At 41.6% G+C, this 288,358-nt stretch overlaps 1 protein-coding gene across 2 annotated transcripts; it reads right to left on the bottom strand.

Annotated features, from left to right (window-relative positions):
- Positions 1-127,804: 127,804 nt before the first annotated feature.
- Positions 127,805-274,585, bottom strand: ARPP21 (cAMP regulated phosphoprotein 21). 2 transcript variants are annotated; one of them, XM_037070763.1, is made up of 21 exons: positions 273,788-274,585; positions 232,469-232,643; positions 230,544-230,710; positions 229,476-229,517; positions 228,629-228,718; positions 224,575-224,719; positions 223,065-223,143; positions 222,353-222,412; positions 221,497-221,637; positions 209,643-209,751; positions 207,678-207,779; positions 202,059-202,096; positions 200,037-200,096; positions 195,654-195,883; positions 190,095-190,328; positions 184,562-184,743; positions 183,490-183,594; positions 182,262-182,522; positions 179,994-180,120; positions 129,902-130,050; positions 127,805-128,621 (listed from the first exon to the last, which is right to left on the bottom strand). In XM_037070763.1, the coding sequence occupies exons 3-21, from the start codon at positions 230,670-230,672 to the stop codon at positions 128,364-128,366; spliced, it is 2,541 nt and encodes an 846-aa protein (XP_036926658.1). In that variant the 5' UTR covers positions 230,673-230,710; positions 232,469-232,643; positions 273,788-274,585; the 3' UTR covers positions 127,805-128,363. The 2 variants fall into 2 exon arrangements, with proteins under 2 accessions (XP_036926658.1, XP_036926657.1); XM_037070762.1 differs by lacking the exon at positions 207,678-207,779.
- Between the last annotated feature and the right edge of the window lie 13,773 nt (positions 274,586-288,358).

Below are 288,358 nucleotides of genomic sequence, written 5' to 3'. Positions count from 1 at the left end.
TCCGCTGAGCACCCGCTGTCTTCTTTGGGTCAGTACATTTTTTATCATTTTTAGAAGAACATTAATCATGTGCGCCAAATTGCCATCTCGTTTGATATATTGCTTTATTAAACATACTTCTTACTTGGAACCAACTTCAGACTTACAGAAAAGTTGCACGTATAGCAGTCCCTTCATATCCCTGACCTGGCTTCCCCTAAGGTTAACATCTTGCATCACCAGAGTACAATGATGAAAACTAGGAAATTAACTGTTGTATAATACTATTAACTAAATCAATGGAGTTTATTCAAATAAAAAACTTCTAGACAAAAAATTTAATATCCCAAGTTTTTTTTAAGATTTTATTTATTTATCTTTAGAGGGGAAGGGAAGGAGAGAAGGAGTGAAATATCAATGTATGGTTGCCTCTTGTGAGTACCCTGCTGGGAACTGGCCTGCAACCCAGGCATGTGCCCTGACTGGGAATCGAACCGCGATCCTCTGGTTCGCATGCCCGTGCTCAATCCGCTGAGCTACACCAGCCAGGGCTCCAAGTTTTTAAATTGATGTAAATTGCAGCAGATTGGGCACAGCTGGTGAGACATTGTAAACCAGAAGGGCGTTCAGGAGAGTGAGAAAGGTGGAGGAGTCCTATGGTTGGGGCACGGGAGGGACGCCATCACCCCACTTGGCGGGAAACGCCAGAACTTGGTGCGTGATGTGGGAAGTGGCAATGAATGTACATGGTCGAAAAAATTTCCCGTGTGATTGAGGTTCTTTTCTATAAGGGGCAGGGTGGTCCGTTTTCCACCTTGGAATTGCTGCCATAGCGCCTGCTGCCCTACCATTGCCTTTATTAAATTAAATTCTGACTATACGTAACTTCTAGGTGCATCGCTTCTGTTTTCTGGTTTTTGAAATATTCACAGACCTTCACAAGGTATATCGTGTTTTAAGTCCTTAATATAGTCCTGCTACTTTTTCATTTCCTGCAACATACAGTGTTTCTAAGGCTTTAATTTCAACTTGTTTCAAAATCGACATGGATTTTCTCTTTGCTACCTAACTTCAGAGTGAGAATAAATTCTTTACAGCTTTCTCATTACTTGAAGTTTGACTGCTTCTATGCAGATGTTTTTTTAAGCATCCATATAAAGAAGTACATTGCAAATGATACCAGCAATGGGAAGATATCATTTGTGAAAAAAGAAAAGTGGGTCTGCCCACTTTCATAAGTATATATTATTTATCTACATATCCATTTTCATTTCATACATATGGAGTTGTAGCATAGTTACCCAGAGTCTGTGCTAACATATAAATGGAGGTTACTTTCATCTTGTTACTGTCATCTACCTTTCTTTTTCCTCCGCTAACCTATATTTTGTAAATGGAGAAATGTAATAAAATTGTGTTTTTAACTGGTGTCTGGCTTATAATGTTTGCTATAGTATTTCTGAAATTCTGATGGCAGAGAACTGATAAAAACAAATGTGGTAAAAATGAAGACTGATTGTCAACCTGTTTAGACTGTTGAGGGAAAATACCATTTGATGTTAAATTGTCTTTGCATAAAAATATAGGGAAGATACTTCCAGACTTGCCTTTGTTTATAATTTAGGGTTGGCACGGACCAGGAAACAGAGAGAACAACATCGTTCCAGCTCCCCATCCTTGCCCCTGTGTGCCTTTCTCATTGTTGTGAGATGGCCCATGTCAAGAAACCAGGTACCAAGTAGCATGCATGGGAGATTATACTGATTCATGTTTTCTCTTTTTGCATCAGAGTGTCAGAAAAACAAAAGAGAGGGTAGGAGAAGGCCTCTCAGCATCGCACAGCCAAACAATTGCATGTTATGTGTTGTGTGAATTGCTGTTTACTTTAGTTCTGGTACACTCTGAACCAGCTGACAGGGAACTGAGCCAGTGGTGGAGAATGTCTTCTCTGTGTGGCAAATATTAAGCCTGAAAAAGTCCTCAATGAAGTATTAATGAAGTATTGAATCACTCCACATGTACCTAAAAAATACAACAAAACAATGGACATGACTCATGATTCTAAAGACACTGGCATCTCAGCTAAAATGATATGCTCTAAGGGCTAGGATAGAATTTTAGAGGCTCTGAAAATTCAGTGTTATTATACTGAGATGTCTCTGACATTGGACTGGCTCAGTGTGTCCCTCAAATTCATGCTCCCAAGCTGGGTTACTCTGAGCAAGTTACCTATCCACTGCACCCCAGATTCCTAGTGTGCAAATGGGGACAATTGAAGCATCTTCGTTTTGCACTTACAGCGACAACCCTGTAAGTTAGTAGATATTAAGCCAGTGTGCAATCAGCATGCAGTAGACAAAGTTTTACAAGGATGGATTAGTGCGTAATGCAAATGGAGCTAAATAATATAAAGGAAACTAATTAAAATGGAAAATGCAAGAGCTTTCTTCTGAACTTGACTTTAACTTAATAGAGAATTAAATGAACATCAGTTTAAAGTGAATGAATGGCATGCAAGTCAAAATTGGGGGATTTTTACAGAACACAGAAAAAAGAGGACAAAGAGACTTAATGATGGAAATTGGCAGCTGTGATAGAGAACAGCAATCCAATTTGTAGGAAAATAGTTAATGAAAAAGAGGCTCTCACACAAAGATTGCAACATTATTCACAAATAGAATTGAAAAAATTCTCAATTAAATAAAAATGTGTGAGTATGAAAGGGTTCATCAAGCCCTAAAAAAAAAAAATAGTGAAAAGATTCATGTCTAGAATTAGGCAGGTAAAATGCTTGGCTGATAAAACTTAGAAAGAGTCACTCTACCTTTATCCAGAATATTGAAAATGATTAAAAATGACTTATACTTTTGTTCTGCAACACTATCACATAGAAACTTTCCTTAATATTCACACTGGTTAGAATGGATATCATCAAGAAGACAAAAGACTGCTGAGGATGTGGCGAAAAGAAAATCCTTATACATTGTTATTGGGAATAGAGATTGGTCCAAATAGTAAGGAAAATGATATGGAGGGTCCTCAAAAAATTAAAAATAGATATATATGATCCAGCAGTTCCGCTCTGGGTACATGTCCAAAGGAAAGGAAGACAGGATTTTGGTTACCAGGTACAGGCACTCCCGTGTCTATCGCAGCTTTATTCACAGTAGGGAAGATGTGGAAGCGATCCAAATGCCCAGCAGCGGGTAAAGGGTAAACACAGATGCGGTGCTCGGACGCAGTGGGATCTCATTCAGTGTGAGAAAGAAGGATGTCCCCCGACTTGCCACAACGTGGCTGGGCCTTGAGCACGTTTAGGCTGAGAGATGAGTCAGTCAGAGGAAGACAAGTGCCGTTTGACCTCACTTATATGTGGAATCTAAGAAAGTTTAATCTGTAAAAAAGAGAGTAAAATAGATATCAGAAAATGAGGGGTGGGTAANACACAGATGCGGTGCTCGGACGCAGTGGGATCTCATTCAGCGTGAGAAAGGAGGATGTCCCCCGACTTGCCACAACGTGGCTGGGCCTTGAGCACGTTTAGGCTGAGAGATGAGTCAGTCAGAGGAAGACAAGTGCCGTTTGACCTCACTTATATGTGGAATCTAAGAAAGTTTAATCTGTAAAAAAGAGAGTAAAATAGATATCAGAAAATGAGGGGTGGGTAAGAGTGATGGTGTTTAAGGGTACAAACTTGTAATGAGTAGTAAATAAGCCAGAGAGAGCCAATGCACACTGTAATGAACATAGAAAATAATATTGCACCATAATTCTGTGACGTGATAAATATTGCCACATCCGCTCTCACATTAATACATGTATCATAAAAAGTGCTATACATCTTAAGCTTCCATAATGCTATATGCTAAATTTATTTAACAAAAATGTAAAGGGCATAAGAAAACAATAGACATTTCCTATTGAAGTAGAAAAAACAATACATTGAAGGATACTAAAAGGGAAATAACTAAACATCTAGATAAGATCGTGGAAATGATATTAGTGGAAAGCTGGTGAAAATCGCATAAGGTTTGATGTCTAGCTAACAGAACTAACTGTTCCAATGATATCTTTTCTGATTTTAATAACTGTACTATGGCTATGTATAGTAATAATATTTGAGAAACTGGGTGAAGTGTATATGGGAACTCTGCACTATTTTTGCAACCTTTCTGTATGTCTAAACTTCTTTAAAAATGAAAAATTTTAAAGTGATTTAAAACCCGAGGGAGTATATGTTACTTGTAAAAAGTAGGCAAATCTACAATGTTACAAAAAGGAGACTTTGGATTTAAGGATGGTTGCTGGGGCGTGGCCTTCAGTGAATCGTGTTTAAGGTTTTTTTTAAACAGGAAAAAAGTGAAAATTCATAAGGAAGCTAAAAACTATTTCAGTGACTAATTTATATGTTGTTTTCCACAAATATAAATTGCAAGGGCAAAATTTAGGAAAAGTGGACAATTTATATTTAGAAATATAAAAGAGCAACAAATTGCAATATCCCAATCTTACTTGGATCCTGATTTTCCAAATAGCTAAAAAGTAACGGCACTTATGACACAATTGTAACTGCATAAGCACTGGACATTTGGTGATATTAAGGAATTACTATTGATAAGACAGAAAACTGTACTTGGACAAGAATTAAATAATAAATAATAAAAAAGGAATTACTGTTGAGTCTAGGTGTGATCATAGAATTGAGGTTATAATAACAACAGCAGGAGGCCTTACTTTTTAGAGATCTGTACTGAGATATTTATGGATAAAATGGAAAAAATCATTAAGATTGGGATTCTGGCTAGCTGGAAAATGGAACTTATCTAGAATTTTCCATTTCTCTCCTCTTATTACAGAGGCTGGGCAACATCCCATGGCACTCCCTACAGGAACTGCTGTAAGATGTTCATCTTCTTTCGTTCTTCTGAAGATGTCCTTCGGAAGGAAGGAGCAAGATCGAAGAACACAGGACAAATGAGTCCGTCACCACGTTGGTACATATGAAGAATGTTGGACTGTTGCCACTGCTGCCAGTGACGATGGTGGCCAGGATGACTCAGTTGGGGTCCTTTACGAAAAAAATGAGACTAAAAGATGAAAACATCGTAAAAGAGAAGCGGTCACAGTCAAAGTACATCAAGTTCCTATGTTGCTTGGAAGAATAATAAACGTTAATGAATCTGGAATTTTAGATTTGAACTTAAAAATCATAAATGAAGCTTAAAAGTGTAAATGTAACAAATAACACAAATATAATTTGCAGCTTCAAAACCACTAGAGGAAAATGAGAGAAGTAGAACATAATAAAGCAATCAAATAGGAGAAAAAGAAGTAAAAAACAAAAATGAAGATAAAAGAATGCCAAATAGAAAACCTTAAATATCATTGTATAAATCATTACAAATATGTTAGTGTGTTAAGTAGATATTGTTGTGTAACATTTCCTCAGAATAGTGGCTTAAAAATAGCACCAAGTATTCGTGCTTGAACCAAAGAGTCCAAGAACCGTAGTCCAAGAACCAAAGAGTTGCCAGTTCGATTCCCAGTTGGGGCACGTGCCAGAATTACAGGCCAGATCCCCAGTTGGGGTGGTTTCTCTCCCTCTCTTTCTCCATCCCTTCCCCTCTCTTTAAAAATACATAAAATCTTTAAAAAAGTACACCAATTGTTGGGCTCCCGACTCTGCAGGGGGGCGGTGGAGGCTGGGCTCAGCTGGCACCACTTCCTCCTTCTGGTTTCGGCGGCACCTTCCGGCGTCTGCAGGAAGCCGGGCCTGGCAGGTGACTTTTCTGGCCACACGGCAGAGTCAGATTTCCAGGAGACTGAGGGAAACTTGCTGGGCCTATTGAAGCCCACCTAGGCTCTGCTCTGGCCCACCAACCTGCTGCATTCTGTCGGTCACAGAAAGTCACAAAGCCAACCACCATGGAAGGGGTAGGGAAATAGACTCTCTCTCTCTCTTTACGGGAAAAGGGACGTGTTCACATTGCAAAGAGCTTGGACAAAGGGAGGGGAGCTTTTTGGAGGGATAACTACTTGCAGTAAATATAACTGGACGAAACCCTCCCATCACAGGTTAAAGATGTGTAGATTGCAAAATTTAAAACAGTCAACTTGTTAATACACATAAAATTAAAGAAAAGAGATTGAAAAGCAATTGAAAATGATGAGCAGTTAAAATTTTTTCATTAAAAGCTATAGAGACAAAAAGTCTTTAAGGTAGAAAGAATTTTTAAGCACAAGAGAGACATTTATTCAATAAAAGAAAAAATCACCACAAATACATTATACTTTTGAAACCATATGTACCTAACATTATAAAATCAAAATATGCAATGCAAAACTTAATAGAGTTCATTAACTGACAATTGGAAAAAATGGGAAAAATGATAGAAACTGATTGAAAAATTTGATGGAAAAAGATGGACTCACATGAACAAGTATAAAGGACACATGGATAATAACTAAGGGTGGGGGGTGGAAATGGGAGGGAGGTGGGGAGCATGGGGCGGGGGACAGGCAGGGCTGGGAATATAAGACAGAAAGCTGTACTTGAACAAGAATTAAATAAAAAAATTATAAAATAAAAAAAGAAAAATTTGATGAAAAAATGATAGAAACTGATTGAAAAATTTGAATGGCTATTAGTAGAATTAAAAACAGCCACTATAACTTCTGAAACAGAGATAATAAGAGCAAAGTACATGAATTCCCCACTAAAACAGTGAGAATTCAGAAAGTCCTTGGAAGGAACAATAGGACAAGAGTAAAGCAAAATGTATCTATTCTAACACATGTAAATAAGTAAACCTTTTTTATTAAATGGCAGACTCCTGGTGGGTCAAAAAATTGAATTATATCTTGAGCATTACAAATAGACCTAAAACAGAGTGTAATAGTAAGGTAAAAATTGAAGGTATAAAGAGAGGTGTGCTAACAAAATGTAAAAATACCATTATATCATAATACTATTTTCAGATTACCTGGGATCCAAGACAAAACATTGTAACTTTCTGGATTATTGATGTGTTGAACAACGTTGCATAAAATTATTTTTAGGAACATAATCAGAGGAAAATTTTGGAGCATTTTTGACAGATGACATAATAAAACTTAATATAAAGCTCAAGAATATAAATTACGCTATGCATACCTTCATCTATGTCACACAGTCACATACATGCACACACATGCACACCGTGTGCAGAAGCCCATATAATCTGTAGTCAGTGCCTTTCTGTCAAAGACTAAGTATTCTCACTGTGATAATTGAGCAGAAGAGGGTGTACTCGCCAATTTAGACTGGGAGTTTTCTGACAGGGCTTTGGTAATAACTTAAACACTTGTAAATGTCAACATTAGGCAGATTTCAGAGTTAATGGTACGTCATTCACTTCTTTTCAGCTTTCGAGAAAGGTTGTTTGTCTGTTGTGATAAGGATCAATCTAAGTAAGTCCTCCTTAGCTGAGTCAGGTTTGACCTCCACGGGATATTTGGCAACGTCTGGAAACATTTTTGGCTGTCACAGGGGGGTCACGGGGAGGATTGCTACTAGCATCTAGGATGGGGACCAGGGATGCTGTGAAACATCCTACCATGCATAGCACACCTCCCCACAGCAAAGAATTATCTGGCCCAGATGTCAATAGCGTCGTGGTCGAGAAACTCTGATCTAAACCAATGTACTTAAAAGCCAAGTGCAGACTGGAATCTAATAATAGAATCAAATAAAAAGGAATTTGTATAACGTCATGTTGCTGAGAGAACAGGGCTCACTCTGCATTTGCACTAACTTCAGGTACTTTTGAGAACTGATACCAAGCAACCTGTTCATAAAAAATAAATTTCCTCTTTGAACACTACTCAATATATCCTATTTGCCTATGCTATCCAAGTAGGAAAGAACTTAAGAGGTTTTGATCAAAGAGTATGAACCTTCAGAATTGAATTTCAGGCAGGTGGAGAGGCAAATCTTAATAACACCCACTAACAGTTTCCACTTACAAATACACTTTCAGAAAGCATTTGTTCATCCATCTGTTCAGTATTTATGTTTCTGATTCCTATCACATGTATGGCCACATCTTTTGATGGCAGAGATAATGAAGCTGAGCCCTTTCTCCCTCAGCTAAGTGAGAATTAGGAGAAAATAGGGCACGAGTGTTGGCTGGGCCACTAAGCTAATCTCGAGTTTTTTTAAACTCGAGATGAGCTTGCAGCACAAGGCTGAACTGAACACATCAGTAAGGACTTAACCTGATAGGCAAATAGGGAGAGCTCAAATATGGGGAAAGAAAATCATACATTAAATAAATCAAGTATTTTCTAAATATTGCTTATCACAAAAGGCCCCACTTTTGTCCTAACAGTGCTGCAGCGACGCAGCTGTTATTAATCCATTTACAAATGAGGAACTTGAGACTCAGTTTCCCAATCATTTGTCCTCATTCCCCAAATTTGGGACGTGGTGTTAGGATTCGACCCCAGGCGTTGGAGGGGGTTTGACTCCTAGGGCAAGTGATTCACCTACCCCAGGAAGGTCCTCTATGATCTGCTCAGGGAAGGCGCGCCTGTCTCCACTCTCCCACGCCGGCTCCGCCTGTACACAAGGACCCTGCAGAACCGGGGGCTGGGACCTGCAACACGGAAGCAGGAGGTCGGGAATCTCAGTTATCTGAGCTTGAGGAGAGCCTGTCTACTCTCTGCTGAAAGACTTTCTGGTTTTCTTCGCACCTTAGCATCTGTTCCTTCGTAATTTCTTCTTTGTCCCATGAGTCCTTTAGGAGCCTTTAAATTTTAAATGTTATTCTTAAATTTTGTCCTGTAGTTATTAACTACCAAATGAATTGTTTTGGCACCAGAGAGTGTGATCTGTGTAATATGTTCTTTAAAATGTACCATGGATTAACTTACAGACTAATATATGGCCAATTTTTGTAAATATTAGATGTGTGTTTGAGAAGACTCCATAGTCTAATGTTGGGTGTTACATGTCCATTACGTGCTGTGTGAGTGTGTTCGCCTCTCAGTGGGTAGAAGTATGGTGAAATCTGTATAATGCTGGTAGCTTTCTCTAGTTCAGTGATCTTTTCCCTTTACGTGTTGGGAGGAACTATCTTATCCAAATTTTTAGGATTGTTGTATGTTCTTAGTCAGTTTAACGCTTTAATTGTGACAGACTATGGCAGCCAAGAAAACAGGCCTCAAAGGTTTCTAGCTTCAGGGAACGTAACTGACCTGTCACTTCAGCTCCTTTGTCCGGGAATTTATCACCATGTCACATGGAAGCCACTCAGTTCATGGTCTGCTCTCAGCCAAAGACTGAGCATGACAGGGATACAAAGGCAACCTGTTCCTGGAAGACATGGGCCAAAGTGACAGATGACTTTGGCTCAAGGTCATCATCATATTTACCAAACTTTTCTGAGAACTGCACCATACTCTAAGACTTTTCTTTTTCTTGCCACTTTAATATAATATGTCTATAAGTAGAATTTTTGTGTGTGTATTCTCTGCTAGGTGTTTCTGAGCCTCCTGCATCTATATTTTCATGTCCATCATTCATTTTGGAATATGTTGGCTACTATGATTATTTCAAATATATCCTTTTTGTTTCTTTTTCTTCTTCTTCTGATATTCCACTTAGGCATATGTTACACCTTTTGATATTGCCCCGCAGTTTAAAATAATTTCTTTAATCCTCACTTGAGGATATGGTCACTGATCTTACAGTGAGAGAGAGAGAGAAGCATTGATGTGAGAGAGAAACATCAGTCTGTTTCCTCCCGACCAGGTATCAAACCTGCAACCTAAGTATGTGCCCTGACTGGGAATCAAATTTGCAGCCCTCTTGCTGTGTGGGGCAACTCTCCACATAACTGAGCTATGCAGCCAGGGCTGTCCTACATCTCCTGTACGTTCTGGTGCAGTGCTTGTTTTGGTTGCTGATTTAAATACTCATTTCTCTTTACATCTTAGTGGGAGAATTTTCTGTCAACATATCTTCAAGATTTTTGATTCCTGCTTTGATTCTGTCTAGTTTGTAGACAAACCCATCAAAGGCCTTCTTAATTTATTAGTGTTTTTGATTGCTAGCATTTCTTTGTTATTCTTTTATTGTGTTTTCATCTCTCTAGTACATACCCATCTATTCTTGAATATTGTATACTTTTTCCTTTAAAGTTCTTTTTTTAAAAGATTTTATTTATTTATCTTTAGAGAGGAAGGGAAGGAGAGAGGGAGAGAAACATCAATGTATGGTTGCCTTTGGTGTGTTCACTGCCGGGAACTGGCCTGCAACCTAGGCATGTGCCCTGACTGGGAATCGAACCACAATCATCTGGTTCACAGGCCCGCACCCAATCCACTGAGTTACGCCAGCCAGGGCTCCATTAAAGTTCGGAATATATTAATTATAGCGATTATATATCTGTATATGATAATTCTAAAATCTGTGTAATATCTACTTCTAAAGCTTGCTTTATTTCTTCACTGTTTTTTTTTTGCTTTTTAACATTTTTTGTCAAAAATTCAACTTGATTTTGATATTGTGACTTATAATAAACACATAATTGGTCCTCATCTTGGCTCCTGGCCAGAGGTCCTAAAACCTTCGTAACTTCCTAAGCAACAAAAGTACTGAGTATTGATTTCCCCCCTAATATTTGCCTTTGACTGCAGCTCCTGATTCAGAGCTCCTAAGTCCCTCGGGACTTCCTGAGTGATAGGAGCGTCTTTTGTTCTAATGAGGAAACCGTTTGGTGAGCTTTGGATGGTGTCAGGGTGGGGGCTAGGTTCCAGAGAGACTACGCTAGGGTCAGATGCTTTGAACTTTCAGTCTCAGTCTTCATCTTCAAGGGAGGGGAAGCGTGCAGAAGATCATGCCAAGATGATGAAGCCCCCAGAAAACTATGGGGTTTGAGTAGCTTCTGGGATGGTGACTCCAGGGGACTGGAAAGTGGCCTAACTAGACAGAGCATGGAAGCTCTTCGCCCCTCTCTCCATACCTCGGCCTATGAATCTCCTCCATCTGGGTGTTCCTGAGTTGTATTCTTATACAATAAATCAGTAAATGCATCACCCTGAGTTCTTTGAGCCATTCTAGAAGTTTTCAACCCCAAGGAAGGGATTGAGGGGACTCCGATTTATATCTGATTGGTCAGAAGTACAGGTGACAACCTCAACTTGTGATTGGCATCTGAAGTGGGGCTGGTCTTGTGAAACTGAGCCCTTAACCTGGGGAATCAGATGCAGACTCCAAGTGTACAGTGTCAGAAGTGAAACCTGGCTGGTATCAGAGAATTGGTTAGTGTGGGAAAACACTAACACATTTAGAGTTAGAAGCATTAATGTATTGGGTAATGGCAAATGAAGTCAATAAGTGTAATAGGCTACTTGTTGCTGGGTTTAATGTTTGCTGTGACTGTTGCCTCCAGAAGCTTCAGGTTCCTCTAGTGTCCTTATTTCTGTCCCCCCCTGTTGTTTTGGGTTCCCCTAATGGCTCCTTACATAAAAATCTGTGTTGCAGCTCTTTCAGCTGTGATCCACTTTTATCTATTCAATCCTGTTGATGTAACAAAAAACCGGTGGAATTTATTCTATAATCTCATGGTCTAATCTCAGTCTTTTAGTAGATCGGCTTCCCTGGACTGGAAGCTTCACAGATGGGTTTCAGGTTTCTTTAATAGCCTCAGTGAGATAGAAGGACAGGGCTATGGGAGCTGGATAATTGCTCCGCCCTCCTTCAGATAAGGATCTGGTGAAGGCTTTTTCTCTTGGAGAGTGGACCTTTGTCACAGAAAATGCTCTCTGCAAATTTCAAAGTGGAAATGAGGCAGGAAATAGTTCGGAGGGAGGAAACTCTGGAGACGCCCCAGGACTAAGACAAAGGACGTGGATACAGAACAGAACTTCAGTTCTGAGACCGGTTCCACAGGAATGAGAAAAACCCCAGAGTTGCCCCCTGGCTAAGACAAAGGACATCCATACAGGACAGAGACCCTGTTCGAAGACTGGTTGTCCCAGCTTTCTGGAAAAGCATTGAATCATGGTGACTCATTACTGCACCTGTGCCAAAGATGCTACGTGACCCCTGCTTCATGATAAGAGTGTTATAGTAAATTAGCATTATGGCACCCCCAGTGGCCAATCAAAGAAAGTCATGGGAGACTGCACATGCAGCAGCTTAAAAGTAATGCAACAACTTGTACATGCACAATAAAAGCCCAGCAAAACTAGCCAAGAAATATCCACCCTGTAAGAATGAATCCCTCCAGCCTCTGAGGGTCAATCTCTGCTCAGAGTTGGCCTGCTCCCATGTTCTGTGGAGTGTGCTATCACTTAAAAAATCTGCTCTCTCTCTTTCTGTTCTAAACTTTATGCCTTCAGTTCAATTCATTGTTCACAATCACTAAGAACCTGGCCACCTGCGCCCACCTGCAACAGTACTTTTGTTTTACTTTTGCCAGAAACACCAGGAGATTTTTCTCGACTCTGTAATGAAGACTGGGCAGTGCTCCTGGAAGCACGTGTGTGAAAGTGTGAGGTCTCTATGAAGACTAGGCTCCCTGGAGTTTTTGCTCTTAATCCCATCTGCATTCAACCTCCAGCAATGTGTGAAAATCAGATTTAAACTTTCCTAGCAGTTTATGGCTCAGGCTGTTTTGAGGCGCATACGCTGACACCTGGCCGGGATTTCTCTGTTTCAGCTGAGCTTCTCTGTTTTTGCCTTTCTAGATTTCAGGGTCATGCTTTGTCCTGTGACTTGACTTCTCTGATGGGTCTGAGGAAAGCCAAATATTTTCAGTTTGTTAGTTTTTTTTTCTTGTTTTAAGGATGAGAGTAATGATTTCCAAGCTCTTTATTTGTTGGAGCTGATACCTGAAGCTGTCTTTTACCTTTGAAGTATTTTTTTTTTTACTTGAGATGAACTAAAAGAATATATTTATTCTTGGCTTCCTCATTGAGTTCATTCAAGTCACACTGTTTTTGCCTAATCATTTCAATAAGTTGTACATTTTAAAAAATTGAACTTTTGTCTTTTTTCATCAATGCAATTTGATCTATTTTAAAACATGGTTGTATTATAATTTTATTTTAAAGAAAGAACATTAAAGGCATCAATTACTTNACTTGACTTCTCTGATGGGTCTGAGGAAAGCCAATTATTTTCAGTTTGTTAGTTTTTTTTCTTGTTTGAAGGATGAAAGTAATGATTTCCAAGCTCTTTACTTGTTGGAGCTGATACCTGAAGGTCTCTTTTACCTTTGAAGTATTTTTTTTTTACTTGAGATGAACTAAAAGAATATATTTATTCTTGGCTTCCTCATTGAGTTCATTCAAGTCACACTGTTTTTGCCTAATCATTTCAATAAGTTGTACATTTTAAAAAATTGAACTTTTGTCTTTTTTCATCAATGCAATTTGATCTATTTTAAAACATGGTTGTATTATAATTTTATTTTAAAGAAAGAACATTAAAGGCATCAATTACTTTGAAAGATAAAAAATAGCATCCAGCAGTGTTTTAATAACTAGAGAAGAGATATCATCATCTAGTGAATTAGTTATTTATATTATGTGTGACAGAGACAATTTTAGAGGCTTCATTTGCTCCCTCTTTGAGTACATAATGTATGATGGAACAGTCATTTTCCCTATGAAGGATTAGGAGCCCGAAATACATTGAGAAGTACATCCATCTCCATGTTCGGAATGTTCCCTGAACATAATTTATGAGCATGGAGAATGCTGGATAAGTCACTGTTTTTGCAGCATGTTTTTTTTTTCTTTCTATTTTAGTGAATTTCAGTCATATGTCATGGAATGTTAGACCTGGAAAGAATCCCATAGCTTAATTTGTCAAACCTCCTCATCTTGTAGAAGAGAAAACTGGAAGCAAGGTAAGCTACCTGATTTCCCTTCCCCTCAAACAGAGTACAGCTCGGAACCCAGGTTGCCCTCTCCCAGCGAGATAGTACTGTGACTCCATGCACAGCGCTCTGGGGGCTCTTGGGTGAAGAATCACTTCTTCCTACCACAATGCTGTACTCATTGAATTTGCCTGTGAAATGGACAAAATGAACCAGAAGTGGTGACATGTCTCTATGTTTTTGTAAATTTCATGAAAAAGGTTAATATTTTTTGTGTGTTTTTAATGATTGAAACAGCCAAGAACCCTCTCCAACTAGCAGAATAAAATCTCCTTGAACATAAATTTACAAAGTATATTTAAATATTCTATTCAGGATTTGTTCATTTTAATACCTTTAGAAGAAAGAATACTAATTACTGGGCCTAGTCTGACATATTCTTAGTTCAACCATGAGGGGAGAACGAAACAGATTAAGCAAAATCTGGCTTAAATAAGAGCACATGAATAGTTAAACGAACAGAGTAGTTGAACAAAGAAAGTTACTTCAGCCACGTTTTTGCTGCCTCATAATTGAGCTACTTAAAGGCTTGCTGGTTGTCTCAAATTTTATAAAGTTTAAGCCATAGAGGATTAATTCACAGCAGGCTAATCTTGTGCACCATTTAGATAAAACTAGATTTTCCTCCAAGCGTTTTCTCTTGGCAAGTAATTCAGGACGTTCTTTTAGAGTTCCTGGGTTTCTAGGTTATCTGAAGCCAGGACACAAGCCAGGGCCATGGCCGAAGCACCGTGATTAAAGACTGACTCGGTTTCAGAAACTGAGGGTAAAGAATGAGGAGCAAGGTAGGGGCGTTCAAATGCCCTTGCTTCAGGATCCCGGGAGAGTTGTATAACACTGTCAGCACAACCTGGTTCCATTAAAGAAGGGCCACCCATCATAAATCAGGGGAGAAAAGGAGAAAGTAGGATTGTCAACAGAGAAGGCGCCTGGGGCTTTGAATATATATGTCTCACATCATTTTACATCTGCCTTCACTTTCACCGGACTTAATAATTATTTTCTGGGTGTGGAGGTATTCTGCTACCTGCAAATGTTTTTGCATATTTTTCATCCACCTACAAGTTGACTTTATTGCTGATTTCTGAAATTCTCTCTTTAGAGATTCGCTTATTTGGATTTATGCAGATCCCATTATCCGTTATTCATACATTAACATGAATGATTTTAGCATCTTGATTAAGGCTGATTAAAGTTTTCTCTCATCAAAGAGAAATGCAAATCCTTTGTATACATTATTTTATTTCACTTTGCCTTCTAGACAATGACTGTGGAAGGCTGTTAGAGAGGCTGTTCCTTGGAGTCCAGTAGCTAGATTTCTGTGATTATGAAAGGAGAGAATAAACCTGGTAGAGGTGCCATTACCCAGCGAGATCTAGTAACCTGTCTGAAAGACAATTTAGGGAATTCTCAATATCTTAATTTTGTCTTTTTCTAAATATTTTTAAGCCTTACAGTCAATCACTCATAATAATATTCCATAAACCTGGTTTTAGGTAACTTTAAGTTCTCCAATATAAAGAGAACCTTAATGATTGAGCTGTGCTTACAAAGTATATGTAGGTGATCAATAGCTGTATTGCCTTACTATTTGTTATCTCTCACCTACTGTGTAGCTTTCTCATCAGATGTCTTTTAGGCTTTAAATTTATGAAGTCATAAAATTGACTGAGTGTCAGATTTGATAGAGTTTTGGTTTTGCCATGAGAGTAAGATGAAAATAAAGGGGATCAAGAAACTCGAGGGAGTATGTGTCAGTCAGTCAGGGTCAAGCCAAGAAGCAGAACTGGTATGATATGCATCATATATGTGTTTCATACGTATGAAAATCACATGCACTACATAATTAGATACAATATAATCATATAATACGTAGTATGCACTTATGTATTTAAGACAAGGAATTGGTTTATGTGATTGTGAGATCTGACCAAGCGAGTCCCCATGGCCCAAAGCAAAACTGTTGTTCCTAGACACAGTCGAGAAAATAGGATTTCAAATAGGGCAGAATTTCACAGTCCAAAGCTGTTGTCTGCAGGCAGAATTCCTTCTGTGCCGTGGAGAAGTACCAGTACTCATTTTAAGGCCTTCGAACTCATTCACTCAGGCCCCCCTTGTATTATCCAGGACAGTACAGATAGTCTTGGGCTTATAGTAGTTTGACTTACAAATTTTCAACTTTTGATGGTATGAGAGTGATATGCATTCAGTAGATCCTTTGAATGTTGATCTTTTCCTGGGCTAGTGATGATATTCTGTGTGATACTCTCTCGTGATGCTGGATCCTGGCAATCAGCCACAGCTCCCAGCCAGGTGCACACATACGAAGTAAAGAACTGATACTCTGCAGTGTGCTGGGTTGCCAGCGTTGTTTGGATATTGTGAACACATTCGTATTTTCAAGTTATGATGGCTTCCTCGGGACGTAAGTCCATGGTAAATCAAGGAGCATCTGTATACCTTACTTATTAGGTTAACTGATTAGGAACTTTATATATCTGCATGATCGTTCACAGCCACAGCTGGGTGAGGGTTTAATTGAACAGCCGGGCACTGTAGCCTAGCCAAGTTGGCACATCACAGAAATCATCACAGAATGTGAAATGGAGCCGCCATGGTCTCAGACCACAGGACTTCACATGAACACCCCTAAAGTTGTGACAGTTTCTTCCCAGCATCGGTGACTCTGCCTCTCTTGGACTTTCTGCTGTTGAAATTTCATTATTGTCAACTTTGTTAATTAAAAATAAACATTTTGGGTTTCAAATTACTCTTTTATTATCTTCTTCCCAAATTTCCCCTTCATTCTGTATGCAAAGCAAGGTCTTTATAACATAACCCACCTTGGAAACACTGGCACTTGTTATCACAGACTCACACATTCCTTAACAAGGCTGATCATCGGCTCTTGTCATCAGAGATCAAAGTTATTGGCCCTGGCTGGTGTGGCTCTGTGAATTGGGAGCCAACCTGCCAATCAAGGTATCACTGGTTCAATACCCAGTCAGGGCACATGCCTGGGTTGCAGGCCAGATCTCTAGTTGGGGGTGTATAAAAGGCAATCACACACTGATGTTTCTCTCCCTCTCTTTCTCTCTCCCCATCTCTCTAAAAATAAATAAGTAAAATCTTCAAAATATATTAAAGAAAAAAAGAAAACAAAGACATTGAATTATTGGGCCAATTAGGTAACCTGGGAAACAGCATCTTCTTTCATTCCAAAGCCTCTCTCCACATTCAAACATCAAATTCTCTTGAATTTACCCATGTCACTTGTTTTGTTTCTGTATTTTTGCCCATCAACAAATCATGCCGTGGGAAAACAAATTAAGAATTTCAGTCTTCATAATTATGCATTACATAAAGAACAAAAAAGACATGCATAACTGAGAAAGTATAATAATGGAATAGATTAGTTAGAACAAAGACATACTCTAAGTGCTAAAGTAGAATGGTTATATAAAAATCAAAGTGCACTAGATGGGCAGGCGTATAGAAACATATTCATACATTATCTTGTAAACTCCTCCATAAGGCATGCTTTCTGTTAGCATTATTTAGAATGATGAAATACGAGCACTTTTCAGTACATTGCATTCTTTATGTGAACGGTTTGAAAATATGCTTTATCACAACAAAAACTCATTACTGGTTATGGTAAAAATATCATAGGTAAACAAAGGCCAGATCTTGAGTTGGGCAGATAAAGCAAATTTATCTGCCCTGAGCACTTGCCATTGATGAGTTCTATGATGTTTCGCTGTTTATCTGTAGGTTTTTAAAGTTAGTGACATGCTGTTGATCATGTCAAAACCTTTGTAAATAGATAAACGAGAGGGAAGAGTCTTTAAGTCCCTGCCGATATTTTCATAGAACCTCTGTTCTCCAATATGTACTCTGTAAAATAGCTCTTCTTAATTTAGGAAAAGGTGCTAGGGTCTGGTAAATACTAATCAGAGGTAATAGAAAACGCAGAAGAGGAGAAGGTATCTAACATGGGAGAGGCACCTTTAGCCAGCTTGTCTCATACTCAGAGTGGGGCAAAAGTAGGTTTGCAGTCGTTCACATGTAAACTCACATGATAATTAATAAGTCATAATACAAGAATAAACTGTGTTTCATGTATTCACAACTGTAAACCTACGTTTGCCCACCCTGGGTATGGCATTTCAATTTTACGAAGTCTTATGAAATAGACGTTGCTAATATTCCCAATAGATAAGTGAGGGGATCTAGCAATGAGATTGAGTTGATTCTATGCTTTATTCCCCCGTTACTATTGCAGCCCATGAAACTACCCCAAACTTAGAAACTTAAAACAACAATAACCTTATACTATTGTCCACCAAAAGGACCAACAGGATCACATACCAGAGCAAGAATAAATTGGATAATAGGTCTCTTCCACCTGTAGAATTTATGTGGGAGTGGCAGAACTATGAAGGTGGAGAGACAGAGAAGACTGGAAAATTTATTGAGATTTCCTCAGGATTATAGGGAATTATGGGAAGTTATTTAGCATGGAGGTTATAAGACTACAGCTGTGTTTTAGAAAGATAACACTGGAGGCAATCCTGAGGGAAGCCTGGAGGAGAGAGACCAGCAGGAAGAAGACGGTTAGGGCTTTGCTGCCCAGACTGAAGGAAGAGTGAGGAATGGTCGATAAAAATACAACAGGGATTTTTGTGATAGTAGTTGTTTATAATCACATATAAGTACAAGTGGTAGAACAAGTCCGACCCGTCACTGTTTTAGCCTGACAAAGGAGCAGTGTCACACCACTAGGTCAGCAGTGTGGATTTCTAGGTCACAGAGAGCGGAAGGGACAACCGAGACAGTGGTGCGCGGATGGGTTCTCACGTGCATGTGGCTGCCTGGACGTGTTGCGTGAAAACACTGTGGCCTGATGAAGAACACCTCCTGAGAATCAAATTGATCTGATTTTAGAAATTTTCACCTGATTCCTTGGTGAGTTTTATAAGACTGTTGTTCATCCTGATCTATCTGCACATCATTCATCCGAAGGGTTTATACATAAACCCCATTTTGGGATACGGACTGATGAAACATGTTTCATTCCAGGGCCGAGATTTTCCAGCTTAAATAGTGTGGTGGGGATCTCTAATGTGCACGTGTGTCTGCTCTGTTGTGCTTTTGATGACATGGGAGGTAGGGCGTTTCTACCCTCTTTGCGTTTCTTGGGATCTTGTGAAAGTTCTGGCCAATGGGTTGCATTTGGACATGGAACAGTGCTACTTGTGGGCTGGATTATTTAAATGTCAGTGAAAGATGTCCCAGTGATCTTTTTCCTGCTGCCACAGTGACCTGCAACTTTCTTGATGGTGAAATCTCTTTTGGTTCCGGTACCTAACTAAGAATAGTCTGGAGGCACATAGGGAAGTCAACTAATCCATGTTTCTCTTTCACATCGATGCTTCTCTCTCTTTCCTATTCTCTTTTTCTCTGTCTCTTTCTTCCTTCCTTCTGATCTAAAATCAATAAAAACATATCCTCAGGCGAGGAGTAAAAAAATTAAAAGAACAGTCTGGAGTTAAACCTGTGACCAACCCATAGTGAAGTTCTAGAAGAAAGAAGAAATAAAACCTCGTTTTAGGAGGCTCCAAGATTTGGAGTTTTTGTTACCAGTGCATAATTGAGCCACTCCCGACTGACACGCCATTTCTTCTGACGTTAATGGAGTACGGCGTAATGGAACAGATTGGCGAGCCGCATCACAGTTCCTTGACTGGTGTAAATGTGGATTTCATGAGAATGGACACCATGGGTCATCCCAAGCACAGTCCACCTCTCCCACTGCCCAAAGAGCGCTGTTCTGAATGTGGGTTGTGTGTGTGGTGTGTCTACAGATGAAGCTGCTGTTTAATATCCATTGAACCGTAAGCCTTCTCCCATAAGGCTTCTCATTTCTCAAAGCAATAGTAATGTATATTTATTAATTTGACACAGTGGCAGTTAGGGTCCAGAGAAGGAGATGGATGTTAAGTTGTTTTAAAGAAAAGACAACCAATCTTATTGGTAGATAAGTGTAAGCTAGTAAGTTAGAGGTGATTAAGTTTAGTATTTATGAGACGTAAGTAACAGCATAGCCAAAGACATGGAACATGCCAGTAGATGAATATATGTTGAGAAGAACAACATGGTTTTGTTTTTATTTGTATATAATAATAATAATAATAGATAACACAAAGTGTGCCAGGCCCAGTTCTAAATGTTTTACATGTGCGAACTGATACAGTTCTTCCTACATGGTGTAGGTGTTTGCATGAGCCCCATTGTGCAGGTGAGAAAACTAAGGCACAGAGAGATAATGTGTCATAGTATGAATGTGGGTCTATACTTTAATGCTGAGCAGGAATAGAAAACATCAGCTCCTTGACTCTGGCATTTTTGCCATTTTCCTAGTGACTAGCCTTGCTCAAGCATTTGAAAGACCTGATAGCATCTGATTCAGAAACCTGAATTCCACACCGGAATTTCAGTTAATGCAACTGAGAAACAGGGTAAATTTCTTCTACTCCATACTTCCTGGGGCTATTGTGAAAATCCAGTATACTGGCCCCACTTGGAAAGTGAAAAATTAAGTGAAAAGAATGTAGAAGAATCAAGATGGTATCTACGCGCAGTGTAGTGACTCACAATTCCCAGGACAAGAGGGAGATCGGAGGGAGTGGGAGAGTGGTTAATCTGGGAGAGAAAAAGAAAGGATAAAGGTTCAAAGGTTAGAAAGGTAAATCATAGCTATTTATGCCCTGGTTGTGGCAAATAGGATACTATCAACCTTAGAGAGGGGTTGAAAAGTGATGAAGGAAAGGGAAGCAGTCACGCGTGAGGTTCAGAGAGGGACGGCATCCTTGCATCAGAGTTCTTATAGGAAAACAGCCTGAGTTGGGTGATCTATGTTTGCGAGATAGATTGAACAAAGGAAGGGGCAAGGAGAGATTTCGTCTTGTAATGTTGCTGGTCGTTGAGACAGGAAAAATGAGCTTTTCAAAAGGAAAACAGTAGAACTAAAACCTGCAGCTATTTCTTGGATGCTGAGCAGGTAGCTACCACTGTCACGTCCAATGCCGGGCAACTGTAGTTCACCGGGGAATTTGTGTGGCTTTTAAAAAATGCTAAGAGAGGGAAAAAAGCTTTTAGGAATTCTACTGTGGACTCAAGAAGCTGGATGAAACTCACACCTCTATTCCTTCCCTTGCAGAGTTAGGTTGTCAATATAAGAAAAGTTAACAACCTCAAGAAAATGGAGACATATGAACAATCCCAGTGAAAATGACTACCTGACTCAGAATGAGTGAATGCAAGCATGAAATGAAGTCTGGAATTCTGGCGGATAGAGGACAGGCTTAACCAAATTCTCTGTGCTTTTAATTTAGCAAATGAGAGGGGAATTTATTTCGCAGAGGGAAGAAACAGATACTGTGGAATTTTTACTGCTGGGGGAAGTAGGAACAGTCTCTGGAATATGGAAAATAGAGACGGTCACACATCATCTGTAAGAGTTGGATTGTAAGTTTTGGATATAGGGAGACATCTCTCTATTAAGTGAAAGAACAGAGAGGCAGCCATTCCTGGATCAGCTTGAAGAACTCAGAGCTGAGGAGGAGATTAAAATGGCTGGGCCGGTCGCAGTTATCCAAGAACTTCTGGGAAGGCACGCGGGAGTGTTTGATGATGTTGTCATTGGATATCTCAGAGAGACTGAGGAATGCAACAACGAGGAAAAGACATTCAGAACGTGATAGAGCAGGCAATGTGGGGAAACGTAAGTGAGCAGGGAACAAATAAGAAATGTGTCTAGAAACACCTGGGACGTGATGTTTGCTCCTCAGAAAAGCGAACCTGCCCCTGGGGTCCATTACTTAAAGGGGTCACATACTCTGCTCTGCATGGGACACCAAGATGACAAAGCATTCCCATGAAGTGCCTCATTGTTGAGGTGGGAACGTCGGATAGTTTGTTATGAAGTCACGGGGAATGCCATGTTAGAGAAGGAGTGGAAACAAAGTTCCCCGGGAGTGTAAACAGATTCTCTAGCACTTCAGTAGTGCCGAGAGAATTTTTGCTCACACTAGTGAAGGGAGGTTTGATGGTGAAGAGGCGATTTGAGCTCAGCTTTGACCAGAGATCTGCTGATGTCAGACTGAGGGAAGGCTTGTCCTGGTGGGGAGGGTGTAGGATGAGAAAAGCAGAGAAAGCAGAGAATGTTTGCAGTTCATTACCATCTTAATCACTTTTAGTCAGAACACACAGAGTTGTCTTATCTGAACAGAAAAAAAGGAGAGAAAAGACTAGAACTTCCAAAGGAATATGTGAGGGAGAATGAAAGAGTTCCGTAGAGGTATTATGCATAGAAGCTACATCCAAAAGAAAACAATAGATTCTGAACAATCTATTGACTGAGAGCATGGGGCTGTGTTTGAATCCTGGGTTCTTCAGTTTATTAGCTGTGGGATCTTAGAAAGTTATTTTATTTATGAGAGTTTCAGTTTTACATCCAATGAATTGGGATTAAAGTTATGTGTTGTCATAGTAATGTGGTACAGAATAATGAGCTAACACATACAAAGAGCTTACTGTAGTTTCTGGCAAATACAAAGTGCTCAATAATAGCAGCTACTAATTCTCAGAGAAACTGAATTGATCAACTGGAATAAGGAGATATTTCAGAATATATCTTTTTTTTTGCCCTAGCTCCAGAATTGGCCATTTCTCCAAGGAGCCCTGGTCCATTTAGTGCAAAATAATATTAAGAAACTAGGATCTGGTTGTCTGTGGTCACAGAGCTAGGAAATACTTATCTTTCTATTGTTACATCTATGTCTATAGATGAGCAGATCAAGAATATCTAATATAATTAACCACTGTGAACTGACTTGGTGAGGGAGGTCCTGCGCAGAAGTAAATAATAAACAGAATAAAGGGGAACTGTAAGTACACATGCATTGAAAGCTGATCGAGCTAGGAATATTCAACATAATTAACCCCTTCTAACTGACTGGTGCTAGAAGGACTGCACCAAAATAAACGATAAGTATAGTCAAAGAACTCCACAGAAGTAGGCACATGGACTATTTAATATGTAGCAAAGAAGTAAAGGAACAAAATACATGAGGATGGAAAGATAAAACCTACACTGTTATTTTCCCAGATGTCACAGTTTTCCACATCCAAAGACCCGTGAGCATACAGACAAGGAAATAGAATTCATTTAGAATGGAGCAAAATTTAACTTGATAAAATGTCAATGCCAATGGTAGGTCAGAGTCGCCCAAGGAACTGGACGGACACAGCGAGCTAAGGAGAACAGGGTTTATTATCGGGGAATAAGAGGGAAAGTGGGGCCAACCGTGGGAGGTTGAGACTCGCTTGGTTGTTCTTGGTCAGGGTTTTTAAACGCAAAAACCTGCGAAGAGTATCAGAGTTTGATTGGCTAGAGCTGGTTGCTGGGTGCAGGCTCAAGTTACAGCTGCACCCCATTATGCCGGATAGGCGACCCCAGACCCTAATCTTCATCTGTTTTTCCTGGGTAGGGTCTGCAGGCAGCTTCCCATGGTGCCGTTTTCTGGCCTGCTGATTTCTCGTTTCTCCTGGGCCTGCCTAGGTCTGTCAGCCAAAACTATACAACGAGGTTCCCATAATGGCCTCTTCCTTTAGTCAGGGCAGAAGTGAACCATATTGCTTTGCTACACGCTGTTGGCAGAAGTCAGTCACAGGGCCAGCCGACCTGGGTAAGTGCCCATTCTCTCCCTCGCTCATCTCCCGACACATGGGGTTGTGAAGAGTTGTGGCCGTTTTTGAATTTATCACACAGAGGATGGGTGTTTAGTGTAATCCGTCGGGGCAGCAAGTCAAAGGAAGGTCTGAGGAACCACAGACTGGGGACCAGGACAAGGTTTTTACACAGCAGGAGCCCTGAGCTTTGCCCACCACGTTGTTCCTGTGTGGTTGTTGTCAGGGGTGGGGAGAACACAGCTTGCTCGCCTGTTCTTGCCTCTGTCTGGGCTGTTTGCACTCTGCGAGCTAAGGGTGGTTTTCACACTTCTAAATGGTTCAAACAATATCAAAAGAATTCAATGAATTTCCAATTTCAGTGTTCACTAATAAAGTTTTATTAGAAAACAGCTAGGCCTGTACATTTTCATATCATCTATGATTGGCTTGGGCTGCGGTTAGCAGATATGAGCAATTACAAGGAATGTATATGACCCATAAAGCCTGAAATATTTACTCTGATTCTTGACCAAGAAAGTTTGCCAACCCTAATTTATAACAGTGCTGGGAGGTGGGGTGTGTCATTCATGCAAAGCAACAGGGAAAAAAGTCACCAAAAGCCATGAGAAATGAAACTTTATACACAAAGAAGCCAGTACTCATGACTTCCCCTCTGAAACATTAACAATCTAATACCATTAATTACCTAAACACAATCTTGGTAAAGGAAATTGGTTTCCTGGGGTTTCTCTTTTATGAGACGTAAATAAGAACTAACAGGTCTACCATGTCATTCGAAACAAATGGGAGGAAGGCTTTATTGCAATTTTATCATTTTGATCGGAATAAATGGCTTCCCAGAGCCGTATTTAATCTTTTCAAAATGGAATGTCCAAATGCCCTGAGTTTATAACCGACCTTCAGTTAGAATTTGTTTCCAAATCCTAGGAGAAGTATAGGAGGAGTAAAACGGGAAGATGATGGAAGGGGCGAAGTGGCAGAAAGAAAATGAGAAGTTGCCAGTGAGTAATAAAAATGCAATTTTCCCCATGAATTAAAAATGAGAGCAGAACCCACAAGTAGCAGTAATACTGAGAGCTTAAGCAGCTTAGAGCTAGGCCTTCCAGGTTTGTAAAATTAAAAGCACAGAGTTTTTACCACGGCACATGTTTTTTCCTTTTCACACCACTCTGCACTGTCCCCTTTAAAAGCCTCTATCATTTCCTTTCATCTACTTCTTCAGTAAGCAAATTCTTGATTATAAAATAAAGTTTTTTCTCTGTAGAAAAATTGGAACATACAAAAATAATTGGAAGCAAATTTAATTTTATAATCTCTGTTACTCAGGGAAGCAACATGTACTAATTTGTCTTATTTTGTTCTCTGCTTTTTAGCAAAGAACATTTCATTTTCCTGTGTTATATAATTTTTATATTATTTGCCTAATACTCTAATTACCATACCTTAGAAATACTTCACTTAGTTTGCTGAACTTAGTTTTCATTCTCGTTAATTTTCCAATATCATGACTAATAGCATGGAGAACTTTGACGAAAAGTTCTTCTGAAAATTTTAAATATATCTTAGAAAAGATGGGAGGTTATAATGTTGGCATATATGGATGTATCCAGGCTCTTGGTTTAAAAATTTTATTTTTATAAAATTTCTTTTTACTGAGGATTACAATGCCTAGCCTCTAAGGAACCAAATGCCGGCATAAGTCACTGACTCCTCTCCCTTCTATTTTAACTTTGGAGCACACAGTGGGATAGACTGGACTCAGGTCGGTAGGTGCTGCCTTTCTTAGCCAGGCCTGGTGAGATGAGGAGAGAGATAGGGCTGAATATTCTGCACTTACAGAACAGCATATTTTCAGGATTGAAGAAATGTACCTCCACTTTTATTATCATTCTGGTGCTGATTAGTCTCAATGTAAATAAATCAGGGTGTGATGTTGAGTAAAGCTACCCAACGCTGTATTAATCCTTAAATTTTTGTTATTTCGGAATTCCCAAATGCTTGGTCAGTAATTGGTGATATTTGAAAACAAAAACCAAAACAAGCAAAGAAACAAACTGAAACACCCGTGTCCTACTGCGGTCCAGTTCTGGCTCGGCTGTGGACTCTCTGAGTGACACCGGGAATGGCATCGAACCCCTTGGTACTTCAACTTTCTCATACATCAGATGAAATTCTTGGACTTGATACATTTCCGGGCTCCCCAGACTCCTTTCAAAGGGCTGTTATTCTCATTGCATATGTCATTGGTATTTTTCCTTTCAGAAAGTGCTTCAGATTAATCTACTTTCTTATTCCTGAACAGATCTTGGCTGGAAGGGCAGCCACGACAGAAACTCAAAAGGCTCCATGGCGCCCCCTGTCTTTTACAGACCAACTCCCAGCAACATGTGCCCAGTGGCCCTGCACGTGTAGGATGAAGGGAAACCACTGCGGTGCTTCCTCGTGTGAAAATGACTGTCGTTTTCCTAGTCACTTTCAGACCACACTGACACTAGAAGTGATCAAAAATATCACTGCCTTTAAGAAAAAGAGAACGTAGCAGATAGTATCTTAAACTCAGATTCAACAGAAATACTTTCACAGTCATATTGTTCACAGTCATATTGTTAAAATTTAAGTAGAATTACTAAGGGTATAATAATAGAACATAAGTATATGGAACACCGAGCTAATTTAGATGTGATTAATAATAAGTAGGTTGTTTTTTTTTGCAGCTGATGTAAAAAAGAAGTAACTATAGATTTCTTTATATAAAAAGGAACGCACATGTTTTCAGAAAAGATAATTCATTTTTTTCTTCTAAGTTCTAAATGAGTCACACAATGTAGGCATTGTTTTTGCCAGGATTGAACAGAAAATACCTCATATTACAATGGAATTCAAGAGTGTAATGTTAAAATTTACTCCGTTGAAGGTCTTTTGAAGCTTTTTTTTTAGTTTACAACTTATTGTTGTTTTCTTTTTTTTTTCCACAGAAATTAAATGAGCTGAAAACCAGATATAATCTTATCCTTGTTGTTGTTATCGCTGTTTTCTGACGGAACCAGTGAATGCCGTCAACCTGAACCGAACTGGCCAACCCCATCAGGGGCTTGCTTATCAACAGGCCTAATAGGGTATCACCTATGAACCATCACTGATGAATTCATTCATAGGCAGACACTATGTTATGCTCATCCCTAATGAGCATTCTGCATTATTAATTTCAAAAAACCCCATCATGCTGTTCAATGAAAGAAACTCTGATTTTTGGCTCATCACAAATCAAATCTGTCATATCAGTCACAGCATCTAATGAAGTAGAACTCTCCATAACAAATTCGACACAATTAGAAAACATGAGAGACACTTTTCTGAAAACATATGCTCCAACCGCTGTGCGCTCCCGCTTAAAACGGCAATTCAAATGTTATCCTCCTGACCTCTAGAATCTTGGGTGCTCCAGAAAGCACCAGGACACTACCATCTTTTGTCATGTCCGCATATTAGGAGGAATTAGGGGAGTAGGCCTCCCATTCACGAGGTCACTATCAGTTACAGGGTTGGGGTGAACACCAGGTAGCAGAAGCAGGCCCACTCAAAAACCCTCCTCCTCGATGTCCCCGCCCACAGAAGTATTTCACACCCCACCGCCAGCAAGCTGTCCTGCTCCTGGGCGCTCCTTTCAAAGCTCCGCGCTTCCTTTCTGCTGCCTCCTCGGTCTGCAACACGCCCTCTACTCTTGTCTGCTCACAGTTTCTCCTTTCTCTGTTGTCAGTCTGGGGGTCTCCTCTCCATCCTTCAAAAGTCAAGTTAAAGTCCCATCTTTGGACGTCCCCTCTGACCTCTGTGGACACGGACCATCGGCACTCCTTCCTTGCCATGCTGCCCTGTGTTCACACATGTGTCCTGTCCATACGTGTGTCATGCCCACGTATCGGTAGCCTCAGCTTTGCTGTAAGCCTTTAGTCTTATTTTGATTGTATAATCTGTCTCCCAAGTGCTTTCACGACAATATATGCCACACATTTGGTGCAGCGTGTTCCGTGGAATTCGCCTTGATTAGAAGTGATGGCTCCTCTGACCCCATTAATTTTGGTGATTCTAAATAGATAAACTATTGAGTCATTTCCCCCGGTTTCATTGTTTCAGCAGGATGCAGAGAAAACTCTCCTGTGGGAGCCCCTTTAACCCAGAAGAAAAGGAAACAGCCCGCTGCCCCCCAGAGGCTGCAAAAAGAGGGCGGCTTCATGGTCTCACAAACTTAGTGGTAGGTGGGTGCTGTTCCTTGAAGGTCGTAGGGCCAGGAACACGGTTGATTTCCCTACCTGGAGTTCACTCGCATTTGAGAAAACTGAGGCATGAAGCTGTGCACAGGGTTTGAGCTGCATCCCCTCCCCATTTATAACCTCATCACCAGTGTGCTGTGGCAGCTCCTTCATCAGGGCGTGAGCACACTAGCAGTAAAACGTTTTACTAATAAATGCCATTTCCAGGGCTCCCTGTAATCAGAGTGCTGTGTCCCATGGGGACCTCTCAGATATCCACCTTGAACCGTAAGGGCTTCCATTAAGATGATATGGAGGTGGTTCCTAAAGAGAATAATCCTCCAGCCTGTGGGTGGGTGGTTTTAGCAATTCCTGACGGGCCGAGGACAGGAACGAAAGTCCAGCGAGCTCACTTGTTCAGCAGTGGAAATGAAGTTTGTGTTTCTAGTATCTAGTCAGAGAGAGCAGTGTCTAAATTCTGCTCTTTGGCTTCCTTCCCGTGAATTAGGATGGGTTTTCATTTCCAAAAGTAACTGTTTCTTACAATTTGAACATAATCAAAAGGGGAAGGGGATGAACGAAGATCTACCTAGGACAAAGCAAGGAGACATAGGAATATCGGTGAGAAATGACCATATTTAGAAGAGGTACGTGCAGGGAAGAGAGCTTATGTGGTCGTCCCCAAGAGTCAGTAAATCAGGACAGAAGACTCTGGGGACAGTGTTGTTATTTCTACACAGAAGTGGTTTGGGTGGAGCAGTCTGACAGGGTAAAGGGTCTTAAGCTTCACCTGCTGGACCTTCCACGAAATTGTTAACTCATTGTGCACAGGAAAAGAGGGCCGGTACCTTCCTTTGCCAGGTGCACACGTGGGCGCGTGCTCGCACACACACAAGCTCCATAATCTCCAGGCAGACATTGCCTGCAGCCTGCCTTGTCGTTTGGGATTTGCTTCTTTTGGGGGGAATAGTCCCTGTCCTTCCTAGAATCTCACAGTCCCTGGGACTCAGCCTCTTCAGGTTCTCATCCTTTTCAGTAACAGATCCTGAGTCTGGAAGGACTTTGAGTCCCCAAACTGGATACTTCCCATCATAAATAGCTGATAACCCTGGGAAGTTGAGGCAGCCCTGAGCGCTGGGGATCTCTGAATTTTTGTAGGACCGAGACTGGAGAGTAACCTGAAAAACTGAGGCACCGGGCGTTCATGTTAGTGAAGAGCTCCATCTCCTGTTCTGTGTGGGTATTTCTCAAAACCACCTGGACTGGCAAGTGCACCCAGTAATTGGGGAAAGGAAAGCAGTCTATGACCCTTTGCAATGTGGAGTCTTTCGTCCACTTACTGCACCTGAAAATGAAGGCTGTTTGCTTTGTGGTGGGTCCTGAGACGAGAGGGCAGGAGACACTGAAGGGTGAAGAATGTTTCAGGCTTCACCTGCAGTAAAGCAAAACACGTTGCCAGAAATGTTAGAGGTTTTGTTGAAATATTTTTTTTTACCCTTTCACTTAGAGAATTCAATTTCAAACCTCAGGAAAAGCAACAAGAAAACCTTTTTTTCTCAGCTCTGTAACAGAAATGAGTTCGAATCGTCTCAGTACAGATCTGGTTCAAATTGGAAAAGAAATATATTTTCGGGCTCCATAAACTGAACCCGTTTGCCTGCAAAAATTCTTTCTATGTTGGTTTTAAATTTAGCCACTTTCAGTGCTCTGCCTTTTATTACCAGGAGTAACTTACAGGAGAGAAAGATGAAAGGGAATGTGTTTATTAGTATAAGATGAATGCTAAGATTTCAATAAATACAATATACAGGCTCAGAAGAGTAGATGCTGCTAGACAAAATCAAATTTTCCTTCTTTTTTCTTAGTAAGAAACTGTTTGGCAACAGTTCAGTAGCAGTTGAATTTGCTTGCTTTCCCCATTTTCTGGAAAGACAATGAATCGATGGAATTAAGTGAATTTTCTCTACAATTGCACGAGGAGGCTATGTAATTGGGAGTAAAATGCATTGGACTGCAAACAGAAGAGTTAAATTCTATTTCTGTGACATTGTGGCCCCAGGCTAGTAACACTGCCCTCCCCCCACCCCTGGCTGAGGTTTATTCCCTGTGGAAGGATGGGCTGCCCTAAACGAATCACTTTTCTCCAAACTAGAAATGTTAAGGTGACAGTGTCATCCCCCAGTGTGGCACATCTGAGAAACGCACTTCCACACTTTGCATGTTCGTACGTCAAATTAATACAGTTAAATCATGTACACGAAGGAGACTGTTTTCCAGTGGAAGTTTGTGGTCTTTTGTCATTTTCACTGGCCGCACTGGGGAAGAGAGGCCCCCGCCTAGCTCATGGCTTCCCCCCGTCAGATGGCAGAGAGCCACCCCAGCCAGGGACAGCACTGCCCATGTGACTTGGTCGTCGTAGTTCCTGGATGACTGGAGCAGCTCGAAACCTACCACGTGAGCGTCACCCCTCCATGACGTAACCACCTAAAACCGTACCTGGTAGTTGGCGTTATTTAGGAATTTCATAGAACTAATATAGTGCAGATATCGTACACTAAAAGGATTAGTATACATAAATGTGTACCAGCCAGAGGGCTACTGGTGTGAAGTACTAAATAGATAAAACTGTTCATTATACACTAACAAGAGTATCCTGAGTCAAATGACGTACTTTCGAAAATTATCATCACCCATCACAAAGAGGGGTTTGTATTCCTATGGAGAGCAAGGTGTTTAGCCATGTAATCGGTCAGAGTTCATTTTGGGGTTAGCATCCCCAAATCTCTCTACAAGACAGGGTGAGGAGTAACTAGCACTCTCTCTGCTATTTTTGATTCTCGCAGTGTGTTGTGAAGAAAACATTGTTAAATGTAAATATTCCAAATGTTTGACATAAAGTTAACGGAAGTTTTGCTACGTCCCAAAGAACTTACCCTCTCCTTTCTTGAGGCTATTTTTGTGTCTACAGCTGAGTCACCCACCAGTTTGAGCTGAGTGTGCCTAGACAGGTAACGTGCTCTCACCCTGCTGTTCTCAGCGTTGTGCAGGCTGCGTGTTGCACGTGAGCGTGTTAGTGTCTCGGTTACACTCTCTGCCTCTTACCTAACCGTTTACAGCCTTGTCCTGGCTGTGGATAGGATTTCTCACCTACCACCGGGCTTCTTTTATTCAATACTACATTTCCCATTCAAGAAAACAATTTCTTCTTCCTCAAGCTCATTTCAATTCCTCCACCTGCCTACTTATATTCTTTCTCCCCAGACTGGCTCCAGGCGTGCCCAGAGCAAACCCTGACTAGAAAACTTTGGAAAGTAATTTCCAACCTCCCATTTCGCTTTACTCCATGGCAAAAATTTCTCGATCATGACCTTCCCCCTTCCTTGGCTTTACTGAGATATGACTGACAAAGAAAAATTATATATATTGTGATATATATATATGTATATATATAATTATACATGTGAAGTTTTGATATACACTGTGAAATGATTATTAATCAAGCCAGTTAACATAATCATTACCTACTACAGCCACCATTTTTGTGAGCACATGTGTGTGCCCCATGGTGAGAGGTCTTTGAGGTCTACCTTCTCAGCAGGTGTGCAGTACACTATTAGTAACTGTCATCACTGTTCTGTACACTAGGTCACTAGGGCTTATTCATCATGTAACTGAAAGTTCGTGCCCTTTGACCAACATTTCCCCTCCCCCCACCCTTCAGCCCCTGCCACCGTTTTACTCTGTTGCTTTGAGTCCAGCCTCTTGTCTTTTTTTAAGATTCCACATATAAATGAGATTATGCTATATCTGCCTTTCTGTGTCTGGCTTATTTGTCTTAGCATAATGTGCTCCAGGATCATTCATGTTACAAAAATTTACAGGATTTCTTTCTTTCTGATGCTGAATAATTATGCACATATATACTATTTCCTTTATCTTTTCAGCTGTAAATGGACAGTTAGGTCATTTTCGTATCTTGCCTACTATGAATAATGCTGAAATGAAAGTGGGAATGCAAACTTCCCTCCAAGATCCCTCCAAGATCCTGATTTCATCTCCTTTGAACATCTCTATTTTTTTAAGCTTTTATTTATTTATTTATTTTAAAGATTTTATTTATTTATCTTTAGAGGGGAAGGGAAGGAGAGAGGGAGAGAAATATCAATGTATGGTTGCCTCTGGTATGTCCCCTGCTGGGAACTGGCCTGCAACCCAAGCACGTGCCCTGACTGGGAATCGAACCGGGATCGTGTGGTTCGCAGGCCCGTGCTCAATCCACTGAGCTACACCAGCCAGGGCATGAACATCTCTATTTTTGGATATGTGTATTCTTTGTTGCGTCACAAGGGAGTTCTATGTTTCTTGTTTCAGGAGCCTTCGTATTGTTTCCCATGAGGCCCATACCAATATGCATTCCTATAACAGTGAACAAAATTTCCATTTTCTCCACACACTGGCCAACGTTTGTATCTCTGGCTTTTATTATGATTTTTAAATAAAGGACATCCTAACAGGGTATGAAGCCATATCTCATTGAGGTTTTGATTTGCATTTCCTTAATGATCAGTGATATTGAGCTTTTCATTTACCATTGGCCATGTGTATAAATGTCTATTTAGTTCTTTTTAACATTTTAAAAAAGTTATTTGGTTTTTTTCCTTTGCTCTTGAGTTGTATGAGTTTGTCACATATTTTAGATATTAATTCCTTTAACCCTGAGTGGGGAATGTTCCTTTGGGAAGGGCTTCTTTGTCCACTGCTTTTTGTGGTCCCCAGTTCCACTCCAGTGTGCAGGGCTGGTCCTTTCCCTCTCCCCTCCTTGGCCATCTCTGGAGTGGGCATTTGGGAACACACCCCTGTTACAGGTTCCACAGTTTTCTTCCTCCAGCTTTCTCCGCTCACATTCTGCTTATTGTGGGTAGGTGCCCCAGATGGAGTCACAGGACCTTTATATACTGCCTCCTGACTTATTTGACAATACAATTCCCTCAAAACTACAATCAATTTCTTATCTATTTTATCCCAGCAAGCTTCTCACACCTGAGACCTTTTTGAGAACACAGTTTTCCTATAACTTGTGTCTCTTTGCTTTTTCTTAATCTTCATATCTGTCTAGATTTAAACTAGATTAGCTTGAGGCTGGTGGGCTATTCTGGAAAAGTTATATCCTTCTTCTTATTTTTTGTTTTGAGGCATCTTAATTTACTTAGATATTTTAATGTCAGAAATATAGGCCATACCCTTAATTTGATCTATTCCAACAGATTCGTTTTTTAAAGGGTCGGAGGACTTGCTCGAGTTTTTCTTTTCATTTCGAGTCTAAATGCAGTCAGCTGTTCTAACTCTACATTCTCCCAAATTTCTGAAATCAATTTATCTCCTGTCCACTGTCAAACTAGCCAATTATTTTAACTAGCTTATAGCTTTCTTTCCATTCCTTCCTTAAGTCACCCGACTGCTTTTGGTTCAATGCCCATATGGCCGACATACTGAGTTACTACAGGTTACTGTTTATGAAATGTTTTCCACTGTAACATGGGATTCCACTTTTCCCCGCCTCTTACATCAGTTTTCTTACCAGCCCGAGCCAGCTGCTGAGCAGGTGGTACATGTTTCACACGGTTATGATGGTATCGCACTTGTACTCCGTCAATCAGGCCGGGGTCGGCGAGGCTGGACCTGGGTTTGACTGCCAGAATGAGCTGAAGATTGCGTAGCTTTGAATTACATGTGTCGGCACCTTCATTTCACAGAATTGGGGGGGTGTGGTTCAGCACTTTGGGGGTAGGTTACAGCAGTTTTCTTATTTCTTTAAAATTTTGTTCAAGATTTGAACTTGTTAGTGGATTTGGGAGTTCACTTAAAAATAAAATAGAATAATAAAGCTATAAATAAAGTAAGCTATTTACTGACATAATATAACGCAAAACAGAATAAAATACATAAATAGTGAGCGCAGCGGTCACAACCAAGGCAGTAGGAGTACATTAGAGATTTCACAACCGCCTGGGAAGATGGAATATAGGCGGGAGAACGGAGACCCTCTACGTGAGAACACTAAGTAGAAAAGCCACGTGTCTGCAGAGAAAGATCTTCCTGGTGGGAATTTGACCCGAGAAGCCTTCTGCATTTTCAGAATTTAGAGGCAGCTGGTGCTATAGCAGTTGGAAGTGGTGCATGGAGCGAAAGAGGGAGACAGTGCTGAAGTTTCCACGTGGGGTTCTTATATCTCCAAGTGTCCTCTGCCGCTCGACAGGGCCAACTCACTGCTACCTTCTTACCTCCCACTCAAAGCAGGAAAATGAGATGGCAAATGAAGAGAATCTGCTGATTGAAGATCACTAGGGGCAGAGGAGAAGGTGGTGAGACACAGGCTGAAATGGCATTGAGTGAAAGCCTGATCTTCCCTTTTTTCTTCGTAGACTCTTATCAGCCAAGCGTGTACTTCAGGCAGTGCAGAATCTTCTGTACCAGAAGATTCTCTGGTAAAGGCGAGCAGCCCAGCACAAAAAGACCAACAGAAACGGATATTTTCTTTTAAAGCCCAACTGCTTTACAATGGATTGCATCAATAGATAAATTCATTCTAGGCATGCAGAGTTTTAAATTCACCTATTTAGTATCTCACTTTTAAAGTACAAGTGAACATCCAAGAGCAACTATAGTCACATGACATATAAGAGTGCTCTGACTTGATAAACAGAGGCTAAACAAATAAATGAAAATATCAAAAAAAAACCTCAGAAGAAACATAAACCGTGAAGAGAGCAGAAGACAGTAAAGATGATGATGATGACAAGAAAAACTGTCTCTAGTACACTCAAAGGAATAGCAGAGTATATTGCATCCATGAAACAAAAAAATATGATGTTTATAGGAGCATCAGAGAAAAAAATGAGCTATTGGTTTATTGAACTTTGAACTTTAAAAATAATAGAAATTGTCAAAATAAAACTGGGGCAATTCTAGAAGCATAAGCAAGGAGTCAAAAATAAAAGATAGAAACAAAACTGATAAAAACATTCCAGATGATGAAAAAATATATAGTACAATAGGGTAAAGATAGAGGAAAAATTAAAGAAATAACTACATATTTCATGATTGAAAAGACCCATGACCTGCCTACTACATTGAACAGAAAAGGAACCTTTGCCCCATGGCATGTTAATATGACATTCCAAAACAGAATGAGCTAAATCCAAACATGTAAAGCCTTCATCAATAAAACAAACAAACAAACAAAACAAAAGAAAAGGGACATTACAAAAGATCAGCAATAAAAAGTTTTCAGACTTCTTGGCAGTAGTATGAAAAACTAAAAGACAGCGCACCCAAAATTCTGAAGAAAAATAATTTCCATCCTAGGAATCTATACCCAGATAAACTATTCCAATTTCAGGCTAAAATAAATAGAAAGACAGAAAGAGTCACTTTACCTTCTGAGTACTTTTCTTCCTAGAAAACTGTTGGAGGAATATTTCGCTACTACGTAGAAATAAAACCGAGAATAAGACAGGAGGCAGGAATCGGGATTGACACTAGACGATGGAGCCCAGTTCTGGGACAAGATGTGCTTGGAAGCTTAAAAAACGACTGGTCTCAATTAGAGGAGGAACAGAGTGGACTTCGAAAGGAAATTATCTAGGAGAAATAAAATGCACTGATGTGTCGTCTGACATGTTTGATCACTAAGAAAATGGAAGCATTCTGGAAGAATTTGTAACAAATACACAGAAAAGAAAACAAAATTGCTCACGGTAACCGAAACATAAATGTATTTTACTAATTGGAGCTGACTGTTTGAGAATATATTCCAGTGAGGTCAGTCGTGGCCCTAAACACTGAGTACCGATTTAATCAGAGTGTATGAAAAAACTGTATTTGCCATAGAGCAGAGATGGTGGGGAGGGGAATGCTTTCAGGCTAAATTCTAACCCCCCATAGTAATAAGCCAATAAATAATATTTGAGTGGCTAATTCCACAAATAGCAATGAAAATAGAGTTTTACAAATATCAATATAAATAGAAAACAGCTAACAGAATTGAACATTTTTGCTTCTGGCCAGTGGGACTCAGGTATTAAAAAACGAGAGTAATTAGACAGGTATCTTTTTTACTTTCAGCCATTTAGAGCAATTTAATTTTTTAAGTCCATGATTTTCTAAAATAAAGTAGAAGGTAAGTAAAAAAAAAAAAACCAAATGGACAGGACAGAACACATGCTTCTGCTATTTTGGAGGTTCAGATTTCTTTCCCACCATAGTCACTTGGGAGACTGATTTCCCTCTTGCATGAGGATTTTGTCCGAAATCAGTGTCTGAAATATTTTAGCACTTGTACTAAAGTTGCCATTTATAATTTCAAGCACAAAGGCAATACTACTCACCACAGGAAGAAAGAATCTATTTTTGATGAGCTCAAGTTGCTAATTCATGCCAGTAGCAATGGTATGGGCGCTGACAGTACATAAATATTAATGTCCTGAGAGACCAGGCAGCAGCCTCAGAATGAAAATTACTGAGAGTAACAAGAATTACCACTGATAGGGTAACGTGGAGAAAATGAGGCAAAGGGTCTGACATGCCACACGGAGGAGTTGGCTTTCATCAACAACCAAACGACATCAGCTTCGAACGTTGCATGTCAATTTCCAACCCTCTCTGCCTCTTTTGCGTGTACTCCAGTCCTCTTAGAGAGCCATGCCGAATTTCAGAAGTATAATAAAATCAAAGTTGCATCTCTTTTGTTTTTGCGAAGCTCTCAACTCCAGGCCACCCTTTCTCAATTCCCCCATCCTGAAGATCTGTTGCTCTTACACACGACGTGCTCTTTAAATAGTCTCCCATTCAAGGGATAGTCCGCCAGGGGCCTGCTGTTAGACGGTGCTCTTGATTTGTGACTAACAGCAAACCGACTATTTTAGAAGGCAGTGATGCTCACTTGCATGTTAAACACTGGCATGCGAGCATATTATAGAATAATGGCAGGGGGCAGTGATGTGAAGCACAGAATATGTGAGGCCATCGTGTTTTTTTTTTGGATGCTTCTGTACACAGGGAACACCTAGGTCCTCATCTCTCCCTTAGTCTCCGCTTGCAAGGAGATGATAGAATGATTGGCAAAAAGAAATAGAATCTGTTCTGCAATAACAAAAAGGCTTTTAAAGCAATCATCAATTTCTTAGAATTTTTCACTTTAGTAACCCTGATGGTGGGAGGGGCTCTCAGGGAAGCTTTCGGCGCCTAGCCCAACACGAGCTTCTAAAACCCCAACGTGTCCTTGAGTTTGTTTTGTCTTTTAAAAGCGTGGACATCTAATTGCATTACATGCATCATTAATTTATCCAGTTTTATTTAACTTGAAAATAACTTGCATTATTCACCAGTAAAATTGCATACCCAGCTTTCTCTTAACATTTTCTGGAAATCTCGGCAGCTCACTAAGGGCATCCTGTTAATACTGTGACTGAGGTTGTCCCACCACTGATGGTACAGGTAGCCTCAAGGGAACAGGAGAAGCACAGGGAGCAGGTACGCCGGGGCTGGTCCCGGACAAAGTCTGAAATGCTTAAATGTGGGGCACTGCAAAAAAGCACAGATTTGTAAGTCAAAATATATGTTCTAACTCCACTACTCACTGGGGACACGACCTTGAAAAGGTCGCTCATGTCTCTCTGATCCTTGATTTTTTTCTCCGAGGTGGCAGTGCTACCTCACCTGTGGGACTAAGGGAGTTGTAAGTGACATACTTTATCTGAAAGCCCACCGTAAATAAGGCAGATGTTGGTACTGAGGGATGGCCCAGTTTCCCATCTCCTGATTTTCCTTTCTCCAGGTAGCTTCCATGGTCTCATGCAGTATTCAAGGTACATATTCACTTTCCGGAGGCTGAGCCTTACACTCATAAATTCTTACCTCATGCCTCTTCCCAATTTGCTATAATAAAGAAGTTTCTCAAGAGTCTGGAAATGATTAAAAAGCCCTTACATTTAAATGAAAGTGAATGACAATTGTCTTTCAACACAATAAATTACTGGCAGTGATAGTACAGGAAAAATAATGATAGTTATTTTCGTAGGTTTTTTCCCACAGCAGATCTATTGTTATCTCTATGGCTGTGTTGTCTGCTATTCATTCATATGCCACATATGTGTGAGGATACGTGTGAGGATAGAACAGAGATTCCTACCCAAAAGGAAAGGCAACTGGAAAGATTTCTGGAGGAGTGAGGTTGGACCATCAACCCTGGACTACGCAGAGAAACCAGAACATGAGTGATTTGCAATCAGGGGAAAAAAAATCTTTCTCAGGATAAAATAAAAACAATTACCCTTGCATGCACAATTTAAAATATTTATTAACATCTCACCCTAGCTGGTGTGATTCAGTGGATTGAGCACAGGCCTGTGAACTGAAAGATGGCGAGTTCAAATCCCAGTCAGGTCATGTGCCTGGGTTGCAGGCTGGGTTCCCAGTTGGGGGCGTGCAGGAGGCAACCAATTGATGTATTTCTCACACATTGATGTTTCTCTTCCTCTCTTTCTCCATTCCTCTCTCTCTGAAAATTAATAAATACAAGTATGTGAAGAAAAGAAAAAATGTTTAAAAAATCTCTATTTCTTTAAATAGTAATTAAAGGGCTACAAATTCATCTCGCTAATACATATATATATATATATATATATATATATATATATATATATATATTTGGAAAGTAGAATGAAGAGGCTTTGAAAGAAGCTGTGTTTTGAAGGATCCAAAGTGAGATTAAGGCAGGAGCTCCCTCCAGGTGCTATGGCCGAACACAGTGGCGGGGAAAATAGTGATGCTGTTTGAAATCTGTGGGATCTCAGTCCTGGAAAAATCAGACACTGGGCCACACCGGCAGTGAAATCTAACACCCGGATCTCAACAGGTAGACGCACTGAAGCTCTGACAAACTCTTTCAACTTTTGTGTGTGGCCCAGGAACTGGAGCAGACTGCCATTCAAACAAAACCAAGCAAAACACTGGCTGTATAGGGATGAGAGAAGAGGCAGCACAAATGAAGTTCAAAGGCAGGACGCCATCTCTAGACGACCTGAGTTCCAACTGGGAAAGCTGCAAATGCTTTGAAATCAAATGGCTCATTGGAGAAAAGTTAGCCAAACAGTCAGAGGCAAAAAAAAAATCTTGCTCGGTACTGTTCTTTATACTAAATGGAAGCCTTTCCTGTTGATTATGAATTCAATGGAGGAAAAGTGCCTTATGCTAAAATTTTGGACCAGAATATACATGGCTTAGCTTCCTGCGAAAAGCTCACAATGTGATAGTCTATTCATGGATAACATGCAATTTCACTGTCTTTTCCTCCATCTCAGCCCAAATTCTGCATCCTGTTTGGGACCTAGATCGGGTCTCTGTTTTGTAACTTTATGGATGTAATGGAGTTAAATTCTTCACTTGTTTTTGGTTTGTTTGTTGATGTTTTGGGGTGTCTATTTTCCCCTATAAATGTTATTTTAGTGCTCATATTTCTGTTCTTTGGCAAATGTGATAATAAATATATAAATGTATTAATGTATCAAATCATCATGTTGTACACCTTACACAATGTTATATGTCAATTATATCACAATAAAGCTGGGAATGTATATGTATATATACACATGTGTATATATATACACATATGTATACTACTATGTATATGTTTGTAGTTGTACAGTTGTATATAAATATGTATACTGGTGTTATCAATTACAACATAAGCATTTTTCCATGTTTATTTTTAACATTTATTTGTAAGTTGTACTATAAAAATAGCATTCTGGTCCCTGAAGTGTTTATACCAAAATTTACTTAAATGCTCCCAACTGTTGGGCGATCTCTAATTTAGCACTAATGTAAACAATACTATGATAAACAAAGTACAGATTTTCAGATTTTATATTATTTCTGGAAGTAGAATAGGATAAAAATCTAACTGGTTTTGTGACTCCTAGAGCTTATTGCCCGTGAGCTTCAAAAAAGACTGTATTACCTTAAACTGCATTTCGTGAACGGCCTCATTCTCTGCACCTTTTAGATCTTATTGTTCTTTTTCTTCTTAACTTACGAATGTTGAGGCATTTTTATTGCGAATCTGAGTAGGAAACAAATTAAGCAATTCTACACAATGGAATACTCTTTCTACTACAACTTAATGGAAGCTACCCCTTTCTTAAAAAGCCCAACTGGATTTCAACTATTCCATCGAGGTTCCAAGACCAGCCACTTCTGAGAGTCCTCGTCTGTCTCTGGAGTGCTGGGCCTGAGCCCTGCTTCTCTCTATTGTCAGCTTTGGGGTATTTTTTTTAAAGCAGATATGTCATGGCTCCAATAAGGCCTTGAGCTTTTTACGAACAAGCTCACAATCTTTCATTTCTCACAGCTCCTGATGCAGCACCTCAATGCACGGAGCAAGTGTGCAGTCGGCCTTGTTGGTGGTAAAGACCTTGACCTTATGCAAGGTAGCTACCCTCTGGAAAGCCTTTCTCCCCAGAATCTCAGATTGCAACACCCTGTCCCCGAATCTTTCTGGGTCCTGTGACGGGATGAACTGAGTTTCTCCCCTACCTGCATTAGAAAAGTGATTTAAGGATCAGAGGGCTTTTTAACGGATGCTGCCTTTTGTCAGGATAGTTTGTATCGAGCTCTTTTCAACCAGTATACAAGCCTTTAGTAATGAAGATGGACTCAGGACTCAGGGTTTGTGTGTTCAGTATTGTTGTAAAAGCAAAAATGAAAATTTTTATAATATACAAGCACACAAAGCATATACCTATTCTGACCCAAGGTATGTGGACCTAATTTTATTTGGAAGATCAATGTTTCCCATCGCTTGTCTAAGTTTTCTGAGTTAAAGTGCTTCTCTTCTGCAGGATATATCGTCGACACCCACCACCTGCTTGATGAAAGAGTGTCTTTGTTCAGAATCTCTTCCTCTTTGCAATTCTTTAAAACAAGGAGTCCTTACAGCAAAAATAGCTCATGCTCATGAATAATCTGGTTAATTAAAAAAATAAAATATTTCCCTTCCTCTCCTGCTCAGTGTAACCAGGACTTAATGACTGCTTCCGGAGACACCAGAGAGCAAGAAGACCCTCGGGAGCTGCAACGCGGAACCAGGCTCCTATCACTTTCAGAGGCCTGGGAACAGGAGGCCTGGCTTTCTGTGCACATTTTTTTTTGGCGGGGGGGGGTGGGGGGGGTGGGGGGCGGGGAACAGTGACCCTCCCATGGTGTGAGTGAGTCACCCTGTAGCCATGGTGAGCTGCACAATACCCTTCCAGCCAGGCAAAGTCTTCGGTCAAAACTCACCCCCGTTATTCACCACTGTGCTCTTGGAGCTAGTTACTAAGGTGCGATTTCCTAATCTAGTCTTTCCACACCTCGGGATTCTATGAGGACTAAGTAAGATAATGTGTGATAAATCCTTAGCAAAGTGTCTGGCACATAGCAAATGCTCTGTAAATATCAACTGTGGTTATTTTTAGACATTATACGTGCCCTCCTGACCTAGCCTGCCCCTCAGCCCTCACCTTGCTCTCATGTTGCTCTCACTGCCGGTCATATTACTCTTCTGGCAGTTTGTCCAATAAACATGAACCTTCTTTAATTTTTAAAACTTCATGTATGATTCTTGCCCTGAAATCCTTGAAAGAAGAAATCCACCTTCTTAACCCAACCCACATCTCCTCCAACGTGAGTTTCCATTTCTCTTTCTTTGCACAAAGCTTCCCTGAGTGGAAACCATCGCTCCCCCTTACCAGGCTGGAGCACCCAGTCAGCATCTGCTGTGAGTGACGCCTGCCCGATGCTCATCCCCCCACCCCCCAGAGACTTAAGGGAGACCAGTGGTTCTCAAACATTGCTGTGAGGCAGATCACCTGGAGGGTTGTCAACCCTCAGGTTGCTGGACCCGATTTTCCCAGTTTCTGACTCAGTAGGTCTGGGAAGATCGCTGGGTACGGGCAGTTCTAACACATTCCCAGGGCTCCTCTGAGGGAGCTGTTCCCTATATCCATCTGATCCATGGGTCACCCTGTGAGAACCGCACTCTGAGACCAAGCCAGCCTTCCTGGCTGAGGGTTACAGCAAGCCCTGACCACCCATCCTCCCCATGAAGGACCAGGACTGACCAATAGATGGGTAAAAGGTAAGACCACCTCTGTGGTTCAGCTGAGAGCCTCTGGGGGGTAAGGCTGAGACCAATGCCTTGCTCTGCTCCTTTCTTTGCCCCTGCTTCCCCACCCCACCTTTCCCGAGAGCCCTCCCACAATAAGCCATGTGTGCAGAATCCCCGTATCAGCCTCTGTTGCTGAAGACCCCAGCGAAAGATGCACATGTATGAATACAGCGTGGAACTACAGCAAGTACAAGGAGCAAAGTTATTGTCTTCACCTAGGTAGGAACAGAGATTTCCTCACAAGAGGACTTGCAGGAGCTTTCTGGGACAAAGAAAACATCTTTCTCCTTCGAAAAAGAAAAAGATTACAGCAAAGAAAAAGATTCATCCCGTGAAAAGCTTAAAAGTTTATCAACATCATCATTATCTGGGTTTAAGGAGCCTTGGAAGCCCAGTCGTATCCGAGGCTGTGAGTACTTGGAACTGCCCCGTTGCTGAGGTGCTAGGTTGTCATGTCACATAATGAGACAATCTGTACCTTCTAGGACCTCACACAGTGAAACTCTATAAATTCTGCATCAGGCAGAGTGCGGACGCATCTCCTAACAGCCCCGACAACTACCATTTTACTGTCTGGGATCTGCCAATAAGAGATAAGGTTGATAAACCGCACAGTTTTCTGCCAGCAATAAAACTAGAGAACGAACAGAGTTTAAAGGCTGCAACTAACTTTTTGTTATGAGCAAGGCCAAAGGACAGGGCACTGAATGAACGAGAAGGCCTTACTCGGCCTGTTTCTAGAAACGGTCTGTGGGGCGTCCCTCGTGGCCAGCGTCGTGAATGAGTGTGATCTTTGTAAATCAGAATTAATGGGCTCAGCCCTCTTCCTCGAGCAGGTGGCAGTGCCCTCTTTGCAGGCTGGCACGCCTGCGGTAGCGGCTGGAGCCATCTGGACTGCCGTCAGGAAGTCCCACTGATGCTGAGTTTGGACCACGGGGCAATTAGCGGGGCTCTCCGCAGCAGCTGGGTGGATGCCGGGCCCTCCTCGGCAGTCCGCTCCTCATGCCTGACAGGACAATATCCACTTGCTGCACTACACTGGAGGGACGTGATTAACCAGGGCCACCTGGTATGTTGCTAAAAATAACAACAGAAGATCTTATAAGCGACTGCCCCAGTCAGAAGCAAGAGGAGAAGTACCTGATGAGGTGTCTAGTTGAATATAGTCCCCGATTTATACGCTTTTAACAATAGGGGGCGTGAGATCTCTATGTTGTCTGTGGTTTTTATTTTGACTGCTAAATCCCGGATCCCTTTCCTGGTTTCATCTGGCAGGTCTATAAGCGAAATTTGCACGTGGGTGCCATTACCAGTACCTTTTACAGTCCTTGAGTAAGTTAAATAAAGGCAACTCTGGCTGAAAAAAATCAGAAGAGATTTCATGGATATTGCAGTTCCCTAGCACCAGGAGAGCACAAACACACAGCTTCCCAATTTATCTTCTAATAAAGATCCCGGAAGAAGCTATAATCAGGAGAGGAAATGCCTTTTCTTCCCTTTGAAGCATTTCACAGTTCCTTCCCGATTTCATTTCTTTCTGGAACTGAGACACTCTCTCCTATTCTGCATGAGAATGGGAGGAGGGAATTTCACCCGGAAATTGACCTAACCCAACTTTTCACTGTGGCCTTTTCTCTCCGAGGTGTTTGTCCAGAGGGATTTCCTGCCCTTTACCTTCCAGGCACAACGTGTATAGCATCATATACTTATAATACTCTCCCACCTATGCTGGGCAAGAGAAAAAGAAACACGTTCTCACTGGGTAAGAAAAGTAGACCAGAAGGAACATAGTTACACTGTTAAGTCCTGGAAACTGTTTTGATTGCTCCTCGAATACTGAATTCAGAAAAACCCTCAGGAAATATGCAAGGAGGCAGAGAGGTTGGTCTTGAAGAAAGTTCAAAGTGTGTTAGGCATCACTTATTTAACGTGGCAGCAGCTCAAGTGGAATGTGGCCGTGAGAAAAGGCACATCACAGGAAAACACATAGTTTCCCACCTCTTGTCTCAGTATTTTGTAAACAACTGATACGTTTTAAAGAATGAAAAATTTAACTCTGTGGGATCAAGCTCTGATGCCTTCCGAAGGGAGGAAACATTGCTTTACTGTGTTCCGTTTCTGAAAAATCCAACTGACATCTTGTCAAAGAGAATTTTGTCCCAATACCACTTAGTCACTCAGAAAAAGTAGAAGCTACTCTTCTTAAAATGTAGTTGTTTTTCCTTCCCCACTGCCATCTTTAAAATCAAACTCCAGTCTTTTTTCCCCTGGTGTTTAGCTGGAGGGAAAGAGAACCCAGAGAGGGCGTGACGAGTCTGGGCAGCTTTCTGGCACTCCCAGGTGGAGGGTGAGTGCAGACGGAACACTCACCTGCTGGACACCGCAGGGGAGCTGGTCCACGAAGCTCTTCTCTCTGGAGCTGCTGCCTCAGAGCCTGACCCATCCACGTGGAGCACTCAGGCCCACGGCCAATGCCAAAGCAGCGGCCAGCAGCAACTCTTGACTTGTCCCTCCCCACACGTTTTATTCTACTGTATGGATCCTTGTATTCAAGTGTTTTTACTTAATATTATATGTAATTTTCTCTCAGGGCACTCTTTCAGTGCCCTGGTTACAATTAAATGTTTATCTCAGTAATTTTTCTATCATCATTGGAAGGCAGTTTATAGTGGCTAATTTGTCTTTTATATGTGATTTAAATGTTGTATAAACCCTAGCCATTCCATTATAATTTAAATTTTTTACACACAGCAATCCAAAATAATAAACAGTATTTCTTGAGCCCTGAATAGGAAATGAAATAGATATAAAAAGTCTTGTCAAAGGAGAGGGAGAGACTGCTGGAATGTCAAAGACCTCCTCCAAGTTTTCTCTCCGAAACAAGTTACGGCGGCGCGTGCCGTGGACCAGAATGTGCAGTTTGCTTTTGGGAGTCCATTTTGGCTACTGTTCTCTAAATATTTTTTTCATGCTATTTTTATCCTAACGGAGAGCCTCTTCAGAAGTGGCTCTTTGTCAACCAGGGAGCACTTCCCTTCCCATCTCTGTTAATGGAAGATCTTGCCATCCGCTCGGACGCGAAGCAGGTGGTGATTTGTGCAGGGCAGGGTAAACGTTCTCCATCCACATCCCTTCCCCACCTCCAAGTGGGGCTGGTGAAAAGGACCTGCCATTGTTTTTTGTCATGTGCAAGGTTCTCTTTATTGGAAAGTAGAGAGCTGGTAAGATTTGTGTTGGGGCCGATTCTTCTTTCTTGAGAGGATGATAGCATGCCTAAAATTATGGCAGCATAAAAGCTGCAGGTTTTCTATAATGGGCACTGTTCAGTATTATTAATAACTGTGCACAAGGCACTTTTATGTTGGCAAGTGGCTTCAATCATTTTTATCACGCAATAGCTGCAGGGGTTCGGTGAGCTCCTCAATCTCTTCACAAGGTTGGGTCGTAGTAACATGTAGAGTTTAAAGGCTGGGAGAAAATTCCCAAGGCTCATTCAAGAAATATTATTGAATTATTAATTCGGGAAGTATTTTATTCATACAAACATACACACACACACACACAAACACACATGCATCAGTTTCTATTAATAGGATATTCCGGTGAGATAAAACACAGCTCCCACATTATCTCATTGAATCCTTATAAAAAACCTTATGAGAAAAATGCTATCATTTGGAGGGTTAGAATAGTTAAGGAATTTATCACCTAGATAGTAAGGGGCAGAGCCTGGGGTTAAATCTACGTGTCTGATTTCAAACCTCACAATAAAATGCTAGATGTGTGAGAAGAGACCACGTGTAATAGGCAAGAGGATGCCCTGTGCCCGCCCTCAGACCCCCTCCCCACTGTGATCCTTGACCCCGCGGCCCAGCGGCCCCACTGGGGATGGGAGCAGAGACTGGCTTGTGCAAACACCTGTGACAGATGAGGACCCGCGTTCCTCTCCAGCCTCCTCCCCAGGCACCACGCATCCTCAGCCAGCAGAGTGTGCCTTTCCTACAATAAAAATCGAAAGAAGAGAAAGAAAATGAATACAGAGTCAACAAATTAGGAAAGCAAAAAAAAGAAAAACTGGCTGCTTTAGTCAAGAGCTAGTTTTAGAAAACACTGATATGCAGACAAACCTCTGACCAGGTTGAAGGGAAGCGCACCAGAAGAATAAAATGAGGCATAGCCATGGACCAGAGGCGTTAAGTAACTAATTATATTTTAAAAGCTAGGTATCATTCATCAATATATTTTAAAAACCTCACTGAAGTAGTTGGTATTGGGCTGATAGAAATTAAATTTAAAAACAGACAGAAGAGGCCAAGAGCCTTAAAAGACAAACATACATGCAAGAAAGAAGGAAAAGATTTCAAAGAATTAAGCATTCAAGAGGATTAGGATGTTACTATTTTACTGGAAAACTACACTAAATCTTTAAACTGCAATAAATTCTTACTGTTTGTGGGAATTTTTTAGTGTTATATGTATATGTTTATACAGTATTGAGTACTTATTACTTGCTGCAAACTCTGGTATGTACTTTAGTATGAACTCTCATATTTAATATTCACAATTTTATGACACAGACACCATTGTTATCCCTTTTCTTACAAACAGGGAGCAATAGTAAGTAATGAAACTTGGTTTCTAACCTACCACCTTCAGACTTGAAAGCCTCAATTGTCTTATTAAGATATACTTGTATGATTTGATGTATGTATATATAGTGAACTTATTACAAAAATAAGTTAACATCCTTCACCATACGTAGTCACAATTTTTTTCTTGTGGTGAGAAGTTTAAGACGTCATCAATATTCAAATATGCAATTGAGTATTATTATTGACTGTGGACACTATGCTGAATGTAACATCCCAGGACTAGTTCATCATACAACTGGGAGTGTGTCTCTTTTGACTACACTGACCCGTTTCGTTGCCTGCAATTCCTGACTCTGGCAGTCACCAATTTCTTCTCTGTACCTGTGAATTCAGGCTTTGGGTTATTTTTTTCTTTGTTTGTTTTTTGATTTGCGTGTTTGTTGGTCTTTAAAAAATTCAACATGTAGTTGAGTTCATACCGTATTTGTCTGTCTCTGTCTGGCTTCTTTCACTTAGAGTAACAACCTCAAATTTCATTCCCATTGTTGCAGATGACAAGATGACCTTTTTTCTAGTTGAATAATATTCTATTTTGTGTGTGTGTTTCACATTTTCTTTATCCATTCATCTGCTCATGGACATCTAGGTTGCTTCCATGTCGTGGCCATTGTAAATAACGCTGCTGTCAATAACACAGGGGTAGTGACATTATTTCAAGACAGGGACTTCATTTCCTGCAGATAAATACTGACGTGGAATTGCTGGACTGTGTGATTGTTCTATTTCTAACTTTCTGAGCAACCTCCACACTGTTTTCCGTGGTGGCTGCACCCATATACATTCCCACCAAAAATGCGTGAGAATTCCCTTTCCTGCGCATTCTCACCAACACTTGTAATTTCTCCTCTCTTTGGTAACACCCATTCCAACAGCTGCAAAGTGCTAGCTCATCATGGTGGTTTGTTTCCACTTACATTTTTCTGATCTTGGCCATACTGAGCACCTTACCACATTCCTGTCGCTCATCTATGTGTCTCCTTTGGGGAAATGTCTATTCTCTTCCTCTTACCATTTTTTAATTGGATTCTTTGCTACTGAGGTATTTAGATTTTTAAAAAATATATTATGTATATTAATGTTTTGGACAGATATATGATTTGCATTTTTTTATTCACTAGGTTGCCTTTACATCTTGTTTATTTTTGCTTTTTTTGCCTTTACTTCTGTTGTCAAATCCAAAAAAATCATGGCCAAGACCATTATCAAAGAACTTACCCCTAGGTTTTCTTCCTGGAGTTCTATGGTTTTAGGTCTTGTGTTCATGTCTTTAATCCATTTTAGTTTATTTTATGTGCAGCTCAGTTGAAAACAATACAGGGTAGTGCAAAAAAGTAGGTTTACAGTTGTTCATATGGAAAATGATGCGATAATTAATAAATAATAATACAAGAATAAACTCACATACTCACAATTATAAACTACTTTGGCATCCCCCTGTATAATATTTTACAAACAATAACCAAAACTGTTTATAATAGCTTGTTAAAATATTATGTGAGAAAGGTATATAGAAAATTTTATATGCAGAATGGGTGTAAGTAAAACATGGTAATAAGAAGTTAAGTGGTAGAAAAAATGGAAAGTAACTCATTTCATGTTAACAATTTTTTTAGAGGAAGGCACATCTAACTGCAATTAATTGTTATCTTGTATTTTCAATTTTCCAAAACCAGTAATAACCATGGATTCCTTTATTATACCAAAACCATATATTATCTTATTTTAGAATTGAACATCATCAACAAACCCAACACAATTCTCAACTATAAATCACCACCAAGAAAGGGCATGGAATTGGGGTCCGTTCCACTCTTCCAATCTCTGTGGGATGTTCACATCAAAGTTGTAGGGTGTTGTGTGAGAGGCGCTGTCCTTGGTAGGCAGCCTTGGAAAGTGCTGGGCTAAATCAAGTCTGAGAGCATCCTGCAGCGCAGTCCTTTTCAGAGCACGGTAAATGCTCATCTGTGTTTTGCAAACCTCTTTGGCTGTAACCTCTCTCTGGAGAACATTTCCAAATCTTTCTCACTCTGGCCAGCCTTCTTGTAGGCCATAACTGTAATACAAACCAATTTTTGAGTCCTTATTATACTATATGTCAAGTATAATGATAAGAATATTTACATGCATCATCACATTTTTTAATGCTTGCAACAGCTATATTACAAGCACAATTATCATTCCCATTGTATAGGTGAGGAAACTGAGGTTATGAATTTCCCTAAATCCACATAGCAAGGAGCAGAGATAGATTCTGAGTCCCGATGCTCTGTTTTCGCACAGTACCAGATCCTGCTTCCCATATTACAGAACAATGATCCTGCTGCGTTCAAGACACTAATGCAAACATCCTAAAAAATTACGTGCCCAAGATGAGGATCCCAAAGCTGCTTCCCCCCTCTTCCTGTGAGCCCATGTTGCTACAGTCCTGAGAGAACAGAATTCACATGACTTTCACTAACGGTAGAGCCAGGTCATAGCTTTAATCTTCAAAACAAATGTGGAAGTCAAAGAGCATTTCCGACATTTTAATTTGTTATCTGCGACTGTGATGGAAAAGAGACTTGAGTACTGTTGGAGATAATTTGATCTGCGCTTTGGGTAGCAGATGCAGTATCAATCATTTAAACATTTTCTTGTAGTTCTTCTCCAGGTATTTGTATCCAGGATGGAATGAATAAACAAGAGTACAATTTGAATATAACAGCTCTGATACCATGGTGAAAGACATACGGTTTTATGTGGGAGAAAAAGACATTGTTTTAGCTTTTCAAAGCAGCTGAGAGAAAATTGCCAACTCTAAACATTTGCCATTTCTATGACATTTCACTTACGGGTGGGTATGTCCTTCATCATAACCTGTTGCAGTTTAGCATGGTATCATGGCAAATTTAAAAATATATCTTTCAATTAAATGAAGATTCATTTTAAGTCCCAGAAGCGGTTCATGTTCAGTATACAAAGTAGGGGGGAAGTAGGCTTACAGTTGTTCATCTGGAAAATAATACAATAGTTAACAAATAGTAACACAAGAATAAGCCATGTGTTCTGTGTACTCACGGCTGTAAACCTACTTTTGCCCACCCTGTATGCACGACGGTACTGAACACAGCTCAGCTGGAGCCTTCAGTCTCTTAGTGGAAGGCATTCATTCTGAAACCTCATCTTTCCAATTATGGGGAATATAAATATAAATTCAACAGATTAAAAATTATGTTAAAGCCCTGGCTGGTGTAGCTCAGTGGATTGAGCACAGGCCTGCGAACCAGACGATTGCGGTTCGATTCCCAGTCAGGCCACATGCTTGGGTTGCAGGCCAGTTTCTGGCAGGGGTCAGTTCCCTGCAGGGGATGCACCAGAAGCAACCAGACATTGATGTTTCCTTCCTCTCTCCTTCCCTTCCCCTCTAAAGATAAATAAATAAAATATTTAAAAAAATTATGTTAAATATTTGACAAATGAGAGCTTAGATATTTGTGTTTTTTTAAAGACTTTATTCATTTTTAGAGAGAGTGGAAGTGAGAGAGAAAGAGGGGGAGAGAAACATCAGTGTGTGGTTGCCTCTCACGTGCCCCCTACTGAGGACCTGGCCTGCAACCCGGGCATGTGCCCTGACTGGGAATTGAACTGGTGATCCTTTGGTTCAGAGGCCAGCACTCAATCCACTGAGCTACACCAGCCAGGGCTGGATATTTGTTTAAATAAATAGATGTGGATATCAAATTGCTTAGATTCTAGTAGATAAAGCATTTCATTAAAAATATCAGTACTTATGTAAATTAAAATTTTTATAACTATTTAAATTTATAATATAAATTTTTACATGTTAACTCTAAATATGTAACTATTTTTAAGGATAAGAAAGCAGAGATTTTGAAGCTCATGGATGCTAATTCCTCACCAACACAGTTGGAAAATGAAAGTAAGTTTTGGTGTATAGCCATCATTGTGATTGTGTGAAGTGTGTTAAGATATCATATTATCTTTATTAAGAGTATGAATTAGCATCTATAATTAAAATTTTTAAATTAAGAGCCAACACAATTTTTTTAGCCAGATAAATTAGTGGCTATTTTCAGCCATGGTACCTGTATGTTAAGGCAATATGAGAAGTGTAAAATTCAGAAGTATTTCAAAAATTTGGCAAAAAATGTGTACATTCAACAGATTCAAAATGATCATTTTTGGCTTTGTATTCTACTGAAAACAGCAGAACAATCAAATTATGCAGCATTTTCAAGCCACACATCAATTATTTAGCACTATTTTCTTGTCAGCTTGATTCTCAAACTTGTATTAATAACAGCCCCCAAAAGTTGATGAATCATAGATAATGGAATAATTCACTTTTCACTGAAGACAAAAAGCCTAATACTTCAAACAACAAGCTTAAGGTGGGGAGTGGGGGAGGGTGATGCGAATGACTCACTGTTTGGCATCATCCCCACCCAGAAGGAGATTTCATTTAAAAGAAGGACACATTTCAGGCAGGAGAAATGACGGACGTGGGTCACACAGAGGTGAAACCATGTAACAAGGGCGGTTTGAGTGCGCAGTTCAAGTGGAAGGAGGAAAAAATATTCCCAACTATTACCAGTGGTTACATGGAGGGGACAAATCCTGAACACATTTCTAAGAGAAAACGTTCTCCTTTTTCTCCATACACTCAGGGTCTTTTAGCATAAGTCACTCATGCATTCTGTGAAGAAAATACAACATGAAAACCTATCCTTCACTCGAAAGAGGAAGGGTGGGGCTTATTGTCCAAATTTCCTTTGCGATTTCACTTTCTTTCTTCATTTGATTCAGTGGCAGTCTTACTTACATTGCTGCTCTGATTTATGGTTTAGAAAGTTTTCCATTTATCTTTTCTCAGCTGATCTATACAACACTCTGATAGGCAGGTGTTAATATCCTTACTTTATGTGGTGAGACAAGAGAGGAGCAGAGAGAGACATTGATTTTCCCGAGGATGTATAGTTAGCAAGCTATAAACCTAGTCTATCACGGTCAGTTCAGGAGTTTCCTCCCTAACAGGACAGAGTAGCCACCTCAGAACGGAAAAAAAAGTGCTACACTCGTAAAAACAGAGAGTTGAGTGGTGGTTACTTGATACTAGAAGACAAGCAAGTTCTGGCGATCTAAAATACAGCACAGTGGTTATGGTCAACCGTGCTGTGTTATAACCTTCAACGTTGCAGGGAGACTAGATCTTAGTGGTTTTCACCACAAAAATGAAACAATAATGGGACGCGATAGAGGTGTTAGCTAGTGCTATGTGGCCATCATATTGCAATATGTAGATATCAAATCAATGCATTGTCTACCTTAAAATTACATAATATTATACGTCAATATCTCAGTCCAATTTTTAAAAAATTAAAAAAAAAATTAAAAGGCTGTTGCACAAGATCGCACTTTCTTCCCCCGGCATTCCAACCCATTTTTCAGCCTCTCTTACTCTGGTTCAATATTTGGGAGTGTCAGTCACGTCAAGGCATCAGGGTAACAGTGTGAAAGGGAAGCAGATCTCATCTGCAATCCAATTTTAGGAGCTGGAGCAATACTGTCAGAAAGACTTCAGCATTTGTTCAGGCTTTCAAAAGGCACTCGGAATTGTGCTGTGAAATCAGTAAGTTAGAATAAAACAAGCAAAGTCTTTAGGAAATTAGCTTGCCTGGTGTCATGTTTTAGAAATAACAGTATTCAGTGGTAGTATGGATTTTGCTTTAAGGTCGGGGCGTTCGGCTTTCCTGCTGTTTTTAGTGGCTTCACTACCTGAAATATTCAATGAATTATTCATAGCCATAAGAAAATGGTCGTGCCTTCTGGTTAGTGTTTTAAAACAATGACAGATTCGGGAATGTTCGCTACACCTGAGAGTGTTGACCTTGGCTGGAGAAACAGCTTTGCCACCAGTCCCCAGCCCTTCTCCCTGAAACTGGGAAGAAAGCCTGTCACTTTGTCAGGGAAAGGTTTCTAATGCCCGACATGAGTTTCCCCGATGAAACTGTGGGGCATGTGCTGTTTCAGAGGTCAGATAATAACCATAATTATTCAAATTTCTGTGCCCCCTCTTTCAGAAGTCACTCTTGGATATGGTCCTTTTAAGTCACTCGATGTTGCAGTGTTTAAACTTGAGAGATGGATGTACCTGTCGGAGAATGTTGCTCTGAGGAAGCGATCGGGACTGGGAGATGGTTCTGAAAATCGTATGGCACCTATCTTGTTAATTACCCTCCAGCAATCACCTGTAATTATCAGAGGGAGAGAAATGGAGCACCTTGACAATGTGGCTTATGTTGCATGTGGCAGACTTCTTCACTCTAAGAAGCTCCGTTATGAGATAAAAAGTCAGAGTAAATGAGGCAAAACTGGGAGAGGCCCTGGGTAGGGGCATAGGTGGGGATTTACTAGTGTGAAAACCAAACAGGTCTCATTAAGATTATATGCTATTTTCCTAATGAAAATTATGAAAGTTTTAAAACGACGATGATAAGTTAGCCAGGGATTTTCTAATGGTAGAGGGGAGGAGGAGAGGTAAGAATAAGAAAACACAAAAACAAGGGATCATTGTAAAGTTAATCTTCAAAGATCTAAAGGATCATTGAGTCAGACAAGCCAAAATCAACATTTGTACTTGACCTTGAGAAAGTGAATGCACCACTCATCTTTATAGTTTTCCTCACTTATAAAATGGGGACCCTTGGAAGAGTTGGTGTGCTGATTACATAAAGATATGTCTGCACAATGCCTGGCATACAAGAAGAAAGCAATAAATGTTTATCACATTTATTTTCTCTCTCCTCGCTAGGACCAGTTTCCATGGCCTCAAATTCCATATAATTAGCATTTATCCCTTTTTTCCGAAAGGAGTCACTGGAGCACATGAGCCTCTTGAGGAAGTTCCTGTCTCCATTCCTTCTTCCTTGGTTGTGCTGTATTCCCGTAGCTTCCAAGGCTTGGTCTTCATTCCTTTGTCTTTGCTCAGAAGCCTGGTCTAGGGGCTCTGGAAGGGAAGACCCAGCTGTCTTAGGGCTAAAATGAGCTAACAAACAAATGCTTGCCTTTGCAAGCCCCTAGGGCACCAGGTTGAGTGGGCCAGGTACCTAGTAAGACCTTCTCCCACCATTCAAGAGGACCAGCAACTGTTGTCAGTGTTTTTTCCACATGAAATTCTCCTTTGGTAAATTGCATCAGCAACATTTAAAGCGTTTTTTAAAATTTCCCCTTTTAGTTCTCAACTATTTTAAAATTAGATATGGTCCTGTAGATCCAGAACTAGGAAGTATTAGTCGGGGTGGGGGGATCCAGCCCTACTGTAAGAAAGAACCCTCTGGTAACCTCATTCTCCCTAATGTCAAAATCACAGTCACCGCTTTACTAATGAGAGACCTTAGTCTCTGGATCCAGGCAGAATCAGTTTCAAATTCGAACTGCGTGACTTGCCGGTTAAGGAATTAATAGCTAAGTCGCTAACTTTCTGAGTCTCGGTGGTCGCATTCCTGTGTTGGGGTTACATAATGATTGCCTTTCTGCATCGTTCCATGGGTTTCAAATCAAACTGTTTGCTGGTGGATGTTACAGAGACAAGAATGCGGTAATTCTTCAATGAATGTTAGTGCACTTACAATATTTGACTATATCCTGGTATTAAATCTGTTTCCACCAAAAAATATCTAAAAAGTAATAGGAATTACTGGGGCTAGAAGGATTTATACAGTAGCCCCAAAGGCTTTGAATATGAAGATAGAAATTAAATAGAATTTCAAATGCCTTTTGTATGTACACATTCCGCCCCCCCGCCCCCCGTGCCTTCAGTAATATCTACACTGTTTTCACCATCCTGTTTCAGTTTCACTCTCATAGCGCATTTGTCTGTGCCTCTGGGAGGCGGGGCCTCACTGGGTCTGTGAAACACTGACTGCATTTTTCTTGCGTGTTTATGTAGCAGGCCTGACAGTGGCATTTACTCCTGAGCACATGTGAAACAACATATACGTACACACATATATGTAAGCATATATAAAGTTTTTGATATGCTTATATATAGGAACAAAAGAGCTCAAAATGAGGCTTGGGGAAAGGTAGAAATGACATGTATTTGGCATTAAAGAATCTAAATCTGTTTAGAACGGAAAAGTATCTGGGTTTTCATCCTGTCCAGCCTCATTTCAGTTGAGGAAACTGAGGCTGGAGGAAGTACAGTGGCTTTCACTGGTTATAAAAGTTGTAAGCACAACTAGACCCAGGATTCTGAGACTTAGAGTCCTTTCAGTAGGAGGCATCAGAGGACAGAACGAAGGAGCCAGCATAGTGCTCATCCTGGGAGGTTTTAAGGACCATGAAGAGGGAGGCCTTGTGCCTGACTGCCTGTTTTGTATGTTGAGGCTGTCTGTCTTAGGTCAGTGCCAAGGGCTTCTGGGCGAACCCCCAGATCTGCAGGACAGGGAGCAGTGGAATGACTTCATGCATTGGAATTAGGAAGTGTGCTTGGGTGTGCTGTTTGCTTTTCATGTGATTTTAAAAAGTAGTCTCTGGTTGTCCCAGTTTTCTCGCCTAAAATGTGCGGAATAATAATAGTGTCGACATCAGGGAGTTAGTTTATGAAATCAGAAGAAAATGTCAGTCACAGAGCTTTATATAATGCTTACAGTGAGTATGTCTTCAGTCATCAGTCCTCTCCTACTGGATACATAACAGAGAAAGTGAGCCACGTTCAGGAGCTTGAGATTGGGTGATGATGTAAGCAATGGGCAATCCAGGCAGTTTCTGTGGGACCTTGGAAAGAGAACCCCACAATGAATTCATTCTACTGTCAGTGTTTGTTCCATCAACACCCACCCAACTTGGAGGTTGTAGGCTACGTTCCATCCTGGTAAGACCTGAACTGAAGACATGACCTAAGTTTTTGTTACCACAGAAGGTAGCAGTGGTCTTCAGATTTGGGGGCAGTTAAACCTCAGTATGCCAGAGGCCCCACCAGTATCTCTCTACTCGCTCAAGTACTAATATATACGGATTTCTTACACTGACCAATACTTCTCTAAGGGATGGAGTGGGATTGAGGATGAGAATGATGCAGTTCATAAACAATTGCTCATCTGAAAACCTATTGTTTACTGGGCCTACAGGTATTCATTTGGGATATATATTATTTTATTTAATATTCTCAACACTATTTAAGATAGGTGTTATTATCCCTATTACCACAAAAGGGTAATAAACTCCCCTGCTGTCACAACCGGAATTAGCCTGGAATTCAAACCCAAGACTGGGTCCAAATCAACATTATTTTAACTCTTCCCAGCACATACTTATACTAGCCAAGACATGGTCAATATTCAAAAACCCGAAAATCTTTGGATATTATTCTGTACCTGTCTGAGAGTTTATGCAAAATGTTTGTAGGGAGCATCTCTCGTTACTACCCAACTTAGAGAATAGAAAATAATCATTTGTATTATTACTTTAGGTGGCATTTATTTCTGCCCTATACTATTTAATAGTTGTCAGTGTCAAATATTAAGGCTAACTTCTAGGGCAGTTTATTAGTGTAAGGAACCGGGGGAGTATGTAAAAAGAATGAATAGGTATTTTCAGATCATTGTAATAGTTTTGTAATATTCAGAAATATTTTCAGAAGACCCACTAATTCTAAATACTTCACACTTCTTTTAGGGAACTGAGATTACATCTTGACTTCCTTACCCAGATGTTTGTAACAAAAGGATTGTTATGTTCTTTCCTTCTGCGTCACAATTTCCACATAATGGCTGTTTTGTTTTGAATGAATTGATAAGGTAGCTTTCAAAGAAAGATCACTACTCTACTTAAAAGCATTTCACAGCATCAGAACAATGCCTGCACTTCAGCTCATAATTGTCGCCCCCACCCCTCTGCACCCCACTGGCGTCAACCTCCATTGTTACGATTCCTCACGGCAGTTCTCCTGAGCACTGCCTGAGAACCTCAGTGCAGGCAGACGTCAGTCAGGGTGCTCCGCTGACACGCAGGCACAGAAGAAGTGCAGTCTGCAAGGTGGGAGAGACGCGCAGGAAGTTAAGCGAAGAGCAGGGCTGCTGACAATCTCAGAACTTCAGAAGCCAAGTCACAACTTCTTGAACTCATCTCACTCAGTTTACATGTCAATCTTCTTCCCCCTCCATGTCATACGAGCTCAGCACCAGCTCCTAACATGCATGCTCAAGGATGGTTCCTGTATATTCAAACCGACTCTGACAATCCACAGTCCAGGTTGTCATGTGTGTCTGTATGTGTGTGTGTGTGTGTGTGTGTGAGAGAGAGAGAGAATAAGATGTCAGAATTACAGAGGATGAAATGGTGATCTTAGAGTAATAGTAGGTTATTTGGAGAATCTTGAAAGTAGGGAGGCTTCATTGGTGAGGGAGCAGGTGGAAAGATTACCACTGCACACTAATTTAACGAGGTCAGAGTTACCTTTAATGTCTCCCGATCAAAACCATAGCCACACACGAACCTAGACATACACTTAAAGCCTCTGAGTAGAGGTTTAGATTTGAGATAAACTTTAAGCTGATTATCCATTGTAAAAATTTGGCTTAAACAAATAGCAATGTAGACAGGGAATATTGGAGAGATGTCAGTTCCTCCTGAGTAGATTTATAAATTTGATGAGATCACAGTCAAATACACACTTGCTTTTATTTCTAGACAATTTGAAGACAATGTTGTTCTTGAAGACAAGGATAAACAGAAGATCCTGAAAGAGAAGAGCAATTTGGGAAATAGCCCTACCAAATCATAATGCCTCTGTAATTAAATCAGTATAGTATTGACTCAGGGATGGACACACAGACTCACTGAACAAAAGGTGAAGCTCTGAATTATAGACAAGGGAGTGTGGAATCTTAGCGTGTGAGAAAGATGGCGTTTCAAATGAACAGGAAATGAACTGACTTTTTATAAACTGTATTTGAAAATTGGATAGCTTTTTATAAACAGCTAAAAGTTTTGTACAACACACTCTACACAAAACAAATTACAAACAGGTAAGACATCTAAATGTTTTTAAAAAGTCTATAAAGGTACTAGAAAAGAATGGATGGATTTTGTTATAAAATGAAGTGATGGTAAATTATCTATGATTCAGAATTCAAAAGCAATAAAAGAAAGTATTGGTGATTTTAATTATATTACAAAGAAATTACAAGTAAAAGCATTGATAAAACCCTCCAAAATTTTAATATTGAGAAAACCTAAAACAGAAAAAAAGGTTGAAATGTCTAATATATAAAGAGCTCCTAAAAATGAAGAAGAGAAAGACTAAAAGAAAAATGACAAAAGGCATGAGTAAGCAGTTCACAGAAAATGAATATGACTCTTTAGGAAATGACAATTACAGATGAGAAGTACAAATTTTAATGTTCTTCAGAAAACATGATTTTCAGTAAAAAAGAAAAATGCTAATGAATATAAAATCAAATAATTGTAGTTATTATTTGATTTTACAAGCAAACAAACAAACAAATAAACCAGGAGAGCCATTATAAAAAGTTCTAGCTCTTCAAGATTGACTATGATCCCTTGAACCAGAATGTCACTTCACACCCCCCAAAGAAGACATATTCTAAAACTGACTCTGGTTTTATTTGAATATGAAGCATTATTGCATCAGATCTCTCTGTATTTTTAATAGTTTTGGTTTTGTTGAACTCAGCTGGAGCTTTTTTTTTCTTTTAGGCTAATATAAGCATCTAATAAAAATTCAAATTTTGGAGAGAGTCTGCCATGAAAATTTAATGTTTCTTGTATGCTTGGCTGTTAAGCTCTTGGTCCAAATCCTAACCCTAACCCTAGAAGTAATCCTAGTCTTCTCCCGGTTTTCTTGTGCACTGTGTATCCTTTCACCGAATCCAAGCAGAATGATAGTAGCGCACACACACAGCATTTAATGTGATGTGCCGTTCTGATGATGTACCACAATGTCTCTAAGTAGCCCCCATTAGTGAGTATTTTTGTGGTTTACACTTGATGCTACAAAGGGTACTACAACTTAAATCACTGTATCTTTTCATATATGTATGGGTACCTATTTTTCTCAGCAAAACATATTCTGGAATCTAAGGAGAGTAAACAAATTAATAAATACAGTGAACGTACGTATCTCTATAAAAGTAACAATCCTGTCAATGTCTTCGAAGTTCCCTGGAAGGCAAGCAGGAGGCTATGTCAAGCTAAGTGCTGGTAATGTCCCAAAGGCGATCACTGCATGCAGTTGTGTAGAAAGAATGGCTAGAGAGATGCCCATTGTGGGCAGACAGCCTATCTGAGAAACGAGAGCCTCTTCACTCCTTGCATATGGAAAAGAGTACAATAACTGGTAAATAATAATACAAGAATAAACTCTATGTTTTGCATACTGTCCACTGTAAACCCACTTGTGCCTCCCCCTCTACATTTGGAGACAATCAGAGGATTAATGACTGTCGTTTAGAGATATGTGAGTAAACCGACAGACTGAAAACCCAGGAATGGAGAAAAGAGCGGTGGTAAGAGGAGAATCAAGAGGGTATAAAGTCAAAGAAAATAATGACTGTCCATGTGACCGGCCACAGGTTCTGCTCGGAACCAAGCTACCTGGGCCAGGTAGACAGTTCAGCAGCTACTCAAGCCTACTCCAGGTAGGCGCCATGATACTGTTGGTTAACTGTGCACTCTCTGCTTCTGGTACTTAGTCACACAGTGCCTGGCAACGTGGTAAGCACTGAATACACATGTGCTGTGTTTCCTCTCCCTTCCTCTCTTCTCTGCTTCTCCTACTTCCCCCCACTTCCCCCCGATGGATCTCAGGTATCAACCCCTCTTTGGCCCCTCCCTCCATTTTGTGAACTCATTTCATCTCAAAATTGCCCAATTTGACTTTTGCATTTGCATCTGCTCTGCCCATAGCCACAGTTTCAGTGCTCAACATTGGTTGACTTGAGGCATCCCCTCGCTTAAGACCTGCTGCTGGGGTGTTAGAAACCACAACTACCCTGCCCCTCCCCAGGCCAGGGAGTGAGGGGCAATAGCTCTTAGAGCAGTTGTGACCAGAGAAGAAAAATGAGAGAAAAAAAAGTTGGACGTGAGTAACTAGGGCAGGAAAATAACTTCATGTCATCTTCTCAGCCTGCCTTTGATATTTTAATACCTCCCCTTTTCTGAAGGCATTTGACTTTAATTCAATCACAGAACCATATTGAAGATCATTTATTATTTCTATGTAATATTTAGGCACACAATATTAATTTCATATTTTAAAGTCTGTGTTAAAGGACAACATTTAAAGAAAAAAACTTTACTCCAGAATGTCATTCATTCTTTTCCCATTCAGCTCTGAGCACGTGCGTCAGCCCATTCTGTGGAATTGCAAACCAATTGTGAGATGTCCGAAATGTTTGAAGTGGCTTACTGGAAAATGTCAAGTCGAGTTCCCAACCCGAAATCGCAGGTGCTCTCAAAGTCTCATGTAGGTGGCAATTGACTGTGCAGAGCATCAAAAACTGCTTAATAATAGCAACTCCCACAAAACCTCTCCATTTATATGGGTCTGTTAGCATTTTATTTTAAACACCGCTTTGACAGGTGTATTATGTAGTTATTACATTTTCCATGCATAGAACGTTCTTGACATTCACTTCACTTGCAGTTTCCTTTTAGAAGTTCAGAATAAGAAAATTGTCCTCTTGGCTGATTGAAAAACAAAATAAAAGTCCATTTTTGAGATGACTTTTTGTTTCATGGACCATAAGTTAAAACAAACCCAAAACGCATTCATACAACTTCCATTCATTGAGGCATTCACAAGCTCATTCATTTATTTGTGAGGATGATGGTGGTGATGAGGATGATGGTGATTAATGTTCATGTGGCCTTGAGCTAAGCATCAGGAGTCAAAAGACAAAGACCTCGTTTGTGACTGCATCTTCTGTGGGAGGCAGTAATGCAGGCAAACAGCGACCACCAGCAGCTATAATATATGCTAGGAATAGAAGTGACTGAAGGATGTGTGTGGTTTCCCCTGTGAGCCTGGAAAAGCCTTACATAACAGGTGGGTTTTTTTTTTCCCTCAGAAGGGTCATATTCACCAAGTCAATATGGAGAAATACATTGGAGCCTGAGGTATTGGTTATGCAAAGGCAGGAAAGCAAGAAAAAACCCGGGAAGCTGGGTGCTTGAGACAGCTCAGCACAACTGGAGGGAAGAAGGCATCTACCTACGACCCGGGGGTTGTTGGGGTGTGCAGATCACTGGGGAGGGGCGGGTGCCCTGTGATGAAATTCAGGCTTCGGCAGCAGAAGGAGGGGAAACCAGAGGTGACTGTAGCATAGCAATATCTTTCCATGGTATTTAAGGCTCTGTTCATTTGATCTCGACGGTCTTGCCTTTCACCTCCCCTTTCCCTCCCTCAGTGGAGCCACAAAGGCCTCTTTTGTGCTTGTTCTCAGAGGCCACACAAATTCACCCCCTTCCCAAGGCTCTTGCGCTTGCTCTTTCCTCTGTCGCAGTTGTTTTTCCCAGTCACCCGTAGCCTCGCTCCCTCATTCGAACCTCTGCTCGGTGGCATCTCCTTAGTGGGAGTTTTGCCTGACTATTCCATGTAAGCGATTCTCTGAATTGTATTAGATATCATTTACTTGTTTATTATCTGTATCCCTTCCTAAAATGCAAGCCCTATCAGGACAACGATTGTGTTTTCATGACCTTAGCAGCAATTGGTGAAGGAGCTCCTGGCCCCTCAGCAATGGTCCTCAAATACCTGCTGAGAGATGGACACATGGAAGAGACATGATCCCGTGTGCATATGTACACACACTTGGTTGTCATAACACCCTCCAGACATGCAGGCATTCTACACTACGGAGGACAAAAGTTGCTGAAAGTTGTCCCTGATCTCATCATTCTAGTTCCAGTTTTTGAGAGAGCTCAGAGAAGGGCTCTTCACTAACACCAAGTAATAACATCTTGCGAAAGAACCTTCTGTGCCTTAAAACCTTCTGTGATGGGAAGATAGGCAGCTTTTCACCTTTTCACACACTATCTTTGCTCAAAGGGTGACAGCCCCCAAATGGGAAAAGATTTGATAAGCAAGTGGTCCGCCAACTAATTTCCTTCCCTTAGGTACGTCGTTGAGTTTGGCATGAAACTAACAAAAAGCGCCACTATCCGAATATCTCGAGCTGGCTACCCTGGAACAGCGCGTGTTTCTGTATCACCCGCCAATCTTATCTTCAATGGCTACAGAAAAATCCTTTGTCCCACTAACACGTCAAGTTTGCTCAGACTGTAGACAGTCTTCCTTAATCAAACTGTCTATCACAGGGGAAGCAATGGCTGTGCAGAGCCTGGAGAGACCAGAAAAGAGGATTACCTTCCCCTACACTTCCAGTGCAAGCTGGACAGCCCTGCTGAATTGTAAATGGTCTCTTCAAGGACACCTCTGTCTTTTGTGGGTTGGGTCATCAGGGGTCTGCAGTTAGCAGTCGGTGGAAGGTATGACAGTATTGTGTCACTTAGCAATGACTGCCTCTGCAGGGTGGCAATATGGGTGGTTTGTACTTCTTTATACAATTATGTGAGTTTGCAAATTTCCAGGGTAAATTTGTGTATTTTCTACTCAGGAAGTAAAATAAATCCCACCTTTGCTTTTTCCTAATCAGGAATCTGAGAATCTAGCCCAGTGCCTCCAAGATCCATTGATTAAAGTGGTTCTTCATTTGGGCGTGATCTAAGTGGGTGTGACCTTGGTGAACCATGGGCCCTGACTACCTAGCTTTCTTTAGTAGTAGAATTCCAGAGTTTTGCCCGGCATGTGGCCACCTAGCTTAGATTTTTCTTCTGATGTCCCTATGAGGTCAGTGCTGAGGAGGGTCAGCTACCACACTGCATTGAAAAATAAATAAAATTCTAGCCATTCCCTTCTTCCCTGTTACCACCCTTACCATACGGAGGGAGGAGAAAGGGCTGGAACAAGGAGGTGCTGGGTTTCTTGCTCTGACTTAAGCTGCCTTTCCATTGCATTTTGTGCCCAAACCACAGGAAACGACATGAAACCCCTGGTCCTTAAGGATACCCTTTGCTAACTCTGACTGTGCCGTGATGGGTGTCCTGTCACCTCTCCAGTACCCAACCCTGTAACTTCAGCGACGAACTGCCATGCTTCTGCCATTCACGACCTGAGCCTTACTTTTCTGACCTGGGATATATTGGTCAAGATTGCACTTCTGACTTTGAACTCTTAGAGGACAGTTGTCAAGTGCAACTGCTTTCAAGTTAAGCAGCCTTGTTTTTCCTCTTGGCACAGCTACCTACTAGTCGTGTGACCCTTTGATTAGTCTTTTCTTTTTTTTATCATCTGGAAATGAGTGGGTTGAGTGAGAAGCGATAATGCCTAACATTTGGAATTATTTTGGAGATTTGATGACATAGCACAAGTCAAGTCTTGAGATTGTGCCAGACCCAGAGGAAGAGCTGAAAGAACAGTGGTAATTAGGCTATTGCTAGACATCTTCACCAGAGTCATTGCCAGGGGCATATTAGCTGTTGTAAAATAGAAAGATAACTACTTGGAGCTACCCACCTTGGAGCACCTGTCGCATTGCCGAGTGGGAAAGACCTCCACTGCAAACCAGCTGCTCTCGGGGATGATGGTCCAACCCTGTGAGGTGCTGCCCCTGCCCACAATGCAAGGTCCACCCAGGTGAATTCCATGTATGCTGCATGGTCTATATTTTAAGTAGATCCACTTCAAACATCCCCTTAAAGTAAGTCATAAATCCCTCCAGCCCTTTTCACGTGATGCTGTAACTGCAAGTTTCCCACTCATTTCTGTAGCTACAAATAATAATTTCTTGCAATTTGTGCTCATGTGTTAATAGAAGAGGCTTGCAGATTCTCTTACCTGACTCAGATTCTGAAAACCAGTTTCTACACATTTCCTGTTGTGAACAGAACCTGTGATAAAGTGTACCACAAGTTCTTTCTCTTATCTGGAGTAAAGGATGCTTCTAGCAGTTCCAGTGGAAGAATCCATGTTGAGCTTACTTTGCAGAGACAGGTTTATAATGGAAATAAACTACTGCACAAAAGAAATGGTAAAAGCTGCTTTATGCATCCCCTGAATTGGTTCCCATCAAATGCTGAGTATGAAACTCACACCTGATGCCCTGGCTGGTATAGCTCAGTGGATTGAACATGGGCTGCGAACCAAAGGGTCACTGGTTCAGTTCCCAGTCAGGGCACATGCCTGGGTTGCAGGCCATGTCCCCAGTGGGGGCCACTTGAGAGGCAACCACACATTGATGTTTCTCTCTCTGTCTTTCTCCCTCCCCTGCCCTCTCTCTAAAAATCAATAAACAAAATCTTAAAAAAAAACAAGACAAAAAATAAAACTCTCACCTGAGAGGAGCTCGTAAACTCAGATGCCTCTTCTCCTCTCCCCCTTCTCCCTTCAGAGAGGGAGGAAGAAAGAGAAAGCGAGAGAATGAATACACAACCTGGGCCTGTCAGCGACTAACACTCTCACCCACATTGTGTCTGCAAGGCTCACTGTCCTGCCTGGTCCCGTCCACTGTCTCCTGTGACACCCAGGGAGAAAAATGTGATGATTCAGGGGGGAGGGGTGCCTCTCATTCCGTCAGAGCAATCGGTGGAACGAGTGCGTAATGTGAGAGCACTGGTAGTGAGTGGCCTTGGTGCTTAATGGGCTCCGTCGTCTTTGCTGCACATGCTGAATTCCCACTGCTTGCTAAATAAAAGTTTATTTGCATTTTTTGGTATAAGGTAATTTCCACAGATGAGCTTTGTCAAAGTGAAAAGAGGTGCAGAAAGAGGCACTACCGGAAACTAATGAAGGCAAAAATGAAAGATGGAAAAAAATAATACATTTTTCCTAGGAATCCCTGCCAAGAAACTGCTGAGGGTGAGTACAAGTCATGCCCACTTCTGAGAAGTATTACTTAACAATGATGTGTTCTCTCTTGAGTGAGGGAGGTGGGTGCCCTACCTATAGGACACTGGAAAGCAAACTCCAATTCTAGCTGTTCGTCTTGGTCACTCCACCCTACACTTTGGCTACAAATTATGCTTTCAAGATCTCTCACACACACACACAGCCCTGGCTGGTGTAGCTCAGTGGATTGAGTGTGGGCCTGCGAACCACACGATCACGGTTCGATTCCCAGTCAGGGCACATGCTTGGGTTGCAGGCCAGTTCCCTGCAGGGGCCAGTTCCCTGCAGGGGCCAGTTCCCTGCAGGGGATGCACGAGAAGCAACCATACATTGATGTTTCTTTCCTCTCTCCTTCCCTTCCCCTCTAAAAAGATAAATAAAAAAAAATTTAAAGATCACACACACACACACATACACACACAGACTCCCAAAGTTGTTTAAGTACCTTGAGGAATTTCATTAATCTCCAGTCCTTCCATCACAAATGCTTTAGTGTTGTCTTGTGGGTTACCTTTCCACCCACCCAACCCAGGCTCTTACTGCTTCCAGGGGAAACTTTTCTTTGACGTGGCAGAAGGGCACTGTGCGTGTTCTGTGCCACGATCTGGATCCACATGGACACCGAGCATCTCTGATAGGACACAGCAAAGTCTTCGGATGAGAGTGGATTTGTTCCTGGTGGAAGGTACAAGAGAACTGAAGAAGGAACTGAGAAAGAGGCCACAAACTGGTTGTTGAAGGATGATACATGTCTGTGACTGGATTTAGCTTTGAAACTCTCTGGGGCAGTATATTGCAGAGACCAGGGGAAAGGGGCAGAAATAACAAAGTGGCCTAATATGATCAACTGGCAGAAAACCTGGGCTGGAGGCCAGGTTGTGAGTTTGTTCCTAGGAAGAGGGAGGGATCAACTGTGTAAACCATTGGTCTACTGAGATGGAGACTCAGATTTGAACACTGACTGGGCTTACTAACACAAGGGCTATTTGTAAAAATATTTCAGTGCAATAATGGGGAAATCTCGGATTTTTTTTATGTAAGACAAAACAGAAAGAGATGAAATGGAGACTGTGTCTAAAATCAATACTTCAAAGTACTTTGGATGAGATGGGAAGCAAATAAATAGGCTGTAGCTTAAGAGGAAAGTATGTTTATGATAGATTTTTAATGTAGAAGAAATGGCTGCATGTTCATATACCACTATGAATAATCCATTTGGTGGAGAAAGCTGGTAATAATTGAGAGAGGGAACTATTGCTGGAATGCCGTCCGTGTGTCAATCAGCCAGGGCGGGGGGAACACTTTTGGAAAGGAAGGCAGATAGGTAACCTGTTGTAACACGTGTGAAGGCAGAACGAGATACAGATGTTGTCAGATATATAGGTGAATTATGAGTCATAAGCAATGACCTTCTGATTGTTTACATTTCCGATTCCTTTAATTTTTCAGTGAATTGAGAATCAAGATCATCAAGTGAGAGTAATAAATGCTATGAACCTTAAGTTGCTGTGAAGAAATAAAATCAATTTTAAAACGTAAATACTTACCTTAAGCCGCCCATTATATAGAAAAATTCACTCAAAGTGGTTCTAAAAGACAATATGGGAGAAAGTCTTCAGCATCTAGAATTTGGACAAAATTGTTAGTCATGATGCTAAAAGCGTGATTCATTAAAGTAAAAACATACTATTAGTAAACTGGACTTTATTAGAAGTAAATACTTTGCTCAGTGAAAGACACTATTAGGAGGATGGGGAAAGCTATTTACAAACCACATATCCAGCAAAGTACTAGTATCTAGAGAATGAAGGGCTCTCACAACTCATCAGTTAGAAAAAAACAAACAATACAATGTGAAAATGGATAAAAGGAAGAGACATTCTCAGGAGAGAAAAAAAAACTGATGGAAAATAAGCACATGAAAAGATGATCATTATTATCAGGCAACTGCAAGTCTGTGGGGAAAGCGCTTCTGATTTTCCATCACCATTCAGGCTGTTGCAGCAGTCATCACTCAGACCGGTGGGGTAAGAAACATCACTACTTGTCTATTGATACAGTAGAGTGGGGTTGGGGATGCGTAGGTCAAAGAGAAAAGACCAAAGGAAAAAAAAATCAGAACTAATGAAATGGGATTGCTAGAACACGGAAACAGACTTAAACACAGTAAATAGGGGAGTCTGTGGGAATTCAAGTACAGCAGCAAAGAGCCTTTCTTGCACTGTGAAATATGGTATCACAAATTAAACACCTGGTAGATTGATTGGAGAACAGGCTGGTCACCACGGAGATCTCAATTAGTTGTCTGAGTGATTAAGTGCCAGAAACCTCTCAAAACACGGAGTAAGTTAAAAAGGAGCTGAAAATAACAAGGGGAGAGATAAGAGCCCCAGGGAACCTAGAGTTTCAATGTATTAATCTATGCGTTACGGAAGAAAGACAAAGAGAATAGAGGCAATGATTAAACAGACAAGAGAAGCAAGTTAACTCTGAAGTAGAAAGTTCTGAGTCTGCAGACTAAACATATTTAGTGTTCTAGACCAGATTAATCAGAAGAGGAACAGTCTCCTAGGTATACATGGTAAAGTCCATATTCTCTCAGGATAAACATGGTATATAAACTTCCAGGTCAAAAGAACAGGTGCCTAAAAATGAAACACCGAATCTGACGGCTGTCAGGTCCCTAAATTGCAAAATTAGCCTTTAGAAATCAGAGGAAACATACCTACATTTCATTTTTAAAAAATGATTGTAGCCAGGATGCACTAAATTCAGGAAAGATATTATTTGAAGACCATATCTCTACTTATGTTTCTCTATCTATTGAGAAATTTTGAGAATTCCTAGAATAATCCACATATTCCATTCCCTCCTAAGAAAAGTATTTGAAACATGTTTCTACCCAAGTGAACAGAGATGCAGAAAAGATGTATAGCTGTGGATATAGACTTGACTGATAGTTTGTTTGCACAAGTGCAGCTGTAATGGTTGTTAAAATATTGAAACCCTTCTGTATTTCTTGGCCCATAGCTACTGATTTGACCCTTGAGCCTTGCCCTACATCCTTGACCTTGCTGCCCGGGCTCTTCCCCACAGAGTCCCTGGGCTTGGGTCATCTCATAGTCCAGCAACCAAAGAGCGTTCATAGAACTGTGTACATCATATAAGTCTCCTACTCTTTCGTGCTGCTTTAAATATACATTTTTTTGTATTCTCTCTCTCTCTGTCTCTCCCTCCCTCCTGTTTTTCCTCCCCGCCCCTTTCTGCCTCCCCTCAGTTAGACTCAATGAGTTAATCTGTTTTTTTTCAGTCTCCTTAAATAAACAGTGTTTGCATAATATAACTGGAATTGGTTTGTGTGCTTGCCAACAGAGATTCCTAATTGCTATGCCCTTAATTTCATCAGCAAAAGATGAGCCCTGCTGCTCTACTGATTTATTTGCTTCCAGATATAGAGGCAGATAAACATAGGCATAGAGACATCAACAATAAAATCAGATTTTTCTAATGTGCAAGCTGCATTTTGCAGTTACTAACAAACAATAAACATATTTTAACTTCAATAAATATTAAAATATGCTATAATTCTACCAATACAATGATGTGATTTATTTTACATGTCTTCTATTTTTCAATATTTGACTTTCTACCAGTGTTTTGTTATTGTAAGCAGAGTAGTGAGCTTATTTAAACTCATTTTAAATTATTTTCTCAGTCTAGTTCCTACAAGTGGAATTTCTGAGTTAACTATCAGCATAATTTTACATTATTTGATATGCACAGCAATTTACCCCAATAAACCAGATTCCTTAATAATTCAATCAGGGATGTCTTGAAAATCAAATTCATGAGTTCCTTCATCTATTAGCAAATGATCTGTTTAATAATGAGTAATGCTTTCGCTTTTGCTTATTTTATTTTTTTCTCTTGCCTATTTTAGTGAGTAAAAATAGTATCACATTACCTTAATTTGCATTTCTTGAGTTGCAAGCCTTGAAAAGGTACTCTGTAGATAGAAATAATTATCTATTGTTTTCCCATGCTTTTGAAAAGACCATCTTCACTAAACTAAATTATGTACAAGGTGGGGGGCAAAAGTAGGTTTATGGTTATGAATACGTGAAATACAAAGTTTGTTATTATATTTTACTTATTAATTATTGTATTTTTTCCATATGAACAACTGTAAGCCTACCTTTGCCTTACCCTGTATATAAAAATTAAACATAAATAATGGGCTTTATTATTATTATTAAGTAAATAAATAAATAAATAAACATGCTCCTTTTCTAGACTCCTGCTTTCCCATAAGAAGCCACTAGTAAAAACAATGGCTATTTAAATTTAGGTTCATTATAATAAATGAGAATTAGAGACTTAGTTTCTCAGTCACATTAGCCACATTTCAAGTAGACAAAGGCAAACACATTGTGAACAAGAACCAACACATTGGACTGAACACCTATGTATTTCCATCATTGCAAAAAGTGACATCGGATAGAGCTATCCTTGAATTTCTATAATACAACAATATTTAGAATTAATGCATTTATTGTACTTTAAAATTAATGTATCTATTAGTTTAAATCTTTTAAATGGTGTCTATCTTGTTAATATCTTTTCTTCAGATTCATTTGATATTCAGATAACTAGACTGGGACTTTGCTTTTGAATTGCTACGTGTTTTTAAGCATCATGTAAATTCTTTGTGGCTCTATTTAGGTTGAATTGGACACCATAAAATTTACGCACTGCGAATATTCAATTCAATGACTTTCAGTAAGTTTATCAGGTTGTGTCGCTGTCTCATCAGCCAATCTTAGATGGCTATACCTTTGACCTCAGAAGACCCCCCGGAGCCTGCTGGCCATCGGCCCCCTCTGTCGCGCCGGCCCTGTCCTGCCTGTGCATGGGCTCTGCTTAACCTGCTAAGGAAACAGCCTTCGAATCTCTCCTGCCAGCTCACCTCCCAGAACGCTCCGTAACTGGCCAGTCCACGAACCATTTCCCAGTCCCAAACAGGACTGTACCTTAGGGGAGCCTCTGGTTTTGATTCCTTGCCCCTGAGGCCACTGTTTAACTTAAGGGAGCCCCTGTCAGCAGTGGAAGGAGAGCTCCTGGTGGTCGCCACCTGCCCCGCCCTGGTTGAAGGACCCCAGGAAGTGGGGAGTGGGGAGTGTGGGACAAGGATGCTCTGTTCTTACAGGGATTCAACTGTTTCATGAATGGATACATCTGTTTGCCTTGCTTCTTGGACCAGTTTCCTGAACACTGCCATGGTTGGTTTTGATCCCGTTGCCCAACTCCATTGTTGCTTTTGAGGGAGAAAATGTGTGGCCCTCCCCATTTCATTATGGTGGAGTTGTGTGACTTTTGTCACCCTGTTTACCTGTCCTGAGAGAAGGGTCTTGACCAGTCGGTAGCTGGTCTGTGTGGATCCCTCTGGATATTACGGATTCAGGTAAGTGGAGGAGGGAAAGGTTTCATTTACCAGAGTTTAATTTTGCAATTGCAGTTCGTTTTGGCACTTACTGGAGCAGCCAAGGGACAGCTCAGGCATGCACCTCGCTTAGTTTCTTTGAATAGTGTGTCTCCTCACAGTTTACTTTTCTCATCCTCAGTCGTCAGAGAAAAGCTGAGCCATGTGGACATTATCCCGGATAGAATTCGCAAAATGAAGGTTGTTTCTCTGCATGATCATGTTTGGAAATTTATATTGTAATGACCTATAATATATTCATGGACAACTGTGTGGCAAATTGGAAATTTGAGAAGGTTGCTGTCTTCCCACAAACTGAAAGGAATTTCTAATGAAGGACTTCATCCTTTATTTATGAAGAAAAAAGGAATAATGTCAGACTCACTCCATTAGAAAGTAAATAAAAAGAGTCCGAGAAGGATCACAACAGTGCCCCTGACTTGGATCAGCCATGGTGAGAGGTGAGAACAGACTGTGGCTTTGGGAAGAATGGGTGCTAAGATGAAATCCCCAAATTACCACAGGCTAAAGGCTGCAGATATTGGGAAGTTCTGTGATAATACTTATTCCTTGCTTACATTAGTGTGGATAGATTTCTTTACAGAAAGCAGAGGAATTCTCCCCAGATACTGCCACCTAATCCTGAACTCTCCTGTTGCTCACTCCAAAATTTTTATACCCAGCAATTCCTATTGTTCAAGTATAAATGCACATATGGGTTCACGACTATGATGTTCCATTTCTGTCTCATGAGTATTCCCTGTCTGCAACAAGAGAATTGCCAGATTAAATACAGGGATCCTGGCTGGATTTGAATCTTGGACATACTTCTACTGAAATATTATTTATTTTTTATCCGAGATTCTGATTTTACTGCAATTCTTATATTTTTATTTGTTAAATCTAGCAACCTTGCCTGTAGTGTGCTCACCCTTTCTTATGGCTTCTAGACTTTTCCTAACCTGGTCATATTCCTCACAGGGGTGTCCAACCTGTGGCCTGTAGGCCACATGCAGCCCAGGATGGCTATGAATGCGGCCCCACGCAAAATCATAAATTTATTTAAAGCATTATGAGATGTTTTTGTGATCATGTGTCACAATGTATTTATTTCATGTGTGGCCTTGGACAACTCTTCTTCTTCCAGTGTGGCCCAGAGAAGCCAGAAAGTTGGACACCCTGCTAGAAGTCCCCACATCTATCTATAAGCTTCTTAAAATATGGTTATAAGACAGGTGTCCTTGTATCCAGATGCCTTGACATCATGGTGGCATCCTCTGGGCATGGATCCCTTTATAAGAGGCGACTCCAGGAGAAGGACCGAGAGTTGAACCAACAAGTGTCCAGAAATGAGACTATATATATGCTTCCCTGGGCATTACAGGTTTTACTCACCCCCTTCTTTGACTACTACCCTAGAAGGAAATAGCTGTACATTTTCCTGAGAGAACGAAAGGGAACAATATATTTTTTCAGCTCTTGCTGTGTATGAGGCCCACAGTGTCTACAGCATCTCATTCAAGCATAACATCAACCCTTTAAGATGGGTCTTTGAAGAAGGTATTATTATTTCTCTTTTTATAGTCTCAGCATTATTAAGTAGCTGGTACAAGGTTATAGACTGTTATAGACTATGGATATATTCCCCCCCAAATTCTTATGTTAAGGCCCTAACCCTCCATTGTGAGGGAATTAGGATATGAGATCAGGAGGTTGGAGTCTCCCTGATGAGATTAGTGTTTGGTAAGAAGAGACAGGAGAAAAAAATGAAAACATTTAATTTTAAAAAGGGGTAGAGATATTCCATGTAGGGTTGCCTTTCTCGTGGTTTTTTTTTTTCCCAGAGTTCCCTTGTTCTGCTTAGCTTTCCCCTTGGAATCTACAACACAGACAGAGTGCCTGGATGCAGTTTCCTCTCTCTTGCATTGATGCTTCTGACATATCATCGAGAACTCTGGGTCTACGGCCATACCACTCTGAACGCACCCGATCTCGTCTCATCTCGGAAGCTAAGCAGGGTCGGGCCTGCTTCGTGCTTGGATGGGAGAACTCTGGGCACGTGCATGCCCACCCTGAACAGTTTGGAACCTCGGGGCATCCGTGGAGTTCCTGAGAGTGTACCCTGCTCTTGTTTGAAAGGGGAGAATTAGATGAGGGTTAAGAGAGAAGCCAAGGTTTAGAATCCAGGATAAAGTTCCAAAGAAGGAATTAAGAGTTGGTTTTTTGGCTATGAAAGAAGAAGCCAGATGATTCTTAAGAACAGAAGAGTCGATGCATTTGTGGTTTGTTTGGTCACTCTCGGTGTTGTTTGTAATGGGAAAGGGACTGGATGGGTGTAATGTCTGAAGGGCCCTTAGAGGGATGATGCTTGACCTCACAGTCTCTCAAAACACTGTCTGGTTAACCTGCCAAGTTGAAGGGGATGGGTATCTTTGCTGCATTTCATACAATAAGTCGGGACCAAGGCAACACTGGTGTCACAAAATTCTTGTTTCTTTTCCTCCCAATAATAAAGACAGTTGTGATGCTTATTCGATTTTCTTGGTTTTAGGGACAAATTCAGTGAGTAAAATCCATTGATACAGGATAATACTTGTAGGCTGGTCCTTGTTGTTCCAAAAAAATAAAAAAAACAAATAAACCCCCCAAAGGAGCTGTGTTTGCTACCTCAGATCAGCAAAATCACTATAAAAAGGTTAAATTTATTCAGCAATTTCATTTTCCGTTGTGATATCTGGCTTCTGCCAACTCCCTTACTTTCTTCCTCTTGCAGAGATCCTGTCTGGCCTCCTCTGTGCCCGTAGGGTCTCTGCCCCACCCCCACGGTGAGACTCACCCGCTCTTGTCCGCACCTCGTCACATCCACCGCTGGGGCTGACAGCAGCCAGCCAGTCGTTTGTTCTAAGTTCATTTGATGATAAATGCACTAGTAATGGGTCAGAAAGACAAATGGAGCCAGGCTGCAAATCCATCTGATTTCGGAGCAGTATGTTGTCAGGGTGAAGTTAGTTCAATTTCAACATGATATATAGAGAGCATAATTTTCATGACATCAACATTTGTACACCACACAATTGAGTTGCGGTAACAGGCATCCGGGGTAATGGGGTGAGCCTCCCATTCTGTGAGTTGAAAGTTTTGGAGCAAATGTTTTTCTTTTGCTGCTGCACAGCCCAGAGGATTGTGAGTTGCCATCACTTCTCCTAAACGGCATGGCCTTCTGTCTGAGACTGAGTTCCTGGGAAAACTACAGAATTCCCAGCTGGGCATGCTCATTTGTTTCCATAGGCAATTTCCTGGCTAAAGCAGTGGCTTTCAAATCCTGGGTTCTACAAAGCACCAGTATTCCACAACATGTTCAAGGGCATCTTGTGTATGCAGGAAGGATGGGAGGGCTGCAGATTTATTCTTTAGTTTAAAAATAGATTCCACTAATTAAAAACCTTTGAAACCCTCTGATTTGTGGTTGAGCTAGAATTTGAGCAGATAACGCACTGATGATGAGTGAATGATCAGTTGGGGGTAAGGAGGCATAAAGCAACCGACCCATTGTCTTGGGCCTGCAGGTAACTCTAAATAATTGACCCAAACACTTAGCATAGTTCTCATAAAAACAATTTTTTTTGCATAACTCTGAAGGGAACCACAGAAAAATCAGCCCAGCAAATAGAGCTTGGATTCAGACAGAACTGCCTTTTATCTGCAGTGAGGCCTTGGGTCACTTATTTAACCTGGTTCTCCTCTTCCTGTTTCTAAAAGGGGCCAATAGTACCCACCTCATAGGAGTGGTGTAAGAATTGGTGATATGACAGGTCTGAGCAGACAGTCACCCAAAAAGAGCAGTTTTTTAAAATTCCTGTTCTTATCTAACTATCACTCAAAGGGCAATTTCTGCTGGTTGGATAATAAGTCAGGTTGCTAGGCCACCATTCATTCAGTTCATTAAAAAAAGAAAAAGTATTTCGAGCCCCGGCTCACCATGGTCATCATGAAAAGACAAGGAAGGGTTTGTGGGCAGAGAAGATGTGCATGGTGATGGCAGGCAGAATTTCTGATGAGTTGCCTCAGGGCTCCCCGCTGCCCCATCGGCTGCTGACATTAAGTGGGCCGGGCTCCTTCTAGAAGAAAGGTCTGTGCCCAAGGCCAATTCCTGCAGACCCACAGCCCCCAAGTTGTCTATGTGCTATGCTGGGAGCCTGGCATGTCTTGGGACTGCCCTAAATCATTGGTGTCTTTTCTTAGTATCCCAGTTCAACTCCACTAGGAGTGCATGGCGCCCATGCAATATTGCTCGTACACTTGTTGCACGATAAAAGGAGTATAGAAGCCTTGACGAGAGCACAGTCCCACATGGCACCCAGCTACCACCCAGCCTGATGATGCCTCTCCACAAGATGCTGAGAGAGGGGGAACAATGATACTTGTTAGCCTTTTGCCCATAGTCCAGATAGGACTTCGTTACTTTCACCTCAATACGCCCTGAGCGATGTACTCAACAACTATAGCTGGGACAACAATATTTAACACCTCCCTCTCTTCAAAGAGCCTCCATTCTGAAATAGGAGATGAAGCAAATATTTTCTCAAAGGAATGTAGAGCACATGGAACTTGTTCAGACTATACTAACTGGCAATTGACTAAAATGTAGCTGGGAGTGTGTCAGAGGCTTGAATGTAATTAAATGCCGCAACTGATATCCTAGGGGTTGAAATGGTGAACTTTGAGTAAATATATTTGAATTTATACTTATTTTTTGGGTGTCATTTATAACTAGTTGATAAGTCAAGTGAAAACTCCAATCGTATATTAGCAAAACATGTTTAATCTTATTACATGGATAGCAATGTTGTAAATACTTTAGCAAAAATTTACACATGAATAAGAAAATTATTCTTATTATATCCATTAAGCAGCAGTCACAAAGGACAGTAGCATGTCAAATTCTATAAATTTAAAATAAATAGAACTCGTAAGAGTCTATAATTCAGAGATTTAAAAAATCAAAACATCCCCTTTCTCCCGTGATTTAAAATTTTTCCCAACTCGTGATTCTTCATGAAGATGTGTCCTTTCGAGTAAGGCATTTTGTACAGAAAATGATGTCAGCTTGGCAGTTTGTCATTATGTTATAATACAGTTTTATTACAAGAAATATTATCTCTATTGACTGTATTGATTTCAATGTTATAAATATTCATTTACATCATTATGGTTAGGCAGCTTGTTGCCTTCCAATAACTAGTGAATAGCTATTCACTAGTTAGCGCCACACAAGTCCAGACCATTTCCACACGAGGCGAAGACCGTTCACTGTCCTTGACCTGGCAGAGTTTTAAGCCTAGCAGGGCAGACGGAAACCATGCAACTGCTTCCTCACTCCGAGTGTGACGTGTGCGTGAGAGAAGAATTAACATGCGGCAAGACAGAGTGTCACAGGGAGTCTCCACTTGCCTGGGACTCACCTGCAATGATGGTTGGCAGGCTGAGGCCTAAGCGATGGGCGAAGACCTGCACTAGGAGTAAAGGAAGGGCCACTGTGTACAGAGCAGTGATCTTGTAAGAGGTGGAGAAGAGGCAGGAGTGAGGGAAGGAGTGGGCGGGGTCATGTCATAGGAACTTTAGGAAAGTAAATTAAAAGTAGGCAAAAACTTGTTGAAAGAGGGCAACTCTCGGAACCAATTTAAAACTGAGGATAATATAGGCTATAGATGTCTGGGAAAGAAAGTACAGGGGGTTCCTGGAAGGGAGACTGCTTGAGTAAAGTCAGAGGAGTAGGGGATCTCCAGAAGTTAGCCTAGGGGGACAGAGGAAAAAACACAGCAGGCTGAAGAAAGTTCAGAGCCAGAAGGAGGAACCATTGCTTGGAACCAGATGGGGGCCGGCTTGGTATCCACACGGAGGAATTTGAATGCTACCCCCAGGGCAATGGGGAGCCCTCTGGCGGTCAGATGTGTATTAGAGAGGCTGCTTTGTCTGTGTGGGCTGGAGGCGGGAAGAAGAGTTAGCAGTGGGAGCAGTCAGAAACCAGAGTGTAAATGAGGAGGGCCTGTACTGGATCCCTAGAGGTGGGGTGAGTGGGCAGAAAGAGAGTGGAGAGCAATTGTAATGTATCAGTTGCCAAAACTCTGACCCCACTTGTATTCAAAGGAAGGATGAAGTTGTTTTAGCTTTGTTTTGTTCTGTTCTGTTTCCTGGGAAATGCTGACTCTACAAAAATAAGGCTTTTTGAACAGTGAGCCTCTTTGCCCTCCTACAGGGCCAATTTGGAGAGTTAGAGCCAGTTGGTTCTCATTTGCTCTGACGCGTATCAGCATTCGGGTGTGCACATTTCCGGACCAGGGTGCCGGAGGAGCGTTCTGGAACTGGGGGAAGCCAGGATGCTCATGCTGTGGATAACTGACTTGGCCTGTGTTGCGCACACCTGAGCATGGAAGTTGCAACATAGATGGCGGTCAAGGAGAGCAGCGCTAGTCGTGGGCAGCTGCTGATATCATGCGCCCTTGGGATCGCAGGTAGGTAAAAGCTCCACGGCTTCCACCTTCCTCTCGTAACTTCCGATTCTAGTCTGTGCTCTCTCCTGCTAGTAGCTGATGAATTTTGCAACCCTAACTTAAAAGTATATCTACATGATCACGTATCTGTTCGCTGCCAGATATTGTCATTATTTTTGTCTAACGCAATGCCGTATCTATTTAGTTTTTATCTTCCGAGATGAAAACTGCCAAGTGTACATGTTCTCTGAAAAGCTGCCGCTACATGAATACCATGAGAACATACTGCGCTTGGCATTTTTCTTTAACTGAAATTAGGGAATTACCCCTCAGAATGTTCACGCAGACCGAAAGAGGTAATTCAGCTGGAAAAGTTGCTACTTAAAGCAGTGGAGAAAATGCCTTCTCATCAGCTCATGATATCGACTCTAATATTACCTTCACCATCGGTGGCAGTACTAGTGAGCAGAGAAACAATGAATGAAACGTAAGGAAAGATGTGAGAAAGGAACGTAAGAGGTATCCCATAGGAACACCAGGGAGAACACTCGGAAAGAAAGTGTGATGAGGGGAGACTTATTTTATTATCTTCTATGGTATGGTATTTGTCTGCTGGGATGTAACGTCCTGAAGAATAGACCTTTGCTGGGGAAGGACTAGGTCCATTCCATCTTTCAATCCCATTAGCACCATTTGCAATTCCATTGGGTCAGAATAAAGAATGAATGGGTGATTTAACAAGCAAACAAATGAAACAGACGCAGAAGACAAGTACTATAAAACATTAGACTTGAAATAAAAAACTGTGGAAGCTGGCTTCGCCCTGAGGCAAATTCAGAGAAAGGTGAATTGAACTCAGAAAAAGCTATCCTGAGCCAGACAGAGAGCAGCACTGAGCATCCCTAGGAATTTATTTTTAGGTTATTCCTATAGCCATAAAAAATGAATGACACATGGTTACATCAAGTTTCTATGTTATGTATCTATTACAAGTATGGTGTGGTGGTGACTTTTTCATTCTAGAAATTATTGTGACTTGGTTCTCCTTATCTGACCAGTTGCGATAGACACGAAAATCAATGCCCAATGACCAGACCTATTCCTTCTGCTTCCCGAAATCTGATCTAGGGACTCAGGAGCAGAGATACCCAAGCTACCCCATTAAATGTAAATCTTAGAGTCCTATGCCTACTACCGTGTTCTCACCAGCCACACACTCAGTCATCGGAAAACCCGTCTTCTCGTATTTGTCTCTGCTCACTCTTGTTTCCAATATGGTTTGGGGAAGCTTTTGCTCTGTCTCTGATTAATTTTATATGTCACTGGCAGTTTAATTTTCTCAAATCATCAGCCTAATTTGATGTGCCCCCACTCAGCATCTTGTGATTATTCCCCGCATTGTTCTCCACAATGGAACGGTCCCCTTGTACCTGTGGCCTGCTGAGTCTTGGCCACATTGAATCTGCCTCTTGGCCACATTGAATCTTCCTATCCATGCACATGCCGTATGCCTCCTTTTGTTGAATTCCTTTCTATTTTATTTATAATAGCTTTTTAATTTTCTTCAAGTAGATACTGGACAGTGCCTATTTTGTAAGATTTACATTTACATATTTAAATTGTTAGGGTGTTGATGTAAATGATACTGTGTTTTTACTTTCAAGGTTCACTTATTAATTGTTGGTATATAGAAAATCAGTTAACTTGTACATATTCACTTCGTATTTTGTAACCATACTATACTTGTTTATTGGTTCCCAGAGAGATTTGTTTTGTTTGTTTGTTTTTTGTCAACTCTTTGGACTTTCTATATAGATGTCATGTTTTGTGAGTTCTTTAGGACTTGCTATACAGCATGTCATCTGCAAACAAGGACAGTTTTATGTGTTACTTCCCAATCTGGACCTTGGGTTTCTTGGGCATTTGTGATTCCATGTAAAACTTAGGACCACTTTGTCCATTTTCACCAAAATACTGCCTGAGATTTTGACTCAGGCTGTAATTGAAAATATATATCAAATTCATAGCTCTCTAATATTGAGTTATATAAGTAATGAATGTGGTATGTTCCCCTAATTATTTTGGTTTTCTTCAATATCTCAGTAATATTTTATGCATTTCTTTTCTTGTTCTTTTTATTTTTTTAATATCTTTATTGTTTTATGCATTTTTGTATACTTTTCTTGAAAGTATTTTTGTCAGAGTTATTCCTAGGTATTTGATATATTTTTCTATTTTGAATAGCATTTTTAAATGTTACATTTTAAAATTCTTCTTTGAAGCTTTGTAGAAAAACTACTCTTTGTGTTTTAACTTAGGTTATTGTACAGTTCTAATCAATTAGTAGATTTTCTGGTACACAATCATAGTACATGTGAATACAGTTCATTTTATTTCTTTATTTCTGAGTCTTTGGCACTTTACTTCTTTATCTTGATTTTACCTTTACTAGCTTAAGGCCTCACAATGTGTAAAAACTGATCTCTTTGAAGTTCCGTGGAATCTAGAAGTGTTTTAAGATCTTCCACTCTGATTGTAGCTACGTCAGTTTCTCCCGTAAATTTTATCTGTTTTCTTCCCCTAACCTGAGACTTCACAAATTCAGACTTACTGCCTGTTGCCAGCGAATTGAAATTCTTTTTAATGAAATATGCTGTTTAATCTCTCTAATAAGGCCTTTTGCATTTAAGTTTGCTCCCGGCAGGAGGCCAAGCGCAGTGCCAAGTTAGGTTACCCAGTCCACTACCTTACATCTCCTTGGAGTTTCACCCGAAACACTCCTCAAACACACACTTTTCTATTTTGGATTCTTGGTTATTTTTATCATTTTATTTCATTTTGCTCTTTTCCCCTTTGTCTCTCTTCTCTTAAAATTTTGCCTCTTGTTCTCTTCACGTATTGTCTGTTCTCCTCATACATTAACACTTGAGGACCTGGGTGTTTCTGTGAGACACTGAGCCAGGCCTCCTGCGTGAGTGGCCTGACTGGGTGTCCTACGGAGCAGCAGCCGAGTGAGAGCGAGTGGGCATGGAGCTGGCTCTCATGGTGCGAATGCCCTAAATGTCAAAACGAGGAGTGTTTTGTTTTGTTCTGTTTTGGTTTGGTTTTTTTGAGGAATTAACATCCCTAGCTTTTTGCTGTCACTTAGCCCAGTTTTCCCGGGAAGACCTGTCTTTTGTCGGTTTGTTTTCGGCAAAATGCCAAGGAGCCCTCTCTCCTCCGGAGCTGCGGTAGGTGCGGTGGGGTTCCTGACCAGCGCCGGGCACTCCGCCAGAGGCCTGCGCACGGGGTCTTTGTGCAGCCCTGCTGTGCCCGCCATCGTGCGGTTCAGAGCGCCTCTAGAATTTCCCGCAGCAGATACATCCCTCCTGACACACTGCAGGCTGCGGTTACTCTGCCTGTTACGTGTGTCAACACTCCGACTGTTTTTAGGCTTTGAAACTTTTATTGTAATTGCTTACACATCGGTGGCCTCTCCAGCATCCTCCTCTTCCTGGGCTCATATTGTTGATTCTTTATTTTGCTTCTGTATTCCCCACCCCCACCCCTTGGGTAGTTAGGAAGAAAGGGGGATATGTGTAAGCTCTGGCTTTCTTCTTGAACCTGAAGTCTTTGTGACATTTTCTAACGCTGGAGTCGTAAACTTTATTCCTATTACTGTTGTGTAAAGTGGAAATCTTTCTACCCACACCCAGGCCTTATCTTAATGTTCCCACCTCCCTCACTCAGGGCCTCCATTATTAAAACACTTTAAATAATGTTTGTTTATTTTCTGGAAGGGAGAGTATCTGAAGGAACCGGATGAGAAAGTGGGATCGAACAGTTGGGGGAACAAGAGGTAGCCCTTTATGAACATTGTTGGGATCGGGTGCGATGGATCTTCGTGGCCACGGGTCAGGTACTTGCCCTCACCCTCCTGGTTCCAAACGTAACTATTTTTATGTACTACTTGAGAAACTTTGGCTGTTTGGCTTTGGCATTTTGGGTTCATTATTACAGATTTCTACTGGAATAATTAAAGGAAAAAACCCCATATTTTAGGATTTTCTCCTCTGCGTCAGCTCCTTTGAGATGCCTAACTACGGAGCAGGTCCAGTGGAGTATCTGCGTGTTGCTGAATTGCAAATAATTTCTCCGAAGACCAGCACATTTTCCACTTTGGCCTACCTGTGAAAGCTGCAACCCCTCCAAAAAAGAGAAATAAAAAAGCTCCTTAGAAAAAAAGAGCTAATCCCACAGTTGCTTTGAAAGGCAAGGGGAGTGAATGTTTAGGATTCAAACAATGCTACTCAGGGAGTTTGTGTTTCCTGCAGAGAACTGAGCCAGGAGGAGGTAGGCAGAAGGTCAGCCATCATATAACCATGGCTGTCAGCGGAGGTCACTGGATTCAGTTATCCATTCCCAAATCATGCTATTAGCATCTCTGTCCTCATATCGTGGTAATATTCAAAGCAAACTTATGTTGAGGGCTTGGTGCAGGCTGCATGCTCTGAGCTTGGCAGGCATACCGGAATTCTATGAAGAAAGTAATGTTATCCTCTCACTTTATACTGAAGGAAACTGAAGCCACAGATGTTGATAACCTAAAGGCATACAGTTGGTAAAGGTTGAACAAGCATTTTGTATGCTTTGGTCTGATTGTAGATCCTGTATAAACGAATGCCCTGCATGACTTCGCAAATACCAATAGTGAGTTTAGACTTCAGATGGCCTACGGGGAGTTTCTGATCATCTCAATAAACCAGTGCTTGTAATCATCTCGTAAACCAGTGCTTCCCAGACTTTACGGTGCCGACGAACCCTGTGGGGATCGTTAATTGCAGTTTCTGTTCAGTGGGCCTGGGGTGGGGCCTAGACATCTGCATCTTAACCTCCCTGGCGATGCTGACGTTGCTGATACAGACCCGAGTTTTGACAAAGAAGCCAGACTCTAAACAGCAATAAATTCTGTTAAATCAAGCTGCAGTCCAGCGGGCCGCGCCTGCGCCTGCTTGCTTTGATTGGCTGGACACTTCCAGATGCTGAGCATTACCCTTCAGGGGTCAGCTCAGTTAATGAGCTGCATAAGCTGTTTCATCAATTTGCCGGCAGTGGATGGAATTACAAGAAGGAATCTCTTTGTCTCTCCATGCTTTCTTTCATGCTCTGGAGCAGGCTGTGAAATAGGTAATTTAGGTCAGCAGTTACAGATTACACGTTTATTTAGCTAACTGCGTGCAATAATAAGAACTTGCAGGGGGCCAAACAGGTTACCAGGTCTGCAGGATGCTGAAAAATCTCTGCCCAAATGTAGCAATGGGTTTTAGCGGTCTCCTTATGCAACCCCAGGTAGAGAAGCAATTCATCCTTATGAGACTAAACGTGAATCTATTGGGGTCCTCTTCAAAGGCGTTCGCCTTCTTTTAGATGTTATTTCTGGGCACACAGGCGAAAGCTGAACTGTGTAATTAATTCAATAAGCTACACATGTCAGAGAGGCCATAACACGCCTGATTGCCTCCTTTACCCTGTGTGGGGCTGAGGAGGAAGACACTGTCTTCTCCTGGGCCGTCTTGGCTGCTGCCGCTCTGAATTCGTTCTCTGGTAAGCCCTACCAGCATTTATTTTGTACTGATAAGGAGGGGGAAAATGAAACTATGGGAGTGTTAGCTGATCCCTGGGCCACTGTATCTCTCCAGCAAAGGTCTGGGCATGACACCACTGGGCAGATAGCTCCTCCAATGACTTTACTCTCAACCGTAGCAGGAAAAAACAACAGCAAGGCTTATCTTTAGAGTGGAGGCCAGAAATGGGGCACTGTAGGCTTCTCCGTAGGCTTATAGAATTTGGGGAGGTTATCTTTATAAAGAAGAATGTAAGGTGAGGTGCATGGGCCCATGCAAAAGGGAACTCTGAGGCTTGAACACCATTAACTCTGCAGTCAGTGCGAGGTCTTATTTCCTCCTGTCAACTGAATAGACTTTCTTTGCTTGCCCTGTCCCTTCATGAGTCCTTGTCTGCCCTGGTGGCTTTTCAGGCCATCATTATTTGTGTCACCCAGAATGACTGTGTTGCGACCGTTCAAGGCTAGACAGGTTCACATGAGGTCGAGGCAGATGGGGGAAAGTTTGAAGAGCCGTGGGGATGTCTGACAGGCCTTTATTGTGGGGTGGGGTGATCCACGCCTACTGAAAGCTGGGTGTCGCATTGCGGGTGGGTTCATGGGGCGGTCCTGGCTCCTTTAGGCACTAAGTGCACACAAAGCCAGCATGGTGCCAAGACATTCTGTAACAAAGCATGATTCTGTGCACATAGGCAGGTTCTCAAGGTCATGGTTATCTTCTCAATACTGCTTGTCTTAGTTGCCTGGGCATCTGAGCAAGGGAGCCTGACTGAGTCCATTTTCCCTACAATGACTTTCTGAGGTTTCCTGTGGTTCCAGAGACATTTTAGAAACCAGGATCGCTCCAGGCTTCATTCGCTCTTCTCAGGCACTTATTCTTCTGTCAATAACTTATTTTTGTTTTCTTCCCCCTCCTCCCATTTTCCTTCACAAGCCTAGAACTCAAGGGAAAAATCTTTTATTTACACCTAAAAATGGATTTAGCGGAGCCATATGTACTTCAGTAGTCTGTTTCCAAATATTGTCTTGCATCCAACTAAGTGTGTCCCTTTGTCTTCTGCTCTTTCCCCAATTAGCTAACAGGCGCGTGGTTCGCAGTATGCGAAGAAAGGCTCTGTATCAAGCACTTGATGTGAAACATCTCATGTAATTGTCCTATCAGATTCAGATGCCTGTTATTCATGCTGACCACCTAATATGTTCCTTTGTGGACCTAAATGAGCGTTTCTTGGTACCTACACAGGAGTGGAATTGTGTCCTTGTGTTTGAGAATCCTCAGTTCCCTTAACCAGGGCCAGGGCTTCCCCCCCAGAACTGGGGTGCCAGTTCAGAGGCCCACCAGGCAGTGAGAGGTGTCACGTTCCCTCCCAGCCCGGAGGGCATTTGGTGTCGTTTCTGTCAGTCTGCAGGGGTATAAGTTGGTCTCTCGTTAAATAGTGTGCTACCACTTTTACTTTTTAATTCCTCTTGAGTTCTCATTGGAATACAAGAAACATACACAAAAATACATACATGTAAAGCCAAATTTTTAGAGACAAGACATGCCTGTGTCACCAACCCAGACCTCACTACTGTTTTAGTTTGCCTTGAGTCTCTGATGGTTGCTAGCGTTAACTTTGTACTCAGTAGCCATTTGGGGTCTCATTTCATATCTTTTTCCTACTGTTCTATTAAATTTCTCCCCACCCCCCGTCATTTTGCTGTGTAAGGGTTTCTTTTACTTTCCAGAAGTCAGTCACTTACTTGTCTTACGTGTTACAAATGTGTCCTGCTGGCCTGCCTTGGGTCTTGGAGGGTCTTTAATCTGTATCAGGGCTGCAATAGATGAAAAATGGGAGACATTTGTGTTTCCAAAACAGCGTGTACCTGTAAAAAGCGATGGCCTGGTTTTTAAAGAAACAATCTTTTCCACCCCATCATGATCAAGGTAGTGTGGACACTAGGTAGCAGATAGTGGTTATATAGGGCTTTATTTGGTCATAAAAGTGAAAAAGAGCAGCTCTGTAGATTTTCCCAGGTAAATCTGTGGAGGAGAAAACATATTCACACACAAATACAAACTTCAGCTGATGTAAGTTAACAACCCTTGGGGTTGCTCTTCCTTCTCACGAAATCAAGCCATCTCCTTGGCAAATATAATTGCTTTTCTTTGATCCTGTTGCTTCGTCCATCTCGTGACTCAGGGGTCTCTGATTGACAGCTTGATGGCTGCTAAATGGGTTTTGTTAGAATTAAATTCAAGTGAGTCCACTAAATTAATTGAAAGGGCTGTGTGCTTTAGACCATCTGTTCCTCAGCTGTCTTAGAGCTACAAGCACGTCAGAGAGTCTGCTGGGTTTAATTTACCTTGTTTCTTGAAACCAATCAATCAGATTTCTAGAATGTAAAAGGGAAATACATCATTTAATTGGAAACTGAGCCAAGACAAACCTCTTGGATTCCAATGTAACTTGCACTCTGATTCTTACACTAACGCTGCCATCCAATAAAAAGCAGTGTGTCTGAGGAACTGAACAGCTGAGAATCACCAGTGTGACCTCTCCCCAAGGAGAGAGGCCCACCTTCCCCAGGCCCTAACAAGCTGTGTGCACAGTGAGCGAACATCTCCCACTCCCACTTGGAAGGCCAACGGTGCGTAGGCGCAGGCTGCACCAGGGGCCAGCAGGTGCTGGGATTTCTAGGAAGTAAAACGTGTCTGTTACTATGGTCCGTGAGGTCCTTGGGCGAGGCTCCTGCTTCTTTAAGATGCACCCGTGCAGACAGGCACACCTGCCCTCAGAGGTGCTCCATGTGAGGTAAAGGGAATTGAGACAGTTCCATAACCTGCAAGATAAAGAACAGAATTTCAAGGGAGGCCGGTTGCCAGAGGTGATTGTTCTAACTTCGTGACGTTGCAGGAAAACAGTAATGTCCCAAGTGATTCTTTTCAAGAAAGTAAATGCATGGAGTTTCCCCTCCCTCAGGTGTCTTCATTCTGTAGAGGAAGAATTAGCCTCTCGTGGGAGATAGCAGATGGAATATTACTGGCAAAAGTGAGTGCTTATTACTAAATATAGGGACTATTTCTTTCAATAGAGCTTAGACACACAAGCACAGCAGCTCTTTGAACACCATCGTCTCATTCACCACCGTTTGTTAATAACATCGACAAGATTCTGTAGGAACTTAACTCTTGTTTATATCAATTAGCCTATGATAAAATTGATCTCATGATATGTTGTTTCACTGAAAGCCAGTGAGCCTATCCACAGCATTAGGGGAGGACGTAACTATAATAGATGCAGAAAATATGCTGTGTTAGTAGGCAGGTGGATCAGGCTGAAACCAAAAGGCTTCTTCTGCCTACGGTCTGCCCGTGTACACCACTTGTTATTTGCCATGACTTTCAACAAGCTCTAGTCCTAAAATTTGAACACAAAGTTTTGCATACGATGATAGTTCCTTGATAAGCTGAAGATGACCTTGCTTTCTGAATCTGGAATGTGGAGCCTGGCACGGTCAGTGGGCAGCTTTGTGTTGTGGTATCTCTTTGAATTCTTCCAATGGGAGATTGTTAAAATAACTGTAGAACCAACCAGTGGAGTATCCCTGGTACCCACGGACACCTACTCAATCCAGCCAGAGGACGCTGCCCTCACCTACTGAAAAGCTTCCACTCGCGACTCCAGGTGGAACTGCCTGGGAAGCGAGACCTGCTGGCTAAACGTGGTTAGAATAAGACACTGAGGAGGACTCTAATGATTTTTTAATTTTTTTTACTGGGCTAAAGTAAATATACGAGTTTGCCATTTTAACCATTTTGAAGTGTACAATTCAGTGATGTTAATTTCAGTCGCGATGTTGTGCAGCCACCACCACTATGTCCCAAATGGTCCTCTCGCCCCTGACAGCAACTCTGTGTCCCATGAAGCAGTAACTCCATTTGCCCTGCTTTCTGCCCCTGAAATTCTCTAATCTCTACTCTCGGTCTCTGTTACTGTTCTTATTCTTGATATTTTATACAGGGTCTGGCACAAATAATGCCCCTTCCTTATTATAAAATCTTTTATTGCAAAATCATAAGCATGCCATTCTGTAACATAACAATATCACGCTCAAGCACACCATGTGGCATTTTAGGTGAAATGTTCGAATTCAACCTATAAATTATTACACCCATTTTATTACCCTACCTACCACACTCGAGCAGGCCTTGCTTCTGCTGGGCCCTGTATAAGTTGGAGTCATACAATATCTGTCCTTTTGTGTCTGGCTTATCTCACTTAGCAAAAATTATGAGAATCCGGGAGTTTCTGTATCCCTGGAGCAAGACCATAAAGCTGGCCTGTCACTCCTGCTATTTTCTGTTTATCAGTAGAGAGAAGAAAGCTGTTTCCTGACCAGTAGTTACACACCAGGTACTGGGACCAGGGTGAATTGCCTAAGGAAAGCCATATTGCTGGAACAGCAGCAGTCATTGCGATCAACTCACAATTAACTTTCCACCTACTTTTACTCTCCGAGGCCCTATTGTTAACCAGTCCACAACACCAATGCCCCCAATAAGCACTTAAAGGATGGCATTCTTATCTGCACTGCTTCTGGTAGCAAACACTAGATTAGTGCGAGCTGAGTCTGTAGATACAAGTCACGCCTCTGATAGGCATGGAATGTAATTCTTGGAATTAAAGGCTTTCGAAATTGTTGGAAGCGCCAGGGGAGCAGCCTCCAGGCTGGGCCTGTGGGGACGCCCCTCAAAATGACACACACGTGAGCTCACACAGAACGCTGCTTCCTCCGCCTCAGCTGAGACCCACAAAGCAGCTGTGCCAATGGGTAGGGACAACTTTAGTTACAATCTGAGGTACAGAAAACTATTACCAGACCCGTTGCGTTTTGAAATACACACATGAATATATCACTGTATCCCTTTATCTTTGATCTGGGCTACCAGGAATTGCACCAGAATGTGTTATCTTCTGGGCCAGGATAATCCCATTATATCTGGTACCTACAACGTTTCTGAGTGTTTTCTTTTCCCCAAAGAATGGTGTTGCATATGTCGTGGTAGATTTTGTGTGTCAGCGAGAGGAGGTGAGTTTAGGAGCATCCTATGTCGTCATATTGAGCTGGAACCTCCAAATACAGGTACTTCGGTTTCTGTTTTACCTTTGGCTTCATAAAAATGGGTTTGTGGAGGAACTTAATATGTCTCTTTTTCAGGATCTTTACATACAACCCCATAAACCAAGGGGCAAAAGCACTAGAGATGGCCGAGTTTGATTATTTGGTTTCCCGAATGACAGTGGTAAATTCATACGAAGCCAGTGAAGGTTTTATCCACGTGAAGGTGATTTGCCCCTCAATAATCTTTGAAAATCATCAGATGTGCATTTGAAAGTTTACATATTTTATAGACACTGGAGCTGAAAGCAAAGCAAAGCAAACCAAACCCAGACATTTTTGGCAAATGACAACAAAACCAAGGAAAGAATATGTGTTACTTGGAAAGCAACAATTGTAATTTGATAATTTGATCATTTCTTACTTGAATATCCAGCTTAAAGCTATCTTTATAATACTGAAAAAGCATAGACTCAATTAAAGTTTTTAATAGTCATAAAAATTATCTGCCTTACTATTTACCAACATTTTCTTGCTTGTCTACTATCAAACTGAGTTATAAGTTTGGTATGAGTGACTTTAAAAGAAAAATAGGCTACATGCACATAAAATGTGTACATTTGAAATCTAGGTCAACAGCTAACATTTATTGAGTGCTGACTATAGGCCAGTTACTATAAAAAATACTATCCATGTTAGCCATTTAATTCTCACAATAGCAGTACAAGAAGGTGGGTAGCGGAGATACAGAAACTTCACACATGATGAAAATTACTCACCGAGACAGAAAACTGTACTTGAACAATAATTAAATTAAAAAAGAATATAATGCACTGAGTAATTGACACGGATAGGAAGTGTTCAGCAATATTTATTTGAACTTGAGAAATCTGGTTCCAGCGTCCTTGATTCTGAGCATCACACTCTTCCAAAGATACTGGATACTAAAGGAAGCTAAAGGGGAAAAAATGAAGGAAATACAAGTTGAGGAATGAAGAAAGCATCTTTATCCTTCCGCCTGTCCATCCTCATTCCTTTAGGTAGCCTTAGTCCTCTGTGCTGGCAGGGGAGAGGAAGTGGCTGTATTTGCCCCCAACCTAACACAGGTTCCTCTGAGGTTGCTTCTGGGCAGCACTGGCCCCATTACAACCCTAAACCAAAGAAGATTTTAAAAAGATTTTGGTTATTTACGTGTCTCGAACTTGAAGGCGTGACTCCAGTTTCGAGCTTGAAGTCTCAGTAACTTCCATTTCATTGCTAACCCACACCTGTGCCTGTGTATCACCCTTTATTAATAGAAATAGATTCTCTTCCCAGCTCTGCCCCAACATCTCAGTCACTGGATGTTTCCCTTTATTGCCTTGATTTTGTTCACAGGTGTTCTTATCGTTATGAAAACATTGACTTGAAGAGTGATCAGGAGAACCACCTGTGCAATTTCCTTTGATTGATAATTGTGTCCTACACTGTTTTTGCCAGAACTGTTTTTGCTTAATGTGTTCATACCACTGCTATGTTTTGCAAAAATGACAGCACTTTACAGGTTTTTCCTAGCCATCTTCTGCATTCAGCCAATATGTCTTTTATTATTTTATTATTTTTGTATCCTCACCAAGGACATTTTTTTCATTACTTTGAGAGAGAGAGAGAGCAACAAACGGAGAGAAGGAGAAGCATCAGTGTGAGAAAGAAACACCGATTGGTTATCTGTTGCATTCCATCAGTCTATTCCTTGACTTTTCCTTTGTTCCATTGGTCCTGTTATTTATAACTAAGTCAGAGTCACAATGTTTTAATCAATTGTCTTTAAAATGAGTCTTTCTATATTGTCAATAAATCTTTGACTTATTCCCCATTTTGTTATTGTCCTTCTGTACTTTGCTTATTTTTGTTTTGACTTTGGCTTTCATGTCAGTTTTAGCCTCAAATTGTTAAGTTCCGTTAGTCATCTACTGGCTTTTGTGTTGAAATTAGATCGAATCTTGGGGTGATGTTGGGAAAGCTGCTTGTATCTCTACTTGGACTCTTCACATTTATGAGCATAGCACGTTTCTCCTTTTACTTAAGTCTGCTTCATTGTTTTTCAAAAACATTATATAATTTTATCCCATAGAACACCATGTGTCTTTTGTTAGCTTTATCTGTAGATATGTTTATGGGGCGGGGCAGAAGAGGCTTACAGTGGTAAACAAACAAAACACAGAGCTTATTCTTTGATTACGTATTCATTGTAGTATTATTTTCCATACAAACAACTGTAAGCTTAATTTTGTTCCACCCTGCATGTTCAAAGATACTTCTTTGAAACATCATTTGTTCCTAATAATTAAAATATGACCACATTCCTTGGCCTCTCACTAGTCAAGTTGCTGGTAGGGCTGATTTCTTTGTATCTGGCTGAAGATCCATGTCCTTTAAAAATATTTTACTTATTTTTAGAGAGGGGAAGGGAAGGGGTAGACAGTGAGAGACATATTGATATGTGAGAGAAACATTGATTGGTTGCCTTTTGCACACCTCCATCTGGGGACCAAATTCACAACTCCGACATGTGCCATGACTGAAAATCGAACCGATAACCTTTCCATTCGCAGGATGACACCCACCCCACCAAACCACACCAGTCAGGGTGATCCGTGGCATTTTAATCTCTTATGACTTGATACATTTTCCCCGAAAGAGTCGGGCATTTTTCTACAAAATAGTTCAGCAATCAGGCAGAATAGAACAATAACTTAGAGAGATCACCAAGAAATAAAAAGGTAGTTGTTTGAACAGGAGGGCAGTAGGGTCCTATAGCACAACTGGCCTTAGAGTCACTCCTTCAATGATGTGTCAATGTCAGTCATTCTATTGCAGTCACTATGAAAAAATAGAGGAATACAAGTTTAAGAATTTTAACTGAAAAAATTTCCAACCCCAGAGAAAAGGCCAATAAATACTCAGAAGACTAACCATCACTCTGTCTTAGGCAGGTGATTCCACCGAGTCACCTTTAGGTTACCAATGCAGTAAAACGAAACGTAAGGTGAAGCCTGGTGACAGGTATCCATATTGTAGTGTTGCTTGCTTTCCTTTCAGGTGTGTGGTGGTGCTGCTTTTGGAAACCTGGACACTAAACCAGAATGACACAGTGCTGTTGCCTCTAGCAGCTTCCAAAGTTCTACATTTAAAAATTTAAAGGGGAAAATGAAAACCTCTCTGTGTTTTTGGCTCGTTTCTTTATTCTGATTTTAAAATACAAAGTAAAATTAAGTGCCATGCAAGCACTCCACGTTATTTTTCTCTGCTGTTTCATCATGTTTCCCTTTCTTGTCTTTAATCCTTGATCGTTTCATGGACCGAGGCACCCATGAGCACAGTTCTCCTGGCTCAGTTGTTCCTAGTACCTAGATGCTCTCAGCCAGTGAGTCTGTCTCCTCCCTCCTTCCTGCTGAAGCCACATCTGATCTGAAATTACTGAGCATTATGGCTGAAACTTCTAAATTCATTTGATACTGTAGATCCTTCTGAGCAAATGCTTTAATATAACTTTAAAGTTGGGATGGAAATACGATTATGAACGATTTGCTTAAATGAAAGGAAACCTCAGGATACTTAACTACTTCTTCAAGACTGAATCTTAACTCAAAAATAAACCTCAACTTAATATTTCCAGTCTGGTTTCCCTCATGCTAAGTTAAATATTAGGAGGCTTAATAGGAACAACAAGTCAAATACCTAAAACCAATCTAATGGTTTCTGCCGCAGGAACTTAAAGTGGGGAAAAAAGCAGTATTAAGATATTCAGCAAATATTCAGTCTTTTAGGGGATTAAAGGAAACTTTCCCAAGAAAGTTTAACTTTAGGTTGAAAATTTTAATCTAATTTCAGTAGCTTCAGTTCATCTTAGAACACTGTTTTTTCCCTCTTCTATTTGTAACATCAACATAGCACATTTTTTTTTTTTTTGCCAGAGGAAACTCTAAATCGGAAGTAATTCTATCTTTTCCTTTTTCTTTTTCACAAACATAGTATGAACTCAGCCCATCACTCTCAGAAGGCAAAGGTACTGACTCAATTTTATACTAATGGTCCCCATTTTAATGTCATTTTTCTGGTCATATTTTTAACCCGTATTTAATTAGTGCCTCATCTTCATCAAACCCTGCAGTAAGGACTAGAATTAGAGAGAAAATTCAAACCTAATTTTCTGCTCTTAAGAGAATGCCTTCGAATACATGAAGAAACATTCAACTTCTGGTTCTTAAATATTCAGAGTTGAGGCAAAATTGTCTCTTAGCATTAGAAAACAATGGCCAACTTATGAGATGCTAAACTCACATGCACCTAAAATGAGTTTACATATTCTTGAGTAAATAAATTCAGCTAGCAAAGACAAATGGAGATTTAGTCATGGTGCCAGAGTCTACTGGGACAGACAAATCTCTAAAGAGATTATTGTACATGATTAAGGGAAGCTCTTAACCGATTAGGATGAGCCAAGTAAGATTTCACAGAGGAGGAATAATTTGAACTGAGAGAATGAAAGCATGTAGTGAGTTCGGTAAAAGCATGATTTTCTGTGTGAATACTTCATGGGAGAAAAGGAGAGGGGGAGGGTAAGCTGTTAAGGCCAGATTCAAGTTGTTTTTTTTTTAAAAGATTTTATTTATTTATCTTTACAGGGGAAGGGAAGGAGAGAAGGAGAGAAATATCAATGTATGGTTGCCTCTCATGAGTCCCCTTCTGGGAATCAGCCTGCAACCCAGGCACGTGCCCTGACTGGGAATCGAACCGTGATCATGTGGTTCGCAGGCCCGCACTCAATCCACTGAGCTACACCAGCCAGGGGTCAGATTCAAGTTTTCTGAGGAAGTATACAAGATTCTACTGAATTATGAAGAGTGATTGTCCGGAATAAGCATTTTTATAAGAAATATATTTTTCTCTGCAGATAAACACTTCAAACAGCACTGGATTCACACAAATATACTGGAACATTCTGTCTTTCGTGGAGAGACTGACTTTTAAACTGCTTTTAGTGTCAAAGAACCCTTCGTAGCTGTCTGCAGGTGTGTGTGAACTGTCGGCTCTCATTCATGTTTCCTCATCCCTTGGGTCTCTCTGTTTCCGATTCTGTGACCCTAGAACCAGTAGGCTCCTGATGAGGAAAATGAAGATATGTGCCAACGGGAGAATATGAGCCTCTTTGCTGTCAGCTTCCTGTTGATTTTATTTAAATTAAAGCATCCTTGTCCAAGGAAGAAAGCTTTGATCACTTGAAGTCCCCATAGAGACTAAAAATGGCATGAAGTTGCTTTTGTGTGCAGATCACAGATATAATTGGCCTGGTCCTAAATTGTATGGCTCTGATATTAGACTGCTTACTGGGCTTGCCAAGCAGGGGTCCCACTGTCCATGACACCTCATTTTATGAATTAACTGGAAAATGAAACAACAAAGACAAGAAAGGCTAAGAAGTCAGAGGTAAGGAGCCAAAGCAAGGGTTTAGAAAATACTTCTCAAAATTACACCTGGGGGAAAAGTCACACTGATTTAGGATGCATGAGTTGACATGACTAAACAGAACCGATTTATAGCGCACTTTTCACACCCTAAGTTCACACTTTTTTTCCCCACTGAAATTGTTGGCATGGTCTTGCACAATTGTTAGGAATGGTAATTATCAATATATCAACCAAGCAAAAACAACTGAACATTTTGAAATGATGAACTCATTCAACACAGAGAATCTTCAACATGTCAGGCGGAGCCTCAAAGACCAGAGGGACAAAATCAAACACACCGATATATGTGTAATGGGAATCCCAGAAAGAGAAACCGGAAGAAGGGGAATGGAAAGAAATATATTTTTTAAAATAACTGAAAGCTCCCCAAATTTATGAAAAACATTAATCAATAGTACAAAGATGCTCAGTAAACCCAAAGAAACTTGAACTAAAAAATTTCTACAGCTAAGCAGATCATAGTCAAGCTTCTGAAAGGCAAAAATAAGATCATTTTGAAGGCAGCAAGAAAAAAAATGTCTCATGAGACAGAAAAACAGATGATTAATGGCTGGTTTGCCTTAGAAACAAGTTCAAAGACACTATTATAATAACATATTCAAAGTTCTGAAAGAAAGAAACACACTTCAATAGTGACAAAATAAAGACTCCCTGATAAACAAAGATGGAAATAATTGTTGCTGAAAGACTTGCTGTAAAAAAATAAAATAGTAGAAAAAGTTCTTTGGCTGAAAGAAAGTTACACCAGATGGTTATTTGTATTCATACGTAACAATGAAAAGATCCTGAAAACTAAACTGAATGTATATGAATGATTATAAAAGCCTATATAAAATATTTTTTATATTTTTTCAGAAGGAAGACATAGATGGTATGAAGCAATAATTATAACATTGTATTGGTGTATATAACATAGTTCTAACACATGAAAATGAAAGAACAAAGTGTAGGAAAGACAAGAAGAAACAAAATTTCCATGTTTACTCAGATTTAATATTCTGAAGTCAATCTTAATGAATTATAATGTATATTGTAGTTCCTAGAGCAGTCATTACGAAATGAGGTCCAAATAACACAGTGAAAATCAACAAAAATGTGTCACACTAAAATATTTAATAATAAAGGGACAGGAAGGAAGGACCAGAGGAACACCGAAGACCTGAGTCAAATAGGAGACCAATAGCAAAATGGAAAAATCCAACCATTTTGAACAATAAAAACATTAAATGTAAATGGCATAAACATCCTATTCAAAACGGATTGTTACATGGAATAAAAAAGCAAGTCCCAACTAGATGCTTTCTAAATCACATCTACCTTGTATTTAAAAACATAAGTAGGTTGGTGGAAAAGATATGTCGTGGAAAGTGTAATAGCTAGAGATTTGGAAAGGCTAGACAAACATTTCAAGATACATGTATCAGAAATGCATGCATATATTTCCGAGGATACAAGTATCAAGTATTTATAGCAGCTTCTTTGTGATTGAAAACCAAGTTAAAGAAACAAAAAAGAACAAAGAAGGGAAGGAAAAGAAGGAAGACAGGCTGATAGACATCTATTAACAAAAGAACGGGTAAGTGATTAAATGGTAAACCGGCCAATCAAATATTGTGTGAATGCACCACAACTTCTTGTCACAACAACAATGAATCCTAAGAACATAATATTGACAAAAATCCAAACTGGATACAAAATGTATACTTGATTCCATTTGTAAAAGTCCAAAAAGCACAAAACTAAGCTAGTGGTAAATTTGACAATGTTAATCTTTGGGGATGAGTGAAGGAGCACGATGAAGACAGGGAATACTGGAGGTCGTCTTCCTCTTGGTACTTAGTTCGTGTGTATGTGTCTTTTATGATTACCCATTAAACTACACAATATATATATGTTTACATTTTTGTGTATAAATATACTTTACTATATATTATTATATATGTGTTTATGTGTACCTCTGTCCTGAAAAAGCCCAGCCCTTGTTAATATAACAAGAACCGTTTGTGCCTTGTAGATGTAACCTGGCAGCCAGGGACAGTGGACTGGAATGCGCATGTGTGAACAATGATGGCTCCACTGTACTAGTCAGTGGGGGCAGTGGATGCCATTGAGTGAGCATGTGTACTGTGTGGCTGTTGCATTCAAAATGACTGAGTGAGTAGAGCAACAAATCTGCATCAAATTTTGCACTAAGCTTGAAAATTCCTCTGTGGAAAGTATTCGTATGATTTAGATGGCTGTAACTATGAGCAACTGGTGATTGGTGGCTTCGTCACAACAAACCACCTGCTCATGCATTGCATCTCATGCAGTTTTTTTGGTGAAACATCACATCCCCCACGTGACTCAGGCCCCTTACAACTCAGATTTGGTGCACTGCGACTTCTGGCTTTTCCCCAAACTAAAATCTCCTTTGAAAGGGAAGAGATTTCAGACTGTCCGCGAGATTCAGGAAAACATGACAGGGCAGTTGATAGGGGATTGGGAGAACTGTGTGAGGTCCCGAGGGGGACTATTCTGAAGGGGATTGAGGTGTCATTGTCCTGTATACAATGTTTCTTGTATCTTCTTCAATAAATTTTTCTTTTTCATATTACATGCTGGGTATCTCCTACACAGACCTCGTATATATTGGTGTGTGTGTGCATATGTATAAAAAAACCACCTCATTTCCTCATCCCTCTTTAATCTCTGGCAACCAATAATATGTTTTTCATCTCTATAATTTTGTCATTCCTAATATATGAATGAATTCATATAGTATATAACTGTACTAGTTTTTATTTTTAGAATGTGTGTGTGTGTGTGTCTAAAGAGAGAATGAAACAACATTTACAAACAACAATTTTTTAAAAACCTAGAAGATTTTGTGGTTTGCTTTTTGGGGTTCATTCATAAGCATTCTAAGTCCCCTTGTTCAAACACAAATATGGGTGTTTATAGCAGTTTAATTTGCTATAATAACCCCTCAAACTGTTAACAGCCAAGTGTCCTTCAACAGGCAAATGGTTAAGAAACTGTTATATCTCACACCATGGAATACTATTCAGCAAAAAAAGCAACAACATCTATTAATACATGCACAACTTGGATGGATCTCAGTGTTGTGCTAAGTGAAAAAAATCTCAAAATATTGCTGTTATGGGCTGAATTGTGTCCCCCTCAAATTCATGAGTTAAAGCCCCAAGTCCCAGTACTTCAGAATGTAACTGTATTTGGAAATTTTTATTTGTTTTTAAAAGTATTTTACTTATTTTTAGAGAGAGGGGAGGGAAGGAGGGAGAAAGAAAGAGAGAAACATTGATGTGAGAGAGAAGCATCGATGGGTCGCCTGTCTTGTACGCACCATCTGGGAAACGAACCCACAGCCCAGCAGGTGCCCTGACCAGAACTGAACCTGCAACACTGGTCAGGATTGGGAATAAGGTTTTCAAATAGAAGATTAAGTTAAGACGAGGCCATTAAGGGGACAGATCTCTAATCCCATGTGACCGATGTCCTTATAGGAATTGGTGGAGAGACCAGGGATGTGTGGAGAGACCAGGGAGCTGACCAGATGAAAACACAGGGAGAGGGACGCATCAGCAATCTCAGGAGAGAGGTTTCCAGGAGAACCCAACCTGCCACACGCGGGTTTCAGTCGTCCAGCTTCCAGAACCGTGAGCCAACATGTTTCTGTTGTTTCAGCCCCCCAGTCTGCTGTTTTGTTATGGGAGCCCCAGCAAAGCAATCAGGTACATGCCATATGGCTCCACTCATCCAGTGTTTTTGAAATGGCAAAATTATAGATACGGGGAAAATAGCAGAGGTTGCCAGTTGTGAAGGCAGGGTAAGGGAAGGGTATAGTTACCTTACAAAAGGGTGACCCGACAGGTCCCTGTGGAAAAATTCTTCTGTGCATTGGTGGGGGTGGGGGTGACATCATCTACGTAGGTAACAAAGTGGCAGTGAACTAACATGCACACACACACATGCACACCATGAGTGTACATAAAATTGACGAGCCCTGAATAAGGTGAGTGGATTCTATCGATGTCAGTTCCTGGGTGTAGTTTTGGACCATCGTCATGCAGATGTTAACCCTGGGCGGAACTGTGTGCAGGGCCTGCGTAGTCTCACTGTGGTATTCCTTACCACTGCATCTCAGTATACAATTTGCTCAAAATGTAAACATTAAAACAAGTATAGAAAGGTGCTAAAGACTTGCATCATGTCACCTTGCTCTAGAGGGGATTTGAATTTATTTCTGGCCGGATACCCAGGACCATTCAATTCATGATTGCCTTAGTTCAGTTTCAGGGATTGATAGAAGTTGAAGTGGCAACAGAGTCCATGTAAAATCTCTTTTTACTTCCCGCTCACCCTGCCTAGGTTATAGCCCCGTGTCGCTATAATCAAGTGGTTGCTAAAGAGCCCCACGACCTGGTTGGGTAATAAAGTTTTATTGGGACACAGGCACACCCATTTAAGAGTTGTGTACAGGTAGTTTCATGGAACAATGGCAGAGCTGAGCGTGGTCTGCAAAAGGCAAGACATATTTGCTTGCTGGCCCTTTACAGAGAAACCTTGCCTACTCTTATTCTAATCCAAAGTGCAGAGATTTAGGCAGGCTAGGAATCCAATTTTTTAAAAGATTTTTATTTATTTATCTTGAGAGGGGAAAGGAAGGAGAAAAGGAGAGAAATATCAATGTATGGTTGCCTCTGTGAGTCCCCTGCTGGGAACTGGCCTGCAACCCAGGCATGTGCCCTGACTGGGAATCAAACTGTGGTAGTTTGGTTTGCAGGCCTGCGCTCAATCCACTGAGCTATGCCAGCCAGGGCTTGGAATCCAATTTTTATCCCCCTCAACCCACGAGGCTGGCAGATGTACTTCTTAGCCTGTCAGTCTCTCTCTTTTCTTTCAATTCAGCAAAAGCACTTTGGTGGAAAGCAACCTCAAATGGCAGCCTTACCTGTCTGAATTTTCATTTTTGTCTAGCTCTTTTTTTTGGATAGTTCTTTATAGTTTTGTTATCAATCCCATGTCTTTTAGCAAGCTTTCTTTCTCGTGGGTCTGCCGACCCGAGCCAGAGAGTTGGCCCACTTCTCCTCATCTGCCATTACCAGAAGTGAGAGTCACGAGCACCCCCAGCAATGGTTTTTGGAGCACCTGACACAGTGGTACTCCTCCACTAACCACACACGTGTGACATGTCAGGATGAGAGTATTTGGGTCATAGCATTCGGAAACATCCAAGGTGTGAGTTTCACCGCCTCCTTGGGGTTTTAGTCATCTTCAGGATGAATCCCTCGGGAATTGATAAGCCCAATTGGGCCATGTGAATAATTAGAGCGTCACTAAGCTAGAAATAGTCTTTGGGATATTCATCGTCTCTGGGCATCACTTTAGAGTCACCAGGAAGAGCAGGGTCAGGGACCGTCAGCTTTGGAGGTTTAAGGGGAAAATTAAAAAGACGGAGAGAGAGGTGGCTTTGATGAGCTTCTGAGAGGCGCTGGAGAGAAGTGGGAAGCGTGCTGACTGGGTGGGTGAGTAGAGGCTTTATGGGCACAAAGAACAGCAGCGAGAAATTCAGGAATATGTCACTCCAGCAGAGAAACATGAGTAAAGGGAGCAAGGGAGCAAAAACATGCCATTGGATGCAAAGAATTTGTTTGATATATAGATACGTAAAAATTATATATATAATTTTCTTCTTCCATTGACTCGTAGTCAAACTCTGACCCCTTCAGAAGGGCATCTCCAGATATTCTGCACTAGGATGGTGCAGTCTTTTCATCTCAGAATGTGTTGCCATGAGAACATGAATTCAGACAGATTTTTTTTCTTTTTTACAATGAGATGAAAGCATTTTCCACTCAGGACATGAGATAAAGCCCTCAAAAATCCCCCCACTGTGAAGTTCCAACCCACGGTTCATTTATAGTTTAAAAAGACAGTATAGATAGATGGAGACCAGGCATAACATCACCATTATTGTTAATCAGAAACACGGTGGCACCCACAGTAACAGGCTCTTCTCTGCCTTGTTAATATTTGTTCAATCTGATCCTTTCAGTTGTACCTTGACACCCTTGTAAATGGCCAAAAGGCAAATTGTTTAGAAATAACTCATAATTCTAATCCTATCCTCAAATTCTCAGAATTTGAATGTGTATTTGTTTATCTACACTTAGAATGTTACCTTTGGAAAAAATGTCAGGTAAACTGTAGTACTGACTATACTTTATTCAGGTGCTGTAGTACTGACTATACTTGATTAAGGTGCTGTAGTACTGACTATACTTGAATCAGGGTTCCAGGGCATCCAGGCTGGGTGAGGTCACTACTGGCCCACAAGGCACCTTGAAGGGAACTTGAAATAATGTCCCCGTCCTCTGGGGATAACTGCTGTGTTGGTGTGTGACTTGGGTGAGTGGACAGTGGATTGGTGAATTAGAAAAAGGAACTATGACCTGATGCTTGATAAGGGGAGATTGGACTAGATTTCATCTGCTACTTAACTTCTTAGCCAGATGTCCCAGCGAAGTGAATGAAGTCTGTGATGCCCCTGAAAGCAACCGTGTATACATTTTAGGACTTGTAGATGTCATTTGCCTTTGCTGTTGTAAAGTCTTATGTTAAGGTGCAATTATGGGCTAGATTACACTTCAGAAAGTTCATGATTTTCACTTTCAACATAGAGTTTTAAACATGGGTTTTAACACACTAGTGTTTGGATGTCTATTAATACAACCGCTACTTTTATTGCTAGTAATAATGGGCAACATTTATTTATAAGAAGGCCTCAGGACAGAGGGGAAAGCTCAGAATGCGTAGGAGGTACTCCAGGCAAAGGACGGCAAGTTCACAGAAATCTATTTCCCCTGGATGAACGGTCTGAAGGAAAGACCTTGCCCATGTGTATCATATTTTGCCACGTGTAATGTGCACTTATTTGCCCACATTTTTGAGGGGAAATAAGGATGTGTATTATACATGGGTAGTACCCCAAATACCTTGTAACTGTTCTTGTGTTTTGTAATTATTTGTTACATAAAATTTCTTAAACCATAATATGTTCAAAAATAAATGCTGAAATTCCTTTATAATACAAAAACCAAGTATGTCAATATAAATAAATGAATAATTGAATTTAAAAATTACAATGAAAGATTTTTTTCCTGAAAGTTTGGGCCAAAAACACAGGTGTGTGTCATACACAGCAAAATACAGTTATATGTTTTCAGTAACTGTTGCTACGTCAGTGAATGGATGGATGGATGAATGAATGACAAAGTAGGCCAACTCCCTCTGCCACACAGCCAGCAAATAACTCGCTGTCTGTGGCAGAATCATAGAAATAAGATTTGCTCTTCAATCAAAAATCTGAATTTGAATTCTGCAACCACAGTTTCTGAACTAGATGGCTTCAGAGAAGCTGACTGGTCTTGCTAAGCTCTAGTTTCTTTGCCTGCAAAGTTGTTGTGTTGGAGTATCTGGCAATGTCTGCTTTGAGTCCTATACTACCATTGTGAGGAGTGACAAGTCTCTTTCACAAAGTTTGGAGTGATTTGGGATGGCTAATTCTTTCTTTTCTCATCCATAATTTTTTTGTACTTACTGGGACAGCATTGGTTCACAAAACCATGTGGGTTTCAAGTGTACAAGTCAACAGAACACCATCCACATCCTGCATCACACATCCACCCCCCCAGAAAAGTCTCTTTTTTGCCCACCTCCATCTACCCCTCATCCCCTTTTCCCTCTGGCTGTCAACACACCGCTGTCTGTCTATGTGTTTTACACACACACACACACACACACACACACACATATATATATATATATATATATTCACACACACACATATTTTTTTTGCTTAATCTCTTCACCTGCTTTCATCCCAAACCTCCACCCCTGGGACAACTGTCAGTCTGTTCCATGTGTCCAGGCATCTGTTTCTATTTTGTTTGTCCGTTCTTTCTGTTCATTGGATTCCACATATAAGTGAGATCATGTGGTACTTGCCTTTCTCTGACTGGCTTATTTCACTTAGCATAATAATCTCTAGTTCCATCCATGCTGTCACATAATATATGATTTCCCTTTTTTATGGCCAAATAGTATTACATTGCATAAATGTGCCTTCTTGCTATTATGCTCCACCTCTATAATAATACCTCAAGAAAACATAGCTCCATAGATTTTTCCTTCTGTATATAGAATATATGGCAAACTCTGGTCATGATCCATTAAGGGATATGTTGTCAAAATGAACAAAATATTTACTGATACTCTTCTCACGCTGCCCACAGACTCCTATTTTCTGTGATAAGACAAATATCTTGCAAGTGTCTGATCAAGTGCCCTAAGGCAACCTCTTTCACTCAGTGAGCAGTAAGGGGCAGCCAAGAACCTAATGTTTTTTTCTCCCACATCATAAAATCTTTTCAAATAGGTTTCTTTCACAGGCCTTGGATGAGGCAGCTGTTTCTACAAAAACATCTGGATTATCATGATGTGAAGTACTCTTTAATGTGATTAAGCTTAAATCTTACACGCCTAGTTTTCTAGGAGTCCCAAATCAATCCAAACTTTGTGAAAAAGACCTGTCAGTCCTCACAATGGTACTGAAGAACATGCCTGTCCCCCACCCTCTCTCTCTCTCTCTCACACACACACACACACACACACACACATGCACACACACACCACACTGCAGCTACCTGAGAAGAGCTGTATTCATTTACAAAGCTATACCCTCTGCCAGTGTTTTTTCCTCTTCATCAAATAGCTGAATGCAAAAGAAAAAAAAAAGACAGGAATTTGACAGCATCTAGAAAAGTACAAGTGACATTAATTCATGAAACACAGTTGTGCTGTGCAAAGATCAAACTGGCAATGTGCAGTTAATGTGTTCAGATTGGCCGAATTCTACCTGCCCTGCAGTGCGCGCGTTAGAACAAACAAAACGGCAATGCAATTGAATTCCATTTGCTGTGTTTGGCCCTGTGCCCCCGTGAAGACCAAGGAAAGTATTTCTTTTATGGATATTCTTTCCTGCATATTGATGTGATCACAGTTGTTTTTATTGCACAGTTGGATTATGTACATATGTGAGTGTGCATGTTTCTGCAATATATGTAAATATATATGCTCACACATAAATATTCATTCTAGTCCTCTCCTTTCTGTGTTACTCCTTTCCCTCTTCTGTCTCTGGATCTGTTCCTTTATCTCCTGCTCCCCCCCACCCCACACACACACACACGTGCACACAAATCTCTCTATCTGCCTATCTATGAGTGAATGACAAGCAAAATAATAACTAGAGTGAGGTGGACATAGAAGTCCCTGTCTTCCAAATCTTGCTAAACCAACACATGGCTAGAATATCATTACCCTGACTTACAGAAGAGAACAATGAGGTTCGAGAAGAGTTGTCCATAGTAACTGAAGAGGCACTGAGACTGTAGTAACCACAGTATTCCACTGTATGTGCTAGAGAGGAAATAGGAAACACCAAGAATTCTGTACTCTCAACGTGGAGGGTGAGGAATCAGACCATCAGACATCTCAGAGAGGCTAGGAGAAAATGAAAACCCCGCAGTTTCTCCGCATCAGGAGGATGGTGGATGTCAGCGTTTGTGGCCCCGTGAGAAGGAAGGAAAGCTGGGGCGCCATGCACTTGTTTTTTCATTTTTTGTCTTCCCTGTAATTCATTGTCTTTCTTTTGTTCACTCTCAGAAGCAATAACCACAATGGAAAAACTCTTTCCTCTTTGATCTGTCTTGACAAATCAATTTGGGATTTCTAAAACAGAGAAGAGGGTATGGGTGAGAGAAAAGTCAAGTCTTAAAGCTTTATTAGATTTTTATCACCAAGACTACAACCGTTAAAACTATCTTGCCTGTCTATCTTTCTCAAGCTCTTTGAAACAGACTTAAATGTCTTTTTTGCACACACTTATTTCAGATATAACCTCATACCTGTATAGGAGGAGGAGATGGGTGAGGAGGGAAGGAGAAGAAATGGGAGAAAAACTGGAGAAGGGGAGGAAAGGGGAGAAAAAATGAGGAGGAGAATATAAAAGAAGCCATTTGTACTTAAAGAACTTATTTTTAAAAGATGCCCAGGTTAATTTTTCTGCTATAATGTGCCATCTGGGAATTGTCATCCTTTTAAGCAAAAGGGACTTACGGATATGGTATACTATGAGAATGTGAACAGAACATAAATCTCATGCTTTTATCTGTGGAATTTAATGAGAAATGTGTGAGAAGTGGATGAAACGCCCAAACCTTTTTTAACTTAGGAAACTACTGCCATTTTTATTCTAAAAACATCCTTCTTCAAAATGGACAAATTTGCTATCGTTTAGGAGAAAGAAAATCCAAAGAGTAAAGATAAAGGGCTTGTTGATCTGAGTCTCAGTAGTTGAGATTGCCTAATTGGTCTATGTAGTCTTGTTCAGCATATAGAATGTTAGCTAACCTACCAAGAGAGAAAAACAAATCTGATGAAATTCAATGATCCATTCAAAAGAGAACAGTCCACACGTTTTAAAGAAAATATGTATGTTAAATATATTTGCACCATTTAGCAAGCATTTTCTAACTAAACTCTAATTGATTTTAAATCTCGAGTTCTACTGTTCTTTCATATCATCTCTGTGTCTAAACACTTGTCCTGGACCACAGAATAGGAAGAGAGGGTTTGAGGGCGAGTCCTAAAATGCCCCATTCTCAGTCTCCTGAGCCCCCAGGAAACTCAGCTGGGAAAAACATATTTCTTGACTGCTCCTCCAAATGAAAGTAGTTTCATGTTGAGACAAGGCCTACACTCCACCAGCAGAGCTGGGGACACGAGAGGAAATTCTGAAGTAGCCAGTTGCTAGACAAGACACACAGTTCCCGGCAGGTTAACATTTTAGAAATATAAAGCAGCCCCGAGGTGCCAGGAAGCACCAAGGTGGGAGGGACTGGGCTGCAGGGGCAGGGATGAGGCTCGGTGAAGAGAGACACAGGCTTCAGTGTGGTCCCTTGTCAGTTCTAGCAGAGGCCACAGGGATGGTTGCCAGAGGGGAGGTGGCGGGGGGTGGGGCAGGGGAAAAGGTGAAGGGGTGTATAGTCAGTAATATTGTGATAAGTTTGCCCGGTGACAGATGATTACTAGAATTAGTGGGGTGACCACATTGTAAGGTATATAAAATGTACACCTGAAACTAACATAACTGATATAACATTGTATACTAACTAAATCAAAAATGAAAATTAAAAATATGAAAGATCTACATGGTGATTACACTTGTACTTTGGCTTTTTCCTGAGTGAGTACATTGGCAAAACCGAAACAGGGGCCCCTGGCTCCAGACCCTTTTAAGGGATAATCACCTTTCCTCCAAATGAGCCGATGTTATGTGGCTCCTCTGACTCAGCTTGATTTTGGGGTGATATTTCATGAGGAGTAAGTTCCTGCCTGATTCCCCAGAAGGAGCCCCAGAATACCCTACCACACTGGCAAAGCCTCGCTAACCAGTGAGTGTGGAAGGTCCTCTCAAATAAGCCAGTCCCAGGGTGCAGAGGGGAGGGAACCCTGACCCCCAGAACCCAGCTTACCTTTGCTCCACTCTTAGCTACTGATTCTAAACCCAGAGAACATTTGCGAATACCAGACTAAAGATACAAAAAGATTTTCAGTTAAACATGTGAATGTAAAGAATTACATTCACCATGCTTTCTCTTAAACTCCACTAAAATGGAAGTAAAGTATATGACTGTCTAACCACTATGTGAAACCACTAACTGCTAACTGCAAAATAATACTGAATATAAACTGGAATCGAAAATAACATTTAAAAAAGAAAAAAACAGCTATATAAATATATGTATGCACTGACTCAACTGTACTTGATACAGAATTCTCTGTTTTCCAAGTTATACTGCCATTGGATTTAAATAGGCCTTGACCACCTGGCTGGTGTAGCTCAGTGGATTGAGCACGGGCCTGCGAACCAGAGGATCTCGGTTCGATTCCCAGTCAGGGCACATGCCTGGGTTGCAGGCCGGTTCCCTGCAGGCCAACTCCCAGCAGGGGATGCACGAAAGGCAACCATACATTGATGTTTCTCTCCCTTTCTCCTTCCCATCTAAAGATAAATAAATAAATAAAATCTTTTTAAAAAATTAAAAAAAAATAGGCCTTGACCATATGCATCCCTGACATGTGTCCCCACTATGTTGATTATTCTACATTGATATGAAAAATGTAGTTTTCTCCTAATTGCAAAAATCACAATTTATTTAGCACTTACTGTGTGCCATTTCCCGTACCACATCAAAGCTCAGTGTCTCGGGTGAACTTCAGAAGAACTGAGTCTCAGAAAGTGTGCACAACATACTTGAATTGGTATTGAGAAGAAATTTGGAAGCAGCTCACAGAATAAATAGCAAAACAAATGTAAAATAGCTATCTCTCAGTGAAGGAATTAGGAATAGGTAAGGGAGTGTATCAGTAATCATTTGCTGTATAACAATCCACCCTATAACTTAGAGACTTAAAAAAAAAACCCATAATTTTCTCTTGAATCTTCAGTTTGGGTAGGGCTTGATGGGAACAGCCCCCACCTCTTGCAGCATCAGCTGGGCTGGCTTAAATGGGGGTTGGCAGATCCACAGTTGTGGCAAATTTGGAAAAATAGGGGAAGTGGAAATACTGGAAAGTGTGGAAAATTTTGGAACGTTCATTTATGTGTGTGCTGTTTATTTATATGTGTGTTTATTTACATTTAAACAGTAATATTTGCTTTTCATCCACCATCTGATTATTCAAAGTGGGATCGTGTGACAAGAATTGACAATCACATTCCAGGGCTACTGTCAGCCTGTCCTAGACAATCCCAACCTTGAATTCATAACTATAAAAGGTTTGCATCTGTTATAGATAAATAAAGAACACATGTGACATTGAATATCAAAGCCAAGTGCAGCGATGCTGCATGTTCACCTTTCAGTGATACATCCAAACAGGTGCTAAGCAGAGCTGAGACTATGAACATCAATCAGCAGGACTCATAGCTGAGCCCCCAGGATCCCTGACACCAACATGACAGACAGACAAGCTTCCACAGCTGTCAGGAAATCTGGTGCTTGAAGCTGCCTTCCATGACTTTTCGCTGATCGACAGGTCTCTTCGAGATGCCCTGGGATTTTGTTACCACCTGGCATTGCCCCACATCCCTTACCTTCTGAGTGTTTTATGATGATTAACTGGTTAAACTGCAGTAGAGTGGCTTAGAGCAGGCAGGAGCAAGTAGCAATCCTTCCTTTTAGCTAGAGACAGAGAAGTCCTCAAGCATGGGAAGTTAAATGACTCATACAAGATGGTAATGTCACAGATTCTGATGCCAGATCATGTGTTCAATTATTAACATTATTGAACAGTTTGATGTGCTGGAAACATTGAGTTTGGAGGAATAAATAAGACAGAAGACTGCCCTGTGGAGCTCCCAGACTTAGATACACTCAAATGTTGAGGAAGCACAGATACACTCAAATGTTGAGAGTGTAGAGGAGAGAGGTATGTGAAAAGCCCAATGAAATACAGCAATCTCACTGTGCTGCTTTTTACATGCCCCTTTACATGAACACAGGAATCATGGAGGCAGAGTGTTCTGCCTTCAGTTTTCAAACTTCTTTGTGAATCTACCCAGTGGTAGCCATGCATGTTTGTACACGAGAGAAGAGGAGGGAGGCGGGCAGCTTCCAGCCTAGAATGCTTAGGAAGCATTGTATGAAGAAGCACAAGAATGTGACATAGTACTTTCTCATGTCTATATTTTTTGGACCAAAAAGTGAGCTGTGTAGCTGGGCAATATACTGCTTATAATTTGCATTTTCTGAACATTATGGGCTCGGCCACAGTCACCTTAAAGTATTTAGAGAATGGGAACACTAAATAAATATGTACAACAACTTATTCAAATAGTATGTCCCCTTTAAAAGGCATGATCAACTTTTTGTAGAAAGCTTATCCTGAGCAAAAAGAGAAAAATGAGGTCAGAAAACTCAATGCTGAGAGGCACAGCCCAGCGGGCCAGGTGAAAGACCATGTTAGGCTTCTGTTCTTCAGGCCACACTGTGTGGAAAGTCCTTGGAACAGCTAAATGTTAAAAATTGCACATGGCCAAGTGTTCCTCAATCATTCTCTCCTTTTCTTTCAGCACACCCAATTTGTCCTGGCCTTGAAACCATCAAACCTGCAAATTGAATCTATTCCTTGTTTTTAGCAAATGAACTTCTGTTCTTTTGCTGCTAAATCCCTAATCTTAGTAGTCTTTGCCTTCTTCCTCTACTCATTTTTGTCTTAATCCATTGTAACCTAGCCAGCTGCCCTCCTCTCTATTTCTTCCCTAATTCTCAACACTCACGTGCATTGTACCAGTTGTCCATTGTCATGTAATAAAGTCCTGACGTAGTAAAGTAAAACAGGTACAATGTATTTTTTATCACCATCTGTAGGTCAGGAATGGGGACAGGGCTCAGCGTGGTGGTTGTTCTGTTCTCTGTGGTGCTGACTGGGGTCAGCAGCTGTTCCATATCCCTTACCTTCTGAGTGTTTTATGTGGTAAACACCACTTGGGTGGCTACCATCAGCTAAGAGTGAGGTGGAACTAGAACATCCAAGAAGGACTCTCCTCACTTAGGGTCTGCCTTTGGGGCTTCTGTCATCACTCACTAGTTCATCCTTGACTCCTGAGAGCATGGAGGCTGGGATACAAAAGATAAAAAGCAGAAGCCGCACCTGTCCTCTTAAGGCCTGGGTTTGGAAGTCCCCAAGATGATACTTCCACTGCATTCTATTGATCAAAGTAAGACAAAACTGTAGTCTTTACCCCTTGGTACAAGGAGTGGCGTTTGCTCACAAGGATGGAAGGAACTGTTTGTTGGGAGCCGTTTGGAAACTGCTGAACACAAGGACTCTAACATATCCACACTCAGCGTCATGCATGGCATGCTTCCAAGCAAACGATAGATCTCTCTTCCCAGACTGTGTATCCAAGGTGATTTTTTCACATTGTATTAGTTTCCTAGGGATCCTATAAGCAAGCATTGCATGCTGGGTGCTGTAAACCTTGAATTTATTTTCTCACAGGTCTGGGAGCTAGAAGTCCAAAGCCAGGGTGCTGGTGGGATTGGTGCTCTGGAGGCTCTGCGGGCTCTGCGGGAGAACATACCCCACGACTCTCTCCTGGCTCCTGGTGGTTGCCAGCCAGCCTCAGCAGCGGCGTCTGGATGGTGGATGCGTCTCTGCAGCCTCTGCTTCTGTCTTCACAGTGCCTCTCCCTTGTGTCTCTGTGCCCTAGTTTTCTTCTCATACAAACACCAGCCACATTGGATTAGGTCTCACCCCAATGACCTCATCTTTACCTTGATTAGATTTGCAAAGACCCTGTTTCCAAATAAGGTCACATTCGGAGTTCCTAGGATTTAGGGCCTCAACATGTCTTCTGGGGGACATAAAGTGACCCATCCCGCGTGTCACCAAGAGAAGTGGCACCGGGCTGCTAACAGCAGCAGCAGCAAGTGAAACGGTACAACACAGCCAGCTGCTACAAGGTCTAAAATTCTGAAGCTTTTTTTTAACGTACTCCTGAGAATCGAGAATGTGGTGTCTCATCTTATGTTTCATAGCTCCTAGCTTGCGCTAGACAAATGACAGGCATCCATTGATTGTAGCTGGTTTTGATTAAGGGGCCTTCTGAGTTCATGAGTAATGAGGAGAATGGGGTCATTGCCACCACAGCTGCACAAATACCCACAGAAGAATCCTACACAGTTGAAATTGCCTGACAAGGAGCTGCCACGGAGCTCTCAGTTCAAAAGTGCTCTATGGGTTCTGAAACTGCAGTGATAGCCTCGATGTTCCACATTATCCGAATGCTATTAGTCACGTCAGTATTTCACAGCAACATTTTAATCTCAGGTTCAAGCTCCATGACTGTTCCGAGGGCTCAGATAATGCCCAAACATGTTCAAATGTTCTTTTTCTCCACTTTATGTCGGACATAGTGTGTACGCCTTTGAGAAATGTTGCAAACTACAAAAATGTCTACAAAATAAAACAATTACACATGCTTCAGCTACCTAAATGTCTCCTAATTTAACTTTTGGGACATTTCCCTCTAGATTGGAAACACGGTAGTTTTACTTCTTATTTAGCTAAAATAGACTGGGCCAGGGGCCAGCATACTACTGCCTGCAGGCCAAACCTGGCCCACCATCTACTTTCGTAAAGGCACTTGTACAAATTTAGGAAACTTGTTTAAGTGTGGATGAAAAGGGGATGAAAACCCGACAAGCCCAAGGGAGGCCACCATGGCAGGTCTTTCTCACTCAGAGACCTCAAGTAACCACACAGGAAGGTCTGCAGGGAAAACCTTCAAACTGAAAGCAAGCCGTGGCGGGTAGCGTGTCCTATGCCAGAATCTCCCTTAGGTGAGCCTGTCTATCATCTTTTTGCATCTTTGATAACATGCCTTTGGAAAGTGAGGGTAATTTCCTTTTCTAGACCCCTCACTACACCAGAGCAGAGGCCACAGAACCCGTTGTTATTGTTATCATGTTAATTATTAACCTCTAACTATCCTATACCCACCAGCATAGAAGAAGTATGCGTCCATTTGTTCATTGCTTTTTTTTTTAAATTTTTATTTATTTATCTTTAGAGGGGAAGGGAAGGAGAGAAGGATCAATGTATGGTTGCCTCTGGTGTGTCCCCTACCGGGAACTGGCCTGCAACCCAGGCATGTGCCCTGACTGGGAATCGAACCGCGATCATGTAGTTCGCAGGCCCGCGCTCAATCCACTGAGCTACACCAGCCAGGGCTGTTTCACTTCTTATCCAGTCCCAGAGATTTCCCCCCTTTGCTTTCTCCTGCTCCCCGAATCTGTCACCAGTAAGTGTTATCTAACCTCTTAAGCCTCCTCCTTTGATTGTAATGTATAAAATAAGGTGCAAAATTGCCATTCTTTGGAGCATTTTTTTCCATCCTTTGAGATTTTGCTTCCCGGTTTAGTATTCAGTTCAACTCAGACAAACTCATAAAAATTCTTACAAGTTCAGCCATTTCTTACATTAACATAAAGTCTTATTGTTAATGAACACAGCAGCATCCGTTTGCTTACGTATTGCCTGTATCTGTTTTCATGCCACAATGGCAGAGCTGAGTAGATGTGACAAAAACTGATACCTCACAAAGCTTAAAATAGTCACTATGTGGCCCTTTCAGGAGAAGTTTGCTAACCCCTGGACTGAAATGTTAGTTCGCATCAGAAAATAGTCCCCGTCTGTTTCATTAATCCCTGTTTCCTGAAGTCTTTACATAGTGTCTGACACGAAGTAGGTGATAATGTATTTGTCAACTGCTTAATACTGTACTTATAATGCTGACCCTGTTTGTTAATTAACGTTATGTTGCAAACGTCTCTGACTTCTGCTCCATCATCGATGCACACCATGTTACTGTTTTATGGTATCCTGGTAGGTGAGGGAAAGGGGAAACATAAATATTAACATTGAAAATGTACCAAGTAAGCACTTTGCTGACATTTCTATTATCTTAACAACGATATTAGGTAAAAATTATTATCTTATCACTACATTTGGGAAAACGGAGTTTAATGGTGGCTAAGTAATTTGCATACACTTACATTCTCCTATATTTAGACATTTTGTATAGTTCGGGTTACCACCATTTAAAGAAGATGGTGGGGAACACGACCACACCACACAGCAGGTGTCTGTCTATCGTAAACTCATCTCTGTAAGCTGAGTCCCAGGAGTTGTTACAATGTCAAATCCCTTAATTGAGACTGCCAAATTGTTTTTCAAAGGTACATATAAACTACATGATTAATGTTTTTTTGAGAATTGCCTTTGTGAATTTCACATACTTTGTTTGTATGATACACACACAGAAATGTCTGAATTATTTATCTGAATCTCTGGGGTGGAAGCTGAGAATCAGCAGTTTTACTCATTTTCCAGTTGATGGTGATGAACAAGGACCATCAGTGTTTGAAGAACCCTGTTTTTATCTGACATTTGAACAGCCTGGCATTTAGAAATTTAAACTATTAATCTGCCAGTAAGATAAACAAGAAGGAGTTTGCATTTAAGACTAAGTGCATCTTAAAATTATGTTGCTGTTTCCCAGTGGTTTCTACAAAACCATTTTCCTATGACACAACATATTGAAATAAGCTCATAGTCAGCCTCCTATCTTGAAGAAACAGCTGTATTCAGAGCAGACTTGAATCTCAAAGGGAATCAATAAAATAAACAATAATTAAAGACTATTCAATCCCAGTGACTTTAGCAAATAAATACTCCCTTTTACTTTTCATTCTGGAAAAAACCCACTATTATTGACTACCTTTTATCTTGATTTTCATGTGGAATTGGGTTTGTTTATTAAGAGTAGAGAGGGAGAAATCACAGGTTTCAAATTTCACATTTTTAGGTCCCGGCTCCAACGCAGTGTGATGGACAGACTGCATTGGGGAGTCCAGGGAAGACCATGGATGGTCCAGGGAAGCTGTAGGATTAGGATAATGTTTTCGGCTCACTGCTAGTGATGCTCTTGAAAGCTAACAGAGGTTATTCATTCCCCACCTCTCTCAATTCATAGCCTAGGCTGACCTCCGCCCGGTGCGGAAGTGAGCTGTGTGGGAAGAACATGGGCTGTGGTCTTCGGCTCCCTGCTAACGTGGTGCATTCATTACTCATCCTCTATGGGTTAAGGCTATTTTAATGTTTTACATGGAGGCTGTTGTAGGTGAGGTAACTTGCAATTCCTCAAACACAGCAAGGCATCAACCAATGTTAAATGATTCTTTCGAGCTGGAGTAACATAGATGTGGGGAATTCAGGACTGCTCGGCAAAGGTTCCACACACTCCTCGTTGTGGTAGGCAGGATGGTTTCGGGATCTCAAGCGTTTGCACACCCTCTACCTAGTTCACGGGCAGTTTTACTGCTGAACCAGAGTGAAACTTCTTCTCAGTCCCAATGTCACAGGCCAACCGAAAAAGGGCACTTTACCTGGAACACTTCCTCAGCCTGGAGTGCAGGAACCCACCTCTCAGCCCTTGTGTTTCTCATCCAGATGGCTTGCCCAGATCTTTCTGTGTTTCTCACTGCTGACCTAACTGTATTTCATTGTTAATCATCAGAACTAAAACCAACCCTTGGGATCCCAAGTCCTGAGTAAGACCAGGATTAGAACACCATTATTCGAGACAGTAAATGTCAGTATTGCCTTTACTTTGAATCTTTGTCAGATGTTCTCCCTGTCCCTCCTCACTCATCCACTCTCTTCGGGCCTCGCTTCTTTGTTCCTCAAAGGTTTCTTTTTGTTGACACCTGGGATTCTCCACCTGAGGGCTACTTTCTGGCTAGCAGAGCTCACTCATCTCTGGGGTTTTAATGCGGGCGACGGCAGCCCTCGGCCGACCATGGAGGAGGACTACGTGGGAGAACGTCCAGGTTCCCTGACTTCAGTGGGGTTGTGCCGAGGTGTGCTGGCACTGTCTCTGAGTCCCGCAGCAGGACCAAGATCTAGTTTCCCAGACCAGACCCCTGCTGAGTAAGGTGTCCACTGTGGGTTTCCTTCTCTTTCTTTCCTATGTGGGATCCCTGTGTTTCCTGGGATCGTGCACGACTCTAAACGTTTGCCCTTGAATCATTGTCTCAGGGTCAGGTCTAGGAGAGAACCCAAATCAAGAGAAGAGCTGCTGATAGAATTGGACCAGAGACTCGCACTCTCTTGGAAGGCCCGCTACCCTGTGTTCCAGTCAGTCTTGGTTCTGCTGTCTTTATTTTCTCTTCAGGCCATGGCTTCAAGGCACTGGACAGGCACCCAATTAATGTTTAATTAATACCCGAGGCATCGACCACAAGCATCATAATCGTAGATGTTATTTGTTGAGAAGTTTTCATGTACCAGATAATACCATATTTTTTCATATTAATTCACTAAGAACCCCATAAGCTTTGAATACAATTCTGTTATTATCCTCATTTTAGAGAATGGGAAAATGATGGTTTGATGGAGGTAAGTGATGGAATGAGATGCATCTGGCTTCAGCCACACTCTTCCCCGCTACACCCTGCTAGCATTTCAACCTGTGGAGCACGACTCGGTCATTGGTCATTGTTGACCGAGAGGAGGAGACAAGGCAGGAACAGAGGCTGCAACTGAACTTTCTTCTCCCATCAGCCAGGGGACTTTGGGACTCTTTATAGCCAAGAGAAAAGAGTATATTTTGGAAGCGCTTTTTTGGACATTGGCATCTGATTACCTTGTCCTCTGAGAGTTGCCCCAAGAGGCAGTGAAAAAAGCCAGTCTCTCAACCATGTCCCGCCCCCTTTGGAAAGCCACAAGACTGTGTGACAATCACTGTGTGGACAGAGACTCGAATAAGCACCTGGTCATCAAGAACTCAGGATACTTGGTCTAGTTCTGACATCACTACTAAGCGGCTCTTTGAGCTTGAGTAAATTACATGATCTTTGTTTTTTTTTAATCATTCTATATTGAGTAGATTGAAGGAATGAATCCAGCTTTTTTCCAATTACAGTTGACATGCAGTATAGTAGTTTCAGGTGTGCAACATAGTGTTCAGACACTGATAAAGTTTAGACACTATCAGAACTTATAAAGTGATCATTCTGATAAGTCTAGTACCCATCTGACACCATACGTAGTTATTGACTATATTCCCCAGGCTGTATTTTATATCCCCATGATTGTTTTAATAGCTGGAAATTTGTACTTACTAATTTATTCCCCTTTTTCACCACCCCTCCAGCCCCTCTCCCATCTGGCAACCATCAGTGTGTTCTCTGTATCAGTGAGTTTGTGTCTTCATTAATTTTTTTAGGTCCGCGTATATGTGAAATCCCGTGGTATTTGTCTCTTTCTACTGACTTAGTTTGCTTAGCATAATACCTTCTAGGTCCATCCGTGGCAAGGTTTCATTCTTTTTGTGGCTGAATATTGGCTGAGTAAAGAAAATTTCATTATGTATACGTACCACATCTTCTTCATCCATTTGTCTATTGTTGGCAACATAGGTTGTTTCCGTATCTTGGCCATTGTGAATAATGCTGCAAGAACATAGTAGTGTGGTTTTCTATGGCTTTCTGAGTCCACAACCATTCCTCACCAGGACTCATGTGGAGAATTATTTCTTCCATACTTATTTCTCCAGCCACTGGAGACACGTGTGATTTTTCTCCCCTCTAGACCTTGCTATAGCCTTTAATATGATTTCCTATAATTGTCAATCTACAACTTTATAGAATATTACCATTGAAAAATGCAGTGTGCCAACTATTGCAAACTGTGATTCCCTGATCATCCCACTCCATTTTATGCATCTCGGTAATAGCATTTTAAACCAATCTGATCTCAATTGTGATGTGTATGAGCCTCTTTTTCTACCTGTGCTCACTGTCGAAGACTGGGTAAAGTTCATTGCCCTTGGTTCGGTGTTTATCTATATCTGGGCAGTAAGTAGTAGAGACCACACTGGTTCCATGAATTTTGTTGAGCAACACCGACCTTTCCTCACCGTATTATGAGTCTTCAGGTTCCTCTACTCGGTGCAGACAATGGCGTTGCTGTGCTCAACTTCTAAAACAAGCCCCATTCTCACTATCCTGTCGCTCGAAAAAACAAACAAACAACTAATGAATCCTAGTCTTACCGGTAAGAGCTCCTCCTACAGGTTCTGAGTGGCCTATGGCAGGGAGATTAAGAAGACAAGTTCAAAAGACCTGGGATTGAATCCAGACTCTAACACCTGAGAGTTGTTTGCTCTATAAAATTTCTCTGAGCCTGAACCCCCTCGTTGCCAACATGAGAATCATAATGGCTATTGCCGAGGATTCCTAGAGGGATTAAATTAGATACTATATAGTGAGTGCTTATCACCGTGGTTGGTACATGATAATTGCCTGATAAATAATATATAGGATTATTGCTTTTGTTGCTAGTACCACTACTACTGCTGCTACTACTACAAAGTATTGAATATAATCCTAAAAAGCAAATCTCAGCCTGTAGTTGCTGCCTCAGTAACCGAAAGTGTGTTAGGGATGGTCTGACTCAGAAACGAAGGCTCTATGCCCAGAGAAGCAATAATGACAATGCCCATTTCAGATTAGCTCTGACTGATGGACAGGGGAAGAAGAAATCATATTTTCACAAACATAAAAACATGAAGTTAGTTAACTCATGTTCCAAAGAACCTTGGCCGTTATCTTGTTTGGTTCGGGAAATGCAATCAGCTGGCCAAGGCAGATTTCATTATGGTTGTTCATTTTGATGCAGATTGGGAAAGGGGGGGGAAAGGGGAAGGAGACAGGGAGGGAGGGCGGGAGCATAGCGGTCCTACGGCCTGTACCACGCAGGATGGGGATTTACAAATGCAGCAACAGCCACATGGCGAGGCCTCGTGCTGAGCAGCAAACGCAGCAGCTGGCACTGCAGGTGGAGGCTGAATGCGCAGGTGCGCACGTGGGCCCTACATCTTTTGTGACACAAGGAAAATAAAGAACTCCCCAGAGCTTCAGAGACACGGACAACGTCATCTAAGAACCCAAGGGTAACATGGAAATTTCAATTTTTCGTGCGTGACTTGTTTGTTCAGCCTCACCAAGTCCATTTTCCTCCGTGACTGATCCCATTTTCAGATAGAATCATCACACGTCCAAATGCAATTGCCTAAATTGAATACGGGTGACTCACAGCCGCATTTACATAGTATTTTTTTTCAACTGCAGAGACAAAGCCAGTGACTTTGTCATCTTCATAGGGACTCAGCCAGCCTCCATCAAACACCCAGGCTGCGTTTGTGCTCATGAAGAAACAAAGTCACTGCCCACCTGTGCCCCTGACACACGGGACTAGGGAAAGGGGCCAAAACTGCAGAGATTGGGGCAAGCGGCTCGCAGTCTGTTAAAACTATTGATTTCTGGGTATTAACCAGAACCATTTCCTTTTACTTCTTTACCTTGCAGTTATTTTGTACACTGATGTCAGAGTTATTTCCCCAAAGCCCAGTTCAGGTCTAGTGCTACTCAGGCCAAAAGTCATCTTGAGCATTTTGACTCTCACGAAGTGATTTCTAGAGAAGGTAGCATTTGGACTGGCTCCTGGAGGATTGGTGGGATTGCCGCAGGGCGGGGCCCTGGTGGAGGCAGTACAGGGTAAGGGGAACGATCTGAACACACAGGGCAGAGGGGTTGGGGGGAATAGCAAATCATTCTGTATTGTTGAAGCATGAAGTAGTTCTCTCTATTCAAGATAGTGCTGCGGTGCTAACAGACTCACCTTGTGAGGTCCTTGAATTAGATCAGGTTAGAGACAGATAATAGACAGATGATCGATCAATAGATGGACAAACTGAACTAGATTCAAAGGACGAGGGGGAAGTAGAGGGGCAGGAAGAGGGAGGGAGGGAGAGAGACACAGATAGTGATGGAAGGTGGCAGAGCGAGGTAATGAAAGAAGTAAGAAAATTAAATTTCTTTTAAATGTAAAGCCTATTTACACACAAGTCCAAGATGGTGAAGAACATCGCAGACAACTTGGAAACTCCGTGCTTTTCACTTTGTCTGCTACGAGTGAGACAGTTATTTGTGGTCACTGAAAACTGCTTCATATTGGAAAGAAGTTTCTGAATTATTTCCTTTCATATTTTCTAACCTACCTTTGTACCTAGAACAAAGGCACAAAGGAGTGGGACAATTTTTTAACACAATGCAAGCAATTGTCTGTTGGTGTGAATTTGAATCGAGCATTCAGGTGCCCGCCTAGACTCTGTCAAACAATTTTCCAGGGTCACTCTGTCCCCTGTTGCTCTCTAAAGCTCTGTGTGGCCGCCCATCAGCACCTACATGTTCTAGCCCCTGCGTGGTACTCCAGCTGCAATCAAATTCACTCTGACCGCTCTCCCCGGGGGCCTGCTTAGCTCAGCCGCTTGGCCTTCTTGGAGTTGCTAAGGGAAAGCAAAGGAGGCCTCCTTCACTCCTTTGTCTCTACCCTAGAGATCTATTGTCCTGAACTTGCAGGACTTGCTTTCTCTTCATTCAGTTATCTCAAATGGGATTCCCTAAGGAGGTCTTCTCTGATCACACTGGCAAAATTACCCCTTAGGCCTCTATCAATGGTGCTATCGACTACCTCTACTATTTTAAATTATATTGTTCTTTTGTCTACATGCATATTAGGTATTTTGTAGATCATGATAACAGATTTGTAACGTTTTGTGGAAAGGCAAAAGGCCTTGACTAAGCATCAAAACACTAAAGAAGATCGAGTATGGAAGTCTCACCACTGATACCGAGACTTGCTATATGACTCTAGTAATCAGAACTGCACTGTTGACAGAACGAACAGATTTGTAGATCAATGGAACGGAATGCTACGCCTGGAAATAAACTCACACAAATATAGCCAATTGTATGTACTCTGTCCTCATGTAGGTAGAGCCTCGCTCCTCATTCCTGAAGTGTGAGCTGAGCGTGTTATCTCCTCCAGGAAAAGTGGAAATGGGGGAAAAATAGAATGACTTCGCCGTGGGTAAACCTGACCAACACTATGGCAGCCAGGAGATCAAGGTCAACCCTGACAGTAAGTCATGTTGGTAGTGTGTAGATTTGATATGAACTGGTGACCATGGCACTCCTCCTTGTGGTCTCCTCCCCAAACCCTTAACTGCAGTCTAATTATGGGGAAAATATTAGATGAATATCATTTGAAGGACACGGCAAAATACCTGATCACCAACATTCAGAACAGGTGAGGTTGTCAAAAGCAAGGACAGTCTGAGAAACTGACCGTCAAAAGGAGCCTCCGGAGACGAGACTACTGACGTTTAATGTTCGATCCTTAATGGGATCCTGAAACAGAAGACGGACAGGGAATACCAAGGAAATCTGAATGAAGCATGGGCTTTAGTTAAGAATATACCTACACTACTTCATTCATTAATACAGATATTCCATATTAATGTAAGGTATTAATAATGGCAGAAACAAGAGCTCTATTTTTTGCAATAATTCTATAAAACTGTTCTAAAATACATTTTTACTTTTTTTTTTTAAAAGCAAACTCTGAGCTTGAATTTCTTGTCACCCAGGGGAGTGCAGGCTCTGAATTAAACAGAACTTGATTTAAATAAATAATGAGACATTTTTAAAACCTCGGGTGGTAGAACAAGGAACACAGCCTCTGCACACGTTCAGAAAAACAGATCAATCTGATTAAGAATTTTGCAGGCAGTCGAGAACAGTTAGAAGTACATGAATACCTAGCCAAAAAGGACATCATGTCGGTTACATTGATTGGCTGTTAAATGGAGGGTAGCCTGTGATTACATCTGTTCGACAGACTCTATTGTATCCACCGCATCAAAGCAGTGTTAGTGTGGGCCGGGAGCCAAGAAGGGGAAAGAGCAGCATTGCGGGGACCGCGTGCTCTGGTGGCGTTCATTAAAAGCAAAAGCTGTCAGGCATCTTGAGTGATGAACTGGAAGAGGAAGCAATTGACATTTGTTCACATCTTTCAGGGGAAGCTGGATGCGTGAACGAGAAGAGTTTGAAGAAAATCTTCGTTAGTGATGAATCAAAGCTTGCAGGAGAGGCTTTGATGCCCAGAGGCTCAAGAAAATACACGTGTCAAAATCAGGAGTGAAGCCCACGTCCCTTTTCTTTCTCTCCTTGTTGGACATCAATCATCTTGCTCATGTAAAAGGAATCTCACAGGGTCCATCTATCCTGTATGGTGAGAAATTAAGACGCAACTGAAGATGTCTGTATAATGTAATAGAATTGAACTGTGCCAGATCCCTTTAGAAATTGAGCAGGTGACAAGGCGAATACCTGCCCTGCGAGTGAGCCTTTGGCTTTGTGCAGGGGCTGTGAAAGAATGCAAAGGTGAGCCTGCCTTGGATCCTGCCGTCGAGATTATGCTTTTCAGAGACAGAAAAAAACATGGAGAAAACTGACATAGAACAGGCCAGGCCAGGGGAAGGATACTGTGAAAAATGCTTACATTTATTGTGAGTTCAGGAGCCTTATTCCTACTTTGGAATTGCAGGGGAGGATTAGAGGCAAGCTGGTGAAAGATGATGTAGCCTTCTTGTTGGATCTGAAGTTATTGGTAGGGTTTGACTTAATGGGGTAGGCCATTCCAGGTACCAGGAGCAAGCTGGAAGACAGCGTGGGGGCCGTGGAGAGTGGGAATACATGGAAATGTTCAGGGAAAACCAGCCACCTCGTGTCTGGGAATGGGAGGCCCTGAAACACGCAAGGAAGGAGAGAGTGCCGTCGTGAAAGTCCTGATCTCTTGAGTGGGACTAATGCTTTCAGTTGTCTGCCTGTGTTTGTTCGTTTACAAAACTCTTCGTATTCATCTTCCTATTGATTCCCTGCATACTCTTGTTTTCAGATGCAGTGTCCTTTGATCTTCTCATTCACAAAAACAAACCCAAACTGTGCTTGTGAATTAGAAGATATGGTATGTGTACACAAAGAGCTGTGGGTTTCTCAGATAAGCGTTAGTGTTACAAAATTGTCTGCAATTACTCCCCTCCCTGAGTCCACACTCTGTACAATGGGACTTTGCAGCACGTCATGCCCCCCAGAAGCAAAGACGATTTCCCCACCACCTGAGTAGGGCTGGCCCTGTAGTTTGCTTTGGCTAGTGGACTCTGGTGAAAGTGGCATGTGCCAGTTCCGGGGCTTACTGCCTTCTCTCTTGGAGCCCCTTGTTGCTGTGAGAATAAGCAGGATAGCCTGCCGAGGAATGAGAGACCACGAGGAGTGGGCACAGCCCACCTTCGCTGAGGCCATCCCGCGCCATCAGCCCTCAGTCAGCCCAGCAACTATCAAACAGAGCCATGAGCTCAGCCCAAATTGCCCAAAGAGAAGTGTAATTTTCTTTGTATTAATCTCCTCTGGATATCACCGAACTTCTTGAATTTACAGGCTGACAATTTTAAGCATGTTAGGAAACCTCTTGACCTTTTTGTCTGGGGCTACATTGCCGCACATGTTATTACATCTGTGTCCGGCACATTTCCTGTGCTGCTTTGCCTTCTCCATTAGTTTTGTGACTCTGTGCTTCAATTCTGATATGGTCTCCCATCTCTCTGTGGGTTCACTAATTCTGCCCTCTGCTAAATGTCTCTTTCCACTGAACTCAATAGCTGTGTTAGAGGTGTTATCTTTTTTCAATTCTGGAATATCCCTTTGACTCCTTTTTGTAGATTCCAGATTTCAATCAAAACTCTTCATGTTTCCAGTCATTGAAAATATTTGTTTCCTCTAAATTATTTATGACGGCCTTTTAGGACTTCTCTGGTTACTCCTGAACCTAAGTTACCATATTTTTTCAGACCATAAGATGTACCTAGTTTTTAGAGAAGGAAAATAGAAAACAATTTGAGCAAAAAATGTGGTTAAATATTTAATAACATAAATAACGTAACACTTCACCAATGCAAATGAAAACAGAACTCAACAGCAGCATTAACAACCATTATTCCTCCCAGATTTGGGGGTGGTGCATCTTATAGTCTGAAAACTATGGTATCTTTGGGTTTGCTTCCCTGATTTGATTTGTGTGTGTGTGTGTGTGTGTGTGTGTTCTTCTTGCATGTCTTATGCTTTTTTCCATGCCTTTCTATTGATACATGTAAAATGGGAAACGGGGAGAGGTTTAAGAGCCTTGCACAATTCCAGGTTGGGGTTTGCTGGGATACACACTTGGGACTTGGGGCCTCAGGCGAGGGATGCTTTTTCTATCCCACCCTCCGGGTTGTGCAGCGTGTTAGTGCATGCTGTGCACCCTCATACCCTGTAATACCAGCTGATTCTGGGGGCCAATTTGAACAAATCAGTTATTTGCTTAAAGATTTGAGTAAGATTTGATAGCTATATAAACAGACAATATGTAGATAGACAGATAGATAGATAGAAATAGATAATAGATGTGGATGTGTGTGTGTGTCTACAAATATTCTAGGGCACAGGGTAGGTTTTGAATAACTAGGGGCCCCTATGTTCCCTTTGTCTTTGCTACCCATAATCTATTTATAGCTCATATTTTCGCATGAAGAGAAATAGGATACAGACATCATAGTCCTCTGGTACTGTGCAGATCCCTCCCGGCTATAAAGGAAGCTGCTCCAGCCTGGTAACTCTCCAGTAAGGATGATGTACGGGCATAGCTCAGCAATAAATCATAAAACGATCTTCCAACAGATTCAACTGCGATTGTTTTTATCCGCTCTCTTTTAAACAACTCTTTTAATGGCATCTCACTGTTTCTCCCTTAGGAAATTATTTCATTGTATAATTGCCCTTGCTTTGAGTGAAATTTTCTTAATGTCCAATTTAAATTGCTGCTTTTTTCAGTCTCAGGCCATTGCTCTCTATTACACTGCTATTAAGCACCTTAAGTAACTCCTCTGTCTTTTGGAAAGGATGACATTGTGGCTTGTGCATTTCGTTTGAAAAGGTGGCCTCATTCGTGGAGAGTGAAAATTTCAAACACTTGAAAAACACTGGGGATAGTCTTAGTTCTTAAGACAAACTGGTGATTTTCCTGCATCTATGTTTTTCATCGGCTTAGAAACAACTTATGGGGCTGATCCTTATGTACTTGGTGTTTCTTCCAAGGCCCCTGTCATGGAAAGGGAAGCACACTCCTATTTCTTTAAGGAATCGTGACCCCCGTATCAGCTGAGCTCTTTTACACAAAAGGGGGGGACATATTTGTACAGACAGAGGTGCCTACTACTCACATGCTTAAGAACCCAGGAGAGCCCTGGCTGGTGTAGCTCAGGGCTACAATCCTGGCTGGATTGAGCCTGGGCCTGCAAACCAAAGGATCGCGGTTCAATTCCCAGTCAGGGCACATGCCTAGGTTGCAAGCCAGTTCCCAGCAAGGGACACATGAGAAGCAACCATACATTGATATTTCTCTCCCTCTCTCTTTCCCTTCCCTTCTAAAGATAAATAAAATCTAAAAAATAAATAAATAAAATTAATAAAAAAAAAAGAACCCAGAAGAGGCAGCTGCCAACTCCCTACAGAGAAATAAAGCTGCATGAAGCTGGGGAGCCTTATGCTAGCATTACAGCAAGGTGAACAGGGATGGTTTCAAATACATTAACACACTGAAATCTTAGGGGAAACAGAGGGAGCAATATGGCCCTACACTGCCCCCACCATTAGCCAGAGTGTTTTCTAGGGCCATTCATATGGAACCACTGAAACTTCTAGTTAGAAACATGATTGCAACTTTTACAATAATCCGCCCTGTTTTGAATTCCAGGATCCCTGTATCTATGCCTCACTGTCTCCCTCCCCACTCCTGTCCACTGTGCATACCAGACACAGAAAGTGTGGAGCCCTAAGCACTGAAAACTGGCTGTCCTCCAGCGGCATGGGTCCAGGCCTGGGCATCACCACGAATGCCTTGTTTCTTGACGGCCCGTCACACCCAGTTCTGGTGTTCACCCCTATGCAGACTTATGTCTTCTCCCGTTTGCTCAGTTTCTGTGCTCTTTCCTCCCCTATGCTAAAACTGAGAGTAAAATGGAATTTAAGAAAAGAAGCACTAAAACAAGACAAAGCAAATAACTAACACAAGCATCCAAGCACTCCCTGAGTTTCTGTGGTCAGGGAGTTGGTTAGTATGGTCTTAGAGAAAGCAGTCTGGTGCCCAGGAGAAGAATCAGATCTCTGTGAGGATATCAATAAGGAAATGATTTTCCTCTACAAGAGAAGATTATTGGATGTCTCTCACCCCTACTGTGTGCATAAAATGCTGAACCCAGCTCAGAAAGAAGCTCTTGAGCGGATCACACATAATAATGTCAAATCATTTGTAGAGAAAAGGGGAGGTCGCGATACTTCACAGAAAGCACGTGATGAAGACTCAAATTTGAAACTAAAACTGAGAGCTACAGGAAAATAACCTCAAAGCTCTAAAGGGAACAACTTTCCTAGTAAAGAGGGTTTGGGGCAAATTCACAGAAAAAAGCGTAGATTGCTGGTCTTCTGTAGAACAAGTAGCATCCATAGGGTACAGGAAGTGATTTTTTTCTGAGTCATAATAGAAAAGTGTTCTCACCATTTTTTAAAACAAGGGGCAGTAGGAACTTAATATCACATTTCACTGTGTATTGTGTATCGATACAGAATATGCCGTGACAGAGACTTGGCGGTCTTCCCATGGTGCCTCTAATTTCAGCTTTCTTCATTTGTTTTACCCTGACAGGTTATAGTAACTATGCCTTGTCATGCAGCTTGAGATGGGGCACTTAGATGCAGCAGTTTCTGTCTGAGAAGCAGAAACAAAAAACATGCTAAAGCTAAAGCTTTGCCAGGCACACAGTGCAATTGCTGGATGTTAATCGCTAGTGCTCACTCCGATTTACCCCACAACGCTGTAGGGGCAGCTCGGTGCCAGACCTGAACTCTCACTGTGTGCATCTCCAGTTTCTGAATGAAGAGCCTTTTCAAGTCCTGTCCATCCTACTTTTTGAGGCCCCCATGTCTTTGTAAACCATGGCCAAGACCATATTACCCTCCACTCGAAAGTCTTCAGAAGCTCCCATTTGCCTGTTAACTCTGGCTTTTCAAGGTCATGCCCACCAGGCCCACTGTGAATTTCCAAGTGCTCATCCGATATAGTCAGCTCCTACTCTGATCAGCCTGAATGATACTATTCAGGCTTCCCACATGTCTTTCCTTTTCCTTCAGGCATTTCCCTTGGCTGGCATTGTAACTCACCCGGCCTCATGTCTGCATGGCCCAAATGTCATCTGGGAGGGGCCAAAAGCCTCATAGAGCTACAACCAAAGCCAACTGCTCCTTCTCCAAAAACCTACCTTTACGTGCATTTTTCACATGAGGCCTGTGAGTAATTTCCTTTGCGTTTAGTGATTTATAGACGAACATAATTAATTCTGAAAACCCCTTCAACATTAAGAATTTTGAAAACAAACAGGTCCAGGAATATTGGCAGTATGGCATGGCCTTCCAGGCTCACACATTCTTGGAGGAAATCGTGCTGGCTTGGTCCGNTGGGAGGGGCCAAAAGCCTCATAGAGCTACAACCAAAGCCAACTGCTCCTTCTCCAAAAACCTACCTTTACGTGCAGTTTTCACATGAGGCCTGTGACTAATTTCCTTTGCATTTAGTGATTTATTAGACGAACATAATTAATTCTGAAAACCCCTTCAACATTAAGAATTTTGAAAACAAACAGGTCCAGGAATATTGGCAGTATGGCATGGCCTTCCAGGCTCACACATTCTTGGAGGAAATCGTGCTGGCTTGGTCCGTCGCTGAAAGTCGTCATAGCTGAAAGTAGGGGTGTGATGTTACATTTTGATACGTAACGTGGTTGATATAGAATTGAAGTAACCATATGTGTCCTCTTGTTTTAAGATGCTCTAATATAATCTCTTAGACAAATATGTTCTTCATCACCTTAGTCTTTTGATGTAGGCTGTGATAAATGGGTATCAGGTTCAATTAAGTTTGAGGAACTGTGTACCTAACGTCTCCCTCCTGGAAATTCATGATATAAAGTGATAGATTAATGGCTTGGAGAAATCAGAGAGCTTTTAAGAAGATTGCTTAACCTTCATTAATTGTGCCTCCCAATAATTATTGTCCGTGGTCTTTTTTTTTATATACGAACTATAAGTATCTCAAGAAAGGAGTCTTCCATAGAAATACTTGAGAAACCACTATTCTCAGATACTGCTTCGATGCAAAACCCAAACAATTTTTTTTAGTTCCTCCTTTAGGGTGAGGTGTTTATAATACTTTTGGTCTGTAAGGTGATGAAGTTGTCTGTGATGGCAAGTGCCAGGGCCAGGTGAGGGGTGCGCCGGGCCCTCTGCCACAGCAGGTGCCTGTGCACGGAACGCAGGTTCACGGGAGGATGGGAGGATGAGAGCATCCATCACCTCTAGCTGCTGGCACAGCAGGGGCAGAGCCTCAGGAGGCGTTTAGGAGATCTCAGAGCCATTTCTGCGGCAGTGTCCTCTTCCCCACCTGTGTTTGCTTCGTCCTTCTAATATCTCTCTTTTAAAAAATGTATTGATTGATTTTAGAGAGAAAGAGAGAGAGAGGGAGAGAAAGGGAGAGGGAGAGGGGGAGAGAGACATTGGATGGTTGTTCTACTTATTTGTGCATTTATAGTTGCTTTGTCTGTGCTCCGTGACTGGAGGTGGAACCTGCAACCTTGGTGTACTGGGACGATGCTCTAACCAACTGAGTACCTGACCAGGGCCCTTCAAATCTCTCTGGTAAACGCTGCTCTGGCTCGTATGTACCTCACTTATTTTGTTATGATGGTTTATAACTTTATTCTAAATCCTCCAGCCACACTTATAATTAATTACATAGTTCCATTTCCATAACATTTTGTAACACACTCTCCTACCCCCACCCCACATTCTGTGGAAGTATATGAAAACAATGAAATAATTCTGGCTGAAATGCACTGGTATCCTAGTTCTATCCTAGAACATTTGGTTCCAACTATCACAGAATAACCAAATGTATGATTAAATCTACAAGAATATATCTAAATGCTTCTAAAAACTATTTGTGTTTATTTTGAGTGGTGCCACATAATTCGGATGTAATCAAATATGCAAAAATACTGTCGAAAGCAAAAGGCACTCATTCTTTATACTCACACGGAGGTATAGAGCGTGATTAGGAACGACCATATCTGTGTGTGTGCAGATGTGTGTCCATGTATCTCTACCTAAGCGATAAATGGAAATAGAAAATGTGATTGCGAAGAGATTATTAACCAACGTGAAAAATTGGAGTGTTCTGAGAACAAATTAAATTCTCAAAATGCTTCCCTAATAAAACCACCTCTATTCTACCATCCTAAATATGCTAATGTAAAAGAGAGTAAACATAAGATTTGGAATGATGCCGAATATCAACATTTAGTGAAAGTAGAGGACAAGGCTCAGCCTGAAACAGTATCTGAAAAGACTTACATAATTGAAGCCAAATGCCTAATCTCTTCCAGTCTCCCCCACCCCTCTCCCCTCTGAAATCTGTCGGTTTGTTCTATGGATCCATGCCTCTGGTTTTATTTTGTCAGTGTATTTTGTTCTAATTAGCTTCTGCATATGAGTGAGCCAAAGAACATATATGTACGTATGAATGGCCCATGGGCACAGAAAATGATGTTGTGAAGCCAGGGCGAGGGGGGAGGCTGGGTGGAACGGGGCAAAGTAGGGAAAAATGAGGGACGTCTGTAATCATGTCAACGATTTGTTTAAATAGCCAGATATCTACATGTGAAAGTGTGTGACTCGTCTGGCCGACGAGAAAGGCGGCCCATCTTTACCACTGACGTGATGTATGTTTCAAATCGATGGGAAATGAGGCTCAGTAATTCTAGGGATCATTAAAGAAAAGATCAGAATTTCCCAGAACTCCAGGATAAGAAGATAAACATTCAGACTCATATTTGGATCCGCGAGTTTGGGACCCAAATCCTCTGTGGAGATCAGAGGGCTACACAGAGCATGTATTTAACAAGCGAATCTGTAGGGGTCAGCCCCCTCCCTGCATTAGGGGAAGATGTCAGTGGGGCAAGCACAATGCTGCTCCTCAGAGCAGCTGTGGGTTTCAGAGTTACTCAGTGCATCGGTTTAATGGCTCAGTAAAAAAAATGCAACGTCCCCCTTTTAGAACATTTTTCATAGTGAGGGCTTATTTACATGAAGAAACCAGTACACTGAGATTTGGGAAAAATGGGGCAGATGTCACAAGAAATGAAGCTCTTGACATGGGGTAAAGGAAAAATATAATGATAGGATGCAAGTAAGACATGGTGAACTGGTGGGCAGCATTCTTAGTTAGGTGCTTAACTCCATGTCCAGCTAACCAATATGAAAATAGAAAATCTAATATAAAGAATGAGATAATATGAAAAACAGTGGGAGCTAGTCATATATACTTTGCAAATCCCTCCTATTGATAATAATAGTTTTTAGGCAGAAAGTATAAAATAGGAAATTACTAGTCACTGTACCATGAATGGAAAGTGAAAACTTTGGGGTTTTATTGCCCCATTAAATACCTATCAGAGGGCCAGAGTCGACATTTGGAGTTCTGTTACTATCGGTCAAGGCAATTTTCATTGCAGAATGGACAGGAGACAAAACGTTGTGGGATTAGACAGCAACAAGCCTCTTTTAAGCGTTTTTGCCCATGTTCTGACTCTTTGTGACTAAATCATTGCTATATTTCACCTTGTTTTCAGTTACTAGAACAGACATTAGCACGTCTGAGTCAATACTAGTGGCACTCGACACCGTAGGACCTCAGATAATCAGTGAAATTAAACCACGCCTCTTCTAATTTCCCTTTGAACCAAGGAATCCTGTTTTCCAGGTAGACGGTGGAACACGAACAAGGGTGGAGCAGAGCTGGGGACAGGACTGCTGCCCACAAGGCACGCGGCTTGTCCTGACTGGGGAAGTGCAGGGACATGTATCCGATGGCCCTGAAATGAAAACCCAGGGGCACACTTCAAAAATGCGACGTCGGTGAGTGGATGAAACAGATGCCGTCCCCCTTGCAGGGCCCTCTGGCGTGAGGACAAGGAACTGCAGTTGGCCAAGAGTTTGCTGACTACGCCTCCTACGTGTGATTCCAGTTCACTCACAGACACCCGGAACATCCTCCTCCTGCCTTAGTCGTGAAATGGAGCTCGAAGAGGGAACCAGGGGACACATACTGGAAGAGAGACGGAGCCAAACTGGTGGTAAAAACATGACCTTCCTCCGTAAGGTCAAATAGTTTTATTTTGGTTCAACACTACAATACAGTAGATATCCATTAAAAAAAGAAAACTCTATAGTGTATATAAATTATTCCTTCCATTCATCAATTCTTTGCTTTTTCCATGACAGCTTTGGTACAATATGAGTTCAGTATATAATTTTTAAATAGTTTTAGCATCACAAACTCAACACAAAGTACAAAACTAATAATCCAAAGTAGGGGTAGTATCGTCTACACAGTGGTATTCAGTGGTAGGAGAAAATCTTACCTTGATGAATTCATGTCACTAGCTAAGCTATAAAGGCGTACCTAGCAGACATGACGGAAATATGCACCATTTACCAGCTAATGTGTGTATTAGTCTTTGTTTGTGTTGTTTTTTTGTGTGTTGTTTTTGTTTTTTACAGAATACCAGCAGCAATCATGTGAGTGTTGAGTGAATACTTAAGTCCTCGGCCAGTTTTCCCCACCTTGCTCCTCTTCCCTTAAAGGCCGTGGGCGATGGTGCGAAGAGACCCACCGCAGCCAGAGCGCTCAGAACTTGACCTGCCACCCGGCGTCGCCCACACTCGCACAGTTCGTCCTGCAGCTGGCCGACATCACGGGGACAGTGCTGGAGGGGCAGTGCGGGCCGATCAGCCTGAGGCTGTTCTGAGGGGTCGGCGGCGTGACGTTACAGTAAACAGGCATTCCAGTGGCTGGGAGTGACCCTTGACCTGTCTGGTTAGGTAGCATGATTGGTTGTTGGTACGACTGCTGGGGCAGTCCTTGAGAACCTTGGGTCATTGGCACCTGTAGGAAGACACAAGAGGGAACCCTTCATGAAGAGGTTCTTTTGGGGGCATCCAATGAGCTACTGTGATGGCGTGAAAGATATTCAAGATTTTGGGTTCACCAATCTCAGCTCTGCCTGTTATTAGCTGTTTCACACTGGGTAAGTCGCTTAACCTCTCTGATTCCCTGGGTTGCATGCGGCCCAGGATGGCTGGAAATGCAGCCCAACACAAAATCGTAAATTTACTTAAAACCTTATGAGATATTTTTGTGGTTATGTGTCGCAATGTATTTAATGTGTGGCCCAGAGACACCAGAAGGTTGGACACCCCTGCCTAGACCATTTGCATAATGTCACCTACTTCACAGTACCGCTGGGAAGACTGCAAGGGTGACGTGCAACCCTTGGCGCACGTCTGGCAGGCAGTAAATGCGCAGAGGTGTTGGTTCTGAGTTTCTCCTCTCTCCCGCTACCGCCAGCGGCAGCAAGCCCTCTGCATCTCCCACTCTGGATTGGAGAGCCAGGCTCCTGTTCTGGTTTTATGCCAACAAAGTGGCCTGTAGCCATGTGTCGCAAGAGCGGCTTTTGTCCCAGGCACCTGACTCAGTCTCAGTCTGCAGCTTTCAAGAACATCTAATATGGAGCTAGAGGAAGACACTGATACAAGGTGAGTAAGGTTTGTTAGGGTGGGAGAGCTGAGGGTAGATTCTCTAGGGCCAGAAGCACCTGGTTATCTGGAGCAGCTAAATGTAAAGATTAAAGCTCTTCACTAACCCTTCATTCTGCTTCCAGGGTACTTCAGGGTGCAAGTCACGAAAGGGTATAGAACACTTTTTAAATGCCCAATATGGATTTGGTCTGGGAAATGCAGTTGTTATGCCCCTTAAATGCCCTTTGAATGAATCTGAGACTCATTCTTAGATCTCTTATAACATAATGGTGGTAAAATGAATCTTATAACTGTGATAAAATGAAGTTTTTTCCAAGGGGGTGTACAAAAATGAGTGGGAATTTGTTATGAGGGCTTTCTCTCAATCAGCAAAATTTCCATAGAACTCCTGAAGGTCGTAATGAACGTAAGTTTAGACCAAAGAATTTTCTCGCAGTTTATATGGAACCACGCCCATAGTAATGATACTATAGTAATGATAGAGGCATGCATTTCCCATTTTCTAACTCTTCTGTTCTAATCTCGTCTCAAAGCCAACCACTGACAGTGTCTGTGCCCAAGGCTGCCCCCCACCCAGACATGGGGATGTACTTTATAACCCACAGTTTCCAAGTGGCCGACGTGCACCTGATATGAAGACATCGTTGGGTAGGAGACCATCACACTTTGCACCGGAGTTCCTGGCTGGTTGCTCATGACACCCTGACTCTGGGGCGGCTGCGGCACTCCCACGAGGCCTTGGAACCCCTGCTGACCAGACAAGACCGGCTGGTAACCTGCAAAGAAAAACCACCTTTTGAACAGGTAGCACCAGGAAAAACACAAGTGGTATTTGGTGGGGATGAGAGCATCTGTTTACAGGCCGACTCTCAGATCTCTCAATCTCCATGTTATCCAACTGCTTATTTTGTATGACTGCATTTTTTCTTTGCTTCTAAGAGGGGACAAGGGGTGGATCCAAAGGATTGACTGATACTTCCATTTTGGTGCAGATGGTCCAGTTGTGGCGACGGTGAATTTTTCACAACACAAACACAGGGGCCTCTGTTGACATCAGTTAACAGCTATAAATTATATCTTTCCAGTATGTCTTTTGCTTTGGTCTTGATCATACTTGGAGAACTCACAGATTAATTTTTTAAATTAAATTGACTCGGTCTCTTATTCTCTCACCTATCTGCACAACCTCATTTCACCCAAAAGCCACCAAACAGCCTATTAACTTCACATGCTTTCCATTTTCTGTGTCCTCATGAACCAAAGGATTCACTACCCTGACTGATTCAACATCCATTTCCTTAGACAAAAGACTTCAACTGCAAGGAAAGGATGGCATGCTTTTGTGCTATGAGAATAATTTTGCTAACATACTCCAGTAAGTGACCATGCACCTATCACAGATGGTACAGAGCGCAACCTTTAAAAATGTATCTGTTTGTGTCCTTCTGCGGGGGTCATTGGTTTGGTTCTTTTTCTTTCAATGGGCCAACTTTTATTTGTTCTAGTTATTTTTATCACAACCACAAGTACTTTAAAGTATCCTTTAAGTATGGCTGTGAACTATTATAAACGTCGGAAAGAAAGTGATGACTTGGGTGGAATATATGGTGGCAGAGAACCAAAACCAATTCACTTCTCGCTGTCTGAAGAATAAGGCCCTTCCGGAGCCCATGTTATGAGCCACACTGCACACCTGGGAATAATTGTAGCTCTTCTCTTAACTGAGAACAGATTCACTGTTCAATGAGGGGACTCTTTAAAGTCTTAGATTTTCTTAACACAAACACTAAGCTAAGTCTTACAACTAGGTTTACAAAACAGAAACAAAAGGTAAAAAAAATCTCAGATCAACATGCATTGTTAATATGTAACCTATACTCTGAGTGCATGTGTGAATTCAACCTTTATATTGAGGACGGTGAAGAAGGATACAGTTATGGTACAGTCTTTACAGAGGACAGTATTTTGCTATCCTTGGCCAGACAGAAAAGTATCTCCTCCCACCATAGACATATTGTGGAAACACGGCTCACGAATAGTCACTGAGTTAGGAGATGAGCTCAATTCATCGAAGGAGGTGAAACCATGGGTAGTCAGTGTGGGCACTGAGGGGGTGAGCTTGGGTGGGTGGAGCAGGTGTAGAATGCAGAAAGTTACCCTCGACTTTTCCTAATGTGTCCCATTGTGTTGTTACTGTTCATATCACTCACCTTCCTTCATTTCCATAGTGATAATGTACTGGGTTATTTTGAATTTTTATAGAGATACCACCTATGAAGGATTCAATGAAGAGTAATGACCATCTCCCTACAAGCTACATCGTGCCCACAGTACGTAGTTACAGCCTTCCTTTAACACGCTCTGCAGGTCTCTTTGAGACTAATAACCCCAGCTCGAGGACTGCATACCTGAAAATGTTCACAGTTTGTACAATAGGGAAAAACCATCGGACTTGGGAACAAGAAATGTGACCAAGGCCACGTCATGGTCCACACTACCTCCCAGAATGCCTCCTATGCAGAAGCACTTTGGAGAGATGTCTTTTAACATTAAGTGCCAAAACAAAACAAAACAAAACATGGTTTCTATTATTTCCTATTGCCTTGGTCTTCCACTCTAATTCACTTATCTGCTGGCCCTAAAAAAAAAAGTCTGTTGCTCTTTTATTATTTTATGTTTACATTCTTCCTGGCCACGTCAAATTCATTGTAACAAGAATTGTTAAGTGCCTAAGGAAATAACGTGGAGCAGTTGTAGAAAACTCGGGCCCCACAGTCTTCCTGACCATTGATTTCTATGGCAAAGGGCAGGCAGTGGGAACTTACTCTGAAGTCTGTTCTACCTGAACGTAGATGGTAACGGTAAATGTATTTAATGAAGCCTATTTCCAAATGAGGATTCAGAGCACAGGTGGAAAATGAGACAAGTGTCATTTAAACTTTTGACTTGCATTTGGTCACATGGTAAAAGCCCCGCTGCCCTCCGTGGGCCTTTGGCGGAATACATGCAGCTACCTTGTGGACGAAAAGAGGACAGCAGAGGCCAGAGGTCAGGAGGGACCTTGCTTTTAACTGTTATTTATGTATTTATGCTTATGAGTCCTTCCATCCTTTCCCAGAGTCCGCTCGAAAATAAACCGAGGAGGCTTACCAGAGATTGATGTACCGGCTCTAAACCCAAATTGCAGGGAAGAGAAAATAAGTCTTATGATAGTAGAGATGTTAAGGCATGTGACAAACAGGATGTCTTGGAAGGAGGAGGAGGCACGTATCCAATGATATTCAAGGACATAGAATGAATGAGGAGGGGGTGTGGGCTCCTCCCCATGAAGGGGCGGAGCCTGTGGGAGCACCACGGGGCCTTTGCCGAGAGCAGAGCTATGGAGGCCGCAGGTCTCCCTCCCCAGGCCTCCGCCGCCTGGTGATTTGTGACCTTTAATATTCAGTTATACATAGCGATGGGCCAGCAGTTCTGCCTGGAGCTTCCCACCAGTAAACACACTCAAGGCAAATAAAGATTTATGTGGGGAGCGAATGACATTCTACCATTTGGAAAGGAAAACTTAAGTATAAAGAGAGCCCGATTTATACTCATGAATCCCATTCATTACTCAATTCACTCTCCGGGCAAGTGATTTACACCTGGAATGGTTTAATTGGCAGTACCCATTTCTGTAAATTATGTTACAGAAGGCAGCTGGCAGAACGGTCCTTAAAAAAGAAAGGAGGCCCCTGCGTGGCTTGTGACTCTGAGCTCTGGTCCAGAAAAAGACCAATAGAGACGTGACAGCAGTGACCTCAGAATGAACTGACAGCGCCTGTCTGGGCCACCACACGCCCGAAGGCAGATGCGGTGGCGCTGGTGGTAACCGGCTTATCTCCTCTATTCCAATGAGAAATGTGTTCTGGCGTGTCGATTCTCAGCTGTGAAATGATCAGTTTTTCATATTTATTGAGGATTAGCAAGATACGCTACATCTCGGGAAACAGAAACAGCAACAGAACCTAGCCCGCAGGCGTGCTGTGGAGGTCATGAAGACTTTAGCTGTTTTTATTATTTCTTTTCCAGTCAAGACTAATTCAATTGTCAAGTCACGTGCATCATTTATTTTCTGGAATTAAGAAGGTTAGGAGTGGACAAATGCCTCCTAGCAAATAAAAAAATGCATTCTGCTAAGATGGAGGAGTTATGAGATTTAAAATGCCTGGATCTTATAAATCTGAAGATGTAATAGTGTTTCTACTAAAATACAATAGTTACTGAATATTATTTGTAGTTCTAGTTTAATTCATTAATATTCTGTCAAGGGATGTGAAATGACTGAGGATGATAAACTGGCGTGATTGCAACTGACGTTAAACATTCGTATTTGAATACTTGGTCATGGATCCAACATTTTGGGGATGAATGAGATGACAAAGCAGTAACCTGCCCTCTCATGGTTTCATCTCCCTGATTGCTGCAGGCACTTTTGGAGGCTGGAGACGGGGAAAGGTGTGATTCAGAGGCCAAGGATCTACAGAGAAAACGAACGGCGGAGCTAGACGGTTCTCACTGCCTCCCCTTCCCACCCGAGCAGCGTGGTTTCCATGTCGCGTTTGTTTGCTAAGTGAAGCATTCTTAACAGGGTAGAGTGTCCTTTCAAATGTTTAAAATGAATAAACTTCTTTAAAAAAATCGCTTGTGTCGGATGAGTCAAGATACAAATGTTTCTCCAAGTTCCTCAGGAGTCAGCGTGCTGTTTGATTACGAATCCAAACGCGACGGTCTGTGTGTGATTTTGTGGCGGAACGACACAGCAGCTCGGCTGTGGCGCAGCTGAGGAGCCATATGAAGAGGACCGACGCTTTGCCGGGACCGGCCTCTCCCTTTGCCCCCCTCCAGGGTTCATGCACCACTTTCCAGTATCCGCCGGGTTTGTTTCTCGGTTTCCCATCAATCCCACTACACATTCATCTTCTTTGAAGCCTTTCCATTAAAAACGAGTTAACTAGCTCTCTTTGTGGATCATTTGCTCTAATCCAAACAACGAATTAAAGGCCTTTTCCTTATAGCCACAGCAGTCCTGGGAGGCAGGGGTTGTTACTAAACTCCTGTCACCAAAGAGACAGTGGTGATGCAGGGTGTCCCACCTGTGGCCCAACACAAAACTGCAACTCTACTGAAAACGGGATGAGATGTTTTCGTGACTACATGTTGCAGTGTACTTCTTCCAGTGTGGTCCAGAGACAGCAAAAGGTTGGCCTCCCCTGAGAGGAGAGAGGCAGAAACTTGTTGAGGTCACACCACCAGGAGAAGGGAAAGCTAGAAATGAAGCTGTGGTTTTCTGACTTCAGCCCCCTTGCTTTTCCTTGTTAGATGGTGGTACTATTGCTTACACATTTTTCCAACTTTCATACCCTGACATGATCCCTTTAGTGTGGTAGATACTCAATGGCCATTTACTGCATTAATTGTTTTCTCAATAGTTAAAACAACGGAGCAAAGCAAACAAGAGTTATGATCCACACTTTGTTGAACGAGATCTTCCTGGTATCAAAGGAAGAAAATCCAAAAGCATAATTGCCCTGCCAAAATCAACTCATACCACTCAATAAGTGTTAAAGTCTGTTACTTGGGTAGTGGGGCACCAGAGAGGTGGGCTCGTGTGGGGTGGGGGTCTGTCAAATGAACACCAGTCCTCTTATATACTTCATTACTTTCTAATCGGCTGATTCTATGGTTTTCAATCAATAGGAGCTTTTCAAACAAGGCTCTCCTCACGACATTTGGATACTGTATATTTCCTCTGAATTGTGTTTAGCAAAATGATGTTAAAGGATAAAAATAGTTTATTTCCACATGAAATATAAGATCAATTTGGTCATTGGACTATTCTAGGCAACCGGTTGCCCCGAGGAAAATCACTTGGCTTTTGAAAACAAAAATAGTATTTATAGTTTTGAATGATAAAAAACAGGTAAGACCAAAAAAAGATATATTAGGGACTCTGCAGAGCAATCTGGGATGTCAGGTGAAGGCCTGGAGAAATCGAGATCCCTCAGGCCTGTACTTTCGGAGTTAATACACTGCTATCATTATGCTTCGTAATCCTATGAACACTGTGGCTTTGTTCCCCAGGTTTACTCTGTTACTAGGGCGCTGTCACTACCGCAGGGAGTCCTGTAGCACATGGGGGCTCACGGCGGCCTTGGGTGGGGAGAAGAGGCTTGATCATCACGGCATTTCTGTGGTCTCCTGAACCAGGGGTCCTTGGGCACTAAGGAAGGTGCCTGGTTTCGCCGGCCTTTACAGAGCTGTCCTGCTCAAGTACAAGTGCAAGGTGATAAATCCCAGCTGTGACAATACAGGCCAGGTGGGGCCAACTTTGAAAAGCAAGGTATGAATTTTTTGAAGCATTTTTCTCTGTGCCAACCTCCCAACGTGTGGGACCTCAAACTCTAAGGAGGACTTTGAAAAAGAGGAAGTGGCATAGATTAACTGGAAGCCTTTGTTAATCTTCAAACGTGCCAAAAAATCAAGAAACTGGATCAAAACACCTAGCCTGTAAATCATAATCAGATACTGTTCTGTTCTTAGGTGTGAAGTAAAATAGCGTGGAATCATCCTAAGACTTCAAAAAGGGGAGAACAAGAAATTGTAGAAATTGCCTTTTTTGTTGTTGTTGTTCTTAAGGCCCATGATGACTTCTCTCATCATTGTGTCAGTGTTGGCCTTTACTTTATCTATGGGCGCTGTCTGCAGCCAGCCTCTCTCGTTTGCTCACCATTTGTTATTCAGTGGTTTTAAGTCCTCAGGCACAGATGCAGAACGACCTGCCGGGAGCTGCGTGGGGAGAAAGGGAATGCAGTCCATGTCCCAGTGATGCCCTTGCATTCTAATGAACTTGAGGAGAGCTGCGACAGGCCCTAAGTGGAACCATGCTTCCTGAAGCAAGTAGTTTTTCTTGTATGTGCTCTTTTTCTCATTAGCTTTCATACCGCACAGAGTGTAATTCTTAAAAGGCTCTTTACTGTCCCCTGAGAACATCCACGCATGCATGGGTCATTTTCTAATGGCAATACGCATCAGATGAGCCATCCTATTACTGCAAGCTTGGGGGCCTCTTCACTGCAATTATACCATCCTGATCCATGTTATCGCAACTACAAAGCTGGTTTTCTTCTTCTTTTTAAAAAAAAAATCAGGGCAAACACGAGAGACACTGTTAAGTGACTAGAGGAATGGATCATGCACGGAATTTCAATGACTGCCTCTGAGGGAAGCCGGCATTGAATTCCATTTTAAATGGAAGAGGTTGTCATATTATTGAAGTAATTCTCTGAACTTCTGTGGCCCATAGGGCTGTGCTGACAGCCAGTGAGGTTCAACAACCCAGAGGGAGAGAAGCTGCTTGGAAGGCTCACACGTTTTACTCTCCTAATGAGGCTGCGTGGCTTAGAAGAAGATATGGCGTTCTCACATGGCATTCTTGCACCTTTACCGATGCCAATTACAGACAGACCTGCAACCAGGCTGGGGAGTGGCAAACCACTGCTGAGGCAACCCAAGGAGCTCTCTCCCCAGACGAGGCTTAGGGCAAAGTCAGGACAGAGATGGCTCTAGTAACTATCCCACAATAACATTCCCCCTGGTGGATATTTTCATTGATGGATTGCTTTTGATCAGCTGGAAAGAACCGGATAATCATGAGGTCAAAAGTCATGGGGTCAACACCATTGTGATCTAATTACTGTCACTGTCTCATATCTACAGGGCATAACCTAGCCCTGGCCAACTGTTTTTGGAAGTAAGTGCTATGGTCATGGACTCAGTCTGTAAAAATTTACCTGTCACTACAACAGGGAAAATGACTTCATAGGCAACTAGTAGTGAACCAAAAGTGTCAGCCCCCTCTTTATAGAAGAAATGATTGTACACTATTTTTCCCTATTAGTCAAATACATCTAATTTTCTTCAATTTCAGATTGATAGGGTTCTCACACACATGTTATCTAATGGTAGATTTAACAATAATGATGTCTCGTGGTACAGTCTCTGGAAAGCAATACAGCAGGACAGAGAAGAAGACCCGAACTAAGGCAGGAGTGGTAGGGATGGACAGAAGAGACAGAGAATGTGAACTGGACTTCCAGACCAATCTGAGGCATAGGGAGACACACTGTGCCTCCTCGAACAACCAAAAGGAGGACCACAACAAATTTAAAAACAAAAAACAACTTGAACTGACAAAATCAAACTGTATGGATGTCCGACAACCAAGGAGTTAAGGAAGAAACATTCATCCAGACTGGTAGAAGAGGCTGAGACTCGCCCTCTGCCTGTCAGGGTAGTTGGGGCAGAGAGGACTCATGACAAGGTGGCAGCTGGAGGAGTGGGTGGTCCCACATTCAAGTGCAGATAAACCAGGAGAAACAACTGGGGAGCAAGGCAGACCTTGCAACCCAGGGTTCCAGGGCCAGGAAATAAAGCCTCACACTTCTGATTGAAAACACCTGTAGGGGTTGTGGCGGCAGTGGGAGAAACTCCCAGCCTCATAGGAGAGTTTGTCAGAGGGACCCACAGGGTCCTAGAATGAACACAAGTCCACCCACCTGGAAATCAGCACCGGAATGGCCTAATTTGCTTGTGGGTAGCAGGGGAAGTGACTGAAGACTGTCAGAGAGCGAAGCAAGCACCATTGTTCCCTCTCAGACCCCTCCCCCACATACAACGTCACAACGCTGCTACGTGGTTGCCCCGCCCTGGTGAACACTTAAGGCGCCACCCCTTACTTTGTAACAGGCACACTGAGGGGGGAAAAAAAAGGCCCAAATGAAAGAACAGATCAAAGCTCCAGAAAATATACAGCTAAGCAACAAAGACATAGCCAACCTATCAGATGCACAGTTCAAAACACTGGTAATCAGGATGCTCATAGAACTGGTTGAGTATGGTTGCAGAAATAGAGGAACAAGTGAAGGCAATGAAAAGTGATATAAAGGAAAATCTACAGGGGATCAAGAGTGATGGGAAGGAAACCAGGACTCAAATCAATGGTTTGGAGCAGAAGGAAGAAACAGTCAACCAGAACAGAATGAAGAACAAGAATTTTAAAAAATGAGGAGAGGCTTAGGAACCTCCGGGACAACTTTAATGTTTCAACATCTGAATCATAAGGGTGCAAGAAGGAGGAGAGGGAGAAGAAGAAATTGAAAACTTATTTGAAAAAATAATAAAGAAGAACTTCTCCAATCTGGCAAAAGAAATAGACTTCCAGGAATCCCAGAAAGCTCAGAGAATCCCGAAGAAATTGGACCCAAAGAGTAACACACCAAGGCACATTATAATTACATTACCCAAGATTAAAATGAAGGAGAGAGTCTTAAAAGCAGCAAAAGAACAGGAGATAGTTACCTACAAAGTAGTTCCCATTTTTAGACTGTCAGCTGATTTCTCCAAAGAAACCTTGCAGGCAAGAAGGGGCTGGAAAGAAGTATTCAAAGTCATGAAAGGCAAGGACCTACACCCAAGATTCTTCTACCCACATCCAAGATTCCTCTACCCAGCAAAGCTATCATTTAGAATGGAAGGGCAAATAAAGTGCTTCCTGGATAAGATCAAGTTAAAGGAGTTCATCATCACCAAGCCCTTATTATACAAAATGTTAAAGGGACTTATCTAAGAAAAATGATAAAAAAATATGAACAGTAAAATTATAACATACCCACAACTATCAACAACTGAACTTAAAAAAAAAACCAAAAAACCCAAAACCAAAATCAGACTAAGCAAACAACTAGAACAGGAACAGAATCACAGAAATGGAGATCACATGGAGGGTTATCAGTGGGGAAAGGGAGGGGGGCAATGGTGTAAAAAGTACAGGAAATAAGAAACACAAATGGTAGGTAGAAAATAGACAGGGGGAGGTTAAGAATAGTATAGGAAATGTAGAAGCCAAAGAGCTTATATGTATGACCCATGGACATGAACTAAGGTGGGGGCAATGTGGGTGGTAGGGATGTGCAGGGCAGAGGGGAATAAAGCAGAGGGTGGGGGAATGGGACAACTGTAAATAGCATAATCAATAAAACATATTTAAGAAAAAGAAAAAAAGAATTTGAACTCTCAGCAACTGGCATCTAGGAGTTTTAATGATATCTCATTTTTGATGGACAGGAGCTCGGATGAATTCACTGTACCATCATCATGAGTATCAGCTGTCTGTTGGAAAATAATTCTCTAATAACTAAAAGCCCTGATTTGCAGTTCTTGGTGATTTCCTGCGTATAAATATTTCCACTATGGCCAATTTTGAGCTACATATGGGTTAACAATCCGCTGAAAAAATTCCTGATTTTTTTTTTAATACGGCTCTCATGAGCCTAAATGAGTGAGCTCTGGCACACTACTGACTAAATTCAATGTCAAACAATCAAAGCTTCAGTTCACTCAAATTCTGTTCTTCTAATCTTTTTTTTTTCCTTCAAGACCATTTACTAGTTGTGTTTTGACCTTTGGTGTCAGAGTGACTATAAGCACTGTCCACAGAGCTTATGCCGTTGGCGGCGATGGGCACAGAAATGTGTGGCGCACTGGAGGGCACTACACAGAAGCACATCTCAGACTCATGGGCCACTTCTGGGGTGAGTGGGGAATGCGAAGCAGGAAAGAGAGAAGGCTTCCAGGAGATCGTCTGGATGTGGCGTTGGAGGAGGAGTAGGTGTTTGCTAATGGGGTGGGGTGAAGTGGGAATAACGAAAATAAAGGAGGTATAGACCTGAGGACCAGCATGTGAGAAGCCAGAGATGCAAAAAAACATGTTCAAGAATTCTAAGTATTTATCGGTGGCAGCAGGTTAGAAAAGGGGAGAGGAGTTCAGGAAGAGAGAAGGGGAGCCGGGCTCAAGGGGAGCCGAGCTAGGGCCTTGAGAACTATGTATAAAATTAGAATCTGATGTTGAAAGAATTAGGGTGCCATGTAAGATTTATAAGCAGAGCAGGAAAATGAGGAACGGCCATCTCAGAACATTTCTTCAGGAGTCACTTGGGAGTTGCATACCTGCAGGTAGGGAATTGACCGAGGTGGGGGGCATGCCACTAATCTAGAAAAGAGACGATGAAGACAGGGACTAAGGCAGAATGGGAGGGAGAGAGAACGGACACATCAGAGAGGTACTTAGCTTGTCAATGGTCAGAAACTGTCACCTATGAGCTGCAGGAAAGGTATGAAAGAAAGGAAAAACCAAGGACGACTCCCAAGTTCTTTTTGGTAAGAGAGTTGACCATAGTGCCTTAGCCCTACACACAAGAGGGACGGTAAATGAAGACGGTGATGGGGCTCAGGCACTCGTCTTAGAGATTTGGATGTCATCAGCACATTGCTGCTCTTAGAGCCAACATATTCACGAATGGGTACAGATCGAGAAGATAATCAAGGTGGATCTCTAAAGCACAGCATTACCCAAATACGGGTCTGAAGAAAAAAATGAAACCTGAGTAGGAGAAATGAGGGGACCCAGGAAGGTGACACTGACTAGAGCTTCAGAACTGCTGAAAAGGAAGAGGAAGGAGACATGAGGTTCAAAAAGAGCAGAGCAGTGCTCTCGACAAAAGCAAAGACGGTAACAGGTGAAGCAGCCAGACAGAAAAGGAAGGAGAGGATTCCTTTGAGAAGAATGACAGTGAGACCTAATGCTGGGCAGAGAGTTAGAGGGGACCATGGGGTGGACAAGAATCTGGGGCAGCTGTTGTTACCATTTAATGTGGGATAAATGTAAAGGTTGCATATATTTTAGAAAAAAGTAAGGAGGAAAATATTAAAAATGTGGAAGAGGAGTAAGAAAGCTATGAATTGTCACGATGCATTAAATACATTAAATATCATACATTAAATAAAGTACATTAAATATCGAGCGAGCCATACAACCACAAAGGTGAGACCTGAGTGACCAGAGAGCCTGCTCGTTCTCCCTGGACCACCTGATTGTGTTCAAGGTCACCTCCTCACTCTTACATACCCCAGGTGATCCGGCAGAAAAGTGTCCTGGGTCTTTCCTCCCTGCCAACTTTCCTCCCGTCAACTTGGTTGACGACCCGGAACAGCTCAGGGAGTTTACGAGGAGACACCACAAAATAGTATAATTTGGGGGAGACGATAGAAACTACTCTACATAACTTTTGACAAGAATCTGAGGGGAAGAGGCTCTACTTATTTCACGAATATGATCAGCGTTCACGTGGAATCGCAATAGCTCAAGGAAGTCTTGATTAGAGATGAATGAGAAGCTCATGGTCCACAAACTCTCCACTCAAAGTTAATCAACAGGACATAATGAAGTGATGAAACGCTCCGCCCTATACACCTACGCGGACAATCAAATGACATTTCCTGAAGAAACTGAAGCGTCAGTAAGATGTAGTCTGTGTCACCTCAGATACACTTTCTTTGAGCACAGAGATGCAAAACGCCGACCACTAAAGTTTATAGGATTTAATTTCTTCTGATTTTTCCTTAAGGCCCAGGTGTGTATCACCAGTCCATTCTGAATTTCAGAATGCCAGTAGAGTCAATAAAAGGTTGGCCCGTTTCCATTTCATTATAACCCAAGAGTGATTGACTGGTGCTAGATTTTGTAATGTATAGTTAAAAAAAAAAAAACAACAACAACCCCAAAACCCACCTCCCAAAAAGCCCACACCTGAGCTTGGTGTATTCTACCTACAACCGATGTTTTCCAAGGAGAATTTGAGAATTAACATCTGTAAAGTTGTCATTATAAAGTTTGGGGAACTTGACTTCTGATTCCCTATTAGTCTGTCTCCTCATCAAAATTCCGACAGATGACCCCAAAGTAAAGCTGCTCACACCAGATGACATCACAACTCCAAACAGCAATAAAGAGGTGTTTTCTGCTGATCTACACAATCGACTCATGATTATTCTCTGTAACAGCAACAAGAAATACCTCTCATTTCCCCACGTGTGAAAGTGTTATTTAAAAGCACGGTTTTTATCTGGATCAAGATAACAATCAGCAGTCTTCTTGCTTGTCTACACAAATCCAGGAATGTGCTTCTCTTTTCAGCTGGCTGGAATTGGAGGCTATGGTCAACGCTTAAATCTGATTTCACAATAATTAAAGTGAAAATAAAATTGAAGGACAAATGGGCTGTCCTGAAGACTCTTTCAATCATCCTCCTAGGGCAGGCTGTCTCCATGGTGATGGAGCAGTTTTATTTTTTCTAATGGCCTGCTCCAGGGTACGAAGAGAAATGATCCAGATCATTCTCTTGTTAACTTTTCCCTTCGATGGATGGATGGCATTTAAGGGTAATGCTCACATTTCATCATGGTTAAAACACCCATGGCTTTAGAAACACCCAAATGGAGCACGAGAATTTTAAGATGGTCACAACCTCTGTGCCTGCAGTTCCCCTCCAGGCCTCAGGGGAGCTCCCTGCTGGGCACAGCCAGCCAGCCCTCTAACCCATTAGGCAGAGGGAGCCCTCGGCACCGGACGCACCCCTGAAGTCTTCAGTGTAAGGATGATGCAAACACACTAGGTCTAAGAATCTGCAGAGGCCCTGTCAGAACAACCAGCTACTCCCAGAAGTACCCTGGGGGGCGGGGAGGGGGAGTGCTATACCAGGCCCCTCCTCACCCCGCGAGGTTTGTGTGCTGCCTGCCATCAGAACTCTGGATTCTGCGTGCTGCTCAATCCAGCCTATCACCTTGCCCCCACCTCCAATTACCTGCTTCCTTCAAACTCCCCCCAGGTGGCGCTCTTTTCCCTGGATCAACGCTACTCAGCTTGGGCCCATTTTTTAGTAACTTGGAGGGCTAGTTAAAACACAAATTGCTGGGCTCCAAGCCCCGAAGGTTCTGATTCAGCAGGTTGGGGGGGAGGTTGGGGCCTGAGACTCTGCCTTGCTGGCAGGTTCCCAGGAGATGCTAATGCCACAGCTCCAGGGTACACACTTTGAGAATCATTGCTGGGCCCAGGCACTCAATCAATACTTCTGCCTTGAATTCTTCTTGTTGAATCCCCACCCCACTTCTCCCCTTCATGGAGTAAGTAGGTGATGAGATACAGTGGACACTCTGTGGGAGAGCAACTCCGCTCTCTGACTTCATTTTCACGTTCTGTAAAATGGGGACAATCCTTTCCTCAAGGGGCATTAGGGCGGACTAAGATCCCTTTTGTGAGACACACCCCAGTGATCATGGACCTGGCAATGGCCAGCACCGGCGACTGCCTCTCCTTGCTCTTTGCACTCTCCACCCTGCATGAACTTGAGTTCTATTTTATTACTTATTTAGGTCCTGCTCCCCCGGTCGATTACAATCTTCTGGAAAAGGAAGCATGTCTTATACATCTCTGCCTAGTTCTGTATTCTACGTTCAGTGCCTCAGGAACATTTATTGATGATGTTGATAAAGAAACTGCCCTTACTGCACTCATATAATAGAAAATATAATAGAAAATAAGCCAACAAACAGAAACCTGCAGGAAAGGAATGAAGAAGCAATGCACTGAGAACGGAGAGTCCACAGCCTTGCCCTGCATGAGGGGCAGTGGAAGCAAAGCAATTTATCACCATCACAGCAACATACAGAAAAAGCTGACCAGAGGTCAACTGCTTTCTCTTAGCCTCTTCACTTCTGGGGGAAAAGAAAAAGAGAGAAGTTCCTTCTAACAGCAAATCAAGAAGGCACCGGCATAGTTTTCTAATTCCACCTTTTGCCGTTGAAATGGGGGCAGGTGCAGGTCCCAAAATGGAGAGGAGCAAGAAATATGGGAAGGAGCTGAACGTGGAGTGGAGAGGCAAGAAAAAAATCTGGCACATTGTGTTAGTCTCAAATCTACATTAGCCCTTGGTGAGGCACCTGGGAAAATAAGCCAGCATTTGGCAGCCTCATGTTTCTTTAAGACGTTTCTGGGAGTTTGCTCACCGATACGTATGCTCTCTCGTGAGGGTGTCTCAGCCTTTGTTTGGCCTAAAAGAAAAGCAAGCACTGAGAGACCTGGACCTCACCTCCTTTCTGAGACAGCAGACACCTGCTGTTGGTTGCTTTTCCAAACCTCTTCGTGGTCCCCGCTAAGCTGCGGTCACTCAAGTGGCCTGTGCACCGTGGTTCTGAAGCTCTCCCGCTGCACCAGGCTCTGGTGATGGCACTGAGGTGGAGGGGGCTAAGAGGACACTTGCACAGAATCACACACACAACTCCTCACACATTGGGGTCCAGGCCCCAATTTCCTGTTGGTCACTTTGCCGGCATGCATGCTACAGTGCTTCTCCAAATACCGCAGACTGGAATATTTTTGTTTCCTAGCTCCAAATCTACCAGCTCGGCTGCCGTTATTGTCATTCATATGAGCTTGGAGGACTCATCTTGTGTGCCTGAACCAGAGCTCACCTAGCCTGTGTCCAGCAGCTATCCATGGGCTATTTAAAAATAACACACAGTCGGGCATCAGGGAGACAGAAAATAGGAGTATTAAAGGTTCATATAACTTATAATGCATTGCAAAAACAAACAAACAAACATGGCTTAAACCATCTCTTTGGAAACTGTCAGCTTAACTGTCTGCCAGTATTTGGATGTCGATGTTAGCGGTTATTTACCAGCTGGCTCCATTCTGAAGAGATCATGGAGTGAGTTCGTAGAGACCACATTTGCCCCGACTTAGTCCAGGAAAAGAAAGCATTCTCCATTCCTCATCCAAGCTGGTAGGAACAGCATTATGTGTGTCTTGCTGTACTCACTGAGCTAAGCCCTTTAGAAGTGGGCATAATCGTTGTTCTCATTTTACAGAGGACCGAAATGAAGCAGGGGGAATTGAGGAGATTGCTTAGGGCCATGCAGCCCAGAAGTGCCAGAACCAAGACACCAGTGTTCTGCTGATTTCTTTGCCGCCACGTGATCCTGGCAGGTGGCGGAATTCCACCCAAAGGATTCGCGTGAGGAGACACTAGTAAAGAAGCCATTGCCAAATGAGTAGGCCAGTTAAGGGACCAGCAGGAGACTGAGGCACGGGGAACCCAACAACAAACAGTGGGGAAGGGTTTTCTTCCAGCCGCAGGAAGGCCTGCGGGGAGGGGCCGGCGTTAGAGGGGGCCAGCTGGGCTGCCACCTGCACCCCAGGGCAGCGCAGGGCTGATGAGAGTCCGATCTCTCTCTCTCCCCTTCTGCCCTCTGATCTCTTGTCCTTGATACCTTTCATTAGTAAAACCCACCTGGAAGCCACAGGGCAAAGAGCCTGGGAGGGCAGTGTGTGGGTCAGAACAGAAAGAGAATGGCTGTGTGGTGGGAAGAGAGAGGCAGACAGACTAACCGGCACACCCCTTCCCTTCAAGATCACGGGGGTACATTCCTACGGGCTACTGAGCCAGTCTGCTCAGATGGAAATTTTAAAGAGAGTAGGGTAATCATTTTAGCAAAGGACTGTCATGTGATTTTACAGATCTTTCCCCCCTTCAGAAACGACCCTTTTTAACAGCCGATAATATGTCACACTGTGCGCTTAGCATAAGTACCACAGCAATTAAGTAAATGTTAACTCTCAAAATTTTATGTCAGTCGATATTAGGGCAGAAGATTTGACTCTTTGCCCTAACGCTTGCCTTTCCGGTTTGAGGAAATGGCAACGTTTGTAGGGAATTGATAATAACTTAGGAAGTACTATTACATAATGTTTAAATATCCTGTAGGGCAAGGAATAAAAAGTTAAATCATGATTCAACTCAAGCAGTACCACTCGTTTTGTTGAATTTGACATTTTCCTCTGCTGGCTGCATATCCAGGTAGCTGAGATGGGACGAATAACAATGGGAAAAGAGTGTTTCAGGGGAAAGGAAAACAAAAAAAGGGGGATCTAGTTTATTCCTACAACGATACTTGAATTCCCCAAGCATATTTGCTTTAGAAAGTACTCTGCCATAAATTTGTCTCATTTTGTACATTTAGCCACAATTTTTCAAATATTTAAAGCAGTGTTCATCAAGATGAAATAGTGTGAAGGAAAATTTAAAAGAGACTTGAGCTAAGTGTTCTGGTGTTAAATCTGTTTCTGCTTAATGGAAAAATCGCAGGGTCTGTAATTAGACAGACAAGGGGGCTGCCTGGTCCCGGCCCCTCAAACTGTTTCTGCACCTGGGGGAAGTTATCTGAAATCTCTGAGCATTGTTTTGCTTGTCTATTCACTGGGGTAATACTTCCCAATTGCCAGGGCTTTTGTGAAGGTCAAGTAGATATCGGGCAACGTGACTCACACATTGTTTGGCCTCTGGCGTTTCCTACATGGGGGTTGGCATTTGTTTCCACCCAATGGTGCTACATAAATGACAGTATTTTCACTCCTTGCAGAATTGTGCCCTTAATGAAAAACAACCCGGGTGTTGATAACAGCACCTGGATGGACTCCACCTGTCTCCTCCCCTGCTAAAAAATCCTGGAACTGCTCCTTGTTGCTGACCATATTCAGACATCTGTCGCCCCCCGCCCCCGCTCCCCACCCCCACATTCCTCTGAGCCAAGGCACAGTCTTTAAGTGAAACTCACACAGACGTTACAAAGGGTGATTCGATAATCGTGCTCTTCTGCCCTTGTGGAAAGTGTAATCTCTAGAAGCAAAAGAAGACGCAGCCCTGAACGGGAAGGTAGGCAAAGCACCAGTATAGCAGCGAGTGCAAGAGGCAAGCTGGTCGTGCCTCCTGCCTCCGGGTAGTGGTGTGGAACCAGGCAGGGATCGCAGGGGAAGGCACGTAGGCTCCGCCCCCGAGCAAGCCCGACATCTAGGCTGGAGCTTTAGGACAGCCAGGGTGCTGGATTCTTAAGTTGGAGACTCTACTCCACGTTTAGTTCTAAAGACTAAAAGAAACGTGACGCCGCCTTTTGTCTCCTAATCAAAGCTATGGCTGCACCCCCCACAGGCTACATTTCCACCCCCGACTCCAGTCAGAGCCCTTGGGAACATGAGAGCCCCGCTTCATCTCATCTTCTCAGAGCAAACTCAGGTGCTGAGTGCACCCTGGGTTCACGCAGGCGCCATTCAGTCTTTTCTTGGTAACTCACTGAACAATGGCCCCTGTCGTCCCATCAAATGTAAGACGGAAGGCAGGGTCCCTCCTCTGCTTCCCCTCTTTCTAGGGCCCGCTGGCTATCTTGTTCCATTATTACAGTGCTTCCCAGCACCCGGAACTCCTGAGATCCTTGCAGACAATCTTCCACCTCATGACTATTTCTAATCTATTCTGTACTATTTTTTGTGCTAGATGGTAAAACAAGTGGTTTCAAGAAAAAGTATAATGTTTTCAATGATCATATCATTGGTTACAGTATTCTTTCAAATGCAATATTTAATAATATTCATGGACCAATTTTACTTTTTCCTATGTAACAAATAACACCATGTTTCATTTGCTTTCTGTTAACTATGTTCAAAAAAATAATGATTTGTGAACTAATGCCTTTAAAACGTTGGATTTGGGACCAAATGAATAATAAATGCATATGTAAGTTAAAAACACATTAAAGTACCATAATAGATTTTTAAAATCTTTTAAGCTTGATGTTTGGAAATGTAACACTTTAAATAACTGGCTGGATTTGAGGATATGAGATAAACGAAAGAATTGGGGCTGCTCACCGCATGCATGCACTTATCCACAGAAAAACACATTGCAGATCAGAGACAGCCTGACTCCTCCTAAACAAAAGAGCCCAATTGGATGCAAATGTCACCCTTTTCTCTTTTTAACTCTGGAAGATACTTATTTACCTTTTACTACCACTTTTTGTTTTGCACACGTTTGCACACGTTGCCCAAAGTGGCACAAAGTGATGATTAGGCTCTACCTCCCTCAATTCTGACAGGTTTTCAAATAACAAAGCCCCATAGTGCAGTCATGTAGAGGGTGACAGTAGGTGTCTATCGGTGCCCATTTCTCTAGTGCAGGGCCGTCACGCTCATTTTCACCGGGGACTGCATCAGCCTGGCCGTTGCCTTCAAAGGGCCGAATGTAATTTTAGGACTGTATGGATGTAACTACTCCTTAACTAGGGCCAAGGAGCTTTATATTTGGCCCTTTGAAGGCAACCTCGAGACTGATGTGGCCTGCGGTGAAAATGAGTTTGACACCCCTGATCTAGATGTAATCATTAATATCCTTCTTCTTTACTCTCAAACGTGTATGAATTCAGATGATAATTGTACAATGACTACACATGTATGCACATGTGTTTGCAGGTGTGTGCACATGTACTATGTATATATGTATGTATGTATGTGTGTATATATGTATATATACACACACACACACATATATATACACACAAAGTCTGCCGGAAAAAAGCCCAGCCGTTGTTAATATACCAAGAACGGTTTGTGCCATATTGATGTAACCTGGCCGCCAAGGAGAGTGGACTGGAACGTGCACGTGTGAACACTGATGACTTCACTGTCCTGGTGGGGGCGGTGGACTCTGTTGAGTGAGCATGTGTGCTGTGTGGCCATCACCACATTCAAAATGACTAAGAGAGTAGAGCAACAAATCTGCATCAGATTTTGCACTAAGCTTGAACACTGCTCGGTGAAACTACTTGATGACTCAGAAGGCCACGGCTATGAGCAGCTGGTGACTGGCAGCTTCATCACGACAACCCACCCGCTCATGCATCACGTCTCATGCAGTTTATTTGTGAAACATCAAATCCCCCAGGTGACTCAGGCCCCCTACGACTCAGATTTGGCACCCTGCAACTTCTGGCTTTTCCCCAAACTAAAATCTCCTTTGAAAGGGAAGAGATTTCAGATAGTTAATGAGATTCAGGAAAATACAATGGGACAGATGATGGCGATTGGGAGAACCGTGTGAGGTCCCATGGTGCCTACTCTGAAGGGGACTGAGGTGTCATTGTCCTATGTGCAATGTTTCTTATATCTTGTATTTTCTTCAATAGATGTCTTTATTTTTCATATCACATGGCTGGATACCTTCTGCGCAGACCTCGTATATATACATAAATACATGTTTTTAGGAAACTAGCGAAGATTTTATTGAAATGAATTTAAAGGAGATTTACTCCTTCTGTGCTCCTCACAGAAAACCGCGTCGCTCTGTTCCTCGCTCCCTGTCTCCCTGTATTTAACCCATGGCCCATTATGCACACGAGTTAAAGGGCGTATGGCTTAGAGATGAGTCTTTAAATCAGTTTGTCTGACCATGGGGTTCCCTGCAGTGTGAAAAGAAACGAGTGACTGAGTCCGGGCATGCCCTCTCTTCCAACCTCTACTCTCTGCCTCTCAGCATCTTCAGAATTCTTTTCTCAACGTGGGGAGGAGGAGTGGAGTGGCCATAATGATTTGAAGTATTAATCTTCCTCAAATTGACATATCTGCTGTTTGTAACAGCAGGAACTTCCAGAAAACCTTAAATCCACTGTTCGGAAATTGCTGCTTCCTTCCCTCACTACCTTGGAGGGGGGAGGACAGGGCAGTGGAAGAACAGGCACCGATGGGGAGTCTGTGGATCCAGGCTCTGACCTCTAACAGGGGAGAAGAGGGCGGGTCGCACTGGAAACATGGTGGACGTCTCGGGCCCTTTTTCTACTCAATCTTACTGGGACAAAAAAAAAAAAAAAAGCATTTTGCATAAAAGTTTGCTAGATTTAGAAACTCCACAAAAGCAGTCACAGAATTCAGAATTTTTAAGTCACCATCTTGCAGGAAAGATGGGTAATTCTCATTTTTCTCATTCACACGTAAGGCAGTTCAAAGGGAGTCCACTTCTCAGTTTGCTCCTTCAGCAGGTGCTAGGTATCGAAAAGGGGTGGTGGGGGTGGAGGGGGTTGGGAAGTTCACAACGAACACATTTGCATTGATGAGGAGCAATTTAATGTCATTTGGACAAGTTTAGGCATCTCCAACAGATCCAAGAGAGACTACCAATAGGACTAAGATGTTCCTTTGATAAGTCTTCATGAATTAAATATTTAAGGGAAGCCTGATAGGGACCTCCCAAAATACAGGCTGGGGCAAAAGGACATTCACAGTTGTTTGTATGAAAAATAATACAGCAATTAATAAACAACAATATAAGGATAAACTCACATTCTCGCAACTGCAAAACTACTTTTTTGTCACCCTGTATAAAGGAAGTCATTGAAAATGTTTCTCATTTAGTATATTTTCTGCTGTGCCTTTTTAAATTGTTCGTCATGTAGGAAATCCTTTTTAACCTGTTATTAAATCGGTAAGCACATTTTGGGGGGACATGGTCTGTTTTACCCCAGCTGCAATCACAAGGAACACAGACCATGCTGTGAGGCTTCTGGCCCTGGCCATCAGCACAATTGTCTAACAGCCCAGGCAGGACACAGGCGCGGACTCACGAAACGGCCCCGTTAAAGTGGAGTCGGCGGAACCTCCCCCCGGACAACATCAGCTCCAGGGACATGGCGCCTCCGGAATGCGCAAAGTCACCGAAGCCCACACTGAAATGCATGTAGCCCAAGACACAGCAGCCCGGCACAATCATTAGCTTCATTATTAACTTACTAAAAACACATAGAGGTGCTCCTTTGGAGAATAAAATTTTAATTAAGGAAAGTCAGCATTTCAGCAGGTAAGGGCCCTTGGAACGCTTCTGTGATGAGATTTCATGACCAATAATTCCTAAGCGGCCCGGCATTATTAACGAGATCATGATGAAGGATGTAGCCGAGAGGTTTAGAAATAGATGGTGACAACCACGTGGCCCAGGTGTGGAGAAGCTGCTGTTTGATCTCCGACACCCGTGACTACACATCTAATGATGTCTTGGTGGATGCTAATATCTCATCCCAAGGCCGGGAAAAAAACATTTCTTTGGGAGGAAGTAAAGATGCTTACTGTTTGATTTTGTAGGCACGAATTGTCAAGTCGTGAGGGGAAGTGCATCATTGTCAAGACCCAGCCTCAAGAGACAGACTTGTCGTGGACTCTGGAGCAGTCACCTCCCCTGCCACACCTCTATTTCCACCACCTGTCGAATGGGGACGGTGACACAGCCGACCACATCTGTCTCCTGGGACCGAGGGAGGATTAAGTGGTATAAACCTGTAAGCACCTTGTCTGACAGCTGGAACAGTCAGTTGCTTCCATCTCTAACTTTAAAAAATGATCTGAAGTGAGAAATTCACTTGCTTGTAAAGGTACCTTATTCTCAAGGTTTTCCAAAAAGGCATCATGATCTGGTAATATTTTTTATCTTTGAGATGATATACTTTTTCCTTTTTCTTTGATCCTCACCTGAAGATATATTCATTGATTTTAGAGAGAGAAGTGCGAGAGAGAGAGAGAAACATTGACATGAGAGAGAAACATCTATCAGTTGCCTTCCGTATGCGCTCTGACCAGGGATCGAACCCACAACCTATGTCTGTGCCCTGACCAGGAACTGAACCCACAACCTTTTTGGTGTGTAGGATAATGCTCCAACCGACTGAGTCACTCAGCCAGGGCTTTTCACTTATTTTTAAAGACGGTTTTGAGTCCTATGAATAACAAGAAACTCAGTGCTTACTTATACTGAAGACACGGTTCAGAAAGCCATTTTATAAAATACAAAATCCTTTTTATCTCACGTCAGTAAAAAGTAAAGTATCCATGAGGAACAGCCCGCTGTAGGCAAACAATAATGGCAAGCTAATAATGCCAGGCTCCGTTACAGAAGCGCCGTTCTGGAAGAGCAGCTGACCTGGCTGCTCTCGCCCCCCGCCCTGGAAGGCTCACATCCACGCACCAGCCCCGGCAAAACCTGCTCAGCTGCTCTCAGGCATCCAAACCCTTTCATTTTCCTGCAAGGAAGACGACTGTAGTCACCACATAGATGATTGCCCCAAATAAAGCAGAATGAAAAAGGAGGAGGGTTGTTGTATCCCGTAGAGCTGAATTTAGTGGACTGGAAGAAAGGCAAATTGGAGATGTGAACAGAGACGCTGAGGCTGTAGGCCAACCCAGCGCCCCCCCGCCCCCCCCCAAAAAAAAACACCGCCTCACTCCTAATGCAGAAAACTCACCCAATCTCTGAGACAAGAACTGTTGTTCTGATCATGGACCAAAGCTTGGCCACCTGAAGGTGGCTCATGACTGTCACTCAGCTGAAGGACTGTCAGCAAGTGACTTGGCTACCCTGGGCCTTAGTTTCCTCACCATGGACGTGACTGTAAAGCTGGGGTCCTGAGCTGAACTGAATCTGTTCAACATATCCTCTGAGTCTGACACTCTCAAATTTAAACAGAATTGCTTTATTGAGGGCAATGAAGTAAATAACTACACTAACACAAACTTTATAAGCTCTGGAAGATGTTTTCCATTTGAATATCTTTCCTTTATATCTCCCTCCCAAGAATAGCTGATACTGATACCAGAATCCTTCAACAGATGCCCCCAAATGTTTCAAATAAATTTGTCAAATTTATCACAGGTTACATTTCTGACTGGGTGCATTAACCAGCTGCAACCAGAATTGGAACTGTAATGACTGCCGAGAGCAGCTACATTTGCTAGTAAAAAAGATAATATTGAACCTGAACCTAACCCAATATTAATTAAAACATAATAATCTTGCCTGATGTGAATTGGATTTTTCTGGAATCTGTAAGATCAGTCTATATCAATATCCTTTGGGAAAAATAAACGCACCAAAAAAATTCTCTCCATCTGATCAGAGCATAGCCCAAAAGGCCTTTAAAAATACTTTGTTAATGTATACACAATGATTTAAAAAGTTACTTTTCTTCTCCTTCTGGCCTGCAATCCCTTCAAGAGACTGCATCCAGGTTATTTATTTTTGTTTCATTGTTTCCACTTTGCTTCCCCCATACCCTTCATGCATTTACAATGTCTGCACAGAGCAGATGCTTAATATATGCATTGCTATCGTTGAACGCATGTTGATAGAAAAAGCAGCATTACCACCTGATGTTATGTAACATTTCCCCTAGATGTTTTGTTGCTAAAGAGTAGAACCCAGAGGCCAAGAATTAAAAAGATGTTGGACACCCAAGGGCATAGGGCCAGGGAGACTGGTCTCGGAACTGTGATCCTCAACCCTTCTCACTTCCTTGGGTGAGACCTGATGGAGCCTCAGGTCACACACAGATGACGCACAGGGAGCTCTGGGCACAGCTCGTAACTTACTATTCTTCAATTTCTTAGGTGGGAAAGGAAAGTACTGGATGCTTCTCCCAGCTGCAACAACTCATGACCTTGATGTTTGGCCAAGATGGCTAGGCATTTTCTGGCTCTCCTTTGAAAATCCTGGGTCTTTATTGATGATTAATTAATTCTATTTGCCACTCCAAACAGCCAGCCACTGACCAAAATTATACAGAACAGCACATTCTCCCCATTGTTATGTAAGTCACATAAATGACAAACTCCTCTTGGAAAGTCTTCTGAAAGTGTGGCAGTGACTGGGTGACCACCGATGGTCAGAGCTCTTTGTGGGAAAAAACCACACACTCTTGGAGTGCTCTGTCACTAAGCCATGCAGAGAAAAGGCTCCCGCGCCAAGCGCCACAGCAGCTTCCACTATAAAACCATCAAAGTTTGCCAGACTAAGAATGCTGAGCCATTTACTAACCTTATCATATGGACCCTTAAAGAGACCGCCCTTGGTAAAATCAAGCTACTCTTTCCTAGGCCAAAGCTGGTGAAAAGAAATGAGTAAAAGGAGAACTTCCAGACATCTACAAGACCAAAGATATTGCTTCTTTAAGAGAATTTAGAAGCCCAATAATGTCGCTTCTGCTAGGAAGAAGAGCGTCGTATAAAACAGGTTCGCTTTTAATCCCAGACATGACAAAAAGAAGTACACTTCAGCTAAGTATTTTGCAGTCAATAAAAGCTGTGAGTGAGAAGCCTTCCAGCTAGCTGCCTTCTGGGGCGCAATGGGTTCTGCTAACTGTGACAACATAGCAAATTTAAACAGTGAGCCTTGCAGATTGTGAAATCTCTTCTTAGTGGGCTACATACCCCCACACTCCCACACACATTTTATTTTTGTAGTTAGGGGCACACTCTTGTGAATTTTCATGCCAAACCACCATCCTGTCTTCTAAGCAAAGCCTCTGCTCCCACACTGTGTCCATATCAAAGGGCTTCTCTGTTTCCTGAGAGGTGGTTTGGCCCTGGCTCTAAGAATGGTACCTGTCTATCTATGCCAGTAGCAACAACAGTTTGTCCCAAATCATCACCCGTGTGGCCTAGACGGATGGGCGGACAGAGATCGTCCCAGCCCCATCATCCTGAAACTTACCAAGACCAGAACTGCAACCTGACAAATTGTTGCTCGTTGCTCTGAGGGAGGCCACAGGACAGAGGGAGTGTGGGGTGTCTCGGCCACAGGGACAGAAGGAACTGCCATGGGGAGATTAGATGGCGTCAAATGTGGCAGAGTTTTATCAGGTTCAAAGCAGAGCATGTCTGTGTCGAGGCGTCTGCCCCCTGTCAGGACTGCTCCATGGACCCCGGGACCCGTTTCTTTTGGAACCGAGAATTTAAGACACAGGTGGAGTTTTTTTTTTTGCCCGGAAACGCCTATCTGGAACTCTGCATGCAGGAGGTGAGTCCAGGCTGCCCCTTTATATTACAGTGACTGGGTCTTCTGGGCAGGACTGGGGAGTTTTATCCTTAACCGATCAGACAGGAAGGTGTGATAGCTTATCCTTTCAGAGGGAAAGATTTCTCGGAGAGGGAGGGGGGAGACTGAGACATTGTAGGGCCCCAACAGGATCTTAGGGGGCGTGTTTCCCGTTACTATTCCTCCTGCTGTTCTCTGCGTCTGTATTTCGGATCTGATGGAGGGCTGTGAAGAGAGCCGGAGCTAATTTCCACTTTCTTACAATATAGATACACAGTCAAATAGAAGTAGAGACCTAGACGGGCGAGAAAGAAAGTATGCAAGGCCTTCACGGATTATGGATCACCGTTTCCTTTTACCTTGCGTCTAAGCTTAACACAGGGCGACACTCCAAAGGAGACAGGCTGTAACTCCAGCCCTTTCTCATTTCCACAGCATCCCTAATTCTTCAGGAAACTATGCTTTTAACAAGAACCGGGATGTTGATGAACATCACCAACTATCACCAGTATTTAAAGAATAAAATTGTGAGCATTTAATGATAAAATAAATTACAGTTCTAATACTGCAATAATTTAGAAAAATGCAGGTGGCCTTTCAGTGAAAAGACAATTAAATGAGAGTGAGTCACGCTCAATTAAGCACTTAAAAAGGGGGGAAACTCAATGTGTAAAAGTGGGATATTCAATAAAAAGCAAATTTGTGAATGAGATTCTATATAGAAACATTATCAATTAAATTTCCAAACCATTATCCATGTAGGTGTGCTGTATTTTATTCTATAGTTCTTATCTTCAAAAATATACTGTTTTAAATTAATGATATTGCCACAAATCAAATATCTCTTATTTTTCTTTTTTTTTAAAGATTTTATTTATTTATCTTTAGAGGGAAAGGAGAGAAACATCAATGTATGGTTGCTTTCCGTGTGTCCCCTGCTGGGAGCTGGCCTGCAGGGAACCAGCCTGCAACCCAGGCATGTGCCCTGACTGGGAATCGAACCGCGATTCTCTGTTTCACAGGCCCGCGCTCAATCCACTGAGCTACACCAGCCAGGGTTATTTTTCTTTTTTTAATGAGTATTTATTAAATAGTTACAGTCCCATCAGTAATTATAATCAAATACTTCAGTGTTAGGCAATGTCCCATATTTTGGGAAAATGAGTAAATCTTCCAAAAAGTGATAGTTTGCCTTCCACTTAAACTGTTAGGAGGTGAATTTGCCCACTGATACATTCTGGGGAACAGGAGGAAGGTCCCTTCAATGGACTCAGAGAGACAATGGGCGGGGGTGGGAGCCTGGGATAAAGGTAGCAAGAAGGAGAGAGGCAAAGTTCTACCTGCTTAAAACAATCGAGATTCTGAGTTCCATCTCCATCGGCATCTCCTCCATCTTTTTTCCTCTCTCTCTCTCTTTCTCTCTCCTTCACACACACACACACACACGCACACGCACACACACACACACACACACGGAGGAACCCATGGGCCCTGAGCAGGGCGTGAGCCTGGAGCTGGGCTGGGGTTCCCTGGGGTTAGATATCAGAGAGGCAAGGAGATGGCTGGTGGAGCCAGAAACTGCATAAAAATGGGGGTAATGAGAAGATGAAAATCATGCAGTGCCTTCTGGTTAAACTGGAAATGATGGGAGAGTCGTGATGCGGACTTGAATGCTGACGGTTAAGGATTGTTTAAGTGGTAGGTGGGGCCACTACCTAGTGACTGGAAAACACTAGTTTTGAGGCACTGTAATCAGGCATAAAGAAGGATTTACGGAGTTCTTACTATCAGCTGGTGGGTAGTTTAATATGAAAATAAACAGCACTGCAAAATTCAAGAGATGGGTAGAAAATCAAAAATTCATATTGATAATAAAGACAGAAGCATTAAAGCTAATTCAAACATTGTAACTAACATGCATGGGGAAACACTTGGCCTTGAAACAAATAAATTAGTTTCTAATTATAAAACCTGGCTTCTTTATAGACCCTGTTTTCTCTGCTTGGAGTGAACTATTGAGGCAATTACAAAGAGAAGTATTTTCTTACCACGTAAGAAGTGACGGCAAATGAGTTTATAAATATTTAGCAGTTTTTCAGTCAAGCCAATAGAAAAGAACACAGTTTATTGTCCATCATGCTGAATAGAGTCCAGGAACAGTATGAAAATTAGATTGTTTTTCTCATTGGGAACTTCAGACATAACATTGTTATGTAATACATTTTCCCCGTCAGGAGTCCAAGGTTTGACTTTGGGTTTTGTTGCTGTGAAACAAAGAGGATATTGGAAGTCCGTCCCAGAGACCACCATGGGCACAAATTTGATTCTGAAGCCTGATTTATTGGAATGGCTGTCTAGGGAGGTGCCAAGAGAAATGAACATTTGTTAAACATCAGGCTTCTCTGTCTCAGGTATGGCGGCCCCAACGATGGGGCTTGTGCTCAGTCCCGTTTCTTTGCGAGCTGGTGTTACCTAAACACCGGAGCAACAAAGAGCTAAAGGAAGTTTAACCCCAACTGCAAGTATTTAACACCCACCTCATTAAGCGTCATAAATAAGTTGCTGCTACAAATAGGCAAGAGAAAAACTGCTGCATCTATTTGGTGCGCTTCTATGACTTCCTTGGAATGTTTTTCTTGCATCTTAAATATACGGATATATAATGAGTTTCCTAATTTCATTTTAGGAGATGCGTTATGATACATTACAGTTTACACAAATAAAAGTCTTGGAGAGCATTGCATCTATAAAGCATGAAGATAACTTATTGTTCTGGCAAATGATAAAACTGCTTACAGTGGCAGCTGTGATTTATGGAAGCAATTCAAATACACTTGGAAAGTGTATTAGTTTTGCCTCTGCCCACAAAGGGCGCATTTGAACAGGGTAGGACATGCCAGTGATAAATTACAGACCAGATCCAAGTGAAGGCAATTGGCACATCAAATGCCTAAAGGCTCCAAATTACAGCAAGACTGTGTTTTCCACGATAATCCCTCACTCACATGCAGTGGCATCTAGGGTAGGCAAAGAAACGAATTAGCCCCTGATTATTTCCTATTGAGATAATGCTTTTTTAAGAAAAGCATCTCTTGTTTTCATTAATTTCTATAGGATTTGGCAACCCTATAGGCACTCAGCATTACCTTACGGATGCGTGCCATTAAAACGACAACTGCTGGAAGCCCTGGCTGGGTAGCTCAGTTGGTTAGAGCATTGTCTGGATGTGCCAAGGTTGTGAGTTTGGGCCCCGGTCGGGGCACATACAAGAATCAACCAATGACTGCATAAACAGGCTAAACAACAAATCAATGTTTCTTTCTCTCTCTCCCCTCTTCCTCTCTGAAATCAATCAATACTTAAAAAAAAAAAACAAACTACAACTGCTAGAGAGTTACAATTGGCTGCAGAATGGATCTTGGCAGAACCATGTGCCTCTATGTTACCAAAGAATCCAAATGCCCAGTTATCTCTTTAAAGAATTAAAATATGACTCTACCTCTGTGACAAGCATTTGAAGCTCAGAAAGTTAAATGTCTAATGGAAGATCACTAAATGAGACATTTCTCTTCCTTGGCTGTTCGATGCTTCCCATGAGTAGAAAACAGGCACCTGAGAATAAAAAGTCTTCAGAATCACTGCCACGTCTCCTGCAGATTCCTTGAGGTGCCCAGAGCTACAACTACCCATCACTCACTGCTGTCTATGTACCAAGCCCTTACTGAGTGCCAACATTTAACTAAGTAATCTTCTTTCACTATTGCATTTAGTCACTGAGGACCTAGTCCTAGGATTCTCTTCATTTTGCAGGTGGGAACACTAAGGCAGAGCGGTTAACTTGCTCAAGGGCACACAGATTTGAAACCTGGGTAATCTAACTCCTTAGTTTTTGTCCTTAGTCATTGTACTGTATGAATTATTTACATGGAGTAATTATTGAGGCTGATCTAGTTTTAAAAAAATCCTAATTTTTATCTTTTCTAACTTATCTTTTCCCTCAGTGGGAGGAAACTACTTACATTCAATTAATTTAACAAGCACTGAAAGTATTTTTCTTGCATTTACATTTTCATGTGGCCTCTTTGTTCCTTAGAATGGCTGAGCTCTGTTCCTCGGCAAGAAAGCATGCAAAATTGTAACCCAGCTATGCCTGGCTGACAAGAGGAATTGCTGATTGATGTTCAGTACACTGACGCTTCTTTACTTATGTAATAAACTGAAGGACCCGGGGCAAGAGAGAGGACCCCGCTAACTGCATGTCACAGCATTTCTGTACCGAACCCCTTGCCTCCCCTTCTTAGCTAAGCTGCTTGGCTATCACTCAGAATCGATGTCAGACGTGTTTCTAACAAGCTGGGTTATCACTCTTTCAATGCAAATCAGTGTCGAAGAGGAAAAAATAGGGCCAAGGCAATCCTGCTTAGAATCTGACAGGTTGACAGATGTAAACCAAGAAAATGAACGGTAGTCTTGGGATATTTAGGGTAAGAACAGACAACGGTATGTCCAGTGTATATGCTCTGTTTGGTAAGGTGGGAAAGTGAAATCACTTCTGCAAAATTTCTACCCAGAATTTAAATTCAATGACTTAAAAGGGTAATTCTCTTTTTTAAAGATAAATTCACCTAAGCAATTTTTTAAAAAAATTTTCAGCTATAGTACATACCTGAGATGATAATGCATTTCTCATTATTTTAAATCTGATGTTGCAACTTGTATTTAATCAAGAGAGCAGAGAAAATTACTTCAGATCCTGAGAAGTCAAGAGGTTTCGGAAACACTTTGCCATAACTCAAGGATTTTAAATCTTTTGTAGACATCCGTATGTCTGTGCATCCATATAACTATATCTATTATCTACATCTGTATCTATACCTATCTATGGATTTCTATGTTTCCTATATAAACAATAGAGCTTTAATTCCAGTAAAAGTGGTAGCCTTGCATTTATCTCTCTCCAACCATATAGAAAACCAAATGCATATAAATGCAAATGAGAAACAAAAGTATTTACCCCAGAAAACATTATTGAGGGGCCCCTTTTTTGCTCAGCGATTCTGTGCTTTTACTGATTTCTTCTGACCAGAGAAAACTATGCTGGGGAGGGTAACCTGGAGTTGGGGATGGCAGTATGCCGCTAGCTGAGGTCAGTCCCTGACCTCACTGGCTGCGTCCTCAGGATGCATGGAGCAAAGCACATGAGGATCCAAATTTAACTTTGAGAGCCAAGGGTCTACATCAGCTTCAGAAAGACAGAAAAAAAAAGAATGCATAAAAAACTGTATTAAAATCTGTTGAACTGTCCTAACACCTCTTGCTACATCACTGTATGTCATTCACAACTAATATTTCTATTTATAATATAAGACATCAGCTTTTAAGATCAAAGCCATAGGAATGAAAGTAAAGATTTCTTTTTTAATTTTTATTTTTTTAAAATTCTTGTTCAAGTACAGTTTTCTGTTTTATATTCCCAGCCCTGCCCCGCCAGTGCTCCCCACCTCCCTAAAAGTAAAGATTTCTAAAACGCTATTATCATATAAAAGTGTATATATGATACAGCTACAATTTCTCTTGACAAATACATGTCTAAGAGATTTCACATGACCTAATGCTATTATTTTTCATCAAATTTATATTTCTTTAGCTTACAATAAAAGTTAAAACTTTCACCATGTTTTATGGGACAAGGGACAAGGATAGACAGTAACAAATATTTAAGTTCCTAATTATATTTTTAATGCACTTTTTTATTTCAGTCACCCTTAGAAATTCAATCCCCTTTGAAATCTTTGGACCACAAAATAAATATTAGCAAAAATGTACTGTTGGTGAACAATTTCTGCATGTTTCCACAAATATTAGAGAGTGATGAAAAATTGGGAAATGATTTCTAAGTTGGAACTGTGGGGTGCTCCCACCAAGCCTCCAAATTTTCAGCAATGTCAGCTGACTCTCAAAGTCAAGATTAAGAGTGTACTGCATTCACTTCTGCGACATTCATCCTATTTTACAGTGACCCCTAAAGAACTGTGATTGCCAAAAGTAGAGCCCCTGGGCCACCACTTTGGTGGCTGTCCAAGCTCCACACAGTCCCATGGGGTTAGGAGATGGTGCTTTTCCTTAACTGATGTAACTGCACAGAGAAAAGCACGGTGAGGAGGCAGCCGCTCCCTGACTTCTCCCCTTTCATCATTAATCTCAGACCTGTGTCCAGCAGTGTTCCTCTGTTACATTAAATTGTTTAATTCTCTATCTGTGTCCTCTACTGAGGCTTCTCGTTCAGCTCTCCAGTGGACAGTTTGAAAATCTAGTGTATCTGAGACTCTGAAAACCATGTTTATCTGAGCAATCGAATCGGTGCGTTTTGCAGAGACATTTTGGAAAGGACCCCTCCCGCCAGGCCTGAGTCATGTTGATGGGGCTTTATGGTTTGCTTGGCTCTGCAGGTCCAATCCGATTTTAAGTTTCTGGCCATCAGTGCAATGCTAAATTAAGACTTAACAAAGTCTCAACACAGAAAAGTCTTTAAATGAAGGTTGAGTTACACAGTAAGAAGGATCCTCTCCAACACTTAGTCTCACTACTTTATGGGATTGGGCCATCTGTTCCTCGAAGACATGTTGCCTGTGTCCCTGCTACGTGAGGTTTCTATTGACACTGGCCATATCAGCGATATACGTAGTAAGTCGTCAAGAGTATTTTCTTTCCCTAGCCCTTTTTTCCTTCATGGACCCCATATTTATTAGACATACGTAGACCTTGAGATAACAGAAGAATGTAGGAGGACCTGAAAGTTTCAGACTGAGGTCTGATGTATAATAACCTGAGCAGTGCCACACCCATGGACACATGCAGTTCCAGTTGCCAACGGTATTGATCTCATGCAGAAGAGCAATGAAGTCAAATCTGAGAGATAATACCAGCATTTCCGTAGCAACATCACAAATATCATCATTACAGAGTTCAACGTATAGTCTATCTTGTTTACCAACACAATAAAGAATATATCCCGCCCTGGCTGGTGTAGCTCAGTGGATTGAGCATGGGCCTGCGAACCACACGATCGCGGTTCGATTCCCAGTCAGGGCACATGCCTGGGTTGCAGGCCAGTTCCCAGCAGGGGACACACCAGAGGCAACCATACACTGATATTTCTCTCCTTCTCTCCTTCCCTTCCCCTCTAAAGAAAATAAATTAAATCTTAAAAAAATAAATAAATAAAAAAGGTTGGTTATGTTTTGTTTTAAAAAAAAGAATATTTCCCAATGACAGAATATCTCTGTAATTTTAGTTCATAAACATGTGATGAAATGACAACTGCCTTCTGGAAAAAATGTGAAGTTTAAGAATAATAATGTATATTCCATACACATGTGTGTGCACGTGTCAGTATGTACCTGTATGTATGTTATTGCCAAGTTCTCGATTTTGATGTCGAGTGTTAGGTGGTTCAAAAGAACTCTATTTAAATGTGTTCTAGGATCACAATAGATTTGAATGGACTCGTGGCGGGGTGGCCCGGGTGCCTTCAGTGAGGTGTGACACAAGGTCTGTGCCTGCACACAGTCACTGGATTTCTGCCTGGTCTTAGCAGGGGCTCCATAAACACTTTCTGAATTAATAAATGTCTGGCTGCAAAATCAGTGTTCTACTTCCTCTCGGGAACGAAGCCTGTACAAAAACGGAACTCGTGACACACCCTGAACACACCTTTTGGCTCTGAAGTCACCGGTGGCTACACTGCTCCGCTTTCCAGCCTCCCACTCTCCACATACAGCACGTCCCCAGCAGCACCGTCCCCAGCAGCACCGCCGGGAGAAGATGCTGCCGTGACGGAGCGCCAGGCTGTGCAATTCGGAAACAGATGTGTGGGCCCGACTGCCTGTCACCACGACTTCCAGTGCTGGAGTATGGAAGTTCGAAGGAAAGGAATTGTTTATTTAAAAATTATACCAATATAGAATAATGGCAAAAATCTGCCATTAAGTCCCACTCCCTTTAAAATACACCACACACACACACACACACACACACACACACACTTCTTCCTCCCTTTTGCCAAATCAGGACAGTTTTCAGAATATGCCAGTCAGAGGTACCGTCTCCAAGGGGGAAAAAAGAAACACAAAAAACAGAAGCCCGCAGCTCTGCATTTCCCTGTCTTGGTTCGGCATTCCCAGCTTCTCCCAGCAGTCTGCTTGGTGAGGCAGGTCCCACAGTCCCCAGCACCATCACCCATGCTGCTGCACGCACTTAGTTTAAACGTCCACCCAAACTCCCTAAGTGTCCTGGAGCCTCCAGCCTCTCGCGGGGCCTTCTGCCCCTTGCACGGGCTCAGTAAGTATTCCCATCCCCCAAGCATGTTAGTGGGGACTTCTCTGTTTTGGGGGACCTCTGGTTCAGCACCCCATTTCACATAAGACATCTCCATGATATGCTAGCTTCTTCTTTCCATCATTTTACACAGTGAAGATGGGGGTTGGTTCTTAATTCCACTCAGATTAATTTTCCCTCTGAGCCTATTAAAATAGGCTCTTTAGACACAGAGTAGAACACCAGCTTTGCCGACAGCCTCGGCGGGACAACCCCGTGGGCACAAAGAGGAGGAGGGGGGGTGCAGGAAGGCTGTTCTCCAAGAGGAAGTCCCCGCCTTCATGTGGGCGATATTCCCGTATAACGAGGAATGACCTGCAAAGGTACAGAGGTCCTATGAGCGGTTTGTAAGTGGCTTTGTCTTATAAGTAGTCAAAACCATGGGGCCAGATGTCACCTTTTCCAGGGGCCTTGCCTACATCTAACCACTCAGCTACCTTCCAGTCTTGATCACCTCTGAACACACCCCTAAACATAGAGAAAGCAAACACTGGCTGTATCAGATGGTATTCCTGAGAACGTGGACGCCTTTGAACATGTGAAAGGAAATTTGCACCCAGTGTGAACCTGCCCACCTGGATTCTTTAGAACATAGAAAAGAAAATAAAAATCAGAAGAATTCTCAAAGTATCGGATTAGCGTTAGGCCAGAGTTCTTAATTCTTATGGTATGTTAACTGCTTGAGAATGCATTCTGGAAAAGCTGATCTGAGTATTAGAATCAGTTACACTTAGTTGTTTTTTTAAAGGTCTCTAAAGAGATGGGAGAAATGCACCCCCCCCTACCAGGTACTGAGCGAATGGTTGGGGGCAGGTGGCACTGAGACCCTCAGCAGTTCAGGGAAACCTAGAGTTCTGCACTTTTTAATAAGCTCCTCTCCCCATGCTAATGTAGATGGACCATCTCTCAAGAAACAATAATTTAGGAAGCAGGAAAGTATATGGTTCCCATGGCTAATTTACACCCCATCACCACCTTTCTGGAGGAAGAGCCTTAGAGTCTGCAGTTCCGTGACAGGGGTCTTGCACTTGAAAATCTGTGGGTTTCAATTTGCCTTCACAACGCCCCCACACGGGTGCAAGCAAGCACTGGAGCATAGTTCCAATAAATTAAGGAGATTCACCTTGAGCCCCTGGGAGGCCAGGAGACAGCAAACTCCCACCTGAATTGTTTTTCTCCCCCCAGGCCTGTGAGTTCCCAAATGAAGCCATACACAGAGATTTCACAGAGATCCCCGCCTCCTGGAGACTTTCCCATCGTCCACAACCAGCAGAGGCCCTGCTTGCTACCAATGTAGCAGAAAGAGCCAGATGGCAGTTGTCACCGGGAAGTGCTGGCTGTGACCACAGGGCAAATGTAAGGAATTCAAGTAGCCACTAGTCTTCAGGACAATGCCCTGAGGGCCACCAATGTGAGCCGGGGCAGGCAGAGGACTTCCTGGCTGCTGAGAGCTGGCTTCACCAAGTCACATAATTTAGTCAGTGACTGTCACCTCAGACTAACAACAAGCACAATGACAAATGTGGGGAGGGAGAGAAAAAGAGAGCTTTTCGTTGCCTTTTTCCTCTGTTTTTCACAGACCCTTGAATAAACCTGCACATGTGATTTTCAGGTTTTTCAGCTCTGTGTATAAACACCCGCACCGAGACAAGGTGGTGTTTAACACAGGGGTGGCAAAAGGAGGTTTACAGTTGTTCACACGGAACATAACACAATAATTAATCAGTAATGATACAAGAATAAGCTCTGTGTTTCGCGTACTCACAACTGTGAGCCTTCTTTCGCCCAGCCCTAGACGGCTGCCTAGTTCCTGAGTGCATGACGGGACTCCCGTGATGCGGAGAAGCTCCAACGGGAAGAAACCAAGGCAGGGGGTGATGGGATTGCTGTTTCTATTCTGGTTGATTCTAGTTGGTGGCAAAACAATCTCAAACGCCAGGGCTGGTCAACACCATCATAAAAAACGCTTTGGTGAAGCACACCGGCTGTCTACAGTTACTATCTTTCTTCGTTTCTTCAGTTTTTAAAGAGAGTGGGCAGGCTCCTATTGACCAAGGAGAGTGGACTCGGAAGAAACCAAACTTGCCCACCACTGGACCTTGTACTTCTAGCCTCCAGAACTGCGAGGAAATAAATTTCAATTGTTTACACCACAATGCAAAGGGTAGACAGGGTAAGAGATTTACCATATTTTTAGGACTATAAGATATACGAGACAATAAGATGCACCTAGGTTTTAGAGGAGGAAAATAGGAGGAAAACTTTGAAGCAAAAAATGTGGTAAAATATTTAATAACCTGTGACCCCGCTCCACCACAGTGACCCCCACCCCAATGAGCCAGGTAAGCTACATTTAGACTACAAGAAGCACCCCCTTTTCCTTCCAAATTTAGGGGGGAAAGTGCATCTTACAGTCTGAAAAATACCGTAATTCTTTTACCTTGCCTACTGGTTAGGGAGACCTGTTCCTGAAGAAGAAATGAATCTGTTATGAAACTCTTAAATTTCTGATCCCAAGTAAGCCACTGTTGGTTCAACGACCAGGGAAAACAAAAGAAAGTCTCCAAACACCAAAAATCCTTCAGTAATGGACAAGCTCAGTGGCAGGATAATTTAGAAATCAACGGCGGTATACCCATATTCTCTATGATTGTTCTGACGGAGGAAAATTACAGATAAGAGAGATAAAATGGATTGCGATGTGGGTGAGCCTGGGATCCCCACCGGTAGGAGTTTATTCATTTCCTGGGGGCACAGTGAGAGCTTGGGGCTTGAAATCACATCAGTTGATCCTCACACTTGCTGAATGAAGTCCCTGAAGGTAGACTGCATAGATTCACCTATCTATAAATTCACACGTCTATTTTTAAGTTTTTGAGCTCACGGGGACTTATTTAGGAGCGTACTTAATAAGCGTCAGAAGTTCTGTCAAACGAGTGCATTAATTCTCTCAGCAGTCATCCAACATGACATAACGTCCTGCCAGAGTTTACAAAAATACCTTTTATGCAAATTTCAGAGACCAAAAATAACTGTCAACATCAGTGCTACAGTTATATAAATTCAGTTCACCTGGACAATCACATTCACACACACACACACACACACACGCGCACAGGAGTTCACGCGCAAACTTCTTAAAACTCAATTTCCCTTTTTATTTAAATGTCTAGAAAAGAGCAGCTCAAGGCAATAATGAGAAAGTGCCCATTTCATAGCTGAACTGTTTTCATTAGTGGGAAAACAGAGCGAGTGGCTGGTAGTGGGGTCTGGCCTTCAATGGCTAAACCGATCGAGAGCACAGACTTGTCTTGCAGATCCAGTGCCTGGCAATCAGCAGGGTGAGGGGCACCAGGGAAGGGAGTAGGGAGCAAATGCTTTCCTTGCTTTTTTTTTTTTTTAAACTGGGCCTGTTGCCAAGGAAACCACCTCCTTTGTGTGGCACATTCACAGAGGCACTGGAGGTGCACTCCAACTCAAAGAGTTGCAAGCTCCTTGAATTTTGTCAATTTTTAAGACGGGAAATTAAGCAGATTAAAGTGCTTGACAGACGGTGGAAAAATACTCTGACACTTCTGTGGAGTTGCCCCTGTTTGGGGAAAGAAGCAGCTAAGCCAATAAGGACAGTTTATTTTGAAATATTTGTTGAGTATGGAAGTTCGACATAAATGAGAGGTTGGAAAGCCTCAGTTCTCCCTCAATACGAGCGTGCTTTCTTCTCGGGGAGGAAACCAGAAGCGCAAGGGTTACACTGAGAAACGTTGCATGTAAGGCTCACCGAGGTACTGGAGGGGTCTGGGGCTCAGCTGGAGTGGCCCCCCAGGATGGAGGCGATGCCCTAGGCCTCCCTGGACCTACAAGGTTGACGGCAGGATGATTAATTATCGCCATTACAATTGTGTCGCATTCGATTACGAATTGGCACTTAAAATTCTCCATTTGTTTGCTGCCAGTATATAAAAATGCAGTTAATTCCTGTATATCAGACTCTGCAACACTGTTCACTTCACTTATTAGTTCTAGCAGTTTTGTAGACGATTTTGCAGCTTTTAGGTAAACATGTGTTATCTGCAAATACTAAAAAAATAGCGTCACACAAATGTTGGAAGGATCTGTTTCCATGCTAGTACAAAGTGAGGATTTTTGAATAAATAAAAATACTGCATTAATAAGACAGTGGCATGATCTATGATTTCAATACAGGTATGTGTCTGTGACATGCATACACATAAGCTTCAAGGCAGGAAAAAAAGAAGCAAAACTAAAATTCATTGTTGTGGTAATGGGGAGTTTTTGTGTCTTAAAAAAAACGACAGTAAGTACTACTGTGTCATTGTCACAATTCATAAAATGGTGCATACGCTAAATAAAACAACACACATTACCATTAGAACCATCTTCTCTCTCTCCTAATTAATGCCATGATGTTCAGCTGTGGCAGGAGCTTTTTTTCTCTCTGGTTTATTTTTTTGTCCTCAGATTGTTTGACTCACCTCCCTGGTTAAAGCTGAGCCTTTCCTGCCAGATAGCTCTAGTTGGTTTCGACTGGGGAAATCAAGGTCTCTATCAAGACTCACTTTCTGAAGAACGCCTCGAACCCTCTGACCTCTGTGATGTAACACTGTCCATACACAGAGAATGATTAGGGCAATATTTGTTTGTAGATTATTTTTCTTGAGAAAATAAATGCATGCAAACCCACTTGGAGCTCAGCTTGAAAGATTCTACTGTGTAGTCTTGCAGTACCTTGACATGTGTTTTCCATGACAGTATCCTGCATGTTTTGGCTCTATTCTGGCCCCTCTTTCTGCCATTTATTTTGTATTCTCAAAACAGTTATAGCCCACAACGCCTCATAAAAAGTGCAATGGTGCTGGACCTACTGCAAAAATAAAAACAGAAAACAACTGCGTAAGGACATCTGGGAGAACGTTAAAAATGCAATTTTAATGAGTCTCTAGGTGCCCCCTAGGAAATGGTGTGGGAATCAGGGAGAAGATGGCAGCAGGTAATTAGGGGCTGGTGGGAGGCCTCAGAATCTTCGCTGAAGCCCGGGAGGGTCTGCTGACAACTGTGAACAGCACCTGGATGAAGTCACAGAGGGGGGCCTGGCACTGCTTCCGGGCTTTGGACAGGAGCGTTAAGTGTGATGGCTTTAGCACGTTGCTATTACGCTCTTCCAATGAACAAGTGTGCAAAAGTGCCTCTGCCACGGGATCATGCCACAATAACTGGACAAATTAGTGACTTCACATGCAACTCCATCAGCTCTAAAGAGCGTCTGCAGGTCGTTGCATGTTAAAGGAATTCTGCGGAGTCTACCAGGCACACAAAATCCAACAGCCTTCTCGGGTTACAGTCCTGTCGCTTGGCTTCAGAACGGTACTGTTCATGGGCCCCTCATTTAGATGGAGGGCCTGCAGCATTTCAGAGCAGGAGAGGATGATGAGAGTTTTATTCTTATGCTGATGGCTTGGGGAAAGGGCATGCTGCCATGGAGGTTTGGCTGAATTTGCACTGTGTCCCTGAAGAGAGCAGCCACATCCGAATAGTGTGAAAAAGAAAGAATTTTAAAGAGCAGTCTTTTCCAGGGCCACTCACTTCAGAGGTAGTCATGTACATTTGCTGACTGGCAAATTGCTTTCTGAATGGAAACATTCCACGTTGGAACACTGATGTTTTTAAGTGAACCCCTTGGAAGTGACCAATGTAAAAAGCCTCCAAAAGACTAACCATTTTCCTGTGCACACCATTGTATCTTTGAACTTGGGAAGCAAGATAAAAGAAACATTAATCAAGATGCCCTTCACTTTTTATCATTACAGATCCCTAAGTGAAGTTACAAACCCGGAGGGCTAACTCTGTACCGGCTCTCAGAGTAGCAAGTTGAACAAGAGATAGCACAGCATTCTTCATGGTGCTCTGTCTAGACGGTGGGAAAAATCGAGCCCATTCTTGTAAGCATTTGAATGTTAGATTTTGAATGCCTCTGGAAGAATGAAGTGTTCTGTCTCATAATGTGGAGGAGTGTGCTGAACGGAAAGAAATGAGACTGATAAAATGAAGGGAAAATGCAGACAACTAAGACATGATGTGAAAAGTACTCCAAGTTAGAAGTGAGAAGGCTATTTAATATAAGAAGAAAGGAAAAGAAAACAAGAGAGTTTAGAGAACTTGTGTAGTCAATAATTAAAGGCAGGAGACTTCTGGCCAAGATGGAGGCATAGATGGATACACTGTGCCTCCCGCACAACCAAAAGAAGGACAACAACCAATAAAAAAAACACATAACTTGAACTGACAGAAAATCAAACTGTATGGAAGTCTGACCACCAAGGAGTTAAGGAAGAAACATTTATCCAGACTGGTAGGAAGGGCAGAGATGGGCAGCTAGGGCAGAGAGGACTCGCGGAAGGCAGCGACTGGAGAACTGGGACAGGCAAGGTGGTGGCGGATGGAGCAGGTGGTCCCACATCTGTGAGTGGATTTTCCAGAGAAAAGGGGGAGAAAGCACCACAAAACATTCTTAACTTTTAAAATTTAGCTCTCTTAAATCATCAGGTAAACCTGACAGCTAGGGTTTAGTTGTTTGAGTTCTTTAGATTTTTCTAAAGCATTCAAACTCCTTCTCAGTAAAAATGGAATGTTAGTTTTCAAAAAACAGAATTTTTATACCTATCTCGTCACTTCTCTTTCCTTATCATCTGTAATCCAACCCTTCCTTCCTTCCTTCCTTCCTTCCTTCCTTCCTTCCTTCCTCCCTCCCTCCCTCCCTCCCTCCCTCCCTCCCACCCTTCCTTCCTTCCTTCTCTGCTACTTTCCACTTTCTGTTGTATAATAATACAACAGATAATAATACAACAGATAATCTGTCTTACTTCCTATCTTTGCAGAAAAGCAGAAATCCTAACCATACCAGTAGCGGGTAACTACATAACAAGTGAAAATGTAAATATCTAAGGTCGCATCAAAGTGCTAAAGCAACTATTACAAATGCATTGGATAAATCCCTTTTATTACAACTTCCTACGGGGCAGAGGGAACCTTGTCGTTTATATTGGTTTGGGAACCTACGATATTCAGGCCTAAAGATGGCATGATTCTTATTATTGCTCCTGTAATGTTAACCTTTCCCATAATCTCAGCTTAATACTTTTCATTCCCACATCTGTAAGTGGAATAATTAGACCAATTAATGAAAGGAACACATGAACATTTCCATAGAAACCTTTTCTAGACTGATAGTTTCAGAACATCGTGTTCCATAAGGACTTATCCAAGTGACTTCCACTGATTTTAACAAAAATGAGACAATTAAATCCTCGTGTAACTCTTAGATAATTTTCTCTCTGGTTTTAGTAACATAATAATGCAGACAGAGCATAAATTGCTTCCTCAGAGCTGCCAAGAGGAATGATTTTTGCATTGCCTCCCTGAGAGATTATTGGTAATACTCGTAATATTTTTCTCAAACATATATATATATATATATTTGTATTTATAATGATATTTATATTGGCTTTAAATATTAAAACATAGGAAAATTATATGTAGAATAATTACACAAGTAAATCTTTATTAAAATCATCAATTTTTGGAATGGTGACTTAAGATAAAAGGAGAAAATCCCACTGTCTAAATTAATATACCAAATTAGCCATGCTGCGATTCCAAATTCTGTCAGTAGCTATGGTGTTCCTTCTCCCCATCTCCAGCCAACCCAATGGGGGAAAAGATTCCAGATGAGGGGGATCATAAGAACAAAGGGAGAGAAAAGGTTTCTTAAGATAAACCGCTCTCAATTACACTGACATTGACTGCTTAAGAAGTCAAGCTAAAAATGCAGAATTCACTGTCAACTTTACTCAACTGCTCTGGTTAAACAACTTTATATAGACTCCAGTAAGGTACATTCCGCCCCATCCCAGATGTGTTTCAGAACATTAAAGAGGCAATACTGTTCGTTCTTAGTAGGAGCTGCTAACACAAACACCGTGCTGTTACAACGCGAATATTATTCCTCAAAGGAAAAGAAAGACTGCACATGTTCTTATTTATTGAACTTGTCTGCGGACCTATTAGGAAAGGACTGTGGCTTTGTTCTATTTCAAATATACACGTGTCACAGCTAATTACACATTCCTGCCAGAGATGCCCCCAGGTCCCTTCAGCAGGAGAGACACGTGATGGAGGGAAGCCGTAAACAAAGGACGACAGAGGGGATTTCCAGAGCCATCCGGACACTTTCAAAACGAGTCACCTGAAATGAGTTTTGATGGAAGCAGTATTACTTTAAATTTACAGCGATTCCCAAATGGCAAAGCATATGAAAATCCAAACCTGCTGTACCCCAGAAAGGGGTACAAAGGTCCTGTGACATGTTTCTCGAGTATTAGAACTTTAAAAAATGTGCTTATTTGTTTGTTTTTAAAAGATATTATGTATTTATTTTTAGAGAGAGGGGACAGGGGAGGAAATGAGGGAGAGAGACAGACAAACATCGATGCACAAGAGAAACATCAATTGGTTGCCTCTCATGTAGCCCAAAATGGGGGCCTGGCCTGCAACCCAGGCATGTACCCTGACAGGGAATTGAACCGGCAACCTTTTGGTTCTTAGGCTGGCGCTCAACCTGCTGAGCCAAACTAGCCAGGGCTAATGTACTGATGTGTTTATTCATTTGCCGATGAGGTTTGTTAGGCCGCCTATGTACTTGAGTTCTCAGCATTTAACTACAGCTTTGCTCTAAATAATGTTTGAACTGAACGGCTGAGAGGTTTCCAATTAGCCCCTGAAATCCCCACTCATTCTCTCTCTCTCTCCCACACACATGCACACACTCCCTATACATGAAACGAAGCATACATACTATTCATTGTTTCAGCACTTGGGAGTACTTGCTCTGTAGTAGAACCATGCTGTATTTGTGTTCTACTCAAAATTTGGATTTGTAGACATTAACGCATTAATTCCAAATACTTATAGAGTTCATAAGATCATACATGATGAGCTGTGAAATATTAGATTTGTGCCTAAAATACAAATAATGTCAAAAAACAGACTAAATTTGGGTGGCCCTTTCTCTTCGCTATGGCTGAAATAATGTACTATCCATCCCCTTTTTCTCGAGGTGGTAGACCAGTCCATCAGCATCGCTTGTGGGCAGGCTAGAATCGCAGAATCTCAGGATTCACCCAAGAATTACTGCATCAAAATAGACATTTGAACAAGCTCCTCGCTAGTGTGCATACACATTAAAGTCTGAGGAGCACTGGCAACAGTCCCCGCTGTCCCGCCAAGACCACACCACGTGAGAGGGTGGGCATGGCATTTACAAGCTCTTGGTAGGACTCTTCGGAGGCCTGGGGTTGACTTGTGTGTGGAAAGGGCTAGGAGTTGAATTGCTCTGCCTAATGAGATTAAAGGATTTCTGCCCCAGAAAGGAACAGAAAAATCTAATGGCCTATTGTACAGCGTGTATTTCTAACAGACTGACACTCTCAAACTCTCTAATTCCTCCGTGAGGAACTCCCTACACAGAGCTGAGTTCTGCACGTGTAGAATGAAGGCTCGGATGGACGCAGTCCGCATCCTGAAGGTCGGAGTGTCGCAGGCCAATTCCAGGATGATGCCGCCATCCTGTCATCAGGCAGCGAACTACCACAAATGGCACCTACATTCCCTGGCCCAGTCTGCTCTTCCCTCACCACACAACGTTATGCCTTTTATTGACATATGTTTTAAACTAATCACAATCTTCACCTGCACCCATCATTCCCATCTCTGACTAACGGGATCACAGGAAGCCTGCTGTGTAAGGCTTATTTCCAAGTTCTCTGTTGGGGCAGAAGAAGGCGATGCTGTGAAGGTGGAGAGGCACCAACTTCCCTCTTATGAGGGGTGGGGGCACGGCGATACCACAGCTCCAAGTTTCTCTCCTGTTTCTGTGCTCTCCTTACAAGCCGCATGTGTTCTATGGTACCGAGTTGAGGAAATTAAGGGCCAGATCTCCCCAGCCAGACTTTGTCAGCCTGAGTACGCCCGCTGAGCTTCTGAAACCAGCATTTGTGCCTCCGTGTGTAAATCCAGAAATCTCAGAAGCCGTCCTCCTGGCTCTGAGGAGAGACTGCACATCAGGCAGGAGGTTGGCCTTCTTCAGGTTCCTCATTTCACAAACGCAGCGATGAAACTTATCCACTTCTATTTCTGTTATTTAGATCTCACGACAGCTGCTCAGCAGAACTTAAGAGAAAGTCCGAGCGAGGTTTCTATTGAATATAAGTGAAAAGAGGGAGAAAAGAGGCGCAAAAACTTCTAAAGACCTCCACCTTTGTCTCCTGCAAGAGATTCCAACTCTGCTATCTCGAGGCTGCTGGGAGCAGCATTACTCAACACAGAGACGGGAGAGGAACACGGCAGAAGTCAGTAGGCTTAAAGAGGCCTTACCAAACCTGCACGAGATTTTGCAGTACGATGTATTGTGTAGATTTCCTTTTCATGGTTTCCTTCTGAACACTAATTTGACAAGTAAAAAAAACATTTTTATGAAAAGTGTTCTATAAAACTGGTTTTACCCCCGATGCACCGTACAGCAGATGGTTGGGAGCACAGAGCAGATTTCAAAAAGCAGAGGTGAGAGATATCTCCACAGTTTTCAGAATCCACACCAAATGATTTACTGCAGTTACAGGTTCACGTAATGTCAGAGGCACTGAGGTTCTGTGTGTTTCCACCCTCTTGCCCTGCAGCCATCTTCTCTTCCTCTTCTTCTAGTCTCAGTACATTTAAGACTACGGGGTCTTCCGGTCTACTAGGAAAGCAGGGCTGTTGCATGGCCCATTCAAACAGTTATCTACCTTGTTATGCTACCTGAATTTGAAATAATCTTACTGCCACTAAGCAGCAGCACTGAACACCTGCCATTGAAGAGATATAGGCAGCAATTTATACGAACAGCTACGAATCAGCTACATATGGTCAGAGGACCTTTACTTTCTAGACTATTTTTATGGTATGTTTCTAACTTAGGGAACAACGCATTTATTATTTATCTGGGAAGTTAACCAGGTAACAACTTCAAAGTTTCCCCTCCATCCTGGGTCTTTGGGGATTTGGGGGACAACCTTCACCTTGAGATTCACTTTACAACTTTAGGGAGTGTTATAGCTGGAGTCGTGCATATGCACCTCCCGGCAACTGATAAAACCAGTAAGTGGAAAACTGGCAAAAGTACAGGAGTTCTGAACAACAAAATAAACTATCAGGATTTGATTACCATGTATATAATGTTCCACGCAGCAACAGCAGAGTGCCCAGCGTTTCAAATGCTCGTGAAACGATCACCAAGACAGACAATATCCTAGACCATAAAACCAGCCTCAACAATTTCACAAGAATTGAACCCATGGAGATTATGTGCTCTGATTCTAACGGAATCAGTCTAGAATCAATAATAGAAATATAACAGGAAAAGCTCTAAACAATTTGGCATTCAACAATGCATCTCCAAATAGTCTGCAGTTGAAAAGGAAACCTTTAAAAAATTAAAAATGCATACAGATGAGTGAAAATAAAAATGCACTGTGCCCTCGCTGGTTTGATTGCCAGTCAGGGCACATGTCTGGGTTGGGGGCCGGGTCCCCAGTTGGGGGCATGTGAGAAGCAACCAATCAATGTTTCTCTCTTTCTCTTTCCCCCTCCTTTATGCTCTCTCTGAAAATAAATAAATAAAATCTTTAAAGAAATTTAAAAAAAAGGAAATGTACTGTATGAAAATATGTGTGGCATAGCTAGAGCAGAGCTGAGAGACTCAGCACTAAATGTTTTACATTAGAAAAAAAGTTTTCGAGTAAATAACCGAACTCTCTTCCTTCAGAAACTACAAAAACGTGGAGCAAAATAAACCTAGAGTGAGCAGAAGGAAGGAAATAATAAATGTAAATGCAGCAATCAATGAAACTGTAAAAAATAAACTGAAACAATCAGTGAAAGAAACAGCTAGTTCTTTGAAAAGATCAATATGCTTGATAAATCTAGCAAGACTGAACAGAACAAAACAAGAGAATTTAAACATCATCAGCGTCAAGAGTGAAACAGGATATCACAACATATCCGTTAGCCATCAAAAGGATAATGAAGGAGTAACACTAACAATTTTATAGTCCTGAATTCAACAACTTAGATGAAATGGACAATTCTTCCATGACCACAAATCGCTAAAAGTCAGCAAAGATGGAATAGATGATCTTCGTTGTCCTACAACCATAATTAATGGAATCCATAATTAACCCCCTTTGGAAACTATCTTTAAATAAAAAGTAAATAATAATGCTTCCACTGTAAAAATCTCAAGATCCACATGGTTTCCTTGGAGTAGTCTATTAAACGTGAAAAAAAATTTATCACAAATTTTACAAAAATTTTTTTCAAAAAGAGCATGAAATGCTTCCCAATTCATGTTCTGAGGCCAGCATTATTCTGATACCAAACCAAGACTTAGCCATCTCCAAACGCCTATTGATAAATGCACACAGGACTTTATGAACTTGAATTGCACCTAGGATGTGTCCAAGATTTTAGAGAGCTGAGAACAAAGCTACATACACTTCCCTTTAAGTCAAACTGCAAAGGGAATTTGGAGCAGGAGACACCAAGAGAAAGCCTTCTCCCCGCCCCCCTTTTCTGAAGAATGATGCATGCCTGAATGTCTTAGTTGCCCTCTGCCATTTGCTATCATTCAGCTCTGGAAAGCACAGTGGAAGCCCATGGTGCACCAGGAAGCACCAGTCCAGGGTTCCTGATGTGTTCTGCTCTAAAAACCTACTTGTGCATTTGAATAAATAATTAAACGTTACCTGCTTCTGTAAGGTGGGCATGCTATTTAGTTCCGACATGCAGGTTTCTGTGTGGTCATCCGAGCCAGCTAGGAATGGCAACACTAGTAACTGCGCTTACGTTCTTACCCTGAAGTGGCCTACTCTCAGGCTTGAAACTGCTGTCCGTCGGTGTTCCTCCCACCTCCACCACCCTTGCGGTGCGGGGTAGCCTCCTTCGCCTCTCTGTGCCATAGCTTACCTGTCTGTCAAACAGGAGCGCTACAGCTGCTATTTCCCTCGTAAGTTTGTGGTGGGGATTAAATATTGCAATGTTGGTAAACACTTAGCACACCAACTAACCCACAGGAGATCCCGATCTCGTGGTGGGTATAATTATAATTAACATTTCTGTGGCCTTTGAGATGTTATTAATCAAGAGTAAAACCATAACAACATAGGTGTTTACTGAAATCAGTATGGTAATTGACTACTAAAATAAACCTAAACATTAAGGATCCAAAGGTTTGCTCCTCAGCACTTCATTTCACTATCTGACCACTGAGACGAATGTGTTATCAAGTAAGACATTCATGTTCAAGTTTTTCAAAGCCAGATATAATTTGGAAACCATAGATTTATTTTTTTAAGCTATAACCTGGTAACTGCCTCGTAATGGAGTCTCTGGTTATCAACAATCGCCACTCCCTCCACCATTGGGGGTACCTGATAATGCCAAACTGATGATAAATGGTTTTTCCATTAGAAAAATTTCTATGTTAAAGGCTTTTATTTTCCTCACATACGCTGCTACAAAATTCAAATGCCACTGGGCAAGTTTACCATTTAATTTCTCCAAAGTTTCGTAACATTAATGGCCTTTATTTATAATCACCGTCAGCATAAGCCCTGTCTGCCACATGCTTAGCACATGTATCACCCACTGGTAGGGTACAGAGTACAAAATCACTCAGAGGACAACCTTATGACCCCTCCCAGGGCCTCAGTGTAACTCAAATGCCCACCTACTTATCAATTATGAAACACCCAATTCACTTTCTAAAATTCCACCGTGTATCGTTCTAAGGCCTTGGAAAGATGTAGTAACTTACAGCAATTTCAATTCTCCCAAGAATGCAGGAGAAGAAATAAACACTTTTCAACTGTAATTAAATGAAGATTAAGAACAGTGCCAAGAAGCAAATTGAGATTAAAATCTCATTTGGCTACAGCCGACATGATCTTGTCCCATTCTCATGCTTATCACGTGATAGCTGAGTTTTCTAGGATACAGTCTGGTGTCAGTACCAGCAGAAGATGGGAGAGGGTCGGATTCAAGGCAGAAAACTGCAGGGAACAGGGGGGAGCATGAGGCAGGGTGGCACTGTGTGGTGTGCCATGCCAACACAGGTCCAAGGTCAGTTTAAAGAGAAAGGGCCTATCTTCAAGCTCCTCCAGGAAGCCTGACTTTTATAGTCACCCAAAGGGGTTCTTTCCTGTCTGGGACAGTTCTCTGGCAAAGAGTCGCTCCCCCAAATAACCCTGCCGTGTCCTTTTGGAAAGTCTCGGATCATGGCACCTGAGCTCAGCAAAAGGCCCGCCAACTACAGGACCAGGAGCCTCCGGGCACTGTCGGAAGACACTGCACGGGCTACCTGGGTTACCTGCGTTTTACCAGCAGAGGCCATTCTCAGGGAGGCCAGGGGAGATCACTCTGGCAATTCACAGACATTCAGTGAATTCAACGCCACGGTGCACGCTGCATTGGGTTTCAGGTCTGATATCCCCTGGGACGGCCACGGAAAGGAGGAGCTCAAATGTCTCAGTCCCCCTGTGTCTACAGATGTCCCGCTTCTGGAGAAGATACTGTTCACGTATCATTTCTCTTTTCTCCGCTCCCCAACTCCCCTTCCTTAACACCAGAGACACTTGCTTCTATTTCTAGCAGAATGCTGCTTTAGAATTGCATTCTTCGAATTGCAGTGTCATTATCGCACCTCAGGGGTGGCACCTCTGCAGTGAGGTGTGAGCACCGGGCCAGTCGATGCCACCAGGCTGCCACAAAACGCACTTGAGACCAGCTAGGTCTCTCTAGGATGGGGAGGGTGGTTTCCGCATCCCACCCTTCTTAAAAAAACTAAAAAGTATCACATGTATTTTCCCTTGTGTGGACACTCGTAAGTGAAGTTAGTGGGAACCCCGAGGCTTATTCCTCATCTAAGTCTGTTGTCCCGTTGACACACTCATCCAACTTTTTCAGGCCCACCCCTCACGTAGACCCAGAGTTTACAGGGCTAGTTGGTTCCAGGACATTCATAACCACGTTCCCATCTATGGACTCCACTCCAACGCAAGACTGAAATAGCTGTTTAGAAAACTGTCACACAACGGCACCCACTAAACTTAAAATATTTGCATAATTAGATACGCGCACCCTTCTTCTTCTAAAGGCACTGGGAACTAACAGGAAGACTTCGATATGGCCGTTGGACCAATGTCTACAAGGCTGTAAATTAATTCTTTGGTAAACATTAGCAAAAGAAAACAAGACCGTGCAGGATGCAAACAACACATTACTTTGTCTATATCTAAACTGATAGCACAGTTACCACCAAGCGATAGAGATAGTAACATTTTCCAACAATCAGAGAAAACATCACCAAGTGCTTTTTAAAATACTTAATAATTTAAAACCTTTTTGTGTTCTTATTACTGAAAAAGTGTGAAGTCAATTCAGAGGTCAAAACATAATCATTCCTCAACTAATACAGCGTCGAAACAATACAAATTCTGGTTGGGGGCTATGCATTCCTCTAACTCTTCTCCCACAGACTTGAAATGGCCACAAGATGAACTAAAGAACCTACAGGCATCCAAAATACAAAGGAATTGAATTACCTTTTCAATCTGAGAAAATGCTAGCAGTATTCTTAGAATGGCTATTGGTATTAATCCAGGGCAAGGACTGTGGTTTTTGCCATAGCGTACGAACATGGCACATCTCCCGTTTCTACTGCATGTATGTATCTGTAGATATCATATACACATATACACATATTCGGTGCAGGAACCAGATGACAGACGATGACGCAGGCAGTGACGAGCCGCCATGGGAAGCACGCGCTCTAACAGGACCTACTTACGGAAGGAAGGCAGGGTCCCCAGGCCGGCGGTCTTCAGCATGACAATTAGCAGTTTTCCCTGCAGTGTGGTCAGCAGGAAGGACAGAGACCTCTCCCTAGCACAAGTCACTCAGCCCCGCCAGGCTGCTGCTGCTGCTGCTCTCGGGGAAACGGCATCCCGTCAGGAGTGTGACACAGCAGGGAAAGAGACCGGTTCACTGTGAGACCTGCTACTCACTCTCGTACAGTGCATCGGCCCCCCTTCCCACTGCACAGTGGCTGCCGAGCTCCGGCTGCAGGCGGGCGGCCCTTGAGAAAGCGGGCCGGGGAGTCAGGGTTCCACCGGGACGCAGGCTGCGAGGTCAGTGGCCTTCTTTTAAGACAGGGCTTCTAAGGGTGGTACAGAGACAATCTAACGTGGTCCCCTAGCCTGAGGAACGGGGGGAGAATTCTCTTTAGGTTAGAAAGGAGGAAAAAAAAAGGAGAAGAAAGGTATGAACTAGGAAGACAGGGGTGTGGCTGGCTCTCTGCTTCAAAATACACTAAGAGGATCCAAAAATAATTCACGGAGACTGCATTTAGCATGCACGCCTGGGACGCTGTGGTGATAGGAGACTCGCCTTCTCGTACCTGTTCCTTTTCCGTACAGAGTTAATCAAATGCTCCATTATCTTCTCCGGGTAAGGGAAATGAGCTGATTTCAATGGCCACGCATGGATTCAGAGAGGACCACCGACAGATTTATATGCAAGAATAACTGGGTTAGAGGAGGAAATGGGAGACGGATTCCAAGTACCTGCTTGCTGTGCTGTCTGCGGCATCTGCTGACCCCTCTGGGCACTGTACTGAACAGAGGCCATGGGCCGGTACTGCTGCGTGGTTGAGGTAGGGTACTGGCCAGACGGGTAGTAATATATGGGCATCTGGGGAAGAAAGGCAAACACAGTAGGGAATGACAATGGTAGGTGAAGTAACATTTTTTAAATATAAAATATACTCTCATCGGGTGGCATAATATAATTGTAGTAGATCATAAATGTCGCTGCCAAAATCCTCCCCCAGACCTGCATGTGTGTGTGTACATGCAACTTCCCCCATGAAGAGGGGAAATCTGTTTCCCCAGCCCTGGAGTCTGAGCTGGCTCTGTGGCTGGCTTTGATAAATGGTGGTTTCGGAGACTTGCAAGTCTGACCCTTACGAAGATGTGTGTGGTGCAGCTTCCACTTTTGCGGGAGAAGGGCCCAGTCCCCAGGAGAAGTCCAGGCTATCCCGCTGGAGAAAAGGGCCGCGTGGCGCCCCGGCTGGGAGGCTGCACCGTCTTCTAGGCACACGTGTGAGGCCATCTTGGATGGTCCAGCCCCAGCCCACACCATGCGGGACAGAGAAGAGCCACCCTGGCCGAGCTACTCGTAACCCACACAGTGGTGGTTGTTTTAAAACACGACCTCTGTGTCATTTTTTAGTCAATGAAACAAGCATGCGTGACACGTCTCCACATTTCCACATCTGCCCGTGGACTGTACCTCGAGCATTCTTTTCATTGCTCCATCCTTAAGTAACCAAATTTTAAAAGGTCTCCTAAAATAATTTAAAATCACTATGGATTTATCCTGTACTTCAACCTTTGGTTCTTCTAAAAAAGAAATTCACGGACGTCCAAACCGATCATAAATGATGAACATCTGTTTTCTTTTCCCCCTTCTTCTTTCTATTTTTCCATCGGTTGAAGAGGGGAAGGAAGTCACTGTCAGGGCAGAAGCCACTTCTGTTGCGGACACACCATGGGCTCTGAGCTGACTTGGCTGTGGCCACCCACTAATACTGCAACTCTTTCAGCAAAGAAGAATTCCCACAAAAAAGTCTTCAATGAAATATTCTGCCATCTCCTTGATAGTAAAAATGTATGGGAACACTTGTATGCTATACAACCAAAAGAGCTAAATAATTTTCCCAACAGTAAAGTTTAAAGTATTTAATTTATTAGCAAAATAACTGACATGTTAATGAGGCCCTTTCTCCTATAACTTAAATTTCTTTTTCACAACTCCTTCCATTCTATCGGCAAAGAGACATCATGGAAAAGGCAACTGAAGATGAACTATTAATTAACCACTTAAATGAAAATGAACAGCTGAGTGAATATTGTTTCATGGTGGAGGGTTCTGCATGGCTTGAAAAGAAAATAATTTATTCAAGACGTTAATTCAGTGAAACAGATAATGAGAAGGTGACACTGTACTTTGAGCAGCTCATCCAATACAATATTTCATAATTAGGACGGAATTTGCTTGGGATACGTGTGCATTGAAAATGGACCAGAAGATGCCTCTCTGCATTTTGCATCTTGACAGTAATCGCTTGCAATATTCTGCCAGGAATACCCAGGAGAGCGCCAGAGATGTTTGGTGGGGAACACTAACACATAATCAGTCTTTGAGAAGACAGTAAAAATCAGTGATCTGCGGTGTCTTACATGCTCAAGTCAATTAAATATGATTAATGGCTACTTGTGAGTGCACCAGTGAGCTCCACTTCCCTCGAGGGAAGGGAGAGGGCAGTGGATGTCGCCTTAGCTTTCTCCTGTGGAGGAAAGAGGGGCTGCTACCTGGAGCACCAGGCTAGCTCCAGAAAATGCTGTGAATCGATAAGAAAGGAAAGAACAGATTTCCAGGGCAGCAACATGAGGGTGTTGCCCTCATGTTGTCCTAGGGGCAGGCATGCTTCCTCCCCACAGCTGTCCCTTCCCAGGCAATTCAGCGAGCAGGGCACCACAGGGAAGGAACTGCTTTCACGTGCCTTCTGTACCAGCGATCTGGAAACTGGGATGTTTCCCCATGGTACTCGTGGCATGGACAGTTGGGTCAGTTTTCTTAAACATACGTTCTGAGACCCAAGGCTTTCCACAACTGATGAACAGGACAGACCAGGTCCTGCAGGTGGGGAATGTAAGGCTGGACCGGAAGAGCAAGACGTGTTGAACTGGTGATAAACTACTTGGAACTGGAGAGGTCCAAGGGTACCACAAATCACCTGCAGTCACAGGTGGGAGAAAAAGCTTGCTTACCTGTGCAGGTGGAGGCTGTTGCACAAAGCCCTGTGGTGAGGGAGGAGCCTGGAGGACTTGTTGGGAGATGGAAGGTCCAGAGCCCGAGAACCCGCCGGTGGGGAGCTGCTGGCCCGTGGAGGCGATGACATAGCTGGGCTGCTGGCTTGGCTGGGGCATGAGGGATGGTGGGTAGACAGGGCCAGGTGGGGGCTCAGGAGTCTCTCCGGAGGATTGTCTGCTCAGGTTCATCTGGCCAAACTGTGTGGCCACGTCTTCTCTCTGAGAGACCCAGAAGGAAAGGAGCAGATCAGCGAGATCAGCTTAGTCATGGGCGAGGCACACAGAGGCAGACACCAGCCACATACCTGTCCTTGTGGGAGAGGCAGGGAGTACCCTTTGGAAAAATAAAAGAAAGGAATCCTCTCTCCAGAAGAAGAGGACGGAACCCAAGAACACCGATTTAGTCATCCCAAGGGACTAAGATGGTAACTAATTGGACCCTAACTCCCTCTTTCAATGGAAACAAATTATTTCTTTCATTAACAGTCGGGCTCCTCAGGATGGTGCTGTGACAAGGATGGTGCGGTGCTCTCTCCTGAAGGGTCAGCCGGTCTTCCCAGCAGTGACCACAGATCTGCCTCTGGGGAGAGGAGGAGGGACTCATGGCCACTGTCACTGTGGCTGCTGCAAAGATGGAGTCAGGACCGGCATCACCAACAGGCTGGGTGGGACCCCATTTGTTTATTACGGAGTCTTTGTTCACTGGCCTGGCCTGAGATTTAGGGGCCATGCTCTTGTTGTCCAGAAGGACCTAGTACATGGAGGGAAAGTGAAGGGGGAATAAGGGGACTGGGATGTGAGGGGCATAACTCTATCAGGAGCATAAGGGTGATGACGGTGACCATCTCAGCACTGACTTTAAGGTATTCCCCAAACCCTCACACCAAGTTCATGTGTCTCTATGTTTTCATCCTCTAATTCTGAAGGCATTCAATTCCTGATGAGCTGGTAAACTCTTAAAAAGGTATCAGATTGCAGAACCACTCTACATGGGCCAGATAACAGAAAAACCAACCAAGCATCATTGGGAAGATGGGTTGGAATGTTCTAGAAGGAGACATTCACACACACGCCGTCATGGTCAGCCCAGGGCAACCACCCAGCACTGGCCAGCCCTGCACAGGAATGTGGTAAAACCAGTGAGCGTGCCCTCCCAGGGGAAAAGCTGCACACACGTAATGCATACCATGGGGAACTGCTGCGTTGGGGACACAGGCAGGAGATGCTGGGGAGGAAAAGAGACTGCTGGATATTGCACTGACTGGGAGGAAGCCTGCAGCCCCTGGACAGACTGGAGGAAAGAAAATGTTGATCAGGTCACAGGGAAGCACGGGGCATGACGTCCCACAGGAAGGCTGTCGTATACGAAGGATCCCGCCCACCGCCCCTCACATGTCCTCCTGGTTCTGTGCATTCCGGAGGGGGGAACCAGCCTCCAGGGGAAGGCCAAGGCCATTGTCTGCTCAGAGCGAACTCTTCTTTGAGAAGGTGCTGCTGTATTTTCATGTTAGATCCTCTGGCTCTAAAAATATTGCTCCTGCATATGACCCAAAACCTTCTCCCATGTGAAGACTTGGCTATTTTTGACCTATCTGGTTTAGCTAGATAATAATGTAAGCCTGGAGTAATTTAAGAACCAACAAATACATCTACTACCTTCAGGGACTAAGAGAAGAGGGGAAAATATTTAAAACAAGGTTCCCTCCAGAAACCTACCTGGGACACTTCAGGTTTCCGTTGGCACTGCCACGTGTCACCCTAGACCGTGGGGGCAGCTCTACATCTCTCGATGGGATGTGTGAATGGTCAGGTCACCTTGGAATTAATGATTTCTATTGCCTTTGATTAAAAAAACTTGCTACTGACTCTTTGTAGACATGAACGTGGTCTGTGTTGGGAAGGGGTGGGCAAGATTCTACTGTACAAAGGTCTGGATGGAAATATAAGTTCAGTTCCCAGGAAAGGGAACACTTTTATGTATTTCTCTGATACATAAAAATAGCATCTAGACCTAAGAAAAAAACTTGTCATTCATTCTCCCTAGTACCATGCCCTCACCAGGTAAGTCACTGGATGGGATACTCATCTCTATCTAGACTTAGGAATCCAGATGGAGTCCTGTCCACCTGCAATCGTAGACTCTAGGCGGCCAGGTTTCACTGAGGACTAGACGGAGGTGGTACTGAGAGAGAATATACCCTCTTCCTGATGCAGTGCCACTCCAAAGCCTTCTCCCTGCCTTCCCACCAGCTGCTTACCTGAGTGACCAGTGTTGCTGCCATTTGCGGCTGTGGCTGAGGCACCTGCTGCTGTGGCTGAGGAGAGGGCTGCTGCCGCGGCTGCTGCTGGGACGGCCCCACCAGGGCACCCCGCAGGGGCTGCTGACTGCTGGGGGGGTTGTACACCGCAGGGCTGCCGTCAGGGTTCACAAAGGGCTGGCCTGCGATGGAATCAGAGCTTGGTCCCAGTGAGCCCCTCACCTCCCCTTTTCCAGAAAGAACCGCTCTGATTGATACTTAGAAAGCAACCTAGAGTAAAGGGGCAGGGCAGTGGGAGCCTAGCACACTTGAGCCTTTACCTTGTAGAGACTTGGATGTTTTTGACCCACCCAGTTAACCCAGGTAATAATGTAAGGTCCGAGCAGTTGAAGAAGCAGTGAATAAATCTCCCACCTTCAGGGAGATTTGCCAAAGCTCAGTGCACCTGTGTACAGTGGCACCCAGCAGAGAAGCAATCTTCACAGAGTCTTGTGTTTTGCTGTCCCCGTACCTCGCAGCCACCAGTGGGATAACGCACACCCTGAGGGGGCTGCTTTTCCTGTTATACAATTCCAGCAAAGTCTGGTCCACGTTATTTACCCATACATCTGTTTACCTTCCCCTAGTTTTGTCACCAATTCGGTATCATTGTCGTTTCCACATATGTATGTGTGTGTGTGTATCCAACAGAAAATACCACACCCACCCACTTGCTTCTCTAAACAGACACACACAGGAATATACGGGGGTTTAGACTGTAAAGGGCGTCCATAATAAATGGCTCATGGGATCATCTAGTAATAAGGCCAAGGGAAGTAGAGTGTGTTTTTTAGCTCTTGAAATAATGGCAGAGTTCACTTTTGTTACCATTATTTGGGGAGCATCTTCACAGAGAAGTATCGTTGGCGCCTCACTGTGGGTCTGTGATGAAGGAAGGTGTGGGCTCCCCATGTTTCAGGAGAGGAAAGGAGGGCCCACCAGGAAGGTTAGAGGAACAAGGAGCTGGAGGGGAGAGGGCTTGGGGCAGTAAATGAAAGAGAGGAAAGGGGGAGAAAAAGGGAGGTGATGAGGACAAACAGGTTTCCAATGTGGCAGGCACAGTGACAGGCAGCTGACATGCATGACCTTAGCTCTTCCAACGCCCCTCAGATACGCAATCTCACTCATCTTTGCAGATAAAAAAAATCTATTATATTTTATACAACTTTCAACTTGCCCCAGGTAAGTATGAAAAGCTCTCCATAATTAGGGTGAAAAACATAACTGCAAAATATTCAATGTTCTTTTGATAAATTGTAGATGCCCTATCTGAAATATTAGCAACACACTGTGGGCCAGAAGAAAGGAATGTTTCTAAATAATTGTATATGAGAAGTACTAAGGATTCACTTGGGTAGAGAGAGATGGCAGGTTCTTCTGAAAGGAGAAGAAAGTATAAAAGATTGAACTTACACTCACTATGGAGAGGTAACAGTAAGGGAGGGAAATGAAAGAAGTCAAGGTGGATACTAGGAAAGAGAACAATTTCCTAAGAGAGCAAGGATGGGTGACTATTGGTTTTCAAGTCAGGTTATGATGGCGTCTCTGTATTCTACCAAATACAAATAATTAGTGTGGCGGACAACTGCTGAAGTCTGAAGGGGACAAAACTAGCTGGCCCTTAGACTATCCAGCTGAGAAAAGGTTTTCAGGTCAGGAGCTTGACCAGCCTGCCCACAGGCCTGGGATGTGTGCGGGCGTGGGCACAGAGAGAGCAGTTCCAGGGGTAAGGTAGTGCTGTGCGCTGAGCCAGGGCAGAGAGAAGGACTCAATGCCCAGTGCCCATTCCTCTCCAATACATGACATTAGGTGAACAATTTCTCCCCTCTCCATAGCAACATGGGTAACACATATTAGACATTATTTTATTGATATATAATTATTGAGCACCTGCACAGAGATGAAGACTTGGTTATCCATTCTAGGATGCAAAACAAAAACAAAGCAATTTATGACCCCCCCCACCCCCAAAAGAGCTTACAAATGTGCTGGTAACAAGAAAATGAACCCATGGGCCATTGACACGAGATGCAGAGTAGTGATATGCTCTCGGTTCCCACCACCAAAGCGAGACTGCCACGGACTTGGCAGAAAGGTATTTATTTCAAAAGAAAGAATGTGGGTGAGAAAAAGATTTTCCTTTTCTAGGTTTTAGAACGTGATCAGTCAAATTACAAGGGAGCTGTTTATTGTGGATAAGAAAGGATCAATTCAGATCTTGCAAAGATATGTTTGTAGATACTATTCAAAAACTTCATAGTACGTTTAAGAAAAGGGCAGAAGGAGTTTGCATGAATAGATGCTAGAAGTCTTGTGAAACATAAACAACTAGAGGGTCATGGAAGCCCATCAGGACCCTTTCAAAGAGACCAGTCAAGCTGAAGTTCCTGAAGGCACACCCCTGACATCACACACTCACAAATGTTCACCAATGAAGGCAAAGCGAAAAGGAATAACAACATACACGGGGAATTAACGAGTACTCGAGGGGTGCCAAAGGCTACTGGCATCTCTGGATGTGGAAAGAAAATGGCCAAACAAAGATGAGCTTCTGCGAAAAATTTCCAAAAGGAGTTTGAGTCCAAGACAGCTAGGGAAAGATCAAAGTCAAGACTCAACCCAGGCTTGCCTCGCAAAGACAAAGACTTTACAGAGGGGTGACTTTGAAAAAGGCCTGCTGCAGCAATTCACTCCTCCAGATCCCTGAAAAGCAGAGGGAGAATGGGCCAGAGGTCCTGAGTGAGAAGGAGACCAGCTGAGTGCTCAGTGTAAGGCCAGGCAAAATGAAAAGTGGTGGCTGTATTCGGAAAGCCGCAAGAATATTTGTTCAATCTTCTGCACTTCGTAAGAGCCCAGTCAGTTGCGTTGACAAAGGAGGTTTCATTTAGTAGATGTGACTGGCAGGTACCCTGGTATTTTCAAATCATTGCTTGTCTTAATCCTGCTTGAGACAGATATTTCATCAGTCATAATTTTATCCATGAGCCACGTTCTCATATATGAGATACTAGATGAAAACCTGCTCACTATCCACCTCAATATCTCTAATGGGTAGTTGATAACATTTCAATAATATGCAATTATTGAGCACCTGTATCTAAGCATGGTGCCTAAGAATACTCCGTTATCCACTCTAGGGAAGTAAAAAAAAAAAAAAACAACAGCCCAGGATGGTCCCTTCCCACAGGGGCTTATAGATGTGCTGATAACAAGGAAATGGACCCAAGGACAATGGACACAAGAAACCAAGTAGTTCTATGCCCTTGGTTCCCAACACCAATCATTTCTACCATGTCTTTGGCAGAGGTTGAGAAGTATGCATTTCAGGAGTTCACAGCAATGACAGAGAAAGATGAGTTCCAGCCCAAAGCAGGCAGATTTCCTGTTTCAATAGTAGAGACTTATCAGAGATTAGATTTAATAGATAGTTAGATAGATATTCACATATACACACCACAAGCACACATCCACACATATACATACATGCATGTGCATGTTTTCCATTTACAAAAATAAACCGTTCTGTAAAAGAAAAAAATCTGAATTCATCTTACATCTCCTTCTGGTCTATAGATATTTTCTTTCTTTATTAATATATTCTCCTTCTGGTCTAGGGATATTATAATGTCCAGCATTTGTCAGATCAGAGGAGTGTGTACAGCAAAGCTGATGGACAGTGTTATCAGACCCCGCTTCTTCGTCAGGATCCTCTTTGAAAGGGAATGTTTTGATAATAGCTCTAAATGGCTCCATCCAATGAATAAGAATTGGGACTTGGCATCCGAAAGCACTGTCTTTCTCTTTCTGTAAACAAGATTACAGACGATAATATACACATGCACAGCCACACTATCGTTGCAAATAATATTCTTGTATTGTACCCTAAAATATGCTGTTGTGCTTTTTTTTGAAACACTCTGCAATTTTGCTGAAAACAAACCACTCAAAACTAATGCTTAGTTCTGAGCTCTTGTCTGCAAGCCTTCCATCTCAATTAAAAGTGAAAGAATTTAAGCCAACAAAGTCAGATCATACTTTGAACAGCGCCCAGAGTAATGAATATGATCCTAGTTTTCTTTTAATTTCTTTTATAGTGCTTTACAATGATCCAAATAAAATAAAAGCAATCTAATATTCTCCTTAGAAGTATCTAATCAGAAAGCTTTCAAATGGGTTTCAATAAAATGATTATGCCTTCTTTTCCCCGAAGCTGACGGCATTTTTAAAATGTCTCAATCAAACACCCTGCCTTGAGAATGTGCCATATGTTTTCATGAAAATGTGGCAATTATTCAAGTAACTATTTTACTATCATTCTCATGTTTCTCTGAATTTCCTAATTACTAGTGGTGCTATATATATGAGGAGATAGAGTCAGAACATTTTTTCAAGATTCACATCCGGTTTTGCATTTTCAAGGTTAGCCAGTCAAAGAAACACTCTGCAATAACCTAAATCCAACATCAGATGTATTTTTGAGACAATTCAACCACCAGAAAGGCTTCTAAAGACATGACGAGTCAAGGTCACACCTTCCAACCCAGGCTTTCTCGACCACTGCACTCCCGACATTTGGGGCTGCGTAATCCTCTGATGGAAGGAGCTGCCCTGTGCATCTCAGGATGTTTAGTAGAATCTCTGGCCTCTACCTTCTTAGATGCCAGTAGCAGCCTCCTCCCCCCTAGGTCATGATCATTACAATGTCTGCGGATATTGTCCAATGGCCTTGAGGCCTGGGCACCATCGCCCCGCTTGGTCTCCCCTAGAAGCAGATGTTCACCATACTATCAGCTCAATAGCCTGGATCCTATGGAACCAGTATGGAAGTTAACTGACCACGAGAGAAATTTAAAAATAACAACCAATAGTCATTCACTTTTGAAGAAACTATAACCATGAAGTTACCAATTCTGCAACCCCCACTAAAACCAGTCTAGGCCTAAAATCTCTAAAACACATAAGAATTTGCGTCTGTAGCTTCGTTACCACAGCTACCCCTTGTTCTCTGGTGGGAGTTGCAAGGTCAGAAAGCGTCTTCTATAGTTAAGGATTTACTGTGTGTCCCAATTAATATCTCCAGTTCCTTAAATATTTTGGGTGCAAAAACACTTTTAACATAATGGGCTGCTCATGAATTTATTTTGAGAATCAGAGCATTTTAATGAGTGTATCCCAATTTAACCCTCACTGATTTCTGATCTCAGTTCCTAGGAATACCTGAGAAACTCTGAGGTCAGCGAAGAGAGAACAGAGAGAAAAGTATAGATTTCTAGGAAGTATCTATATCTATATATCTTTATCAATATTTTTCCAATATGGAGCTATAGATTTTATCAGTAGATCTGCTCTTCCTAAATCAAGACCTTCCATAGCAGTTCACTCCACAAGCTCTCCTGCTCAAGAATAAAGAAACACACAACTCCCTATTAAAATCATGAGATTGACCACAAGAACAAACACTGAGTCCCTGCGCAAGCAGAGGTGATATACTAACCTGTGTGTGGATTAAGAAGGATGCTTCCCGGTGGGATGCCTGTTGCAGCTTCCAGTGGAAGGAGGATGTAGCTGGTGCTACTGGAACCGACCTGGCCCCCCATTCCACTGTCCGGATAGGGCACACAGCCAGGAGAACTGGCCGCCACCCCTGAGACCAGGGGCGCACTCTGGTGAGGGGGATGGGTGCGGGACAGCGATCCGGAGGAGCCTGTGCTGCTGGATGACTCAGAACCTACCATGGAGACACAGATCAGCACGTTGTTCAACACAGAAGGGGACAGAGACCACAGCTCTGGGTCTAAAGGCCACCTTAAATAATCTGTCATTAGAGAGTATGAGGTGAGTGTTGCGGGGTGAGAATAATTCATGCCCCTCCTATACTTTGGTCTTACATTTTATTGAAATATCTACTACATATTTTTCTGATGTGTCCATTTCCTAGAAAAGCAGAGATTATGAATGAATGCTCCCTTGTGGCCTTCTCACATGCCACATGGGTGATTAACTGGTAAATGGTACCCTAAAGCTCTTAACTCAGCACTTGGAAAGTGCTAGCACCCTGAGTAATTTATGCCATGGAAATGTCTTCCTGAGCTGGCAGGAGTCGGTGATGTGCTGATCATGAGATGATTTTAAAATAATGGTTCTCCAACAACCAAAAAACCCCTCAATTTTGAAGGCACAGAGCTGGAAATAATCTTCTCCCCCAGAGGTGAGTGGAAGAAGGGGATCACTCCAATTGGAAGTGCTTACCATCTGTACCCTGTTGCACATGTTTGCAGGAATCTTATATCAGTGGTATTTCTAATATAGCCAAGAGGTGGATCAAGGAGGACTTGGTCTTCATAACAGGGATGGAGCATTCTTCAGATGACACAAGAGTAAAGTCCCTGGTGATGTTTGTGGACTGTGGATTTCTCAAACACTCAGGTAACTGGCTCAGTATTCAGAAGCCCCCAAGGTGGGATCTAACCATAATTATCTCCTACTCCTTCCTCTAGGGACAAAGAAACACCTGCTACATTCCAGGCCCATTAGGCACTAGCTGCCCTTCACTGAAAGTAGACTCAAGCAGCTCCAGAGACCTTGACCATGGCTGTTCTGGGCATTAGATATTAACCAGAGCATTGGAGAAGAACATGCACCAACCAAAATTTCTGTATCTGTGAATTTAAACTAATAGATTATTTGGATGGTATCATAGATTGCCAGAATGCAGTAAATTGTTTACATTATTAGCCCACAACTATTGACTTATGTCATTAAAATTGTATTCTTCTGTGGCATTCAAGGTTAACATACATAATGAATAGTTAACATTGTTTTCAAGATTCTAAAACGTACCCTTACATTAAACTGGAAATATTTTCAAACAAGTGATAGGAATACATCATGCAGTTGCAGGGAAGAGGGACCAGTGGAGAGTGACAATTTTTGAGAAGGAGGACGGTGATATTTCTTGAGCATTTAGTATGTGTGAGCGGCTGGATAAACACTAATAAGAAGCCTTATCACTGTCTATATAGATAGGGGAGCTGAAGCATAGAGAGGTTGGGAAACTCAAGCTGACTCACACAGCCAGCTAATGACAGAGCTGGGATTCAATCTTGACTGACCAATCTGGATTTAACCATGACCCAACTGCCTCCTGAAAAGAAAGTGGGCATATACGAATATACCACGGACCGCTATAGTGATCTCAGCTGGGAATGTTCTCTTTAACCATGACTTGGCTATTAAGAAGGACACAGTTTCCAGTTAATGTAGGATGCTCCATTTCACCAGTTTAAAATGCTTATGAGGTTCTGAATGACACAGGGGGAGAAAAACAAAGGATCTAAAAGGAATTTTGAGAATGCTGGGAGTAATTTTGAGAGCACATCAATGATATTATGACCCTGAAGTCAGAGCCCCAGTGCAAGTTGCAGAGTTTGAGGATTTGCCCCATGTGACCTGGTGTCACAGTCCAACATTAACACTAATGCAGACTCAGCAATAACACCAACAGTAATAACGCAACAAAACTTCCTGTCCCCAGACCCGTAAGGTCCTACGAAAATTACTATGCCCATATCCGGGCTGAGGGGTTAGACAAGAGAAAGAGCCAGCACCAACGAGCCATTGCAGAACTCTGATCTGAAGTGTGATCCAGTGAGGACTTGGGAGCCATCCCTTTGAAACGTGACCGTGAAGAAAAATAGTGCTCTTGTCTGTCAGTGTCTATGGGAGGGTAAGTGCCTGACTTTGATAAACATCGATGAGCAGTCACAGAGGGCTTCATCAAATCGACCAATCACCTCTCTAAAGTCTAAGTCCTTTTCCACAAGCTCACTAAAAACTTCCCTGCCTTTTGTCTCAGCAGGGTTGAGTTTAATCATCCTCCCCTATTGTCATAGTCTCGACTCCTATTGCAATAGTTATGAATAAAGTATTCCTTGCCTGTTTAACTCATCTGATGCAATTTTTCAAGGATCCTGAACCATCATTATTTTTTTTTTCTGAAGTCAAGAAAATGTTTCTATCTGGATCCAGGGGTCAGAGCTCAGGAGAATAACCTAAAACTTCTGAAACTACAAGGTGGAAGAGAAGACCCAGGATGCATTGGGGTAGTGGTGAAGATAAATACACAGAAGAGGAAGGGGCAGCAAGATGTGGTGTCTTTCACTGGCTTCAGACACACTCTCGTGTGTAGACTAGGAAGGTGACAAGAAGAATAGCGTTGCATCCAAAAAATAAAATACCAGGCTGTGTAAACTTATTAGAACAAAACGGGAGACTCTCATTTCTCCGGATCAGTTGTTCTCCAAGCATGGTTTCTGAGCAAGCCATCTGTGCTTTAAGAAATCCTGATGCAGCTAAAGTTGAGAACCCCTGCTGTGGAGATCAACAGGGAGGGAGGATAGGAAAACAATGGAGTTTCGCCAGCGTGGAGAGAAACAGATGCCATCCCAGTGTTTTTCAGCCATGCTGCCACTGCCAAGGAACTGCTGAGGTTGCAGCCCAAGCCCCATTCCAGTCCTCCTCACAAGGAGGATGTCATGACATAATAATGTCATCTACCCCTGCCAGGTGTGTGCTGGACACCTGTTAGGTGACCATGTGCTCAATGCGGGGGATGCATTTGGGAAAAGACAGCCCAGGGAATGCGCCTATACGTTCAGACTTCATTAACACATTCCTTTCCAAAATGTAGGAACACTTTTCCCACTTGGAAAAAAGTCTCATTATTATCCGTAGAAAGCTCCAACCTCTGCAATTAAAGGAGGAGAAGAGTAACTTCAATGTCACAACTCTGGACTCGATTTCTGAAAGGTAAAAAGGAAGTTTGCAATCCCACTGTGTATGATGAGGTAAAAAATAGGAAACTTGTGCTGTTCTAAAGTCTCACAACAACAAGACTGACAGCTTGGCTTCATAAAAACCATCTTGGGAAGCTGTGAGTTTGTTTTGACATCCTAGCTTCATCTCCTTTAATTTTTATATATTTTTTCACTTTCCTATCCTGCACCTTGACAAGCTTTCAAATGGAGACACTTATATTTTTTTAAAAATGTCTGAGGCACTTAAAATTTCTAACCATTCTTCAAAGAACATGGCATTTTAGCATTCTTGAGGTGTTTTAAATGTTCCCAAAAAGCTTTGCTTTGGACATGTTTGGGGGTTGGTGCATAGAGATGACAATTAATTTAAAACTCCTAAGAGCTCTTTTGGTGTCCTGGAATTTTCAAGTGCGCCATTTAAGGTACTTGGTTTCTGCCTTTTAAGAAGATTTAAAACTACCGAACCTTTCTTAGTTTACAAGAGCTTAAGTGCACCACAGTGGATTTTCTTGACTTTCGTCGCTGCAATAGTGGAATATAAGAGCAATTAATTAGAGTTAGAAATCAAGAATTCTCCAATTGGCAAATAAAAATGACAGAAGGCAGTGTGAGCCCACCTGACTCTTGCCAGAAAGCAAGATATGTATATATAAGTAGTGACTATGACTAAATGCTATTAATTCCCTGCCTATGTAGGAAAACATGAGATAATTTCTCAGGAGGCATTTGTCAACAACATAATTATGTTAAACCATTAGCATAATCAGCCTCAATTTCATAGAATGCCCTTCAGTGTGAGTGATGCTTGGTTGGGAAGGCATTCACAGCCTAGGGTAGCCCATGTCTAACCTCTGTCTGGTGTTGTCCATTCACCTTTCCCCTCCTGGCCCTGGCCTCCCATTCACCTGCGGCCCCAGGCCATGAATGCACTACCAGTGTACCCTGATGCCCGAGGCTCGGCAGGGAATCACAACACGTGCTCCTACCCTAGTTGAGAGTCAGGGCCTCTGAACTTCCAAAGCAAAAACCAAAGCTAAACAAAAACAATGATAGCACATACTAAACTATAATGGTGATGGAAAGAGACTTGGCCTGGCTGGGGAACTCATGATGCCATACACAGATGACATATTACAGAAAACTATATAATTTTATGAACTAATGTCAACCCCAATAAATTCACTTAAAATAATACTACTAAATATATGAATAAAAATAAACACTTAAGTTCATGGAGTGCTCCTGAAGGGTCCCTTGTTACTTTCCTGGGATTGTATGAGATATTTTAATTGTAAACATTTCAAAGTAGTTTGTAAACAATGGGGGGGGGGGTTCTTGGGACACAGAAGAGCTAATATGGACCCTGTGGTGTAGATGTTTCCATCAGCATAAAGTTGTTTCAAGTTAATGGCTCCAGATCTGTCATCATCATGGGCTCCCAAAGACTGTCCGTGCAAACTTACACTACTAAACTCAAAAGATCAGTATTCACTAAGAAGAAAAAAAAAACAGGAATAAAAACCAGATGCATGAGCCTGGTAACTCGGAAACCCTAAACCTTTTGAGGGTCACCTTCCTTATGTGCAATGCAGGAATGGAAAACACTAAATGGCAATAATAAAAACAAACAAGAACTGCTGTTTACTGAGGGCTAATACCCTGCCAAATGTTGGTTGGATATATTAACTCTTGGTCTTAACAATTACTTCGCAATGTTGGTGCCATTATTATTCCCTTTTCTCAGATGAGGAAACTGAGGCACAAATAGGTTTACTAACTTGCCCAGGATCCTAACTGCGTGCCAAAGCAGGAATGGAAACTATTCATATCCTAATTACCTTACAATGTGGTTTTAAGAAATAACTCACAGTATTAACTTTTTAAAAGGCTAACTTTTATAAAATAGTTGCCCAGCACTTGTGCCTTGGCAACCATTTTCACATAAATGATTGGAGTTAAACCTACAATCATCTACTGAGGGGGGTTAGACTAATATTCTAGTATCACCTCCATTTTACAGATGAGGACACTGGAGATTAAAGGGGTTAATAAACGGTCAGGTGCACAGCTAGCAAGAGGCAGTATTGCTATTTAAACTGTACATTCTGCCCTCAGTCTATCCCAGGAGCTAACATCATCCTCATTAGTTAACTCAAAGTCAGAGCGAATGTTGACTGCACAGCTTGGGCAGAATTCAGAAAATGCCCCAGGACTTAAACCTCTGCAGTCCTACCTACCTGCTTTGGAGAGCCGCCCGGTACTCCTGGTACTGGATGTGCTGTCACCCCTGGTCAGCACCGTGATGCCCCCAAAGCTCGCCGTCTTGGTCATGGTGGGCTTGAGATTGCGGTTGGAGCTGTCGGAGTCTGTGCTGCTCCAGGCCCGCTGGTGGTCGGGCCACTTGAGCTCATTCTCTGAGCTGCTCTGCCGACTCCCGGACGTCCTCCCCGAGCCATCTCTGTTCCCCCTGGAGCAGGGCCATCGGAAGAATGCACAGGGACAGTGTTACATTCCATGAGCGGTGTGGACATCGAGTGGGATGGTCCCTGGAAGAGTCGTCTACACAAGACCCTTCTTGTCAACCCTTCCCATTAGACCTGTTGCCTCACAAATAGTGCCACAGATACCTCATTCATGTGCAGACAGGTAACACGTCACACGTAACACTCGTGTCACAAAGAGAAGAAAACCCAACCTACAAATGTCACAGGATCCCTCTGCCAGTGAAGGAGAAATGACTAGGAAAACGTGGTATAAAACATCATTGTAAACTTCTGCTGTGGGCAGGAGGGAAGATAAATTCTCCTGACCTAAGTCAAAATAAATCAATATTTGGAAACGCTTATGATCTTGAATGATCCTAAAAGCAACTCTCACCGAAGAAGAAGCGCGTTCTCTCTTCCTTCAGCATGAAATAGCTGGACTAAGGGGAAATGCACACACTTCCAGAAAAGCCATTTATTCATTTATTTTCTAGTTTTATGAGCTGCGTATCTGAAGTCACACAGGCTCTGCCACACTGCACAGAAATGACTGAAAATACCTTGTTGACCTCTGGGGAGAATTTTGCCCAGCACGTTTAACCTTCATGGGCAGAGGAAGGAACCTTTGAATCCTGTTGTTGTGAGAGTAACAATGGTGTAAACACTACACTGACATAAAACATTTCAAGAGGATCAGTGGAAAGAACAACAACAACAAAAGCTCCATAGGTGAAATAACACATTTGTTCAAAATGCAAATAGAAAAAGAGTCAATGTACGGGAAGAGTGCCAATAGAAGTGAAGTTTGAAGACTCCAGAGAACATCTAAGCAGTGTGCCAAACTGCAAGGCGTCTTTCCTAGAGAAAGTGGATGAAATTTGCATTTTCATTGGTTTTTTAAAAAGTAACTTAGTTCATGTTTTCAAAGATTTTTCTGCAGTTGGAAATAATGGATCATTAAAATATTCTTAGATTCTCATGGATTATTAATAAGAAAAGGGGATATAAATCAAAGGCAATAGATATCAACCCAATCTTTTTATCACTGTGCTGTGACAGACTCGATCTTGGTCCAAATGTCATAGATGTGAGCAGGAGCTTGGCTAATAAATATTCGTCTAAAGACAATAATGAATTGTCGAGATGCTAGAAGTACGCATATGTGATTGAAACATGAGCCGGCCAAATTGTAAAGGAGGTGCATGGAAAATTTCAGATTTTACTTACTAAACTTTTTCTTTTATTGCATGAAAATGGAAGAAGGTAAAATGGACCCAAAGATAATAAAAATGAAATAGCTAACGTGTGATGGGAACTTTGTAGAGTGAGGGGAGGAAGTGGAGCAGAAAATTCACCAGATGAAAAGCATTGTGTCCTCCTGTCCTTGGTCAGTGTTTCCTTACAAACACTCTCTCTGCTCTCAGGACCTCAGGATGGCTGGTTTTAGAAACAAGGACCATCTTAAAAAAGACTAGGCTGTGAGTAGGAGGTCTCAAATAAATCCTCAGCAATGGCTAGGTGACTTTAGTTCTTAAGCTCCTTTGGCATTTGAGAAAGCCAGAGGAAGTGGCCTGGAGAAAAACTTCTCTTTTTGGCTGAAAAGATTAGCAGTTGGTCTCTCTTTCAATGTCCAAACTCAACTTCATTCTTTCCCCATTCGGATGAATTTGACCCATCTTTGACAAAGCCTGCCTAAATGTTATTTAGCAGCTATACATGTACAAAGCATGTGACAATGATCTCAGTTGTAGCTAATTTGGAAGGTTTATTACAGGGAAAGATTTGGGGTGGTTCTTACTGCAACACATGGGATGGGTCAAAAGGAAGATCTCTGTGTAGGGAGACTCATAACTAATTCTGTCTCAATGGTCCCTCGCCCCATGACTCTGTACCTCCCTGGGAGGGGAGGTACAGACTTCCTGTAAATGTGAGTGTGACTGGGCCTTTGTCCGCAAAGGAGGTGTCCGCCACTGTGCCTGGGTGCTAGCTAGGGTGCTGAAGGTGGCACCCTTTATTCTGACACAGCCATGTCCAGAACACTGGATAGTTCCTCTAGACTTAGGGAACATCCCCTGACCAATGAGGCAACCTAAGGTTTCTTTCATTCCCTCTACTTCTACTGCATCTATTGAAATCATCATCTCACATTCAAATCTGTGCATGTTAAAGGAAAGAATTTATGTTGCCGCTTTTGACATTTGCATGAGTAAAATTCAGGACAATGCATATAATTCTAATTTATAATAAAAATCTCGAAATATTTACACATTGAAACTGTTTTATAATGCTCTATCTGCCAATTATGCTCCTTAACACTGACAAAAGGAGGTCCAGAATTGATTTCATATCTATTTAGGTGTGACCTCATAAGAATCATTAGGAAAAAAATCTTTCAGTGCCTTTGCGTGTCGTCTAAGTCCAGTCCTTGCCCTCTACTACAGGAATCGGGAAGGCAATGGTAATGAGGTATCTGGTCAACAAGGGGAGTCAGCCCTCTTGTGTATAACTAGAATTGGATCCTAGAATCATTATAAAGTGAATATTCTAAGTTTTGTTTCTGTGCTGATTAATATAACTGGTGACATTTATTTTCCTTTTTGGCTGAAGATGACATGTGTTTTTAGCCCAAGGTAGATCTGATGTACACTTTGAATTATTTTTGAATTATTATTTCTCATGGTATGAATGGCTTTGTGCTAAACCATCACCCTGAGTTTCTGTGCTTGGTGATTTTGGTGGGCAGTGGTGTCCAGATTCAGGATGGCTGACCTCAGTAGATGGTAGGTCTGGCTAGGGACCAGAGTTAGGGCCACATAAAACTAACCGGCCAATGAAGGGCAAGAACCCACATTTTATCTGTGTTGCTAAGCAAACCAGGTCATGGTATGTGAGTGTAGGAGTACGGGTAAATTCTAGTCCTTCTTTGGGCTTTCAAAGAAAAAATGTGTGAGGTTATTCTTTTAATCTTCAAGTGTGAAAAGTATCTAATAATACAAGGGGAAGGCATCAGACTACGTAGTTCAATTCAGAAATAAGAGGGAAGTTAAAAAAAAGATCCCAGGGGTTTTTGCTTCTGCTACAGTGTAAGGGAATAAATTACTCCACCTTTTCTAATAATGAAGATCTAAGTTCAGATTTACTGCAAAAGGAAAAAAAATACTCTCTAAGTGCACAACCTATTTATTTTTCTTGGTAACTTTTTCTTCTAAGTGGGCATGAGGTTTCCATTTGTTTGTTTGTTTCCTTTGCGTGTTTTAAACAGAGGTGAATGCTAATGTTCAGAAAAGCACTAAAATGTTAATACATGTGTTAGGTATGTATTTGTTTCACAACGAATGCTAGAGACACATTTCATAGAGTAGTCGGAACATGGGTATGAACCCTCCGCTTTCACGCAGGTTCCGGCACAGCTTACAACGTAAAGATATATAACATTATTATATTGAGTTAGTAAATTATAATGACATAATTTAATATTATACATATATATATATATGCCTCTCTGTGTACATATCACCCAGTACCCATACCTCACAAAGATCCTGACTTTAATAGTTTATTATACTTGAGAGCAATCTCACATTTTCTTTTAGAACTAAAATCTGTGCTTCAAAATACTGTTTGGAATATTGTGATGGATAGTAGTAGCTAAAAATCAAGTACTCAAATAGAGTTATCATCGATTTATTTCCAGTGTTGGGGAAATGTATGTACAAGTGCAACCTGTCAGCGAAATTTTAACTCTGTAATTCAGCAATGTTGATTTAAGAAGGTTAAATCAGTGGGCTTGCAAAGTTAGCCCTCGAGAAGAAGGAAGGAAGGAAAGAAGGAAGGAAGAAAGGAAGGAAGGGGAAAGGAAAGGAAAGGGAAGGGAAGGAAGGGAGGGAGGGAGGGAGGGAGGGAGGGAGGGAAGGAAGGGAAGCAGAGAGAGAACCCTAGGGGATTACATCCAAAGTTACGGTTTCCCAGTCCGGTACCTCACACTACCCAACATGGCTCCAACACTGGCTCCATGACAAGCAAACTGAACACACTGTATTCCATGAACAGAGATATTTTACACTAATACACTTGAGTTTAACATTAATTTTTCCACATAATCTGAAAACACAGTTTAAAAAAGTAAACCATACCAACCGAAAGAGCTGTCTTTTCTTATAGGTCTCATTGCATATGCTACTGTCTTCCAAGAGCCTACTGGAAATGAAAAACATGATTTTTATGATATAAAATCTAAGGGCAATAAATGGATGTGTACTCTACTATAACACACCTCTCTTGCAGATCAACCCCATATGCTGTTATTTGCATGACACTGAATTTGGGGATAATAAATGAATGGTAGTATGATCTTTTCCTGCCTCAGCATTCAGATACTGATGCTGGATAAGGGAGAAGGAAGAGACGAGGAAATAGGAGGAATGGAAGAGGAGAGGAGAAGAAAGAAATCTGTATAGATATAATAGATACTTAATTCAGTGTCTTAGTTGTAATTTCTTCTTTGAGTAATATTAAAGTTATTTCTTATTTCTTGAGCATAGTGAAATATTGGCATTCCAAAGGAAGATGTCCAAGAAATATATTTATTTTTATAAGGAATTCACTTAATAAAATTTTCACTTTGTGGGAACATCAGGACTTGTTCTTATACGTAATGCATATACATGCCCAGTTATTGTATTGATGAATACAATCTCATTTGAATATAAGGGGCACAAGTATATCAGCAGTCTTTTGTATAAAACCCAAGTAAATGAATAAGATCAGAAAGTAAAGTAGAGAAAAATGCTTGGCCAGAAGACTAGGGAATAAGATTTCCCACTAAATCAATTATAAATGCCCACTTAATCTTTTTGGTAAAGACCAAATTTTGGAAATGTCCAGAATTATCCCTAAGATGTTTAGGCTTGTGAATTTTTAAATTTACTGTAAAATAAGGAATACCAGTCTGAATCTCCATTTTTTTAGCTTTTTAAAAACAGGTTTTCTTCTCTTACTGTATTTCTTCATTACCATTTAGTTCCTTTATATTCCCTCCCCGCCCACCCCCTGCCCCCCACAGTCCCCACATGATTGTCCATGGCCATGAGTCTTTTCTCCTTTTGAATGCCTCATGTAGACTTGTTTTCTAATTTTATCTCTTCTAAAACCAGTCTATTCAATTGAGGGACTGACTTACTTGAAGGTTTGTAATTGCTAATATCAATGATGGCATTTACTCCACCCATCATTTCTAATGACCACTTTAAGCTTTCTCTAAGTACTGGACTTGAATCAAACAGCCTACATTTTAATCAGCTTATAGGGACCACCCATTAAACTGACACCTGAAATAAAATTAACCGCCATTTTTAAAGTGAATCCCATATTTTCATTCCAAGTTGCCCATTAGTATAGCAAATGCAGAACTCCTCATTCACCTTAAAACTCTGCAATTAAATCAATGGAGCATTTTAATACCTATATCAGTTTAGAACTATTCAAAAAAGGTACATGTTAAATTTGAAAAATTTCTGCTCTTACGCTCAAGGCTTTGTGTAAATTTTATAACACATTCACTCGTAACAGTCACCTCCTCCTACTAACTCCCAAGCCAGGTAATATGGTTAAATCCAGACCAGTTTAGATAAGACTTCCAAGTGAGGCCTTTTCTAAAGACTGGTAGATTATTTAAGATGAGAAACTTACAACAATATTATTCAAATTATTATTTCTATAGCTATATATAATTAGGGGGCACACGCAGTGGTCAATTATAGCAAATGTATGAGTGCTTTTAGCAGCCTAGTCAATAAGCCAATGAAACTGCAAGTTCCTGTGTGGTCTCGACTTTTACACTTTTTGACGCCTGGTGAACGTAACAGGAATTACAACTGTTGGGAGAACCAGAAATTGAGACTTGAAATGGGGGGGGGAACATTTAAACTCACATTTGGAAGTAACTGGAAGGAGTTTTTCCCTCGATCAAATAATTTTGATTATTATGTGCTAAATGACATATATGTGTGCATATATAGGCGTGCACACATAAATATATGTATTCAGTTATACATATATTCAAGCATGCACTTTTATATGGAATATATATCTATGAGGATACAGGACACACAGGACACACTCTGTTCCCCTAAAGACATGAAAAAGCAAGTTGCAGTTTACCTGTTTTCCACATAAAGGCTTTCCTGGGAGCAAACTGACTGAAAAATAAAAGAAAGGCATTGTATCAGACGTTCTGGGTATGTTGAGGGATTCCCAAATCCTTGCCTGATTTTAAAACTACTTTTCCCCTCCATGGGAAAAAAATTAAGAAAAATATGTACCATTTTTAGGAAAAGTGGAAATAAACAAGGAAAAAATAGGTTAGAGGCAGAATGAAAACCATTCTCATGAAGCACACGGTACTTTTCCATCAGAGCTTCTCCAGGTTTCAAATAGATTTACCCCGTTCAGCATCAAGGTCAGGAGAAGAGAGATGTTGTGAATGAAACTGCTGGAGAACCTGTGTGGCCCTCAGGTTCCGAGCTAACAGTTTCCTCTGGGGCTGCGGAGATGTTGCCACCCAGAGCCTGAAGGACAGGTTCAAAAGGAGGTAGAGCATGTGACCTTGGCACAATCTGCCCTGGGATGGGAGAGTGCAATGTCACCATCCGGCAGTTATCACCTGGCAATGTTACACTCTCCCGAAATAAACAGATTGATGGCAAGATGCTCAAAACTCAAGAGATGCCATCAATCAGTCCTAAGGCAGGGCGGGGGCGGGGGGGGGCAGTGCAAAAGACAAGTGAGGACAAAATGAAGCTAATTAAAAAAAAAAAACAGAGTCATACTCCATGTAAGATTTCTTAGTTTTTCACAGAGAAAACCAAATGATTTCTTCTTAGTTTCCATCCCCCAAGTATTCATTTCTCTAATCTTTTTTGCGTTTATTCACAATGCAGGGAAGGTAACATCTCATCACCATTACATAGGGGAGAAGGGCTGATCAAATTAAGTTTTAGCAATCTGAAAAACAGAAGTCCAAACCAAATAGGGTGCCATGGTCCTATCATATAGCCACTGTGTTTAGGAATTAACATAAAACCACTTCTGAAGTCCTGAGTTTCTAAACATAAATATGCACACTATATTATAGCTAGGATTTCCTACACGATAGCTAAGTGACCTGCTAAAGGAATAAACGCAGACTTAACAGGTCCATTTTACAATAAAATAAAACTAACAAAATAATAATGACCTTTCAATATCAAATTCTTGAATTCAAAGATGCCATTAATGTAACCACTGCTCAGAAAGGGAAGCAGGATATTGGTTTCTCATGACTTGTTACTGGAGGAATCATTTCCTCCCACTAAGCCAAAGGGCTAGCTCTGGGAGTCCCGTTTTTCTCAGTGGTCTGAGCATTTCGGTGAGGGGGTCTCTAAGAACCTTTCCTGTTTTAACCTCCGTGCCTTTAATGTGCACCCTCAACTCCAAGTGTGCCGAAACTTTATGTAACAAAAAAGCCAAAACTTCACTCAATTACAAAAAAAAAAACCTCTTCGGAAAATCTCTCTCTTTTTATTTGACATTTAATTTCATCAAGGGAAACAAATGCAAACGGTGTACCACCCCATGATGCCTATGAAGGTCGGTTTACAGTCCATGAAACATCTCACTGTCTTTATTTCCTTTAGTTTGGATTTGCTCCAGGGTTGAGTCAAGTCATGGTGCGTGAAAGGAAGTGAAATTGTCTCAGAGATACACTAGGAACTCAGTTCCTTGGTACCTCTCAGCTCTTGTCCTTGGAAAGAGGTCAGTGAGTGTCGGAACGTTCTGGCTGGGTTTGCAGATTACCGAGGATCTACCAACGCCCTGAAGGAGCTGATCAAAGGAGTTCCGACTTCTTCACACTTATGAATCTAACAGCATTTTGGGAAGAGTTAGGCAACCCAGACTCTTTGGATTAAAAATAAATAAATAAAGCACCTACAGGTCAAAGATCACTTTCCCCAAAATGTATCTCAAGAGTATTTTTCTGATCTTTGTGGAAAGGTCATAAAAAAATCATCTCATCATCCCTCCACCACATTTTCATAAATAAGAGAAAAATGGTTATAGGACGTGATTCAGTAATGGGTGATTATAAACTTTGAAAAGAAGTAGTATTAATAACTTGCACATTTTAATAGCGGAGAAAGGTAAAATTGTCACAGGGATTAATGCGGCATTCAAAGTTGTCACGCACTCTCAGATATAAAGGGCTCATTTTTATCTAAGGAGAAAAAGGTTTTGCCTAATGGGTTGCAGAATTCTCTCCCACGTCCCACCCCCAATCCAGGTGGCACCAGGTGCCCTTATCGGTTCTCACTGAGGAGGAATCCTAGTACAAGACAACAACAACACACACACGCACACACAAACACAGGATGAGTCCTCCCTGAGTCCCTGTTTACACACAAATATCCTTCAGAAATTACCTTCCAGGTAAAACACATCCTCTTCGTCTAGACTGCTTTGTTAACTTAACCTTCCTCAAACCAGCAACAGTTGCATAAGATTAACCATAAAACAAGCCAAAGGAAATAAACCTTATATTTCAAATATTTCTGATTACCAAAATATATTTATTTATTCTTTGAGAACTAAAGTTTTGTGAGCTCTGACTTGCAACAATTTAGTTCTCAGCTAATGAATAAATTTGTCTTACCCTGAGATACCCAAATTCTCAAATGGAATTTGAAAATTGTCTCCTGGAAAACCCAAAGTGACCTGCACATTTTGGTTGTGTGCCTACACACAAAGGCACACACACAAACACCTTTGTCATCAGGGTACATTTCATTTGTAAAACTAACAAGAACACATCAAATTTTAAAGTAAGTTTGAATTTTGCTGAAGTGTAAATACCAGGAAGTATTTCTCTATGATTCTCTATTGTAACTTGAAGTAGAAAAAATGCTACATAAGTATATAAATGCTTCAACCTGTTTGAATGAGTACTACTTAATATTTGGCAAAGAATGCTGGCTTTATGACCTCATTTTAAATGATGAAAACACTAAATTAAAGACCAGCTAAGAAAAAGACCGGACATGTATAACAACACAGTTTCCTTATGCTGGATTCTTTGCATTTATTTTAGAATTGACATCATAGAGTTGAATGATCCTGTGGACCTCAGCAGTCTGGACAGCAGCAATGGTCACTTGGGAATCTAGAATCGCATAGATGGAGGTTTGCTAAGGAGTCCTGTCTCTGTGTAAGTAATAGGATGACCTGCTGCTATGTGCACTCAAGAAAGTTCATACGACTGTCATGCCCTGGAGTTTGTGTTAACACAGGAAAACGCAGTAGTTTCCTGCTTAATGCAGGGTGACCCCAACAACCCCCACCTCCTGGTTTTCACTTCCTGTACAGTATTCCCCTCACACTGCACCGGGGCTGGAGTGTACACCCAGCAGAACACAACACCAGGGAAGGCATGGCACTTCCAGGATTAGGCTATGAAAGGCTGCGTCTTCCCTTCGGTGCCCTCTTGCTCTCCCTCTTATGTCACTTGCACAGGGGGAAGCTAGTCGCCATGTCTTAAAGACGCTCAGCAGCCTATGCAGAGGCCCACGTAGTAAAAACTCCGATCCCTGGGCTCCTGCGCCCGTTGAAACCCCCCTGACCTAACGGATCCGGTGAATGGTCATGTCAGAAACAAGCTTGGCTTAGGGAAGCCAGAAATGTGGGCCGCCAGAAAGCCTATCAAAGGAGCGCACACCTCTGCTACCGCAGAGAAGAGGCCACTGCCTTTTAAAGGCTGTCAAATGCTTCCAGGGAACGAGCTGGCTGTGGCAAGGGCCAGGCATCGACGCTTCCTCACCTTTAAGCCTGCTTTCACTGAAAAAAAAAAATGTTAACACAGCATGTGGCCACAGAGCCCTTAAACAGCAACATCTGCCTCCAATCTTTACCCTGGACCCAGGTCCCGTCCTAGTAATCTTAAAAGGGACGTGGGGAAGTCGTGCAGATACCTCTCCCAGGAATGACCTCTCTGTAGACACGGGGAGCCACAGCAAAAGACGGCAGCCTGAGGGCCATCCTCCCCACAGGCAGGCATCAGTGATGTGACTTCGTGTCCCCTAGTGACGAGTGGGACAACTTTGGGGAGAAAAAAGTGTAATGTTGTTTGTACGTCATCTGGGTGATTAGCATTTGCTTTTGAATATAACAATTCGTCCATAAATTGTATGGCTTGTCAGAACCAGAGTTCAGAGTGGAAATGTGTGTATGCGTGGATGAGTGAGTAAGAGTGTGTGCATAAGACAGAGAGGGAGAAAAAGAGAGAGAGGGAGAGAGAGAATAAAAAATAAACCTGACTTCAGAAAAGTTCCTCTCCTTTAAGGTCACCAGACAAGGACATGCTGCCTCCAGTCCACAGGGGGCATCCTTACGCTACCATGATTAGGAGGGACCCTCTGATTACTTCACTCTGGTGTCCAGCAAACACGGCTGAAAGCCTTCCCTGTGTCAGGCTGCACCAGCAATAATTCTGACCATGACAAAAATCTAAGTAGTCCACACACGCACAGAATCTTCTAGAACTGTACCGAACTTCCTCCGACTATGGGCTACCTCCATCTCCCTCTCTCCCACTGTCCTATTTTCAGAGGCCTGAGCCAGATTATTCAACCACCAAAACTTAATTTTCTCGTATTCAAGAAAGACAGAGAGGATCTGGAAGAGACGCCAGAAGCCTGTACAAAGGTGAAGACAGTGCAGACGGCTGCTTCCTCTGCAGCTTCCTATTAAAGGATCCAGCAGTCCCTGTAAGATTGGCGGAACTGCTTGGACTTGGAACCTCCGAGGACAGCAGCCCTCCTCCATGCTAAGCAATGAAGCCTACATCTCTAGGTTGGCTCTGCAATAGCCTCCAGAAGCCAATCCGGCAAGAGGTCCAATGCCCGACCTGACCTGGTAGATCCCAAGGTGTTGGTCACAGTCTGTGCAAAGGAGCTCACACCTCCACTTGCGCAGAGGGAAGGACCCGGCATTTTAGGAGGTTGCCAGAAGTGCTCTCATGGAATGGAACAAGGCACGCTGTGGCAATCGCTTGCCTTTGTCATTTTCTTGCATTTAAGTCCAGCTTCTTTTTACCCATTAACTTTTATATATTTTAATTGTATTTTATTTTTGACCACAGTGGGTAAAAGGATAAACAAAAATCCCTACCACATCTGACTTGTGGGGATTTGTACAAAAACAAAAGAAGTTGTTTTATCATTAGTCCCCTGAAAATTGTCTACAACACTAATTTGATCTGAAATTGAGGGGGAAATGAGTATTATCTTTTAACGTTGAGACAATAAAAGGCTCCTACTTGCTAAGAATGCAGAAAATTCTGTGTGTGTGATCGGCAGACTCTCCTTTCTGTTTTGTAGTTCCACTGCACAATAGTGATACGAAAAAAGACAACCATGTACGTACTATCTGCCACCTAATGTGGACATGAAGGCGTTTCTTCAAAATCGGGCCACCGACCTGCCTCTGTACTTGAGGTCTATTTCACTGACCAAAATTATATCTCAATTCCCACTCAGGTCACATCCTAGGAACACTCACAAACTCCTGGCTACCTTTCCATCGCTTCCCTGAAGCGGGGCCTCTTCCAGAAACACCTCTGGGTTGCTGCAGGTCCACTCGTTCCCTGGCTCCAGCTCCCTCTGTCCCTGCCAGCTCTCTGTCTGGGGAGCGAGGCTGCCTTACTGCTGATGGAAGGACCGCACTAAAGAGGCAATGAAAACAACTACTCACATCGTGTGCAAATATTCTCTCCCTCACTCTCTGATATTCCTCTTCTCTCTCTTCAATTGATTTACTTCGTCTGTCATCTCTAAATGGATGCATTCTGTTTTGCTGAACAGAAAAAAGAAATCAGGAGAGTTATCCAAGTTGAGCTGTTAGAAGTCTGCGGTTAAGCAACTGTCAGCTAAGGGTAATAAATGTTCACTTAAACAAACGGGGCGTGGAAAGCCTCGCTCCTTCTGGTCCCTGAGGAAGCCATGGTGGGGGGTACATGTGTGCTGTGTGTGCATGACATGCAATACCAGGACATGATCGCCACTCCTGGTTGCCTCCCTGCTGGATGCAAGTAGCATGGGTGTTTCTGGAATGGGAGTCCTTGGATGTGCCTCGGGTGTTCGGTCAGTTCAGCTACGTGATAGCTCCCCAGGGAGGGACTCTATCTCCTTTGCTAACTTGTGTGATTTTGATTTCTCAGAAGGAAGTAGGATGTTGGTTTAAAAAAAAAAAGAAGTGATGGCTAGATCAAGGTGGCTAAGGGAAGAAATGGCTTAGAAACCTTGGGGAATGGAGAAGCAAAAAGCAATGGAGTCAAGAAATGATGAGTGGACAGGGAGATGTGGACACTATTGCTCTATATCCTAGTCTTTTTATTCACTCAATGACATTGCACCTGGCATTTGAATTAAATTGGAAATGTGTTTGTTGATCAGGGTCAATATCAGGAAACGTAAGGTAACAATTCAAAGAACCCAGCATGAGGACTCCTCTTCTTCATCCTTTCATCTGAACCTCGTCCTGTACCTCAACTACCCTCCCATCTTCCTCTTGCCACTCCTCACCAAAGCTTGGCCCTAGCCACGTTCATCCATCCATTCAACAAACACCCACTAAGTACACAACACTGGCACGTTTTAGAGTCAACTCGAGCCACGGTGGAGCTCAGTGGTGGTGGGAGGAAATGAGATATGGTGATGAACAGGTTTCTTTTTTTTTTTAAGTATGTCACAGATGCACACACTGCCTTTCTGTGACTCACTGAGTGTAATTAAAATAATAACTTGAGTGAGATGCTTATTATCTTGCCCTTAAGAATTTTAAAGCAAAGTCATTTTAAAAAAAAATCTATTTTGATTGTCAGAGACACAAAGTATAATGGCACTTTGTGACTTCCTACTGTTCTCATTCTTGTGCAAAACTTGTTTTTTTTCCCATTTACTCAGTTTTCTTCCTAATAACCCTGGATCCCACACCCCCACGTGGAGAAGAAATTTAGCAAAATACCTCTACCCTTATCGAGGTACCATGAGTCAGGCTACCCTACAACAACACTATGTTTTATCACAAGCAAAATACACAGAAAGAGAGAGCTGTGCTACAGTTCATGCAAAACAAGCAGACGATTTACACGGACAATAAAACATGGCAAGGAGAAGGGTTGGGAGACTAAAACATGAACTTGATTCTTTTGTGCGAAGACTTATTATTGTAGGATAGTTGCAAAATCCACCTGTCCTCACCATAACAAGGTTTGTTCTTTACAGCTACACCAGGTGATCATCGGTCCATTTTGATAATCCAGCTCAATTTGTGCACAACTGAAGGACAAAGCTGTAGGGAGTGGAACGACTGCCATAGTTACACAGACATCTGGAAATGCGACTGACAAAGCTTTTCCCAACAGCTCAGAGCCGGTGGCATCCCAACCCCCCAACTCATGCAGCAGGAACTGCGCCAAGCACCACCCATGCAGCCCAACACAGAGCCATTGCTAAAGCAACCAGGACATGGGTTTTTGGCTCCCCACTGAATGCCAAAGGGGGAGGCAAGGCGGGCAAGGAGGCTGGAGAGAGGACGGTGGTACCAGGGGCAGGGGAGAGCCGGGAGAGGGAGAAAGGGGCAACAAAGGGACGACAAGAACATCAGTCAGCCCACCTTCAAAAACAACGTCAGCCACTCTCAAACTTGAGAACCAACCTGGTTGTCTTCTTTATCAATACTAGAGTTATCTCGCTTCAAGATAAACCGCTTCTGGGATTCTTCACCTTTTTCATCTTTTAAATGTTCACAAAACCTTTGCTCTGGTCTGCCAGCAAAGTAAAACATATCAATAAAAAAAGTTTTTCCCCCTGTTTAAAGTTATTTCTTAGTGCTGTTTTTTCCCCCACAGTGGCATTCAACTTCAAAGAAAAAGTTTACACGTGGTTTTGATATTAGAATCGCTGGCAATACACAGGTAGCTAATAGGTCACTTCACAGGTGTTGTTAGAATACCTTTGGTTGGTTTGAATTTGGAGTCCCGTTTGCTGCATGCTGCTCACAGTGGCTGAAGTTAAAAAGTTATTTTAAAGGCCTGTACATATATAATGTATAGATGTTTATATAGTTGTCTGGACCTCCATTGCTCTTGAATTTAACCAAGTCCCCACCCATATTCTAGAACAAATATACATGTTTACAACTTGGGAGCAACACATTGATTCACCGACACTAGTTCTCACAGCTCCCAGCATACCCTCCAAAAGAACCTTCTTAATCCACAGTGAGAGAGGACCATTTACACATTGCTGCCATCTTTCTCCAAGGGCGACTGCCCTGGAATCGGGCTCCAGGAGGCTCTGGCACCCTTGACCAAGACTTGTAAATCATCTCAGTAATTGGAGACACTGGAAATGTTTAGTTTAAATGACTTAATGACTGATTAGCATGGGGAAAATGCTCCAAGCAGTTACATACTATCGATCAGTCAATTGATTTTTTTAGGTCCTTTTAATCATTTTCTATTATTACAGGAAAGGGCTCTACATCCTCGTTAATTTCCCACAATCGCCCTGCACTTCAGAGACACATGGGCTTCGGTTCATCCCCAGAGGAAGTGCTAACTATTTGTCCTGGGCTTCGGAGCAGGTTATTTATGGTCATTATTTATGACCATCGTGAAAGTGTCTCTGCCATATCTGATGCGTTACTTCCGAGGCTCAGTGGGTTTTCCGTCCCTACTGGGTTCATTATGCACTCAGTCATTGGGAAGCCACTTCACAGTGTCTGCTGTTCAATAGGGGTGACCAGTGATTAAGAGAATGACATCGCTTCCTTATAGATCCAAAAACGAGTAACTAGCACTTTGAAAACAATGGATTAATTTAAGCCAATAATTCAAATATTGGTGGGATGCATCCTTAAATACACATACATATCTTATAATAATAGCGATGAACAGACACCAACAGCAAACTGGAATAATACCAGTTATAGCCTGTAAAACTTTGTATAATATTTGCAGAATGATACTGTTATCTTACTCAAGCCTTAAAATAAAACTTCGATGCAAGAAGAACACATCTATTTTGCCTCTTTTACAGAGAAATAAACATCCCTCAGTGACCACGGTGGCTCCAAGTTTATAGATTTGCCCACTGAGCTGCAGATGACAACCTATTCACATCCTTGTACATACGGGCCAGTCTCTCTCTGCTGATGGAGCACTAGAGGGCCAGAGCCCCTCACACCTCGCTGAGAAAAACAAACAAACGCCCTGCCTTGCATCATCTTAGAGAGCAATGGAAATGTTTTCCACCAAAATCAAAACGTAAAAAAATATTACAAATGATCTGGAAGGGCAAAGATGACATTTAAAAATCAGAACAGTAAGGGGGCAAAGGAAACATGAACTTTACAGCAAAGAGGCCACCTACAGTGGAAAAACTCAATAGGTTTGGGGGTAGCCAAGTCACAGTACACTTCAATTGCTTATCGTGCTGTAAAGTCCTATAATATTAGCAGGAGCAGTCGAAGACCACCGTGAGTGGTAACGACTGTCCTGGCATTTTCTGAGCATCTCAACATCTTTCATCAATACTTAGATGTTACATTGTTGTTTTTTTCTGTAGCCAGTGAAATTAGGACGTTAACTTAAATCCAAATGGTGATAATAGCAATGCTAATTGAGTCTCTCCTAAGATCCCCCAACTCTTAGTCTGATAAACTCTAGTAAATGAAATGATTTTCTCACTGCTAAATTTATATATAGATGTGTTTCTTGTATTTGCTGTTAACGGTCTGTAACTGTTCTTTTAGAAATAAAATGGTATGGAAATTCGTGAGCATAAGGTGAATTTGCTTTGAAATCAACCCTTCTTTAGCAAGGAAAGCGTATAGAGTGAGGCTTCAGCGCACCAACCACAGATGGAATGTAAGTGCCATTTTGGTAAGAACATTCTTTTTTAAATACATAACCCTTAGTGCCTAGAATCATGCCTGGCATTTGGGAGGCATTGGGTGAAATAAATAAATGAATCAATGCATGAATGAGAAAAATTTAGTATACCTGTATATAAATTAATGTAATTTAAGGGAAGTTTAAAGGGTGTGACTGAATAAGCCATTCAGTCACACACTTTAAAATTATACAACCAAACAGGAGAGAGAGAGTTTGATTAGTAGGAGCATAAGTTCAAATTTATAACCTTAGGGAGATCTTTAAAAATCAAATCTATGCTTTGCTTTAAGTGGACCAAAAACAATCATGTTATTAAAGGTTTTAAAATGTAGAGGTAGAAATAAGAATCTTCCCATTTCTTGTTTGGGGATTCCTTAGTTTAAAGTGTTACAACTATAAGAGAGCTATTCAAACACTATTCTGAAATTTCACTTGTGTTCCTTTACAGTGCTGGTTTGTTTTTCAGACCAGGACATACGCAGGTAAAAGACTCTATCACACAAGCAAAGGGCAGTCAAAGGAGCTTGTGTTAATTGATAGTATAAATAATAGAGCAAGAAGATTTCTTACTCTGATACAAATTATGCAAAGCACATTATCCATCACTGCTTTTCAAATATCTTGTTTAATTTGTTTCACGCAGGAGAAACTAATGGTCCAAATTATTAATCCTCTTCATGATTATTTCAAAAGTATTCTCAGTGATTTCAAAGTAACCACTTGACATATCCCTAAAAGCAATAAACCTTTGCACGGTTTCTCCAGGTTGATTTTTATAGAGCGTTATCCATGACTCTACAGCTAGAAAGCAATGCGCAGTTGAAACTCATGGAAACGATAGTGTACAGTGGAGGTATTGCGTGTGATTAAAAGAAAAATGACTGGTTATGTACTATTATATTATACAATTTAAAAATATTTTTCTCACTAATTGAGTATCATAGCCATATTATTTCTTAGCCATAAAATGAATGGAATCAAAGTAATATATTATGAATTTTTGAAAAAAATGAGAATAAATGGTTTTTAATGTATCAATATAAAGATATAACTAAGAAAAACTCCTCAAGGCTACAAAATGTAGTTGTCCTTATTAAGTTAATGATAATGAGAATTTACTACTTATCACATGGCCATGCATCATAGCTGTCTCAATTTCTTACTTCCAGTGGGTTATAGTCCATGAGGTATTATTTCAAGCTTTCTCTATGTCATCACCAAAAAGCCGAGAAAGCAAATTTAAATTTCTTCTTAATGAAGAGAACAGTTTTTTCTTCTAAGGTAAAGCAAGCTTTTCCCACAGTTTGCAGCACCGTGACATTCAGGGTCCGTGCATGGTGAACAGCACTGGTAGCCCTAACCGAACCTTTGGGAAGTCAGAATTAACTCCTGCTTGTTCCCTAGTAGACAGCTATTGCACTGAGATGCAGTGTGGCTGAGTGAAGCACTGCGTAAGGCGATCAAACTCTCCTAGTCAATCAATTCCAATTTTAGGTAGATGTTTTTCTCTTAAAGCTTAAAATAGATGAGCAGTTTTTATAATTATTTTTTAAACCCTTTGGATCTAGAAGTATTCTCAATGGTTTACCGTCTCTGCCACTTTCTGGAGACCAAGTTTATTACTTCCAAAGCGCTTAATCCTCCCTTGCCCCCTCCCCTCACACACACATCACTGAAGAATTTGATTCTATTAAATATGCAGGTATACAAAGTCTTTGACTTTCATAGTGAATAATGGAAAGATGGTAATCCATATGCATAAATATCTTAAAATATTTTATCCTGTGTACAACAGGAAAAAATATTTGGGTAGTGTAAGACATCTACTAAACATATTTAAAGCCAAACATATTAGAGGAATCTGAGTGGCATTGTTCCCTTAACACTTTAAAGCTTGCAATCAAAGTATTTGCAGCTGATATTTCCTCTCCACTATTATTTTGTCATTTTATACAATTTCAGTCTCTTCTGAGTGAGGCCATCCCTTATAAATCCAATAGAGTCCGTGCTATCCAGCTTCCTTTATTAGCATTTTCCAATCCTGTCTTGACTTCACCCTGTGTATATAAACAGACACATGCAAGCTAGAATAGGAAGTGCCTTGACCCTTCTTTCTGATAAGGCTATTCCACGACAAAATTAAGCAGAACACTGAAATACCACACGGGTCTGTAAGACAGCACTTAGATGGGTACCCCGGCTCTGGCGCACTGGCTACGGGCATTCAGAGCCCGGACGACTGTCAGTGCGCCTTGGAAGAGTGATTCTGTCTCTAGGAATGAAACCATAGGAATTAGTAATGAGTTGTTAATACACAGTTCCATCAATGAAGACAGCAAAACAGTGGAAACCCATGGTGGGTTGGTTAAGGAATTTAAAATAGCTCCATATGTAATATGCAGCTCTATAAGCTGAAATCCAATAGTATGTGCTCACATAGAAAAACAATTTATAAAAGAATAGATAACATGATATTTGTTGAAATTAAATAATAATAATAATAATAATAATAATAATAATAATAATAGAAGTCTCTGGATGCTGGGGTAATAGGCAAATTTTAATGCTAACCTTTAATATATCTCTGATTATTATAGAAAATATGTAGTATTTTATAACAACAAATTAGTAAAAGCTATTAGTTTAGAAAATAGGAAACAAATTCAGTAATTTAAAAGTGGTTTGTATCTAATCATTGGATTATGGACAATTAAAATACTCATATTCTGAATAGTTTCTGAGTTTCCTTTCATGGCCTCTATTATTTTATGATCAGCTAAAATGAACACCTAGCTGTTTTATTTTGTCAGACAAATTCTTAGTCTTTCTTCCGCATTGCTGCTTTAAAAGATACCAGGATTAATTATTGTCCCTGCTTCTGGTCCTGGTTTATCACATTAAGACTTTCCAATATATGTAATCAAATAAACAAACACAAAAGTCACCCTCTGAATATGAGCAAAATCGCCCTCTGAATATGAGCAAAATCACCCTTTATTGCTCTGTCTTTCTTGATCTATATGCACAGAAACATAGATTTACTAATGATGATATAAAAATGACTAAGTGATAGTGTCCAATCTAAATTATAATGATACTGAAAAAGATAAGAGGGTTAAGGAGAAAATATGTAATTTGATAAAGAGGAAGAAATGACACACAATTAAGACCTGGAGTAATGTATTATCTGTTGGTGAGTATGACCATTTCTGAACGGTGATGAACCCAGTACAAGCAACAATACCAAACAGACATACACACCAGCTGGATCTACTTAGCTTAACAAAATGGCATACTTCTACAAGTCTGCCTATAAATTAAGAATTTCCACAAATGAATCATTTAAAAAGAAGAGGGCTAGGACTGACACTTTGTTTTAAGCTGTCCAATCTTTCATTTCAATATTACATAAACACTAAATGGTAGTAGCATTAACACAGCCCATGACTCGAAGCTCCACTCCCCACAAAACACCATGCCTTTTGGCACACAACTCAACAACTTTACATAAGATGGATGTGAACTAGCGCACCAAATTTAACATACAGCAACGGCTTTAATAATTAAACTGAGTTTTAAACAATTCACACATAAACGCTGATGCGCAAGCCAAGCACAATGTGGTTTTTCAAAACGCACATTATTGCATCTTTTCAGCTCTGCAGCTTACTAGCTGTGGCTTCCTGCAAGTTACTTAATATCCCTATCACACAAGTGTTGTTTGGTATGTTGTAAACGGTGGAAAGTAATAGTACTTGCTTTCAAAGGCTTGGGAGGATTGCATGAGATACAGGTCATGCAGGTAAAGCAGCAAGCCCAGTGCCAGGCACTAGTAAAGCACTCAGCAAATGTTGTAAGCTATTTTTACCACGTTCACGTTTTTCTTAGACACCCAGATCTAAAAGGACACCAATGGATACTGAACCAACATTTACTTGTTAACCTAAACCAGGATAGATCCAATCTATAATATTCAAGTAATGGTTTGATTCACCAGTTCCAAGTAACAATTTCCTTAAAGCAATGTGTTCTTTGAAGACTGCTGAATATAATTGTTGTTTCTTAGGAATGAAGGCTTTTTGCTCATATACATTATAATGGTGTATATAAAAGTGTTGCATTTAAACTTATATGCAAATATAATATTTTTACTTTCTGAGGAGGTCCAGAATTACCAGTGTCCACCAATTGATAGAGAGTTAACAGATAATCTTTGTATGTAATAAAGAAATGCTATTTTTTATATATGTTTCTGGTTTGAAGGCCAGGAGGTTGGGGAGTAGAGATTAGGGCATCTGGGGCTGTGATGCCCTGGGGACGCTATGGGATGGACCCACAGGAGGGTTGAGCAGTTGGAAGGAGTCTGGTTGTGGGATAAAGCACATTAGGTAGGTATCTGCTTCTCTTGGTAGGTTCCAATTTATTGTTTGAAGATATCAATAATTACAGTCTGGCATTTAAGTATACCATTAAGCGGAATCCAAACACCTTTGACCAATAAACCAGAGCTTTTTTACTTACTTGATGCCTCAATTACCTCTTTTCTGAAGCCATAGCAATATGCTAATGACCACTCCACTAACAGAAATCTTAAGATTAGTAAGATACAAGACGACCAGCTATTCGTTGTATAAAACCAGGCTCTCACCTACAAGGAAGCCCTAAAACTTTTCTTGAACGTACAAGTGCAGAAATGACTGCCGACCTCCGTGACATAGAAGCCACAGTGCTCTCAGGAACTGAGGGTCACCCTGCTGCCTACAGCAGGCACAGCTGAAGGGGAAGGAACCCAGCCACAGTGGTCTTGCTCCTTCCATAACTACTGTATGTTTAGGGCAATACCATGTATATATATATATATATGTGTGTGTATGTATATATGAACTTGTTTTATATATATCTGTATATATAAATTTGCTTTCTGGATTATATACAATTAAAAGTGGTTTGTATCTAGTTCACTGGATGATATACAATTAAAATAGTCTTATGTTCTGAATAGTTTCTAATTTCCTTCATGGCCTATATTATTTTATTATATATAGCATATGTATAGTGAACCTTTCTCTGAATTGTCCCAAACTATATAACACAGACAACCCACTTACACCCCCTCCCCACCGCAAAGTCCTGACTAAAACTACATTGGCTCCTCGAATAAACCATAACCAGGACATGGGCATGTTCAATAGTCTGTACTTCTTTGTGGACAGCCCCATGCCAAACACCTGAGAAGTACTTTTTGCTTGGCAAGGGTTAAGAACATGGGCTCTATCTCACTTCCAAGTATGCCAGGACCACTTCCAATCCAGCGGGTTCTGGAGTTCTGTTGTGCCATAGGGTTAACAATCACCTCAGTGGAAACGTTGTTGAATCGAGTTCTCTGTTCAATTTTTAAAGCAATTAAATGCACATTAGGATGCTGTAAGGAAACCAACGGGTACTGGTGAAAGAATAGTGTTGGGGGTTCTTCTTGCTTCTGGCATTGCTTCAGAGAACTGATTCTACGAAGATGACCTCTTTTTTTCTTAAGAGAAGAGCCACGGCAGAGCGCCAGGGGAGGCGGGTGTCAGTCTTGGGCTTTGTGAGGTGAGGAGGTAAGAGGGACCAAGACGTGAGTCTCGGTTTTCGCTCCTGTAAAGTGGTTTGGGTTTATCTACCAAGAACGTGGTAAGATATATAAATAAAAAAATCTTTTTTTTTTAAGGAAAATCTTTAAAAATGTTATATTAAGAATGTTAACATTATAGAAGGTGCATGCATGTTTCATTTTTAAAATGCAGTGATAATTTACACATTTGACACTCAAAGTCTCATAAGTAATTTCAAGTGGGGAAGGGAATACAACAATATATTCCTATGATTAACCTTTCTCATCCTTAGAAACTTATGGTCTCTGAAGTATGTGTGAATAATAATATGAGAAAATATAATATTGGAGAGCAATGAGATAGAGTTGGACTGATGTTAGCAGATAAGTCTTACTTTGAGCCTGAGTATTGATTAGAGTTGTTCAGTAAATAAACTTCATTGGTTTTTCTGAGAGTAATGCAATTGTGAGTTAGGTTTCTGGACCTCTGACTTCAAGCAGATGATTTCTAGCGCTATTCCTCTAAAAAGTACCAAGTAAATTTATCACATTTAGCAACAACAGGATGCCAACCAGCCACCCATGGATTTCCAAGAGGTGCTTGGTCTTCTTCAGAGAACTGTTAAGTGAGCGTCCAATCAGGATGCTGCTCGGTTTATTCTGGTACTAGTCATATCCCCAGCCCCCAAAAGGAATACAACAAAGGTGGGGGGAAGCTTGGTTTTTTTACTGTTTGTTTTAATAAATGCAACTAGCCACTTTCGGGGAGTGAAATGCCCAAGGGTCAAAGAGCAGAGTTTCCTACTTTAAACCTTAGTCTCATCAGGAAACAAGGCAGAATAGGTGGCCAGTGATTCTGGTGTAGTGCCGCCCATTAAGGAGGTGAAGAATCCACCATCCTGCCTCTTAGTGCAATAGTTGTCCACCGCTTCAAGATTCTTAAAGTCACCTGGGCTCCACTGCTTCACCTAGCATGAAGCTTCATCTATACTAGAACACGTTTTATGGTTCTTGTGATTCACCTGAAAGCCAGCTCAGTTAATCACCCCTTCCAGAACAGACAGACAAAAAGTACTTTAGTCACTAATACCACTCATCACACCAAGTGAACACCTAGGTCCGCACATCTCAGCCACCAGGGCATTGAGTCTTGAGCACTGGCCTCTCATGGTGCTGCCCCAAGCCTCTGCCTTTGGGCCACTATTGTTTCACAGGGTTTGGGACCTGTAACCAGTCTCCTTCGGTAAATTTGCTATTTCTTTTCTTCGCTGTGTACTTTTAGAGTAGGGGATTTAAGGCAATGATGGTGGGTGGATGTAAAAGACAAAAGAAAAAAATATTCAGGAGATGACAACCTTTTAACTTGAAAATTATCTGAGATGAGTTCNCTGAAAGCCAGCTCAGTTAATCACCCCTTCCAGAACAGACAGGCAAAGTACTTTAGTCACTAATACCACTCATCACACCAAGTGAACACCTAGGTCCGCACATCTCAGCCACCAGGGCATTGAGTCTTGAGCACTGACCTCTCATGGTGCTGCCCCAAGCCTCTGCCTTTGGGCCACTATTGTTTCACAGGGTTTGAGACCTGTAACCAGTCACCTTCGGTAAATTTGCTATTTCCTTTCTTCGCTGTGTACTTTTAGAGTAGGGGATTTAAGGCAATGATGGTGGGTGGATGTAAAAGACAAAAGAAAAAAATATTCAGGAGATGACAACCTTTTAACTTGAAAATTATCTGAGATGAGTTCAACAGTTACCCCGACAAATGCAAAGACACTCGGGTGCACATGAGGGTTTGCAGGGACTGATGTCGGCCTTTTGGATGACGCCAGCTCAGCAGATGGGTTCTAGTCTTCAAATGATACTCCCTGAACACAAATCCTTTCTCTCGAATGAAGAAGAAGAGAGGGAGCTGGAAATAATTATCTAATAAAAGAACAATGAGCTGCTCCTGGCTAAATGCATAGGCAAATAAACAAGAGAAAATGTAGATCAGAAGGAGAGACGAAGAGAAGCACAACTCATATAAAAACAGGTTTTTATATTTGTTGCATGTAAATATTTTAAATAAAATCACTATTCCCATTGTTAGCCTCAATCCTGGATATGAAACAAAGCAACATTATAGAGAGTAAATACGTTATAAACATCATTTGTGGTGCCAGAATAGCACAGACCCTAATACATTTGCCCCAGATTTCCAAAAGGCTCATCTGGTTTTGACACCTAACCTGACAGGGAACAAAGAATTCCAGTAGAAAACATCTAAAAGTGCTAGAGGATGGAACCTATTTCTGGCAATATATGGTGGGAAAGGGAACTTGAACTAAGGGTTGGAAACACAACGTGGCAGATGTCAACTCAAAAACTCCATTCACTGTCAACCAGAAACCAGTCAATTCTGCGAAAAAACAGGTCTCAAACATGGGTACCAACATTTGTGACTATGTGATTGCAACATCAGTGTGCATGATAAAAATAATGTGTTCTCTGTTCCGCGTGAGACTGCTCCAGTCTACTTGGCCTATAGGCTTTTCTGTTATGGCTTTATAGAGAAAGAGGAGATAGACAAATTAAAATAAAATAGTTAATTGCTTGCCTAGTTCACCATCAATGTGTCCCTCCCTGCCTTGTGGAATCCAAAAAGTCATAGAAAACTCAGAATGGAGAATTAAAAACTGACAATAGCAATCACTAGGAGTATGTGGCGGAGAGGAAAGAGATAAAGAATTAAAGGACAGTAGCTGTTCATTTCTACTAGTGTTCAACCATCAGATAAAGTGGGCAGCTGATAAATTTTAAAATGCGTTCTGCCAGGAAAGTAGAAAACAACCACAAGACCCAGTGATTCTGAGGCTTTGAGGGCTCCTAAGCAGGATCCACTTCAAACTCCCGGGAGGATAAATAAGTAATTTGAGGCCCAGAGAACCGCAGCGCTCATTGTCCCTGAGATAACAGCCCAGCTCCGGCCCAGATGTCCCAGGTCTGCGCTCTGACCCTCTCTCTAGTTCTGCTGCACACAGACTGGGCCTTGAGTAGAGAGAGCGCCTCATTGCCATCCCTAACCACGTTCCAACGTCTGATGAGCAGAAAATGAAGTGCTTTAACCACGCTGCTTAGCTTGACACAAAGGTTCACTTCAGGGACATAGCATTCTTAAAAACTGCAATTTACACAAGGTACCAAGCACACCATAAAACAACAAAATTATAACATGCAAATGTTTTAAGAGAAGCCTTAAGACAGTTTTTTTCCATTTAATATGCATTTTGCTTCTAACAGTGGCTTTCTCTGTACTCAAAAGATACCTGGGGTCAAGAGAGACAGCTCCAAATTTCCAAAGCAAATAACTACTCATTTCATGCTTTTTGGTGACTCGGCGGGACCATAGAAAGGTATTAAGATGGAAGCAAACAATTGTTTTAAGGACCAAAAGCCACTATCCTCCTTGTAGAGCTAGAACTTAGCCATCATCCAGTTCAAAACTCTCATTTTACAAGTAAAGAAAACTGCGAAGGCAGGTTTTTAAAAGCCTTGTTTCAGGTCACACAGGTAGTGAGTAAAGATTTGGGTCTTCGAGGCCGGAGTTTTGCTACTTTAGAAGCTACAATAAGACAGAAGTCTACAAACCAGCAAAAGAAAGAAAGAGACAACTATTCTGCATATGTCATTGTTGTTTTAAAATGTCTGCCGTTTTTAACTTGGGTTATATTTTGACAATGTTCCATGGATTTGTTTATAATCCCATGGAGTGCTGATGGAAGAAAAAAAGCAATATGTTTCAGGAGCTAGGTTAAAGATCAGAGAATAAATCCACTGTACTGCCTGAATGTTAGAAACTTGCCTGGTCCTCAGACAATCTTCTACAGATAAATGCCACTCTACCGCTGATAAGGACAAGAGATAAATCACACTGCGCATTTGAAATGTCATGCGCTTGGAATTTTATGCAGGGCGCTTTACAAATGAATCCGTAAGAGAAACAGAAAATGCCAAACAGGTGCAGACATGGGGCTTACATTCGTGTGCTGCTGGTCTTGTTGATGATGACAGACTTCCCTGTCTGGTCCACGTTGTGGTCCAAGCCAAAGTAAGCCGCCACGCGGTGGACGAGCATCCTCTGATAGGAGGACATCTGGGGGAACTTTTTATAGTGATTACTAAAAGAGAGCACCCAGAAAAGGGGAATCAGAATTCTTGTTTCTGGCCCGAGGGACATTGCACAGGCACACACACACACCCACTTCCCTCTCATCCAAACCACTTCGGCTCTGGCATCAATTCACGTTCCCATGGTGAGACAAATTTTCCACTTACTGCAGACTTATTGATTAAGCGACAATAAATATCTTTGTTTCAGTGGGGCACAGTTCTCTCACCAGAGGGCACGGGATGTCTGTTGGAGAGTGTTCTATTTTAGTCCATGACACCTGACCGACGGAGCCAGGCACAGGACAAATGATGTGACATAATGTGACTGCAGATGCCTATCTGGAGATGTGTCATTACACGGTTTACACTGACGGCAGAACAATCATTTCCAGGCGTAACTGACTGCAGCCAGCTGGAGCCCATTAAAAAACTATAATATAAATGAAAAGGGTCGCTTCTTGTTAGAGCTACTCTACACTAATCAGTGGCCCCCTGTTTATAGCCACTTTGTCAGGAATTTAACAGGCAGGAGTTCACACGGTCCAAGCAACAATTCCCATCAGCATGTACTTCCTAACTCCAATAAAATCGCCATGTAGCCAATCATCAAACATACTAAACAATGCTTTATCTATCCCCAGATATGTCCAGAATGAATAATTAAACCTAAATACCAAACTAAGATATACCACGTAAATTAACCAGCATTGCAATTCAACATACTTGTTGTCACCAATGAAATCGATAATTTCCTGCTCCATTTTCAAGAGTATCATCCTGTCCCTGTAAAACAAATGTGAAAATGAAAAAAAATTTTTATGTGCTTTCCATTGCCAAAGACCTGAAAAGTTTATCTGGATGTGTGAACAGGTTGTTTTCATGCAGGTGGGTCCAAACCTGCATCTAACCCTTCTGTGGAATATGTTGTCCAATACATATCATTCTACTCAAATGATTTCTCATCTCATTGATTAAGTATTTTATAACATTGCAACTTTTACAGTTTTAATATTAGGCTATGCAAGGTATTATGCCCATAAAACACATCAAGTAAATTGTATATTTAAAATTACCTGGAAGCTAGAACAAAGAAAGACCCAAATAGATGGCTAGATAACTGCACTGAAGTAGAATTGGTTTATTTGATACTGATTCCCCCCCCCCCCCCACATTTTCCCCACTAAGCAGTATATCTTTGTGACCAGGAAAGCAGAATTTGTAAACTATGATTTATTCACTCAGGCTTTAAGACTACCTACCAATAGTGCACATACACAGTAGTAACAAAAAAGCGAAAATACAAGAGGTAGTTTGAGACCTCAGAGAAGGTGTCAGAACTTTGCCACTACTTCCTTAGAGGTATTTGGATTATTGACCTTGATGGGAAAATTCCACTGGACTCTTCTAAAAATAAGAGATTTGTTTTAAGAATTACCTGGAATTATTCTTTAACGTGTTAATCAGAAACTCATGCAAGTCTATGCCTGTGGAATCCGTGTATTCCTGGCTGCAATCTGAAACAAACAGCACGATCACATTGTCAGGAATGATGGTGGTGGTGGGAGGGGGGGTGGAAAAGGTTGTCCCAACCTTCCCCGTTTCCCTCCTGCTCAGGTACATTTTAGGTGAAGCTATTCGTATGAAAGATACACATTTTGAAACAAGCAATCGGGCAGTCTATTGTCAGAATGAAAATTAGATTTGGAGGTTGAGAACACCCGATAGGTCCTGAATACAGAAGGACCTAGAGGTCACAGGAAGGGAGAGGGGAAGTAGGCACAGTCTGGGTGGATGGCGGGTGGAGTCAAATATCACGTGTTCATTTTGTGCTTGAAATCAGCAAGGGCACGACCTCCACGTGGTGGGTAATCTCAGCCCACAGAGAGAGCTCTCAGGAGGGTGAGATCCCATGGAACCCTCTCAATCTTAAAACAGAGGAGGCACACAATGAAAGCTCTAAGAATAAATATGAATCTGCAAAATACAGGAGGATACCCAGTATTTCCAAGTCTTTCAAAATCTTCTGATACTAGCTAAAGCCTAATTTCTAAAGCCATTTTAGGAACCTGTACTTCTTATTCTGTGCACACCTTGGGTTTTAGATATTCGGCAGTGAAGACAATTATTCTAAGCAGATATGCCGTTATAGAGCATAATATTGGAAGCAGGCATCACTCTTCAGCTGATGCCCTATTCTTTCTTCGTTATTAAAAAGAAAGTCTACTGCAAAGCCATTTATCCATAGCATCCTTTGTGTCAACTTATTTTTGTTTTTACTTTTGCTTTCTTGTTTTTCTTTTAATTTTGTGCAATTCTATCTATGGCAATGATTTGAGAAGTTCAGAGAGTAGGTTTGCAGGTTTAGAAGGAATGACGTTTTGGGAACACTTTACTGAGGTAGAACTCTATATATTTTAAGTGAGATATTATGTGGCAGTATATGGATTGCACAGACCGAATTCATCTGCACCAGGTAAAATGTTGGGTATTCTCATTGCCATTGACACTCACACACCTGTGCTTTGGGGAGGACATCACTTATGGATGGAGAACTGTTAATGCTCTACCTGTCCTTTAAGATAAACGTGACCATGAAGATGCAAAACTGGCTATCATGGCTGTTCATCAATCCAAATCGATGGGACTAACAGAGCTGAAACCAGAGCAGATTTATATTCATTGCTTGTATGAACTTATCTTTGAAACTAGGAGACCTGAATGAAAATCCAGAAAAATATGCAATCCTAAAAAATAACCTTTCTGGTTACACAAATAATGACACCATGAATGGGGGGAATATCAAGTTCACATCTTTTACACACACATACACACAAAGTTAAGGGCAAAGTTTGGTGAGAGGTGAATAGCATGTAAAACCTAGAATGTATTCTGTGACTCCTCATGTGCCCCAACTGAGTACGTTAAGGAAACATTTTTACATTCACCTTTTGATAACATTCTGATCTTGGGTTTTTCAGAGGATTTATCTTTGTTTTTATCCTTTTCTTTTTCTCTTTCAGTGTCATCTTTCCTAGATTTATCATCCTCTTGCAGGCTGGGAAAACTGGAAAGCTGTAAATGAATTGATTCCTGTTGGGGAAAAAATATAATAATTTAGGGCCAGATTTAATCATTTCTGTCCGGTTTCCATTTTGCCTAGAGGTTATTAAGCACAGGAAAATGGAAGCCAGGTGCAGATTTTCTTTTCTCTTAAATGGTAAAATACCTGTCAGAAAAAAAAAATAATAATTGCCCTTTATGGTGAATTCAAGTTCAGAAGCCAATGGGAGGTCATGAGAAACACCTAGTGCTAGAACTTCGCCTCATGGTTGCTAACCTTAAGCAAGTTACTCTCCTGTAGATCACAGCTCTTATTTTCTCTACAGGTTTATTTTAATCACTTAGGAAAAATTCTTTACCAGTAAAGCTTGCAAAACAGCCGGTGTCATCTCTCAAAGAAAGAGAGGTTTCTATAGCTCTTTCTTATAATCTCTTGTCAGAATAAATTGGCACAAATACAAACAGACAGATGTTACGAGTCATAATTACAGATAGAACAGACATAAATAAAGACCCCAAGAGCCAATTTACAACAAAAAGTCTACGTTAGAACTGTATCAGCAGTGATTTTAACTACTAAAAAAATCAAACTATATAATTGCAAGAATCTTAGGTATGAATTATTGTCATATGCTGTTTACAAATGCCCTTAATAAGTCATCATAATATATTGTACAATAAGCATTGCCTTTTAGAAAGCATAGAGAATAGAACATTTTCTGTCAATTATATATAAATATTTAAGATGACTTTAATTTTAGTATCAGTCAATCCTTTACAAAATGTAAGATTCTCTTAGACTGATGCTTGGGATGATGGACAATTTGCAGTGTTTGGGCCGAACACACTTTTATATTTATTCATGTTGTACTAAAATCGATCATTTTGTATTAAATCATAATATGTCCACTGTTTTGAAGAAGAATGAACCAAAATATGTTTTTCAGTTTTATGAAAAACCTGCGCTATGATTAAAATTATGACAATTTAGCAAGCAGTGAGCCCACATGTTCTTATGTAAGAGACCATTTGATGGGAAGGCTTTTTTCCAGTAGTGACATTAAAATCTGTGACGTAAGGGAGAAAAATATTCCCAATGACTAACAGTGTTTTTCACTGAAAACTAAACTAGTGCTCATCTACATGTGACTAAACCAACGCCTGTACATCCTCAAATTACGGCCAATATGGGATTCTTAGTGGCTCTTGGTTAACTCGTGTGCTCGAACAAGCGGAACATCAAAGTCCTTCGAAGCCACATTTCTTTTGTGGGAGGGGCTCTGTTGTGAATTCATGGCTGGCCTGAAAAGTCAGCATGGTTGGAAAGACATGCTATAGAAGATGAAACAAAACGCTTTCTCATGAACACGTATTTTTTAGCTGATTTCCTGATATTTAACACATTATCCTGGGGATGAACATATACAAAACATGTAACACTGAATGTAATTTGATTACAGGGTCTTGTCACTTGATTTGGGACAGAAATGTCTTAACCCACAAAGCTCCAGGCAGATTTTCGGGTTCTGATTTGTTTCTACTTGCTAGGCAAACAGCCGAAAACATTTCTGGTTCTGAAGACAAGGTGGGGGCAGGGAAGAACCCATCTGACATTTGATCAGGTGGGGACACCGAGGGTCCCGGTCCATGAAAGTGGTCTCATTGCTTCTTCAAAACCAGTTCAATCATCCAGCCTCCATAAGTTTACATCTAAAACCAAAGAGGCTTGGAAACATGAATGTAAGAACAGAGGCTAATGGACATCATTTACCAAAAAAATGAACAAACTCAGGCCATGTGTGGAACCAGGTTACGCCCAGAAAAATACCTCTCTGTTCTATACATAAATATACATCATGGTGTTGAAAGAACACACAAAAGTGCTATAAAGTTGGTAAAAAACAATCTGTTATTTTTTAATATTTTTATTGATATGCTCAATAATAAAATACAAGTGTTAATAAATACATTGGTACAGGATAAGTTTATGTCCAACAACAGTAAAAGAATGATTCAAGTTGCAGTAATACACTGATAGATAAAGAGTATAACATTAGAAAAGCAAAACTCTTTTAACTTAAGGACAGACCGAACCATCAACTATGGGTCTGAGATCAAGTAATACAGGTAGCAAGAGTTTTTCCCCACACAGGAAAATGAAGGCAGTTTTCCAAATACTGGGAATATACAAACGTTGGGGAAGCAATACAATCCGCACACTATACTCACACCCTGGGATTCAGATCCCACGCTTTGTAAGTGCCCGTGGTAGCTAATGAAGGCATTGCATATGAGCTCGAAGGTCTGCTTGTTTATTCTCTAAAAGACTAGCATGGCCACTTGCTTATATGTGCGTCTGGGTATTTTCTAGCAGCCCCCTGCTCCCACCCCCCCCTCAGCCAGTCCAGAGAAAAGCTTGCAAGCTCTAATTCTCTCCTATGAAGCTAATCTTGGTTACTGAGCTTGGAACCAGCAGGAGCAAAGCACCGTTTGCATCTTATTTCTCTGCACCAATGGTATGGAGAAACTAGACCTAGTAGGTCCAGGACGGGCGCTATGATACAGATGACCTCTTAAAAAATTTCCTCCTGGTACCTCACCAAATGGGCTCAAAATCAGACTATGTCCGTAAAGGCTCCCCTCCTCTGCCCTGCATTGAAGTAGGGGACAAGTGGGGCATTCCTTCTCCCAGAGTCTCTCATTCTGCAGAGTTAACACATATTGTGTGCAGTAGATTACAAGCCATCAGCCAACATGTGAATAGTACAAGCCGTGATTTTCACATGATTCCCTCTTCTCAATCTCCATTAAAAATAGAAGCACAAATAAAATGCTGAAGAAAAACCACACATTTCTCAGAACCCAAGGAAAATAAAGCTTGCGGATGACAGACAGTGATGGCTACAGAAAGGTAGCCCGTCCATGCCTTACGACATGAGTGGCAGGTTGAGAAAATGAGGCTAGAGAAAAAAAAATACTCTTAGGACAAAATCTATCAGGGATTTGTTTTTGGTCCTTTTAAAGAAAGTGCTTTCAATGCTCTCTGTGACCATGAGGAGAATTTAGAGTATTTCAATTAAAGTAACAAAGAGAAAAGGCAAAACAAGACCCAACAAAAAATAATGATATCTTAAATCAATTTTCCCTCCCCTGGGCTCAGATAAATCATTTTGCTTTTGTCTTGACTGCTCCCGGTCTCTGATAAAATAAGGGAAATAGCAGCAGCAAGACTATTTTAATAAAAGCTAATACGATGCCCTAAAAGGCAAACCAAAGTAAATGTGATGTGAAGTTTCCCACTTTGCACAAAAGGGTTTTGTTGGAATTTCTGTCGTTCCAGCCTAATAGTCCTGCTTTAGGTTAGCAATAATCACTCCAAGGATGAGCAGCAACATATTAATAACATTAACTGAAATTCACCATCAGCTTGGATTCATTTCTGAATAATTTTTCCAGTATTGAGACATCTCCACTAAAGGCCATAGAAGTATTTCTGCAAAACTGGATGCATTTTTTTCACTCTTTCTTACATTTCTTATAGGCAAATGTATTTTCAGGGGCATGAGAGGTAAGAATCTTCCATAAGGAAGGAGTCGGGGCATTTAGGGCTATATTTGGTTCAGTCTTATCAACAGAGAGCCTTTGAGGGAATTCAGCACTACCGGGCTTACTTTTTAAACTTTAATCTAAATTCTTTTGAATTCCTTTCCATTTGCAGTTTTCAGAGGGTCTGGAAAAAAGCAAACGTAATACTCTGTGACAAACTGCGATACTAGGTTAGCATGTCTCGTAAGCAGGGGATAAAAGCAGAAAGTGATTTCTCTCTTCTGTTATGTTTTTTTTTTCTCCCCCAACGCACTGTCCAACGCCAGATTACTACCCATGCACACACAGTCGGGTCCCCTTCATGCAGGTAACGGTAGTAACAGGGGAGTGTACCTGATCCTGCAGATTCTCCCCTCCAGGTCTGGACGAGGATTCTTCACAGACAGCAAGACTACGTGTCAGTTTACCTTTACCTGCTCCTGACTTGGAAGGGGAAAGAGGAGGGGCAGAAAAGAAAAGAGAGAAAACAAACAGAAAACATTCTCAGGCCCTCATATCATCTCCACCTTCACCTGACAACCCCAAATCAGACCTTAAAACTGAGCTTCAGGTGAGCTGCTCGGGGCTGTCTACTTTGGTTCAAAGCGTCTGGCCCCCGTGTTGATGGGGACAAAGCCGAGGCAGGTGTGAGTGGATGGATTGGAGGAACGCTTTCAGCAAATCATGCCCACCGGGTCGGGCTGCTGCCGTTTCATGAAAATGCCAGAAAGAAAAGATGGCAGGAAATAATGTCTGCTAAAATGAAGCTTGGAAGCGACTTAACTGAGAAGATGCTTAAAACGGATGATAACGTGTCCCGAACACCAGCCTCTGTTTACTTCAAGGCGGAAATCCATTGGGAGATAAACATTTACCCCAGATTTAGCTTACAGTGAAAACAAAACAAGCAGCTGTTTGTTTTGTGAAGCACCGACAACTCTGCACGTGTGGCTGTGGGATGACACCCGGATGTTTGCAGATTTGTGAACCCAAAGGCTCCTGTGAAAAAGCCCTCAGCCCGAGAAAGGAAGGCAGAGGTGAACACCACCCCGTTAGACACAGACTGCACCACTACAGCCCACATCCACCACAGTATCTCCACAGAGCCCTCTGAATTGTTGGCAAATCCTTGAACTTGGATTGTGAAATATGCCACTGATGTCCATGATACCAGGTCTACATAGACTCTCTAGAACCCTACCTTTGACTTTCTTCTCTCTTGGTTCTGAGCCGCCAGTCGCCTCTGTATGTTAGAAAGAAAAGAAAGCAAAACAAAACAAACAAACAGTAAATAACAACCAGAGAAACAAGAGGAGAGAGAAGGAGAAGCAAAATGTGTCACTATAGCAGGGAACTCAACAGTAACAGCAACAAAGGCATTCTAAGTCCTGGGATCACATCAAATACTCTAGGCAAGCACGAGAGGCAGATTCCCCTCCTTGTTCCCCTAAATGACCATTGAACTTGTGGCTTTCTCTCCTTTAGAAGCTATTAGAGAGAAGAAAAGCCAACCTTGAAGGCTTTACACCATTGTATGGTTATCTGCCTTTGCTTCCTAGTCTATAAAAAAGAGTTCATACTTTTGTCGTTTGGTTTAGAGAAAATCCATACAAGCTATTTGCAACTACGGTTTGCTTTTCCTCTACTAAATCTCCGCCCCCCCCCCCCCCAACGCATGATGTATTTAATCATGCCACTTTTCCAGTATCATCAATCACCCTCACTTCCAATCTCCCCCCTCCTCCTTGTAGTTCTCTCTTTCTGTCTCTCTCTGTTTCTCTCTCTCCATCTCTGGTTGAGAATTCTAGGGCTTAGTTTGTTTCCCAGTAAGAATCAAACCTTCCCCTGCCTAGGAAAATCAGCAGAGTTCATGTCTTTGACTTTTTCTAGTGGGTCACCAGTGGAGTCTTCACCTTTCCCTGGAATAGCAAACCCATTTTTAAAACTCAGCTCACTTACGGCTGCCTTGGGAAAAGCCTTCCACAAACTCCTTGAGGTGGTCTAGAAATTAGTAGCATAGAGGAGCTGTGTGCAAACTTAGTCATGAAGTATGTTCTTTGAATAGTTTTTCATTTCAAAGGGCATTTAGGAGCACAGTTTAGTCAGAAAAAAAAAGGATTACCTTTACAGATTTCCTATTCATTTTACTAGTCAAACTGTTTGTTTGTTTGTTTTTTTTAAGAAAAAACACACCTTCAGGGTGGCTTAACAATGGAAAGAAGGGACTGTATGCAGTGGTCTGAGAAATAGTTTTTTCCCCGGGGCTTACCTGCAGCTCCAGCTTCTCCTCTTCATCCAGACTCTCTGACTTAACAATGCCATTCTCTGGAGTGGCCCTTTCCTGCTCAGTCCCGCCTTCCTCCACTATGGCCTGGTTCAGGTCCCCTGGCTCAGACATTCTTTCAGACGCAAATTAAAATAGCAAGGTTTGATGCCCTGCAAGGTCACAATGTCAGAAAGCAAAGTTAGAGCCAGGATTTTCGAGATGTTGCATTTCTCCCCTCACATCAAATTCAAATGAGCTGCCTGGGCGTCTCTGCCAATTTTATAGAAGAGGAGAATAAAAAACAAGATCACAGCAAGTACTCTAGGCAAGCACGAGAGGCAGATTCGGTCACCCTCTCCACACCCCCATAAACACAGACACTTGTGAACACACCTTGCTATCAACATGGGTAAACAAATAAACGGAGACACGTGCACACATCTAACAGCCCCTGGGCCCCACTACAAAGTAGCAGGAAAAGAAAAAGCGTATTTCTCCAACTCTTGAACAGATGGCTGAGTCAAGAGGCGGTACTGGTGTTCTGTAGCAGCTTTAGGACGATTCAAAAATTATCCACCAGTTTTAACCATAGACATACTTTTCTAGGTATGAGGAACACAATGCACACTATAAGGGGCAACAAATTAATTTAAGCAGTAATAATCCAGTATAAATATAGGATCCAAGTTGCGCACTAAACCTTTCAGAGCCAAGGCTTTCAGGCTGCAAACTGACAGTGTCGTTATTCAAAGCCTAAGCCCTCTCCCAGGCTGGTGCTGCAAGGGTCCCTGGAAGCAAGTCTCTGGCGGCAGCTCCGAGGAGGTTATCACACTGAACCGCGCTTCTGCGGGCTCACAACACACTACCGCCCAGACACGAGAGATGGCTTTCAGAGTTCAAGCTTGTTTGTTATTTATCCATTTTTCTCCAACCCCTGACACTTTCCCTTCTGATAGGCTGTCAAATGGGGCTCATGAATAATTTAGCATTTACTTTCTCCTCGGTGTCTTTTTTTAAAATGTGAGGGAAAAGGGAGGGAAGAAAGGAAAGAAAGAGAAAGGAAGGAAGGAAGGAAGGAAGGAAGGAAGGAAGGGAGGGAGGGAGGGAGATGGGAGAAGGAAGGAAAGAGAAAAAGAGAGAAAAGGACATTGTAGCCTAGAAAGTCAGGGTTGTTTTTTTTTTTTCCACAAAAATTCCCAAGTAGTGACTGCTCTATTCCCAGTCACTACAAGGGTAATTATTATTGGACAAATCAGTGTTCTGAAATGTTCCTTTGGGAGTGTTTAATTACCATTTGCTAATTCAGTATCTTCATTTCCAACAGGATATAGGAAATGCAAGAAAAAGCTAAAACACAGCGATTTCTATTGCAAATTTCCTAAGATCCACCGTGACAGGACAGATGGTATCTAATGATATCTTTAAAAGGCTCATTTGGCAAAGGATTGTGGGAATGAAAATGGAAAAGTTTTCTTAAAGGATGGTAGTTTGAGTCTGTGAGTGACTAATGAGCAATGCTTTTAGGTTTGGGGAGGTTTTAGGTGGTTCCATCCGGTGCATTTTGACATATTTCTCTTCTTCCCGTGAAACTGGGTATGTATGTAGTTAAACAAAATAAAAAGTTCTGTTTGCCAATGGCAAACAGCGCGTTTCTCAATGTATTGGGCAGAGAGGGAGGAGACGGGACTTCTGTTCCCCAAAACTTTTTTTCAGAGCCTTTCAGTAAAAAACAGATCGCAACCAGATTTAAAATGGAAAATGGAATGAACAAACTGAGTTCAATTGTACAAACGAGAAGCCAGCTGAGTCTCTAATACAGACAATGTCTGTTTTGTTTACACCTAATGAACTGCTCTATGCAAACAGGCACATTTATATAACAATAAAAAATACAGATGAGATGACTGCCAGGCAACAAGACTCTTTACCTTCTATGCAGAATCCCTGCTGTAGGTCTTGGCGACTCACTAAACGGCTTCTGTCGTTCTACACCGGGAAAATCCACACAAGTGATCAGAGGTAACTGGAGTCCCATGTCCCCGTTAACAGTTCGGAATGCCCATGTCCATGCGATTCCCTTACACAGTGTGACACATCGTCAACCTGAAAAAAGATGAAATGTCAGTAGTAAGAATTGCAATAATCATGGTAGGGTGAAGGACCAAAGAAAGAAGACCAGGTTTCTAACACTAATGACCAGCTTCCAGCAAAATCACGTTCACAGCTTGATCCAGCTCCACCTGTCTCAAGCTGCCTGTTTCTTCTCTAATGAAGGCTGCAGCCGGCTGTTCAAGTCAGAATGGCACCCACGCAAGGAGCTAAAATTAACAATTGCATTATGCACTGAAGATTACTCACTTCAATTTTAACCTTTTTTAGTGAAATCTCTCACTTTATTTTTTTTTAAAAAAAAAAGAGCTTGTGTGTTTGCTTCAATGAGAATCTGGATCACCTAGGAGCAAAAGTCTTGCCTCTTTTTTTTTAACCAAAGCCTTTGTCTTCATTATCGATTCATCTAATATCCCTTAATGTTGTTTCTGACTCCTTTCTTTACGAAAGTTATCCTAATGAAGCGTCTGTAAAGATTTTGATTTAATGAGGCATTATCTGTAAGGTAAAACAGAGCAGGTTCTCAACGGCACGTCTGGCAGCCCTTTCCTCTTCGCTTACAGTTTGGGAGGAAGCACCCCGAATATTCCTGTTGCAGGGTGAACACACGTCTCTCCGGACTCCTCCCTCCCCAGCAGGGTTGCCACCATCAGCTGGGCATTCTGTTTGACAGCAAAGACACGCTGTCAGAGGGATTCAACAGATTTGCAAACTTCGAGCTTGTTGAAAACAATCCATGCTATAATGTGTACTTTCTTTTTCTCACCACTCCTACAGGAGCAGTGGCAAAGACAGCTTGAATGCAAACACAGAGACGAATCACTAATAGCATTTGCCAAAACCAAGCTGCATCAGTCTCCTTTCGCTGCAAGTCTGCTCTGTCGCACACCTGCTAACTCCGACAGCACACACGCCTCTTCCATCACATACCCATCTCTGAAAACAATAAATGCACCTCAGTTATGCAGTCTGAAGTTCAGAAACCCTCTCTGCCTCCTCCTCATTGCCCCCCCCTCCCAAGTTTAAATGAGCACAGCTGGCCCTCACAGGATTTCACTGTGGCTATGTTAACAGCCTATTGGGTTACAACGCCATTTGTTGTGCGAGAGAAAAACAACTTTTGAAAAAGCAATTGCTTAGACAGTCAATCCATGCTTCCAGCTTTATCCATGTTTTATTAAAATGGATAATTTGGCCTTGAAATATGCTTCTTTTGTTGTTAAAAATTATATAGCTCACTGAGAGAGAAGCAAAGATGCATTTAGAACAACAATAAATGGTTCATCGACAGTAATTTTAATTTTCCCACTTTGACCAGTTTCACCATAACTACTATGACTATCACTCAATATCAAATAGAAGTCCACACAGTTTAAAATCAGAACCTACTTAAGTAACCAGCCATTATCTAATATGTCTTAGAATAAGTGCCAGTAATGGATGGAATTACCAAATGCTTTTTGAATTCCGTTTCCTTTTCCCAAAGAAAATGAAGCTGTCAATGATCAATCAAAACCTTTTGCCTCCTTTCCTTGATCCTCATATCTGTACAGCGGCCTTTAATCCAAGAGGTGGGTGTCAACGCAGTTTTCCAATCTAAACCTAGTCGCGTTATTCCAGCCCCTGTAGGTGGATGCAAGATATACTTCTTCCCATGGAGAAAGAGAAAGAACAAACTGATATCCACTCAACCAACTTGAAGCGTGAACAGCCTGGATACATGTGTGTGCGTAATTACCAGGACGTGTTTTGAAATAGCACTGAGCTCTGAAGCCAGCGAGGTATTATTCTTGCATGCCTGAATCATAAAGTCATCATCTACCAAGATAAAAGCGAATACGGGCATATGGGAATGAGCAGAGAGAAACATATGGATCCCAAATATTTTTGTCACTGATTAAAATTGTTCTCTTTGCTAGGGAAACAGTGCCAGGAAATCAACTCTACTCTAGCGTTTTGTTCCTCAAACTAACCCAGCTCTTCCAATGCCATTTAATCTTAATCTGTTCCAATTGCTCCCATTGTCACAAAGAAGGAAACTGTTCTAAACAAATATCTTTAATCCAACCTTTAGCTAATAGATATTCTGGACAAGTCGTCATTGGTATGGCTGGAGGGGTGGGGGGAGGAAGAGGAGACTCAATTCAAACACACAAAATACGTTACTGCAGTTCTTTCCATGAAAACATTTTCATCCTAATCCCGAGCAGCAATTTTCAACCTTTTTCATCCCTTGGCACACATCAACTAATTCCTAAAATTCTGCAGCACAACAAAAAATATGCTTTTTGTGAACCTGACAAAAATATGTATAATTTGGATTCATTTACACTGGCTGTTTATCGTTGTGTTAGCTATCGTAATTTTTTTATTTGACAAGATAAAGGAAAAGAGGTCAATACCCCTGACTAAGTAGTCGGGCAGTACGTGTTTTAAAAATTCTTGCAGCACACCAATTGAAAATCACTGATTTTAGAGGATAGAATTTAGTAAAGGCAGTTAGTTAATCACTGGGGAAACAAGCCATAGGAAATGGTCAACAGTGCTCTCCCCTATTTACAATGAGGAAAATAAGTCAAATAGTTAGCTTTTCCCCTTATATTTGTGCTGTTTCGTATGTCTTCACCCGACTTTCCAGTTGAAAAGAGTCGTGATTATGGGATTGTGGGGATGAGAAAGAAAGGAAGAAGGTACAGTGCAAAATACCAAATATTCTACCCTTCGTCACCACCAAGAAAATAGCTGGGTCCTAATTGTGTATGTGTGTGTTACATATATGAATCACTGAGCTGTTATGTGGAGACAGAAAGATCAAACTTGATTCATATTCCAACAATAATTTCATTCTCAGGGGATAGGCGAAATGGGAAACTAAAGTTAAATTCTATCAGCAAGATGGGAGGGTCACTTCATTAGTCACTTTCCTCACAATCTTTTCAATAAGAATTAACACAGGATGACTAACCTTACCCCAAATCAGTATAGGAACTTTGTAATGAAAAAGTGGGGGAAAGAAGGGGCAGTTAAGTCAAGGAACATGTATGAAGGACCCATGAACAAAGACACAGGGTTGGGGGGGGCGGGAGGATTGAATGTGGGAAGTGGGGTGGGTAGGTCAGAGGAGAGCAATGGGGGCTGGGAATGGGGACAACTCTAATTGAACAACAATAAAAAATTTAAAAAAGAAAAGAAGTAATACAACCAAGATTTACTTATTTGAATGATTGAAATATTTCTTCCATATACACTGTTCCTTTTTTTTGAGCTTGTCAGAGTTCTGCAAATGTAAATCACTTGCAAGTTGCAGTAATATTAGTGACTTTTCAGTTTGCTACATATGATATTTAAGACCTACAAGGGCTTATACACCAAAAGATATATCCTATTCTCAAAGAAGTTATTCTATTAATGTTTCTAAAATATTATAAATATTGTGCGGTTAAATTAAAAGAGTAAAAGAAGTCATTGGAATATAATTCTTTCAGAAATGAGAATAACTGTAGTGTGAACAGAGTGTATAAACTAATACCTTCAGCAAGTTTGAAAATTTCCCCACATGACAAAAAAAATCAATAAGAAGTTTTCACATAAATTGAATCTCCCCCCAAAAATGTTCTTCAACACACGTACAAGAAACACTCAACCAGAAGATACACCCTCTAATTAAAACATTTTCTGGTCAACTCACTGCATAGGCATTCTGTAAGATTAATGCACCACAAATATATACGCTATATATGCACCAATGACCAGACAACTGTTTTGAAGGAAAATCCCAGAAGGATATTTAAGAAAAGGTTTTTTCCACATTGGGATTTTAGGGGATATAAATATTTTATATGAATATTCTTATCTGAGCTTTAATGGCTAAGTAATTTATAAAGATATGCAGAGCATCACTTTGTCTTCTGTGACTATGGCAATAAGCTGGTCTCAGACGTAACCTACATTTACTTTCAGCAGAATTCCAGGAATGGAAACAACTGATGTCAAGGGTATGGGCATAAGAGCAGCCCTCCAATAATCACAATGACCTTCAAAATGGAGAGATCTGGTCTCAATAAAAACATCTGCAGGAGAAAGGCCTGTGTTTCCATTCTTATAACGAGTCTTTACTGAACCTCTACTATGTGTAAGGATGTCCTACATTGTGGTCAATACTCAGGTCAACTAGCACAATCTCAAAAATAATTCTCCCCTGAAGATTAATAAAACAGAAATATAAACACTTCTAAAGGACCCACACGAGAAATTTAAAAAATGGACTGAATAATTTTATCTTCATTATGAACTGGAAAGTTAAGATGATTTCTGCTTTTATGATTCTTAATTGTTTTCTCAGTGTATTTCGAAGGCAGGAAGACATAAACTTGGGAGAGGCATCTAACGAATTGGATCCCAGAATAAATATGTGGATGTCCCCAAAGAATGAACTAATTGATGAAGGTAATGAAGTGAAGTATAGAAAGGGTCCATATAAGATCTCACACTTGGGTTCCCACCCAAAAGTTGTATCACATTTGGCTTAGACAAAAGAAGGTTTAGGAAGGACAAAAAACAGCTATTTTCAAATGCTTAAAGCATATTCAGATCAAGAGAAGTTGGCCTTGCTTGGTATTGCTACAAGTGTTAGAACCAGGGCGGGAGGAAAAGAACTTACATTTTTAAACATAGAACTATCATATGGCCCAGCAATTCCACTCTTAGATATATATCCAAAAGAATGAAAGCCTTCACACAGATGTTTGTATTACTAATGTTTATACCAGCATTATTCATAACGACCAAAAGGTGAAGACCTCTTAAGTGTCCATCCACAGATGAGTGGATAAACAAGACACGGCATATACAAATGACGGGATACTATTAAACCATAAAAATGGCATGAAATTGGGATACATGCTACAATACGGATGAACTTTGAAAACATAATGCTTAGTAAAACAATCCAGAAATAGAAGAACAAGCATTACGTAAGTCCTCTTATATGAGGTGCCTAGAACAAGCAAATTCATAAAGATAGAAAGCAAAATAGAGGTTACCAGAAGGTGGAGGTAGCAAAGAAAGTGGTTATTGTCTAACTGGTACAGAGTTGTTGTTGGGATGATTAAAAAAAGTAGTGGATACAGATGCGGTGATGGTTACACAACACCGTGAATGTAGGCAATGCCAGCAAATTATACATTTTTGAAGGGTTAAGATGATAAATATCATATTTTATATATATATTTGACCACAATAAAAAGCTAAAGACACCTTTTTTTCTTCCTGACTATAAATCAAGAATAAACAAATCAATATACACACAAACAGATCAAAGGTAGAAATGAGAGAACTACTTAAAAAATTTCCCTGATATGTTGACAATACATGCATGTAAAGACAAGTTTTGTGGATTAACCTGCCCAAGTTTGTACTTGGCTCTAACAGATAATAAATGGGACTTCAGTAATCTCATCCTCATCTGAGCAGTCTCATCTCTGGCAAGATAAGCTTTGCTATTTAATCATCTAATGTGGACATTGCAAGAATAGAAGGGTGGGATGTGATGTTCAGAGAACCTTCCAATGTACTTCTACCAGGGTCCACATGTGCATGGCCAACATGTTCTCATCCACTAAAAGTAACAGCCACCGTAACTGAAAAAGACAACACTATCAATTTTGATGCCCAGAGCTTACAGTCTTACTGCAGTAAAAACATCAGGATGCCAATAATCTGAGTGAGAAAACTGGACGTAGCAGCACAGCTATTCAGCAGCTCTATCCCATCATTGCCTTTTTTGCATAATTTTTTATTGCAGATAAGGAGAATCTACAATAAAATTCATGCCACAGAGAACCGGGCCAATGGCTCTGCCGCCACGTTAGAAAATAAGTCAAATAATCTGAGAAGGCATTGAGGATGGTTTTGGTTCCACGATGTGACCACTAGGACTAGTCTCAAGATTTTTAAAGATTTTTATTTTTATTTATCTTTAGAGAGAAGGTGAGGGAGAGAGAAAGAGGGGGAGAAAACCACCGATGTGCAGGAGAAACATTAATTGGTTGCCTCTTGCATGTCCCCAACTGGAGATACAGCCTGCAACCCAGACATGTTCCCTGACTGGGAACTGAACCAGCAACCATTCAGTTCACAGCCTGGTGCTCAGTTCACGGAGCCACACCATCTAGGACCAGTCCCAGGATTTTTAAATGGCCTTAACCTTCATAACCTATGCAGGCTGATCACTCCCTTATATTTCCTACATTATTCTATTAAGAGACTAGGCATGATTTATCCATACACAGGGCAGAGTCATCAACCTCCAGACTGGTGCAAACTTAAAAAAAAAAAAAAAGCGGGGAGCACAAGCACACAGAGAACCAGAGCTTTGCAAAGAACCTTGAAATAATGTCAGCGTTAAATCCCGCGACAGAGACACAACCATACAGTGACCGAGCTGGACCAAAACCCTTTTCATTTTGACAGGGGTTCAGAGCTCTTTTTAATACACTGCATTCCCTTACCGACAGCTCTATTAGGAATCTGACCAGGCTCATCTAATCTAAGCAATTAACTCCCAGGATATTTCAAGAGAGCCCCACACATCGTTTTTCATTGGACCACTATGTGCTTTCCTCTCTCATGAGCCAGCAAACACTGCAGAGAAACCGCATAAACACACCTTCTGATGTGCGTTTCTCTCCTGATTGTATCTTTAAAATCACATGGACACATTTGGGTTTCTGGACATTATGCTCGGCCTTTGTCTGTGAAAAATCCTAGAAGTCCACAAGCTATAGCTGTCAGAATGTCTGCTAGCTCTCTTTCTGATTTCCTTCTTCCACTTCTGGAACTCATAGCACCCACCTTTCCAGAGGCCACACAGGAAATGACATTCCTGCATGATCCCCAGATTGAGTGTACCCAGGGTTTGCAGAAAGGCATTGAGTTTTTTTAATGTGGAATAATTAGAACCTACACTGCTGCCAGGACATACATTTAGAAATGTATGTCCCCCAAGCAAAAAGCCAGGATGTCAGATATGGAGAGCTGTCTAATCGTTCCAGCTACAACCAGAAGGAATTTTCCGGGAATGTAAATAACACTGCAGGCACCTTATTGATAATAATTCCACATAATGTCATTGAAACAAAAATGTTTCTAAATAGTCAGATAAATGTTTCTAAATAGTCAGATCTTCCAGGAATCCTAGGGAGGTGCATACTAATTGCAAATACCTGCCCTGAATCTCACTTACTGGGACTGCCTAGGACAAGTGACACTATCTTAGGGGATGATCAACTGAAATGATACATGCTAAACTCGGTTCCGTTCGGTTTGGTTCAAACAATACTTTAAAATTTCCTCTTGACCTGGACACCAAAAATGTCATCTATTATTTATTTTCAGTTATTTATACTGGCAACACCTTGTAATGGAAGAAGGATTTATCACAAAAAAATGCATATTTTTAACTCCGGCTTAAAGGATTAAAAATGATAAAAAATCGCCACGAAGGGCAAGTCACTTTAAAAGGGAGGGGTGGGGTGTTAATTTTATTCAGCATATCTGACATGAACTCTTTTCTCCTTCATTCTGACAAGGAGTGAAAGCAGCATCTGACGTGTCAAAAACAGTGAAACTCACCAAACGTGATAAGCGTGATGCTGTCACTGGTGTGAGAGTAGGAACTCACTGTTTGAGTCATTCCAACCTTTCCCGCAGAAAAAAAGGAAAGGAAGAGACACTGGGTGAAACGAATAAAGCGGAGATAAACTGATGAGTTATTATTCTGTCAGGTCTTTGAAATGGTGATAACATTGGAGTTTTTCTCGCCCTGTGTAAATTGGGGAAATGAGAGGGTTCCATTGCCATGATGCCTTTGTTTGCTCCTAGGTCAATGCTCAGTATCTGGGGCCACAGCATACGAATATTGCCTGCTTCCACGTTGCCTTTTCAGAATTATTATTAGCAAGTGTTACTGAACCAAATCAAAAGGCATCAACATGGAAGTTTAAATCACCCACCTGTGACCTCAGCTCTGCTCCCCACCTGCCCCCCCCCCCNCGCTGGTAGAAGAATGAAAGGTTTTCCAGGGAAGCAAAGGAATCAGAGGGCACTTCCCCAAAATAAAAAGCCGAAATGTGGGTCTAACGATTCTACGACTACAGGAGGCGTGTTCCCAGAAGGGAGAGAGAGAGTCGGGAGAGGGAAATTCAGCAGAAATGGGTGTCTGCTGCCATCCCAAGTGCAGCGTGTGGAATTTCAGGGACGGGAAACAAAGGGCGTTTCCTTTTTGGCGGGTAGCTCTGAGCTACCATCGTGTGTTAGCAGAGTGATACTGCTATTTCTTCAGGATTTAACAGTCACTCTAATCAACGTTTTCACCGACACACGTCATTTTGGACGGTTGTGCAGAGAGCTTTACATTTTATTCTCATACCCACTGCACCATTCATTCCTAGCCTGCAGCGGGGAAAGCGACAAGGAAGCCACCTGCTTGTCCTGTCTCTTCAGTGTTAAGTCAGCTGGCTGTCTGCTCCTTCAATCACTAGATCCCAGGTCTTAGCAATGCAGATGAGTCATTCTTTCGCAAGGCTTATAATTTCAACCAAGTAGTAAAATTCTCTTTCCTCCCACTATTTGAGAAGCTACACAATGACAGAGACTTTTGCCTGTTGAGTACACCTCCCTCCATGTTATCCCCAGCACTGAGAACAGCGCCTGGCAGGTGGTAGCATCTGTTGAGGCAGAACATGAGAGGAGGTTCCAAACTAACCGGGTACTCCTCAGGGACCGCTGGGGGACTCAGCTGTGATTCTGCAGCTTCCCCCTAAAACCCAAGGCATCGAGTGACTCCGAGGGTTAAGGGGCAAGGGTTAAAGTAAAACGCACACCCCAACAGCCACTAAAAGAGCAAAACCATGACATGCTGCCAGTGGTCGGACATGCTTCCAGACATGCTCAGAAGGTTTGGGTCTAGCTGAGCTCGGTGACAGTGGGCCTTTCCATTGGGAGGGAGAGAGAGCTGAAGCTATTTATTTAGGACCTACTGGGAGGAACATGTTGTGGCCTCCTGGATAGGATACTAGAAAAAGAGATGGTGTTCCCCCTAAAGGAGCTACTGATCTAACTAGAGAATTCAACAGACAAAGGGATCTGAGAACAGAGCAATGAGACGACGAAAGCATCTGTACGAACCATATACACCACTGCTCACCTGAAACTTAACATTTTCTTATAGTCTTGTGTTCTCATAGGCTAATTTTGAAAGCCATCTTAAGGGAACTAGTAGATATAATTAAGAGAAAACAAACAATGGGAAAGACATTTTCACTAAAGACAAAAGAGGAGTGCTGAACCCTTGCACTGAAGACACACACACGTGCAGTTGAGTTTCTTCGGGCTGCTGGTAGTTCCTGAGTTTTTCAGAATAGGAAACGGCATCAATCAAATGTATGATTTACTGTTATGGAGCTGGCCAGACATCTAGGCCTTGCTCACACTTCCAGGCTAAGAGAAAATATTGATCGAAGTAGGGCCTCTCATTCTTCCCCAACTCTATTCCTTACAGTCATTGCCTGAAGCTACTTCCGAGTGCTCAGTCTAGCACTCTGGAATGTCATCTTCCCCTCTGCATGAAGTGCGTCCACTTTGGGTACCACAGTGTTTGCATGTGCCCGCTCTGCCCCTTCTTGAATGTAGGAGAGTCTTTTCCCCTGTTCTGTTTTCCCTCTCTCTGCTCTGCTTAATAAAGTGCAACCCAAAATTACAGATCGACACTCTGCAAATGCAATCATGAAAATGCAAAAGTCACTATGCTGAGAGCCCCACATTCACTAGAGAAGAACAAAAGTGCCCAATAAATAATTCCTACTATCCTCAGACTTCCTGAGAGAAGACGTACTTGAAATATAGGAGTGATGAATTCATTTGACGTTGGTGTGTTTTTCGTTCTAATGGGGAGCAATATTGTGTTGGGATTGTTCCTTGCCACAATTAAATCACGATAAAGCCTCTTTAAAGGGTAGATGTTGGAGAGTAAGTGGCAATAAAACCACCACAGGCTGTGCGAATGCACTGCCAGCCCAGGGTCTGTGTTCTGGACCTCAAGTGATAAGCAAAGGGTTTGTGAAAGTGTTTCATACGATGCCTGTTTTTCAGGGCAGGGAGGAGAGAAGGAAGCAACCAGGGAAGGAAAGGAGCTACGTATCTGCAGAGAGAGAACTTACGGAGACTCAGGTAGAACTCCTGTATAGTAAATAACAGCTAATATATAAAACAAGGTCTCTAAGCTTTTCTTTCTAAGTCATCCATGTTTGGCCTGTGTTTGGGTCCTGCTTTACACATCAATGTTCTAAGAAAATGTTCCAAAGACCACGGTGGTCACTAGACTCTAAATTCTCTGGACAGAAGGTGCTTGGGCCAGTCCGTCTCTCTCCAACTACTGGCAGTGCCATCAGACAGCAGAACAAATTTGCTGCAAGGAGAAATGGATACGTTCTTGAGAGGGAAACATTTTCAAGAAACTTACAGCATGTTGGTGGAGTGGAAGCTGTGTTTTGCAATGTCCAGGGCTCAACTAGAAGGCAATTTCCTATGTAGACATAGGAATCGGTGTGTGCCTGGTTGTGTTGGGCACGATCGCTCCAGGTCGGGGCTATCTGTGGCCATGCTGATTAGACCCCCGATTCCCTGCTTGGAAAGTAGCCTAAAACGAGCACATGGTTGTTGATCCGCTGAGAGAGAGAGAGGCTGCAGTTTCAAGTCGGCTGCCCTCCTTCCACTCAGTGTCAGAATTGGAGTCACTGACTGTCCTCTACCTCAAAAGGCCAGGAATGATGATGTATATACACTTTGTTCCTGGCCTCACGGAAAACGCCATTAAAACAAACAAACAATCATTCTCGCTTGAAGGGGCAGTTAAAGTGTTAGTTTCATTCAAAGCTAGACACAAATTCAATAAATTAAAACATAATAAACAAGTAAATGTAATGGGGAAAAAAAACTCCAAGATGATAATAGTAAGTTAAGTCCTTAGTTGTCCATAATCGCTTTAAATGTAAATGGATTAAATTTTCTAATCCAAAGACATAGAATTGCTGAATGAAGAAAACAAAAGGATTTAACTATTAAAAAAAAAAGACCACGAGAATTTTTTAGGCGAATGCCTTCTGCTTTGATGGACTCTCCTGTTTAGGCGCTCCCTATTCTAGGCTTCCAACAAGACCCTTTAATCCTGAGAAACCCAGGTCGAAGAAAATGGGTGTCTGTTTTGTAATTTTTCTATGTTTTTAAAGATTAAATTCATTTTGACAATCTTATAATAGTACAACGAGCTGGTGCAAAGTCTGTGAGTCCTTAAAGCCCGCCAGAGCCACCGGGTGCTGATGGAAGGGGTAAAGCGCGTTCTCAAACCATTCCATACAAAGGAACTGAGAGAAACTGTTGATCAAAGTCAGGGGACTCCCGGCTCGACTTAGCTGATGGGACATTCTGGCCTCTGATTCCAAGGCTGAATGGTCCCACCACTGCAGGAGGGAAGGGATTCCTACATCGTGTGCGAGATTTCCCTGCAGTTCCTGAGGGTGAAGCTGAAGATTTGGGGTCCTTTCACTCAGGGATTCCACAATGCCTAAACTAACGGCCTGGGAGGGGCTACAGCTTTGTGTACGTGGGGTGGGATTAGAACAAAATAGCCTTGAAGCATGTTGGCTTTGCAGAGACTTCAAAAAAGAGAAAACTGCAGGTGGCCCCGTGCAAACTGATACCGTCAGAAGAAAGATAGGAAGATAACGCACCTGCTTTGATGTGTCAAATGTGCAACACTGCACTTAAAAATCAAGGGGACGGAGTAATCCTGCAGCAACAAAGGAAAACCTGATCCCTGGATGGAGGCTGGGAATCTGGTGTTATACCCGAGAGTGGAAACACAAGTGAATGCAATTGTTTGCAAGACTGTAATCCAGGCTACAGGTATGGAAATGGCCAGGCCAAAATTCTCTGGAAAAGAATCAGATTTACGAAACATCTATTGATCTTATGTAATATGCAATAGTCAGCTTTGGAGCTACTAGCTTATTTGTGATACTTTCAAAATTTTAAACACAGATAAGAAAGAAGTCAGTAGTTACATTCATAACATAGAACAAGACATGCTCAGAAGTGGAATCTTTTGTTGAACATGGCCTCCTTGTAAATTCTAAGTTCAAGGTGTAAACATGGGGAAAAATTAGACAGTGAGATAAACTCACACTCATAATGACAATTTAATAAAAAAGAAAGGAAAGAAGGAAGAAAGGGAAAGAAACAGGCCGGTCGGCTCCACTGTCAAAACAACAAAACTACAACAGCAACAAACCTGGCAAAATTAACACATGAAAGTAGAACATGTTGTATTAGTAGAAGTTCATGGTGAAGTCTGCAACAAAACTGAATTTTCACAAAGAGATTTAAAACTAGAACAACAAAACATTCATTCATTCATTCATTATTATTAGCATCTAAACAGATACTATTTATCACTATAGATAAATAGTATATTAGGAATAGCATTTCCCTGCATTTATTAAAGTACAGGTATAGGAAACTGTGTTCTACATTTCAAAGGATACACATTTTCACTAAAAAAAAAAAAAGAAGATATAAGGAAAGTAAAGAACATGTAAGTGACAACAAGAAAAGTAATCAGAATCTCTAAGTACCAAAGAATTCTAAGCATGTTAGCATGAACGACTACTGTTAGCCTCACAAAACATTGCTAGCGTTATAATTTAAATATTAAGAATTAAGACATATAGATAGAGACATAGACAGATATAGACATAGACATTTATGTCTGTCTGTCTGTCTATCTATCTATCTATCTACACAGAAATGTGTGTATAAGTTGTGCGACCCCAGGTCTTTGATATCATCTGTGTGTAGAACTAACTTCATAGTCTGGCAGATCATGTTCAATTCTGGACATGCCGGCTCCCTGCTGAAAACTCTGTGGCCTGCTCGTTCCTAAGGGGCCTTGGGCAGGCTCCCAGATGCCAACTGCAGGTGAGGCCACACTGTTTCTGAGCTTCAGAGATTCCGGCAGGAGTTGGGGAAGAATAACCCATGAGCCCACAACAACCCCATTTCCACCCTCAGCTGGTGATTCGTTGGGCTGGGCTCCTCAACAAGCCAAACTTAAGAGGACTCTAAAAAAAAACAAACAAAAAATATGCTTTCCATATTTTTTTGGAAAAAAATGTCCATAAATTCTCCCTGCCTGCTGTATTGTTCAGGTGTGAATTCCATCAGCCAATTGGGGAAGGGTTTTTTTGTTTGTTTGTTTAAATAACTGCTTTGGTTATAAGCCGGACCAACCTTATCACCTGCCTTCCTGTAGGCGCCCACTGCCTGGTTGAGTGGTCCGGGCTGTGGGGCAGATTTTGGGTCCTGGCAACATGAGTCACAGCCAGTTAGAAACTTGAGGAAGCTTTCTCTTCACAGGTATGATGATGCAGCATTTTCACACACTTTATTTTTTAAAGTCATATATGCAAATCTGGAGTAAATTTATTCTCTTTGTTGATTTTGTTTTCTCCTTAAAACATTACACCTGAATTTTCGGGGTAGGTCTCTTAGTCGATTTCAAAAGGTGATTGCAGTCTTTTCTAGAAATAAACGTGAGAGCAAAAATTTGTCTTCTGACCAACAGTAATAAGCTACTGATGTTACGTTGACCATGGCCAGAGTAGAGTGTAGTCTCTCTACCATCTTAATATAACCTCTCTATAGATCTCTCCTCCTGCTCTCTCCTGGAATATATAATACACTTATTAAAGACACAGTAAATACAATATTTATTAGAAGTAATACACACAGCTTCCCCCCAAAAAAGGATTTTAGGCTCCCTTTTTTTCTTTTATTTTTCTGGTAGAGATGATGCCCCTGTAAAAATGAACACACTTCTATGCTGAAGTCCACTCCTGGCCTAAAATGGATTTAAAAAAAGTCAGAAGATACAGAGATGCTCCGGTCACCAGTAGTGGGACCCAAGTGCTATAGTCCCAGCACATGAAGGTCTGCCTTTTGAAAATCGGGGTCTGTTAAAAAATGGAGATACTTTCAGACTGCCTGCTTCATTGCCAGCTTCCAAAGTATGTCATTTTGGAGTAGGGCTGTATCAGTATCATTTAAAATTTCATTATGGATTAAGTTTTAGTGCATTATAATTTCTCAATTCAGAATAAATTACAGGTTCCTTTAATTAACTATAAAGAATCTTAAGTTGCTTTTTTCTTTATTTTTCCTTTTCAGTCCAGTACCAAAATGCATCATAAGTAAACAGAGCTACCAGTGAAGCCCAGCTTTCAACAAGCATTGCAAAAAAAGACAGTCACTTCTTCAGGAAGAATCTGTAAATTTCTTACCTGTCCCATAAATTCTTTAAAAACAGGGGCTATCCTTGTTTTTATTTTATGAAACCCCTTGTTGTTTAGTAACGATTTGATGAATCACTTATTAAATGAATAAACATATAAATTTAACAAGTCATGAGATTATGGTGCCCACTCAGAAGGCAAAACTGCTGAGGTCTGGCTTCCACACCAGCAATGACTTCCTCATTATCGTTAGCACCGCCATAAATCACATTGGTAAATAAAACTACTTTTACTATAATACAAGTTGACACTTCACATAAAAATAAAGGTAAATGTAAATGTAAAAATAAACAAGTCCATTTAAAAACAATCCCAGTATATTTAGAGGGTAGTCACTCTGTGCCTGGCTTCATTTTGATTAAAAAATAGAAGATTAAACAGATTAACCCTCAAAGGTCCCCATTTCGAGTGGAGGAAACTGAGTCAGAGATAAGAAGTATGGTGGTCAACGTTTTGCTCTAGGAAAGGGTGGAGCCAGAGTTCAAATTCTGGAACTTGAACCAGATTCTCACAGACTGGTTCCAGGACTTGAACTTTAACCACAACACGTTTAAATGAGCCAGGGTTGCAATCACCACATGCCAATCAATAAATAATAAAGGCACGCCAGAGTGATGTCAGTGGCCATCCATGGCATGAAACCACAGGGAGTGTCTCAGGATGTCAGCCTACTCTAGTGCTCCTAAACCTTCAAAGTAAACATAGAGAAGACACCAAAAAGTAACGGGTGAATTCCAATTGGCTATTTACGGTGTTAACTGCCCTGTGAAACATGTTTGTGATTCCAATGTAATTACCCATTTCATCAAAAAATGTGAAAGACAAGGCAAGGAACTGTTAATAAACCAAAAATAGAGAATCAGTACAACTAATCAAATGTGCAGTAAAAGGAATTAAGTCTACAAAAATATATCTTTTAAATAAATGTGAAAAATAAAGCAAAAGCACCTAGCACACAAGTCCAATTACTTAATAAATTTTTAAAAAATACTGTTTTATAATGTCAAAACAATCTCCAGGCTAGTTATATAAATATTTAAATTATCATGTAATACACTTGTTTTATGGCTGGAATAAATATCAAAAGCAACTTAACAATTATAAATCAGACTGGGCTAAAATTCCTTAGGAATTGAAGGACATTTTTAATGGAGCCACTAACTTGAATATTGTGTTCTATGCTTACTTCTCTGTATAGGGAATCAGCCGAAGAGTTTCAGGGAAAATGAACAGTTTGTGGGGAGAACCTATAACTTCATGACAAGAAATGTGATTCCCTTCTGTGTAGTACATGTTGATTCAGAGAAGGGTGCAAGTGTGGCATCTGTAATATTTATAGCGTTCTGCAGAGATACTATCTACTGATCCTCCTTACTGAGAAGCCCCATGTTGGTTTGTGGATTTTCAACAGCTCCTGCCTATGGCCTCTGTCCTTTGTGGGACGAGGGTGGAGCGAAGGGTCTGAGAAGATGGAAGCGATGATTGAGTGGTTCGACCGTGCGTGATGAAATGGGTATGTTTAAAACCACAATGCACATCCTCGCTTTCCCTTTCAAAAACGCAATGACCTGGATAAACTGAACACATTTCCTTTGTTCTATACACACTTCCCAAGTTCCTTGGTGGGAACGGGGTACCCAGATGATCAGAATCCAGCCCCATTCTCTAAGAGGGCCCAGTCTTGAGGAGAAAGTGTACTGTTTAAAAATTGGGTGGAGTTCATTAAATGGCTCTTCCCCAGCAGTAGCGCTTTTACATAGGAGAGCAGTCTCATGGACCCATGCAATGTCTACCCAGAGAATTTGCTTTGTTTGTTTCTCAAGCGGAGGGAATAACAGAATCCTGATTGTTTAAAATGATCTCTTACCTTCCAATGTGTACATCCCAGAAAACAACTGTATGGTAAGCCATTTTAAAAGACCTATTAACGAGTGCTGTGTAGAATAGAGGCACAGATGTGTGTATGTATATGTAAGTGCACATTTTTGATTGTGTTATTTTTTAGGGTGTCCATGAATAGCATTTTGCCCAGCCCTTTCCACTTACTTAAACATCTTTACCTCTCCCCCCCAAAAAACTCATATAATCTGATCTGAGAAATGTATGGTCTTCAGTTAGAGGAAGGAAGGAAGGAAGGAAGGGAGGGAGGGAGGGAGGGAGGGAGGGAAAGCAAGCAAACAAACAAAAAACTTAGGCCGACTGCAATGATGATGTCCAAGATCAATCACATGGCTGTGTTTGTGACGGCTCGGACGCAGTTCTTCTTGCTTCTAGTCCAATACTCTCTCCAAGCTACCTTTGTATATATGTATAAAGACATACATGTAAACCAAAACATGCTTATATTAAACTCATACATGCTGGTTTAGGATGGTCGCCTTACCTTTATCTCTTAAACTAATTCCTTTAAGATCTTCAAATTCATTGGATCCCTAAAGCGTGAAAATCTAATGCTGTTTTCACGGACCTAAAATTTTCCATATAACATGAATGTCAAAGAAGTATCACTTAAATTAGGCCACACACACACACACAAAGAGCAGGTGGGTTAAGTCACTCAGAATGTGCAAGTGACAGTCCTCCCAGGCCCCTCCCCAAATGCCAGACCAGGCCACACCGCAGCCGGGAGTGGGTTCCAGCTCTGAGAACACAGCAGCAGCTGCTGGGGCTTGGCTGCAGCTCAAGTCTCAGCTGTATTCTTGGCCTCTTGCCTCATCCAGGCACTTACCGGGGGCCTGTGACCAAGGAAACAGCTGAGCCCCCACCTCAAAGAGGAAATGCAACCGCCACAACCCCCACCACCACCTGCTCTGAAGCCAAACAACCAACAAATTCCTGCTTGAGTGGCAGGGGAGACGGGGACTGCTGATTCACGGCTAGGCATGCCACAACTGTTCTGCTCAGGCCCAGCAAAGCCTCCCGGAGCTGGGATGTCATCCTGACTACTTTGGCAAACCCACCTGGGGACTCGAACTTTGGAAGGACTCAGAAACGGTTCAGATGTTCACTCACAGGGAGGGTTCTCTTAACATCCCCAGCATTGCTTCAGATAGTCTTTGCAGGCTGAAAAATTGCCAAGAGCACAGGAAGGTGGCAGGTCACTTCCATGTCCACCAATTTCTAGGAGGCTGCTCAACATTATCTGTACAAAAATGAAGTAAATGCCCTGACCCTTTTTTGGCTTGTGATTCACAGTGTGGCCTTGTCGGGTGCCACGAAACACGGAAACAGCCTCGGGCATCAGCACACATTCCAGGTTCAAATCCAACTTGCATGGCCGAGCTGTGGGGCCAGGACAGTGGAAATGTGAGTGGAGGGCCGGGCATGGCTCCACAGGTCCATGGGGGGAGGTACGCCTGTTCCCAGAGCCATGGCTCTCACAGCTTCCACTGCACCCACGTCAGCGCCAGGAAGAGACATCCTGGCTTCAAACGTTACGAAATCTCACCCGACTCTGAGGACACACACGTCAGGATCTGCCTCAGGTCCACATGGGAGGCGACAGACCTCCTCTGGAATGAGAAGGGTGTATAGCTGGGGGTTTGTTACTCAATCATGTGGATCTGTGCATGCTTTGAAAATTTCCATACTAAAGGAGTAATGTATAACCTCTTCTCTGGGATTGAAATAATCTTCAGGTACAAAGACTAGGTCCCCAAATTGGGCTTCAGTCCAGATGGGAGACACACTGATTTGTAGGCAATTGATTATTGTTTCCCTGGAGAATTTGAAAACCTCTTACATGCCACAGTTTCTTGGGGGAAAAAAAAAGAAGCAAAACAAAACCTGACCCATGTGTCCTTATGGCTTCCCCCCCTCAGAGTGATTCAAGGCAATTTTTATTTAACACAGGCCTCAGCATCAGGGTGCACAATGTCGTAGCAGGGGTGTCCAACCTTTTGGCATCTCTGCGCCACACTGGAAGAATAAGAGTGGTCTTGGGCCACATATTAAATACAAAAACACTAACAAAAAGAAAAAGAAAATCTCACAACGTTTCCAGTAAATATACTATTTTGTGTTGGGCTGCATTCATAGCCATCCGGGGCCGCGTGCAGCCTGCAGGCCATGGGTTGGACACCCCTGCCTAGGGCTCCGTGGTGTTGAGTTTTTTACCTTTGTGGAAGACATGGACCCCTCTTCAAGGGAGGACTGCTGTCTCATGAGGAATTATTTGAGCGGCAGAGAGCTGAGTACCCAGGGCGGCGCTCTCTCCGAGGGCAGCCCATGTCCAGTAACTGGCGGAGGTGGCAGCCTACGGCACGGCCATTTCGACCCTAGCCACACACTCGGAGGACATTCCAGCTGCACGGTGCCCCACAGTGCTGGCCAAAGCTGTTCTTATCCTGTGGCCAGAACGGAATCTGGTCTCCCTCTGCTCCCGTCCCTGCTCATCATGGTGTTGGTGCCAAGAGTGCTCCCTAGTAAGCATCCGGCACACTAACCCTGTCTTAGACCCTGCTTCCCAGAACCCTATCTGGGCCAACTCAGGACATCCTTTCTGAAGGCTGAAACTGCATTGCATTGGTAATAAAAGCCAGGTTAAATATCCCTGCTTGACATAAAACCCTTACTAGCTCCTCTAAATCACCTTCTCTGGCCCCTGACACCTCATTACTGATCCAAATCTTGCAATATTTATGAAGGTATCAAAACTTGTACATTCACTATGCACTTGTATGCTAGGCCACGTTTCTGAGTTACTGGTTCTTTTGGGACCACATGGTAAATCAGATCAATTAAAAAAAATCTATGATTCTCCCCAAAGTTGTAAATTCTCACCTCTGCAATGAAATCTGGTTCTGTTGTTTATTTCTCACTCTCATCGGCCACTGTATGGTTACGCAATCCCCTAACCTCAAACCTAACGTATGTCTTCGTAGAGGTACCTCTGAAAGTTACATCCTCAAATGTAATTTCAAAACCATCCGCAGGTAACACCATGCCTGGTACCTAGTAGGCATTCAAGGTATCAGGATAACGTATTAGTTAATGCCTATAAAATGGTGAGCAGTTTACAAAATTACCTCATTTACTCTTGAACAACTACTAACAGTTAGAGGTCACTGGTTCCATTCTACAGAAGGGATAACTGAGACTCAGTGTGGCCAAGAAACTTGCCCAAGATTACACAACTTAAAAGGCACCTACCATGCCTCCCTTGTACCCCAGGAAATAGGTATTACTGTTGTTTACCTACACTCCTCTTCTGGGGAAGAGGCAGGGCATAATAAGATTAGTTAGAATTGAATAGCCTTTTTCAAATTTTATCACTGGCCCGGAGAGATTCGTAAGTGTTCTGATCTTTCTGTGTTACTCCATGCAGAGCACATGCATTAGCACTTCAAATATTCTACCAAAGGAGCAGCCTAAACAATTTTAACAGCAACTAACACTTCCATTGTGCTCCTACATGCTGAGCCGTATCCTGTGAATACCCCGTGCGTTTCATATTCTGTATGTTTACCAGTGAGGACTACAGTCGCCTTTTCCATTTCCCTCCTCATGCTCCCTCATTCACCCCTCTCTTTGCCGACAGGTCTGTGGAGGGGAGGTGACGTTTTAATAGCATGGATTATCATTCTCATGAGCACAGCTCAGTGGCTGATTCTCATACCACGGCAATGAATCGATAAAAGAATATTAAACTGCATTCGGTATTTGATGGTTTACAAGGCTGAGAAGAGTCATATTTAAATTAGTCAAAGCAAAACGTTTGGTCTCTTAGAGAGGCCGGCTTTAACTGTCCAGCTAGCTCTCCTGCGTGGGATGCCACGTGTGATCAGGCCTGGCTCATGCCGGTGGAGTCAGAAAGCAGTTGCGTACTCGGTTCCTGCTAGGAGCAAGGCATTCTGTCAGGAATCGTGAGAGGTCCGAAGAGAGGCACGGTCCAGCTCCTGCCTTTGGAAAATTTACAGTCTGCAAAAAACGAAGAGTTACTCTTCTCTGTTTTTCAGCAAGTATGCTGGACAGTGAATTCCAGATGAATCCTCATAGGGTAGCTCACTCCTCTTTGAGGGAAGAAGTTAGAATGGATAATTCACGATTCCCAGAAAATCCCCCCTCATCCAATAAGGAGAGGGGCATCCTTCAAATAAGAAAGAAAGCATGTACTCAAAGTCCTCAGTTGAGAGTTAATAATCCTCCATCTGAGTCTGACCAGAACACATGGAGAAGAGAACATGGAGAACGAAGTTTTTCATTATCTGAACCTGTTGTCACACACACCGAAGAGTTGGGAGCAGCCTTCCTGTCACCCTGCCTGAGAGCACACATGTGGCTCTCTCTTTCCAGACCTTCCTCCAGGGATGGGGCAGAAGAGATGAGGAAGGAGGTTACCTTCTCACAAGCTATCGCTAGTGGCAAGGATGGTCTGAAGGGGCACAGGGTCGGGTGACAGTGGGGATGTGTCCTTGGAGTGTGTATGCAGGGGGAAGGCACAGAGGCAGAGTTCAGACGGCTCGTGTCTGGAAGGACTGGCCCAGTGACCCAGAGGAGACTTAGCAATGAAGGGGTCCTCTGGGGGCTGGACCCCTCTTTGTTTGTAGCTGGCTTGTTGCTCATTGTTCAACACATGACTGTACCAAGTCCCCTGGGTCCCCCTGGAGGAACTGAAAAGAACTATTGAATGGTAAACATTTGAAAGAATCTTCAGTCATTTAGAAGCGATTGTTTACGATGATTTATTTAACTACCTCTATCTCTGAATCCAGTCAAAAGGGGGGGAAAGTCAACGTTCATAACCTGAGATCCCTGAGAAGGAGGCCAGAGAGGCTTGTCAGGGCTAGAACTGTGATCTGGCCTTTGGCATGTGTCTCATGCTCTCCCTGTGCCAGCAGATGGTGCAATGCACACCTGTGACACTTGTCACAAAACAGCTCTCTGATGTTTTTATTACAAGAACTAACACGGATCTTTACGCACACAAGCGTCATCGTGTACCCATGTGTATCCTGACTAAGCTGTCCCTGAATAGTTTGGTGCTGTTGGTACAAGGCGGGAAGTCCCACCCTCAGTTCGGACCACGCTGCAGCCATCTCCATTCTCCAAAGGAAAATGAGCCTTTGAAGAAACTCACTTTACAACATGGGAGGGGTCACCGCTTTTGACCAACGAGATGAGATTCCAAAGTCACATCTCTCCTAACAAATCCCTGGCTCTCTATCCTCTCCCATGGTCTATCCGAGCTCTGGGCTCACATGGACCCCTGACAGGGCACACACTTCCATTTCAGCCCCTACCATAGAATTCTGAGGTTATCTGAAGGCAGGCTACACTCTGTGTTCCCCAGTGACAGGGACTTTGCCATGCCTTGCTTCTCTCCGGGTCTCTAGAAACCACCAGGAACATAATGGGAAGCAAAGAAGTGTTTCTAAAGAGGTAAATGTCTCCCAATCATCTTAAACAGGAATGGTGTTCTAATTTTTCATTTACTTCAAATATTAATTGTTTATATTAATATTATCATATATTCAAACATGTGTATAAGGCTTATGCCTTAGAAAAATACTGACCTTGGGTGTAGTGTCTTTAGGAAGAACAAAACAAACATTAGGAAGATCAACAAACATTTTCTAGAAATACACAGACCACTTTACTCATGAAGTCCCCTTCTGGAAAAACTGGATATAGTTTAGTAATGACTCACACGTGTGATTTCCAAAATGATTTATCTGATTCATCACTAAGTACTAATTGAGTGACTAGATGTCATTATTGTCTTGAAAAGGTACTAATAACTGGCATTTACCCAGTCCCAAGACCGATATATTTTGATCGTTGATTTAAGATCACACATAGCTGAAGATCAAAAAGACAGGAATGTCGGATGCACTTCTTTCTACAAATTCTGGGGAAAAAATAGCATCATAAGGAAATTCCTTTGTAAATCAAGCAATGTTTTTCAAACTTTAGGTTGTGACCTGTTAGTAAATCAGGAAGTCAAATGATTGGTTGTAACTTGAATTTTTTAAATGAAATCAACAGAACACAGAAAGGAGGGGAATGAAATGGATGGGGATAGAACAGGTAAACGGTAGATAAAAGGTATATTACCCTTGGTATGGGTATGCCTTATTTTGTAAAATTTCATTTCACGTCTGTGTGTGCAAGTGTTTATGGGATGTGCCTGTGCCCAGGAATGGGTATTTTTGACACATGGATCAGTGTCAAAATAGTTGCTGGAATAGATCACATAATTTTGAACCGCTTGAAGAATAACTTGAAAGATATAAGTAACTCATGTCTTGATTACCAGAGTCAGTGAGAGAAAACACAGGCAGTGACAGAGGTTCCTGCTGGGAAATACAAACATTATTTATGAGATTCAGAGACCTTATCATTTAAATATGAGGATTGACGCCTCTGACGAAGATAGAGCATCTTAGTTAAAACAAACAGATGATTATCTTGGACAACAGTGTAAACAAGCCCCTAATTCATGAAGCTGCTAATTGCTCTTCCCAGCTGCAGGAGATTGGCCTGCGCTCCGTCTCTCCCCACACAAACTGTGGGCAACGTTTGTGCACTCGCTCCTGAAATCCAGCCCAGCACACCAGCGCCTGGGCGCCAACGAGAGGTCATTTCGGAAAGAACCTGTCAACCAGTCAGCTACTTAAAAGGCATCAAGTCTGCATTTTATGGATGTGCACGGATAGCTCCCTCTAAGTTGTGCTACAGTTAAACTCGTATTTAAATTGCTCTATTTCCTCACAGAACTTAGTGATACGCCACCAGAAAAACCTTGAAAGCATCTACTGCAGCCAAAGGAAGCTGTATTTCATATCAGTTTTTTTAAGTAAATCACAAACTGGGATTCAGATAATGATCATCACAAATTCCTGCAGTTGCTCGTATTCCAGTTAAACACAGACACATTAACCCGTCCTATAAAAAAATAATAGCCGCCCTGTTGTCCCATACCATATTATGTGTCAAATGCCACAAGAAACCCGAGGTTCAGAAAGGACAGGTCCCCTGCGAAAGATGAAAATGGCATCGACATTATTCAAATGTTGGTCTCAAAAACCCATGCTCCGTCCACGGCCTCCTCTAGTGTTGCTCAATTTGCGCATTCAGTGCGTGTTCACAGGGAAGTGCACGCGACACCCACACAGGCAGCCACGGCTACTTATTCAAGAAGGATGCCAAACCACGTAGTAACTAGACATCTTAATTGTGAGAGGGCACCATTTCTGCAGTTCCTAGCCAGAAACATGCCCATCCCACTGGAATACAAAAAAACAAATGAGAACGTAAACATACTCAGTACTTAAGTAATCCTAAAACTGAGAAGTGAATGGACTACAAGAAGATCCCATTACTACCAAGTGGTTGCACGACCTTTGTGGCCCATGCAAGAATGTTACCTCATTTGGAGGAGGGACTGTTGTACGGGGCATGAGATCTCACCTTGGACGGCACGCTGACATGCAGGCGTGGCAGTTTCTTTGAGGACGGAAGTGATTTCTGAGGGCTAATGTATCTGTGTGGGAGGGACCTGGATGACAGTTCCAACGCTGTGGGTCTGTTCTAGCCGGTATGGATGAGAATAGACCTGCCCCTTGAACTTATTTTGAAAGTGATAAAGCTCACAGGGAAGGATTCTAAGGAAAAGGACAAATGGAAAATAGGGGAGACTAGCGCAGCCACAGGGAAAGACTAGGCTAGTCACCTGCCCTTGGGCACATTTATAAAGAACCCTTTTCATGGAGATCATTTTTTACCTTTTGTTTGAGACACGGCCTCTTTATATATTTAAATACATTGGTACTTCTACCTTATATAATTGTGCAAATGCAGTTATTTGGTATGACTGAAAGATAGTATTATTCTGCTTGTATTAAATTTGTTAAAACTATATGATCATAAAAATATCATATAGTAAATTTGGTTTGCAGGGGGCTGTATAGCTCTATGAATTAACACATGTATTAGTATGTATAATTACCATGACACTCGGCTACAGATGGTTCAAAAACCAAATTCATGCCACCCCTTTATCATCATACTTCGTCTTTGACGTATCTCCTGGCAATCACTAATTTGTCCTCCTATGCCCCTGTACTTTTATAACTTTGAGAGGTTATATAAGTGGGATCATACTGTCTGATGTTCTGAAATTGGCTTCTTTCACTTAGCACAGAATGTTCTTGAGACCCATCCAAATGGTTACAGGTATTAATAGTTGGGTCCTTTTCATTGCTGAGTAATATTCCATTTCATGGACACACCCTTATTCATCCAGTTGCCTTTTGAAGGACATGTCATTTGTTTCCAATGTAGGGCAATTGTAACTAAAGCTGCTATAAATCATTTTCTACACATTTTTGTGTTCATGGTCCTCGAGTGCTCACCAGTGTTTACATAAAGGTTTTACTTGACCCTTAAAATGTCCACTCTGGCAGGTTATGAATTATTTTAATGCCATGGATTTTACAATCCTATGCTAGAAACTCTTAGAGCACAGCCTCAAGGGAAACTCACACCCGCCTGTAATCACACAAAACGGCAATTCCTGACACTCCCTGTCTAGTAGAATTTGCAATCCTCAACTCTTCCTTTAAGACGTTGTGTTTTAAAAATGACTTTTAAATCACAGTAAATTAAAATTCATTCTGAGGTTTATTTGTTTTGACATTTTACAGTACTCCTGTAGTATTTCAGACGAGGAAGCATTAATCATGCCAATTCTATACTCTGACAAGGCGTTTTATGTGTTAGGCCCATGGTTCTCAGAGTGTGGTTCTGGGCCGGCAGCACCAGCACCCCCTGCAGACTTGTTAGACATGCAAATAGCTGGGCCTCACTCCACGCGCACAGAGCCTGACACTGAATCAGAGGGGCCGGCAATCTGGACTGGGATGATCTCTCCAGATGATGGTGATGCGCGTGTGGGTCTGAGAACCACTGCTGTAGAGACGGGCCTTCTTATGTAGCAGAGAGATGGAACATCACAGTCTGAAACTTCCCTTTGAGATCACCTACTCACTCACGCTCATGTTCCTCTGGAAGAGGATTCACTTCAAGACTAGGGTGGCGCATTTGCATGAATGAGCCCTTGGTCACCAACTGACGTTTAGAAAACAGTATAGTTCACTTGGTCACCAGGGTAGAGTTATGGAATCAAAACCTGAAATGTATAGAAATCCGTAACTGCTCATCTGAAACAACACGTTCAATCTCCTACCCTCTGTTTCCGTCTTGCCGTTTTATCAGTGCTGGTGGGCAGAGAACAGGGGTAAATGCAACTTTCCCCTCTTCACTGGCTCCAGTCTGTAACCCTGTCCTTAATGAGATACTGGCTATTAGCAGCGAAATAAATGAATTCGGAAAGAAGGTGAAGTAGTAACGCAGCTAGCTCCGGTCACCCCACCACTGATGTCACAATAATAGGGATGACTCTTCTATAATACTCATATAACCAGGCTGTGAATTTATATGTATGTATACATACATAAATTTATACATATTTATATGTGTGTATACATATGTATGTTTATGTATACTATATGTATGTATGTAGTGTGTATGTATATCTAAATAAACAGGTGACTTTATACACATATATTTATTAAAGAGTTAGAATATATATTCCCAATAATAAATTTGTAGGTACTCCATTTATCCAAGTAAACCTGCCTAAGTAATTTATATAATGAATTAGAGAGATTTAGAGATTTAGAGCAATATGTTCTCCATATATCATATAAACTGTATTGATATCAAATAAATTCTGTATTTACCAATAAATAGTATATCTAGATTTTACATTTCTCCAGGTTAGCTAAATGGAGAAACAAATAAGCTTATTTTGTTTGTTTGTTTGCTTCAGGTCACAAAATATAATTAACAAATTAAAAAAAACATTTAATTAGCACAGTCCCTAAATCTCTCTATCCAAGTATTTTAAGAAAGCCACTATCTTTGGTAAATAAGAACCAGGTCTATTTTCATGCTGCACTTAACTTTTTCTAGGGCAGGGCTGAAACTTCCGTTGAGCCCACCACTTCCTTTATCTGAGAAACCGACTCCCTGAGGGTAGAAGGAGAAAAAGGCCACTTTGATGCTGTACATCCGCCCAAAGCAACCGTCACCCTCTGTGCCCAACACAGGGAAAGCACAGGCGAAGAATGAGCGTGTGTGTTCCAGGTGTCTGGGGGCTGCTTGGTAGAGAACAGATTGAGGACAACAATGGATGGAAGAGGCTCACACTGGCGACTTCTAATGTTTTCCAGAAAGCAATTTCAGGGGAAACATATTAGTAAAAATGGACCATTTCATCCTCAATGTCAGTAAATTGCATAAACATGTGTTGGCAGGTGGGCTGGGAGTAGGTTTGTCCACCTGGCGTTGGTTCTTCCCTGTGGGACGAGTCTACGGGACTAGCACAGCAGAGTATGTGTGACTAGCGCAGCACTGTTGCTCATTGTGACAGAGAGGTCGCTTAGAACCCGCAGCTGAAGACAAGTCGATGTGCCTCCACTGGAAAGAGTCACAGAGGAATGCAGTCAAAATGATGTGGAGAGCCCAAACCCCGCGAATCCATTAGGAAAAAAAATGGAAAAGCAACTTTTCTTTAAACTCCACTCACCACTGAATAGGTATCTCCAGAACCATTTTTCCCCATGAATTTACTAAAAAAAATGTTAGTATTTTCCTTTAGTCACTCATCTCTGGCTATTTATTTGCACATTAGTGTGAACTAGTAGGTCCCTGGGTCATAACATTGCTTCTAAGTTGGGCAGTGAGTAAAGATACAGGTTTAGATAGTCTGTGGTGCTTTTTTCATTGTTCTTTTCATTAACTATGTGATATAAATTATTAACACCATATAAAAGCCAATGCAAAAGAATCCCACCCCCCAACATGATTTTCTTTATATTCTCTCTCTTTCTTTTCGCAACCCACAGACACATAAACTACTTATGACTCTAATTATAACTTCATAGCATTTTCAAAACAAGTATTGATATATATATATAATTTCATTACACATTTTCTTATTGGTTTCAATGTTTTAATGGATAAATAGTCCCTGTAGGAGAAAGCAGGAAGGAGATAATATTTCTACAGGCAGCAAGTATTTGACGTACGATAACTCACAAAGGCAGTATTGCTGCCCATGTAGTCTAAAAAGGAAATTGAAGCTCATAATGGTTAATGAACTTGGCCAGGCCACTGAAAGGCAGAAATGGAATTCGAACTTAGGTCATCTTGACCTAAGCCTATTGCCTTTCTAGGACACTAAGAAAAAATGTGTCCCACAGGTAGGTGACATTAAGAGCTGAGAATCTATCCTCGTCTCAAACGACAGCCACAGTACCAAGTTGAGACGCATGTGGACACATTTCCACCCACTCCGTACCAGTTTAAAAGTTGGTTTCCGTGTCTTTTTTGTTAGGGCCCTGCCACGTACCCTTCTGCTATCCCGGTTCTCAATTCCTGGGCCTGAGCTTCAGAAGAGATTTAAATCTCTGGCTTTCATATGGCTTTTACATGTTACAGTAGAAATCACATTAAATAGAAAAAAGCAAAAAAAAAAAAAGGATGAAATAGTCTTTCCTTAGAGAAGAATCCCCAGGTATGCAACAACAGGAATTTTGCCACGGCTGTGACCACAACCAAGAACAAATCACATGGGCACACAAGTCTCTTTGACCACAAGAGAAAGTTCATAACTATCGGTTAGCATTTACACTGCAAACAATAATACAAAGTATTTTTTCCCAAATAACAATAATCCAATTAACAGTGACCAAATAACAATGATCAAAACCAATCCAGAGGTGAATTCGGAATCAGATGATTTTTCCTCATCACTGTCCCTGTGGCTTCAGCATATAACACAGCAGAGCAACAGAAATCTTGGATCTCTTATACCGATACACCCTTTTTGCCTGGGAAAACAAGGTAATAAATTCGAGGGCAGAAGGAGCATGCCAAGCAAAAGAAGTCCCACAAAGCACAAAAAATGACACTAATGACCTAGTCAATACAGAAATACAGATTTCCTCACCAATAGCCACTCAGTAGCTTTCCTAAAAAGTTCACAAAAGTATCACATTCCTTTCATTTACATTTTTTCTTACGGTGTATCAGTGTACTTCATCGGGAGTTGACTCTCTTTCAGCAAAAAACTTACACAAGTTCCCCACGACTTGTAGTAAAATATATCAGCCTTTTGAAGTTTGCAGGCCCAGGTCTATTTGGCTGCCACCAATTTCTTGACTGACAGTGTACACCTTCTGAGCCCTGCCTAAGCCTGAGGATCTAATCTATAAACAAGGACACGTGTGGTATCACTGAATCCTGTCCTAAAACGTCAAAACCAATCTATTTTTCACAGCCAGGTCAAAGAAAAGGGGTAATGTTTTCTGGTGATTTTAGGAAAATTGATTTTAGAGCCTTCTGCTCCTGCTAGATCGGTTTGGTGAATCTCTGATTATACAACTGGTCTTCTGTCTGCTTTGGCTATTGCTTTTATCTGCGAAGTGTACAAATCACAAGTCCACGGTAACTTCACTGGAAATCATTTCTAGGGCTCAAAATCCCAGATTGCTCCTGGAAGGGCGTTAAGATTAAGCTTTCTATACCTTTTCTAGACAAATCTAGAGGCCCTAGTTCATTTTCTTTGTAAATATGCGTCAGAGCCACAACCTCACCCCAGGAGAGTCTCCATTAGTAGATAATAAAATGTTGCATGGAATTTTGTGCATGCATGGTATAATAAATCATCCACGCCCAACTCTCTTTTCAAGGCTCTACTCCCCATCCATACTTATGAAATGTCAAACCCTACTAACTGTGCAGATGAGCACCTTTTAGAAAGTCATCTGGACTTTAGGTGTCCCCAGGTGGCTTGTCCTCACTGAACCCTCAGCTTGGAAATTGCTTATCATGTATAGTATGACTGTGCTGAAAATGAACTCCAATTATGCATGAACAAAAAACTTGAGATAACAGGCACGTCATGAAAACATTCTCAAGATTGGGAGGGATCTTAAGGGAACACTTGATTTTGGGGAGGCCAATGGCATCAGGCAGAGGTCGTGATAAGGACAAAGCAAAGGGCAAGCAAATAAAAAAGGATGAGCACCAGGGAGGAATAAATGGGCCAGTTGTAAGCACTGAGCTAAGCTTTTCAGCTTTAATGCTTACAACTGGCTCATTTTAGAAATGAGGAAGCCGAAGTTTAGAAAGCTTAAGAAATGTATGGTGTTGCAGAGTGGCATCTGGACCCTGAACTGGGACCTCAGATCCCCTTTACTTAACAACTATTCTTGGTAAGATTTTCTTCTAATTATTTCACTCTTATTTTGTAATGTTAGTCCTTATTTTCAGGCTGAAAAAAAAGTACATCCCAAATTTATAGAGAAATGCAATATAAAACCAGTCCATGGATATTACACACAAAAAAACACCATTGAATTATAGAAACTAAACTGGAAAAGATTTCAGCAAACCTCTGATATAATCCTGTTGCTGTATGATTAACTTCTAAAAGTAGATTCTTCCTCAGTGTTTCAGGGCAAGATATTGGAACACGAACCAGGTCTGGGACAACACATCCAGTACCTCTCAGCTTCCAAAAACCTAATCATTTATCTCTGCCAATGGAAAGAAGTGCATCCTTTACAACAAAAGAAAAACAAACCATCCTTCAGGTGTCCAATAAAGCAAATCTTTTACTCCTCTGAAGTTTCCTATGTAAACCCATCTCCTCATTACAGGCACCATTTTTCAATCTATTTTTTAAAAATTTTATTTATTTATCTTTAGAGGAGAAGGGAAGGAGAGAGGGAGAGAAATATCAATATATGGTTGCCTCTCATATGTCCCCTGCTAAGAACTGGCCTGTAACCCAGGCATGTGCCCTGACTGGGAATTGAACCACGATCGTGTGGTTTGCAGGCCCATGCTCAACCCACTGAGCTACACCAGCCAGGGCCATTTTTCAATCTATCAAAGACTTTGATAATACTCTGAAACTATTTTAGTGTCCTCTCTCACACACACAGATGTGGCACCTCAAAACAAACTCAAAGAATAATCTGCCTTTAGAAAAAGCTTTTTAATTCTAAACAGATATTCTGGTATGATCTGATACAAACTTAACTTTGTTTTGCTGTTCAGAATCCTGGTTCTACTTGAATCAGTTGGTTGCAACTCTAGGAAGCAATATTGTAAAGGTATTGTCTCAAGAGGTCAAAAAAGAATAGAGTGCACCATCCCCATTTCAAATAGATCTTCTTAATTAATTAGTTGACTCCTTCTCTTGGTAGAGAGCTTCCAACGGATGGTTTGAGTTTCTGGCCTAACCACTGATAGGCCTTTTCCCCCAGCAACTAACCAGTGGCTTCATTCTTCCTTGTTTGTTTTCTGGGAACAGTATGGTTTCTACTCTTGAGACAACTCCTGTGGATTTTCCAAGTTAACTTTCCCAGTAAAAAAAAAATGTTTTTCTAATTTGTCAACATGAATTCATATTGCTTTATCCTCTGTCATTTTGGAGTTTCCTCATATTCTTAACCAATCATCCAAGTCATTGTTCAAACTGTTAAACTGGCTTTAAGTCTCCCAAGTACCTATAAAATCCTACACAGTCAATTTCCTAAGTGTTTAGCATGAGGCCGGACACATAGAAAACTCTCAATAAATATTTGAAAAACAAGGACGGAGAAATGAATAAATAATTGCGATATCTGATGCCAAGACAGGTCTTGCTGACTGTCACACAAGAACTCAGCTCCCTCAATTCAACTTGTATAGAAATTCCCCCACTTTGACATAGTGTGGTCCAGAATATATTTTCTGACTTCCTGATGAGCAGTCCAGCTGTGGCAGAATCTATTACTTTCTATGCATTCCTAAAGCCTGCCACTGTCTCAACAAAGAAAAAAGAATGTGTTTCTCGTCTCTCTAAATCAAGGTGCCAGGTTTTGGATTTCTTTGGGAAGTGGACGGGTGAATAGAAGTTCATTCGATGAGAACCACACATGGAATATCTTAAAATATAGGAAGCAAATTAAAAGACACACTCTGAATCAGCTGTATCCCTTCCTTTTGGACTAGATTATTTTTCTAGGGAGGGGTAAAGCATTAATCCAGTTTTCAGTGATCCTCAGTGGATTAAATGGTTTGTTATTTAACCCTGGTTAATCCTATTGCTATTCCCCTGGTTGCAGGAAGAGAGAAGGGACTCTCCTTAAACTTGGTCAGAACTGTTCTGCTTAAGACCGGAAGAGGGGTCGGAAATTCCTGGTTGCGGGTACTCTCTTCCCCTCCCTTGCTCACCGCTGCCTTCTAATCCAAGGCTGCCTCCCTGCCCAGATCCCAGAGGAGTGAATTCCTCCCCTGCATCCTGGATCAATTTCATTATGATTAATTTCTCCAAAGGCCATATCTAGTAAATGGCAGTTGTCTTTAGCTCTCTGTACCAACGATTTGGGAATCATCTGTGAACTTGCCTTGGACTCACACGTCTCCGTGTACATGGAAATGTGATTTATGTATTCTGTTGAAGCGGACTATTAAGGGGCCTTGTTCTTGTAGAAACCTCATTCATTGCCTGAGATCTGAAGAGGAAACTTCTTCGCAACAGCCAAAACAATCTTCAGGTCAGTTGCAATTTAAAAATAAAGGCATCCCTTTGTTCTCTCTTTTCTGAAAGATAAATGTGAAACCCACTTAAGCTGAAAATTTAAGGGAAGAATGCAATTAAAACTTTGCTCAGAGCTGATTTTGAATTCTGAGTATTAAATGCCATCAACAATACAAAGGTCAGGTTTTAATTCAGGAAACTTTGATTAAATATCTGCCCCATGTAAGCAGGAACTGCTAAGGGCCCTTGACAATAAAGAAAAATGTATTGGGAAACATGCTTTTGGGCTAAATCACTTCTTGCTTAATGCGAGTTACATAAGTGACTCTTGTATTTAAGTATGTGTCTTATGGTGAATATATATTATAATAATATATTACATATGACATATGATATGTAATTTTTCTACTTTTTGTTTTGTTTTTCAGCCAGTATTAGAATACCAAAGGTTACAAACTTATTCTTAGGTACCTTCAGAGAAGTTTCATTGTATAGCTTCCCCACTGTGAATGCCCTACCTCTATCCCTAAGAATAGCTGGTATTCAAATTATAATTTAAAAATAAAGTGCAATTATCTGATAATTCACTGTTTTCCATGGCTCATCTTCCTTTTGTGGTTCTCCATTTCCTGATGGGAAGCCTATTGATTAAATCCCAATTATGAGAGACCTTTCCCTATCTTTGGACCACTTCCACGCGGGTGTAGAAATGGCTCATTTCAGCAAAACTAGGTGCAAATACTTCCAGATCGGAGGCCAGGTCAGCTGCCCGGTCGAAACAGCCCATGCTGTGCTCAGAGCATGTGGTTGGGGTGCCCGGGAATGTGCCTGCAAGCCCAAAGCTGCACTTGCTTTCCGGTCTGGTCTGGGAGGGAGTGGAAAGCTGGCCCCGCCTCCCATCCCCTTCCAATCTTCGGCTTCCTGGCTCCCACCCAGCCTTCCAGGATGCGGCATGATTTCTCCATGGGTCTGTGCCAACCTCTGTGTAGTTCGTTCTTCAGCCATCCCTTTTAGATGGTACAAATCACGCCATTAAAATGTTTTGGAGAAAAAAAAAACCCTATATGCTCATTATTTAGACACATCTAAATGGGCCATCCCCTTCCTGAGAGACTGGCAGAAGATAATGGCCTTCTGTGACGCACTCTGTCTGGGGTAGTTGCCACATTGGCTTGGCCTTTACCATTCAGGCACAGAAAGAGTAAAGCTAGTCTCCAGTTCTCACCATCCAAATTTTTATGGGGTGGGAACAAAACTCTAAATTACTTAAAAAAATTAAAATTAAGAAAAAATTCTTAAAGAGAGGTTTGTCTCATGTAATGAGTTTGAGTCTCTCTCTCTAAAGTTTTTCATATGAAGATAATGGTTTCTTTATAGTGAATAATACCTAGGGGCCAAATACTTTGTTCAGTCCTACCAGGTAGGCCTTATTGTACTTTATGTTCTCATAAATTGAAGCAATGAGCAATTAACAGAATTGCTAGAGTCATGTAACTAGCAATTAGTTCAGACTGGATTGGTGTTTCTACATAATTTAATCTGCTGAAACTACGAAGCACAGAGAGGTTTAGAGTCTTGGCCATGGTTACACTATTAGTTGTTTTTTCAGATGCAGAAGCCAGACACTGGGGTGGTAAATTATATATTTATGACGGTAAGTCTGGGGAAAGTGAGATTTGGATCCACCACCCAATAGGCCCGTTTTCCTAGACATTTTCTTTCAATCCACATTTTGTACCTTTTTTGAACCTGCAAAATCTCATGGAAGCCTATACTATACTTCCTTAGGGTAACACCTTCCTTCATCACACACAGAGTTACCTGCTTCCTCTCAGAGAAGCACCAAGTACACTTTTGGTGTACATCCCTTTGGTTAGTTTTAATCTCACTTACTTTTGATCGGAAGTTCCAATGAGTTCAAAATAGCTTCCTGCATCATATCAGACAAACAATGCAGACATTACGATAATCAGCATGATAAAACAAAATCCCTCTTGACAGGATACACACACACACAATTTTACATGCATCAACTTTGTCACATCTTACTGGGTATGCTCTCTCATCTCTTGATGCTGAGAAAAAGAAATAAACACTGAGAACTGTCATTTGTAGTTCCAGATCAAGACAATACTTAAAATAATAATTAAAGATTAAAGCCTCCCGTTGTTTGAGTGCTTAATTGTGCAGATAGCAACAGCCTGTGCACTCGACATGACTGCATGCTACATTGTATTGTTTTTCCAGAATTCTGTTAGTGATTTTGTGGAAATTTCAGGGTTGGAGTAAGATTTTAATCTTCAAAAAGGAAGTATGTGCTGTGACCAAAGTTAAAACAGCACCAGAATGGGGAAAAAAATACAGCATCATTAATACCAGCTAGTTGTTTGCAATGGGGTTTTCAATTCATCTTTAATGTTATGCCAGATGTTTGTTAATTTTTTAAAGTTCTCACAATACCAGCATATTTAATTCAATTTAAAATAAACAAATATGCCTGGCTAGTGAGGCTCACCGAATTGAGTGCAGGCCTGCAAATCAAAGGGTCACGGGTTTGATTCCCCGGCAGGGCATATGCCTGGGCTGCGGCCACATCAGGCCCCCAGTAGGGGGCGCGTGAGAGGCAATCACGCATTGCTGTTTCTCTCCTTCCTTCCCTTCTCCTCTGTCTAAAATAAATAAATAAAAGCTTTAAAGAAAATTTAAAAAAAAACAAATATAAAATTATGTAATTTAAAAGTGTTAGTGCAATCATTCTCATAAGCCGGATAAAATAAATAGGATCATAGATATGACTGCAAAATCCAGAAAATTAACAAATTTGGCAGAATTCAATAGCAATTTTACCACAAGTACGAGCTACACTGACTTAAAGAGTCATCATCTGACTGTAAACCTAATCCCCCCCCCAAAGTGCCATATTTTCAATCAACAGTTTTGTTTTTAATACTCTGGTTTTTAAAAAAAGTGTTATAGAGAAGAAATGAGTATTAAAGCTTGCAAATGCTGGAGAAGTCTTGGTTCTGTCACATCCTGAGATGGAATCTGTTTATTTTTCATCCAACAGCTTTTTGACAATTAAATTAAATCAAATCCCAGGATTTCCACCAAAGCTACCTACATATTAATCAGCAAAATGCTAAGAGAAACATGTCAAGGCAGAGTATAGATATTTTCTTATCAATGAATATTGGGGAGTTCATATGAGGATGTTAGGTTGTGGCCCTAGAAATACTTTGATAACTTGTGATAAAAGCTGTGAGAATAATTTAATTGATTTTTATTTTCTTACTGAGTGTATGAAAAACTAAAACTTACACAGTTGTGCTTAGCCCCTGAATGCCAGTGGGTTTCCACGCCCTCCTTCTACTGTCGGTCAACCCGTGGTTTGACCCTTCTAGATCTCTGTAATAGTGATGAGGTCACTTGAAAGGAACTCAAATTGCCAAACAATTAGAGGAGAGCTGGGCCTTCTGATTTACATGTCAAGGGATATTATATTTGGACTTAAAGGGCCATCAACCTTTTAGAAGTCAATATTCCACTTCGTTCTCTGAAGATCTTGAAGTATTTTGCCTCAATTACTGGTATTGATTCTCAGTTCTGACTCGATCCAAACACGTCAAGGTGCATTACTGTTTTTTCCTTTAAGGTCTGATTCCATGGACAAGCGTGTTCTAAAGTGAGTATTGTGTCTTGGCAAGTAGAAGAAAATCTGCTAAATATATGAGCATCATTCTTCTGTAGGTGGCCCTCATCCTTATCTCAAGTGTTTAATGTGTAATAAAGAAGCAACCAACGACAATGCAAATGTAAGAGAATACGTGTCCATTATTGAGATTTCTAGCACTCAGACTGCTTGAGAACTCCCTGAGTCCTTCTTCTGGAAGTTCCAATCACAAGGACTTATTTCTTAGCTTGTGTGGGTAACCGGGATTGATTACTGGGTTTCTCTGGGTAGATAAGCTTGGTAAATATATCTCATTGAAAAAAACCTGTAGAAAAAAAATGGTATATTACATTATGCAATTCTGCATAGGAACATTAACCACAGCGTGCCAAATAAATCTCTGCAAAATTTGCCAAAAGATTTGCATAAAAAGTGACGTCATTGCTTTTCTGTTAAAAATCTTGAATCCTTTTTTTAATTGAAACTGTATTTTATTTTTATTTATCTTAAAACCAATGTTATTATTGAGGGAAGTGATTTTGTTGACAAAATCTTAATATTTTAGGTCTTATCCACAATGATTTCTGATGGAAGACCAGCTGTATCACTCTGAAGTAGGATGAAATATGAGAATGTGGTAAGAAGTCTGGTTTTATAAGGGATAATTATTAGTAGACCCTGTCTGCCCTTTACCTGGAGAAAATTAAATTATTTTCTGTTGCTAGTTAAAAGGAACAACTGTAGAGTAAATTACTTTAAAAATGATGCATAGGATTATGACTAAGACATAATTATGAGTGTGTCCCTTGAATGAGACAATTTTGGACTAAATCTTTGGCATTTTAATAAGTCACAATTGTAATTTTATGCTAATAGATATCACCTGATCACAGAACTTACAAAAAACCTTATGTAACCTGTGGCACGATGTGTACATTAAGCGGGGCCTATAAAAAACTGCCAGAAGAAATTTCCCTGGGAAACGTATGCAGAGGAATTTAAAAGATTGATTTTCTGTGGCCATAGACAGTGATTAACATTTGCTTTACCTGACAGCACTAAGATCTATGCAGGCAGCCAGGAGAGAGGGGCATGCCATAAGGCCAAGAATTCAATTTCAAAGTAGAGAGTCAATTTGGTGTATTCTAGTCAAACCTTTTGTTTTTCAATTTCCTTTCAATTGCCCCCAGTAATTATTTCAATTCGCTTTTTGGTTTACCTGCATAGCTATTTCCCAGGGCACAGATATCCCCCAGTAATTTTAGAGAGAGATACATTCAAAATGTTGTATGGGCATTTTATGTCTTAAGAAAATGCCACCAGACTACAGAGGATTCTGAGACATAGATAACAGTCACCAAGCACTAAGAATTGCTGAGTAGACATGATACTCTGTCTGAAACACTTTATCATTTACCAAGCGTATTCTATTAATGTATACAGTTTAATATTTTATATCTCAGTTCATATCTATCCTCACAGAAATGAAATGATGGTGATGTAGATTCAAGCAATATATATTTTGAACACCCAGGGCCAACTTTAACCCCAAATGAGCAAAATCAATTTAAATTGTAAGACTCCAAGTAACTGAAAAATATCAATTTATTAGAACTTGGCATAAATATACCTTAAAGAAAACTAACACCCAGAAGCAAAAATGGCCTGAGTAAGAAAAATCTAGTCACAGATGTATCTTGCTTATATATTTTTTCACCTTTAATAGTCCTTCAGCATTTACTTATATCACTGCTGGAAATCATTGATCATAGTTAAATTTTAATGTTGGGATGAAAAAATAAAAGCAAAGGCAGCAGAAATGAAAAGCTACTGGAGCCACTGATTTCTTAAAACATGAAGATCCTTTGTCTAAAGAGAAGAAGTATGTGTTTTACAAGTTTATCATCACTGACTTGAAAGATGTTCAGGGCTTTCCAGGTGACAGGATGCATTTTTAAGGAAGCCCGTTCTTTTTTTCTGATTAGAGATTCGCAAATTTCAAAACCTCTTACCACTGCGTGGTACCAGTTAGAATGATGCCAGTACTTACCATATGAAGAAATGGCTTGCAATGTCGACATCATTTTTAAGCCCCATATTCTTGCCTAACCAACCTTGTCACAAAGCAGGTCTGCACTGAACTAACTTATCTACAAATGGTTCATTTGCGATTTCCAACCTTATGAACTTCGAACTGTCTTCCCATACTAATGAGGTTTCACAATCATATTCACTTCTGGCTACGTTGTATATTATGTCTTCTTCAGTGGCTGACTCATTACATTCTCTACTCATGTAGCTTATCATTAACTTGTCCACAGACAAAACACACATTGAATTCAAATGGGAATGCCCACGGACTCGAGCATCTTGAGAAATATAGCAGCACTGTGGTCCAAAGAGCATGACCACTGAGGAAAATATTGGCGTTAGTGAAGATTATTTTCCCCTCTGGAAGTACGAGGTGCAGAACACAAACAATATCAATAACAAGTTACAGTAACTCCTTGCAATATATCTCCCTTAGTAGTTTTGTTTTACTGTTTTTCATAAAAATTGGCAAAATCCAGAACAACTTTGTACACTGCTCTAACAGCTTTATTTAATAATGATTATGTGGCTCACTTTCCCACTTAATAAAACATCACTTTCTCTTATGTTTATTAATTTTAAAACCACTGGGGCATTGGTCTAATCAGTTTCACTCTGAACAAAGAAGTAACCCAATTATAGGATATTGTTAATATAAAAATGAACAACAGAGACCTTTCCCAGTGAACATCCTCGCGTTCTATCTGAAGACAAGTGTTCTGCATATATGCAAACATTGCAGACAGCTGGCTTCTTATGTTTTACGCACTATAATATGAAGATACCCCCGCCTCATTATTACATTCCGAAAAGTATCCGTGCTATCTCTACAATCTCCATTTTAAAGTATTTAACCTCCAGGAAGACAATCTACTGTGCTCATTTCAAAATAAGGAGAGAAAACAACTCAAATGTTCTATCAAGTTCAATCAATCAAAAACTCCCTGCTTCATGGAGCTGCCAGAATTCTGGATCTAGCCTTCAAGTTTACAGAAAAAAAAAAAAATTCACAAGGCAGAGCTTCAACTTATCATAATACCATAGAAAGATGTTAGTTACATTTTACTAGCTCCAGACCCTTCCCTAGAGCAATATTATAGTAACCAGAAATTATTTCTGCACTTCTCACCACCCAAGAGCCTGACAGCTTGTATTAAAAATAGTATGCATGCAGAAAGTCCCTTAAGTATCTCGCTTAAGTTTTAAGGCACTCCAATTATTGAGTCTTCTTTCCAAGAATCACTGAAGAGGTTTATGAAGACATACCAAACTATTCATGTGTAAATGGCTCACAAAAATCAATTGACTTCTGTTAGTGCAATGTAGTAGGACTAATTAAAATTACCATATCCAGCAGCCAGTCTGTACCTTCCCAAATATCCTTTGCCAGTATCCATAACCACGCACTGCTCTGTCTTCCACCATGCTGCCTTCATTGCTGAGTGAGGTGCTTGCTCCTTCATTAAATGGCATTAAAAATAGACTGCACAGAACTCCCCCCTGGAGCATGCTCTAACAGGGCTAATGCCACAGTTCTCAAGGTAACTCCACTCAGCTGGGATCTGGGAGGGAAAGCCACTGGGAGAGCAGCGATCTGCAAATCTAATGGCACACACACACCTGTCTTGGTCTGCGCTGAACACTGCAAAGTGCACCAGCTTGTCGGGGAATTAAGTCACCGGGAAACTGCAAGTCAGTTTCTGGAGCTGTGCAAGTTTCTTTAAAGATGACTCACCTAAACAAAGTATTCTGTTAAACAGTCTACAGCAACTTTATATTATGTATGAAGTAACAGAAATCATGTCCAGACGAGGTAAATTAAGACATTCACGCACAGGAGTCTAAATGACTTGGAAATTGCATCTAAACCAAGTTATTTTAAGGCTATTCAGTGCATTGATAAGCAAGAACAGTAATAAATTAGCCTTTTGTATCTTTTGTGACAAGAAAGTATACTCCTTAGAGAATATACTAAACTATTCCAAAAATTTTAAAAATATTCTGGGAGTGGACGTAATAAAAAGAAGTAAAAATCTGCGATATGAAAGGAGCTATAGGTTCAAACACAAACCCATACCTTAAAAATCCACATAAATCCAAAAGGAGTGCACACATCATTTCTCACATGCGACCCACATTAGGAGTGCAGCAGAGGCCATTATTGCCAAGAGAGCAGATTACTTGGCTATTTGAACAAAACATAGCCAGAGCTCTCGGCTTCCAAATGACAGTCTTTTGTGAAAATGACACGAACTACAACACTATTAAGACATGCAAGCCCCGTGGTGACACAAATACAGAGGATCAAAGGAGCAGGTGCATTTATTTTAAACCATGTGTCAAAAATTTTCTAAGTTTTGCCATATGAAAAATGATTCCCTGTCATCTCCATTTCTCTGTTTTCTTAAAACAATCATAGCAATTTTGATGATCTCCAAAGTGGATGAGGAGGAGGTAGCAATCTTTTGGGTTTAGTCAGCATTTGCACGGAATCTTGTACAGTTTCCTTTCAACTTTGGAGACCGCCATGCTTGTTGAGAGAGGCTGAAGCCTTAATAGCCTTAATAATCATAAATTGAGCAGGTATCTGGTATCTGCATTCTAAACACATTCTCATGAAAGTGATTATCTACCAGCTTTGCATTGTGCTTACCAGCTCCCCATCCCCATAACTTGCGATTCCATCTTTGCTTTGCCTTTTAGCCTCGGACTCTGTCCTTGTCCTGTATCCTCAGGAGGTGGCCAAGTACTCAACCTGAGCAGCCGACAGCAACTGCATCCTCTCCAGCTCTATTTCTATGGAGAAAGATTCAGTCCATTTCTCTTCCTAAGAAACTTTCTAAACACCTGTCTAATTCAACTCAATTCTACTACTGAAACTCACAATGTGCCACAGAAGATGTCCAATTAGGGTTTGCCATGAAACACAGTTTTCAAACGTGTAAAAATAAGGCTCAGCATCTATCCCCCTCCCCATCCCCCTTGAGAGCCAGGACCCCGAGTCCTGAGAGTCCAACAAACAGATTACAACTTTTTGCACCTTGTATGGCTCTCTTTCAGATGAAATCAGAGCCTTACAAACTTTCTACCTTGGTACCTGCGTAAATCACTGTGGAGTTCTCTGATGGGAAGGACTGCCCTTTTCAATCCTCGTCCATCTTTCCATTTCTGCCTCATTTTGGGGGGAGGAGTTGTTTGCCCCTCTTGACAAACATAACACAATACACATATAACAACAGCTTTCTACAAACACGAAGGAGAAACACAGACTGAAACAATTAGAAAGAAAGGCACAGATCTATGGCAGAAAGGAGATGAAAACAATTCACAAAAGGCATGCAACGCTCACGTCGAAGACCTTGATCATTACCTTGACCGCACAGTGGATATCCCCCCAGCGTCTTGGTGCCTTGTCTGATTTGATTCAGTTTGGGGGTTTTATTAATATTATTGTTTCTCAACGATTGATTTGGCTGGATTAGTTTGATTTGGCTTTTTTTTTTGGTGGATTTATTTAACTGCTAGTAAAACGAGGTTTTTACAGCGTAGGCTGGGATCCTTGCAAGGTTGTGGCGGCCACTGGTTCGGCAACACCGGTGGCTTCAGCGGGCAACCCCGCTGCCCCTGCTGCCTGACGCTGCTCCAGACACCCTCGGGGGCACGCCGCTGCCTTTTCTGCCCGGGGGGCTACGGGAATGAACGTGCCCCCACCTCCCGTCTGCCCGTCTGTCTCTCTGCACGTTGTCTGTCTGCCTCGCGCTCAGTCTGACAGCACAGCCCGGGATTCTGGCTTTCCTGCGCTGAGTTCTCCGGCTGCCACTCTCGCTGACAGTCCGTGAGTGGGTCTGTCTCTTCCTGCTTGTTGCTCGGTCCCACTAGCGACGCAGGGTCCCTCTTGCCTTCTTCTGAGCCCACATCTCTCTGTCTTCCGCTCCCACTCAGTGCCCCAGCCTCTTCCCTCGGACAGAGGAGGGCGTCTGCAGGGGAGGGAGCACGAGAATCCCCTCTCTCTTCCTCTTTTCTCTCCCTCTGTCTCAAGCTGACTGCTCGCACCTGTCCCTAGCGCTGTCACTGTCAGTCCCACTCTGAGCCAGCCAGCCAGCTTCGGTCTGTCCCTCGGTTCTGCGTCCCCTACATCCCCGCCTTCGTCGTCTGCCCCTCCGCCCGACTCTGCCCTCCCACGCGGCTGGCACTGCCGTGGGGGGCGGTGCCCGGCTCCTCTCTGCAGCCCCTGCCGTGTCCGGTCCCGCCCCGGCTGAAGGCAATGCTGCGCGTGTGCCATGTGGCTCCGCAGCTACTCCGGCTGCAGACTCTAGTCCCCTGACCCGCCACACCCCGGAGATGGCCGCGGCTGGGTGCCTGCGGTTGCCCGAGCCTCTCTGCCTCAGGGCGCGACCAGAGTTGGCCGAGTCAGGCACCGGCACCTGCCAGGTGCGCCTGGTGCGCGAGGTTCTATACATTCCCCTGGCCGTTCTCCACCAGCCCCAAGGCTAGAGACAAAGCGCGTGAGCCACGCACAGCAGCGTGAACATCATTAATCAGAGAGAAAACTGGCACGTTGCCCCCTGCCCCTCCATACAGCCTCCCTGCTCCGGGCCAGCGAGCGCGCACCGCCGGGGTTGCCTGAGCCCAAATGCATACCGATCCCTGGCGCCTCGCGACTCCTTGGGCACTTGGCAAATCCTTGCTCAGCTCCCTTGCTCTGGTGCTCACTTTCCAGGCCAACTCTGCAGAGAATATCCCGCAAAAACACCTCACTCCACCCAATGAATCCTTAGCCTCAGAGCTCTGAGATTCGCGGCTTTGAGCGAGACAGAAAGTCCGGTGCACAGCGCCAAGCGCACTCCCTCTGGGCGACTGCCCTGACTGCGGCCACCGGAGCGCTAGTTGAGAATCACCAAGGTGCCGCAGAAACGCCCGCTGGGCAGGGTATGGGGCAGGGAACTGAGTTGACACCCAAAGAAACAAAAGAGCTGCGTTTTCCATTTGTTTTGGAGATGTGCTATTTTTATTATCTGTAATTCTTTTTTTTTTTAATTGTCTCAGGGCACACACTACCAAAAAAAAAAAAAAAAGGAATTGTGGAGGAATGGAAATACGTTTCCGGAATACCACCCACCCACCCTCCGTGCTTGTAGCGCCTACTTTTCCAACATTGTAAGTCACCAGCCAAGATATATCATTCTGGCTTTCTGCCCCCAGCTGAGAGCAAGGCATTTGATTCTGGGTTTCTTTGCTAGGTTGTTATTAATGCGAAGCAAAATTATAGTTGTACATGCCTGCACGGAATTGCCAAAGCTCATTTTGACAGAATCCAGCAATTCAGCTTCTGAAATGTAGACGCTGAATAACTAGGAAGCTGGTACAATGAACACCCATCCCACAATAAATTGAAGAGGAGAAAATCAACTTTTACCAGCTGCAATTAGTCACCCCAGGAGTAGACAACAAATAAATAAATAGCGTAAATCATATCATAAAAACTCCACCTCCTTTTAGTTTCACTTATTGACATCCTTTTTTGATGACAGACATTATAAATAGATTTATTAAGGGATGTGCCTTCCCCTTTAAAAAAAAAATCAATTTCAACAGCTGTAGCCATGGTCACATATGCTAACATGGTGACTATAAGGACCAAAGAGATAATGTGTGTAGTTCTACAAAACACTGTGAAAAATAGGAGAAGGGTGTACTGGCCCTTGATGAATACATCATTACTGTGTTTTCTGAATATTGGAAATTGTCTGCCTTGGGATCAGCTATTGCTGGAATAAGAACGAGGTTTCAGCAAATGAAGCCCAAGAAATTCAAGACCCTTATGTCGATCTATTTCTGCTCAGTTCTCTCCAAAAGCATTTTAACAGACATTTCCACCGCCCCCCTCCCCCCGCTTCCTCCCAGCCATATGGAATTCAGGGGGAAATTAGTAAAAAGTATTTCCAATTCTTTTTCTCTTCCTTCATCTCAAATCATGAAAAATCCTACTTTGTAGGGGGGGGGGGGTCGTCATGCCAAGTTGTGCTAAGTCATAATTCCACACAATTGGGCCCCAATGGGATGAGGGTCCCTGTATTTGACTTTCTTTCTGGATAGGACTAGACACCAGCATCTCTTGACTGGATGGATAGGTAACTAACTAAGAGGAAAACTTAACAGCTTGCCCTTAAATGCAAATTCTTCCTGAAACAAATCAGATTTCACTCTGAGAATTCACTGAGAAAATGGAACCCGCTGCTACAAACTGAATTAGACATTCTAGGCCTCGGGTGGGGGGAGGGCAACTCAATCAGGACTCTTAGTACAAACTCCAGAGATTGTGTAAAAGAACAAGACCAAATGTTTGCACATCTCAAAACTGTATGGACGGACAGACCGGATGACAACGTTGAACACACAAAGGAAAGCATCCCAAAGAAGAATAAGACTAATTGGCTCCACCTAAATTTTCTACCCTTTCTCACAAACTTTTGTCAACGAATTAGGAACTGGGGAAGGGTCAAGTTTACTTGAGGCCATGTAGACAAATAACTTTCAGCTATCCAATTTTAAGTTTTCTGTCCTGCTGTGGGACTGAAATATACACTTCAGAGAATGTCAGGCAAGCAGTGAGCAGGACGTGATTCTTCTGGGCATTCAGAAGGTGTTTGTGTTTTTAAAAAAACAATTAGAAAGAGTTACTATCCCTAAAAGTCCTTGACCTGCCATTTACTAACCACCACTAACCTCACTAACACTGATGTCTCCCTTACTGGACCTCTGGGGACAGGTCCACAGTGCCTGTCACAGAATTATTCATACACTGAAAGCATCTTAACTTTAGGGACAGGAGACGGTGATGGTGTGAGAAGAGAAAGTAGTGCTGTCATTCTTTTGATCTGGGTGCTTGTGAATTTATTCGGTATCATGTTTGAAATGAAAGAGCCTGCACGTAACCAGGCAACCCCAGCTTGGGGAGTTGTGTTCACCTCCACGCTGGCAAACACCTAAGATTGTCTCGACAAGCTCCTTTAAACACATATTCCCCGAAGACACTAAATTAGTGTCCTTTAATGAAGCTTCCAAATTGGATTTTCAAAATAAGGCAAATTGCTAAAATCACCCAGCTACCTTTGTAAGCACCTTCTCAGCTGAAGCGAGAAGTAGAATTTCCATGCTGTTGAACTTCCATCATACCTCAACAATTCGGCTGCGAGGAACTCCCCTTTAGGGCTTTCTCTGCCACCACCGTAAAGGTCTCTAGATCCCCTGGAGAGACTTCTCATTTGCCCTGTTTCCAACAAAACAGTCTAGGGCTTATTACACACCAAGTCTTGGGTTTAAAGGCATACAAATATGCCTGGCACAGAAAGACAGGGGGATGGGAAGGGGAAGGAAAAGATTAGCATTTCAACCAGAAAAGTTGAGTTTCCCATTCTTATTTTATGCTCAGCCAAAATAACTTTAAAGCACATTTCAGAACATCAACAAAGAATGTTACATCATGTATGCATCTGAGCACGAAGAAATGTCACGATCAAAAACAAAGAGGACTTGGGAGACTAGAGACCAAATGTTCGGATGGCACCGATCCCCTTGGCGGCAGCCATGTTTCCTCTGTAGTCCGCTGGGTGCGGTGCAAGAAAATGATCTCCGCGAACCCTCGGTGTTCTCATGGGCAGACCAGGAATAAACGTCGGCCTTCACGTGCAAACACTGGTTCTTTGCTGGGAATGCAAACCAAGAAATTTCCTCAAAAACGGATGTGGGCAGTATTTTCACAGAGACACATCCCAGTCAAAGGAGGGACAGTAAAAAGAAACAGGAGGAAATAACTCAAGAGAGGAAAGCTGTCACTAAAAGATCTCTACACCAAAACACACAAAAAGGCTGTAGACTAAATTGCATATTTCTTTTTAGTATCTCTTCGGGTAGAAATACCAGCATTCAGACACATCTTTAGAATTTGGGGATCCTGTCCCTCTGGACCCCAGAGCACTGTGTTTCTTTCTTCTCTGTACTCGGGGCCCCAGGGACCCGCGGCTTTGGCACAGCGGAGGCAGGTGCAGCTGGCAGCAGAGCCCACAGATGCGGGAACTCCAAGTGCAAAGCAGGTGTGTGCAGGCAGGATGTCCTGCAGGCCCTCTCTACCGGGCCCGCATCAGTACCCCCTCCGGGAACTGCTGCTGCACAAAGTATTCTCGACTTCCTATGGGGCCCGTAAGAGATGGTTTTCATTTAAAAAAAAAAAAAAAAACCAACTGGGCTCGGAATTGAAAGCAGAAATGAAGCCGAAGCATCAGGAGCTTATATGGGGAGAATAGAGGTAGATGTTATCCCCCTGAAATGTAAGGGATGAATCAGAGCACAGCCTAGCATTTGCCAAAGCCCTGTGTGCGATCCCGCCACCACTTTTATGTTCCCGTTCCTGAGATGAAGCATTTTCACACAAAGGAAGACAAAGGTTACCAAGTTGTTCTGAACTTGGAATGATATATCAGGCTTCTTGACAATGAGATGATATTAAAAGGTCTACGGATGAGGCACTAGAATAAAACAGCTACAATCCATCTCTAATGAAATATAGGTCATTTACATTTTCAACTGTGCTTCATAATTGAAAACGGTATATGTGTGTGGGTGCGTATGCTTAAAAGGTAAAACACATCCACAGCATTAAAATTTCAAAAGAATACTAAGATCTTACTGGGAACCCAGTTGTAAGCCAATACCCAGTGTCTGAAAAAAGTATATAGATTTGTAATTATGCAGAAATGTATGTGCAATTTCTTTCCCAAAGCTACTCTTTAAAAAATGGTGGGTTTTTTTTTTTTGCTTTTGAAAACAAATGCACATTTGCAAAATCTATAGAGATGTAGTGTTAAAAAGAAGGTGAGGGGAATCAAGATTAAGAAAATAAAAATCTCTCAAAATATCACCACCCAAACAACCATCATTTTGGTGCTTAGCCAATCTCTGCGCATATATATCCATAAATATATAACCTTATTTTGTGTAAATGGATTGCAAAATGCACGGTACTTTATAATCTGTTTCCTTTCTACTTTAGAACAAGTCACAGGGGTTCTTTTTATGACATCGACTATATCAATATATTAATGACAACAAAGCAGCCTGCTATACATCAGTGAAAGCTATAGGTGGGCATGGCTTCCCTTTAGGTCAAATCCTTCAAATTTAAATTGTTCTTCCAAAGTATCCATATTTTATATTTTGGCACTTTACTAGATTTGAAGGTGTTTTGTTAGCTTCTGAATATCTTTTATTTCGATTTCTGATCTTATTAAAAAGTTGATTGAGTGTTGCCTTCCCAGTGTAAATTATATAGATAAAAAAATACATACCCATGAAAAGCAGAAACTTTTTCAGTGTATATCTTTTTTTTAAATTATAGTTGACAGCTACCATATTTCCTTAATTTGAAGAAACACTACTTTTTAAAAAGGATTTTATTTATTTATCTTTAGAGGGGAAGGGAAGGAGAGAAGGAGAGAAACATCAATGTATGGTTGCCTCTCATGAGTCCCCTGCTGGGAACTGGCCTGCAACCCAGGCATGTGCCCTGACTGGGAATCGAACCACGATTGTGTGGTTCGCAGGCCGCTCAATCTGCTGAGCTACACCAGCCAGGGCTCAGTGTATATCTTTAACTGAATTGTATTAAATTAAGGCAAACACTTTTGTTATGGAAAAAGAATTAAATAAAAATTCTGTGAGCTTACCAATTACCTGTTTGCTTCAGACTTTCTTCCCCCTTAACAGAGGCAACAGACACTTTTTTTTTCTATAAAAAGGGTAAATATTTGAGGAAGCTGAGTGAACCCTTTTTGTCCAAGACGTTACCATTTGGTAAACCACAGGTCTGCCTTTTCTCACTCCAAAAATAATGGGGATCCCTGGGCACCGTGGGCAAACCTCCAAACCGTTGCTTTGCTCGTCTTTCTTCGCTGCTTTTCATATTAACTCTTTTGACCACTCAGAGCCAAGATCACTGATTGGACTTACATTACCAGGTATTTACATTGCAACCCTAGAGTGGGGCTGCAGACACAGGTATTTAGGAATGCATTAAAAAACTGGAAGGCTCAATGGGAGAGAGAGCCAGAGAAGAATCATCAGCCTCGCAGGGCAGAGTCACTTTGACTTTTACTGCATAAAAGTGTCATCCGGGGTTCACTGTATCCAGTTCTTTCCGTCCTAGACAGACAGTGCAGTTGGGCAAAGCCAAGGGACAAGTTCTCACCAATGTATGTGAATGGAACTGACACATGCCACTTTGAGCAGAGGCAATGAGAAACCTCTGTGAAATTCTCTGTTTCTTTCGCCCCCCCACAACCATGGGTGAGATCAATTGCGCAGAAAGTCTAGCTGCATGGTGGTCTGCCTCCGTGAGCCTAGGACCACGTGGAGGACCCTAGGACCATGCCTGAAGGACCATGTGGAGCAGACTTCCACCTTGACCCATGTCAGATGTGTAAACTAAGCAAGAAAAAAAATTGTGTTTCAGTCAACTGAATTTGGGGGATTGTTTCTTCCACAATACAATCTAGATTCCCTGACTCATAAACTCTCTGCTAGTCTGACAGTATGTGGGAGAGTAACAGACACTGTAGCAAGGGGGGTAGGCCTGGGACTCAGGAAACCAGAACTTAGGTCACCTAATCAGCCACCAAATCACCGTGACACTTGAATAAGTCATTTCTACCTTGAAGCTTCAATTATTTTTGTTTTTTAAATTTATAAAACAAGGTGCTGGCAGTAAGTTTTCATCTAAATAATATCACAGTTCTAATTGCTGATTTGCTACATTAAGACTTAATTTCTTCCAGGAGAGAACTTTTTCTCTTTCTTTTATTTTATTTTTTTAGCTTTATTTGGGTATTATTGCCAAATAAAATTGTAAGATATTTCAAGTATACATCATAGTGATTACATATACACACACATTGTGGAAGAAGTCCCACCATTGGGCCAACACATTCATTTTTAACTTTACCTTCTGTCCATTTCAATTCCTGAAAGAGCCTAGAAATTTTTATACAGTATTTTATTGATATTTTCATTGATATTGCATTGAATTAGAGAACTGGAATCTTTGCTTTGTCTTTTCAAGTGTGAATATCACGAGTCTCTTCTATTTTTAAGTTGTTTTTTTTTAATATCCCTCAGTTAAATTCAAATTATTTCTGGGCACGACCTCATCAATTCCTAAAGTTGTTTAATTGTACCATCTCTCATGTATTTTTATTAATACTGCCAACATTCTTTGTATTAGTTCTTCCCCTCAAAAGGTTTTTTTTAAATCTACATATTTTTATTTCATTAAGTTCTACATTTGTATCTTTCTAATATTTTGAGGTTTGTTTTATTATTATTATTTTATAGCCTTTTAAGGTGAAAGCTTAGCTCATTAAATTTTAATATTTCTTATTTCCTATTATACACACTTAAGAATATATATTCTCCTCTTAGCACGTTTTAGTGGTATAACAAAAGCTTTACTATTAGTATTTTCTTATCATTTGATTCTATATGGAATTTCCCATTAGAAATCATTTCCATCCCATGGACTACTTAAAGAATTTTTTTGTCTTTAATTTTAATTTGTAAAGGTATCATTTTTAAAAAGTATGTACTTTTAATTATTGGACTTTCATTTTACTTTAGCTAAGTAAATGGCTTTGAATTTGTTGAGATCTTATTTAGGACCTGGCATGCGAACAATTTTTGTTGGTAGCCTTTGTGTTCTTGAAAGCAGTGCACGTCCTCCATTCAGAGCAGGGCTGGAGATAAACACACTGGTTTAGATTCATCAAATTAAACTGTTCATTTTGTTTTGGGGATCCTTTATTGTGCTTTCAAGTCTGTCTGCTTGATTCATTTGCTTCTGAGAGAGTTGTGTTAACATATTTGATTATTCTTATGGCTTGGTTAATTTTTTCAATCATTTCAATTATGCTTTATGCATTTTTGATTATGTTTTATTAGATACAAGCGTACAAATAGTATGTTTTCTGGATAGGTTTTTTTAAAATAATTAACCATGCTTTTTATATCTATCAGTGATTTAATGTCAGATCCTACTTTGTCATTTATATAGATACAAGAACTTGGCTACCCCATGTGAAAATATATATCATATTCATTTCAAAATTTCTGTATTATACATGTGTCATTTTCATGTTGTAGGCATGCTTCATTTAAAACCATACGACTGAATGTCTATTAAAAATATTATCTCACGATTTGTTTTCTAGTTTGTTTTCATTTATTAGTAGAGATTTAACATATTTCTGTTTAATCTGAAGACTCTTGTATTTTTACTTCTGGGAACTTTCCCAGATTGATTATTGCCTCTTTTTTATTCTCTGTTTTTCTGGGACTTACATTAGATATGAGCTATAGCTTTTGTAGAAAATCTCCTTATCTCTCTGCACAGAATTCTATAGGAATGCCTCATAGCTAGTTTTGCCATTTCTTGTTCTGGTATATTTAGTGTTCTTCTTAAACCATCCATAGTTTTTTAATATCATATGTGTGTGTGTGTGTGTGTGTGTAGTCTAAAACTTCTATTTTGTTCATTTTCCAATACTCTATTACATGTTCCTAAATTACGTTGATTTATAATTTTCTCTTCTTGAATTGTTCTTATTTATTTCTGCTATTAGGGGAGTAATTAGAATCATATACTTAGTGTACTGACTGATCTTTCATGATGTTCTTTCTTCCAGAAAAGTATAAATAGAAAGAAGAGTTATCTGTATCTCAAAAGTCTGAGTCTGATGGTTTGACAAAGGTAGAGTTTAAGGATACATCTCCAATCCAACGATGATTTCTGGCATATTCTGGTTTTCTAGTTCTTCTTGTACTAAGATTTTAAATTTATATCCCCCCCTGCAAATTTCCCTTTTCTTCATATTTTCAGATAGCTGTATTATTATTATAGCTGAAAAGAAATCCTCTTGTGCTACTATAGTCATATGCCTTTCATTTCTCCCTTCATAGAGCCAGACAAAAAGTGGGGGTGATGGTATGTCAGTATCAAGCCAGAGACACCAAGTGTGACCTGCAAACTGCCATCTTTTCAATTGATACTGAGCTTCTGCTACTTCAGGCAGCTGTTCCTTTTGTCACCGAAACCCCTTTGGAACTCCTTCCTACTTCTGCAATAAGGGGCTGGGATTACTTCCACAATCAAGTTTTCTCTTCCATCTATGTTTCCTTTTCCATAATTACTAACGCATTAACGACACCTCCCTTTAGTCTCCCTGTGCGTTTTTGTCTTTTTATGGCCTTAGGCCAGAAGAAAGAGGCTTCGGCATATATTTAGTACACCATAATAAAATTAGCTGCATGCTTTTTAAAAAACGTTTTTATTAGCAAGGAGCAAGAAGTTCATAAATTGCTCTTTCCGTCCAAAATACACTATAACCTACATTTGCATAAAAAAGCACATCATTTCTTTGTCAATTTACCCTTGACAAGTGATATTTGCTTAGTTAATCTATGGTAACCAAGGTAAAGGCAAACATTTATATGGAACTCTGTGTGAGTATTATATATTATATATATTTACATATATTTTAAAAATATATAAGATCTATAATATACATACATATATAACAACATATATATTATCTATGCTAATATTCTATAGCACATATTAAATGGAAACCTTTCAGTAGGTTTCTTTGATAGCTGTATAGCATCCTATTTAACTTCAAAATATTTTAGCTGTGTTTGTCTGCTTCTTAAAACATGGATTGGCAGGCACATATACATACATATTATACAACACATATGATATAGTGTGTAACACAGGCCACACATAACTTGTTATGTAATGTGCAATGTGTTACATGTGTATATACACACATATACATATAGTCACACACTGATAAATATCTTAAAATGTATAACATACATTAAATAAAATGTTATAAAATATAATAAACGCGCCATATATTATATGCAATCAACATACCTATACATTTACATACATATATACTAATACATACACATACATACATATACACTACACACATGTTATATACATGTGCAGTAACATTTTTGGCAGATTTCTTTGATTGCTAATAGCTTATTATATCTATTCGAATGTAAGTATTGGAAATTATTTCTTAAATAGTGTTTTTTAAAATTTATTTATTTTAATTTATGTTCAAGTACAGTGTTCTATGTTTTACTCCCATCCCAGTCCAACCCCCCTTTTTAAAAATTTTATTTTAATTGTTTCTTATATAGACTTAAATCCATCCAGAAACAAAATATATTATCTTTAGCCTAATTAAAAGCAATTTTTATCCAGAGATTTTTTAAAACTTAGATATTATAGTTTTCAGTTCTAGGATCTCTACTTTATTCTTTTTCAATCTGTTTCTTCACTGAGATTTTCTATCATGTTATTCATTCCAAGAGTATTTTCCTTTAGCTCGTTTAGCTTGGTTATGACACCTGCTTTAAAGTTCTTCTCTGATTCCAAAATCAGGGCCATTTGGAGGTTGGCCTTCATTGACTTTTTTTTTCCCTCATGAGAATGAGTAACATTTTTCTGCACCTTTGAATGTCATTCGGTTGTGAGTGGTCTCATGGATCATGTAGATGTTACATTGGAGAGCTTCTGTGTTCTGTTATGTGCAAAGGAGAGTATTCATATTTTTGTTTTAGTAGCTAATTGATGGGGCTCAAACTGCACATAGTATTTAAGTCAGCAGCTACGACCTCAGAGTGTTCCTTTTTCTTTTATTCCCCAGAGTTTATTGTTGTCATTTCTGGGAGATTTTGTCTGTGAGGAGTTTACTCAGCCATGCAAGAAGTAGGTCTCAATATTCCCCAGAGCCCCATGAAGGAAGAGAGAGGAAAATTGGAAGACAAAGAAGGAAATACTATACACAAAACTTTGAATCTGGGGGTGGGGGAGAGGCACCAATGCTGGGTCCACCTGCTTGTATCCCTTTGCCAAGAACTATGTTCCATGATAATTGTGTGTAGATGGAAGGGAGCCTAGGCCTTCACGCAGTTCCCTCTCCATCTTCTTCAGTGAAAGAGCACTGCGAAAAGGAAGCTAAAATCGGTGTTAAGAAGACCAAACTACATTATCTGTCACTGTCTCCACTTTGGTTTCTAAACTAATTACACGCCTCATCTTCCTTATGAAATCTGAAGGCTGGATATCTCTCTCTGAAATGCAAGCATATTTGTTTCAATCAATCTGGTTTAGATAGATTGTAGGAAATAGAGTTTGTTGAGAATAGAAGTAAAGCATCTTATCTCAGCAGCTCTCAGGCTTAGATGACAGCAGACATTTAAACCCTCTCATTAGATGTATATAAACAGAGCAACTATTTTGCAGGGCTTTTTGAAGAGTTTTGTATGTATTCCTGCCAGATCTATTCACCAATATAGGGTGGATTAAAATTAAGCTGGTCTCTCTGGATAAGACAAAAATGTTTAAGAATGTATCCTTTTCTTTAGTGGTTACTAAACATAACACAATATCCTGGGATATTCCAACCAGTTACAGAGCATGTCTTAGTTTGATACTAATTATATTTAAAAATTAAGCTTCACCAGTTCCTTGAACAATACATTACAACATTGTTTTAATTAACACTTCAGTGTTATTTCTTAAACAGTGTCATTCAAACTCTTTGCATTCTAATGAGCTTACTTGAGTAGAAAGTAGAGAAATCTAAGTATTTCAAAATTTCACCTGGGGGTGTCCAACCCATATTAAAAATTTCTAGAATATGTCACAGAAAATAAAACAAATGTTTCAGTATAACATGAGTTGCTTACTAGAGAACACAAGAAAGTACTAACTTACACAGAGAGGTTGTTGGATACAATGAAGCCAGAAACAAGAGGCTCTGAGAGATGGAATATATTGGCACCAGGGCCAACGAGAGCAAAACTAGACAGACATTAGTAATAAATAAGAACATGGCATGCATAAACACGATATCCCACATGGCACTTAGTTGTAGCAGGGAAAAGGTCGTGATAGAAAAAAGCAATAGAAAATCTAACCTGTCTGGAAACTATAGGTCTTTTAGGAGCAGGAGAGGAATGCCGTGAGTCAGAAAGATATATACAACTGCTAAGTGATTATTGAACTAGGCGAGAGAACATTTAGGCGAAAACAGAGTGGGCAGCACAGTGAGATCACTAAGGGAATGACTGTTCAGCCAGATGGATGTTGGGTCCCTGGTGTGGATCATCACACTGACTCAAGGGAGAGAGACAGCAGTCGTGAGGGACCTCTAGCACCTTTTCTATTGCTCAACGTCTCATTTGCCTAAAAGCAGTACACCTGATGAATTCTGGAGGTGCCTCGGTCACCATTTCATACGTTAAGAAGTAGAAAAAGCCTATGTAGGCCGTGTTTTATACACTAGGGGGAGTTAGCTGACCCAGAGGATGTTACAGCAAGCTTGGCATGGGGTGGGTGGGGCACAGTCTTTTTCCATTTCTTTCTGGACATTTCAAAGATAAAAACATGAGCAAATTCAGAAATATAATGGGTACAACCTCCATGGCCAGAGTCTATAAAAGGAAAAATTGGAAGTTTGGACTAATCCAAAGAAAGAAAAACTGCAACTTATTCCATGGACAAATAAACATCGGCAGAGATTAATGTGTCTACCGAGGCAGCCCTCCAATCCAGTCAAATTCTAAAGGCCATACATTAAAACTGAAACAGAACATGACCAAAGGCTTGTGGAAAATGGTGGGAAAACAGGGGCTTTTTAAGCAGTATATTCAAAGGTCATTGCTGCCATCGTGGGCGATACTCTGGTCATGCAGCTTCTTCAGTGGTGTGGCCTGGGCGCATCTTCTCTGGAGTTTTTGTGTGAAGTGTCACCAGAATAATGTTCATTGTCGATTACTCTTATTCTCGTTGTCATCACTCAATGCTTATTTCAGGACCCAGGCTTTTAAGAATTGACGGCTGTAGGAATTTGCTCCCTCTGATACACTGTAAAATGCCTTTCAGTGATTTCTATTTACCAGGAAAAGGCTGCTCTCCATATTTAAACTGAGGACTCTGAAACCGTGGTTTCTCTTCCAGGCTACGTTCTCTGTACGTGGGCACACGAAACGATCGTGTCCCAATCATTTCCAGTTAGGAAACTGATAAATTGCATTGGAAAAAGAGACACCTTCAAATTTGCTCTGTAACATTTTATGCATCCCTCCTTGTTAGCCTTAGCTACTCCATCGTGTTTTCTGTGTAATTGTTAATCCGGTATTCGCCATGACATTAACGCAAGGACATAGCTGTGTTCCGTTGACTGCATCAGGGCCAATATGGTATTTGCAAAGTTGAATTATGCTTTTTTTAAATTTTATTTATTTATCTTTAGAGGGGAAGGGAAGGAGGGAGGGAGAGAAATATCAATGCATGGTTGCCTCTCGTGCGTCCCTGCTGGGAACTGGCCTGCAACCCAGGCACATGTCCTGACTGGGAATCGAACCGCAGTTGTTTGGTTCACAGGCCCGCGCTCAGTCCACTGAGTTACACCAGCCAGGGCTAAATTATGTTTTTATGAAATTTTTCTTCCTTCTTTACTACTTACAAGTTCCTGTTTTAATTTTTTCATATAGCATTCAGGCACAATGATCTGTCAGTAAGAAAACCATGGAGCATGACTTTTTTTCAAAGGACAAAAAGTTGATTTGATTTTTTTCCTTATATTTTGATTTTTAAAAATCAAAATTTTGATATATACAAAAGAATTTAATAAGTTTATTTGCAAAATACAAAATAAACATGAGCTTTTTAAAGCAAAACAATTAAACAGCTTTAAATCTATGAACTTTGCATTATTCAGAATCTTATTGAAACCTACCCATGACCTCCAAAGTTGAATCCCATTGCTACCCTTCTCAATTTCATTACCACCAGTGCTTTGTCACATAG

This window comes from Sturnira hondurensis, unplaced genomic scaffold (assembly GCF_014824575.4).
Source record: "Sturnira hondurensis isolate 20B ecotype Veracruz unplaced genomic scaffold, ASM1482457v3 Scaffold0019006, whole genome shotgun sequence".
In the NCBI taxonomy this organism is placed as follows: domain Eukaryota; kingdom Metazoa; phylum Chordata; class Mammalia; order Chiroptera; family Phyllostomidae; genus Sturnira; species Sturnira hondurensis.
The sequence above is the reverse complement of the archived record's forward strand: the minus strand, read 5'-3'. Positions and strand labels throughout refer to the sequence as shown.

Excerpts from the sequence above, each read along its gene's own strand:
- ARPP21 (XM_037070763.1), bottom strand. The coding sequence starts at position 230,672 with ATGTCTGAGCCAGGGGACCTGAACCAGGCCATAGTGGAGGAAGGCGGG. Across the intron at positions 224,720-228,628 it reads GGGAGAATCTGCAGGATCAG|GAATCAATTCATTTACAGCT; the intron begins GTACACTCCCCT and ends TTTCCCCAACAG. Across the intron at positions 222,413-223,064 it reads ACGTTAAAGAATAATTCCAG|GGACAGGATGATACTCTTGA; the intron begins GTAATTCTTAAA and ends TTTGTTTTACAG.